Here is a 288,358-nt window from a genome sequence, read left to right as displayed (position 1 = left end):
TCCAATTGAAAAATTTTTGAAATTTTTACAAAGGTTTATATAATTTGACCCTTATTATTGTGGTATGATAAATGTTTATTTTGATTTATTAAATAATAAATCACATAAATTCTAACTATATTTTCACATCATTAAAAATAAGTTTAAAATCTAAATTGTGAGGACATATCATTTCTTCAAATCATGTTTAAATTTGGGTAAAATAATCAGAAAATTAAAAAAATTAATATAATAAATTAATTGATTCTCTCTATTTATTTACATATTTTTTCATAAAAAATTAAAAAAAATAATTTCCAAACAAACCTTCAGTCACAATTAGACAGCAGATAGTTTAAGCTGAGTCAGTTGAGCAAATCCTCTCATTGACTCCCTATTTGGTAGGCCATTGGGCCCATTTTTGAACACAATTTTGATGATCTTAACCGTTTACATTTTAAGATTTATTATGTATATTATACCTGTAAAAAATTAAATTAATTGGATATCGAAAGAACTAAAAATCGTTCATTAAAATAAATTTAATAAACAGTTTTATTGTTTAATAAAACTTTTAGTTTGATGATCAGCACATGTGATTTTTAATATTCGACCGACTTGATATTTTACAAATATAATATATATAAAAAATTTTAAAATATAAACGATTCAGATTATCAAAATTCTTAGGAGTTGTTTGGAGTGTCCTAAATAAGTGCACTTTTTGTCTTTTTGGACTAAAAAGTTGAGGAAAAAATATGGATGTTTTGGTTAACTTTTTAAATTTTTATGAAAAAATATGTATTAAAAAATTGTATAAATAAATGTGTAGGAGAAGATAATGTAGTACACCGTATGAATCGGCAATCAGTCGGCTGGTGAATACATGGGAAAAAATTGCCTCCTTTTCGGGCTTTGATTGGACGGTGTTGTTCAACCCGTGAGGGCCAACCACGGGTCCCATTTTTCTAATCGAAACTGTTCAATATGTAGAACTCATCGAGTACTATATGCATGTAAAAAATCACGATTATTGGATATCGATTGCTATTTGATCGTGTTAGTTTTTTTTGTCAACTGTTAACTATACCACCATCCAATTTTTATACAAAATTGATTTGATCATGTAGTTAGCGATATCCGATAGACGTGATTTTTAATAAACATATAGCATTAGACGAGTTCTACATCTTGATCGGTTCGGATTATCAGAATGGGACATATGGTGGGCTCTCAGGGACCCAACTTTACCATCCAACTTAGTGTATGTACACATGTAATTTTTTTTTCTCTTTCCCCTGCAGCTGGCTTGATGTCAGACATTGATGGGTCAAAAAGTTAGTTTATATTTTAATATTTATATATTAACTTTTTTTTTTGATAAATAATAATAATTTTTTAATTTTTTGAATTAATTATTGACTTTTTAACTTCTTTTACGCTTGTCAAAAATAAACTCCATAATCCATAAAATAAGAAGCCAAGAAAAAAATCCAAGGAGAGGATGCTTACTCGAGTCACATCTCTCTCCCCGAAAAGCAATTGCCCAATGATTTTGTAGGATTTACATGCAAATTGACGAGCACAACTCGCATTACTCGCACGTGTTTCACACGCACACATCAATCATTGTTCTTCTTACAATAATGTCGCACGTTTTGGTTTTGCTTTTGCTTACAACAAACCAGAAGTGTTTGGGTGTATAATATGTATATCATATTTATTCGTTTAAGTTTTTATAAAATATATAAATTATCTTATAAAATAATATAAATTTTTATAAATATACGTAAGTTATGATCGACCAAATTTTTATGAGTTAATTTACGTATGTTTATAAAAATTTACATAATTTTATGAGATAAATTATATATATATATTTGTAAAAATTTACGTAAATACATACTATATGTATTTGTATACTTAAGAATTACCCCTAACAATAATGAAAAAGTCTCTTATCAAAACAAAAAAAATGAAAAAGTCTGAAATCCGCAATTATCCACTCAGAATTTTTTAGCTGAGTAGTTGTATGGCCGAGATTAAATTTATATAGTGTAAAATTTATGTGTAGAATAAATTAGAATTACAAGATGATAATTATAAATAATTTTTGAATAGTTAAGATTGAATTTATAATATTACTAAACAATAATACATGGTATTTGATATAACTTATTAGTAAATTAAAAATAAAAAATCAAGGTTACGTTTGGTAAAACTTTCTAAATATGATTTGAGAGTAGGAGTTGTATTTTAAGTTTGTGAGTTTTGGAATTATGATTTAAATGTAGAAATTTTTTTTTGTGAAAGAGTTTTGAAAAGAGTTTTGAATTGAGTGGGGAATTTTTGATGTGGCTTATGATATTTGATACAAAAACTTAGAACTCATAACCAAACACACAACTTAAAATTCTATTAAAGCTCATAATTTTTTTAAAAAAATTTAAAAAATATTTTTTTCGAATATATAAAAATTAACATATGTCAATTGAAAAATTAAAAAAAAAAAAAGCAAAACAAATATTTGCACTGTTCTGGTCAACCGGCTGGATGATCAGTGAGATGTCTGGTAAGACGTCTTGTGGGACGACCAACTAGCTCAAATTTTCCCGCATTGGACCAAGTTTTCAAAAGCAAGTGTGGAATTATGATTTGAAACTCCTAAACAAATATCATGTTCAAAATAATTCCACAACTGTACCAAACAGAGCCCAAATATCTCTCACGTAGTTTTTAGATAATTATTTTTTAAAATTTATTAAAATTATTGTTATATAATTAAGGGTGCTTAGGCCAAAAATTTAATTTGAATTTTGTTTGGTCAAATGTCTAAGCGCTTAATTAATTTATTCATAAGGATAAGTTTATGTTAAATGACCAAAATACCCTCACTATATATATATATATATGATATACACTGTGCAAAAATGAAAACCTCTCTCTCTCTCTCTCTCTCTCTCTCTCTCTCCCTTCTTATCTTTCTTTCTCTAGATTTTGCCTCAAACTGCCACCACTTCGTTTCCGACGAGTCCACTCCAGTCATCGCTGCCTCGTGATTTCTTTTCTCTCATCCTCTTCTCTCTTTCGTTTATCTTGTTAACACCGCTGTTGACAACTCTGTCACCTTCAGCAACTATCTGCTGCCACATCAGCTCTACGGCGGTGATGATCAACTTAATAAAGAAGCGCGATCGACGATAAAAAGTGATGAGAAGTGCGATGGCTCCGCTAGACTTGCAATAGAGAACACAAGAGAAGCGACGACAGCGGACGAAAATGCAAGTGTGAGGGCAAGGGTGAGGGTGAGGGTGACGGCGCGAGCGAGGGTTAGGGTTAGGGTTTTGCGCTCTCTCTCTCTTAGATCTGTGAGTCTCAATTTTTTTGTTAATTTTTTATCTATTGTTTTTTTTTTAACAGAACCGGTTTAGAAAATGCCACAAATATTTTTCAGCAGATAGTGTTTTCAAAAAATCTTTTCAACATATTACTCTTTTTTTTTTTTTTTTGGCTAGATCCAAATCTTGATTCGATTTGCTCCCCAAAATATTATTTATTTATTTGTTAGTTATTGTTGCTGTTGATGATGATAATAAAATAGATTGTAACACATTAAAAAAAAATTAACAGATAGGTCAGATCTGTTCAAAAGGTTTTTTGATAGATAGTTGTTGATCTGGTGGTGGTAGTGGTGGTGTTATTATTGTTATTGATGATGATGATGATGATAAAACAGATATGGGTAAAATTTTGAACAGATAAGTAAGATTTGCTTCAAATTTTAAACATATATAGGACAAAGTTGTTCAAAATTTGAACAAATAATAATAGTTTGTAAATTTTTGTGTAATATTTGAGTGTTGGTGGTGGATAATTCCAACCGATAGAAAAATTAGTTTGTGATTTTCAAACAAATAGGAAAAATAGGCTTCCAACTTTGAGTAACAAATAAGAAATTGTTATTTTAACAAATAAGAAAAATTGAATAGAATTTAGGAAAAAAATAAATAGATAGATAGAATTTAAGGGGGAAATTTGAACAGATAAGGAAAAATTGAACATATTGTTAAAAAAATTGAACAGATAGATATAAATTTGAATAAATAGACAAAATATTTGAATAGATAGTCAACAAAAAGCCAAACAGATAAAAAAAAGTCAACGGGTAAAATTGGAAACAAAATATCCTTCAGGACTTTTTATCAAATTATTTCACAAATTGTGGACCTCTCACTAACAAATTTTTTTTTTTACTACATCTAATATCTTATATTCTCATTATATTGGATTTATCACTAATTTTCTCTATAATAAATTATAAGTAGAAATTATATCAAATTGTCTAACACAAATTCTTTTTATAAAAAAAATATAAACAACTTAAATAAATTACACCAAATAGTCATGGACTTGTAATTGTCAAAGATGATGAAGAAAATGATTTTTTTTTTTTTTTGAGAAATTGCACACCAAAAAAAAAAAATTAGGATTTGACCCGTGTAATAAAATAAATCATGAGTTTTTAATTTTTTTTTTAATTTAAACCCTAAAAGACTAGTTGTCTATTTTTGTTAAGTAAAATTGATGGAAAAAAAAATTTTAGTCAATAAACTCAATAAAAATGATATTTTAAACATTTTATGCATATTTATATTGAGTTTTATTACTAAAATACCCTTTTTCTGTCAGTTTTATTTAATGGAAATAGATGAATAGTTTAGATTAAAAATAAATCAAAAGTTTAGGATTTAAATTGACAAAATTAAAAATTCAAAGTTTATTTTGTTACAAAGCTAAAACTTTAATTTTTTTTTTTGTGTGTGGTAATTTTCTCCTTTTTTTTCTTAAAATTTTTTTTGACAATAAATAACATTCAGTGGGATTGATTTTAATTTTTTGAAAATTAAGTTTTTTATTTTTCGTATTTTTTTTATTTTTAGTGAATATTTTTTTAAATTTTAAGCAAATTTTCTACTTTTTTAGATGCACTTTACTTAGATATACCTAAATAATAAAATATTTGTGAAAAAATATTTAAAAAAATTAATAAATACACAAAATTACAAAAAATGAGCTGAATTTTAATATTTTTTTTTGTATTTTTTGGTATTTAGTGTATTTTTTAAAGATTGCTTAAAATATTTAAAAAAATCATTGAAAACATTAAAATACGAAAAATAAATAAGTAGAATTTTTTGAAAACCATAATCAAACAAAGTGATTTTTATTGCAGTGAAAACTGCTTTGAAAATGAAAAAAAAAAAATTAATCAGTAAATTAAGTTTTAAAAACTAAATTAACGTGTTTTATATTTTAATGTTTTTTAATATTAATTATATATCTATATCTATCTATACTATATATATAACCAAATGTAGTGTTTTGTCAAAAACCTCCAAATGTTTATTCCTAAATTCTTATAATTTTAAAATACTCTCTTTCCTACATGGCAACCTTCTTTGATTGTCTTTCATGTTTTCTATTTTTTTTCATTTTTTATTTGTTTGATTAATTAAAATTAAAATTAATTTAATTATTTATGGATAAAGATTTGAATTTCAAAATTCGTCCATATAGATAAACATATAAAAACTGAAAATTAATTTTATAATCTATAGATAATGATAAAAAATAAACAATTAATTTAAAAAAATTAATTTCATAACTTATAGATAATTTAAAATTTCTTCCCATAAATAAACAAATAAAAGTTGATAAATAACTTATAAAAATTAATTTCATGGCTTACAAATAAAGATAAAGATTAAATAATTGATTTTTTTTTTAAAAAAACAAAATTACTCTCTTCCCCCCCCCCCCAAATTTCATACTTTAATTAAATTCATTATAGATAAATATATAAAAATTTATAAATAATTTATGAAAATTTATTTCATGACCTATAGATAAAGATAAAAATTTTAAAAATTGTTTAAAAATAATAATTTCATGACTTATAGATAAATAAACATATAAAAATTGATAAATAATTTATAAAAATTAATTTCATAGATAATTAAAAATTTCTTCCCATAAATAAACAAATAAAAGTTGATAAATAACTTACAAAAATTAATTTCATGGCTTACAAATAAAGATAAAGATTAAATAATTGATTTTTTTTTTAAAAAAAACAAAATTACTCTCTTTTTTCCCCTTCATTCCATACTTTAATTAATTTCATTATAGATAAACATATAAAAATTCATAAATAATTTATGAAAATTTATTTCATGACCTATAGATAAAGATAAAAATTTAAAAAATTGTTTAAAAAAAATAATTTAATGACTTATAGATAAATAAACATGTAAAAATTGATAAATAATTTATAAAGATTAATTTCATGACCTACAGATAAAGATAAAGATTAAATAATTTATTTTCAAAAAATTAAAATGATAAAATTTAGATAAAGATATGATTTGTTAATCTATATATCTATCAAAAACATATATACCTAAATCTTTATTTTGATTTACTCATTTTTTTTTCTCCTATCACATATTATCTTTTTTTATTTTAAATTTTTTATCTTATGATATGCTCTTATCTATAACTTCTTATCTCCTATTAAATTCTTAACCTTCTCTTGATAATTTTTATTATTCGTTATTATCTACCAAATGATAAAGATAAAAAAAAAAAAAATTATCGCTCTGAATGAGAATAGTATTAATAATGAAATAATAAATGCTACATGGGAGAAGGTAGCACAAAAATCTCACAAAATTAATTTTCTTCACTATATTTATAAAAGGTAATAATTTGAGATTCTTTCTATTAGTTATTAAAAATAATTTGCATTAGATCATTGTTATGTTTTTTTTTTTAATTTTTTTATAAGGCGATTCGTTATAGTATTTCTTCAATCCCATCTCTAAATTCTCTCTTTGGAATTTTTGCTTTTTCAATAATTAAGTTTAGAATCAATTTCTTATCAAATTTGTTTTCTTGATCCTTATTTTATTGAAAGAACGAGACAAATAAAACTTTCATATAATATATGAAATTAATGAATATAATACAAAGATGATAGGGAAGTACTACATATTTGTCAATATCTCTATGTTATTATTAGTTGATTTGCTAGATTATACTATCAATTTAGAACCCATATGATTTAATTCAATGTTTATGACTCTATTTGTATTTGACCTTTTTTTGGTTGAGTAACCGATATAATTTTTTTTTTGGGCATATAATGATTAAAGTTATCATTTGTTATATTTTTTCAAGTACAATTCAAATAATTTTTTATCATTTTTTTTATAAATAAAATGGATTAATCATTATATAATACTATGACATTCTTATCTCTTATATAATTTTTATAATACTATGACATTCTTATCTTGATTAATTTTTTTAAAATGACGTAGGAACTATGCAAGTATTATTCAAACTATGGAGAATGATTTATACTTTGATATGATATGAGTGTGTCATTGATAGAGGAAATCAAAGATAGAGAGTTGCTAATATAATCAATTAATAATTTGTTTGAGAAGTTCTTTTCATAAGCAAGGTAACAAACTTAGATTAAATTTGTTTAAAAACTACTTATAAATTATAATTAAAAGTTGATATTTATTCATAATTTGATCCCACAATAATAATATACACCACTGATTTAAAAGTCCAAGTAAATTTATGATAACTTTTCTGAGCTTATAGAATTTCTCTCTTTTAATGTTTTGTTTAGTTTGATACAAGTTATTTATGTTATCAAGTGATTGTGATACTATTATTCTCAACAATTTTCATAATTAATAATTTCTTATGCATATTAAAATTTGTGGGTTAATTATTGTTAACAATGGGTTAATATTATGGCTTGTCGCTATTAAGATATAATTTAAGATTAAGATGATTTATTTATCACATAAAATATATATAGTCTATTTTTTCGTGCATCGCACGGGTTACCGCTAGTATATATATATATATATATATATATATATTTGTCTCCATAACATAAGCTAGCAAGACTGAGCTGTCAATTACTACCCAACAGTAGTGATTATGAGGTGCCTTAGCAGACGACGCGTGGATTTAATGATAAATGCAAATTAAAAAAGCGCACCGCTTACAGTTACATTACAAGTCCCACATTAATCCTATCCTCTCCCAACCTAATCCAAACCTTCCTCAGTTCCTCTATTTTGTGCATGCACGGCCAAGCCCACACTAGTCCTTTTCCTTGTAAGGTCAAGTTTGGAAAGTGTAAAAAAAATTAAAAAGTCAAAAAATTATTAAAAAGTTAAAAAATTATTACTATTCATTAAAAATTAAAAATTACGGTTATACAACTCTCAATCCTAATTTTTCCCTACACACTAATTTATATAATTTTTTAATACACATTTTTTCATAAAAAATCAAAAAATTAACCCAAATAATTATATTTTTTTCTCAATTTTTTAATCTAAAAAGACAAAAAAAAAAAAAACACTTATTTAAGATATCCCAAACAATCCTTTAACTTTTTTTTTGTGGCCCCAAAGGTTGGGTTTGGTTTGCTTGCTTGCCCCTTCATTATTGTGTAAAGCTAAACTTTATATCTATTACAAACCAGTTATCACTCCCTCTGTTTTCAAGTCCTCTCTCTCTCTCTCTCTCTCTCTCTCTCATTTTTAAATGCTTTTGAAATTTGCGGCATTGTTAGGGACATCTCTTTGCTCATGGAATTGCCACATTATCTTGTGTATTTAATGGGAGGTGTACTGTTGTGTCACATACGTGACATTTGAGGATTATGAAAAAAATATCATGAAAAAAATATTATGAAGATAATTATGAAAGATTCTTTAATTTTAAATTATTCATACAATAAAACACCACATACTAATCAAGGGATGAAAAATCTTCATGATGAATTTCCTGATATATTTTTCATGATCCCTAACATTATTGTGGAAAGATATTGAGTTTTTATGATACGGGATCTTTTATGATATTGTCTCCTTGCAATTGGTTTAATGCATTTTTTATTATTAAATCATGTTTAGAAATCAGTACAACGTATTTTTTCTTCTTATTAAATCATGTCTTGAAATGATTTTAGTTGTTTAAGAGATGACATAAGATCAATTTTTATTTATATATTTATTTTTTGGTGCAATTAAGATCCAATTTTGAAAGACACCTTTGCATTTTTTAAAAAATTTATATTATATTTTTTTAAACATAAAATTAGTTTTGTAAATAAGATTGGAGTTTTCGGATACGGGATCTTTTTGTGATACTATTACTTTTAAACTGTTTTAGTGTATTCTTAACCATTGAATTATGTTTATGAATGATTTTCAACGCTTGAAGTGATGTAAGATGAAATTTAAAAAATGACAACTTTTTATTTAAATGATTTTAAAAAAATTTATATTATAATTTCTAGCATAAAATTCATTTTTCTTTTTTATTCTTGCAACTAAAATTTTGGTATTTATATAATCTTTAGAATTTGGGATCTTTGGATAACAATTTTTTTTTTTTTTTGGGTGTTTTGATAAATAAAAAAATTGCTGGGCCTTTGTACAGGAAGGTTTTATTAAAACCTTTATTATTGAAGGCACTTGAAAAATGATTTTTATAGACTTCACTATTAGGTCCATTGGACAAGAAATGTAATTTTCTAAGCCTTTGAAAAAGGAGGTTTTGTTTTTTATGCCTTCTCACAAAGTTTATTTATTTATTAGGCTTTTTTGTATATAAATTTTTCTCTGATCATATTTTGGGTTTTTTGTGCCACAAGATTCTCATATGATCCAAGGCATATGGAAGCAAAGTGATAAGAATAAAATTATTGATCAGGGTTTTAGCATTACTTATATTTTCAATTTCAGTGCAATGTCACAATAAATAATTAAGAATTTATAATTAATTGTAATTTAATTGAATTAATACTAGACATTATAAATTATGTATATGAAAGATGAGAGAGAAATAAAATAATAAAAAATATAGGGTTTCAAGGTATTATAGTTGTTTCACATCTATAGTTAACGGTTGTATTTTTGTCCAAATCAACAGGCAGCATATGACTATTTTTAAAAGATGTGATAAAGTGTTATCAAACCAAACTATAAAAAAGTAAAATGAATTTTACCCTCTATTTTTTTTTTGGGCCAAGTCTATAAAAAGGTAGACATTGATTACAATGAGATATTCTTTTTACACTTATATCTTAAATAGTTGGTTTAGAATCATTATAGCATTAGTAATTCATTATGATATTGAGTTGCATTAAATGTATGTGAAAATTAATTTTCTGAAAGGAAGTTTAGATGAAAAATTTTGTGTAAATCAATTCAAATGTTTCTCTATTGAGAAAAATAAAAATGTGACTTACAAACTTAAAAAATCAATTTATGGACTTAAAAAAGTTTTCTAAAAATCATATCTTAAGTTTTATGATACTATTTTTTCCTTTGAATTTAAAGAAAATAGTTTTTATTAGTGTACATATCAAAAAATTAGTAGGAGCAAGTTTATATTTATAATTTTGTATGTTGATGATATTTTTCTTATTAATAATGTACATAATTTATCGCACGAGTTAAGAAATTTCTCTTTAGAAAATTTGAAATAAAATACATTAGTAAGACAACCTACGTGATAGAAATTGAAATATTTTAGAATGAGTTACATGAATTGTTGAGATTGTCTCAGAAGGTATATATTAAAAGTTTTATAGAGATTCAGAATGAAAGAACATTCACATAAAGTTATCTATGTTCTAAAAGGAAATAAATCCAGTCTTATGCAAAAAAAATTTATAAAATCAATTGGAATGAAAACGATTCTTTATACATTTATTATAAGAAGCTTAATACTCAAATAAGGAAGTGATAAGTACTCATAAGGAATAAAAAGATTACTTGCTCACATTTATGATGTCTGATAATTTTGAATTGATTGGTTACTTAAATTTAGACTTTGGAAGATGCATTGATAGTAGAAAGTTTACTTTTGATTATTTATTCTTATTATGTGAAGAAGAAATTTCATGAAAAGTATGAAATGAATTATAATAAACATCTCCTATGAAAGTCGAATTTGTGGTATGCTTGAGACCACAATTCATGAATTGTTATTGCGGAACTTTATCTGAAGGCTTGGGATTGGTGTTCAGATCCTCTAGAGTCATTTCTTGAAGTGATCCATTAGAGTGATCATTTATGGCGCGACACGTGTCCTATTAATGGAACCGATGGCTGAGATGATTCCTCGCCAAAACGACGTCGTTTTGGTAGCCAACACAAAAATAAAAATAAAAATAAAAAATTGTAATTTGCAGATCGAGAGGGAGGAGGAGAGAGAGCTAAGGAAACAGAGATTTTGCAGAGATTGATTTTTTTTTTTTTTTTTTTTTTTTTGCAGAGATCTAATTTTTTGAAATCTTTTTGTCCTCTAGTTTTTTGATCTCTATTCTTCAAAAAAACTCACTTTAATCTCTATTCTTCAAGAAGCTTCAAGGACATAGAGATTTTGTAGAGATTTTGATGGGTTTGAGAGATGAAGAAGAAAATGGGTGGATTTGCAAAGAAACCCACATGAAAATGAATTTGGTGTCATCCATGGCCATGAACTTCTTGAGAACAATAAACAATAAACAACCCAACTATAGATTCAAGAAAAAACTAAATAAATAAATAGAATAGGCGTATTCCAAGATCAAACTTGCTAGCCCACCAAATCAAGATCCATGGATTTATTAGGTCTTCATTTTCCCCCTGAAAACTAAAACCCATTGAAGAAACCAGTCGAAACAATACCTCCAAAATCTAAGAAACCAAACAGATCAAGAACACCAATACCCATAAGTCCTTCTCAGATGAAGAACATGAAGAAGAAGATAAAGAAGATGAGAGTGAAGAGAGGAAGGAGGAGAGAAGGGAGCGACAGTGGGTGGTGTGGATTTGGGCGATGGAAATCTGAAACTTAGATTATTATTATTATTTTTTTCGTCTTTTCCACCAAAACGACGTCGTTTTGGTGATGGATTAATCTCAGCCATTGGCTCTATTAATGAGACATGTGTCGCGCCATAAAGGATCACTCTAGAGGATCACTTCAAAAAATCACTCTAGAGGATCTGGATGCTTGGGATTGTCGACTTTCGTTGCCTATCGTTGAGAATTTATGGTGATAATTTCACAATTGTTTTATTTTCTTAGAATGACAAGTATTCTAATGATACTAAACACATATAATTGAAATACTTTGTCGTTAAAGAAGAATTTCAAAAACAGAAATGTCAATAAAACACATAAGTATATGACTTTTAAGTGCAGATCTATTGACGAAGAGATTACTCTTAAAGACAATTAAGAAACTTGCCAATTGGGTCTTGAATGTAATCCATAATAGTTTGTGTTATTTGACACATTGAAATCTCATTAATTGTGTTTTTGATATAATTCCTGCTATGAAATGAGTACATATATATATATATATATATATATGAGAATAAATGAATGATAACATGAATAGTTTTTCATAAAATGACATTATCGTTGGATCTCGTTATACTCTTTACTTAAATTGTGACGCCCCAAAATTTGAGGACATCATAATAAGGTTTAAAACTTAAAGTCAATTTTCTTAATTAAGAATCCTCATCAATGTTGCCACCAAATTACCATCATCCATTAATTTACAACACGGAAACTAAAAGTTCTTAAATTACAACTCCAATCAAATTTAAAACCTTGTCTTAGTACACAAATATAAAAAGAACTAGAGAAAAACTAGAAAACTAAAAAAAATGGTTCATGGAGTTTTGGCACGCTTCAAGCTAACCAGGGTTGAATGTTGCCTTCCTACACCTCGGCGTTTCCTTCGTTTTCTTCGGTACCTGGCATAAAACGCCAGGGCAACGAGAATGTCAATGAGCGACGAGCTCAGTAATATACTACAACCCGAAAATACCCACCCCGATAATAATACTCATAAATAATAAATATCGTATAATAACAGAATAATAAGCAGCATTTAATAAGCATAACAGAAATGCTAATAGTTAAAATAATAACAATGGATAAATAAATAAAAATGACAAATGGAAATAGTGATTCATCACAAGGAAAATGCATGCTTTTCTTTCTAATTTCTCATAGATTCAGTTTATCAGATAAATTTAAGTAACTCCCCGCGGAGCACTATTTCCACTCAACCGCTAAGCAATGGCCACGGGCAATTCTGACTCCCCCTTGGTCAAATATTCAAATGTTACTTACTGTAACTACCAATGATGCCCACGCACCAGGGTTATGTACCCGAGTCGTGACATCACGGTCTGCCCCAAGGGAACGGTCTATGTTGTGACACCCGCACCACCAACCTTATATCGCCTACACCGATAAGAGCCGAAATACCTTCCCGTGCCATGTTAGGGTTCGCAACTCACTTGCGCAAGATTCTAAACCGGGCTCACCCCATCACTTGTAAACTTTAATGCATCTATTCAATTTCGTGTTTCTTTACTTCATCAAATTCACATTTTGATGCATGTGTGAGTTTTAGTTTGAGAACCACAGTGACATAAGGTTTATATAGCACAACACAATCATATATGGCAACCAAAATAAATATGATAGAGTGTCTTAGGAGTCATCACAAGATTTCTTAAGAATTCGCATACTTCTCCCTTCAGCACTGTATGGTAAAAAAAAATATGAAACCCATACCATACGATGTTCAACCATTATAATATTTTAACTGGTGCTAGTTCATCGAGTTAGGAAAATATTTCGAGAAGAATACCAGGGCTAAAAACGATTTTAAAATGGAGAATATTTTTTTTTGGAAGAAAACTGGTTTTCTGGACAGTGAGTTTCATTCATTTCCAGCACAGATGTTCTGTGTTCGAAAAATAAAAGGGTCCTCAAACGGTGTCAAAAAAAGGAATGGTCAGAACGGTTTGCTAAATTTTTGAGTTTAGAACATATTTACAGAAGAGTGTGAAGACTGAAAACCAGTCGAAGATGGTCAAATAATTTTTATAAGAAAACTGGACAGATTCTGTCACATTTTGGAAAAATTGGTGTTTCTCTCTCAATACTTAATAAAAAATTATGAAACCAGCGGAGTTTGAAATATAACTTAAAAATATAACTTTTCCAAGTGGTCGTGCAGAAAAATATTATTTGTAGAGAAAATGGGACCTTTTTGAAGTCGCTGCTTCTGCTGTGTTGTAAGTGATGCTTAGGGAAAATATTTGTTTTGGTAAGAAAATGATGTCCGATAATTTTATAAAAATTTTACACAGTGTATAACATCTAAATATACTTCCAGTATACACAGATTTTTAACATCAATTAATTTAAATTTATTAGAGCTCTCTTTTCACCCGATAAAGTCTAAAACAGTGAGAAAAATCTATGCTTCAAGTAAAGGGGGCCATTCTCATCTCATTTTACTCTTTTGCAAGATTATTTCAACAATGGAGAATATTAATTACATAAAAACAACAATAGCTAAGCCATATATTTATATCAAGAAGGAATATGAAACTATAGCACAATGAAATTCTCATCCTATCAAAGTTTTAAACATGCATGGACTATGTTGCTATAGATGACTTAACCATGCTTAGACTTGCATATATATTATATAAATTCAGTTAGAGGAATATATAAATTCAGTTAGAGGAATCTAAGGGAGGGTAGAGGTGATGTATTCTTACTTTAGTGAGGTAAACAAATCCCAAGTGTTGGCCCTTCTTCCCTTCTCTTCTCTCCTTTCCCTCCCTCTCTCTCTTTTCTCAGCCGTGGAGAACAAAGCAAAGGGGCTGGATTGTGTTCTATATGTAGGAGAGCTTGGAGAATTTAATTTATTTTTATTTTCTTTTCTCTTCTTTGCTTGGAATTGTCATCTACAAGTATGGGCTAGGGGTTTAGAGTATGCTTGCATGCCATAGCATTCCTTGGCAATAGCTTTATTGGGCAGAAGTCAGCCAAAAAAAAATTCTGACTTCTTCTTCTAGCTTAGGCACTCTCATCCAATGATTTAAATGGTAGCTGGCAGCTTGCAGGTTGCTGCCGTGGCTGCCTTATCAAGGCTTGGAATGCCATTGCATGCTCACCTCTAAGGGAGGTTGAGTGTGCACTTGGGGAAAATAAGCATGCAAGCCATGTTACCTAGATAAAGAGAAAAGGAAGTGGCAGTCAGCCACTTTCCTTGCAACTTGATCATTTTTTTTTTTGAATTGAATTGAAATTGGTGCCAATACAATATTAATATATATATATATATATATATATATAACCTTTTATATACATATATGATTTTGAGTCACTTTAATATTAGAATATTATTTTATGTAACTAAAAGACATGAGATTGAACCAATTAATCTCCATGGGTAAATTTTCTTGTACACAAATTATTAATGTAAAACTTTATACAGAATAATATATATTAAGAATTAGATTTGTGTAGTCATAAAAGTGACGATGACAAGGACAACAATAATAATACTATGAAAATAAAAATTGCACTAATTAAGTAATTAAAAGTTAATTATAGAATTGCGTCACAAAATGTTGTTATGGAATTGGATTATAGATGTTGATTACAAAATTTAAGTAGCTAAATATAATTACCAAAATAATTTAATATGCAAAAAATACGGGTTCTCACATAAATGGCTATGTAAAATTAGTTGCTAATGTTGTAGTATATGGAAGAGACTATATCGCACTATTGGTGTAGAACCGCCATGACTCACATAACTATTTAATTATATTATTATAATGATGACCAAATTAAATATAATATTGAATATGATTTATTGTGCGCTTAATGTTAATCTGGTTAAATCTTGACGTAAGTTATCATATGGGCCAATTAGGAGAATATAAGACTGAATTAATTATTTAGTCATTATGTTGACCCATAAGATATGGTAACATGAATTAAAGATTTGACAGGATTATGATTTCGTATTTTTTGCTACAATTAATTGGTAAATAAAGAAGAGTGTTTTCCAAGTATTCTACTTTGATGGGAAAGTAGAATCATTGTTAAATAAGTGTCACAGCCCAAACCCGCCCCTATGGGTTTAGCACCGTAACCGGCCAGTAATCCGAGATTACCGAAGGCCTGCTTAACAGTCAAACAGAATTACAGAGTACAGGGGCTGGCGGAAGCCAATACAATAATTAAACTATGTCCAATGAGCTGTGACAGTCTGTATGCAAAAAGACTTTTCATATATATACACATTAATAACAGAACAATCTATACATACATGTACAATATATGCAGTCATTCAAGACAGGGACTTGATCCCTCTTAGGACAGTACAGTACAGCAACATTCAGTCTATACAGATTATAAACAAAAAGGAAAAATCTAAAACTCCCCAAGCAGCCTCAGCTTGAACAGATCAGGAACCTCGAAGTGAGGTACAAAGGTTGGTTTGACAAAACTGGAGTTTACCCTAACGCTTCTAGCAACGGTTCGGTGCTTGTACATCTACATATATATATGAGCAGTGAGCTAAGCCCAGTGAATAACATAATGCGTAAAGAAGTTAAGAATGAATGTCCTTTCAATAGTGAAAACAATCAATTGATTCAGTGTATCAGTCATTCAGTCATAACAGTCATATGTGGTACATCCATTAGCAGAACAGTATAGTAAACAGTAGGTCTTGAAAGACCGAACAGTCAATAATGGCCATCAGTAATGGTTCCAAACATGGGAACCGACAGAGATCTCTGCAACAGTAGCAGTAACAGTAACAGTAACAGTGATTGCTAAGGATGCCACAATACAGTTCAGAATAGAGGACAAACATTCATTCAGTTAACAGTAAACAGTTCAGAAAACAGTTCAATTGATTATTCAGAAATATTCATTTTTGAACATATCTTTACAACATTGTTACTCACAGAGTTCTGGGTTACAGATAAGCTAGTACGCGTCTCCAGATGCCAACCCTACATAGTTACAGAATAAACACACACTAAGCTACACAGTTGGGAAAAATAATAACTTAATCCCTATCTTGACTCGATGTAGTTCTACATCAATATCCTCATTAAGATGCCTTAAACTAGGCCTAAGAATGCCTAGAATGGAATGAGGATGCAAAGATGCATTTTAAAAATATTTTTCAGAATTTTTAAAAAACAGGGGTTACGCTCGAGTGTGCCTATATACGCTCGAGCGAACATGCAGACAAGGGTCTCCGCTCGAGCGTGAATAAATCCACTCGAGCGGACAGTAAGCTACAGTGAAAGTACTAGATGTGTGAAAATCACGCTCGATTGGGCGCTCGATACCCGCTCGAGCGTGTGACACAAGTCCTCGCTCGAGCGTCCAATACCCCGCTCGAGCGGACTGTAAAACAGTGTAAAGTGCTGGATGCACGAATTTCACGCTCGAGCGCCAGACACTCCGCTCGAGCGTGAGTCCAAAATCTGGAATTTCTAGATTTCAACCTCAAGCTCAAAAACAAGTTTCAATGTACCAAATTCGATCCTTTTGGGTGAATTTTCTGGAAAACACTTCAAAACTCATAATATAACATGTTTCAAAGATCAATTTGAGAAATCAAAGCCCAAAGGTAGTTCAATTAAATCCAATTTCAAACCAATTTTTCATGAACAAGACTAATATGGAACATGCAAGAATTTAAACACTTCAAAGCTTCAAATGCTAGCTTAATTGAGCCAATTCTTTTCAAAACAAGATAAATTCATGGTCCTTAGCAAAAATATGAATATGCATCATGCATGTGACAATTTTCCATGAAAACAATTTTAAACTCATCAATACAGGCATGCATGCATGAAATGAGCTTCAATTCAACATATAGAATCAATTCTAGACTTTAACTCACTAAATTTCCATGATTCATGAAGATACAACTTAAATACATAAACCAAGGGATAGAATCTCTACCTTAGGTCTCCAATCACAAGTCTAGAGGCTCAATTTTGCAATAAACTCTACAATTCCTTCAATTTCCAAGCAAATCAACAAGATGAACTCAATTCTCTCTCACTCTCTCTCTCTTGGTCGGCTAGGAGCTCAAGAAGGCTGAAGAAATGTGTTGTCTAATGTATAATGAAGCTCAAAATGTTTAGATAGTGGCCACTTTGAGTGGCAAAATTATGAATAAGGCCAACTTTGCAATTTAACATTATTTATCCTAATTTAATCGTACCGAATCACATTTCAGATAAATATGTCATAAAATCCCATTAATTCTAACTAACACAAATCAACAATCAATTCCAGATTCGGCCGCCAATAAGGCCTTCAATTTGCAGTTTAAAGCATAAAATATGAACAGATAGTCTAACAGTCAACAAATAGATATGCATTTAAACTAGCACATTTAATCAATCAGTTCAGTTTTTCAGTCAGTTCAATTACTTATCATGATTAATCTCAGTTTAGCAGTAATCAGTTGCTTAATCAGTAAACAGTGGTGAGGGTTATTACAATAAGGAAACTGGTCTCCTCCACCTATAAAAGGACATTCAAACTACTCATCAAATTATTTTTAAATTCATTGTATTCTAAAGAGGGTTAAGAAAGAGAATCATTTTTCCACTAATATTGATATTAAGTTTACGTCCAATCAATTATGGATCAGTCAAAGGTTTCGCATAACTGATCCGGATATGTTATTTATTTTTCGCATTATGTTATTATTTGTGAATATCATGATAGTTCATGATTTAAGATTATAAAAGTTGTTATATGCATAACATCATAAATTTTTTACAAAATGTGTCACATATATGCCATTTTCGACTTCTTCCTTTTTTTTTTCTTTTTTTTTTTTTTTATGGCTAAAGATGAAGTTTTAACAATTGAATATAATATATTTTCACAAAGATGACCTTCTGTGTAAGAAAGAGTATAGAATTTGTTTGTGGCATTGGCATATACTATATTTGTTGGAAAGTGTAATGTATCAAATATGTTCCATTTTTAGACATTTTTTTTTTTTTTTTTGGGTGGGTCGTATGTCAAGATGAAGTTTTATCAAATGTGTAGTTCATTTTCACTGCAATGTCGCAAAGATGACCTTTTTGGACAAGTTTCAGTATTTGTTTGTGGCTTCGTTATGTGCTTGGGAAGCGAAATGTGTCACGTATATGCCATTTTCAATTTTTTTTTTTTTTTTTTTAAGCTAAAGATGAAGTTTTAACAATTGAAAATAATATATATATATATATATATATATTTTTGTAATGTCACAAAGATATCCTTTTGGGTAAGAAAGAATATGGAATTTGTTTGTGGCATTGGTATCTCCTATATTTGTTGGAAGGTGTGATGTGTCAAATATGTGCTATTTTTAGACCTTTTGGTATTTGCGTCATGGCTAAAGGTAAAGTTTATCAAATGTATAGTTGTTTTTCACTGCAATGTCACAAAGATGAGCTTTTGGACAAGGTCAAGTTGGATTTGGGATGGTTACTGTGCAGAGCATAGTAGTCACGGCTATGTAGTGAAATGGATTTATTTCGGAACTCATTTCGATAATTTGAACCTTTTACTTTTTAAAATACATCAAGTAGAAAATACTTATAAAAAATTAAGTAAATCGGCTATCGTTTACCGATGTATCCACTCACATTTGAATCTACAAAAATAAATAATAATTGTGATTTAAAATATTAAAATGAATACAAATATGAGTGGATGAAAGGGTTAACGATATCTGATTAACTTGATTTTTTACAGGTATGTTTTACTTGATGTATTTTAAAATGTGATGTTCAGATACCAGAAATAGACTCATTTTGCAGCACAGTAATAGCTGATGTACTCCTGTGCAACAGTCACCCTACACCCGGTAAAATTTAGTGCTTGTCCTTATTAGGAAAATAATGCCAAAAAAAATTGGTGTAATTGTCATCTTGTTTGTAGAAGTTACAACAGATCCATGAATTAACCATCAACGTAACTATTAGAAATGTTGAAGTAAGTGACATTTTTTTCTTTCTTTGTTTTGTGTGAACAAATAAATAAAATAAGCTTCTGGTATTTATTTATTTATTATCAATTGATAAAAAATAAATTACAATAGCTTGAATTGTATAAAATTAAATATCAAGCAATGAAAAAAATATAACTATTTGAGAGACCAGAACCCCTATTTCATAATAAAATGTAAGACTCTCGGTCAACATACTAACCTCATTCATTATTTGCCATTTGAATAAAAAAAAATGTTAAAAATAAACATATTTCTTATTAAATTTTCTTACCATTGGACATAATGGTATAAGACCCACATTAATAAATACATTTGAGATTTATTATTGTTGCGTTTAGTGATAAAAAAAAAATCTATATTTCTTTGAATAAATGTTACAATTTGCTCACTACAATTTAGGAGACTGTCGCTTTCTTTTGGGCCATTGTGGACTTGAAGATTTTTGTCACATTCTTCTACGTGATTTTTACTTTGAGAAAACTAGTCCACTGTGTATGTGAATTTATTTATTTATTTATTTTTTTTTTTGGGTTTCTTTTAAAAGTTTGGATTTAGGTCATTTATCAATCAGTTTATTTTAATACTTATTATTATTATTATTTGGCTTTGGTTTTTTTAGTTTTTAACATTTTAAGTTAATCCATTTTGTTTTTTTTGGAAGAACAAATTAAAATTTTCGGTAAAAACCAAAAACTCATAGTAAAAACCCTTTAAAAAAAAATAAAAATGTCAATTGAAAAAATCACCCATAGACAAAATTTATAAGATGAATAACAAGCAAGCTGTACAGTCCATCGACAAAAAACAACTATAGGTTGACTTGACTGAATCAAAGTCGCAATTCGAAAAAAAGAAAAAACTCTAGGACTGATCAACTAATTGATTTCAAGGGTCCGATGTTTTTTTACTGCACCGGATCACGTGCTCTTGAATACATCTATTGAGAAGAAACCAAGATACAATCTTAAATACTTGTAAATGAAGGTGCTAACACCTCATGCATACTTTTACGTAGTATTATGTTTAACCTATTCAAATTCAAACATTTGCCACCTTTTAGTTTTGTTAACTTAGCAGGTCATTTGATTCATTCTGTTGCTGGTTTATTAATTTGATTGATTGCATCAGTCAAGTCCTATAAGCGGTGGATCTAACGATATACTCAGATTTGATCAGGTTAAGAACCATTTAAATTTATAGTAGACACGTCCGTATATGAGTTTGGAAATCCTAAATTAAAAACCATACTAATTTACTAGCTAAAACAATTTATATGGTCCTCATTAGTATTATCAAATAGGACGTTGCCCCATTTTAAATGTGTAAAACTATCCAAGTTTATTTATTTATTTATATTTAAAAAAAAATATCAAATTCAATTTGATCATAATTAGGCAGTTGAATCCAAGTGGACTGTAAAAAGAATAATGAAAACTCAATTGGACATATACCTTGTATAAGAGTTAATTTCGAGATTGCTCTCAGAACATTGCCCCATATTAACAAAAGAATTTCATATTTTTCTATTGATTAAATACTAATATTTAGCATAATTTAAATAAGTGCACTTATTTAGATAAGTGTATTGATTTTGGTCACACCATTTCTCTATTTTTTTAAATATATTTTTGTAAAAAATCAAAAAATATATTTATTTAAATTATTCAAAACAAACCTCTAACAAAAAGTACAAAAATATTAATTATCGAATCACCCCCGGATAACTTATCTTATACTTCTTAAAAGGTAGTTTGACACTATTATGGTGGACATTATGGACTATTTTGAGAAGATGGTTAAAAGTCATCTTCTTACTTTTAATCCATTTAGGTTATATTATCTCTCACATTTTTTATATGTTTTTTCAAAAACACTAAAAAAAAAAAATCAAAAAACCAATTTTTAACCATATTTCCAAAACATATATATATATATATACGAATTCTAGATAATAAGATAATGATATTACAATCCATAAGATAAAAAGCCCAGTGGCATTTTTATTATACATCACACATAATATATATATATAGACATAGTGGGGGCAAAAAATATTGATGGCTGAGTTTTGTTGACGATGATTGTACGGATGGCAAATTCATCCCCTCTGTGCCCTTTTTCCACCCAACTCCCCTCCTACACCCTTTTTGTCTTGCTAAAGGGCCGTTTCGTGGCACCCCTTTCATGAATCAATAACTTAGTCAAAGGTCAACAAATCTCTCTTACCCCTCCCTCCACACGCTCTTTTTGCATTTACATCCCCAACTGGTGTGCCCCCTTCTCTCTCTCTCTCTCTCTCTAAAATTCTCACTTCCTCTCTCCACCAAAAAGGTGAGCTGGAGAGAGATCCCGTGTGCGGGAATTCGAGCTGTATTTGAAAGCCCTTTTTGTTTCCCCCTTAGCTATATATACCCTTCCTTCCTCATTCCTTTCTCTTCACACAAAACTCCTCTTTTATCTATCCATACCCACACATACTATCAGCACTACTACTAATACTACTACTACTACTACTACTTTACTATCACTACAAACACTATTTACCAAAACATGGACTTCACAACCATGTTCATGTTCTGTTTATTTGTTTCTTTTCTTTCTTTCTTATTCCTCTTCCGTCTCCTCCTCAAATTCCTCACCTCTGGCCACCGGAAACTCCCTCTCCCACCGGGCTCTCTTGGCTGGCCGTATATCGGCGAAACCTTTCAGCTCTACTCTCAAAACCCAAATGTCTTCTTTGCCTCCAAAGTTAAAAAGTTAGTACTAATAATTCAATCATTGTTTTGGGCTTGATTTTCTCATATGGTTCAACTTTTGTGTGATGTTAACATGAATTGGTTTTGACAGGTATGGTTCTATACTCAAGACTCACATATTGGGTTGTCCTTGTGTGATGATATCGAGCCCCGAGGCGGCGAAACTCGTGCTTGTAACGAAAGCTGCTCTGTTCAAGCCGACATTTCCGGCGAGCAAAGAGAGGATGTTGGGTAAACAAGCCATTTTCTTTCACCAAGGAGAGTACCATTCCAAATTGAGAAAACTTGTCATCCGAGCATTCATGCCCGAGGCGATCAAAAACATTGTCTCTGACATTGAATCGATCGCTATCGAGACTCTAAAATCATGGGAAGGCCAATCAATAACCACTTATCAAGAAATGAAGACAGTGAGTCTCTCCAATCCTCCTTTCTTTCACTCAAAACAGAACAAAACAGAGTAAAACAGAGCAAAACAGAGATCCTCTGTTTTTCTCTGTTTCACAGAACTCATCAATTGATCAATTCAGCTAGAAACCACCATTTCATTTCAATTTCGGATCAAATTAAGATACCGGGTTTTGATTAAATTGTGATTTTATTATTGCAGTACACATTCAATGTCGCATTACTTTCGATATTCGGAAAAGACGAAATTCTGGACAGAGAAGAGCTGAAAAGATGCTACTACATTCTTGAAAAAGGGTACAATTCAATGCCCATTAATCTTCCTGGAACTCTCTTCCACAAATCGATGAAAGCGAGGAAGGAGCTAGGTCAGATCGTGGCGAAAATCCTCTCGATTAGGCGGCAAATGAAGCACGACCACAAAGATTTGCTCGGATCATTCATGGGTGATCAAGAAGGCCTCACCGATGAACAAATAGCTGATAATATCATCGGTGTCATTTTCGCAGCTCGTGACACCACCGCCAGTGTCCTAACGTGGATAGTCAAGTACCTTGCCGAGAACCCAAGTGTCCTCCAAGCTGTCACTGTAAGAATCTAATTGAACCCATAAAAAAATAAAAAATAAAAACCCAATTTATTTATTTTTTATGTTAGTTATGAAAAAGTCAATAATTTTGGACTTGCGAATTTTACAGGAAGAGCAAGAGGAGATAGTGAGAGAGAAGCGCGGTGAAGAGAAGGCTCTAACTAGGGCAGATACTAAGAAGATGCCAATGACTTCAAGGGTGATTCAAGAGACACTTCGAGTTGCTTCAATTTTGTCTTTCACTTTCAGAGAAGCTGTTGAAGATGTAGAATTTGAAGGTCAGTTAAAAAAAAAAAAAATTATGTTTTGATTGAAAAACTAATTTTGGTTTTGGAACTGGGATTCTTGGTGCCAATATAATACAGTATATATATATTTTTTTCAAAATTATTTACAGGCTATCTTATACCAAAAGGTTGGAAAGTTCTACCACTCTTCAGAAACATCCATCACAGCCCAGAAAATTTCCCAGAGCCTGAGAAGTTTGATCCCTCAAGATTTGAGGTAAAATCCAAAGAAATATGGATAAGTTTCCTTCTGTTTTGTTTTGTTTTGTTTTCTAATTATAAAAAACTGATTTTTTTACATTCAATTTTCTATGTTTTACCAGGTGGCACCAAAACCCAATACATTTATGCCATTTGGCAATGGGACCCACTCATGTCCAGGGAATGAGTTGGCCAAGGTGGAGATTTTGGTCCTTCTGCACCATCTGACCACAAAGTACAGGTAGGTGACTCAAAGTTATTTCCAATATCAGACTATATATTTCACTTTTTTTTTTTCAATTATGCTAAAAAGTCCAGTTTCTAAAAATAGGAATCTTGCTGATGAGGTTTTTTGTTTCTGTTTTGATATGCAGGTGGTCTGTCATGGGCCCACAGAATGGGATTCAGTATGGCCCTTTTGCTCTTCCCCAAAATGGTTTGCCCATCAGACTATCCCTCAAAACATAGGTCTCTCTTCCTCTATAAAGACACTGTTCCAACTCCCAACTACAGAGATCTTTCTAAAAGCAGAAAGATGTGTGAGAAGATTATGATGAAGAGAGCGACACAATCATTCAATTGACTATATGAATAAAGAGGGAAAGACTCTTTTCTCTCTTGCTATAGTTTACCCAAAAGCAGAAAATTTTAGAATGAAAGGGCGGGCAAAATTGTACATAAAAGAGGCTTCATAGCTAATTGTTGAGGCAGCAATGTTAGGTATCATGAAAAAAAATTTATGAAAATAATCATGAAAATTTTGTGACTATTGGATTACACTTAGATTAAAGCACTACATACTAATCCAGGTAATTCAATGGTCATAAATTTTTCATGATCTTTTTCATGAAAAAATTTTCACGATCCCTAACTTTTCCCTTGTTGAGGGGACACAATTATTGAACTTAAAAAAGTCATATTCATTGTCAAGAATGACAGTGAAAATTGTATTAAGAGATGGGATCAATGTAATCTAGTTAGTTTAATTAGTCTATATTGTTTGTTTGTTATATTGTATAAAGTCCTCAAGGCGACAAATGAAAATATAATTTTAAGTTTTCACTTTGTGTGTTTTGTCTTCATGTATATTTGTTTATACAGTTATACGATATTTACGTTTGAGTTAGTTTAATTGTCTGCATGAGAATAGTAACAATAGAATGAACTACGCTATAAGCGTACATGTCTTCGTAACAACAATAGTAAATGAAAAAGTTTACAAAATTTTGAATTTACGTATGGATTTAAATTTCGTTTCACCTATACCCTGAACAAATATGATCTACACATTTTAAGTTAAAAATAATTTTTGCAATACGTAGGATTGTTGAAATGCAAAATATCATGCTAGTATTTAAATAGAGTGATGATATACAAATAAAAAATTTATACAGAATGATTAAACTTAATTGGACCTTCTAATTTAAAATAAAATACTTGAAAAGATGTCTTTCTAAAAAAACAAAATGACATTGGCAAATATTCTTGTATTTTTTTTTTTTTTTCTAAAATTTTTCTATATCAATGAAGTTTCCATTCAAATATTGAATTTTCATCTACCAAAAAGGCACAAACAGAGTCAAATTCATGCTTATTTCATTTCCAGAGTAGAGTTCTTGTTGTTGGAATGTAAAAAGCATGATAAAAGGAAATTTGATAATCAAAGTTTAGAATCCAATTATTTTAACCACTCATGTTGTATTTTTCTTTATATTTTTTCGTAATGTACATACATAATCAACTTTATTTATTTATTTTTTTTCAGTTCCTTTGTACATACAAATACATATACATAGCAATTAGTCTATGATTATTTGCTTGTAGATATTATAGTAGCTCTGCATAGTATCACTAAAAACGTGAAGGTCATGACTTAACAACTGCAAAATTAGAGTTGTTGATTGTGCCTCTGTTCTCTTCTAGAACACTTATATATATATATATATATATATAACATACCTAATCAAAATAAAAATAAAAACAAAAACACAAACAACCCCAATACAATTCATCTGCAATGTCATTAGGAATGTGCATGAATCTAATTGGTCCGGTTTTAGAATAAATCATGAACCAAATCACTTTTTACGGTTCCAAAAAAATTAAAAATGTAACCAAACCATTAAACTTATGTAACCGTACCAGAATTGTTCTAGAAATTTTATATAACATTAAATATGATATATATATATATATATATATTATGTTAGTAAACAAATTAACAATAATTAATTTGGTTAATTTGATTAGAATTCGTCTATTTCACTATCAAGATTATTATTCAAATCTTAGGGGAAACTTTTATATTTATATTTTTACATATAAAATAAATAAAAATAATAATAATAAACAAATATATAGTGGTTTGGGTGGCTTTGAACCATAATCAAAGTCTTAAAAATTGACAATTAGATCGATTTGAACGGTTTCACCATTTTCAAAACTAGAACTAAAATAGAAGTTAATAAATATAAAATCAAATTGATAGTTTAGACTAGATTGAATCGATTTATTAGTTCTATTGATTTTTTTGAATACCCTAATGTTGTGTTTGGTTGGAGAATTTATCGAGGGAAATGGAAAAGGAAACGGAAACGGAAATAATAATAAAAAAATGAGAAAGAATTGACAATGTTTGAATTCGAAGCTATGTTTGGTTGAGTTGAGAAATGGAGAAAGAAAATAGCCTAAGTGAACTGGTGGAATTTCACTTTTCTCTCCTTTTCCCTTGCATTTTTCATTATAACCAAACAAAAAATGAGATTGTATTTCATTGTCTCTTTTTATTTCTCTCATCAAATATTCCAACCAAACACAACCTAAATGTCATTATCAAAAGATTGTAGTTTCATCAGCAATTTTAGGTGTTCAATAACGTCTAGCAAACTTTCCAGGTGTCCAAACATTCGTCGTCATTGTATACGCTTGCACGATAATATATACACACAACATACTCGTAGATAATACAAATAGCAAAATTATTGTTCTTAATATTCGAATATTCTCAAATTATTTGTGATAAAAGTGTAAGTTCCAGAGCTCACTCTACAGCTCACAAACAGATTGCAGAGCAGCCCTCCAGCCCAAGCTCACAACAACAACAGTAGTCCTTATACTAATGAAAACAGAACTAGTGGAATTGGTTAGCTTAGACATTTAGATATAGTTAGTTACAGAGAGGTAGATATAGTTAGTTAAGAGTTTGTTATAACAAACTCTTACCCACTTGTATAAATCCTTGTAATCAAGTTGTTATTGAATGAAATTTAAGATCATTCTGTTTCTTTTCATGGTATCAGAGCCTTGAGCTCTCACGAGCCTCAAAGTGCTTCAATGGCAAATTCTTCCTCCATTCCACAGAACCTTTCTCTTCTACTTTCAAATTTCAATTCCTTCATAACTGTAAAGTTAGATTCTGCAAATTTTCTGATTTGGAAAAATCAAGTTCAAAATATCTTAAGAGCAACTGATCTTCTTGAGTTTGTTCTTAGACTGAAAGCTTGTCCAAACTCTGAAGTTCTTGATTCATCTGGAAAAACTGAAGCTAATCCAGAATTTCTTCAATGGAAGACAATGGATGCTCATCTACTCAGTTTTCTCACTGCTACACTGTCATCACCTGTATATGCTTCAGTGATTCAATATCAACACTGCTTTGAAGTTTGGCATGCTCTGGAAAAGCGATACACATCTCTCTCTCGTTCGCATATTCATCAATTAAAGAATAAATTGCAGTCTGTTACGAAAAAAGGATTCACCATGACTGAATACCTGACTCAAATCAAAGAGATTTCAGACCAGCTTCGGCTTGCTTCATCAACAATTGACGATGAAGATCTTGTCCTCTTAACTCTGAATGGCTTACCAGAAGAGTATGATGCACTTAAAACAACCATACGTGCTCGAGTGGAATCCATTACAATGGATGATCTGTGTTCCCTCTTGTGTTCTGAAGAAATTCATGTTGAAAACAAGGCCAGACTTGTTGTTTCTGCTTCTCCAGTAGCTTATGCTGCAACCAAAGGTTCTGAGATTTCACAGTCCTCTCCTCAATATGCAAAATCACATTTTACCAATCCTTCTAGTTACAGAGGTCGAGGTCAATTTCGTGGTTATAGAGGAGGACGAAACAGAGGTGGACGGTTTTATAAGCCTCACAGGGGACGGTCTATTTCCACCAACAACAGTGGTTGTCAGATCTGTGGAGGTTATAATCATAGTGCCTTTGACTGTTGGTGGAGACTGGATCCTAACTTTCAGCCTCAGAATTCCAATTCTTCCTCTCAATCTTCCCCTCACGGTGTGTCTCAACCACACGCATATTCTGTTACCAGTGCACCAACCACTTCCTCCTCTGCTTCGTCTACTCCTTGGTACATTGATTCTGCAGCTACAAACCACATCACTAATGATCTCGCAAATCTTCATCTGTATCAACCATATCAAGGTCCAGATCAAGTCACTGTAGGTAATGGTCAAACTGTTCCAATCCAGCACATTGGTAAGGGTTTATTACCTACTCCTCACTGCTCTTTTCGTCTCAATCATCTTCTTCATTCACCACATATTTCTTCCAATTTACTATCTGTTCATCAATTGGCCAAAGACAATAATTGTTCAGTTACTTTTGATGCTGATTCATATTTTATTCAGGACAAACATACGAGAAAAATTCTTCATAAAGGACCTGCAGTGAATGGCTTATATCATTTTGGTGTATCACCATCTTTCTCTTTCTCTCAGGCTCATATTACTCAGTCACAAGTCTCTCTACCAGTTTGGCATCAGAGACTTGGTCATCCATCTCCTTTGAAATTTCATCATATTGCTAAGCATCTACCTCATGTTTTTCGAAATAAAGAGTCCAGGAACTTTGTTTGTACTCCATGTAATGTTGCTAAAGTTCACAAGTTACCTTTTAAATTGTCTAGTACTGCTGCTAGCCAACCATTTTCCCTTGTTCACTGTGATGTATGGGGACCTTTTAATTCATCATCTACTAGTTACAAATACTACTTGTTGTTTGTGGATGACTTTACCAAATTTATATGGATCTATCGTCTTCATGCTAAAAGTGAAGTATTCTCCACTTTCTTACACTTCAAAACTTATGCTGAAAATCAGTTTTCTACTTCATTAAAAATTTTACGAACAGATAATGGCACTGAGTTTGTTAATAAACAAATGCATGATTATCTTGTTACTAATGGCATTCTTCATCATCTTACCTGTTCTTATACTCCTGAACAAAACGGAGTGGCTGAGCGCAAGCATCAACACATTACTGAAACTGCAATTGCTTTGTTATATCAGTCCTCTGTTCCTCTTCAATTTTGGTTTGAAGCTATGGCTACTGCAGTTTTTCTCATTAACAGGTTGCCTAGTTTGTCCCTTGGTCATAAATCTCCATTTGAATTACTCTTTCACACTTTACCTGATTATACATTCCTTAAAGTTTTTGGTTGTCAGTGTTTTCCATGGCTTCGGCCTTATGTCGCTCACAAATTGGCCCCTAGATCCACCCCATGTGTGTTTCTAGGCTACCACTCTACTATCAAAGGTTACCGGTGTTTGGACCCTATCTCAGGCAAGATCTATATCTCCAGACATGTCACTTTTAATGAATCCTATTTTCCATTCACTGCTCTTTCCTCCACTTCTTCTAGCTTGCCTTCCCTTCAATCTTTCTTTTCTCCTGGTTCTATTTCTTCTGCTCCTATTGCTTCTTCTCCTACTTCTTCTCCTATTTCCTCCGTTTCAGTTCCTTCATTCTCTATTCCTCCTCCTACATTCACTCCCACTGTTTCACTCCCATCATCTTCTTCTGTTTCTGTGCCTACTCATGCTTCTCCTCTTATTTCCTCTTCTCTCCATTCTTCTCCTATTCCCATTGATTCCATTGCTATTCATCTTCCTCTTTCTTCACCTGCTGCTCCTCTCAATACTCACCCCATGGTCACTCGGTCCAAAGCTTGTCACCTTACTACCTCCTCTTCTCTTGATCTCTCTACTACTGAGCCTCTCTCTACTCATCAGGCTTTATTGTCTCCCCTTTGGACTGCCGCCATGAATGATGAATTTCAGGCCCTTCAGCAGCAACGCACTTGGACTTTAGTTCCCTTACCTTCTAATAAAACCGCAATTGGTTGCAAATGGGTTTTCCGGATTAAGAAAAATTCTGATGGCACTATCGCTCGATACAAGGCTCGTTTGGTCGCCAAGGGCTACCTCCAGCAAGAAGGTGTTGATTATCAGGACACCTTCAGTCCTGTCGCTAAGCAACCAACCATTCGGATCTTATTATGCCTTGTGTTGCAGCGGAATTGGGTTCTCAAGCAGTTAGACATTTCAAATGCTTTTCTCCATGGCAAATTGGATGAAGAAGTTTACATGACCCAGCCTCCAGGTTTCATTAATGCCTCTTCTCCTACACATGTCTGCAAACTTCAAAAAGCCTTGTATGGACTCAAACAAGCTCCTCGAGCTTGGTATTCAACTTTTTCATCCTTTCTCATTACTCAAGGGTTTCATCACAGTCACTCCGACTCCTCTCTGTTCATCCGCCAGACTTCTGCTCATCTCACCATCTTGCTTATCTATGTGGATGACATTTTAGTTACTGGTAGTGATTCTTCTGTTATTCAGTCTTTGCTCCATCACATGCATGTTGCTTTTTCCATGAAGGAGCTCGGTGATATCTCCTATTTTCTTGGAATTTCAGTTCTTTCCACCTCTCCGGGTTACTTTCTTTCTCAGCCGAAATATGCTACTGACTTACTTCATAAAGTTGGCATGCTAGAGTGTAAACCTTGTTCAACACCTATGGCCATTAAGCCTTCCTCCTCCACTTCCGATGATCTTCCTTACTCTCAGCCTCAGCTTTACAGGAGTCTAGTTGGTGCTCTTCAGTACTTGACCATCACTCGCCCAGACATTTCATTGGCCGTCAATCATGCTTGCCAGCATATGCATGCACCCACCATTGCGCATTTTGCCCTGGTTAAACGCATTCTTCGCTATGTGAAAGGCACCCTCACTCATGGTCTTCGCTTTACTCCTGGGCCCTTTACTCTTCATGCCTTTACCGATGCTAATTGGGCTGGAGATTCTCTCGATCGCAGGTCTACTTCTGGGTTTTGTGTGTTTTTAGGACCCAACCTCATCTCTTGGTCTGCTAAAAAGCAGCCAACAGTTTCTCGCTCATCTACTGAGGCTGAATATCGGTCCATGGCTTCCACCACTGCTGAACTTGTCTGGATACAACAACTGCTCAAGGATCTTTGTATTTCTTCTTCTACACCTCCTGTCCTTTGGTGTGATAACATTTCTGCCATGGCCTTGGCTTCTAACCCTGTTTTCCACTCCCGTTCGAAGCATATCGAAGTGGACTGTCATTTTATTCGTGAGCGTGTTGCTTCCAAGCACCTTTCTCTTGCTTACATCCCTACCTCTGACCAGGTCGCTGATATCTTCACTAAACCTTTAACTTCAGCCAGATTTCACTATCTCAAAGCCAAACTTCTGGTGCTTCCACGCCCCATCTGTTTGCAGGGGAATGATAAAAGTGTAAGTTCCAGAGCTCACTCTACAGCTCACAAACAGATTGCAGAGCAGCCCTCCAGCCCAAGCTCACAACAACAGCAGTAGTCCTTATACTAATGAAAACAGAACTAGTGGAATTGGTTAGCTTAGACATTTAGATATAGTTAGTTACAGAGAGGTAGATATAGTTAGTTAAGAGTTTGTTATAACAAACTCTTACCCACTTGTATAAATCCTTGTAATCAAGTTGTTATTGAATGAAATTTAAGATCATTCTGTTTCTTTTCAATTTGAATGCTGAATTGCTAATGACACTGCTCTATCTCAAGCATGCATTGACAAATATAGAGATAACGATTAGTTGTATATATAATTATTATAATGGTCGAAAAAATAATTATTTTTCCTCTTCGAAGTTTCTAATTACATTTAACAATCACTTGTTTCTGCTGTTATTCCCGATTTTAGATTCGTTTTCTTACTGCTTGTTTGTAAATAGCATAAAAAAATAAATTAAACTAAAAACCCAATAACAGAGTTTGATTTCATGCATTTTAGCTAATCATGTTAGGGTTTCTTTCACATTTTTCTAATCTACACCACGTTTAGTCATAACAATTGACAATTAAACTATATTGCAGAAAAAATAAGAAATAATATACAACGAAAACAAGCTGATTCGAACATATTTTTTTACTAGATTATAAAAAGATGTCATAGAGATATCAAGTATACCTAAGTCGTAAATTTAACTAGTTAGTGCTAATCCTCTGCACCTTCAAGTCAATTTTATTCTTCATACTTTTTACTATATTTAGTTGAAACATGACGATACTTCTCTTGCCATCCATCTTTCTCGCTTCATAATTAGTTGCAATTAATTCTACTATCCACAAGAATGAGAGAATAAGCTATCAATCTATGACAGCTCTCGAAGCAACTTAAGTGCGAATTAGACTAAAGAGTCAATTCAACACAATGCTCTCACCAGCGACGTGTCAAATTCTTAGAGTCATAACAACGTTGTCAGCCTTGACCTTTTTATTACTATGCAGCAACTTTTGTGCTTAGTGGTAAATGTCATTCAAAAGCGTTAGCTTAGTTAAGGAATCATACAAAGAAGTACATCTTCATGTCTCACACTCAAGTATGGAAACAGTAAGTGTCCAGACTTAGACAAGTTGACAGTGCTAATAGATTTTTCAGCCACTAGGTGTTAATTTTCACACTTAGTGTTAATAGATTTTGTACCTTCTAAACGTTAATCTCTTAACTTTAATTGACACTTCAACGCACACTATTATAGTGCATGAAATTTTGCTCCATCCATTCCTATCAGTTGGGTAGAAATCAAAACATTGCTCATACTAGCTACTCATCTTACATTTAATGACTAACTCATTTTAGCTCGCATTTCTTAGATAATGTGACTCTTGGATATTGCTTTATCCAATGATGCAACATTATTATAAGCCAAATTTCAAAGTCAATCCGCGCAGCTTAATAGTCAGTATCACATCTAGATCTATTGAGGGCTTACTAATTTCATAACTCTAAACTCACCAATCAAAGCTACTTAGCATGCTGCTAATCATAGCACACACATCAGTTTTTATTGCGCCAAATAAGACAACAAAACCACGACGTTGAGTCATGTTTCTTTACTTTGGCTCAATCAATGTCTGACATAAAGTTTTCAAGATTTTCTTCTTATTTAAAGAATAGGATTACAATGTTCACATTTGAACATCTCTACTAAGTTTAGGTCAATCAAATTAACTTCCATAAGCTAAGTCAATTGGAGGGGAAAAAATGAGCATTGAGATTAATTTAATTAGTATATCATAATATAATTTTGCAAAAAAAATCTAAATTAAATATTAATAATATTACACAAGTCGTAAGATCGAAAATTCACTATACTCGTAATCATCTCTTGTGCCACAAGTGACAATTATCCAAAATTTAATTTAATTCATGTACAAAATATTAGTTTTCGAAAGTAAATCTATAAAGATTTCTCTCAACCGAACAACCTCCTACTAACTATGACATGCTTAAAGTATGATAAAATATTGAATTCTGCATGATAACATCTCAATATAATTCATAAAATAAAATATGCTAGAATATTTAATCATGAAATTAAATTCTCCAATATAAATAGATCATGTTATTTAAAATAATAACATACTACGAGTTCAAATCATTTAAAAGAACTTAAGATACTTTATGCAGTATTTAAATAATGTCATAACGTATTTCTAAAATTTCTGCAATTTTCTGAAATTTTTTAAAATTACAAGTAATTAATAATTACAAAGAAAATAAGAAATAAATATTACAGAATCTGAAAAAATACAAAAATCATCCCAATAAATAAGATTACATAGCAGTAATCTACAGTAACAATTTCAAGACCAGAATCCAAGTCATACTCCTCCAAGAGCAATTTAACGTAAAAATATTGAATTATTCATTAATGAAAAATATTTTATTTTTCATAAAATTCTGAAACTTTAACATCTTGTAGAAAAATTAATTATGAGTCCAACAATATAAGTCATATTTAAATCAGAATTATAAAGAATAACATAAAAGTAATTAACGCAATTTTGAAATTAAAACTCAACAAACAGAGCCTTAAACAACTGCAGGAAGGCAACGTGGCTGGCTCAGCCTGTGATGACATCAACGTCTGTCATGATGACGTTAGCACACAAGTAAGCCTCTCATGCTTTCATGAGTTAAAGTCCCTCAAAATTAGGGTTTGAGTTTTCTCTTTAATCATAAGTTGAAATCGTGTCTATAATAGTGGTGTTTGGGAACTTGGTTCCCAATTTTTTTTTTTATTTTTTTTTATTAAAAGACAAAAATTTTGCAAAATAAAAAAAAAAAAAAAAACAAATACAAACAAAATATTACATTCAATTCCATAATCATTTCAATTTTTCTCTTACAAACATCACATTCAATCACAAAAAAATTCAATTATCTTTCCAAATACTAAAATTTTTTATCAAATAATATCTTACAACTAAAAAAACCTACATAAAAACCCACTTTCCAAACACCCTCATATATCGTTTTGAAGGACTTGAAACAAAGATTCTAAATATATAGTTTTCACAATATGAAAATAAAGCATGTAAAACTAGCATGTAATCAAAATTACAAAAATTAAATATGAATATCTATTTTTCTCAAAATCTGACCATCTGATTTTGTCAAAACTTTGCAGATATACTTTATAGTATATGGAATACAACATACACTACAACAAGTTGGGCCTTAAATGACAAATTTTTTTTGTCTCCAAAGAGCTAATTTCGTCACTATAGATATTTGTGACGAAATATTTTCGTCACCAGTTTCGTCATTGAATGTTTGTCACTAAAAACCACCGTGACGAAAAATAATTTCGTCACCAATGAAATTAGTTCAGTGACGAAATTTTTTGTCACCAATAAAACAAGATTTTGTCGCTAAAAATTCTCATTTTCGTCATCAAATAATTATTCAGTACCATATTTATAATTTTAGTTGACGAATAAATTTGTCACAAATGTTGATCATTGATGAGGAAATAATTTCGTCACTGTAAGATGTAAAGGTGACGAAATTTTTCGTCTCCAAAAGTCATACATGGGTGACGAAATATATTTCGTCGCAAATGTATTTATATACATGACGAAATTTTTAGTCACCAAACAACAAAATCAATGAAAATTTTTTGTCACAAAAAATATTTATTAGCGACGAATAATTAATTTGTCATAATAACAAGTACAAATGACAAAAAAAATTTGTCACTAAACTTGTTCCATATTTTATATTTCAATTTCAATTAGTAGCCTTTTAAATGTACTAAGAAATCCACTAGTTATTATACACCACTCCACAAAAAAATTCACTTAAAAATTTATATTATAAATCAAAATATATCCATCAAACAAATTTAATAATAATCCATTAACTATAACAAAAAAACCATCCACAAAAAAAAAAAAAAAAAATCAACACTCGATCTTGATTTGCAACTACAACTAAGTATCAGTTCAAGAAAAAAAAAATTCAACACTTGATCTTGATTTACAAGTATGCTTCCAAACATCATCAAAAACCAATCTGCAAAGAAAATAAACAAGAAAAGCATTAACATTGTATAGACCTCTCTATCCATGTCAATACAAATTGTGTACACAATGAGTCTAGCTTAAAAAGCAGATAACATGATATATAAAGAAAACCCACAATATGCCACATTGAGTTTCTAAAGCAGTCAATTTAAGTACTCAAATATCCAAATGCAAAATCTTATGATTGAACGGACATATTTGGAAAAATATATATATGCCCTGAATACCAAAGTTGACACATCTAACAACTAAATTGGGATATTGAAAAAAGAATACATTGGGAAACAATAAATAATCTAGCTCACATTGCACTCGGTAAAAAAAATGTGATTAAATTCTGCAGAGGAACTTAATAATGTACTTATGGAGCTATGGATATAAGAAATGAACGATGCCAATAGAATTGATAGCCATATCTGACAATTCCAATGAATGCCCGAGACTAAAATTTAGTACTTATGGCATGTTAATGCAGTTCGTACTTTGTTTGATTTTCTCTTTACTTAACCATATACAAAGTCCAGAGAAGTTAAAGGAAGATACGCTAATTTAAGGGTGTAATATTCCAATTTTCATTAAATATATATATCCCATTGCCAAAAAGAGTGTTTTCTCTCTTATCAAATGTAGTGATAATTATAATTTATAATTCTCTATTATAAGCAGTAAATGGGCAGATATAGGGTCCTGATTACCAATTCACCATAAACTCATTTTTCCAATCTATTGTGTGGGTTGTCCAAGTTTGAGGATGTTTGTGATGGTAAACTCTGCTAACCATTTGTATTATACATTCCACATTGATGCAGAGAATAAAGAATGTTGTGGGTGATCAAAGAACAAAGGTGGGTATATAAACATAGGGATGGATATGTTATGAACACTGGATCAATCAATATTGCATGTTGTGTAAACTCTTAATTGATGGGTTCAATACTTTGTGCCACATCAAAGTCTATGTTAGCATCCTTAATTCATGGTATTTATGTTGTAAAATAATTTTATAAATTCCAAAAATCACGGTCCCTGATCATGATCTACAAGGACTTTAATAAACATTTCTTAGTTTGTGTTGGGAAAACTTAATCTACACAATCTTTTCTCAGGTTCATAACCAGAAGTGCCAGAAACAATGTGATTATAGAATTACAGTGATTGTTTCTTTATAGTGTGGTTACCTGTTCAAAAGATCCTTGGCTGGCCCGATACCAGTTGCCATCAGAATCAATGTACGTAATTGGAGTGCATTTCTCCACTGGATTGAAATGAAGGAAATGCACTTCTGTGATGTTTGCACATGCCTGTAGACAAAAAGATTTTTCCCTTCTTGAATAACCTACAAGTGAAAAGAAAAGAAAGAAAAAAAACTAGAAACTTGAGAGCAATATATTTTTCCTCTGACCTCCTTTGGATCAGCAAGCATGTTAACAATGGCTATATCAATGGCATCCTGATTCTCCAATCTTGATGCTCTGGCAGAAAGCAGGACAATCATGTCTTTGTCCATATCTTTGTTAAAAACATACAGAATAAATTTATCATCAAGTATGTATTAGCTTAGGGAAAATAAGACTTGATGAAGTCAGCTTTCCATACCTCAATAAGGTTTTGATCGATAGTGAGGCGATTCAGGGTAAGAGTTCTAGTTTTATCACTACGAAGGACATCCATTCCAGCCATTTCTTCAATTGATGTCATCCTCTTCGCAATGGCGCCCTTTAGGTAACAGAAGGAAAAAAAGGAAAAAATTAAAAGAATAAAGAGTTGTTATGTAGTTAGCATTGAAATTTGAGCTTAAGATTCTTCTGTTATGGCTCTTACATGAATTATTTTGAGTTTGTATTAATTATTTGTGTGTGACAAACAATGGTGCCTCAATTAGGAGCTGTACCTGTTGAGAGAGTCGATGAGAACCAATTGCGAGTGTGATAGATAATACTGTTGGCATAGCTGTAGGTATTCCTCCAATCAATAGAACAAGAAGGTTATTGATTCCATCTCTGTATGAACGGAGCTGTATGGGGTACATGACAATGATTTCTAGAATCATCCCCACAACTATAGAACAAATGCAGAAATTCCCAATGGCAGTAAGAACCTGCAGGAAAAACATTTTACATTTCTCACAATGTTTGCTAACAAGGTTTTGTTTGAAATTTTGATGGAAACTTCAATACTCTCATAACTTATTTATATTCAAGAAGTTTTAATTGTTAACAAGTTTCAGGTTGCCTTGTCCTGGTGTGAAATTTCTTGCATTTTACAGTCTTAAATTACTTATGGAACTCTACTCCATGTTGCAGTATTTCTCAGTTGCCATGTACAAGGCAAGAGGCATAGCTCAACAATGATAGATTTCTTAATCACCTTCTGGAAATGACCAATACTTTCAGTGGAATCAACTAGATGTGCAGCTTTTCCAAAGAAAGAGTGAACTCCAGTTGCTATCACTATAGCTTCAATCTCTCCTTGCTTACATGTTGAACCAGAAAAGACTTCATCACCTGTCCTCTTGGTGATAGGAAGTGATTCTCCAGTAAGAGCCCACTGCACAGAACAAACAAAAAAAAATCAGATAGTAATACCACTTAACCAATCGTATAAAATTTATTTAGAATAGACAAATAAATGTGAAAGGCTACATTGGTTTAGTTCCAATAAAATGTGAAAGGCTTGTATGTATGAGATAAAAATCGATTCTCATTTAGTACAGACATAAAGAAGATTCTCATAGGATCCATGATCATGTTGAAAAGTTTACAGCTTAGCATCTACATGACATGGTGAAAAAGAGGATCCTCATAGCATTGGTGATCATGATGAACAGTTTGCAGCTACATCATATGGTCATGGTGTAAAAAACAACTAGAGTTGTTACCATCGCAACTCTTCAATCATGTATGTGCAACCAAGATAATAAAGATTAAAAAGAACACAATTGATGAAAAAGGAAAATGAATGAACATGTCCACCAAATTCTTCAAATAGTTTATAGCAAATCTAGTTCACTCTAGACTTGGGAAAAGCCTTGAATTCCCATGTTCAAAAGCAACTAAAGATCCCTCATATCTTCTAGCTGACAAGAGCTTGCATAAGGAAACAAAATTGCAGTTTCTGCACCAAAACCTAATAAAATTAAGTCCAAACTATACCATTACTAATTAAAAAGGGAAAAAAGCATCACATAGTTAACTTCAATACAAGTAACCATTGGCAAATGACAGTAAAGTAAGAAATTCGAGTTCCCTATTATCTCATTAAGTAGCTGAATCCAAAAATAGAATAAATTATAGATAGCAAAATGATGTTTCACCCTATATGAAAAACAATTATACCACGTAAACCAAGATTATGCTAGGCACAAAATTCTGCTAAAGCTATAAAGGTTACGATCAGTTGATACCAAAAAATTAAAATAATCCTGTGTAAGGGAGAGATATTACTGACATGATAGAATGGTGGTGAACTGTTCAGTCCCCGTCTTTTAGAACAGCAGCAGAAATAGCCTCTCATTTCTATTCAATTATCTCTATTGTCCACCAGAAGCTATCAGCAATTTAGTCATCATGTTCCCTCTGTTTGGCATAAGAAAATGAATGCTTAATTGTGTGGTGTATACCCATTTCGATTCAGTGGATATGGGTTCTGATACACAGTTCTTGTACCAAAAATTTGTTCTCTTTGTCGACATTTTCTACTTCTCTATCTCCACCTACTTTTTTTCTCTTTTCGATTTCTTTAAGAGATACCTTATCAGGTATTTCAAAACTCTCGTCTTCAATTTTCTTTTTCTATTTTTATGGTAATTAAAAAATCTTACTTGTTTTAAAATCTTACGTTGTTTTTGATTTTTTTGTTTGTTGCAGATTCAAAAGAAATGACAGGTCATCAGCGGACAATTCAAACCAATCGGAGGTTTCTTCTACAGAAAATAGTCTTAAAGATTCGATTCCTATTGAGCCAAAAACAGAGTTACAACCATGGATATACAGGGGTCGAATCCAAACAAGAAGACAAATAAATTTTCGGATGGGTTTGACCAAAAACAGACACCCGACTTCTCTTTCAAATTCAAGTTTCCAACTTTTGAAGAATTCAATCAGAACAGGAAAGAAAATGGGGGTTCTTCAGCTTTGAAGCAGCCCCAGATACGAGCATCGCTAAGTACAAGTTCAAGCTTGTTGTCAAATGTTCTAGTGTATATATATAACAACAGCAACAGCAGCCTCTCACAACGAAAGAAAGGGAAGAGAGATGAGATGAGTGCCTTACCGTCGAACTAGTCTTGCCATTGAAGATATGAGTGCACTGTTCGCCTCTAACAGCAATTGATTTTGATCCTCTCTCTATTTTGAGTGCATCGTTCGGCTGTGATCCTCTCTCTGTTTTGGGACACTGCCGTAAAGCTTTGAAGAACCTCGAAAGGGCTTCAGGACCGCCGTGTTCGCCTTCAATCACCACAGCTATTCGGTTAATTAGCAGTCAATCAGAACAAGGTTTAAAGAACCCCTTTCCCCTTCCAACGAATTTTGGAACCCTATTTCTTGTCTCTCTCTTTCTTCTACGTTACTTTATCATTATAACTCACTAGAACCAAAGAGGCAAGAGTTCAGTGTATCTTGTTAACTAAACAACAATAAAGGGATAGAAGAATTGTAAATGCCACAATAGCACTGAAAAGAGCGAAAAATCCATATTCATGGCTTTAATAACCCAATACACATATTGGCGATCCCTAATCGAGATACATTAAATACATTTTAACATATTGGCAATCCCTAATTGAGGTACATAAAATACATTTATCTAGACTTTATATGTGCCCTTGATCTTTATTTTTTTAGTAAATCTGTTACATTTAATATTTCCCGTTAATTGCATATAAAGCAAATAACATGAACGAGTTATTAACTTAACAAATCTATATTCAAGCTCTCATTTTTTCATAACTAGTCTGAAGAAATAATATATGGGACACTATGTGTCTCAGTAGTTTTCAAAATTAGGGAAAATAATGAAATTAGTTTTGAAAATTAGAAAAAACAAAGATTGAAAAAAAGAGAAATTGAGTGAGGGAGAGAGAGAGAGAGAAAGAGGGGATCTATACTTGAAAAGAGAAAAATAGAGAAATAATCGAATAAGCGACGTCGACGGCACTAACGATTGCTCGGAAGAGAACACGGGTGACATCGATGGCGGCACTGTAGGAGGAGAATGGGTGACGTTGGTGGCGGCACAGAAGGAGGGGAAGGGGGGCTAAAGGCAGAGAACATGTGTTTTGCAAGAGAGGGATGAGAAGAAAACTGAAGCACCAAAAAAAAAAGGAAGGGAATTAGTAGGTTTATTTTTATTTTATTTTATTTTATTTTCATTGCCGCCAATATCACAAAGTTCTCCCTCAAAATTGGTGATAAAATAATTTTCTTCCCAAAAATTTTAAAATGTTAAAATTATTGATGAAAAAAATATATTCTTCATCAAATAGTTTTAAAATATTTAAAATCAATTTTTTCAAAAAAAAATATTTAAAACTATTGGTGACAAAAATATATTTCTCACTAATAATTTTATAATTGGTGACAAATTTTGTTCTCACCAAAAGTCTCAAAATTTTGGCGCCACCCAAAAAAATTAGAGGAAAAACCTTTGGTGACGAAATATAATTTTTCCTCACCTAAAAAGAAGTATTTATTGACGAAAATAAATTTCGTCACCTATTTTTTTTTTATTATATGTGACAAAATTTTATAATTCGTCACGGATTATTCTTATTTAGTGACGAAATTTATTTTCTTCACTACTTTCGTCATCAAAGGTTACTTAGAGAGCTAATTAACTTGTGTTTTGTTTTGAGAGAGAGAGAGAGAGAAAGAGGGGAAAGGAAAATTGATAAACAATAAAGAGAGAGGGTGAGGGGAGAGAAAAAGTTAGTAGTCTATTTTTTTCATTACCGCCCAATATGTCAAAACTTGCCCTTCCAAAATTAGTGACAAAATAATTTCCTCACTAAAAAGCCTCAAAATATTAAAAATTATTAGTGATAAAATTATATTTCTCACCAAATGGTCTTAAAATATTTAAAATCAAATTTCTCAAAATATATATATATATAATTATTGGTGACGAAAATATATTCCTCACTAATAATTTTATAATTGGTGACAAATTTTTTTCTCACCAAAAGTCGCAAAATTTTGGCGCCACCAAAAAAAAATTAATGAAAAAACCTTCGGTGACGAAACTTAATTTTTCCTCACTTAAAAAGAAGTATTTGTTGACGAAAATAAATTTCGTCACCAATTATTTTTATTTTTTTATTATATGTGACAAAATTTTGTAATTCGTCACGAATTATTCTTATTTAGTGACAAAATTTATTTTCTTCACTACTTTTCGTCACCATAGGTTACTTTTGTTGTAGTGATATACAAAATTCATGCCAATTAGAGATAGTTTTAAAAAATCACTTTTATGCACAAATCATATATATACATATATTTATGCACAAATAACACAAAAACACCCAACTTGACTCTGATATCAATGTATGAAAAATAAGAAATAATACATAGCGAAAATAAACTGATTCAGGCATATCTTTTATACTCAAACCGAATGTATGGATCATGTGGGTGTATCACGTGCCTCCATTGATATTTTCAAATAATTTCCAACAGTAGAGTAGAACTATTAGAGAACTACCTACATTATTCACAGTATAAAGGCTATTATGTGTTTCTATGGAGAGAGAAGAAAAATAAAGTTTAGAAGGAAGAGAAAACAGATTACCCATATGTTTAAATTCTACTCTTCCACATATAATATGTATATAATCACTCATAACTCTATATCTTTAAGAGATAAGATAGTTTATACACTCTTATCAAATAAGTTAATCTAAATCCACTTTGACTCCGTCTCTTCTTATAAGTCTTGAATCATGCCATCATAAACGATTCAATCGGATAAAAATTTTAAACCTGACTCAATTTCCAACATATATATTATTCTCGTTGCATGGATATTATGCTAGTAGTTATAACGAGACAAGTTAATGGAAAGAATGCATGCATGTATCGGAAAATATCTCAGAAGTCAAAGAATGTTCAAACTATATACCTCTTTTTCTCAAGCTTGCATTGACAAAACGTGTTCTTGACCAAGGTAGAATAATCAAGCTTACATTTCACCAACTTTAGAAAGATTGCAGTTACGTGTACGAGAATGTTATTAGCAGCTTCAATCAGTTCTCTTTTGTCTGCGTCTTCGCGCACTTTACCGTAAGTTGTTGGGAAGCAAACAAAAATAATGTTGAATAATAAGAAATTTTATTATCATGTTTGAAATTTTCATATGAAATGAATGTACAACAATAGATTTTTTTTTTTTAAAATTTTTTTTCCTATTTAAACCCCCCAAAATGTGTTTATTTTCAACAAATTTGCACTGATTTAAGAATTAATTAGAAAAAGGTGAGAATGGCAGAACAATCTATATGATAAAGCAAGTGAATTTTTAAAAATGTGTTGAAAATATCATAAATGTTTTTGTGAATGGTGATGATTAACTCAATCTAACGGTGAAATTGTCCAACTTAGAATAGAGATATATAATTAGATTCATGGATTAAGCCCCGTTAATGGTTAGTTCAATATTCTCCCTCTCTCTCTCTCTCTCTCTGTGTGTGTCTCTCTCTCATATTTTTTTATGCATTTGAAAAGAAAAAAAATGAGTTGCAATGCACAATTTTTGTACACAAATTTATATTCAATAATGTGTCAAATTAAACACTTATTATTATTGTGGTTTAACATTTTAAAAATGTCACTATCAAATATTTTGTACAAGTTTCATATACATAAATTTTATGTAAATTATTTTTTTATGTTATATTTTGTAGACCAATTAGAAATTTCATTGTCTATTATGTGACATGAGATTTGAACAATAATATTGAACATTAAGCATTTCTTTTCTTCATCTTTGATCAATTTATTTCGCTTTTTCCTCATATAGATTGTAATAGCTATCAATGATTACTGAATGGCTCTTGAAACCTATTATTTCTATTTTTATGGTTAGTTTATTTTGTTAAATTATGTCACTTTTTTTTTAGTATTTTTTACTTATGCAATATTTAAAAAATAATGATGAATTATTGATTTTTTTGTTTTATGGTGCCTTCTAATGGCTATGGTCCAATAATAAATCATTGGATTATTGATTAATTTTTTAAAATTATTATTATTTATTTAATTTTTGCATTGTGTTTTATTTTTTAGAAAGTATGAAATTCTTTTTCAAGTTTCATCAAACTCATATTTTCATAAAAATTGTACTCAATAAAATTTTAATGTGATGTGTCATATTTTTCAACATATCAATTCATTGGGGCCATGCTCCCAGACTCTACCAGAGATTTGTCCAATCAATGTACAGGAGGCGCTTTACGTAAATTCTAATTAGTTGAGGTACGTATAAGCTGACCGGACAACTAGTCATTAAAAAAAAATTGTGATAAAAGTGCACAGCACAAGTCATAGCTAGTCATTTATATTATTGAAAAATATGCATAATAATTCAAAAAAAAACAAGCCAGTTTTTTCTTCCTTCTTTTTCCCGTGAAAAATGGCAACACTAAAAGTAAGAAAACAATCTAATAGGAATTTTACTAAGATATTGAGAATATACTTTTTTTTCAAACCCCACCCCCCGGAGAAAAAAAAAAAAAAAAACAAAAAAAAACAAACGAACAAACACAGACAATTCCTATTTGTCGGCTCAATCCTTAATTTTGAATCAAACCCAGACCGAATGTCTATGCCACCCATCACTGTCACTCTCACCAAGAAAATTAAACATAGTTGACTGCTGAAAAAATACCAGGAAATTGCAATATCTTATTTTTTAAAAGAATTAATTAAAAAAAATTAATTACATTTTTAGTCCACAGCATAAGTTCGGCATCATTTTGGTCTCTAATATAATTGTGTCAATTTAGGGGTTATTTAGAATGTCCTAAATAAGTGTACTTTTTGATTTTTTAAACTAAAAAATTGAGGAAAAAGATATGATTGTTTGGGTTAACTTTTTGACTTTTTATGAAAAAATGTGTATTTAAAAATTGTATAAATTAGTATGTAGGAAAAAATTAGGATTGGAAGCTGTGCAACCGTACTTTTTGACTTTTGGTGAATAGTGATAACTTTTTAATTTTTTAAGTAACTTTTTGATTTTTTGACTTTTTAGGCACATGCCAAACTTGGCCTTAATCCCTAATGCACAAAAAATATTTTAATTTGGTCCTCCAACCTAACTCCATCAATAAACACCATTACAGTCATAGGTAAATATGTAATTTTAGTTATCAAAATGACACAAATCACATATTTGGGAACTAATAAAAGCATAATTTTTCAAGTTAGGTTTCACATTAATGGCACATACCATACAAAACTATAGTGTGTGTTTGGTTTGAGTTAAGTTTTTTAAAATTAAGTTTTTTATTTTTTGTATTTTTTTTTTGTTTTTAGTAAATATTTTAAAAATTTTAAGCATTTTTTTTTTATTTTTTTAGATGCACCTTACTTAGATGTATCTAAAAAGTAAAAAAATTGTGAAAAAATATTTTAAAAAATTAATAAATACATAAAAATACGAAAAATATACTGAATTCTCTTTTTTTTGGGTATTTTTGGTATTTAGTGAATTTTTGAAAGATTTTTTCACAAAAATTATACATTTTATGTATATTTATGTTAAGTGTGTCTAAAAAAAAAAAAAAAAAATTGCTTAAAATATTAAAAAATTTAGTAAAAACAAAAAAAAAACATGAAAAATAAGAAGGGAGAATTTTCTAAAAAGTGTTTTTAGAAAACCAGAAACAAGCAAAGTATATATTTACTGACTATCACTACAACAATTTGCACCTTCAGCGACCAAATTTGGCGACTAAAACCTTTTTAGTCGCCAAAAGTCACACCTTTACTGACTAACCTGTCTTTTGGTCGCCAATAGTTAACATTTTAGCTACTAAATTTTTTTAGTTGCCATATATTAGTTATTTGGCAACTAAAAAAAAATTTAGTCGCTAAAATTCATGTAAATAGGCGACTAAAAAGGTTTTAGTAGGCGTTTGTCTATATTTTTGGCTACTAATTCTGATTTTAGTCGCCAAAAGATAGGCTTATTTACTAAACTATCAGTGACAAAAACAATTTAGTCGTTGTATGGTTAGTGTTTTCCAACAAAAAGAATAATTAGTAGCCAAATTAGACAAATAGACATATATTTGCCGACAAAATAGAATTTTGTCGCTAAACGTAGGCAAAAAAAAAATTAGAGGGAAGCTTATGAATTGGCGCGCTCTCCTGTTTCACACATTTTTTGAATCTATTTTGTCTCACAAACACAGACCACTCACCACAAACCAGAGGCCCTCTCACCACCGATTGTCATTACCACCGTTCGTCCCCACCGTCGCACGTCGCTACCACCACCGCCGACACCGAAATCACCACCAACACTGCCGGAAATCACAGGTTTGCCTCTGTTTCGCTCTGTTCGATCCTCTCTTGGATGTTACGATCTGGTTCTCTCTCTCTCTCTATCAAGCCATCTCTCGGGTTCCCTCTCTCTCTGTCTCTCTCTCTCTCTCCCTCCCTCCACCTCTCACTTCCCTTATTTCCCTATTTCTTACACTTAATCTAGGGTTTATATGCTTTTTTAGTTTATTTTTGTATTGATTTCGGTTAAGGGCTCATTGGTTGAAGTGTTTGATTTCTATGAAATTCTTCATGTCCAAAATGGGTTTGATTTTTGTTTTATGGGTTTGAGTTTTGTGTTATGGATTTGACAGAGAAGAATAATACCACAGCTGTAGTCTGTTTGATTAGCTTAAAGTTAAATTTGTATTTTTTCTTGGAGTTTATTTTTACTCAATCCATAGGACTCTGTGAACCACTATAGTTTGATCAACTTATCTGTTATTTAGTTTGAGCAATGATTTTGCTGATTTGATCAAGTTATATGTTATTTCAACTTTAAAAATATCTCTTTGATCAACTTGACCCAGTTTTGTTTCCATCATTATGTATACATCTTGAATATTTCTAACCGTAAATTTTCATCTATTGATATGTCGGTTAGTGGTTTGGTATGGTTGGAAGAATTGAGCATTTGATTGAATTGATTACCCAAATTTGGAGTAGAACTGGGTAAGCAGGTCAGAAGTGCTGTTAGGATTAAGAACACTAGCAGGTTTGATTTTGCTTTCAAGGTATTGATTTTGATTCTTAATTTGGTGTACTCATTTTGTTTATAGATTGTGTGGGGATATATTTCTGAGTACCAACACGTGGCAAGGCGACGCCGATGTGTTAGCCGAGGTGCCACGTGTCTTGGTCATTATGCCGAGGTTATCTCGGCGTTGCTGAGGTTATCTCCGAAGATATCGGAATCCAAGATAAATGGATAAGGGACAAGAGTCCTAGAATGAAGAGGAGACTTAGTCAAGATGAGGATAAATCTCTTAGGGAGTTTATCTTTATCTCTTGAGGAGTCCAAAGTAAGTACTGAATTGGAGTCCATAGAAGTCAGGCTTCTAGTGGGACTAGGATTAAGAAAACTATAAAACAGAGGCACCCCCGTGGGTCTAAGGTACGCAATTTTATGCTTTGAGCAGTAAGTTTAGCACTTGATTATCTTTGAGAGATATACTGACTTGATCGTCGGAGTGCCCCCGGGTGGAAGAACCACCGCTGGAGCCTTCTCTTTCTGTTACAGGTTAACTGAAGCCATCTATTCTGCCGGTGCTCTCTAGCTGATTACTAAATGAGCAGTGTGACCAGAAAAACACCCACACAATTTGGCGCCGTCTGTGGAAAATTAGAAGAATAGATGGCCAGTAACGGACGAAAGGAAAAGATTGGGGACGACACTCCTGTTGGGAGTGGCAGACCTATCGACCTTGATATTGAAGGAGACAACAACAATGCAGAAACTCGTGACCAAGGCCACGGAGAGAAAGACGTCGGCCAGGAGGGCGACACTTCGAAGAAGATAGACCAAAACAAGTACTATAACGAAGATAACCTCCAGGTATGGAGGGATAGGTGCCTGCAGAGGGATGAAGAAGTAAAAGAATTGGCAAACAAGTTGGCAGACCTACAGTCGGTCGTCAACTTCATAATGCAAAACAATGTCATGCAGCCACCATACCCGCTGCACAACACGTCGATTCCAACAACTAATACCCAGAAGGGAGGAAGGAAAACAATCCCCGAAGCCCCTCAGCATACCAGGAGCGGAAGGCACTCTCACCGACCTTCCAGGGAAATCGAACGAGAGGAGCCGAGACGAGAGGAGTCCCGCAGGACGTATCACACGAAGGACCCAGAGCCCAAAGAACATCAGTATGTTCAAGGGCAGGCTCTCTGCTTTGACACAACCCATGGAGAAAGATCAAAACGGGCCCACCACTAGGCCGAAAGTAGTGTGCCGAAAAGATTGAAGTCCAAAGATAGCCGAGCTCCAAAGAGGAGTAAAGAAAACTTGAGAGATTACCTCAAGAGAAAGCAACAGAATGCTGAAGCCGAGGTAACTTCCCTGGTTAAGCCGAAGACACCATTCTCGGTAGAACTAGACAAAATTTGAAGCACTAAAGAGATTCAGTATGCCGAGGTTCCAAATATATGATGGTAAGTCAGATCCCAACTTTCATGTTGGACTATACCTGAATTCAATGGCATTATATAGTGGGAACGAGCTGTTGCTCTGCAAAGTATTCCCCTCATCCTTCGGGGAGATTACATTAGATTGGTTCCATAAACTACCGAAGGGAAGCGTAAAGACTTGGGAAGGCCTGACCGAGATGTTTGTGGCCAGGTTTGTGATGAACAAACTACAGCCCTTGAGGGTCGACGCACTGATGGCTTTAAAAATCACCAAGGATGAAGGCCTTAGGGCCTACGCAAAAAGGTACTACGAGGTGTTCAATCGAATACCCGAATGCAACCAAGAGGTGGCGGTCGTGTCTTTCAAGAACGGCCTAAAAGATGACTGCCCACTACGGAAGTCTTTGGCAAAGACATTGCCAAAAAGCATGGAAGAACTCATGGCGAGAATTGAGAAGTATGCCAGAGCCAAGGAGGATGCGTCGGGAAACAAAGAGACAATGCAGGAGAAAGGAAACGGCTCGCCGAAGAGAAGCCGAGGTAACAATGGATCGATCAAACAAGAAACTGAATTGAGGGCTAAACAGGCAGCGACGACCGTGTTTCGAATCTCGGTCCACAAAGTCCTGGATCAGATGCGAAACCAACCCTATTTCAGAGCACCGACAAGAACACCAAGGGAATTTATGGGAAGAAACATCGGTAGGCGTTATGCTTACCACAATGAAGAAAGACACCCGACTTAAGGCTGCAGAGCCCTAAAAGCACACCTAGAAGACTTGGTGAGGCAAGGCCATCTAAGGGACCTTGTCGATGAGGCCAGGACAAGGGAAGAACATGCAAGATTGCCTCAAGCACCAGCAGCTCCTCTTCCCCCAACATAGCAACCACAGCCAGGAGGACCACGGGTGGTTAATGTAATTCACTCAAAGGTGAATGAAAACGACATACGAGGGGAGACCCAGAAGGTAAAGCACCTACAGCACGTGAACCAGGTCGGACATAAAAGACCTCGGCCTGAAGAATGCCAGTGACCGACAATAGCCTTTACAGAAGCCGACCTAGAGATGGTCCAGCATCCACGTAATGATACCTTGATAGTATCCCTCCAGGTTGGGGAGTGCCAAGTGAAACGCATCCTGATTGATCAAGGAAGCTCTTGCGACATCATGTATGTTAGATGTTACAAGGAGCTGGGCCTTCATCCTGATGACTTGGAGCAATCCAATGGCCCGATGGTCGGCTTCAATGGAACGCCGACGTGGCCACTGGGCACAACAAGCTTGGAAGTACAAGCCGGTACTAAGAAGATCAAGACAGAATTCATGGTGATTGACATGCCCTCGCCATACAACATCATCTTGGGAAGGCCATGGTTGCATGCAATGGGGGCAGTTCCCTCAACGTTGCATCAACTACTACGGTTCCTAACAGAGCATGGGATTAAAGAAGTCAGAGGAGATCAACTGCAGGCGAAGAATTGCTCCATGGCAGCAATGAAATCCACCTGCAACATTTGAGAACCGGAGAAGGCAGAGATTGAAGACGAGGACATGAAGGTCCTCGAGGATGTCGGCAAGGAGCCAGCCGAGAAGAGTGAAGAAGCACTGAAGAAAGTTCTCGTCCAAGAGGATGATGAAGAACGCTTCTTTCTTGTCGGCTCGGGCTTAGCCGAAGAAGAAGAAAGAGAATTGGAAACTTTTTTGAGAGAAAACATAGAGGTGTTCGCTTGGACGCGTTATGAAATGCCTGGCATTGACCCCGAGGTCACATGCCACAAATTGAACGTTGACAGGACAGCTAAACCAATAATACAACGAGCTAGAAGACCGACGTTGATGCACGTCGAAGCAGTGGAGGAGGAAGTAGATAGACTTCTGGAGGCTAGGGCCATCAGAGAAGTCAATTATCCAACATGGCTATCAAACACTGTGGCAGTAAAGAAAAAGAATGGTAAATGGAGGGTCTGCGTAGATTTTACAAGCCTGAACAAAGCTTATCCCAAAGACAGCTTTCCTCCACCCAAGATTGACCAGTTGGTAGACGCCACATCTGGACGTAGAAGGATGAGCTTCCTGGATGCTTACAGGGGATACCACCAGATAGCCATGTATGCCCCAGATGAGGAGAAGACAACGTTTATCACCCCGAAAAGGCTGTATTGTTATAAGGTAATGCCTTTTGGGTTGAAAAACGCAGGAGCAACTTACCAAAGGCTGGTAACCAAGATGTTCAAACACCTGATTGGCCAAACAGTAGAGGTCTACATCGATGACATGGTCGTGAAGACCAAGGAACCTAAGCGTCATCTTGCCGACCTAAAAGAGGTCTTTGATATACTCAAAACATACCAGCTCCGACTCAACGCATCGAAGTGCGCGTTTGGAGTTGGATCAGGTAAGTTTTTGGGGTACCTGGTAACAAGAAAGCGTATCGAGGCCAGCCCAGATCAGATCAAGGCCATCTTAGAGTTGAAGAGCCCAACGTCGGCAAAACAGGTGCAGATGCTAACTGGAAGGGCCGCAGTCCTAAACAGATTCATCAGCAGAAGCTTAGACAAATATAAACCGTTCTTCAACCTGGTGAAGAAGGCTACAAACTTCCTATGGACTGAGGAATGTGAGGCCGCTTTGGCCGACCTAAAGAGGTATCTGACCACGGCTCTAGTCCTCTCAACACCTGAACCTGGAGAAGAACTGTTTTTGTATTTGGTAGTTTCAGAACACGCAGTAAGTGCAGTGCTAATCCGTGAGGAAAAGGGAGAGCAAAAGGCTGTTTATTACGTAAGCAAAATCTTGGCCGATGCAGAAACAAGGTACCTACCACTAGTAGGGGTGTTCGCGGATCGGTTTTGTACGGTTTGCGGTTCGGTTTTGACCCGCCCGCATCTATGCGGTTTGGGAAAAAGTCAACCCGCAACCGCCCGCAGTGCGGTTTGCGGTTTGTGCGGATAGGGTTTGCAAATGTGCGGGCGGTTGCGGGCGGTTTGCGGTTTACACTTTTTTTCTTTAAAAATTAATTTTCGAGTTTTTTTTTCCCAGCGAATTTAGGCATCAAATTCATTTTATATATTTGTGATAACAATTTTTTGATGAGTTTACAAATAAAAGTTGAATATCAATGCATTAAATGAAATTACCCAAAACAAAGAGACCCTACACTAGCATTTTTACTATGAAAAAAATGTATATCAATGCATCAAAGGTTGTACTCAATTAGAATTGTCAGTTTAGTAATCAATAATCAAACTATAAGTTCCATCGACCATTAGAAGGAAAATTTTATTAGGAAAAAGTGGATGGATCACCAATGAAAATCATATAAGAAACCAAGTTTAGGACTTGATAATTCTACGGCATTAAAAAAGTTGAGAAATACTTAAAAATAAGGATCCTATAGTGTCATAGATAATATAACGGTGCTCCTGTAAAAGTTACAAAGTTGGTATATAAAAAGTAAAAATAATAATAATAATAATAATAATAATAATAATAATAATAATAAAAGTGCGGGCGGTTTTTGCGGGTTGTGGGTTTAAACCGCGACCCGCCCGCAACCCGCAAATTTGTCATATTTCAAACCGCATCCACCCGCATTATGTTTGCAAAACCGCCCATTTATATGCGGGTTGGGCGGATTGGGCGGTTTGAGCGGTTCGGATAAACCGTTGCCCACCCCTAACCACTAGAGAAACTAATGCTGGCCTTAGTAATGGCTTCAAAGAAACTGAACCATTTCTTTCAAGCGCACAAGATTATAGTGTTAACAGAGCACCCACTGAAGTCCTTGTTACAACAAAGAGACTTAACCGGAAGAATAGCAAGATGCGCAGTGGCCTTAGGCCAGTACGACCTGGAGTTCAGGCCGAGAACAACAATTAAGGGCCAAGTTTTGGCCGACTTCGTGGCCGAATTCACGCTAGAATCCATCGAACATCGGGCTCCGTTGAGCCAAGATGATCGATGTCCAAGCAAACAAGGAGAAACCCAGCCAAAGGCAAAAGAACAAGGAAAGGAAAAACTCAGACCCTGCAGCATTTACATTGGCGACTCATTTCGCCTGTTTGTCGATGGGAGCTCAAACCGGCAAGGAGCAGGGGCAGGAGTAGTGTTAATATCTTCTGATGGGGAGATATTGGAACAGTCTATTCGATTAGGGTTCAAGGCCTCCAACAATGAGGCAGAATACGAAGCATTGATTGCAGGACTAAAGCTAGCAGTGGCAGCAGAAGTAGATGAGGTAATAATTTTTTGTGATTCACAACTTATAGTAAATCAAACAACAGGATAGTTTGCAACTCGAGATGAGAGGATGTTGGCATACGCAAAGGAAGTCATCAGGCTGGCAGCCTTGTTTCGCAACTGCTGACTTCTTTAAGTTAGCCGAGATGATAACAGCCACGTCGACGCATTGGCCAACTTGGCAAGTTCAATACAAACTGGAAAAACAAGGACAATAATGATTAACTATTTGTCAGGCCCGAGCATAGAACCACCGATCACAGAACAAGAAGCAATGTATGTGGACTTGGGACCAAGCTGGATGGATGCAATTGTTGCATTCCTAAAAGAGGGAAAGCTGCCAGGAGACCATAAGGAAGTACACAAGGTCAGATTGAAGTCGGCAAGATTCAATCTGACAGCAGACGGACATCTCTACAGAAGGTCCTTCACTGGACCCCTTTTAAGGTACGTACACCCTTGTAGACACCCCATTTTTGACCGACCTTAAGACTCAGACGTCACCGATTGAGCGCTTGGTGATGTCGCATATTGTGCTCGTTCTGAGGTTGCGGAGTCTCGGCTGCAAGCCTTGCCTCCGGACTTCTGGGCTCTTTCGTGTTTTGCCTCGGTTTGCGAACCAGGTCCCGTTTTCTCCGTTTTCTCTTTCCGATGGGAGGGAGAGGTCTCGTAGACCATCTCTCAGTGGTTGTAGGCTACGTTTCATGGTCGTAGGCCATTTTTTCCCATTTGGAGCCCGGTTTCTGATTTTTCGGAGCCATCGGCCGTGTGCCTCGGCTCGGGACCGCCTAACCACCTCCGTTTGCTCCGGTTTTTGGCACACATCTTATTTACTCCCTTTCGGGGGACACTGTGGCTCGAGAGACCAACTTTGTGATCGAATGCCACCTCCGGCGTTTAATAGCCCATTTTCGGGGCCCCAGGCCGCGCGTTTCGGTCCCTGAACCTCCGTTTTGCATCCGTTTTGGTTCATTTTTGGTGGAGACCTTATTTTCATTGTTAGAAAGCTTGTAGGAGGGTGCGAGGCTAGCAATTTTTCTGAAAAGCCAGTTTTATTTCTTCATCGCTCTCCGTCGCCCGTTTTCCTCACTATAAAGCTAATGTTGACCACTTCCGGGCCACTTTCTTTAGCCCTAAACCGCATATTTGTGTTGTCCACACCTGGGAGGCCACCAATATGACTAGGCCGGCCAGTAATTATCTCTGACCCTTTTGAACCCCTCTAAAAAGTTGGTTTTTCTCTCTCGTGGTTCACATTTTCTGGGTTTTGACCACATATTTGTGTTGTGCACACATGGTAGGCCACCTTTTTGGGGTGGCCGGCCAGCAATTCTAATTGACCCTTTTGACCCCTGGCCGGTCGGCTAGGGGGGGTGGTTGGCCGGCCACCTGAACCTTTTGAATCTGGCCGGCCAGAATCCTCTCTCCAAGTGCCTTCCAGCTGTGCCTTCTGTTTTCCCCCAGATTTTGTATCCAAGGGGCTGCCCTTTTGGGGGGAAATTTGAATTTATTTCCCCCCCCCCTTTCCTTGGCCTCTCTCCCTCTATAAAACCAACACTTGAGCTTCATTTCTAAGGGTTAGAAAATCAGCTTAGGGCCATTGCATACAATCCTCCCTTTCCCTCTCTTCCAAGCCTCAAAACACCCTTGGTTCTTGGCCATTTACACACCAACCCATAGCACAAGGCCTCCATCATCCATTCCAGCATTTTGGGACTGTTTTGAAGAGGTTGAGAGCTTAGAAATTTGGTCCAAGAGCTGCTGAATTTTGGTCTTCAAGGGTAAGTCTTCTTCTCCTATTTTCTTGCTCTATTTTGCATGCAATCTTAACCTTTGTTTATTACTTTTTTGGGCTCTGACCTGAACTGTAAATAGTCATATTTTGAGCTCCTTTTCATGTTTGATCAAGGGTCTTTCTCTGTTTGAGGTTTCCTCCTCCCCCTTTGTGTTTAAACTCTCTTTTAGGCCTATTTTTGCATGATATTTTAGGCTTATTTGTGAGCTGTTTTGGACTTGGTCATAAACTGTGAAATGTCTTTTTTTGAGTCCCTCTTAAACTTTGTTCAAGGGCTCTCCTCTGTTTGAGGTCAGATGCTACCACTTGCCTCTTTATCCTTCTTTTAGGCCTTTTTCTTGCATGCTGATTTAGCCTCACTTTTGTTCATTTTTGAGACTTGATGTAAACTATAAAGTGCCTTTTTTGGAGCCCCTATTCAAATTTGTTGAAGGGCTCTTCACTGTTTGGGGCCAGATGCTGTCCCTTGTCTCTAATCTCTCTTTTAGGACCATTTTTGCATAATAGATTAGCCCTATTTGTGTTCACTTTTGAGATTTCTTATAAACTGGAAAAAGTCTCATTTTGACATCATCTTCATGTTTTATTAAGGGCATTTTCTTGTTTGAGGTCATATGCTTCCTTGTATGCTTGATTGTCCCTTATTTTGAGCCTTACACCTAAGCTCTTGTTGGATGCTTGGTTTGGCGTTCTAGCCACTGAAATCTAGTAGATTTTTAGTGGCTAGCACACTATTTTGAGCCTCCAAATCAGAGGGGGGTGACCCCCTCTCACCTTGACTTGTTTGGTGGCCATTTTTGGCCTTCCAAAGAGACCCTATCTTGCATGCTTTGAAGTCACTTTCCAGGGTCAATTTGGTGAGTTCTAAGACTACCATATTTTATTTTCATAGTTTTTTATGCCATGCTAAGTGTCCATCTTGTATGTGCTTAATAATCCATTGCATGGCCCTCTAAAGGAGCTCATCATTTTTGCATGTATTGGTTGTATCTCCATGGTTATTTGGGCATATTTTCACATGTTTTATTCACTGATTTTTTCTGGTTTGGTAAGATTCCATGTGCATCCTATACTTGCCATATAACTCATGTTTGCTAGTCAAAGTTGCATGCTACTTTAGTCCATCTTGCTAGCATCTTTTGGCCATGCTTTGAACTGGAAATATTCATGTTTTGGGACTGCCTTGGCTCTGTCTTTAGACTTCATGATCAAATAATGCATGCTTTGTATAGCTATAAGTCATTCCATGTGCCTAGTTTCGAGTTTCGGGGTTCATCTCATGCATCGGGTGCCATTTTTCCATGTTTCGGGCTTGTTTAGCATCATATTTCAGTACTGGAATTTGTGAGTTTGTATGCCATCTTGCATCCCTTGCCATGCCTTATTAGAGTTGCATGTTGTGCCTAGGATTGGTCCTCGGTTTGCGTGCATGTGTGCACGCATTTCAATAGTCCCATTTTCACCTAATGGCTACTGATGTGAGTGTGGCTGAGGTCCACTCATGTTGGTGTAAGTCCATTATGCATTTTGTATGCCTTTTCAATTCGTAGCATTGCGTATGCTAGGTTGCGTGTTAGAGCATTGTGTATGCCATGTTACATCGAGCATTGTGTATGCCATTTCATAGCATTGCGTATGCTAGGTTGCATGTTAGGATCGCATTCATGCATGTCATGCATATTGCATAGTGCTTGGGATAGGAGTTAGCCCAAGCACGGGAAACGAGGGACGTTTCATACTCCGAGTGACGGAACGTGTCTCAATTCCCTGTCGCCGGCACTCCGGATTACCCATGATAGAGTTTAGGCCTTGTTGTGTCCATATGTGCATTCATTTCATATTGAGTCGTGCAAATTGACTCCTCAGCCATCATGCATCGAGATGCGTGATTGGTGACACGAGGATTGAGGACTACACTCCCTGAAGAGTAGTCATGCATACATATGTGAAAATACTTTGCCATGCCCCTTTGTTGCTCTCTGTTGCAGCAAATCAGAAATCGGCAGCCTTCCGGAGCTTGGCATGCATCCCGAGAACAATTGCAAACAGAGGCAAACCGGGACATCGCAGTGGATTTTCGCGCAAGGTGACTCAAGCATGCATCATCCGTCATTCGGAACAGAGCTGAGGCAGTCCATGGATTTGTGTGCCAATTTACTGCTTTCTTAGATTAATTTGTTAATTAATTAGGGTTTTGTATTTATTTGGACTGTAATTATTTATTTGGGACTGTATTATTTATTCGAACCCTCCGAGTGAGGGCACAACTGTAATAAGTGTGCGTGTGTGTGATGTATGTCTCCCAACCCCACGTCTTTCTCTCTTTTATTTACCCGCTTATGATGGTTAGATTAGGGCATGTTTCAATTAACATACAGTATGGTAGCATGTTTGCATTCATTCATCGGTTTTGCATGCACCGGGCTCGGCGCATCATACTAACTGTATTTGTATTTCAATTACAAGTTGAATACATATTAGCTGTAGCATCATCATATGCCATGTTTAGAATAGCCGAGCCTGTTATAGTTGCATTTTTGCATGTGTTGTATTAGGCATTTTAGCATAGTTAGGATCATGCATGGATTTCTAACATAGTTTCTATTTTGGCTTGGAGTACTCGGTAAGTTTTATGCTTTAGCATCGTTGCATGTGTGTGAGTGACTGCCATGATAGCATGCTTACCATGAGGCTATTTGCTTATGTGATATAACTGCTTGAATGCTTGTGGGTGAAGGTTGGGTTATTTGAATTGGAACAATTCGTTGATTGTGAGTTTTAAGCCTACTAGATAGTGGCAAAATCATGTTTTCTAAGCCCATCCGATGGTGGCAAATCCACGTCTTAGCCTACTTGCGGGTAGCACCATCAAACCATTTTTCAAATAAACAAACATGAAATGTTTTGGTTCCAATTCAGGCGATCCAGTTTATACTTGTATGCTATACGCATCACATAGTAAATCTAGGCTAATAACCGGAATAAGAACGCATAATGTTTTCAAAAATAGATATCATGGTTAGTAGAGGCTGATCTTTGTTCGGGCAAGCGGGGGTGCTCACGAAGTGACCTTCCCCAATCGTACCCAAGTTCCCGAGCCGAGGCAACTTTGGTGATGACGGACACGTGGCCTTAGACAAACGAGTCAGGGTTTCCTAAATTTCCCCAAAATAAAACATTTAGGTGGTGACTCTGTATCTGGCAAAGCAGTCCATGTTTGGCACTTCTTTCAAAATCTGTTTTTCTCAAAACGATTTGCCGAATTTGGACTCTTTGGTTCAGATTTAGAACTGTGACAATTTGAGAGTCCGAACTTGTAGTGAGCCCAAAATGAACAGAACGGGACTCATCCTCCCCGAGCGTTCGGGGACGTCTACAGTTTCTGGCAACTCTGCTGGGGACTTAGAGAACTTGACTCGAACTCATGATATCTTTTTTTGACTACACTTAGGTGTTTCTTTGCATTGCATGTGCATTGGTGCACCTAGGACACCGTGTTTACCATCTGCTATTCCTGAACGGTTTGCCGGAGGCTTGTCTTGTCAAGGCATGACCATAAGGCTGACCGGTTGTGGGCTCTGCCAGTATGGGAACACAAACCCCGGTTTTACCGGGGCACCCTTTTGACCATTCGACCTAGTGCATATTCGGAATCCGTAGTGACCATTCCAAACTAGGACAGGTTGTTTACCCGTTTATAGGTTGTTTGAAACCGCTGCGTGCGTAGTGAAACCCTAGCTCCTAACAAAATAGGACAGGGAAACCTTACCCCAACATAGGGGTGTTTTGGCTCTCACTTGTTTGTTATGTGCTTTTAGGGTGTGCCCCTACACAAATGCATGTATCAGTTTGCAAGTTTGGGCATCAGGCCTGCGGGCATCAGTTCAGTGTTCCTGGGTATCAAGGGCCTGCGGGCACCAGTTCAGCATTTTCGGAATCAGTTATCTGCGGGTATCAGATTCAGTTTTGGGCAGTGATTTGAGAAAAATGATCAGTGGTCAAATACAGTTATTCAGCTTTGTTTACATCTGTTCTGGTAAAATTAGGCTGAGATGTTGCCTATTTTCTCTTTAGGGGGGGATCGGAGATTCAGTTCAGAGCAACCAGTGTTCTCCTTCGCTGAGGTAGGGCAGAAAGAGGCCAGTCGAGGCCCACCAGTCCATCAAATCCGTCAGTCACCTGTCCGGTCCATCAAATCCATCAGTCACCAGTCCAGTCCATCTGATCCGTCAGTTACCAGTCACATCACCTCTGTTCAGTTCAACAAAACTCGTGATGATGCAAAATTCGAAAGAAATTGTGGTTATGGCAGCCGCATCAGACCAAGGAATCACATTGCAGGGTGATACCGATGTTGGAGTGCCATACCCACCCAGGTCACCTGCCGTACATCCGATCTGGAAACCCCAGTTATTTCAAACCCGTGAGCCCACCACATTCGAGTTGATGAGAATGATTGGTGACCTTCAAAGATCTGTGGCGGATCTAGCCTGCGGAATGTCGATTCCGCCACCAAATGCATCGTATGCTGGGAATTTCATACCGTAGGAGCCCCCACTATTAGGGCGAATTGTAATTGAGCTCAGCCAACCTGAAGCTGTCTCAAGCTCTAGCAATGATATGTCAACAACAGCCAGACTTCGTACTGGTCAAGCAACCCAAACCTTCCACCAAGCTGAGGCTAGTGGAAAGAACAAGATGAAGATGGACACTGATCCCTATGAACAACTCCAGCAAGCTGTTGAGGCTCTGAAAGCCAGAAGGTTGAATAAGCAACAAGTACTCGCAGTTGTGGCTAAGACTGTGGCTGACATCTTCCCCACTAAAGACGAGAGCAGTTCAAACCAAGGAGAAAGTCGAGATGGGGACCGTCGTACCAGAACAGTTCCTTCCAATTCTAACCCTATACCTGGAAAAGATCAGAGAGCCAAGGTAGCACCTGCGGATCCTTTTTCGAGTGTGTCCAGCAAAAACTCGCAGACTTCGAAATATCCGCCCCGGGGTCGCAGGGTCTTCCATGCCCTCTACACGCCTTTGTCTAAGGCCCTTCAAATCCTCATCGAAAAAGGGCATCTCAATCCCCTCGAGCCTCGGCCTCTCCCGAGTCCCCTTCCAGCTAAGCATGATGGTACCCAGTACTGCGCGTAGCACCAGCAAACTGGTCACAGCACCGACAACTGCTTCCGTCTTCGCCACGAAGTATAGGATCTGTTTGACAACGGGGTTGTCCCCCCGCCAAGCTCGGCGAAGTCTACCATCACTGGGTCAGTAAACTTCGAGGATAGTATGAGTATGTGATTAGGGGTTGGACCACCTGCGGGCGGCGCTCGGTTTACCTCAGATGTGGCGTATGACACGCACTTTTTTGAGCATTTGCGAATGCCAGTTTTGTAATTTCTGACTTGGGTGCTGAATCAATTCTGTAAGTTTTGTTTTGAGTTTGTCTCATTGTCTCGAGTCAGTCTTTTTTATTAAGGGTCTATCTTGTTGTATCGAGTCAGTCCTATTGTACAAAGGTCGGGTGATTCCGGGGGGGTTATCTCAGGCATCACCATTTTGTTTTGCGTTTGTCTTTTCGTTTTCTTCTGAGTCTATTTCTGCTTGGAGCCAGTTGCACCAACAAATTTGAATGGAACAACAGTGGTTTTTCACATTCTTGTGTTTGCTTCTGCCGTGTGCCAGAAGTTCAGAATGAGGTGGCAGTATTTGATTGAAAACTTTGCCTTTTCTATGCCTCGAAATCATTGCATTGACCTAAGTTATTCAAAACTTTTCTAACACTGTGATAAAAAAAAACGATGAGGGAGGAATTCCTCGGGTTTTGTAAAATTTGGTCAACTGAGAGAAAAAGAGGCGTGCTAAGCCCTTAATAAATGAGATCATGCTTGTTAATGTGAGTACTGAGAAGGAACCTGGCTTGATCTAGATTGGTTCTACATTGTCTTCAGCGCAAGCGACTAGTCGCTTTCTTAAAAGATTTCAAAAAATGTTTTGCGCGGTCCTGCGAAGACCTGTGTGGAATCGCTCTTGAGATTGTGCAGCTTAGGATCGCTCTCAGCCTCGAGACTCGACCCCTTGCTTTCAAACCCCGAACTCGGACTCAGAAAGTTCAAAGGTCAACCATAATGTGAGGCCTGTGTGGCCAGATTCGAAGCAGCCCTCGAACTAGAGGCAAGAAAAGTCAGATCAAGAAGATCAAGTGTTTTCAAAGGAAGCTTGCGAAGCTAGATCAAAAGCCCTTAAACTAGGGGCAAAACTGTCAGATGTGCTCGAAGAGTCAAAAAAATTGGGATGTTTCTCAAGCTAACAAAGATCGGCAAGAATGCCAAATCCCAGAGGGGAAGAAAGAAGAAAGTATTGCTGAAGAAAAACTGAGTTTCGATCTACAACACTAGGGGCAAATTCAGCCTCCACGAGATGGACTCTTGCATCGTCAACGAACAGCAGCCACTCTCTTGGATTCAGACGAATTCGAGATCTCAGAACCATTTGACATGGACCAAGCTACACTTTTACCCTTGAGAGGCTCGCTGGGCCGAAAACCCAGAAGGGCGACTTAGGCAAAAGTTAGAGCAAGAAAAAGAACAAAAAAAAAAAAAAGAAGAAAAATGCAAAGAACAAAAAAAAAAAAAAGAAATAAAGAAAAAGAAATGAAAAAGAATTGAAAAGAAAAGAAGAACATAGCTCGCAAGGTTGAAAACCCGGAAGGGCGGCCTTGGCAAAAGTTAGAGCGCAAAAGGAAAGGTTAATACCCGAGTGTACCTTAACCCCGAACTACGTAAGGCTTGATTCCCATCTTTGGGATACGTAGGCAACTTCATTCTAAAGTCCAGCTGTAAAACACTTCAAACTCAACTATGTCCATATGATGGTTCTGGTCATCTTTGTCTTTTTTGTATCCGGCAGTTCGGTTGTGATCGTCACTCTGAGGATTGACTACAATGCGCTGCGATGCCATTCAAACAAGGGGCAACTTTCCATTACCATTCAATGCGTCGTGGTACTGTTCAAACAAAGGGCAACTTTCCATTACCATTCAATGCGTCGTGGTACTGTTCAAACAAAGGGCAACTTTCCGTTGCCATGTAATGTCCTCCAAGCAAGGGGCAATTTTCCTTCGGATCTGAGGTTGTGCATCTCAAGAGTAGGTTCCGTGCTCGTTGAGCAGCGGTCGTTTGTAAGAACAGTTTTGAGAATTTTTTTAATGAAGTTGACTAATTTTCTCAAAAAATTATTCCATTTTTCCAAAACTAGGCCATTTCTTGGACCCAAAAAGGAAAATTTTCAGTGCTCATAACCTAACTTGCATGATTTTAAATCAGAAAATCAAACAAGCATGTTAATCTAATTCTCATGTTGGTCAAAATTGTTTTAACAGAACGTCAAAAACAAAAAATGGTCAAAATAATGAACTAAGGGCAAAGTTAAGTCAGGTGTTCTATCTTTTCCCCGTTGTCAACATACTTGCCAGAAAAGGGCACTCTACTTGCCAGAAAGGACACTCTACCCGCCAGAAAAGGGCATAACTGAAGTTAACAACAAAGGGCTGAAAGCTCTCTCATCCTCCAAGCAGCAAGGTATCAAGTCGAGTGCGAAGCACGAATTGGAATGGATCAAGATACTCCATCCCCTCATCCGGTGCATCGACAGATGTCACCGGGGGAAATAGTCGCGAGCTGATTATGTTGGGCGTGAGCCCGTGTCACGACCCAAACCCGGCCCTATGGGTTTAGTACCGTAACCGGCCAGTAATCCGAAATTACCGAAGGCCTGCAGAACAGTAATACAGTAAAACAGAGTACAGGGCCTGGCGGAAGCCAATACAGTAAATAAATAGTGTCCATTGAGCTGTGACAGTCTGTATGCAAAAAGGCTTTTCATACATTTATACATAAGCAGTACAGAACAGTATGTACAATATTCACATCCATTCAACTAGGGACTCAACCCTACAGAACAGTACAGAAAACATTCCGTCTGTACAAAACAGTAAAACAGTACAGAAGGGGGAAAAACAGACAAAACACCCCCAAGCCATAGCATGGCAACTCGGAACCTCACAGTGAGGCACAAAGGCTGGCTTGACAAAACTGGAGTAACCCTGACGCCTCTAGCCGCGGTCTGGTGCCTGTACACCTACATATATATATGAGCAGTGAGCTAAAGCCCAGTGAATAACATAAAGCGTAAAGGGGTTTAGAATGAATGTCCTTACAGTAATGAAAACAGTTCATTTCAATCAGTAATTCAGTTGCTCAGTACAGTAAACAGTCATATGTGGTACATCCATTAGCATAACAGTAACAGTAGGTCTTAAAAGACCGAACAGTAATGATGGCCATCAGTCAGTAAACAGTAGTGGTTCCACAAGGAAACCGACAGAGATCTCTGTGACAGTAACAGTAACAGTAAACCGTAGATACTAAGGATGCCACAGTACAGTTCAGAAATAAAGGACATACATTCATTCAGTAAATAATACCAGTTCAGTAAACAGTTCAGTTCAGTATTCAGAAGATAATCAGTTGAACATATCTTTACACAATTGTTACTCACAGAGTTCTGGGCTACAGTATGCTAGAGCGTGTCTCCCCAGTTGCCAACCCTACACAGTTCACAGGTTGAACACACACTAAGCTACACAGTTGGGAAATCTTATAACTTAATCCCTAATTTGCCTTGGTGTGTTCTACAATGATATCCTCATCAAGGTGCCTTAAACTAGGCCTAAGAATGCCTAGGATGGGATGAGGATGCAAAAATACACTTAGAAAACATTTCGCAAAGTTTGCTGAAAATAGGAGCCTCGCTCGAGCGAGACTTTCTACGCTCGAGCGTAAGTCCAAAATCAAAGGCTTCGCTCGAGCGAGGAATCCTTCGCTCGAGCGGTCTGCAAAACAGTAAAAGTACTGGATGCTGAAATCTTACGCGCGATGGTCGCTCGATGGTCGCTCGAGCGGAGCCCTGGACAAAGGTGCTCGCTCGAGCGGGGAATCCTTCGCTCGAGCGAGGAAGCCAAATCTGGAATTTCCAGATTTGCCTCCCAAGCTCAAACCAAGCATTCAACCACTCCAAACTCGACCTCTTGGGCTCAAATTCTGGAAAACACCACCAAATTCAATGTATAACAAGATTCAAAGCTCAATTCATGAATTCAAGCCCCAAAGGTGAGTCAATTAAACCACATTCAAACCCATTTTCAAGAACAACATTCAAATATGTCATGCATGAGTTTTAAGCCAAATTAAAGCTTCAAAGCTTGTTCAAATGAGCTCATTTCTTTTCAAATCAGATGGAAACATGGTCTATAACAACAATATGAGCATGCATGCACTAATGTCCATGTAATCAACCTCAAAATGCAACAATACCAACATGCATGCAAGAATGATCTTCAATCCATCATTAATGGACCAAATCATGGCTTAGCTCTACAAATGAGGCATGAATTGTGCAAGAATGAACTCAAGAACAGCAACAAGAAGATGGATGTCCTACCTTGGGTGTAGAATTAGAGGTGAGGGAGCTCAAACATGCAAATACACTTTCAATTCTTCAAGATTCACAAGCTAAATCAACAAGAACACTTCTCTCCCTCCCTAACTCTCTCTATGGTCGGCAATAAGGAGGGGAAATGGCTGAGGAAATGTTTTGATTCAATGTGTGCAAGGCTCTAGCATCACTAGGTAGTGTGCCACTAAGGGTGGCAATATGGTAAATAAACCGAACTCTTTAATTGGCTTATTTTAATCTAATTTAATCATACCTAATCAATTTTCAGATAAATATACCATAAAATCACATTAATTATGAGGGTCACGGAGCATCAATCGGTTTCTAATTCGGCCGCCGATAAGGCCTTCAATTAGCAGTTTAAACATACGAACATGAACAGATAATCATACAATCAAACAGATAGAATGAAATTAACTAACATATACTCAGTCAATTCAGTTCCAGTTTCAGTCAGTCAGTTCAGTACTTTTAATCAGTTCAATTATCGGTCAGTTATCAGTCATTATCAGTTCCGTTTAACAGTAACTGGTGATCAATCAGTCATTAATCAGTAAACAGTATGAGGGTTGTTACAGCCCGCAACTTCCTGTTCATCCATCAACCACCCAGGGGAGGGATAAAAAATGAGAGATTAAAGAATAGAGAGATGTGCGCTGAGAGAAAAAGTGAGGAAAAGGGCTTTTTCAGCAAAAACAGAGCCTGAGGGCCGAGTGATGTGAGAATCACAAATGAGAAAGGGTGGGAAACAATACCCGAAGAAACTGGCTCCTCGCGTACTGAGAGGTCTCTCGTCTTTGTAACACGTCTGTGTGTCGTGTCTTTTGTTTTGTTTGTCTCGATTCTTGCCTTGAGTCTTTCCGAGCGTGTCTCATTGTGTTCAGGTTGTTTACCTTTTGTTTTCCGTTGTTGAGTCTTTTTCGCTGTGTTCAGTCGTAGGCTCAATACCCAGTTAAGAACACATTTCTTAATTTCAAAAAATTGTCTTGTGCTCAGAGTGCCTTGTCGTTCTCCACATTTGTGCAAAACAAGATTTTGTTCTTTCAAAAAAAACTGCAGGGTTCAACCTGAGTCATGTGGGAACAGTAAAGCCAGAACCCATCTGAAGCTATATAGGTTCCAAACTTCGAAGCAAAAGGAAAAGAGGAAGATGTTGGACATCTGAGTTTGTTTCAACTTCTGCAAGTTCTGTCATCGCATCCTATATGTTCAGAATGAGTTGTGTGTTCAAAATTAAAAGACTACTGAGTTATAAGCCGTGTGTTCAAATTGAGCAGTGTTATGTTATGAGCTGCGTGTTCAAAAATTAAAGTATATGAGCTGTGTGTTCAGAATTGCAGTACGTGAGCTGCGTGTTCAACATAAAGTATATGAGCTGTGTGTTCAGAATTGAAGTATATGAGCTGTGTGTTCAGAATTGAAGTATGTGAGCTGCGTGTTCAACATAAAGTATATGAGCTATGTGTTCAGAATTGAAGTATATGAGCTGTGTGTTCAGAATTGAAGTATGTGAGCTGCGTGTTCAACATGAAGTGAATGAGCTGTGAGTTCAGGAGTGAAAATTTATGAGCTGCGTGTTCAGAATTAAGAATGAGCTACGTGCAAATGAAAATGAATGAGCTGCGCGTTCAGAATTGAAATATGTGAGCTGCATGTTCAAACTGAAGTGAATGAGCTGTGTGTTCAGAAGTGAAGTGTATGAACTCTGTGTTCAGTATAAGCTGCGTGCAAATGAAATAAATGAGCTGCGTGTTCAGAAGAGAAATGTGTGAGTTGTGTGTTCAAAGTGGGATGTATAAGCTGCGTGCAAATGAAATGAATGAGCTGCGTGTTCAACTTTTAAAAACTGTGGGCTGTGTGTTCACCATCAAGAGTTCGGACTGCCTGTTCAACTTTCAAAAATGGGCTGCGTGTTCAAAAGTTCCAAAGTTTGAGCTGCGTGTTCAACTTTCAACAAGAGTGTGCTGCGTGTTCACATTCAAAATATGGGCTGCGTGTTCAGAAGTTCAAAAGTTTGAGCTGCGTGTTCAACTTTCAACAAATGTGTGTTGTGTGTTCACAATCAAAAAATGGGCTGCGTGTTCAGAAATTCAAAAGTTTGGGCTGCATGTTCGACTTTCAACAAGAGTGTGCTGCGTGTTCACATTCAAAATATGGGCTGCATGTTCAGAAATCAAAGTTTGGACTGTGTGTTCAACTTCTTTCAACAAGTGTGTGCTGCGTGTTCACAATCAAAAAATGGGCTGCGTGTTCAGAAGTTCAAAATTTTGAGCTGCGTGTTCAACTTTCAACAAGTGTGTGCTGCGTGTTCACAATCAAAAAATGGGCTGCGTGTTCAACTTTCAACAAATGTGTGCTGCGTGTTCACAATCAAAAAATGGGCTGCGTGTTTAGAAATTCAAAAGTTTGGGCTACGTGTTCGACTTTCAACAAGTGTGTGCTGCGTGTTCACAATCAAAAAATGGGATGCGTGTTCAGAAATTCAAAAATTTGGGTTGCGTGTTCAACTTTCAACAAGTGTGCGTCGCGTGTTCACAATCAAAAAATGGGCTGCGTGTTCAGAAGTTCAAAAGCTTGAGCTGCGTGTTCAACTTTCAACAAGTGTGTGCTGCGTGTTCACAATAAAAGATGGGCCGCGTGTTCAGAAATTCAAAAGTTTGAGTTGCGTGTTCAACTTTCAAAAACTGTGAGCTGTGTGTTCACGACAACAAGTTTGAGCTGTGTGTTCAGATTTCAAGAAAATGTGGGCTGCGTGTTCACAACAAAAGTTTGAGCTGTGTGTTCAGGTTTTAAAAATGTGGGCTACATGTTCACGCCAAAAGTTTGAGCTGCGTGTTCAGAAATTCAAGTGCTTGAGCTGTGTGTTCAAAATGCAAACCAAATGCTGCGTTATGGACTGAGTGTTCAGATTGAGCAGTGTTATGAGCTGTTTGCCTGAAAATGAGCTGTGTGCCCGAAAAATAAGTTGTGTGCCCGCAAACGAGCTGTGTGCCCGAAGAATGAGCTGTGTGCCCGAAGAATGAGCTGCGTGCCAGAAAATGAGTTGTGTGCCCGAAAATGAGCCGTGTGCCCGAAATGAGCTGTGTGCCCGAATGAGCTGTGTGCCCAAAATAGTTGTGTGCCCAGATAAACAGAGTGCTATGTTTTGAGCCGCGTACCAAATGAACAGAATATTGTGTTGTGAGCCGCGTGCCAAACAAACAAAGTGTTGTGTTGTGAGCCGTGTGCCAAATGAATGGAATGCTATGTGTAAGCCGTGTGCCAAGTCTTGCATTGTGCATGCATTTTATCGCGCTATCTTGCGTATCTCATTCGCACTGTTTTGTGCATTGCATTCATCGCGCTATTTCGCGCATCGCACTGTCTTGTGCTTTGCATATCGCACCGCGCTATCTTGCGCACCTTACCTGCACTTGTTAGTGCATAGCATCGCACTATCTTGCGCACCTTATCTGTATCGCACTGTTTTGTGCATTCACCCTGCTCATACTGGTTTGTACACCTTTAGCATCGCACTATTTTGTACATCTGTTTAGCACTGTTTTGTGCATTCGCTCTGTATCGCGCTGCTTGTGCACATTGTATTTTTGTATCATTCGCACTGTCTTGTGCACTTTCTGGTCTAGGAGATCTTAAATCCTCTGGTCTAGGAGACCTTAAATCCTCTAAATGTGTAATTCCTTTGGTGTTTGTCGTGCCCGAACGACTTTCGGTGGTCTGGTATAGCCACTTGCATGTGTTTACAGTGAGTTCCTAAGAGACCAACTGAGACGGTGGAAACTAGAGTTCGAATGCTCATGCCTAGAACGCAAAGGTTCGGAATTTCTGAGACTAAAGCCTGGTTTAAATACCCAGGGGTATATCCTCGGCTTAAAATCTGTATGGCAGCCCCATAGATTGAGATAGCATGTGTATGCACCTCAATTTTGGATACTGAACCAACCTAGTCTGTCACCCTGTTGGAGAATAGGGAAAGCTGCAACCATAGTCAGGGAGAAAAGTAGTACCTGCAGTTCAACCGAGAAGAAGCAAAAGATCCCCAGCAGCATGAGACACGATATTGTATGTACGGTTCATTTAAAGCTGGTGCAACCAGACGAACCGGACGATATTGTATTCTCCGTGTGAGACGTGGTGAGAATTGCATAATTCTCTTGCATCCTTTCTGCATGTAATGTAGTTTGGTTTGATTTCATTCGCCTGCTTAAACTGTCGCATTCATTGTGTATGATTGCTTCGCTACGGCTGCCACTGCATAATCATAAGTTACGTCTAGCTTTGTGCATATCATTTCGCATCCTGCCCCTTGCCTGCGGGCACGTCTGCAGGCGCATCTCTGTTTATCTCGCCTGTTTGTCTAAGTTTTCAGCTTTGTCAAAAATGGGTCGTCTCTGGTTTTGACATTCACTCCCGTCACTTATGACTTCCGAGTTCTGTCAAAGAGGGGCAACTGTAGACACCCCATTTTTGACCGACCTTAAGACTCAGACGTCACCGATTGAGCGCTTGGTGATGTTGCATATTGTGCTCGTTCTGAGGTTGCGGAGTCTCGGCTGCAAGCCTTGCCTCCGGACTTTCGGGCTCTTTCGTGTTTTGCCTCTGTTTGCGAACCAGGTCCTGTTTTCTCCGTTTTCTCTTCCCGATGGGAGGGAGAGGTCTCGTAGACCATCTCTTAGTGGCCGTAGGCTACGTTTCATGGTCGTAGGCCATTTTTTCCCGTTTGGAGCCCGGTTTCCGATTTTTCGGAGCCGTCGGCCGTGTGCCTCAGTTCGAAACCACCTAACCACCTCCGTTTGCTCTGGTTTTCAGCACACATCTTATTTACTCCCTTTCGGGGGACACTGTGGCTTGAGAGACCAACTTCGTGGTCGAATGCCACCTCTGGTGTTTAACAGCCCATTTTCGGGGCCCCGGGCCGCGCGTTTCGGTCCCCGAACCTCCGTTTTGCATTCGTTTTGGTTCATTTTTAGTGGAGACCTTATTTTCATTGTTAGAAAGCTTGTAGGAGGGTGGGAGGCCAGCAATTTTTCTGAAAAGCCAGTTTTATTTCTTCATCGCTCTCTGTCGCCCGTTTTCCTCACTAGAAAGCCAATGTTGACCACTTCCGGGCCACTTTCTTTAGCCCTAAACCCCATATTTGTGTTGTACACACCTGGGAGGCCACCAATATGAATAGGCCGCCCAGTAATTGTCTCTGACCCTTTTGAACCCCTCTAAAAAGTTGGTTTTTCTCTCTCGTGGTTCATATTTTCTGGGTTTTGACCACATATTTGTGTTGTGCACACATGGGAGGCCACCTTTTTGGGGTGGCCGGCCAGCAATTCTAATTGACCCTTTTGACCCCTGGTCGGCCGGCCAGCCACCTGAACCTTTTGAACCTGGCCGGCCAGAATCCTCTCTCCAAGTGCCTTCCAGCTGTGCCCTTTGTTTTCCCCCATATTTTGTATCCGAGAGGCTGTCCTTTTGAGGGAAATTTGAATTTATTTTCCCCCCCTTTCCTTGGCCTCTCTCCCTTTATAAAACCAACACTTGAGCTTCATTTCTAAGGGTTAGAAAATCAGCTTAGGGCCATTGCATACAATCCTCCCTCTCCCTCTCTTCCAAGCCTCAAAACACCATTGGTTCTTGGCCATTTACACACCAACCCATAGCACAAGGCCTCCATCCTCCATTCCAGCATTTTGGGACTGTTTTGAAGAGGTTGAGAACTCAGAAATTTGGTTCAAGAGCTGATGAAGTTTGGTCTTCAAGGGTAAGTCTTCTTCTTCTCTTTTCTTGCTCTATTTTGCATGCAATCTTATCCTTTGTTTATTACTTTTTTGGGCTCCGACCTGAACTGTAAATAGTCATATTTTGAGCTCCTTTTCATGTTTGATCAAGGGTCTTTCTCTGTTTAAGGTCTCTTCCTCCCCCTTTGTGTTTAAACTCTCTTTTAGGCCTATTTCTGCATGATATTTTAGGCTTATTTGTGAGTTGTTTTGGACTTGGTCATAAACTGTGAAATATCTTGTTTTGATTCCCTCTTTAACTTTGTTGAAGGGCTCTCCTCTGTTTGACGTCAGATGCTACCACTTGCCTCTTTATCCCTCTTTTAGGCCTTTTTCTTGCATGCTGATTTAGCCTCACTTTTGTTCATTTTTGAGACTTGATGTAAACTGTAAAGTGCCTTGTTTTGAGCCTTTCTTCAACTTTGTTGAAGGGCTCTTCACTGTTTGGGGCCAGATGCTGTCCCTTGTCTCTAATCTCTCTTTTAAGACCATTTTTGCATAATAGATTAGCCCTATTTGTGTTCACTTTTGAGATTTCTTATAAACTGGAAAAAGTCTCATTTTGACATCATCTTCATGTTTTATTAAGGGCATTTTCTTGTTTGAGGTCATATGCTTCCTTGTATGCTTGATTGTCCCTTATTTTGAGCCTTACACCTAAGCTCTTGTTGGATGCTTGGTTTGGTGTTCTAGCCACTGAAATCTAGTAGATTTTTAGTGGCTAGCACACTATTTTGAGCCTCCAAATCAGAGGGGGGTGACCCCCTCTCACCTTGACTTGTTTGGTGGCCATTTTTGGCCTTCCAAAGAGACCCTATCTTGCATGCTTTGAAGTCACTTTCCAGGGTCAATTTGGTGAGTTCTAAGACTACCATATTTTATTTTCATAGTTTTTTATGCCATGCTAAGTGTCCACCTTGTATGTGCTTAATAATCCATTGCATGGCCCTCTAAAGGAGCTCATCATTTTTGCAAGTATTGGTTGTATCTCCATGGTTATTTGGGCATATTTTCACATGTTTTATTCACTGATTTTTTCTGGTTTGGTAAGATTCCATGTGCATCCTATACTTTCCATATAACTCATGTTTGCTAGTCAAAGTTGCATGCTACTTTAGTCCATCTTGCTAGCATCTTTTGGCCATGCTTTGAACTGGAAATATTCATGTTTTGGGACTGCCTTGGCTCTGTCTTTAGACTTCATGATCAAATAATGCATACTTTGTATAGCTATAAGTCATTCCATGTGCTTAGTTTCGAGTTTCGGGGTTCATCTCATGCATCGGGTGCCATTTTTCCATGTTTCGGGCTTGTTTAGCATCATATTTCAGTGCTGGAATTTGTGAGTTTGTATGCCATCTTGCATCCCTTGCCATGCCTTGTTAGAGTTGCATGTTATGCCTAGGATCGGTCCTCGGTTTGCGTGCATGTGTGCACGCATTTCGATAGTTCCATTTTCACCTAATGGCTACTGATGTGAGTGTGGCTGAGGTCCACTCATGTTGGTGTAAGTCCATTATGCATTGTGTATGCCTTTTCAATTCGTAGCATTGCGTATGCTAGGTTGCGTGTTAGAGCATTGTGTATGCCATGTTACATCGAGCATTCTGTATGTCATTTCACAGCATTGCGTATGCTAGGTTGCATGTTAGGATCGCATTCATGCATGTCATGCATATTGCATAGTGCTTGGGATAGGAGTTAGCCCAAGCACGGGAAACGAGGGACGTTTCGTACTCCGAGTGACGGAACGTGTCTCAATTCCCTGTCCCCGACACTCCGGATTACCCATGATGGAGTTTAGGACTTGTTGTGTCCATATGTGCATTCATTTCATATTGAGTCGTGCAAATCGACTCCTCAGCCATCATGCATCGAGATGCGTGATTGGTGGCACGAGGATCGAGAACTACACTCCCTAAAGAGTAGTCATGCATACATATGTGGAAATAATTTGCCATGCCCCTTTGTTGCTCTCTGTTGTAGCAAATCAGAAATCGGCAGCCTTCCGGAGCTTGGCACGCATCCCGAGAACAATTGCAAACAAAGGCAAACCGAGGCATCGTAGTGGATTTTCGCGCAAGGCGACTCAAGCATGCATCATCCGTCATTCGAAACAGAGCTGAGGCAGTCCATGGATTTGTCACTGCTGGAAAAATGACTTTTAGCGGCGTTTGTTTTAAAAACGCCGCTATATGTATGAAAAAAGCCGCTAATTCCTTTAGTGACGCTTATCACCAAACGTCGAGGACGCGGCCGTCGCTATAAGTTTATGACGCTTTAAAAACGTCGTAAAATTAGTATAGGCGGCGTTAAAAACGCCGCTAAATGCGATAAATAATGATGAAATGACATCATCCAATATTTAGCGACGTTTTTAAAACGCCGTGATAGATTTTTTTATTTTAAAAAAAATGTCCGTTGGCACTGTAGTGGCGTTTTGAAAAAACGCCGTTATAGCTCTTTTTTTTAAAAAAAAATTGTTCTGAATATGTTATATTTAACTAAAAAACATACCTGTAATAAAGCTGAAAAATAACAATAATATGAATAAAATTTTACAGCTACTTCAATATATTGACTAAATAAACATTACATGATTGTGTCTGAACCAAAATCAAACAACAAACACAATCAAAAAATAAAAAGAAAAAATAGGTTAAGTCATTTGCTTGCACATGCAGATGCAATGGAATAGTCAAGGAATGTCTCGGCGAAAAAATAGCATTTGAATTATTCATCAATTTCAGACTAAGATTTCTACCTGACATATACAATTAGTATGGCTTTTTAAACATTAATTCATCTCAGAACAGAACTTTACAGGACAAACCTTCAAAACCAGACACCTAATGCGACATATCAGATAAAAGATGTAGAATTTTTCCCCAAGAACAGCAAAAGATGTATCATGTAACATTTTCCACGAGGAAATAGGCTTGCACAAACCTTCGATTTTAAGAAGACAGATGATATCTCCTCATTGCAAAGAGGGGAACCCAAAATCTCATTGTCAAACTGCAGCATTCGACGTCTCTTTACTTGTGAAGACATCTCCGTGCATTGCTGTAATTCCTTGTCCATGTTTACTGCAATTCATTTTTTTCCAGATAAAAACAAGTGTCCTTCAAATCGAACAAGCATTAAAAGCTAGCAAATGTCGAAACATTTTAGTAAAGTATAAAACTACCATTGTCAGCAACATGGTAAGCCAAATCCCCACAGGCCTTAACAGGTGTTGTTTCGTCAAACATGTAGGACAGATCTTCTTCATTCTGGCTTACTCCATCCCAAAGGCATGGAGATATGTCTGCTCACAACAATAAACCCGTTCCACATCAAAACTTTACCCAAATATCTTGACTTAACATTAAAGCGAAAAGCAAAGCAAGGCTCACCCAGATTGGTTTCCTTCTGGAGACAATAACCCTCTCCATGCCAGTCCCATATTTCGCTGCTTCCATTTTGGAAGTAGTTAAAGTGTTAAATCTAAACGTCAGTTATAATTTAATTTCCAAGGGAACAAAAAATTGAAGTTTAATAAAAAATGAATGCGGAAGAAATTTAAGGAATGCACTAAATCCATGACATAAACTATAGTATTGCTGCATTATAGTAACATCCAACATAGTTTACAAGGGTTTACAAGAAATAGTGGGGCATTACATCTGGTCAGTATAAAAGATTAGAAGAAGGAATAGTTCTGATGGGTACCTCCACAAACATCTAATGCAGGTCAAAGGCATTTGCATAGTAATTGAGAGAGAGAGAGAGAGAGAGAGAGAGAGACTTATGAATTAAGAGGAATAGGATCACAATCTATGTTTAGACAAATTTTCAACTCTGTGATAAAAAATAATACAAGGAAATCAAACATAAAATTAATAATAAATAAATAAAAGACCCAGTAATCAGAATCCACAGCCTCGTACTAATTTTCCCCTTCTAACTGCTGTAGAGTAAAAGAAACCCAGAAGCCAGGGGATGAAATCAATTGAACCCATCTCACAAATACAGCATTTCAATCAAAAGAAATTGACGAATACACAAAAGAATAACCAACAACGGAATCAACATTTTAGGAACTAAACCCATAAAATCAACACAGATCACAACCAACGCATTTCCAGAACAATCTGAATCGCTGAGATGACCTTCGATTTCGATTTCAAGATATGAATCACTGAGACCGATGTGAATCGCTGATATCTGAATCACGATCTGAATCGAACTTCGATTTCGATTTCGAGATATGAATCACTGAGACCGATCTGAATCGCTGAGATCTGAATCACGATCTGAATCGAAATCGAAGTGATATGAACTCAGAATTTTCCTCTTAACCATCATGTGGTTCCAGCTGTTGACGCCATCTCAACAGCTAAGGATCTGATGAAAGAAAAATTAAATGTCAACATCCTATGTGACAAAGCACCAAGACACTTAATGGGAAAAGGACATCTTCAAGACAATTCCATTCAACCACCATCTAAAGATGTCTTCCTTTTCTTTTCTAATTCTTTAGGTTTGTTGGAAATTCAGTATTCATATGTAACACTATCATAAACAGCACGAATGGGCTGTCAGTTATTACTAAAGAAAAAGAAGGAAAAAAAAAAAAAAAAACCCCTTAAAAATCATGATCTGGCTCTTTAAGTAAGAATCCTAATTTTCTTTTGTTTTTATGCTGACTCGTACCGACTTCTAATCTATAAAGTAACCGAGGGAAAGCGGCCAAGGGAAAACAATTAAAGTATTTTTGAAAAATTATACTGTGTGCTTCTAGAAAAAATTTCCGAAAACAGTTTGACTTTGACATAAACTATATACTTAACATTGTGAAATGTGAAACACCGATAACCAACTTTATCAACCTAATATTCTAAGTAGCAATGGTGCATATATAGCATGCCATGTACCTATAAAAACTCTAGTAGAAAACTATGGTGTTTATAAACTTTTCATTGCTTTTGTTTTAAAAACACAAATAATGAAACAAAAATTTTGAAAAATGACACTAGACTATGTTAAGATGGATGGATTAGGTTTTTTTAAATCAGTATTGCCTAGTGATATTTTCTTGAGTGTGGGACCAACCAATGTAAGTAATACATTTCAAAGCATTGAACTGATTATGGGAAGAAATGAATGAACCCCTGTTTTTGGCCCACCGGACAGCATATGACAAGCAAAAGCACGGTCAAATACAGATCTGAAAAAGAAAAAGGAATAGGAAGATCACGTTTTCTTCACAATATAATTGCACCACATCTACTATTTATTGTTACTCTTTTCTTTTATGCAGAATTGTTAAAATTTGCAAAATTGACCATTATTTTATTAGTATAGTATCATATATTTGTTTATTATCTTATATGAAACATTCAAAATCTAAAGTCAAATAATTATTATATATACACACCCACATATAAAACAACATGAATGTTCACAATATATTGGTTCAGGAAGACAATTTTAGATGGTTACGTAACAGGTTTCCGATACAGAAGACAGTACAGATAAATTCTGAACTGGAAATCTTATTTATTAAAATAAAAGCTAAACTTACTTACTAGCATGCTTTCTAGCATGTCTCACTCTATCACCACTAAAATAAGATGACCAAAACTATTAACAATTAGCAAAATCCTTCCTTTTACTGGGCTTGGCTTATACAGACTTGGATCTGCAAATATGGTAAGGAAATCATAATTGCCCAGCGACATATAATCTTACATTCTGCACTTTTGGTGCCTAAAAACTACCAATCAATGTTTACTCAAAATGGAGCTTTCATATATCTTTGCAAAGAAGTCAGAGAGAGAGAGAGAGAGAGAGGTCTACCTGCCAACGAGAAATAGGTAATTTTATGCTTAAATGGGATAGACCTCCATTAGCCTTCCCAAGATTGCCCTCACTATGTTCAAAATCAATGGGATTTACTTTATGAGGCATAGTCGAGGACCCAATCTCACCAGCCTTAGTTATCTGCTTGACATTTGAACTTGAAAAAACATAAGTTCTAGCAGAGGAAAACCAGTAGCAACATATTCACAAATATATCAGAAAGTTCACCTGCTTGAAGTAACCTAAAGATACGTAGCCCCACATGTCCCTATCAAAATCAATTAACTAACTTGCAGAACATGGTTAAACTATGAAAGCATTAGCTAGAAGATAATGACCCGAATTCTGAATTTTCAAGGAACACATATAAGTGATGTCCTCTATCACAGTTTAATATGGATGAATTAATTGTTAGATAAAAACAATAAGGAGCAAGGACGTGATAAAAATTCGGAAGAAAGTTCACTAATGAGTAACTAATAGGTAATAAAGACTACTGACTTCTCTAGCTTTGTACATAGAGCAGCTGTGTAGTGGATGGTAGGTCTCTACGAGCCAACAGGTAGCATATCAAAAGGATCCATCAAAATGTGATTACTGATTGTTAACTTAGAACTTGCTGATAAAACTTCTAAAAATTACTCTGGTCTGTGAAGAATTACGGAGAAACCTAATAAACCTTAAGTGAGAAGGAATTGTTGTGGGAGAAGTGTTTGTTAACAAATCATTGATCATAAATTCATACATGTTATATCTGTGAAATTTAGGGAAAAGAACACTGTGGAACATGAATTGGCAATTCTTATACAGACCAATTCTACAACCAATGGTGTGATTAATCACTAATCTAGATAACATTCTGTTCAAGTTAAAATCATTTGATATTCAGCAAAAATAGGTGTAAACACATTCTTGGAAATTTTTTGAGAAACATGCATCTTAGTATCTTACAACAATAGTAACAATAACCATTTTGTAAGATGGCTGCCATTTTGCTGAATAAACCCCCAACAATTTCTAATGCACTTCTTACTCTTTAACACGTGGATACTATTCAATTACAATGAAGTGATCAATATGCCTTTTAATTCTCATTAAGCAGACTAGTTGGTACAGTTTTAAGTTATTATCTGTTAGTAATTCCCAGAATTGGGAAAAAAACACTCAAACTAATAGAACGAAAAAAAACATATGTATGTGGGTAGAATCAAAGTCCTAAGCTCCTAGTGAGATGCACTAGATGTAGAGGCTCAGATCACCAAGTCAACCCCTTGAATATCTGTCGGTCTTTCTCATAATTGATTATAAAGGAAATGAATTTGGAGCTGGCCTTTATAATAATGGGCAAATCATGAATAAAGTTTGTACGCAATAAATAATTATTTAGTACTACCAGAGCCCGAACTCAACATGTTGATATAATGCTCTCAAATCAATAAGAATAGTAATCATGGAATTGATAGAGCCAACCTAAATGACCTTCTATTTATTTATTTATTTATTTAAATAACTGGGGTATGGATAAACTTTTTTCTTAAATTACATTAAAATGCGATTGCTAATCAGCCTGACACAACATCATCTAAACTACATTTTTTTTTTCTTCAAATGTATATTCAAGTAAAAAAATATTAGTAATAAAAAAATATATGATTTCCGAACATGCTTTAATGTAATTTGAGAAAAAAAGTTATCCATAGTTATTTAATTTTGAAATTATTAAAAACCAAAAAAACTAAACAGGTCAAAGACCAGTGGCATTATTCAAGATAGGCAAGCTATTTTCACAAAAGGGTAGCATTCAGGTGGACAATACTCTCAAATCTTGAATATGATCAGTGAATCAGTGATTGATTGTTTTGCAATACACTGCAAATAATAAATAAAATAAACAACAAAAATTACCCATTTGAGTTGTCCAAAAAGCAGAGGATCAGATGCCAATTCCTTCATTTTAGCAGTTCTTGGGTGATGATACCACATAGTCCCATCCATGAACTGCAAACCGTTGGATTCACAGGCATCCAATATCTGATCAAGCTCCTTCACATCAAGAGCCGTCGGTTTCTCCATCAGCAAATGCTTCCTCTTCTGAGCAGCCAAGACTGCCCACTGCACATGAAGGCTAGTTGGCAAAGGCAGGTACACAGCATCAATCCGTGGATCGTCCAGCAACTAATCATAGCTACCGTATATCTTAACGGTCTCCGATAAGCCATTTTTTACGGCAAATTGTTTCACTTTTTGGAAAAAATCAAATTTAAGTCAATACCCAAATTAACCAATAGACAGACTGAATTTTAAATTGGTCCCAACTCAAACCATCGTCTGATTCTATTTATATAACTACTACAAATTTCTACCCATCATCTTAACAATAATTTTGGCCTATCATAAACTCAAATTTTGGCCTATCTTTCTACCTCTTCCAAGGTTTTCCTCCTATTTGTTATTGGAGCTGCAGAACATAAAAACACAAAGTAGAACTTACCTATGGGAGACTAAAGCCAAAAACTTGAGATAGTACATGAGGGGAACTCATCAAATAGGGAGCAAAATTTACATTCTTTAAAAACACAAAGTAGTCTCAATATCTGAGCAACACCTTCATTGAAGTTCTCATATACACACCCAATAATGTCAATAGAATGACTGTTAGTTTAGTACAAGCATAAAAGACCAACCTTAGTTAATGTCTGCAGATGAACATGCTTCAAACCTTGATAAACTCCAATGAGGTCGATTGCTGAGAAGATTGGGGGCACAACAAAAGGCAAACTTGCTTGCAACCTTTCATATTAATGAAAAATTATCAGTTAGGGAGCCAAGTAAAGCATAAGTGCCATAATCACATCAGCAAATTGGATACATCACATCAGTTAAAAAGTCATAAATTTTTTATACCTTTCAATCACATATTCATGGGGAGCACAGGTTATATAAAATAGAAATTTTTAGCAAACTAATCAATATTAAACATATTGCAATATAATGTAAACAGGGGAAAAGAATTCTACAATGTTGAATTGCAGCAGTAAGATGTACAATATGGTCAACTTAGCTATCACAAAAGGCTGGGACGATCATAGAATATCAATTTGATGAAGATTAACAGTGGCACTATGGAACTTATTTAAAATCTGAAGATGAAAAGTAAAAACCTTAGATTGTTTCTGAACAAAATGTTCAAGGCGCAAGCATAAGACCAAGGCTATCGAAGCACACTGTTTGAATCTGAAACCCAACCAAAGATCATTTCAGTTATATAAATAAGATACAAAGCACAATACACTGCATATGATAGGAAATCTATAACCTGTGCGTTTGCAGAAACTTCACCAAGATTATCTACTACTGCAAAACTTCGATGAACAACAGTCTACAAATCCAAAAATGACAACATTTAGACTCCATGTAATAAGGTGAAAGCCAACTTTATGATTATCCAACAAATAAAATTCTGAACATCAGACTGCTCAGAATTAGAATTTATCTAGCGGGTAAATCAGCTGAAAACATTCATATCATATCATTAACAACTAAAAATCCTTGAGGAATAACAGTGAGCCAAATCGGTCCACCTAGGGCGCCAGGACCAACCGATAACAAGGCCGATCATGACAGCGAGCCAAATCGGGACTGAGGAGAGTAAAGCGTCAAGGAATGTCTCGGCGAGGCCTGGGCAGTGTAGAAAATAGATCAAATCGAAGAAGCTCTGCTCCATTATCGATCGGTGTCTATACAGATACGTGTATGTACATGAGAGAATCGATAAATATACATATATGTATATGTATATACAAAGTAGAAGAGATAAGAAGATGAGGTGCTAAGCCATGGAAGCTTGCATAGATGGTGGTGGCGGTGGAGCTTTGAAATTGAGAGAGAAGAGAAATCAAAATCGCTCTGAGATGAAATCAAAGATGAATCTCTGAGAGAGAGATCTAGAGAGAGAATCGAAATTGGGGTGGCAGTGCAGACCGATCTGAATCGAAATCGCGGTGGCGATGCAGATCGATCTGAAATCGGTGAATCTGTGAGATTTGAATCGGTGAATCTATGAAATCGGTGAATCGATGAATCTCGCTACCTCGCCGGTGCAGATGGCGGTGGAGGTAGAGCTTCGAAATTGGTGAATCTGTGAGATTTGAATGTGAGATTCAATGTTTAGAGAGGATTGAGAGAGAGGCGACGTGAGGATAAGGGTTAGAGAGGATTGAGAGGTCTGAAGACCTAAGGGTTTACAAAGGCTTTATTATCAGATTCAAAATAAGCGCGTGTGACGTACCGCATTTGAAGGCGTTTTTAAACGCCTTTGATCATAAAACGGTGTCGTTTTAATTAAACAAATATGCGACATTTTTAAAACGTCGTTAAATATTAATAAAAATGACGTTTAAGAAAACGCCGTTAAAAAAACGTCGCCAAAACCCTTATTTCTTGTAGTGTGTGTGCCAATTTACTGCTTTCTTAGATTAATTTGTTAATTAATTAGGGTTTTGTATTTATTTGGACTGTAATTATTTATTTGGGACTGTATTATTTATTCGGACCCTCCGAGTGAGGGCACAACTGTAATAAGTGTGCGTGTGTGTGATGTATGTCTCACAACCCCACGTCTTTCTCTCTTTTATTTACCCGCTTATGATGGTTAGATTAGGGCATGTTTCAATTAACATACAGCATGGTAGCATGTTTGCATTCATGCATCGGTTTTGCATGCACCGGGCTCGGCGCATCATACTAACTGCAATTGTATTTCAATTCCAAGTTGAATACATGTTAGTTGTAGCATCATCATATGCCATGTTTAGAATAGCCAAGCCTACTATAGTTGCATTTTTGCATGTGTTGCATTAGGCATTTCAGCATAGTTAAGATCATGCATGGATTTCTAACATAGTTTCTATTTTGGCTTGGAGTAATCGGTAAGTTTTATGCTTTAGCATCCTTGCATGTGTTTGAGTGACTGCCATGATAGCATGCTTACCATGAGGCTATTTGCTTATGTGATATAACTGCTTGAATGCCTGTGGGTGAAGGTTGAGTTGGAACAATTCGTTGACTATGAGTTTTAAGCCCACTAGATAGTGGCAAAATCATGTTTTCTAAGCCCATCCGAGGGTGGCAAATCCACGTCTTAGCCTACTTACGGGTAGCACCATCAAACCATTTTTCAAATAAACAAACATGAAATGTTTTGGTTCCAATTCAGGCGACCCAGTCTATACTTGTATGCTGTACGCATCACATAGTAAATCTAGGCTAATAACCGGAATAAGAACGCATAATGTTTTCAAAAATAGATATCATGGTTAGTAGAGACCAATCTTTGATCGGGCGAGCGGGGGTGCTCACGAAGTGACCTTCCCCAATCGTACCCAAGTTCTCGAGCCGAGGCAACTTTGGTGATGACGGATACGTGGCCTTAGGCAAACGAGTCAGGGTTTCCTAAATTTTTCCAAAATAAAATATTTAGGTGGCGACTCTGTATCTGGCAAAGCAGTCCATGTTTGGCACTTCTTTCAAAATCTGTTTTTCTCAAAACGATTTGCCGGATTTGGACTCTTTGGTTCAGATTTAGAACCGTGACAATTTGAGAGTCCGAACTTGTAGTGAGCCCAAAATGAATAGAACGGGACTCATCCTCCCGGGGCGTTCGGGGACGTCTACAACCCTTTGCAGGTTGAAGCTTTTCTATATGAAATTCATGAAGGGATCTGTGGAAGCCATGCTGGGGGCAGATCACTAGCTCACAGGGCCATTACCCAGGGGTATTGGTGGCCCTACATGTAAAAAGATGCAGAAGCCTACGTGAAGAAGTGTGAACAATGCCAAAGGTTCGCACCTTTGATACACTAGCCAGCTACTGACTTGAACTCTGTATCCGGTCCATGGCCATTTGCCCAATGGGACATGGATCTCGTTGGGCAGTTGCCCCAAGCAACTGGGCAAAGGAAGTACTTGCTGGTAGCAACGGATTACTTCACGAAGTGAATAGAAGTAGAACCTCTTGCCAAAATCCGAGATGTGGACGTCAAGAACTTCATATGGAGAAACATCATCATCAGATTTGGCATTCCAAGAGCAATAGTTGCCGACAACGGAACGCAGTTTGACAGCAAACTCATCAAAAACTTCTGTGCAAAATTCAAGATAAAGAATTACTTTTCAACACCAAGTTTTCCCCAAAGCAATGAGCAAGCAGAAGCATCTAACAAAGTAATTTTGGATGGGATAAAGAAGAGGCTGAAGGCAGCAAAAGGAAAGTGGGTAGACGAGTTGCCCAATGTACTCTGGGCATATCGGACTACGCCGAGAATATCAACAGGGAAAACACCTTTTGCCAAGGCTTACGACACAGAAGCAGTCATCCCACTGGAGATCAGCATCCCAGGGATCAGAACCCAGGGAGTAGAAAATGGGACTAATGATATACTTCTAGCCCGAGATCTGGATCTCTTAGAAGAAAGAAGAGAGAAAGCTGCAATTCAGCTCACAGCATACCAGCAGCAACTTGCTAGAGCCTATAATAAGAAGGTCAATCCAAGAGATTTCCAGGTCGGCGACCTAGTCCTAAGAAAAGTTGTTGGCAACAAGAAGGATCCCAGAAAGGGCAAGCTTGGCCCAAACTGGGAAAGACCCTATAGAATCACTTCGGTATTGGGCAATGGAGCATACCGGCTTGAAGATAATGAGGGCAAAGCATTGCCAAGACCCTGGAACACTAGTAATTTAAAATTTTTCTATCATTAGATGTTCCTTGTTATTTTTTGCCGACATCATCAATAAAATCTTAGCAAAATTTTCAAGACTTGTGAATTGATAAAAGATGCATAATGTTGTTTCTGAATAATGAGAACCCAAGTGGAACTTAGGTTCACATTAGGGGCAGAGAGAAGACACAAATGCTTAACGCTTGTTGAAATTTGTAGCAATTTACAAGTTAAAGTTAAGCCGAGATTATTGTTTATCTTCACTTGTTGAAATTTGTAGCAATTTACAAGTTGAAGTTAAACCGAAGTAATGCTTAACGCTTGTTGAAATTTGTAACAATTTACAAGTTAAAGTTAAGCCGAGATTATTGTTTATCTTCACTTGTTGAAATTTATAGCAATTTACAAGTTGAAGTTAAACTGAAGTAATGCTTAACGCTTGTTGAAATTTGTAGCAATTTACAAGTTGAAGTTAAGCCGAGATTATTGTTTATCTTCACTTGTTGAAATTTGTAGCAATTTACAAGTTGAAGTTAAACCGAAGTAATGCTTAACACTTGTTGAAATTTGTAGCAATTTACAAGTTGAAGTTAAGCCGAAGTAATGCTTAACACTTGTTGAAATTTGTAGCAATTTACAAGTTGAAGTTAAACCGAAGTAATGCTTAACGCTTGTTGAAATTTGTAGCAATTTACAAAGTTAAAGTTAAGCCGAGATTATTGTTTATCTTCACTTGTTAAAATTTGTAGCAATTTACAAGTTGAAGTAATACTTAACACTTGTTGACATTTGTGGACAATTTACAAGTTAAGTCAAAGCAGTATGATGTTCGACACTTGATAAAAGTTTACAAGAAGTTTGTCTATCCGAGGTGTGTCTTCCCGAGAAGATTGTACAAAGAAGGAAAAATGTGTGAAAGACATGCAGAATATTCTAAGTATAGAATCATACAGAAGCAATGAAGAGAAGACAAGAGTACAAGCACTTAGAAAAGAAAAGTTGCATTAGCATTCATCAAAGAAAAGGGCACATCGGCCATACAAAAGGCTTATATTGTTCCAAAAGATAAAGAAGAAACAAAATACAATTAAACAAAAGAAAAACATGAAGCTAAGACTCCTCTTCACCAGTTGGTTGAATTTGAAGATCAGATAATTGTTGAGAAGACATCTCAGCAGCCTTATCCGCCGCGACCTTGGCGTCAATTTCTGCCAGAGTGTCTTCAAGGTTCTTGTCAGCAAGGATGGCATCGTCTCGCGCCTGCGTGCGCCGTCTGACACATATGTTATTTTAGGCGCATTAATTGCCTTTTTGCTACCGTTTCGAGTTTTGACAAAACTTCTTTCTCCTTTCGTCTTTTCACTTTACATCGTCTTTGTTCAAACTCTCTCTCTCTCTCTCTCTCTCTCTCTCTCTCTCTCTCTTACTTTCTCTAATCCTCCATTGTTCTAAGCTCTCAAGCTCTGCTACCACCGTCGTTTCACCTCCTCCGGCGAGGCTCTTGCTAATCTTTTCTGCTGTCGCCGTTCGTCTGACTTTAGCGATCTCAACACCGGCTTCCTCTCTTCGGTGAGTTACTGTTTCTTTCCGATTTAACTTCTCGTTTCAGTTTTTTGTTTTGCTTTTCTGAACTCTACTGCTCTGCTTCTGCAATCTTGTTTATATCTTTGATATTTCAATTTGTATCTTGTTTTCCACCACATGCTTGTTTCATGATTCTGTTTTTGCCCCATTCGTTTCTTGAATACACACCGTTCACACACTTGTTGATTGTTGCCACTGTTTTTAGCCTGACACACCTGTGAAAACTTTTGCCTTGTGTTTCTTAATGACCCATCACTATTCTTGACTCTAAATCGCATTCCTATTTCTGTTTGCCGTGTTTTTTTCCAGATTCGTGCCTTCAATCTTCATCTCTATAGATATAAGTTTGGGATTTGTTTGTTGAACCCACAAATCTTAGGAAAAACTGAAACGATTCCCACAGATTCCGTGTATTTTTAGGTTTTAGCTAAGGTCCCTAAAAACCCTTCAAAACACTTCCTTTTGAAATCCAGCTCCTCCAGTTAAGCCGATATCATGGGAATGTGGAAGCATAGGGTAGATACCCCGACAAAATTAGAATACTTTAGGCGAGAGTTTTCCATCCCTGTCGACGTCCATCTGAGGTTGGCTGAGGAGGATGACTCCATTATGCCTACAACTGATTCTATGCATTTTCCTGTTGTGGCCTTTATTAAGTGTGGTCTTAGGCTCCCACTCAACATCCTTTTTCGAGAAGTTCTCCATTACTATAAGTTGAACCCGATGCAGCTCGCCATCAATTCCTACCGAGTCATCAATGGCATAATAGCCTTAGCCCGACAAGAGAATGTTAAGGTTACCTTAGCCGACATCCAATATTGTTATACTATGTGCGGCCTTTCACTGAAAGAGAAAGGTTATATCTATTACCTCAAGCCGAGGTCCACAGAGTATAAAAGCGTGGCCGACCTCCCAGACTCCAACAAGGGAGCTGGGGATGATTACTTCATTACCTCGGGAAACTGGGAGTTCGCTCCAAGCGAGAACCTCCATCTCTACCCTCTTCCTCAAACAGTTTTTATAAAGGGTAATGGTAAGAGCCCAGTATTTATACTTACTTGTTTTTTTTAAAGTCTCCAATACTTTGATGTAATGTCTGTGCTATTCTTTTTTGCAGTTCTTTCTCAGCCGCCAAAGGGCTTTCGCCAGTCTTTCTTCCCCAACAAAGACTTGAGGAAGCTTTTGGATTTGCCAGTTCATAAGCGTAGAGCCCCCCTGTTGCTTAATTTCATTCCTACCTACAAGTTGGTTCTTCCCGACGTTCCAAAGAAGAAGAAGAAGAAGAAGAAGAAGAAGAAGAAGAAGAAGAAGAAGAAGAGTCTGTCTCCTCTTTCCGCCACAACTCCTCAGGCTGCCTCCATATCTCGGCCAGATCAAGGATCGACTTCTGACCCAGCAGAGCAGCCGTCAACTTCGGCTCCATATCTGATCCCAATATCCTAGCGCCAACGTCGGCGACGAACCATTTTTGCTGCTGAGATGGGCCGCCAGAAAGCAGTTGCTAAAGATCTCTTGGCCAACATTCCATCCACTGTAGACGCTCAACCTGCGCCATCTCAGCCAAAGTTGAAGCAAAAAAGGATCAAGAAGGCTCAGCCAAAGGCAACGGTAACTCAGATTGACACTGAGGATACCTTGCCAATTTTGAAATTGGCTTCAAGTGAGAAAACCACCTCAGTCCCCGAGAAGAGGTCTGTTGAGGCCGAACCATCTCAATCAACTAGGTCTAAAAGGCCGAGGTCAGAGTCTGCCACAGCGTCGGGCTCCATGAAGGCTGGTACCCCTTGGGCTTTACCCATTACTTTAGAGGACATGCCAGTCTTTGTTGAGGATAGTGCCGATGACATCAACGTCGGTGTTGCCCTTTCCACAACCTTGCTCCTCCCTGGGGATCTCGACCGCAACGCCGAGATTACTGAGCATGAGAACTTTGCCTTGATGCTCCAGCATTCTGTTCAAGTAAGTCTTCACACTTGGGATCTTTCTTTCTTTTTTGTACTTAGAAAAATTTTCAATAACTTCTGCTCTGTCCACTTTCAGGCCATCCAGCATGCTCATTCCTTCTCAATGCAAGCCTTTCAGAACCGGAAGGAGTTGGCCTACAAGAAGAGGGAGGTCTCCAGTCTACAGAAGACCAATAAAAGCTTACAATAAAAAATGAAGACTTTGGCAGACTAGGCCGAGGCTGCTGTTAAAGCCAACGATGATGTCGAGGAGAATGCAGATTCTACAGAGGCCATCAAGAAGGTTCTTGAGGCCGAAAAGATAGAGGCCGAAGAAAAGATAGCCCAGGCCCAGAAAGAACTGCAAGGCGCCTTGGCCATGAAAGACGCCGAGCTCAAGGCCGCCGATCAGAAGGGATACAACGAGGGGGTGGCCGATGTCACTTCGGACTATGAAAAACAGGTGAAGCAGGCATGCAACAAGGGTTTCACCATTGGTTGGATGACTTTGCTGAAAAAGCTCGAAGTCCCCGAGGACTCCCCCCTCAGGAACGCCGACATCCTTCCTCTTCCAATCCCCCCCAACTCCAAGCCAATCTGACAACGATTTTGAGTCTGAGGAGGAAGCTTTGGTGATGAAGTCAAAAGAGGCCATTGGGACCAAGTCCCCTACTCAAAATGAACAAGTCCTGGACTTGACTCAAGATGAGGAGGGTAAGGAGGTTTCCAAGGATGTTACTCCCGAGAAGGCATCATCCGACGTGCCTCTCGCCGACAAGAGCCTCGATCAAACCCTTCAAGAAATAGATACCGAGCTCGCGGCTGAGAAGGCTGCCGAGATGTCTTCCCAGCAGCCGCCTGAACTTCAAACCCAACCATCTGCTGTTGCTGAGGAGTCTTAATTTTGATGTCGTTTTCGTTTGTATTTTGTACTTTTGTTTTTCTTCTTTTTGGAACAATTGTAAGCTATTTACATGGATGATGTGCCTTCTTTTGTAATATCTGAACAATTACTCTTTTGGTAGGCCGAAGTGCCCTCTTTTGTACATAAATGCAACTTCTTTTCCTGAATGCTTGTATCTTTGTCTTCTTTTTACTGCTCTTGCATGATTTCATACTTAGAATTTTTTACATATCTTCAATGCACACCTTATCTGTGTAATTTTCTCGGGGTGAAACACTTCGACTATACCCACCAACAGTTTACATCGGCAAGTACATAAGTACTCACTTTAATACTACCTTGGTTTTAACTTTTTCACAAATTTCAACAAGTGTTGGACATAACCTTAGTTTAACTTCAACTTGTAAATTTTTCATAAATTTCAACAAGTGCCAAACATGATCTCAGTTTAACTTCAACTTGTAAACTTTTCTCAAGTTTCAACAAGTGTTAAACACGATTCTGGTTTAACTTCAACTTGTAAACTTTTCACAAGTTTCAACAAGTGTTAAACATGATTTCGATTTTAACTTCAACTTGTAAACTTTTCACAAGTTTCAACAAGTGTTAAACATGATGTCGGTTTAACTTCAACTTGTAAACTTTTCTCAAGTTTCAACAAGTGTTAAACATGATCTCGGTTTAACTTCAACTTGTAAACTTTTCACAAGTTTCAACAAGTGTTAAGCATGATCTCGGTTTAACTTCAACTTGTAAACTTTTTACAAATTTCAATAAGTGTTAAACATGATTCTATCTTTCCAGGAACGATTTTCCAACTCTTTGCCCCCTAATGTGAATTTAAGTCTCACTTGGGTTCTCATTATGCATGTATTCCAAAAACATTGGCAAGTATCGTATTAGTCATAAGTGTAGGAAGTCAAGCTAAGACTTTATTTATTTATTTCGGCAAATAACAAACAACAGAAAAGTTTAATGATAGAAAAATTTCAAATTGCAAATATTCCAAGGTCTTGGCAACTCTTTGCCTTCATTATCTTCGAGCCGATATGCCCCGTTGCCCAATACCGAGATGATTCCATAGGGTCCCTCCCAATTTGGGCCAAGCTTGCTCTCCTTGGGATCCTTCTTGTTGCCGACAACTTTTCTCAAGACCAGGTCGCCGACTTGAAACTCCCTTGGGTTAACCTTCTTATTATAAGCCCTGGCAAGCTGCTACTGGTATGCCGCCAGCTGAATTGCAGCTCTCTCCCTTCTTTCTTCTAGTAGATCCAGATCTCGGGCTAATAATACATCATTGGTCCCACTCTCTACTTCCTAGGTTCTGATCCCTGGGATGCCGACTTCCAGAGGAATGACTGCTTCTGTGCTATAAGCCATGGCAAATGGGGATTCCCTAGTTGATCTTTTCGGCGTAGTCTAATATGCCCAGAGTACACTTGGCAGGTCATCCACCCACTTTCCTTTTGCTGCCTGCAGCCTCTTCTTTATCCCATCCAAGATAACTTTGTTGGATGTTTTTGTTTGTCCATTACTTTGAGGAAAGCTTGGGGTTAAAAAGTAATTCTTGATTTTGAACTTTGCACAGAAGCTCTTGATTAGCTTACTGTTAAATTATGTTCCATTGTCTGCAACTATTGCTCTTGGAATCCCAAATCTTGTGATTATGTTCTTCCATATGAAGCTCTTTACATCCACATCTCAGATCTTGGCTAGGGGCTCAGCTTCTATCCACTTGGTGAAGTAATCTGTTGCTACCAACAGGTACTTCCTTTCTCCAGTTGCTTGGGGTAGTTGCCCAATGAGATCTATGCCCCATTGGGCAAATGGTCAAGGACTGGATACTGGGTTTAGGTCTGCTGCTAGTTGGTGTATTAGAGGTGCAAACCTTTGACACTTTTCACACTTCTTGGCATAGGCCTCTGTATCCTTCTGCATGTAGGGCCACCAATACCCCTGGGTGATGGCCCTATAAGCTAGTGATATGCTCTCAGCATGGCTTCTACAAATTCCTTCATGTATTTCATATAAAAAATGTTCAACTTGTGAAGGATGTACACACCTCAAAAGGGATCCAACGAAGGATCTTCTGTAGAGATGTCCTTCCGCTGTCAGATTGAATCTTGCCGACTTCAATCTGATCTTGTGTGCCTATTTGTGATCATCTGGCACTTTTCTTTCTTTTAGGAATGCTACTATTGCATCCATCCAGCTTGGTCCCATGTCCACACACATTGCTTCACACTCTGTGGTCAGTGGTTCGATGCTCGGGCTCGACAAGTAGTCGACCATTATCGTCCTTGCTTTTCCAAGTTGTATTGCACTAGCCAGGTTGGCCAGCGCATCGGCGTGACTGTTATCATCTCGGCTAACGTGATGTAGTTGGCAATTCTGAAACAAGGCCACCAACCTGTTGACCTCTTTTGCGTAGGCCGACATCCTCTCGTCTCAGGCTGTAAACTCGCATGTCGTCTGGTTCACTATGAGCTGGGAGTCGCAGAAGACTATTACCTCATCTGCTTCTGATGCTACTGTCAGCTTCAATCCTACAATCAATGCTTCATACTCTGCTTCATTGTTTGAAGCCTTGAACCCCAAATGAATGGACTGTTCCAATATCTGTCCATCTAGAGATATCAGTACTACTCCTGCCCTCGCTCCTTGTCGGTTTGAACTCCCATCGACAAACAGTCGAGAGGATTTGCTGATGTAGAGGCTGCAGGGTCTGAGTTTTTCTTCTTTCCTTTGTTCCATCGCCTTTGGCTGGGCTCCTCCTTGCTTGCTATGACATCGTTCACCTCAGCTCAGAGGAGCCTGATGTATGATGGATTCTGGTGTGAACTCGGCCATGAAGTTGTCCAAAACTTGGCCTTTGATTGCTGTTCTGGGTCTAAACTCCAGGTCATACTGGCCCAAGGCCATTGCCCATCTAGCTATTCTTCTTGTCAGGTCTCCCTGCTGCAACACGGACTTCAATGGATGTTAAGTGAGCACCACAATTTTATGGGCTTGAAAGTAATGGTTCAGTTTCTTTGAATCCATTACTAAGGCCAGTGCCAACTTCTCTAAGGGTAAATACCTAGTCTCTGCATCAGCTAGGGTTTGCTTACATAGTAAACAACCCTTTTTTTTTCCTTTTTCTTCTCGGATTACCACTGCACTTACCGTATGTTCTGAAACTGCCAAGTACCGGAACAGCTCCTCTCTAGGTTCTGAATTTGAAAGAACTGGAGCTGTGGTCAGATACTTCTTCAAGTCGGCCAAGGCGGCTTCGTATTCCTCGGTCCATAAGAAGTTTGTGGCTTTCTTCACTAAGTTAAAGAAAGATTTGCACTTATCTGAGCTTCTGCTTATGAACCTATTCAGGGCTGCGGCCCTTCCAGTCAGCATTTGTACCTGTTTTGCTAACGTCGGGCTTTTTAACTCCAGGATGGCCTTGATCTGATCTGGGCTGGCCTCAATGCCCCTTCTGGTCACCAGGTATCTCAAGAACATACCAGATCCAACTCCAAATGCAGACTTCGATGCATTGAATCGGAGCCGATATGTTTTAAGGATTTCAAATACTACTTTTAGGTCAGCCAGATGACCTTCAGGTTCCTTGGTCTTCACGACCATGTCATTGATGTAAAATTCCACCGTTTGGCCAATCAGGTGTCTGAACATCTTGGTTACCAATCTTTGGTAAGTTGCTGTTGCATTTTTCAACCCAAAAGGCATCACATTATAGCAATACAGCCCTTTTGGGGTGATAAACGCAGTCTTCTCTTCATATGAGGGGTGCATGGCTTTTCTGGTGGTACCCCCTGTAGGCATCCAAGAAGCTCATCCTTCCATGCCCTGCAGTGGCATCCACTAGCTGGTCAATCTTGGGTAGAGAAAAACTGTCTTTGGGACAGGCCTTGTTGAGGTTGGTAAAGTCCACGCAGACCCTCCATTTACCATTCTTTTTCTTCACCACTACTGTGTTCGATAGCCATGTCGAGTAGTTTACCTCTCGAATGGCCCTGGCCTCCAAAAGTCTGTCTATTTTTTCCTCCACTGCTTCGACGTGCATCAATGTCGGTCTTCTTGCTCGTTGGATTACAGGTTTGGCCGACCTGTCAACGTTCAGTTTATGGCAAGTGACCTCGGGGTCAATACCAGGCATTTCATAAGGCGTCCAGGCAAACACTTCAATGTTTGCTATCAGGAAAGCCTCCAACTCTTTTTCCTCTTCTTCGGCTAAGCCCGAGCTGAGAAAGAAGAAGCGTTCTTCATCCCCCTCCTGGACGAGGATTTTCTTCAGTGCTTCTTCACTTTTCTCAGCTGGCTCCTTGCCGACGTCCTCTAGGACTTCCACATCTTCGTCTTCGATCTCTGCCGTCTCTGGTTCTTGTATGCTGCAAGTAGATTTCATTGCTGCCATGGAGTAATTCTTTACCTGCAGCTGATCTCCTCTAACTTCTTCTATCTCATGCTCTGTTGGGAACAGCAGTAGTTGACGCAATGTTGAGGGAACAGCCCTCATTGCGTACATCCATGGTCTTCCCATGATTGCATTATATGGGGAGGGTGTGTCGATTACGGTGAACTCTGTCTTTATCTTCCTAGTGCCTGCCTGTACCTTCAAGCTCGGTGTTCCCAATGGCCACGTCGGCGTTTCATTGAACCTGACCATTGGGCCATTGGATTGCTCCATATCGTCTAGGTGAAGGCCAAGCTCCTTGTAACACCTAACGTACATGATGTCACAAGAGCTGCCTTGGTCAATTAAGATGCGCTTCACTTGGCACTCCCCAACCTAGAGGGATACTACCATGGCATCGTTGTGTGGGTGCTGCACCATCTCAAGGTCGGCTTCAGTAAAGGACACTACTGGTCCCTGGCACTCCTCTGTCCGATGTCTCTTCTCCCCGACCTGGTACACATGCTGCAAGTGCTTTACTTTCTGAGTCTCCCCCCTAATTTCGTTTTCATTGACCTTCGAGTGGATTACATTAATTACCCGTGGTCCTCCTGCCGGGGGTTGCTGTGCTGGGGGAGGTGGAGCTGCTGGTGCCTGAGGCAATCTTGCCTGTTCTTCCCTTGTCCTGGCCTCATCTACAAGGTCCCTCAGATGGCTTTGCCTTACCAGGTCTTCTAGGTGTGTCTTCAGGGCTCTGCAACCTTGAGTCATATGCCCATCTTCGTTATGGTAAGCACAATGCTTTCCAAGGCTTCTTCCCATAAATTCTCCTGGCACCCTATCTAGTGCTCTAAAATAGGGCTGGGATCGGATTTTGTCTAGGACTTTGTGAATTGGGATTCGGAACACAGTTGTGACTGCCTGTGTAGCCCTCAGTCCTATCTCTTTGTTTTATCCGTTGTTACCTCGGCCTCGTTTCGGTAAGCCATTACCTTTCTCTTACTTTGTCTCCTTAGTTCTTGACGTGTCTTCCTTGGCTCTGGCATACTTCTCGATTCTGGCCATGAGCTCTTCTATGCTTTTTGGCAATGTCTTTGCCAAAGACTTTCGTAGTGGACAGTCGTCTTTTAGGCCGTTCTTGAAAGACACGACCGCCACCTCTTGGTTACACTCGGGTATTTGGTTGAACACCTCATAGTACCTTTTTGCATAGGCCCTAAGGCCTTCATCCTTACTGATTCTCAGAGCCATTAATGCGTCCACCCTTAATGACTGTAGCTTGTTTGTCACGAACCTGGCCATAAACATCTTGGCCAGGCCTTCCCAGGTCTTCACACTTCCCTTTGGCAGTTTGTGAAACCAATTTGATGCAATCTCTCCGAAGGATGAGGGGAACACCTTGCAGAGCAGCGGCTCGTTCCCACTATACAATGCCATTGAGTTCAGGTATAATCCAACGTGAAAGTTGGGGTCTGACTTACCATCGTATACTTGGAACCTCGGCATACTGAATCTCTTTGGAGCCTCAAATTTGTCTAACTCCACTGAGAATGGTGTTCTCGACTTGTCGAGGGAGGTTACCTCGGCATCGACATTTCGTTGTTTCCTCTTGAGGTAATCTCTTAAGTCTTCTTTGGTCCGCCCAGGAGCTCAGCTATCTCCTGATTTCAATTTTTTTGGTGCACTACTTTCAGCATCGTTGTGAGCCCTTTTCGACCTTTCTCTATTGGTCGTGTCGGAGCACAGCACCTGCCTTTGAACATGCTGATGTTCTTTAGGGTCTACCTCCTTGGTGTGATGTGTCCTTCGAGACTCTTCCCTCCTCGACTCTCCTCGCTCGATTTCCCTTGAAGGCCGGTGAGAGTGTCTTTCACTCTTGGTGTGCTGGGGGGCTATAGGGAGTGTTTTCTGCCCTCCCCTTTGGGCATTGGCCGCTGGAATCGGCATGTCGTGCAGCGGGAATGGTGGCTGCATGACGTTGTTTTGCACTATAAAATTGACGACCAATTGCAAGTCTGCCAATTTATTCGCCATCTCTTTCACCTCTTCGTCCCTCCGCAGGCATCTATCCTTCCATACCTGGAGGTCATCGTCGTTGTAGTACCCGCTTTGATCTGGTTTCTTTGGCGCGTCGCCGTCTTGGCCGACGCCTTTCTTGCCGTGATTCTGGTTCTAAGTCTCCTTGTTGCGACCATCTTCCTCCATATTAAGATCTACGTGTTTACCGTTCCCAGCAGGGGTTTTGTCCCCAACCTTATCCTTTTGTTCGTCGCTGGCCATCTATTCTCCTTTCTTTCCCACAGACGGCGCCAAATTGTGTGAGTAAATTTCTGATCACACTGCCAACTTAGTATTCAGTTGGAGAGCACTGACAGAATAAATGGCGCCTGAATGACCTGCAACAGAAAGAGAAGATTCCAGCGATGGTTCGTCCACCTAGGGGCACTTCGACGATCAAGTCAGTTATCTCAAAGATAATCAATAATGCTTAACTCACTATTCAGAATATAAATTGCGTACCTTTGACCCATGGGGGTGCCTCTCTTTTATAGCCAAGTCAATCCTAATCCCAATGGAAGCCTAGCTTCAATGGACTTTAGCTCAGTGCCTATCTTGGACTCTCTAATAGATAAAGATAAACTCCCTAAGAGTGTTATCCTTATCCATGCTGAAATCCTTCCTCATTCTAGGACTTTTGTGCCTTATCCGCTTATATCGGATTCCGATATCTTCAGAGGTAACCTCGGCCTAGCCGAGATAACTTTAGCATCACGACCAGGACACGTGGCACCTCGGATGACACGTCGGCGTCACCTTGGCTACATGTTGGTACTCAGAAAATATATCTCCACACAAACTTTTTAGTTTTATTATAGAAACCAAAACAGACCAGATATCGGTTTTGTCAGTTTTGTGTAGTGCAAGGATTCTAATGAAATTTTAAAAGGTTTTATACAATTTTATAAAATCTAAGATTGAAAATAAATGAAGAAACTTGGTGAAAATTGTTCTATAAACACATTCCTCCATAATTTTTATTACAAAACATATATTTTTTTTGTTATTTATATTCTAATGCATAAAGAATTAAAATATAAAAGTATTTAAATATAATATTTTAGTTGGTTTGGTTATTATCGGGAAATAGACCATAAGATATGAAAAATTGACCGAAAATCAAAATCGGTCTTGAGCGGTTAGCTCAATTATGTCAGGTTTTTGTACATCTCTAATTCGGGCAAATGCTTGTCAAAAAGCATTTGTAACTAATCCAGCAGAAAATTCCGATTTATTATTAGAAATTTTAGATTTTTATTAGGTAGTATCGAATTTCAAAATTTATCCAAAATACTCAACTTGATTTATAATAATGAAGTCAATATTTTATTTGTTATTTATAGAACATTAATAAAAACAAAGTTCTGGTAAATAAAAAGTGATACATAATCAGTTTTGGTATCCTAAGAAATGATATTAATTGCATCATTAGATGCCCTGCCAGTTCTATATTAATTGGTTGTGTGGTTGTCTTTTCATTTTGAGTAATGATAGGTGACATGGATAGGCCCATAAGGCTTACAGCCCATAGCAAACAACCCCAAACCCATCGCTTGGGACCCATAGCATAACCCGGTTGGCAAAGCCCAGGACAGCTGGAGGCCATCTGGGCATGGAGAGCCAAGGACATTCGGGCACATGGCAGGTGAAACACAGGCCACATCAGCAGACAAAGATCTGCAGAGTTATTGCCACAACACATCACCATTAATGCAGCCCATCACAGCATTTATTACGACAACACCTCCCCGTTGGAACAGAGCCCCCTCACTCTGAACAAGGTAAGCTACGGCACAGGCTTTCAGTGGAAGGGGGCACGTTGCAAGGGACAGTGAAATGATTACCAAATGATATAAGCAAGAATCGAGGACAAGAGGAAGGTAAAGCTTTTCTATCTCTCTCTCTCTCTATATTTCCTTCTTCCTCTACTGATTTGCTCGCTGGAGGGTTCACTAGGGGACTACCCCGTTCCCCTTTGGACTTGCTTGCAAGTCATCCTTTCAAATCAACCGCCAAAACTGCCTTTTCAAAACCCCCTCCCGTGACCTATCGTTTCATTTCTGCACCAACGCTTCACTTCCCCCACGATATTGCCACGTGTATGGCCACGATGCACTGTCCCCTCCCCTTATCCTGTCCTTTCCATTTCATATCATCACATGGCACACCCCCTTTTTTTTTGAGCCCCGCGCCGTCCTGGTCGGCACGCCCCACGCTCAGGCCCTCCCCGCTTGGCAACCCTTACGGTCGGCACGCCTCGTGATCGGCACGCCTCACGGTCGACCCCTCCCGTTCGGCCACCCTCACGGTCAGCTCCCCCCACTCGGCCACTCTTGCGGTCGGCACGCCTAACGGTCGACCCCTCCCGCTCGGCCACCCTCACGGTCAGCTCCCCCCGCTCGGCCACTCTTGCGGTCGGCACGCCTCACGGTCGATCCTTCCCGCTCGGCCACCCTTGCGGTCGGCACGCCTCACGGTCGACCCCTCCCGCTCGGCCACCCTTGCGGTCGGCACGCCTAACGGTCGACCTCTCCGCTCGGTTCGCACTTCTCTTCCTTATTACTATTTCCTTCGTTGGACTAAAGCTGCACTCGGAAATGGGGGACTACTGACATGGATAGGCCCATAAGGCTTACAGCTCACAGCAAACAACCCCAAACCCATCGCTTGGGACCCATAGCATAACCCGGCTGGCAAAGCCCAAGACAGCTGGAGGCCATCTGGGCATGGAGGGCCAATGACATTCGGGCACATGGCAAGTGAAACATAGGCCACATCAGTAAACAAAGATCTGCAGAGTTATTGCCACAACACATCACCATTAATGCAGCCCATCACAGCATTTATTACGACAACACCTCCCCGTCGGAACAGAGCCCCCTCACTCTGAACAAGGTAAGCTACGGCACAGGCTTCGGTGGAAGGGGGCACGTTGCAAGGGATAGTGAAATGATTACCAAAGGATATAAGAAAGAATCGAAGACAAGAGGAAGGTAAAGCTTTTCTATCTCTCTCTCTCTCTCTCTCTATATTTCCTTCTTCCTCTACTGATTTGCTCGTCGGAGGGTTCACTGGGAGACTACCTCGTTCCCCTTTGGACTTGCTTACAGGTCATCTGGTGGAATCATCCGCCTGGATTGGAACTTGAAGAGCTTGGACCAGCCCAACTCATCCACATAGGACGAACTGCATCATCAATAGGGATCATGAAAAAAATATCATAACCATAATCATGAAAGATTTTTTACCTTTAGATTATACACATAATAAAACAGGGTAATGCTAGGGGCACCAAATTTTCTACCAAACAAATGACCAAATGTCTCACATGGTGTGGGGTCTGCAATTTTGTGGGCCCCACACTCATGTGAGACATTTGGTCATTTTTTTGGTAGAAAATTTAGGACTTCTAGCATTTTCCAATAAAACACCATACACTAATCAACACTAATCAAATGATGAAAAATTTTCATGATACATTTCATGATTTTTTTTCATGATCCCTAGTATTACTCTTTCATTTTTTATATTTTCAAACTTTCATTATTTTTGTTTTCAAAAAAACAAAAATGCATTATATTTTGTTTTGTAAGGTGTTCACATGCATTGAAATATACAATATTCTTTGATTTTTCAATTGGGGTACCCAAACAAACCTCAATACAATTAATCTGAAATGTCATTATCAAAAGATTGAAGTTTTATTGTAATTTTGTCTCCAAAAAAAAAAATACATAAATAAATAATTTTGTTTTTAGGTGTTCGAAAACGACTAGCAAACTTTCCGGGTATCCAAACGCATTCATCATCATTGTTATAGAATTATGTGTTTTTTGTATGTCAATGCCACGTAACTTGTCTGAATATGATTTTTTACTGAAGATGATTGATGCATTCATATCTAGAATAGAAGCCCATTTTTTATGAGATTGAATCCCAGATGTTATTAATTACTCAAATTTAATTACATAGATTGTGACATGAAAAATTATTACAAAAGTATTATTACGTAGATAAAAATATTGTTGTATTATAATTTAACAAAATCTAACTTACAAAAAAAAGAAGAAGAAGCAAACTAAAGGTAAAAGTAAATAAAACTTCAACTAACTAGAGTAAAGGATCAGTTAAATATTATTGTTATTATTATTTACATTTTAAGAGGCAAAAATACTAATTTTTTTTTTATTGATTTGATTTATATATGATATTACAATAGAACTCAATAAATTACAATCATAATGATGAAGATTAAATACAACATATAATAATTAATACAAATATTATTAAACATGAGCATACATAATCCATTTCTTGAGATTGACAAAACAGCCCATTGACAATTTCAATTGTTCTTAAAAATAAATTTTTTTGGGCTGAGCCAAAATATATAGGGGGCAGAATAAAGTTTGGAAGAAATAGGCTACATTCAAATAAGCTGATTGTAGACCCAACTCAAAAACCCAGCTCACTGTTAGCTCAACTGGGCCATTTAAACCAGAATAGTTGTGAGCAAAGGCGCCGTGACAAGGCCTTGAAAAATAAATAAATAAATGAACTACATAATTTTATAGAAATAATATGGACTATATTTACATTTTCGTGTTTTTTTTAAGCGAATTTTTAAAATTGTTTAATTAATTTTTTTTTCTTACTTTTCAGATGGACTTAAAAATTAAAAAAAATATATATATTCAATAAATACAACCAAATTTTATTATTGTATTTAGTATTTTTTTTTAAATCATAAATATTTTAATTTTTAAAAAAATTTATTCATAAATCCCATATAAGAGAATGTTGATCTATTTAGTCATATGAGTTCTTTTATGAACAAATTAAATTTGATCAATATTGGAGATTATTTATTTAAACCCTACAAAAATTAAAAATAACATATATATATTTCCATTGTTGTTACGTTTTTTTTTTTTATCTTTTTTCTTTCAGTTTATCAATATTTAGCACATTTTGCTATATTTTTTGCTCTAATTTATTAATTTATTTTTTTTCCCCGACAGTATTCTGGACATTCTGGTGAGTTCCAGAGATATTTTTGACGTTCAGTGAACATTCTAGACATCCCGGCAACTTTTAGTGAGGTTTAGAACACTCTGGACAAATTTTCGGTGATACTCCGGTAACTTTCCGGTGATATTGAATATTCCGGCGAGTCTCTGGCAATCGTCTGATGGAAGTTCGACGGTAATGAGGTGTAGTAGTGTCTTTAAATTTATTTAAAAAAAAGACGAAGAAGATTTTTTCAGTAATAATTAAAAATATATGGGACTAATTAGTGTAACTATTTTGTTTTGAGATTAAATAGATTTTGAACTTTGTGTATAAAAGCTATCGGCAGGTTTTCCAATTATTAAATATTCGGCCTGAACCCAAATATATAGGGCCATAATGAAGTTTGCCAGAAATGGGCTACATTCAGATAAGTTGATTGTGGACCCAATTCAAAACCCAGCCCACCATTTAAACCAGACAGTTGTGAGCCAAGACGCAGTGACAAAGCCCCAGATTCTTTGGGCTTAGCCCTGCCTTTGCCCTTCCATTGAAAAATAAAATAAAATAAATAGACTTAGACAAATAATATGGACCATATTTACATTTTTAGACCCTATTTAGCATGGGGGATTTGGTGATAGCCCCCTCACTATCTAATTTGTCTTTCAAAAGGACAAGAATTATATAAGTACTTTCAAAACCCCCTGATATTTTAAAACTTGTTTCTTTTACTATATTACCCTCATATCTATCAGCTCTTCTATTAAGCCATCTTCATTATGTATTTCAGAGTAAAATTTTACTTTAGTTTCAGAGTAAAATTTTACTTTCATACAGAGTAAAATTTTACTTTAGTTTTAGAGTGTAAAATTTTACTTTCATACAGAGTAAAATTTTACTTTCATACAGAGTAAAATTTTACTTTCATACAGAGTAAAATTTTACTTTAGTTTCAGAGTGTAAAATTTTACTTTCATACAGAGTAAAATTTTACTTTAGTTTCAGAGTGTAAAATTTTACTTTCATACAGAGTAAAATTTTACTTTCATGCAGAGTAAAATTTTACTTTCATACAGAGTAAAATTTTACTCTGGTTCTGTCAAATGAAAAAAATAGAGCAAAATGAAATTAGATCAAAAACAACAAAAATAAATAAAAAAAAAACAAACAAACAAAAACAAAATAAATTAATCAACAAATCAACATATCTAATTGAGAAGAAACACTTCTAAAACTCCATCAACAATCACAAATCTCAATGAAAATAATACATGTGTTCAACAACACTCATACACACAAATATATATATATATATACATATATTCTACTGTTCTTCATCCACATCCTTCCCAACCTCCTGCTCAACTTCTTTCAATCTCGAAGCTTTAGCCTTCGCATTCAACATCGCAAGCATCATGTTTCAACAACCTCATCATGTTTCTTCTCCGCTTCCAATTGAGCCATCTCCACCACACTCCGAATCTCCCCCATCTGCTCTGAAACCCTAGCTTTCAAATCTCCAAAGAGCTTATTCAGATCTTGAGACAAAGAGCTTATTCCTTAGGTGCAAACAACGAAGCCATTGATTGAGGATGAACTTTTGCTATTTTGATCTTCTTATTGTTTCTATGGATGCATTTGCTACCAGATCTAGTCACTCCGACCAGATCTCCTTTGAAACCCTAGCCATGGAGTCATCATCTATGTATATCTAATAGTTGTATCAGACGAAGCTTGAGAGATTGAGATTGTGATTAGGGAAGATTTAATTGAGGGTATAATAGTCTGATAAAATATTTAAATAATAAATTTTGTCCTTTATATAAGACTTTATAATTATGAGGGAGTTTTAAAAGTATAATTTTTTTCTTAATCTTTTTAACAATAAAAAGAAGATAAGGGGGGTTTATAGCCAAATTTTCCATTTAGCATTGCATTAAAATATATCGAATAAAAAAAAAATCAATCTAAACAAATATTAGTTTTGAATTTTTAAAAACAGTTTTTGGGTTTTTGGTTTTTCTTTTTTTTCTTTTTTTAAGTAAATTTTTAAAATTATTTTAAGCAATTTTTTTTACTTATTTGATGCACCTAAAAAGTAATTTTTTTTTTTGAAAAAATAGAAAAAAAAATTCAATAAATACAAAAAAAAAAGTGTAACATTTTTTTATTAATTTTTTTAAGAAAATACATCACCATTTAGAGCTTAACTAATGGTATGGTTAAAGGTGTGCTATTGTGAAAAAAAAAAAAAAAAAAAAAAGAGCATAAAAACTCAATTTTGGGCTTTTCAATAGTTATCCAAACCTTGTGCTATATTTTTGTATTGTTGAACTTTGTCAAATTTGACCCAGTTTCGCTATTGCTAAAATTTTGTAACATTTTTGTTTATACTTCTCTTATGATACAACTTTTTCTCTCTCTCTCTCTCTCTCTCTCTCACACACATATATATATATATATATATATATATTTTTTGTAAAAAAAAGTAATTTCACATTACTAATAGTAAGCTATTTAGCTGTTGAACTATTAAAGATGCTCCTTTGCCTTGTATCAATGTGGTACTCAACATTCATTTTTATCACAGAATTTATTTATGATTGAATCAATATATATTTGTTTAGCTTTCTTACGTGCACAATTATAGAGTGCGTTAGAAAATATGCTTAAAAGGATTTTTTTTATTTTTTATTTTTTAGTGGCGAAAGAGAAATTTTATTAATAAAAGGAGAAGCGATTACAAAGAACAAGCTAGGGAAAAATGCATTATAGCTTGGAAGATGAATCCCAATTAAGTTGGCACCCAAAACAAGCAAAATTTTGTACAACCCCAAGCAAAAACACTGGAAAAGAAAACGACAAGCTAATTAAACAAAACAAAGTGATAAGTAGAGTCACTATGATATGTTGTCTTGATGACTCTTGTTCTTGACTTAATTCTACTAACCATATCAATATGCATCACGAAATCAAAAATTGTAAAGGAATTACCAAATCATTGCATAGTATATAATCAGAGAAAATGGTGGAAATTTCAATTAAAATGCGAAACCAATTGACATTACATTGCATGCAAATACAACATCAAATAACTTAAAATGAATAAATTAATATTAGATTCAGCATTATGTTCAAAAAAAGAGCCCCGAAGTTTAGAATTTGGATCCTCGGCCGCCCTTTTGGGCAGCCGTTCCCAGCAGCCCCCAAAACGACGTCGTTTTGGGGGCTTTTTCGTTTTTTTTTTTTTTTTTGTCGCAGAACCAGAGCACAGAGGGGAGGGGAGGGGAGGGGAGAGCACAGAGCAGAGGGGAGGGGAGGGGAGGGGAGGGGAGCTCGCCGTCGCAGGTCCGGATTCGCCGTCGCAGGTCGTGGAGCTCGCCGTCGCAGGTCGTGGAGCTCGCCAGCCGTCCGATCGTCGCCCGATCTGCCGTCGCCTCCGCCTCCGCCTCCTCCTCCTCCTCCCCCGGTGATTATGGCCCCCTCCAGTCCGGTGCTCCCTCTTCTTCTCCCTTCCTCTCTCTCTCCTTCCCCTCCCCTCCCCCTCTCTCTCTCCCTCCCCTCCCTCTGGTTCGGCTTTGCAACGAGGAAGAAGAAGAGAAAAAAAAAAAAAAAATCAAAATAACCCCCAAAACGACGTCGTTTTGGGGGGCTGCTGGCTCGGCCGCCGGAAAGGGCGGCCGAGGATCCGGACTCCGAAGTTTATGGCATGGAAAGCCACTACTCGTTCAGTTAAAAAGTCTCGTTTATTTAAAAAAATTATTTATTAATTTTATTTTTTTTCAATTTAGCTTCAAGCCCCACCCGATTTTTGCAAGGACAGATTTAAGATTATCATTATAAGGTTTCCTGTCTTTTCAAAAGATACAAGAAAATTCTTGTCCTCTCCTCTCTCTCTCTCTCTCTCTGTGGAAAACTTAGCAAGGCACAGCTCCATCACAGGAAAGAGAAAACAAAAGTGAAGAATTCAACTCCTTCCCAATCATCAATAACAACGAAGAAGAACAAGAAGAAAAGATTTGCTTAACCACAAACGTGCTTTTAATTTCCTTCTTCTTCTTCTTCTTCTTCTTCCTTCTTTTTTTTTTTTTTTTTTTTTTTTTTTTTTTTTTTAATACACATCTTATGTTATTTTTCTAGTTTGGAGAGGTGGAGGAAATAGGAGAGAGAAACCATCTTTGGGGTGGGAGTAAGAGCAAAACAAGAGAGATGACATGGCATAACGACTCTGAAGACGAAAGAGCCATCCAAATAGTCTCGCCTTCTGCTCAACAAAATGGTGTTATCGATGAAGAAGAAGCCGGTGAAGTTCGCTTCACAACATGTCCTTCATGTGGCCATAATATAGAATTGCAAAATCGGGTATTACTATTTGTGTATTTGTTATCTATATTTATTAACAAGTAATTAAATTTTATTTCAATTTGTTTCAAATAAATTAACAAGTTTTAACCTAAATTTTGAATAAATTAGGCAGGAATTCAAGATTTGCCGGGGCTTCCAGCGGGGGTGAAGTTTGATCCATCTGATCAAGAAATTCTTGAACATTTAGAAGCAAAAGTGTCATCAAATGCCCATAAAATTCATCCTCTAATTGATGAATTTATTCCTACAATTGACGGAGAAAATGGAATTTGCTACACACACCCAGAAAAGTTGCCAGGTAATTAATCTTTTTTTTTTAATTTATTATATTTAACCACATGAATTATATGCTTCATTCCTTCATGTAATAGATGAGAAAAAAAACAAAACTTGAACATGCAAGACACTCCATAACTAGTAATAAATATCTAATTATTCAAGAATCAACCACTGAACATGAGTCATGACACAGTTTTGCACCAGAACAAACAACTTCATCAGTGAATTTTAGCAATGGCGCGGGTCATTTATGGGGAGAAATGTGCAAGAAGAAGGGCCGGGCGGTGCTTTTGCTTCTTTGCGAGGTGGAGCCGCCACCAAGCCACGACCCCTGCCGCCACCACCACCGCCACCGCGAGCCACCGCGAGCTTTCTACCATGAAAAGGCCTTGCACCAGATTCAACAGGTTTGGTGGTAACTAAAATCAAGAACATGACAAGGACCATCATCTTAGCAACCTTGGACACAGCTTTCGAAAAGTAGTCCATTGTTCTCTCGATTCGAAGAAATGAATGATGATTTTGAAAGATGATCAAAGAGAGGATAGTTTTTGAAAGCCTTTGCTTTTATGAAAGTAGTGGTGTTGTGAGTGAGAATAGTGAAGAGGGTAATAAAGTGGTATACATATATATAGGAGAGAGATAATGAGGTAGTATACATTTACATAGGCGAGGAACAAATGTTTGTCCTCACACTCATCTATAAAAAATGATTGACACCTCTTTTTTTTCGTGAGATTTCTATAATTCTTTTGAATCTTAATTATTGATGGTATGAATCTTATACTTATATAAGTAGGTCCCTTAATAATTAAATGTTAAAGAAGATTATGAGAATTCCAAAAAAAAAAAAAAAGTCGGCAAGCATTTTTTTCTCATCTATTGCATCTTGGTCATGTCAGTATTTCATTAATCAAACAAAACCCTATCCTAGTGTATCCTCTTCAGTTTGTTATTATATTTAAACAACCCTGCATATTCATACATGTGTGCGCATACACACGAAAAAAACCAAACTTGATGAGCAAGCTACTATCATTTTATAAGAACAATTATTTTCCAGTATTTTCAAAAGATACAAGAAAATTCGTATCCTCCTTTCTCTCTCTCTGTCTCCTGTGTCATCAATAACAACGAAGAAGAACGAGAAGAAAAGATTTGCTTAACAACAAACGTTCTTTTAATTTATTATATTTAACCACATGAATTATATGCTTAATTGGAAAAAAATAATTTAAAAAACAATTGAAAAAAAAATTAATTGGGAAAAATATTAATTGAAAAAAAATTATTAAAAAAAAAAAGATAATGATATTACAATCCATAAAATAAAAAGCCAAGTGGCATTTTTATTATACATCACACGTAATATATATAGACATAGCGGGGGGAAAAAAATATTGATGGCTGAGTTTTGTTGATGATGATGGTACGGATGGCAAATTCACCCCCTCTAGGCCCTTTTTCTCACCAAGGATCTTCTAGAATGAAATTTTTCTAAAATTTTCTATATTGCTACATTGTGTGGTTGAGATTTACTGGTAAGTCACATCAGAAAAATTGATGTGACTTGCCAGTAATCTCAACCACACAATGTAGCACTCTAGGAAACTTTAAGAAAAAATCACTTTAGAGGATCCGTCCTCCCTTTTTCCACCCAACTGCCTTCCTTCACCCTTTTTGTCTTCCTAAAGGACCGTTTCGTGGCACATCTTTCATGAATCAATAACTTTAGTCAAAATTAAGTACCGAGCAATGAAAAAAATATAACAACTGGGGAGACCAGGGAGTCCGGATCCTCTCCAGCCAAAGGATCCCTCTGGTCCTCCGGTCAAGGGCCACGATTTGGCCACGTGGCCCTTTGAAGATCTACGGCTCAGATAAAAAAAAAAAAAAAAAAGAATTTCGTTTTTCACCAAAAACTTCTTCTTCAAATCATCTAAAAAAAAATCTGAACATCATCAATATCATCTTCAAACTAAATTGATTATTCAGATCATCTAAAGATGTTCAAATTTTATCAAACGCTAAAAAAAATCTTCAAGATCAGATTTGAACATCAATCTTAATTGATAAAAATTTGAACATCATCTTCAAACTTCAAACTTCAAAATTTGAACATCAATCTTAATTGATTATCAAACGCAGATCTGTGATAAAATTTGAACATCAATATCATCTTCAAACTTCTTCAAACTTAATTGATTATTCCCCTCAACATTTCAGTTCCGTTTTTTTTTTTTTAAATTGATATTTTCAATACAGATCTGTGAGTAAATCTGTAAAAAAAATCAGATTTCAAATCTGCATAAAAAAAATTTCTTGAAGATCATCAAAAATTTTCTTAAAAAAAATGCATCCTCTATTCTTCTTCCATTTCAGAGAAACGAAATTCTTTTTATTTTTATTTTTTATCTGAGCCGTAGATCTTCAAAGGGCCACGTGGCCAAATCGTGGCCCTTAACCGGAGGACAGAAGGGACTTTTGGCTGGAGAGGATCCGGACTCGAGACCAGGACTCCTATTTCATAGTAAAATGTAACTCTCAGTCAATATATTAACCTCATTCATTACTTGTCATTTGGATTAAACAAAATTGTTAAAAATAAACATATTTCTTATCAAATTTTCTTACCATTAGACATAATGGTATAATACCCTCGGGAAATTATTTAATAATCTCAGAATACCACGTGACCATACTCTAAGTCAATCATCAATTACTTAGCCTCATGTTGTTCCTTCATTCCCAATATAAATCATGGGTCCATACCCCTCTTTACCAATTAAAACCTTATGGCGCACTACGTGTCCATACTCCAAAAATACTGAATAATCACCCAAGACCCACATTAATAACTACATTTGAGATATATTATTGTTGCGTTTAGTGATAAAAAATTCTATATTTCTTTGAATAAATGTTACAAGGACAAATTACCAAAAAGTCTTTTTTAAAAAACGTGTAGCCTATTTAGTCCCATAACTTTTTGTTTATACTCAAAAGTCTTATAACGTTATTATTTTTCTCTGCCTTTCTTCTTTTCTACCTTTTTTGCTCTTTGTAATTTCCGGCGATCGTTGACAGTAATCACTTCTTGCTTATTCTCTTTCTGATATATAGTCATCGGCGATCGACGACTACCATTGATTGGGATTCACTGGTAACTACCGACCGCCAACTCCTTACTTCACCCTCACAGACGATAAAGAAGATATGTTTCTGACGAAAAAGATGAGTAGATCTACTTAGATCTGATGTAGATGTACATCAGATCTGAGTATATCTACATCAGATCCGACTAGATCTAAACAAAAAATAGTTGCCGGAGTACAATCATCTCTCTATGTCTGCCTCTCTCCTTCGACCTCTTAATTTTTCTACATTTTCTTTACTATACATTTCTCTTTTTCTATTTTAATGGATAAAATTTTCAAATTTTGAACAAGTTATTTTCGAATTTTAGTTACATGCGGTGAAACTTATAAAATTTTGTAGTTTCAATTCTTTTTGGTGCTGGAATGAATTGTGGTTTAAAACTATAAAATTTTACAATTTCATAACATTCTTTAGAATTGTAAAATTTTGTAGTTTTATATGATGTTTTTCAGTTTGATTAATAAGAATAAATGTTTAATAGATTTTTGCTTTGAAACTGTAACATTTTACAGTTTCAAGTTTGCTTTTAAGTTTGATCAATATTGAAAATTATTTGCTTAAACTCTACAAAAATTAAAAAATAACATATATATTTTTTTTTCCATTGTTATTTTTTGTCGTTATATATATTTTTTCTTTTAGTTATATCAATATTTAGCACATTTTGCTATGTTTTTTCGCTCTAATTTCTCCATTCATTCTTTTTTTTTTTCTGACAATATTGTAAATATTCTGATGAGTCTCTAATGATATTCTTAACGTCCAGCGAACGTTTTGGACATTCTGGCGACTTCTATTGACATTCATAACACGCCGATGAACTTCCGGCGATACTCCGACGACTTCTCGGTAATGTTGAACAATTCGGCAAGTTTTCGGAGACCGTTTGATGGTAGTCTAACGGTAGTGGGATGTAAAAGCGTCTATTAATTTTTTTTTGATAATAATTAAAAATATATAAAATTAATTAGTATATATATTTTGTTTTAAAATTAAATGAGTTTTGAACTTTGTATATGAAAGTCGTTGGCAAGTTCCCCTTATTACAATTTGCTCACTACAATGAAAAATGAGTGAGAGCACTAATTAGTGCTATCACTAATGATGTGGCAGTGGGCCCCACCAGGAATGATTTGATGTTTTGACCTTGGTGTTGTATTTTTTTTCTTTTTTTATTGAGTGCCATGTCATTAGTGATCTTTTTAGAGCTCCAAAATTAGTGGTCTCTATCATTGTTGCACTACAATTTAGGAGACTGTCACTTTCTTTTGGGCCATTGTGGACTCGAAGATTTTTGTTACATTCTTCTACGTTATTTTTACTTTGAAAAAACTAGTCCATTATATTATATTTTCAATGTATGATGTTCACTAATTTATATTATAATTTAATATTTTTAATACAGTATAATGTAAAAAAATAAATATACTTTTTTAAATAAAGGCATAAAAAGATAAAATGCATTAGCTGATATTAAATGAAAATAATTTTATTATAATAAAAAGACATTATAATATAAATATATAATTTTTTTGAATTTTTTGAATTTTTCATTTTTTTTTATATTTGTCTAGTTGGGAATAATATAAATATATAATTTTTTTAACAAACAGGTAAAAAAATGTCACAAAAGATAAAAAATAAACAAAAATAAAATCACAAAAAACCTATATCCAAACAGCATCTACAAACTTGGAGGGAAAGTTGATTGAGATTTGCTAAAAATAGCAAATGACCATTGGAGCACCATTGTTATAATTTGACAAAATAACATTATTCATTACCAAATTATAATAATAACAATAACAATATAGCAACCACTATTGGAGATGCTCTTAGCTAAGTAGCTGACTTTGAACCTCCCCATCCTAATTACGGTCCAGTTTGGGAAGACTAAATAAGTGCACTTTTTGACTTTTCTTGTATTATGTGTAGAAAAAGTAGAGAGGAGATGTTGATTGATGTGACTCAAAAAAGATAAAAGATAAAATAAGTGCACTTTTTTAGTTTAGCCAAACTTGACCCTCTCATTCATGTTAAGGTTGGTAGTTTTGACGCCAAACATGTTTTTAGCTGTTTTTCCTTGGAAATAGAATCATTCTAATTCCATGTTTTTGGATTAGTTGCTAGTTTTAATTTGATTCAAATTTATATATTTTGGAAATTATAGTTGGAATGTGTTCCTATCTATTAATAGCATTTTGGGGATTGTCGCTGCGATCAGGGGTGTAAATGGTTTAATTTAGTTGGGATTTAGCAACAATTTATCATCGAATCAAACTTTTTAGTTTTATTGTAGAAACCAAAACAGACCAGATATCGGTTTGTCGGTTTTGTGTAGTGCAAGGATTCTAATGAAATTTTAAAAGGTTTTATAAAATCTTATAAAATCTAAGATTGAAAATAAATGAAGAAACTTGGTGAAAATTGTTCTATAAATACATTCCTTCATAATTTTTATTACAAAACTTATATTTTTTTTGTTATTTATATTTTAATGCGTAAAGAATTAAAATATAAAAGTATTTAAATATAATATTTGGTTGATTTGGTTAGTATCGGGAAATAGACCATAAGGTATGAAAAATTGACCGAAAACCAAAATTTTAGTCGGTCTTGAGCGATCAGTTCAATTATGTCAGGTTTTTGTACATTTCTAATTCGGGCAAATGCTTGTCAAAAAGCATTTATAACTAATCCAGCAGAAAATTCCGATTTATTATTAAAAATTTTAGATTTTTATTAGGTAGTATCGAATTTCAAAATTTATTCAAAATATTCAACTTGATTTATAATAATGAAGTCAATATTTTATTTGATATTTCAGCAATGGTTAAGAGCCACAATTTTTGTGGTCGTTTTGGCAATTTCGAGCCATTTGAGTCACAAAAATTGTGGCCCTCAACTATTTTTCTTGTTATTTATAGAACATTAATAAAAAACAAAGTTCTGCTAAATAAAAAGTGATACAAAATCAGTTTTGGTATCCTAAGAAATGATATTAATTGCATCATTAGATGCCTTGCTAGTGCTATATTAACTGGTTGTGTGGTTGTCTTTTCATTTTTTGTATTTTCAAACTTTCATTATTTTTGTTTTCGAAAAAACAAAAATGCATTATATTTTGTTTTGTAAGGTGTTCCAAGCATTGAAATATACAATATTCTTTGATTTTTCAATTGGGGTACCCAAACAAACCTCAATACAATGAATCTGAAATGTCATTATCAACAGATTGAAGTTTTATTGCAGTTTTGTCTAAAAAAATAAAATAAAATAAAATAAAATAAATTAAGTTTTAGATAAAATAAAATAAAAAAAATTGAGTTTTAAGTGTTCGAGAACGACTAGCAAACTTTCCGGAAATCCAAACGCATTCATCATCATTGTTATAGAATTATGTGTTTTTTATATGTCAATGCCACGTAGGTTGTGTGAGTATGATTTTCTACTAAAGATGATTGATGCATTCATATCTAGAAGCCCATTTTTTATGAGATTGAATCCCAGATGTTATTAATTACTCAAATTTAATTACATAGATTGTGACATGAAAAATTATTACAAAAGTATTATTACGTAGATAAAAATATTGTTGTATTATAATTTAACAAAATCTAACTTACAAAAAAAAGAAGAAGAAGCAAACTAAAGGTAAAAGTAAATAAAACTTCAACTAACTAGAGTAAAGGATCAGTTAAATATTATTGTTATTATTATTTACATTTTAAGAGGCAAAAATACTAATTTTTTTGTTATTGATTTGATTTATATATGATATTACAATAAAACTCAATAAATTACAATCATAATGATGAAGATTAAATACAACATATAATAATTAATACAAAGAAACTACCAAATTAAGAGAGAAAAGCCTCAATAAATACGAGAAATAAGACTTACACACATATGGAGAGATTCAGATTACTAATCTCCTAGTGAAGTGTAAGAGTTTTGGCCAATGGAAACAAAATTTTAACTAGTTTGATATTGATGCCCTAATACTAATACTATAAGGGCTTAAATTTTGTTAAGATTTGAGGCCCATGCTAGTAACCAGGGGCAACGCCACATGTAAACGAGATTATTTAATTGAATTTCTAGAGAGAAGTTTGTATGTAGATAGGATATATTTATATGATACTTTTTACTATTGTGATTGATAGAAGGTAATGTCATGTGATATCCTATTAATAAACAAAACTTTTTTGAATGCTTGACTCTTTTTTTTATTTTCTTTTATATAAATGTTAATCAACTCACTCTTTATAATTTTAACACATTCACTCATTTTGAATATTCATATTACGAGTCTTGAACATTTAACTCACTCATTTCAAACTTTGTACACCCACCCTATAACTCATTTCAAACTTTGTACACCCACCCTATAACTCACTCCTAAACGCAATACCCTCATTAGAAAATAAAGCGAGTGTGTAAAATTCTGTAGTTGACTAAAAAACTGTCCTTACATAAACTAAAATATCTAAATAGATATAGTTTATGTTAAATTCGGATATAAAATTTAAAAATAAAAAATAAAAATTTCAAACTCCATCAAAACTGTGTATAAGTGGTATAGTTCATCAAGAACAACTGTAAAGTTGTGTATTTAATATTTTTTGTTGTTGAAATAATAGCATTGATATGTTGAAAAGAAGTTTATTTGTAATTTAAGAAATTTAAATTAAGAGATTTAGAAAAAACGAATAACAGGCATTTGACAAATCTCATTTTGTTTGCGTTTAGGAATGGCAATGGGGGAAATGGGGTGGATATTAATTTTCCATCTCCATTTTCCTATAGTAAATTTTCCCCATTACCCATTTCCCATGGGTACCACCCTCCCCATTTTTTAATGGGTATGGATTTTCTCCAATCCACTTTAATCTCTATTTTTTTTTTTATATTTAATGTTAACAATCACTTTTTTTTTTTTTTTTTTTTTTTTTTTTTTTTTTTTTTTTTTAAGGTTCACAACAAAAACTAAATATACCTTCAATCTTTTTTCTTTCTTTTTTAATATATTTAATGTTGACAATTTTTTTTTTTTTTTTTTAAGGTTCACAACAAAAGTTAAATATACCTTCAATCTTTTTTCTTTCTTTTTTAATATATTTAATGTTAACAACCTTCTTTTTTTTCTCTCTCTTTTTTTTAAAAGGTTTTAGCTAAATATACCTTCAATCTTTTTTCTTTCTTTTTTAATATATTTAATGTTAACAACTTATTTTTTTATTTATTTTTTATTTTTTTAAGATTCACAACAAAAGCTAAATATACATTCAATATTATTTTATTTTATTTGATTCAACAACAAAATCAAATACACATTAATTAATTAATTAAAAAGTTTATTTTATAATAATCAAATATATAATTTTGAGACAATCAAATAAGTTTTAGTGATTGAAAAAAAAATATGGAAAAACGTGGAAGATTAAAAAAAAAATTGCAACCATCTCTCTCTCTCTCTCACTCTCACTCTCACTCTCTCCCCTACATGTTATAAGAACCTGATTACAATGTTATAAGAGCATGTTTGAAGAAATAAAATGTGAAAGAATCTGTTTGAAGAAAGTGTTATAAGACTCATATTAAATTGCATCAGGACATAAATAATGAATTGTTTGTTGATCTCTTAGCCACGGACATTTTAGACATTAAACTATCTTTCTCTTAGCAAATTTGAACCATTCATTTTAATTTATTCAAAATCTAATTATACTTTTAACAAATCTGAACCACTCATTTTAAGATATCTATGCATTACCACACGCAATCTATCCTCCATCTTCTTCCTTTAGTCCCCCACAAATTTTGTTGTTTGTTACTTTTAAAAAACAAAAAATATTTTTTCAATTAAATTTTTACTAATTTCACAACACCATCACCACTATTCTCACTTTCACTGTCACACTACCATCACCATAGCCACTACCATCATCACTGCCGCCATCACACCACCACTATGTAGCAATTTTTATTTTCACCTTCGTTCCATCACCACCACCACCAAATATAAAAAAATATTTTTTTAATTTTTTTTATAAAAAATATTTTCTATCTAAATAAATGAAACATAACATTGGGAAACAAGCTGATTTCAATTAAATCTGTTCATAACTAAGAAAAATTCTTTTAATTTAAAAAAAAATAGTTGGTAAGACTTTATATCCCCTTTTTGTTTTTCTAGCAAATAAATCTGTGTACCCATCATTTCTAATCAATCACGACTCATGCTTGTTTTGATTCTCTACAATTTCCTTATTTTCAAATACATTCACATATATATATATATATATATATATATGTTGTATAAATTGTGTGATAACATAAAACAAATAGATTCATACTCGTTAATTGAAATTTCAGAACAAGCAAACCATTCTGAAAATTACAATACATAACAAAATAAAATAACATAGAAAAGCAAACCGTAACCTACACTAGACAATGTCCTTAATTTTTTTAAATAAATTTAAAAAATTCTAGATATGCATAAAATTTGACAAGAATAATGTGACAATGTTAATTAATGTGTATTTGATTTTATTGTTGAGCCAAATAAAATAAAATAAGATTGAATGTATATTTAGCTTTGGTTGTGAATCTTAAAAAAAAAAAAAAAAAATTAGTTGTGAACCTTAAAAAAAAAAACAAAAGAAAAAAGATTGAATGTATATTTAGCTTTGGTTGTGAATCTTAAAAATAAAAAAAAAATGGTTGGGAACCTTAAAAATAATAAAAAAAAAAGATTGGAGGTATATTTAGCTTTGGTTGTGGATCTTAAAAAAATAAAAAAATAAAATAAAATAAAATAAAATAAAATAAAATTGTGAACCTGAAAAAATAAATAAATAAAAAAAGAAAAAAGATTGAATGTATATTTAGTTTTGGTTGTGAATCTTAAAAAAAAAAAAAAAAAAACATATGGTGAAATTAGTGAGTACCCATCCCCACCCATTCCCTGTGAATATTTAAAGAATATCACTTACCCTACCCAATGGATAAGAAAAAGAGGAAAAAATCCATGTATTTGGATTGGGTCTCCATGAATACCCACAGGGTAGTTTATCCATTGTCATCCCTATTTGCGTTCATGGTAAGAAAACTCTATTTATAGCATTGACATGTTGCAAAGAAATTTATTTGTAATTTAAGAAATTTAAATTAAGAGATTTATTAAAAATGAATAATAGACATTGACAAATCTCATTTTGTTTGCGTACATTTTAACAAAACTTTATTTATAAATAAAATTTATATATAAAACTCTACAAAAATAATATGATAATATCATTATTATAAATAATTTATAATCAGGATTGTTTGGTTTAAAATTGAATGGTTCTTATTCAACCACATCATTTTATACTAAAATTATATATAATTTTTTTATTTTTATATTAATACTCTACATTTTAATCAATTTTTTAGACCATTATACTAATCAATATGAGTAATGTTAGAAAATTTAAATGTTTTATCAATATTTTTACATTTACATCCTTAGGGTTGTTTGGGATGTCCTAAATAAGTGTGTTTTTTGTCTTTTTGGACTAAAAAATTGAGAAAAAAATATATAAATATTTGAGTTAACTTTTTTACTTTTATGAAAAAATGTACATTAAAAAATTGTATAAAGAAATGTGTAGGAGAAGATTAGAAATGAAAAGTCAACGGCCGTAAAATCTGTGGGGAGGAAATGATGGTAAGAAATTATTGACTAATTTTTGGGCATTGCACTGAACGATTTTGTTTGGTCCATGGGGGCCATCACGGGTCCCATTTTGATAATCTGAACCGTTGAATTCGTAGAACTCGTCGAGTACTATATGACTATAAAAAATCACATTGATCGGATATCGATAGCTATCTGATCAGATGTGTTTTTTTTAATTGTTAATTATAACACCATCTATTTTTTTATACAAAACTGATTTGATCATATAGTTATCGATATCCTATAAATGTGATTTTTTACAGACATATAGTACTCGACGATTTTTACATATTGACGGTTCAAATTATTAAAACGGAACCCGTAATGATCCCCATGGGCCGAACAGCAATGTGTGAAAATTGCACCAAACTGTGCAATTTTTCCTTTCAAACATAGCACAAGCTTCACGGGTGAAGATGATGAGTTGTACGGGTGTGTGTGAATTGATGTGTGAAAAAAAAAAATTTTAATTTTCTTTCGGATAAATAGTGATAATATTTTAACTTTTTAAATAATTTTTTAATTTTTTTTATCTTTTTTAGTAGATCGCAAACTAACTCTTAATATTTTTCAATTAACATTTTTGTAGTCATCACTTACGATAATCTTTGTAGCCTTACCTCATGACCAGCCCCTTGATGACCCGTAATACTTCGTCTCATTACGTGGATTATTTAAAAAGATCATATGATAAATTTTTTGAAAATGTTAAAGGTCTCAAATTTTTTATCAAATAAATGATCAAATGTCTCACATGGGTGTGGGGCTCACAAAATTGCGGATTCCACACCCATGTGAGACATTTAGTCATTTGTTTAGTAGAAAATTTGGTGTCCCTAGCATTACTCTAAACCTTTTGATCACCCATTTTAATTTTCTAGGAGGAATCATGCACGTGGCGTCATTTTATAAGTTGACAATTTGCTTAGGACACAGATAAGAATCACAACTAGAGGATTTTTTTAAATCTTTTAACTTTTTAAATAATTTTTTAATTTTTTTTAATCTTTTTTAGCCTCCGTTTGGGAAGTGGGTTGGCTTTTTGGTTTTTTGACTTTTTGGCTATTTTAGCCTAGGCTATTTTAGCCTGGTTTGGGAAGGACTTTTTGACTTTTTGGCTTTTTTGACTTTTTTTGTGAGAGAGGATTGTAATGATTATGGGTTGGATTTGATATTTTATTTTTTGTGGCTAAAATAGCCTATTTTGTTTTTTGTGACTATTTTAGCCAAAAAAACCTGGACTTTTTCTTGCCAAACGGAGGCTTAATAGATCCCAAACTAACTCTCAATATTTTTCGATTAATATTTTTGAAGTCATCACTTACGATAACCTTTGTAGCCTTATCTCATGACCAGCCCGTTGATGACCCGTAATACTTCGTCTCATCACGTGAATTATTTAAAAAGATCATATGATAAGCCTTTTGATCACCCATTTTAGTTTTCTAGGAGGAATCATGCACGTGGCATCATTTTATAAGTTGACGATTTGCTTAGGATAAGAATCACAACTAGAGGATTAGGTAATTAAGTCTCCATTTGGGAAGTGGGTTGACTTTTTGGCTTTTTAACTATTTTAGCCTGATTTGGAAAGGGCTTTTTAGCTTTTTGATTTTTTTTGTGAGAGAGGATTGTAATGATTATGAGTTGGATTTGATGTTTTGTTTTTTGTGACTAAAATAGCCTATTTTGTTTTTTGTGGCTATTTTAGCCAAAAAAGCCTGACTTTTTTCTTCCCAAACGGAGCATGAATAAGGGTTTGGTTTCTTTTATATTGTAAATTCAACTTGAACAATATGAGAGAGTATTTGAGCATAGTAGTGTTGGGATCTGGGATCCCGCCCAAGACCTTGTAGAAATTATTCCGTGCAGAAAAACACACCCACACTCAAGGAGACACAATATTTAACGTGGTTCGGCCTCAATGCCTACGTCCACGGGAGAGTAGCCGGTTATCACTATAACAATGAAAATATTACAGAAAGATTATAATAGAGGAGGAGCTCACACTCTCCTCACTCACACACTCACCCGTCTCCCTTGCTCACACCGAGGGAGACGGTCTCTCCGCCTCACATATCTCACTCTCTGTGACTTGCTCTGCTCTCTCTCTCAAACCCTCCCCACAGCCTCCATTTATACACTACAGAAGAGGTGGATGGAGGGGCTGGCCTTGCATATGGCCAGCTATCTTGTGTGCTGGCTTCACATGGCCAGCTCATGTGTGTTGGCTTCCTAACATGGTCAACCTTGCAACACATGAAGGATCACCCCTCACATAGGGTGATGATATTCCACAAGTAGCTCATGTAAGCTCAATCACGATAATTCAAACCGTTCACTTTTTAAAATTTATTGAGAAATATATTCATGTAAAAAATTAAAATGATTAAATTTTGGACTATATGTTTAAATCGCATTTGGCTTTAAAAAATAGACGGTTATTTTTGAAATTATATTTGCTACCGAAGTCATCTTGATAAAAACATATAGCTAACAAATCCAATTGTATTGGTTTTTTATATGAATATTATTCTCAACGAGTACTAAAAACTGAATGATTTAGATCATCGAGATTGGGCTCACAATGGGCTGCTAAAGATAAATGCTTTCTCAAGTTAGATTATGAACATGAGAAAAGTCAAACTCATTAAATAAAAAGTTTTGTTAACAAATACTTTTAAGATACTAGTTAAGGTTGAATTAAATGAAACAACCAACTCCAAGTAGTGTAGAATTTAGAAAAAAACGAATTAATGTTTCATTAGAAAGAATTTAATTATTTTGCAGTAAGACCAAAATATTCTCTTTTTTTGAGTCAATTTTTAATCCCATTTATGTGTAATATTATAGTGTTAGAATCCAATATATATATAAGTGTTTTTAATCCCAATTATAAGTGTTTTTTTAACGGTACTAACACGGTGAGCCCCTCAAAATATTTATATTGCAAAATAAAACTTTTTAGTTGCAAAATATTTGTATTTGGTTGATTTTTATAAATTAAAATTTAATTTGACAAAAAATAAATACAAAAAAGGATATTTTTAAAATTTTCAAATTACTTGTTTCTCAAGAAGAGATAATTATATAAAAATAATGACTGTTTATTTATTTTTTTATCAAACTAATTTTTTATTTTTTTCTAAAAAATAAATTCTAAAATTCAACCAAATTAATAGTGTATTTCAACAAATCCAAATCAAAATTCCATTAAAAATAAAAAAAAACAAAAAAAAAAAAACTAACACAACCATAAACAAAAGATAATTGTCTACTTCATTTGGATGAGTGGGTGAAAAGAAAATTTAAAAAAAAAAAAAAAGGATACAAAAAATAAGTATTGTGATGTCAAGAGGTAATAGAAAAGAAAATAAAAATGATATTTTGGTCTCATTAAAAAATATTTACTAAAGTTTGAGACAGTTTTAAAATTTTTATTCTTCCTATATAAATGAGTATAATTATTCTTATTTAATACTTTCTTAATATATATATATATATATATATATATATGAAAAATGAGTGAGACTCTTTTTTTTGGAAGATTTTCATAATAATTCATACCATTCATGATGTGTGAGACCTACACATATATATGTGAGATCCACATCATAACTTTGGGGAATTTGGGGATGCTGCTGCGTAGGGTGCGCAGTAGCATATGTTGTGCAGCGAAATGGGTTCATTTCGAAATCCATTTTCATAATCCAAACCGTTCACATTTAAGAATACATCAAGTAGCACATGCTTGCAAAAATCAAGTTAATCGGATATTATTTACCTATTCATCCACTCACATTTGTATTCATTTTAATACTTTGAATTACAATTATTATTTTTTTTTGTAAATAGAAATGTGGGTGGATGAATAGATAAATGATATCTAATTAACTTGATTTTTTGCAGACATGTTCTACTTGATGTATTTTAAAATGTGAACGGTTCGAATTATCAAAATGGACCTCGAAATGAACCCATTTCGCTGCACAATAAATACTATTGCGCACCCCGCGCAGCAGCATCTCCAAGTTCAACTTTGAGAGTTGTAGAGATCCTCTAAAAAAGAAGTCTATGTCATTATTGTATATTAACCAAACAGTTAAATAAATACAAACTCATGTATTAATTATCATTATGTCCCCTCAAAAAAATATAATCATAAATGTTACCAAGTTTTCAGTAGCCTACGTGTCTCCAATATTACATCACTAATTGCGTCATTTGTTACCCGGACTTTGCTGGGACCAGTGGGGAGACCCCAGTGAACCCCCAGTGTCACATAGAGCCCTGCCATTGACTGAAAACTAAAAAAACAAAAAAAAATACAATTTTTTAAAACCAATCACAAGAGACCTAGCACCCCCGTTGAGCGTCTCATGCATTTTCCTTGTTCCCCCAAGTCAAATATTATTTTACAATATTAGTAGTCCAAACAACAGGGCATCACTTCCATTTGTACTCTAATCTTTTATACTATGGGGGTGTGTTGAGATCTTAAAAAAAAGTTTTTTGATTTTTTAATTTTTTTTTATAAAAAAATCATAAAAAAGTTAGTTTTTAACACAAAAAGTCAAAAAATTAGTTTTTTTTACTAACTTTCCAAAACACCACTATATGTTATGTTTTGAGTTTCATTTTATGTTTACTAGTGGGTGGCACACACGATGTGTGTGCAATTTAAATAAGTAGGAATAAAAAATAATAATAATGAAATTAATATTATAATGTGTACTTAGCTTAAGTGGTATGAATCCTTGTACTTAAACCCATGGTCATGGGTTCAAGCCTTGCCCATCTCTTTGTTTAACTTTTTTTTTAAAAAATAAAAAATACTGCCACATGGCATGAGGAGAGTAAAGCTTTAAAAATAAAAAATACTGCCACATGGCATGAGGAGAGTAAAGCTTCAGGACACCAAAGTTCCTGTTCACTTTATAATAGTATAGATAGATAATGATAATTTAAACTGTTTATCTTATAAATCTTATAATAAACATTATATGTGCAAAAAAACAGCTTTATCGAATATCAATAAATACATAAACAGATCAATTTTTGTTTTATAGAATGAAAGGCTTAAATTTAAACTCACAATTACTATCCATTTTGAAAAATAAGATATAATTTATTTATTTATCTAATCATATCCGTTGAAACTAATTTTTGGCATAACTCATCTAATTTATTGGAATTACGAGATGAATGGTTTAGATTATCAATATGGGCCTAGAATCGAATCCATAAAATAATATGAGCCTAGAATTGAACCCAGAAAATAAAATATGAAAAAAAATATAAAAGATAAGAGTATGGAGCTATTCTTTAAAAAGCATATTCTCATAATTAATTTTAAGGTTTCTAGACCCCAAAAATAATAAATGAATAATAAAAAAGAGTCCACCCTCTACCAATATTCCAAGTTTTGGGCGACTATTTGGTTTCTGATACAAAAATTTAAGAATCATCGTTTAGTTTAAATTTTTTGAATTCACTTTTTAAAAAATTATTTATTTTTTATAATTTTTTGTTTTCATTGATTTTTTTAAAATTTTTATTTTATTTTTTAGATACAACTAACATAAATATACTTAAGAAGTATAATATTTATGAATTTTTTTTAAAAAAATTCATTAAATATCAAAAATATAAAAAAAAAATATGAAAATTTAGTATGTTTTTCTTATTCTTGTGTATTTATTGATTTTTTAAAATATTTTTTTTAAAAATATTTTACTTTTTAATACATCTAAGTAAGGTGCATCTAAAAAAATAAAAAAAAATTACTTAAATTTTTTAAAATATTCACTAAAAATAAAAAAAATACGAAAGGTAAAAAAACTCAATTTTTAAAAAATTAAAACCAACCACAATGAAGATATCATTGTTCCGTTCGCTGATTAAGATTTAAAAATAATAAGAAAATTGAGCCAAACTCTTAAATGTCTTTTGAGAAAATTTTTAATATGTATAGGATATTTCTCAAGTTACTTACTTTTCTTTTCATTTATTTCTTTTAATCTTAATCTCGTTTCGACTTGATATAGTCTTCATTGATCTTATTCACAAAATATTCTCTATAGAAAAATTTGTGTATTATTTTTTGCACTATTTATATGATTTTTACAATTTTATATTATTGAAAAAATTATACTTTTATAGTAATTATTTTATAATATAAAAAATTATTTTATCTTCACATATGTTACAAAAGTTAACGGTTAACTTAAGTGTAGTTATATATCATAAAAGTCAATATTTTAAAATTTTGAAATATGCATGTATAATATTTTGAAATACTTGTATATTTCGTAGAAACAATTTTTGTTGAGCTACATAATACAGTAGTTGGATATTTCAACTTAAAATCATGAATTGAACCGCGCTTTTTGTAATTTTGGTCCAGTTCCAATGTTTTGTAGTTCACTTTGATTCTTAATTTATCTTATTATTGAATCAATTTGGTTTATAACACTCCTCACAACCAAGTTAGGTTATTTATTGATTTATTTTATTTTAATCAGACCACTTTTTTTTTAATGAAGAAAATTAAGGAGCATTTTGGCAACAACCTAAAAAAGCCAATTTTTTGGCTTTTTAGTTTTTTTTAGCCAAAAAAGTCAATTTTTTTACCCAAAAGAACTCAATTTTTTGTCAAAAGTCACCAAAAAAGTCAAAAAGTTAACTTTTTACCAACTTCTCAATACACTTAAGTGTTTGGGAAATGAAGATTTTACATCGCTTTGAAGACAAGATCAACAGATTTTTATGTAAGAGTAAGGCACTGTTTGGATCATCAATTTTACAAGTTTTTTTCTTTTTTCTTTTTCTTTTTTTTAAAACTTTAGTTTTGTTTTTCAGTAACAAAACCAAAAACCCATACTAAAAACTCAAAAAAAAGAAGAGAGTTTTAATTTTTTTTTTTTGGGGGGGGGGGGGGGTATTAAACATGAGCATACATAACCCATTTCTTGAGATTGACAAAACAGCCCATTGATAATTTCAATTGTTCTGAAAAATAAAATTTTTTGGGCTGAGCCCAAATATATAGGTGGCAGAATAAAGTTTGGAAGAAATAGGCTACATTCAAATAAGCTGATTGTAGACCCAATTCAAAAACCCAGCTCACTTTTAGCTCAACTGGGCCATTTAAAACCAGATAGTTGTGAGCAAAGGCGCAGTGACAAAGGCCTTGAAAAATAAATAAATAAACGAACTACATAATTTTATAGAAATAATGTGGACCATATTTACATTTTCGTGTTTTTTTTTTAAGTGAATTTTAAAAAAAATTTAATTAATTTTTTTTACTTTTCAGACGGACTTAAAAATTAAAATAAAAAAAGAATATTCAATAAATACAACCAATTTTTTTTATTGTATTTAGTATTTTTTTAAATCATAAATATTTTAATTTTAAAAAAAAATTATTCGTAAATCCCATATAAAAAAATGTTGATCTATTTAGTCATATGAGTTTTTTTATGAACAAATTAAATTTGATCAATATTGGAGATTATTTATTTAAACCCTACAAAAATTTAAAATAACATATATATATATATATATATATATATATATATTTCCATTGTTGTTGTTTGTTGTTACGTTTTTTTTTTCTTTTCTTTCAGTTTATCAATATTTAGCACATTTTGTTATATTTTTTGCTCTAATTTATTAATTTATTCTTTTTTTTTTCTTGGCAATATTCTGGACATTCTGGTGAGTTCCAAAGATATTTTTGACGTTCAGTGAACATTCTAGACATCGCGGCAACTTTTAGTGAGGTTTAGAACACTCTGGACGAATTTTCGGTGATACTCCAGTAACTTCCCGGTGATATTGAATATTCCGGCGAGTCTCTGGCGATCGTCTGATGGAAGTCCAGCGGTAATGGGACGTAGCAGTATCTTTAAATTTATTAAAAAAGAAGAAGAAGAAGATTTTTTTAGTAATAATTAAAAATATGTGGGACTAATTAGTATAATTGTTTTGTCTTGGGATTAGATAGATTTTAAACTTTGTGTATAAAACCAATCGGTAGGTTTTCCAATTATTAAATATTTGGCCTGAACCCAAATATATAGGGCCAGAATGAAGTTTGCAAGAAATGGGCTACATTCAGGCATAGTTTGGGAAGTTGGTTTTGGTGGGTTAGGGGCTAAAATAGCCACAAAAAACAAAATAGGCTATTTTAGTCACAAAAAAACAAAACATCAAATTCAACCCATAATCATTACACTCCTCTCTCACAAAAAAGGTCAAAAAAGTCAAAAAGTCAAAAGTCCTTCCCAAACCAGGCTTTTTAGCCTCAGGCTAAAATAACTAAAAAGCCAAAAAATCAACCCACTTCCCAAATGGAGGCTCAGATAAGTTGATTGTGGACCCAACTCAAACCCAGCCCATCATTTAACCAGACAGTTGTGAGCACAGACGCAGTGACAAAGCCCCAGATTCTTTGGGCTTAGCCCTGCCTTTGCCCTTCCATTGAAAAATAAAATAAAATAAAATAAATAGATTTAGACAAATAATATGTACCATATTTACATTTTTAGACCCTATTTTGCATTGCATTAAAATATATCGAATAAAAAAAAAATCAATCTAAACAAATATTAGTTTTGAATTTTTAAAAACAGTTTTTGGGTTTTTGTTTTGTTTTTTTTTTAAAGTAAAATTTTAAAATTATTTTAAGTAATTTTTTTTTACTTATTTGATGCACCTAAAAGGTAATTTTTTTTTTGAAAAAATAGAAAAAAAAATCAATAAATACAAAAAAAAAAGGTGGAACATTTTTTTATTAATTTTTTTAAGAAAATACATCACCATTTAGAGCTTATCTAATGGTATGGTCAAAGGTTTGCTATTGTGAAAAAAAAAAAGAAAAAAAAAAAGAAAAAAAAAGAGAGCATAAAAACTCAATTTTGGGCTTTTCAATAATTATCCAAACCTTGTGCTATATTTTTGTATTGTTGAACTTTGTCAAATTTGACACAGTTTCGCTATTGCTAAAATTTTGTAACATTTTTGTTTATACTTCTCTTATGATACTACTCTCTCTCACACAGGCGCGCGCGCACACACACACATATATATATATATATGTATATATATTTTTTTTTGTAAAAAAAAAAGCAATTTCACATTACTAATAGTAAGCTATTTAGCTGTTGAACTATTAAAGATGCTCCTTTGCCTTGTATCAATGTGGTACTCAACATTCATTTTTATCACAGAATTTATTTATGATTGAATCAATATATATATATTTGTTTAGCTTTCTTACGTGCACAATTATAGAGTGAGTTAGAAAATATGCTTAAAAGGATTTATTTTTTATTTTTTATTTTTTAGTGGCGAAAGAGAAATTTTATTAATAAAAGGAGAAGCGATTACAAAGAACAAGCTAGGGAAAAATGCATTATAGCTTGGAAAATGAATCCCAATTAAGTTGACACCCAAAACAAGCAAAATTATGTGCAACCCCAAGCAAAAACACTGAAAAAGAAAACGACAAGCTAATTAAACAAAACAAAATGATAAGTAGAGTCACTACGATATGTTGTCTTGATGACTCTTGTTCTTCAACTTAATTCTACTAACCATATCAATATGCATCATGAAATCAAAAATTGTGAAGGAATTACCAAATCATTGCATAGTATATAATCAGAAAAAATGGTAGAAATTTCAATTAAAATGCGAAACCAATTGACATTACATTGCATGCAAATACAAACATCAAATAACTTAAAATGAATAAATTAATATTAGATTCAGCATTATGTTCAAAAAAAGAGCCCCGAAGTTTATGGCATGGAAAGCCACTACTGGTTCGGTTAAAAAAGTCTCGTTTATTTAAAAAAATTATTTATTTATTTTATTTTTTTTCAATTTAGCTTCAAGCCCCACCTGATTTTTGCAAGGACAAATTTAAGATTATCATTATAAGGTGCGAAAATATATTTAAAATACAAACTCTTATAATTTTAATTTATTTTAAAATTTTTAATATAATATATAATATTTTTTTAATTTTTAAAGGTGTGATGGCCCCTTCCTCCGTAGATCCATCCTTGTTCCTGCTTACCTATGGAGGTTTCGAGGAAGTCATACATACTACTACTTATCATGTGATTATGTTATACTTTATTTGGTCATTTATTGTTTATTTACTTATATAGCAAGTTATTTATTCTTTTTATATTTAGTTTTTTTTTAATTAAAAAATTTACTTAGAAATTCTATCTTGAGGAATGATAATCCGTGTAATTCTAATTTTTTTTTTATAAACTAATTTGTTCCATTATTGATTTTAGAAAATTAGATTTAATATATTATTTGAAAATTAAATTTACCATTGTACCATTCTCTCTCTCTCTCTCTCTAAAAAGGTAAAATACACTATCTATATAAATAAATCAAATTTGGAATGAATTTTTATATGAAAATCTTTTTTATTTAGTATGACTTGAAATATGATATTTTCAAAAATTTCAAAAGTCGTACAAAAATGAATTGAAATATGAGATTTTTCAAATATTCAAAAGGATGTGAGAATTTTCAAACATTTCAAAAGGAGTACAAAAACTCTTTGGTAAACTTTAGGCAAATGTATAATTTCAAGCTCTAACACTCCAAAAACACTCCTTAATTAATATACTTTTTCTAAACGTAATATTCCAATGTAACATACAAAAGAAAATTTAGTGTACTTTTTTTAAACATAACACTCTAATGTAATGCTCCAAAAAATGATGTGAAATTCCTCAAACCATTTCAAAAGGACGTGGAATTCTTTAAACTATTCCAAAAGGAATACAAAAATTCCTTAGTAAGTTCGGACAAATGTACAATTTCAAACTGTGAGTGTTACATTTGAAAAAAGTATACTACGTAATTGTTTAATATTTTTGTGTGTGTTACATTGGAGTGTGTTACATTAGAGTGCTACATATGAGATTACATTGATTGGAGTGTTACGTTTGGGAAAAATATACTAATAAGTTTTTTTGTGTGTTACGATTGAAGAAAGTTTTACTAACACTACAACAAAACTAACTATTTACGGCATCATGTTTACGACATGCATTGAATGCATGTCGTAGTTAGTATATTCTATGATATTTTTTTTTTGTAAGCCATTAATATTTTTTCAATAACAACATACATACCATGTATATTGTTAATTCATATATTTATGACATGTAAAAATATGTCGTAAAAAAATATATGTTTTTATGACTTACAAAAATATGTCATAAAATATTTGCACTTAAAATGACATATATTGCATGTTGTAAAATATTATAACTATTGAATGTTGTGAAAACTTCTTAAAAAAAAAAAAAAAATTCAATCTAATTTTTTTATGTTTTAGATTTTTTTTAATGCAAAAATAATTTATAAACTTATACTTATTTTTTGGGTATGGCTTCTGTCCAGTCCGGGATTGGACTGGACCGTGCTGTTGGGCCCGTGGGGGCCCATCACGGATCCCGTTTTGATAATCTAAACCGTTCAATGTGTAGAACTCGTCGAGTATTATATGCCTGTAAAAAATCATGTTGATCGAATATCGATAGCTATATGATCAAATCAGTTTTGTATTAAAAAAATTGGACAGTGAACAAATTAACGGTTGACAAAAAACTGTTTTGATCACATAGCTATCAATATCCGATCAACGTGATTTTTTACAGGCATATAGTACTCGACGATTTCTACACATTGACGGTTCAAATTATCAAAACGGGACCCGTGGTGGGCCCCCACGGGCCCAAATCGTACTGGACAGAAGCCATACCCTTATCTTTTTATTTAAAATTTTCTACTCCAGATTTTTTATTTTTTATTTTTATATAAGTTATGTGGGAAAAAAAAAAAATTGGGACAAACTTACTTATCCAAACTAATATACGTTTACATAAAAAAAAAAAAAAGATTTTAATACAAATAATTATGTGTTTGCCCACTCAAATAGGGATATAATAATGGTCCGGCCCAACCCATCCGAGCCTGGGCTCGGGCCAGCCAAAGCGAGTCTTGCGGGATCCCTCCTTTTTAGTAGGGCGGGTCGGGCCAGGCCGGCCCATGAGCCAAAAAGTAGGGCCTAGGGCCTAGGCCGCGGGCCGGGCCTAGTTGGGCCTTTTTTTTATTCTTTTAATATTAGGAATAAAAAATTAAAAAAAATTATACTAGAGTATTTTAGTTAAGATTAATGAAATGTTTTGTTTGGTTATGTTTCTTAGTGATATTTAAATTTAATTATGTATGACTTATGTGTTTTTAATTATGAACTTATAACTAAAAAAGTATACAATTATGTAATTTTTTTCTTTCGAAATGAATAATTATATATATATGAAAATAAAACTTTCAATATTACAATATTAAATTATTTGTATAGCATTTATTGAATGAATAATTTTTATTTCAAAATAAAATAAAATATTACAAAAATTGATGTTATTGAATAAAATAAGTGTGGATTATTAATGATGGCAGAGCAATTAAATCACTATAGGTCAAGTACATCCTAACTAGGTTGACACCTACTAGCCTACCAATCGTTTGCATTATACTCTATCTCAATAATCTAATACAAAAAAAAAAAAAAGAAAATAAATTAAATGAAATAGTAAAAAACAAATTGTTGATCAATCGTCGGAGGAGACAGACATTTCAGTTGCGTTATCCGGGGATATGTCATTCAAATGATTTTGAATTTGCTCATTTTTACTATAATTTTGTCTTCTTGGAAGCGCATGCATATGAGCTCTGGATATCATCAGTGCCTCAACCATTTGGGGTGAAAGCTTGCTCTAGTAATCGCTCAGCACCTGTCCACCTACACTAAAAGTTGTTTCCGAAGCAATTGTAGAAATATGAACGGTTAGTATATCACCGTCATTTGTGAAACCACAAGCCACATAGTTTCATTTTGTATCCGCCATTTCAAATTGTCAAAATTATCAGAATCATCCACTGACGACAGAACTACTTGCACTTGTATGTTAAGATATTTTTCAATTTTTATTACTAAAAAAACACTTAATCTCCTGCCTCGAGATGAGACTGCTGGTGTAGTATGTATAGGTGTATTTACAGATGCAACTGCCCTGTTTTCTTCAAATAATTTGTTGCATGTTTGCATAATAGGGGCAAACTGTGTTTGATCAGCGAAAAAACGCTCTAAAAATTCTTGTAAACCAATTTCTTTACACATAGGATCAATTATTATGGCTAAACCTAATAGATAGGCAAATGATCAAAATATTTATCAAAATTCTCTTTCATTGAAGTAATAATAGTTACATGATATTCATTACCTATATATTTTACGAAAACTTTAATTATTTCTGCTGGCATATGCAAAACAAATGGTGAAGTAAGAATATATATATATATATATATATATATATATAAGAAAATAATTTTGTTAAAGTATCGAAAATTTTTAAAAAATCTTTATACAAGGCTATTTGGTACCAATTAAGTTCTGTGAGAGTCAGTACTCCTCCTATTGATGTTGTTGCAAAAAATAAATCTATTACTCTTCTTTGTTTACAAGCTATTTTTAACATATTATATGTTGAATTTCACACACTATCTACATCTAAAATTAATTTTCTAAATGACATATTTTCTCGCTGACAAATTTTTCTATATTCCCAAATTTGATTGTCAGAAAACATAATAGTAACAACTGTATTTTTTATTATAAGTACAGAAGTCTCGTATACATGTATAGCTTTTTTAACAATCAAATTTAAAATATGAACACAATAACGAATATGAAATAAATCACCATCAATAAGTAATTGTAAAGTTGATTTTTAATGTTTTACAATTTGATTATAATATGATGCATTATCTAAACTAATCGTAAATATTTTATTTTGTAAAACTCACTCATACAATATATTTCTTATTCTACACCAAGCGAATGACCAGTGTATGGAAGTTTAACTAATTTAAGTGAAATAATTCTTTTATTTAATTTCCAATCATTATCAATAAAATGTGCAGTGATACATTAATATTCAAAACCATTATTTAACCACAGATCAGATGCTAAACAAACTCTTCCATTCAAATTTTTAGATATGTCAAATAATTCACTTTTAACATCCTCAAATTTCTTTAAAATTCTGTTTCTAGTAGTATTTCTTGAAATTTTTTGATATTGCAGTGCAAAACTTTTGTGAATCATTTTCATAAAATCGGGACATTCACTAGTAGTAAAAGATTGTCATTTTTTAATAATATAATCAACTATAGAATGTTATACACGTATAGAATCATATGAAAAATGTTTGCAAATTACCAGTTGATGAAGCCCCTAATTGCATTTGACTTCGAATATCAAGTTGTTGACTTTGTAAATGTTTGTTAGCATGCCTTTTTAGATGACTAGTACCCCCTACAGATGCAGCACTAAGTAAATGTGCACAATATTTACATTTTGCTTTAAATGTAATTGTACCATCAAGATTATTTATAGATATTTTTTCAAAATGTTCCCAAACACTATTACTTCTGCTCCTAGATGATAATCCAATTGTTGGAAAAGGGATATAAGAAGGAGAATCAACGGATTCATGTTGTGTAGTATATGTATCAACATTGACATAAATATTAGGAATATTAGGATCCATAAGAATGTAAGTAAAACAATATATAAGAATTAACAATTAATTTAAATAATGTGTAAATATAATCAGTAAAAAAATAATAATTAATATATGTGCATAAATAATTAATGAAAAAAATGAGTAGCTAATAAATTTAATTAAACTAATTAATATTACTGATTGGCGAATGCGATATAAAAATTAGCTTCTTCTGATAAAGGTTTCTTATTGTACAATTACAATTGTCACTTAGGGATAACACTTCAAAATTAATTGAGAGTTGAGAGAGATTGAGAGCTTAAGAGAGATTGAAAGAGTTTAAGAGAGAGAGAGAATTATCTGTTGTGAGATTTATTTTGAAAAATGAAGGGTATTTATAATAGTTTTAAAGAGATAAATATATATATATATATATATATATATATATATATATTATCGTTTGAATTATGATCGTTGGTTTGTATATAGCACTGGCCGTTGGTTTGAATTATAACCGTTGGTTTGTTGGTTTGAATTATGATCGTTGGTTTCTTATCTCTCTCTCTCTCTTTCTCTCCTCTCTTGTTCCATTATTTCGGCTGCTATAGCACTGGCAGCCACAGTGCCCACTCCACTCCCTCCACCCCCACCACATTCTCTCTCTCTCTCTCTCTCTCTCTCTCTCTCTCTCTCTCTCTCTCTCTCTCTCTCATTGTCCTCTTTTGTTCTTGTGGCTAGCCTAAGGGTGGGTAAACTATTAAAAAAAGTTATTTTTAAATTATTAATGTTATTTATTTAATTATATAAATTTTTATTTCAATTCTTGTAATTCAATTACAGATAATTGTACAAACTATTAACTATTATGTTACTTTCTTTTTTTTTTTTACAAGATCAATTTTTTAATTTTTAATTTTTTAACCGTTGAAAGTTGTTTTTTATTTTGATTTTTTGAAATTTGACCATTGGTAGAGAGAGGGCCGGATGGATGGGCCGAGTCGAGCCACAAATGGAAGGCCTAGCTTAGGCCCAAGCCCAAGGTACTGGATTGGGCTCGGGCCTAGGCCTAACCGGGTCAAAATGGGTTGGGCCTACCTCGGGCCTTGGGCAATTTTTACACCCATACACTCAAGTATAGAGTCCATATATATGTTTTTTTTAACAGATTTTTATATATGTCTCTCTCTCTCTCTCTCCCTATCGGCGTCTCATACAAACACACGAGCACCACCAGCTACTAGCCCTCCAAGCTTCGCGTTTGATTCTAATTTAAGCTTGGAGTTCGATTCTGAGCTTGGAGATCGAAGTCTCTGAACCGCGTTTTGCAAATTCACAATCATCAAAGTGCATCAGAATAATCAATCTTCAAACTCCGAGGGTTAGCATCTGATTACTCTCTTCCTAGTTTTCGTTTGATTCAATAATTTTTTTTAGATCTGAAATTCTGCAATCTGTTTTGTATATAGATGCATAAGTAATTGTTGATGATTATGGTCTTAATGTTTTTGTCTTTGATCAATTAATGCGAAGTTTGTTTTTGTGCAATTTGATTAAAGCGTATGATTATTTGATTTGAGAATTTGAAAATGGAAAATTCATATCACTATTTGCGTATCCTTGAAATAGTATTTTGAATTTAGATTTCTATGCAATGATATGTTTATCCTTTGAATTTAGATATGTATTCGATGATTATGGTCTTCCTTTTCAACTTCATTTTAATCTGCTTATTTGAGCCCAAATCCTAGCATTTTTGTTTGTTTAACTGTTTTTGGCAGTTAAACAAACAAAATTGAAAGAAAGATTGTGCGTGTGAATGTTTTTTTTTTTTTTGATCAGCAAAAAAGAAGATTTATTGATGAGAAAAGCAAAGTACATTAAAAATTACATCAACAAATCAGGGCAGGTACTGAGCATCATAGCTAACCTCCATAATCCCAATGAGGTTGGCACCATAAATGAAGCATAATCATATGCAAGCACTTGACTCAAGACTGGTGAGAAGCCAATCAAGATCAACCAAAATCCTGAAAAATAGAGCAACACAGCAAAACAAACAATCAACAAATTTCTACAGCAGCTCCAAACCATTTAGTAGTAGCATACAACAGCAGCATACAACAACAACATAATTCTTCAGCAACAGCAAAACAGTAGGCCAAGACAGCAACATACAATCTCAGAAATAGCTTCAAACAGCAGCAAGCCTCCTATGTCATACTCCCCTCACTAAGCATCTTCAAGGTACACCCCTCGAACCACTTCTCAAGCAGAATCTAATGTGTTCCAGATTGAAAATAAAATCGTTCATTGTGAACATATGATCCTTAAACACTTTCTTGAACCAAACAACCAATCTAAACTTAATTAGATCACTCACACCTACCACATTTGGGACAAGTTCCCTAAAAAAACACTTATTTCAATGATTCCACAAAGACCACATTACAACTAAAGGAAGAGCTTTTCACATCATCCTCTCTTTTTTGCTTAGCCTCACTCTTGCCCACCAACTAATAGTAGCCTCCACAGTATCTGTCAATGCACCTTGTACATCCCACCATCTTAGTATTGCTGACCACACTCTCCAAGCAACTGGACATGACAGTAATACATGGTTAAGTGACTCACCCTCAGATTTGCACAGACTGCATACTGAAGATGCATTAGCATTCATAACACCAATCTTGGTGAGGAAGTTTGCAGTTTTTAACCTTCTTTTCCATGCAAGCCAACCAAAACATTGAACTCTAGGGGAGATGTACTTGACCCAAATCCTTTTGCTAATAGGACTAAGGCTGCCAAATCCACCTGCCAGAAATTTATACACTGATTCCACTGTAAATCTCCCTATTGTAGAAGTATTCTAGACTGGTGTATCTTTTGATGATTGCCTAATAGCAGAACCTGCCTCTAACTGGCTTACCAATCTTGTAGCCTCTACTCTTTCCTAATCATATAATTCCTTTCTAAGCTGAAACATCCACTCACCAGTTTTCTCCTTTTTGTCCACCATAGCAGATAAAGACTCTCATTTATTTACTACCAATCTGTACAAGAGTGGGAATTCATCTTTAAGACATAAGTTATCACACCATGTATTAACCCAGAACTTGACTCTATGGCCATTACCCACTTTCACCTTACAATTATCTAGAAAAAATTCCACCAGTCTGTTATTCTGTTCAGGGCCTAATATTATATCCTTCCAAAGTTTGGAGCACCTATTATTAAGGCTAATTAAAGGCCTCTAATTCCCATCATCAATCCTATATTTACTACAAATAACTCTTTTCCATATTGCTTTGCTTTCAATACCAAATCTCCATCACCATTTCAATAAAAGGCAATCATTGACCTCCTTAACTCTCTTAATCCCCAAACCCCCTTGCTCAATTGGTTTGGATACTTCATTCCATTTTACTAGGTGAACTTTATTTCTCAATTTAGATCCTTCCCAGAGAAATGAGGCCTGAATCTTGTCCAGTTCTCTACCAACCCCCCCTATGGCAATTTATACAGAGACAGATAATATATAGGCAAAGAAGAAAGGACTGATTTTATTAAAGTGAGTCTCCCTGTAAATGAAAGTAATTTCCTTTTCCAACCTGCCAGTTTGCTTCTAACTTTGTCCAAAACAGGTCTCCAAGATGCTTTTCTGTTTGGGTTAGCACCCAATGGTAAACCTAGGTATTGAAATGGTAGACTTTTCACTTTGCAATTTAACACTGATGCAAACTCATTCATATCTTCCGCTGGAACACCCACTCCACTAACTACACATTTGCTATAGTTTACCTTCAGACCTAACAACATCTCAACCACCTCAGAATCCTCTTCAAACTACTAACTTCTAAAACATCAGTTTCACACAATATTAAAAAATCATCTGCAAATTGAAGGTAAGTAAGAACTACCCCACTTGAGCCGATCTTCACCCCTTTGATCAACTCCAGATCCTGTAATGACCCAGAATTTTTTTTTTTAAATAGCCAGTACACAATTTAATTGAGCAAATTTTCAAATTTGATTGCTGTGTAAATTTTGTGCGAAAACAGTTTGGTTTTGTATTTTTTAAAAATAGTTCCCAATCTTAGAAAAATTATGAAATTTTTATATGGCGTTCCTGTATGAGTCTAGCACGTTGGATAAAAATTTCAGAATTAAATGATGAGTATTTATTTTATGAAAAATCACGGACTGATTGGTGTTCTGTTTAATTTATAGCAGAATTTGAAATTGAGTTTGGGTGTTCGGACTAGGATTTGAGATAAATTTGTTGGGACTATTTTGGTATATAATTGGACCATGTTTGACTTATGTGTGAGACCCATGATTTAGATTTAATTTAATTTGAGTTTTTTTTATGACTCATGTTTAACTGTTTGGTCCTTTTTAATTAGATGATTGGTAGTAACCACCTTAGGAGTTATTATTATTTATTATATAGGATTATAATAAATATTTGATAGTTGATTTTATGGTGTGTACCATATGGCGAAAAATTATATATTTTATAAAGAATGAAAATGTGTATATTTCATAGTGATCAAAATATTATATTTTGTGGTGTACAAAAATATTATATTTTGTGGTGAGAAAAATTATATCATTTTATAATTTATATTATAAAATTTTGAGGTATTATTACAAAAATTATATTTTTTGGGAAAAATCAAACTTTAGGAAACAAACCCATATGGGTGGCCCTCGTTTTTGTCCTTGCCATCATTTTCCATCATTTGATTCCCCTCATTTCCTATTTTTCATTTCTGGTGGCAGAGAGCTTAACTCTATCTGTTTCGTCTCTTTCTCACCATGGATGCTGAACCTTTGAGCTTTGAGTGGGAGTCCTTAGAGTGAGATTTTGTAAAAGTTTTGTGAATGAAAGATGGAGAGCTTGTTGTGATCTTCATAATGGTTGTCTCGGATTCATGATCGGGCAAGATTTGCCTTCCAGATCTACGGAGAGAGAGAAGGTTTTAATCAGGGAGAATAACAATGGTATAACCAACAGGCGTATCTCAACGTATTTTATACGGAGAGAGAGAAGGTTTTAACCAGGGAGAATAATAATGGTGTAACCAACAAGCGTATCTCAGCGTATTTTATACAGAGAGAGGGAATGTTTTAACCAGGGGAAATAACAATGGTGTAACCAACAGGCATATCTCAATGTATTTTATATGGCGAGAGGGAAGGTTTTAACCAGGAAATAGCAAATCCTAACACGTTTCATGTGAAAGGAACAAAGGTATAGTAGAATGATTTCTCTTTTTTTTTTTTTTTCTTCAAAATACTGTATACATATACATACCATATACATAATATAAATACATATATAGGCATACACAAGCAAACTATACATATACGGAGACACACACACAAATATGTAGTATACATATACACAGAGATATACGGTATATGACAGAGATATACGGTATATGACAGAGATATACGGTATATGCACAGATATATATGGTATATATATACAGGTGGGGAATGTTCCGCTTGCGGCCATCAACGGGAAGATGCCATTACGAAAAAGGCATATTCCGTTTGCTGACGTCAGCGCACCTACGCAAAACAAGCAAAATGAAAAAACACAAAATGCATGGACATGGGGTTCGAACCCCTAACCTTAGGCCTGGCCTTCGCATCCTCAACCATTGAGCCACGCTACTCTTGTGACCAAATGTTCAAACAAATATATATAATACATAGATATACAATATATATACATATCTGTATAACTCTCCCGCGTCTCTTTTTTTCGTCGAAAAATGCGTTGGACACGCAGTCTTGCTTTTGCGTCACTGGCCGACAAAAGCTAACCCTCAATTAACGCTCGCCTCGGCTCTCTCTCCCTCTTTGTCTTTTTCTCTTCAGCCTTCTTCTTAATCATCTCTTCTGCCTCCTTCTTCCTCATTCTCTTCTATCTCTTCTTTTATCTTTTCTTCATCACTCTCTTTTATCTTCTTCTCCCTCAAGAGACAAAACAGAGAGACTAAGCGGATGAGGCCAAAACTTAGTCCGTTCTCTGCTCTTACTCTGCAACTCATTTCTTTTCTTTTACATCTCCCACCTCTAACACATGGCCTCTTCATCCCGCTCCTTTACTCACTTTCTGGACCTAAACGATCCCATAAGCTCTGCTAGACTGAGTGCCCCTGCTGCTTCTTTTCTTAACCTTTCTGTGTTGTCGATTGAGCAAATAATGGCTGCTCAATTTGACATAAAAGCCAACCACTTTACATTGAGGTTCTGCATGGAGACAAGGGCGGCGGTCACTAACTTGTCTTACCGAAAGACTAGGACGAGTGAAGTACACCAGGTCAACGCCTAACTCTCTCTGCTCCAGCACATGTACAAAGATGCGCCAGCAGAGACTTGTGCACTGAAGGCTGAGAACAAGGAGCTGAAATGGTAGGCCATTTCCATGGCCCCGATTTAGAGCGCCTTTTTACTTCGCCTTTGACAGTCGGCGATGAGTCGACTCTCTCGGCAGAAGCGCTGGGGCAGGGCCCTCGAGGGTCACCCAAGACGATAAAAAGAGGAAGAGCTCGGCGGGAGAGCCGAGCAAGTGAAGTCGGCACGCGGCCGTCACTGGAAACAAAACAAGAGATCTCTCCTCTTTTTTTTTTTTTTTTCTTTTGTTTTTCTGGGCTTCTTGTTGTTGCTGTTGTTGTGTTTTTTTTTTTTTTTTTTTGTATATATGTATTTTTTTGGAGTGGGCAAGTAGAGCTTCAGATTTTTTTTTTTTTGAGTCTGTAATCGAGGATGTCCTTCCCTGACTGCAATAAAAAAAGTTTCATGTTTGCACCTCAATGGCATGACTGGCATATCACTTTGAGTTTGAAAACAATTTTGTTTGATTAAATTTGAGACTGATTGAATTTTGAACTTTGAATTGGACATACTGACCTGAATCAAAGAAATGTCTTAACAACAGAAAAACGAAGCAAAACAATCCAAACACACTTATATACACTGACTGGTATGAAAGGAACACACTTATATACACTGACTGGTATGAATACACTGAATTGTTGACTCGAGCCGTGGAGAAGACGGAATCTCTGACTCGACTATGCCCCTAATTCATTGCCTTGACCCTTTTTTTTTCTTGATTTTTTTGAAAAAATGTTTTGATCAACATGAGAGTTAGATTAGCATACTTATTCCACTTTCTGTTTTGAAATCATGTAAGTTAAGCTGTGAGCACTGAGAATTTTCCTTTTTTAAATCCAAGAATGGTCCAAGTTTTGTAAAAATGGAACAATTTTCGAGAAAAATTAGTCAACTTTATTCAAATTAATCAAAACCTTTTTTGCAAATGGCCACTACTCAACCAACATGGAATCAACCATTGGGGTGCACAGCCCCAAGCCAGATAATCAATGGTGATAATTGAACCGAGCCGATTCGAACCGAATGAAGCCAAGAACTGAACTGAACTGAACTGAATTGAACCAATTGAACTGAGCAGAACGAAGATACACCAATCAAACACGGATAGGACAACCAAGTCGACTAAAGATACACCAATCAAACATGGACGAAATGAATGAGTTAACAAAAATTATTAGGGCCGAACTTCAAGACGAAGCTACCTACGTATCCTCAAGATAGGAATCAAGCCATCGTAGTTCTGGTTAAGGTTCACTCGGGTATTGACACTCTCCTTTTGTGCTCTAACCTTTACCAAAGTCGCCCTTTCGGGTTTTCAACCTTGCGAGTTTTTCTCTTTTTTCATTCATTTTTTTTTTTGGTTTTTAACTTTCTATTTTTTTTTTTGATTTTTTTTCTGCTCTAACTTTAGCCTGGGTCACCCTTCCGGGTTTTCAGCCCACCGAACCTCTCAAGGGTAATACTTTCATTTTAGCTTGTCCATGTTGATTAGGTGTGAGATCTCTAGGCCATCTATAAGAATGACTGTTACACTTGACCAGTAGATATGATGATGTAGGGACTAGGCTAATTGGGCTTGAATTTGCCCCTAGTGTAGTGGATAGGAACTCAGTTGTCATTTTTCTCTCAAATTCTGGGTTTTGACTTTCTAGGCGATCTTTATTAGGAAACAATCCAGTCTTAATTTTTTGATCACATCCAATCTTATTGCCCCTAGTTCAAGGGCTGTTTCCATTTCAGCTATGTCCCTAGTTCAAGGGCTATTTCAAATTTGAATCATATCATTACTCCTAGTTCAAGGGGGGTTGATTCCAATTTAACTTATATTCGACCTTATTGTCCCCAGATGAAGGGCTGCCTCCATTTGAATCACATCATTGCCCCCAGATCAAGGACTGATTCCAATCTACATCACATCTGACCTTCTTACCCTTAGTTCAAGGGCTGTTTCTAATCTGAATCACAGGCCCTACATAGTTCTGGCTGAGGTTCACGTGGGTATTGACACTCTCCCTTTATGCTTTAACTTTTTCCAAAGCTGCCCTTTCAGGTTTTCAACCTTTCGAGCTTTTCATTTCTTTTTTTTTGTGCTCTAACTTTTGCCTGGGTCGCCCTTCCGGGTTTTCAGCCCAGCGAGCCTCTCAAGGGTGGTACCTTATTGCCCTTAGTTCAAGGACTACTTCTACTTGAATCACATCATTGCCCCTAGTTCAAGGGCTGTTTCCATTTTGGTTATGCAAGCCTCACACTTTTGGTTGATTACTGAACACTTCGAATCACAGTTTGAAAGCTAAGGAGCTAAGGAGGTCGGACCTCAAGTCAAGAGGGATCCTATGCTGTATAATCAATTCCAGGCATGTCTTTGTAGGATCACACAAAAATAATTTTTGAAATCTTTTCACAAAGTGACTAATCACTCGTACTCTTACGAAGACAAGATAGAACCAATTTGGACCAAGCCAGGATTCTTCTCAGTACCCACATTAATAGAAATGATTTTATTCATTAAAGGCTTAGCACACTTCTCTTCCTCTCACTTGATCAAAATTTACAAATCCCGAGGAAATTCTTCCTCTTTGTTTTTATCAGAGTTTTAGAAAAAGTTTTGAAAAGCTTTGGTCAATGCTATGATTTAAAGGCATAGAGAAGTAGGCAAACTCTATGGCATTTTTTTTTATTTATTGAAAAGAGACTATGACTCAGCAATGACAATAGACTTTTGACAACAGACTCAAAAGAAAATGACAAAGAAGACCTAGACAGGACAGAAATGTCTAGGTTAGCACTATCTAAATCAACAGACTCTGACTCACTAGAATGACTCAAGTCTGATCCCAACTCTACAAACTTGGTGGGATCAAACTTAGATTCAATACTCAATTCAGAACTCAGAATAAAACCATTCTCAAATTGCCAGTCAATGTGTGGGCCATCCACAATATTCAAAATAAAGCCCGTGCAATCAACAGGTGGTCACTCCCCAATTACAGAAACAAAACGGAACTTCCAATTATGCCCTCACTAAAAACACACTGAACCCCACAAACTGAAATGCCTGAACCACTGATTCAAATTTGAGAACCCCTGTATAGATCCAATACATTGCACATAACACATAGCAGGAAAGAGAACAAACAACCCTACGGAGGGTAGGGTTATCCTGTCCTAGCTTTTGAAATGATCTAGGGTTCACTATTCAAACAAGTGGTATCATATATCCTAGAAATGGGAGAGCATCCTGTCTTAATTTTGAAAGGTACTATAGCCCACTATATGTACAAGGTTGGCTCTATTCTAGGGGGTTGAAGTCAAGGTGACGTTACCAAAGAGCCCTTTGGGTCATAACCAATGAAGATCTTAGGAAATCAAAAGAGTCAATATAGCATCTCTTCAAAGTCTCAGAACCTTTAAATCTCAAAAGATTATAACATAAGGCCTTCAAAGTAACGTAGAGATAGGTGTAGTGTCACAAAAAGTGTGCCTGTGCTCCCACCAGTATCTGGGCAACACAGGGACTTTAAGTGCACCAATGCATGCAATGCAATAAACATATAATTGAAAATAAAAGTCATATCATGGAGTTCGAGTCAAGGTTTCATAAAATCCCCAGCAAAGTCGCCAAAAACTGTAACATGCCCGGGGGGTATCCGTGCGTATTAAATAGTTCGGACCCTCGATCTCTTTGATCTAGTCTCTCGAGTGCAATGTGAAACATAGATGAGAGTCTAGATTTGGAAAATTTTAGAAAATCCATTTTATTGCAAAACACATTTTCCAGAAATGGACAGCGTCATCAGATCTCAGAGTCGCCACCTAATATTTTTGAGAAATTAGGAAATCCATGACTCGTGTCGTAACCAAAGATGCTTGGCTCGGAACCTTAGGTATGAGAGGGGAAGGTCAATAATGAGCACCCCCGCTCACCCGATTAAAAGATCGACCTCTACTAAGCTATGATATGAATTTTATTTTTCTTATATGTTCATATTCTGATTATTTCGTAAATCCTAAAATTTATTATGTGAAGCATACACGTATAGACTAGTTTGCTCAAATTAGAACAATTCAATTTCATGTTTGTTTTTCGAAAAGTGTTTGAATTTGCCACTTAACAAAGTGGGCTTAAAGTTTGTGAATTTGCCACTACAAAGTAGGCTTAAAACGTACAATCGTTGAATCATTCCAATTCAAGCAACAAGCCTTCATCTACAGGCATTCAAACAATTTATCACTCAAGCAATTAGCTACTTGGTAGGATGCTAAACATAATATGAAAATTATGTACAAGTGGGATGCTAAAGCATAACAACTCACATATTTACTGACATTCCGCGAACAGCTACAAAACAAAGTTTAGGAAAATCTGCGTGATTCCTAACTAAACGCAACACATGTAATATGCAATTACTAGGCTCGACTACTAATATGGCACATGAAATGATTTGATTGCATGTGGTTTAAGCATGTATTCAGAGAAGGATTGAAACGACAATGTGAATGAGAATGATGAACCGAGCCTCGATGAATGCAATACGAGTAGATGAAACATGAGTATGCTAAATCAAACATGATGTCCCTCAACTAACTATCATAAGCTGGTAAATAAAAGGGAGAACGACGTGGGATTAGAAGACATACACATTATTACAAGTTTGCGCCCTCACGCAGGAGGGTCCGAATGAACTACCTAGCTAACTAATTAAAGCGAAATTATTACAAAACAAATGAATTAACTATACTAGCTAGTTTTTTTTTAAACTATTCTAGTAAATTATTACAAATTGGAACTAACTATTTAGTTAATTACACTAATGAATTAATTATAAAATTCTAATTCACTAACTAATTAATTACACTAATTTAATTAATTGTAAAATTCTAATGAACTAACTAATTATTTATAAAAGTCTAATTCACTAACTAATTAATTACACTAATTTATTAATTACACCAAAATTCTAATGACCTTACTTATAAAATTCTAATTATGAAATTCTAATTAACGAAACTAACACTAATGAATTAATTATACAACTCTAATGCACTAACTAATTAACTAAACTATTTTTTTTTTGATCAGCAAAAAATTTTTTTATTGATGAAACAAAGAACTAATTACATCAAAAAAAAAAAAGAAAAAAGAAGGATGGGTGCAAAAAACATCATAGTGAGACATATCAATCCCAACTAGGTTGGCACCAATATGATCACCCAATCCCTTGCTAGCACACCATCAAGAGTTGGTGAGAAACCAACTAAAGCCAAAAAAAAAAAAAGAGAAGCACAAGGCAAAACAAAATACCACCAGAACACACTCAGTAGCAACCCACCAAGTTAACCTCTGTTTTCAACACCAAGACACAAACACCAAGAAGCTGAACAAACCAAACCACCACTAGTAGCAACTATTATCATCCCAATAGCATAGATTTACTAGTAGTAATTAAAATGTCAGTCTCGCTACATCCCAATTTTAAAGCCCCAATTGCACCTAATGAAGTGGATGAAAAAGCAGCAGCTTTGTCCTAGTTGCAATGCAGCAACCTTTGATTCTGGAAGAAATGGAGATGAGGGAGCGAGAGAAATGAGGGTGGAAGCCAGTACTTTCTGGTAGAGGGAAACAATTCTTTAAAAGCAATGAGGATGGTAGACCGGGGTTGTTTACTGTCATTGTAGACAACCTTCCTTGGTCCATGAGTCCAAAAGGTCTTCATACTCTGTTTACAAAGTTTGGAGTCGTCAGAGATGTTTTCATTCCAAATAAAACCAGGAAAGCGACAAAGTCAACATTCGGGTGAGTCAGGTATGATTGCCAAGTTGCAGCCGCAATGGCGGTCCAAAAGGCTAATGGAGTGTGGTGTGACGACAAGGAGCTTAAGGTCAAGGTAGTAGCGTTTGGGAAAGACGACTCTGTCAAACCTCTAAGGAAGAACCTAGTGGTCATCAATAAAGAAGGAAGAAATGAGGGCCTGTTTAAACCATCGTCAGGTCGAATACCTGCACTGGGGTTTGTTGGTCAAAAATCTTATGCCGAAGCTTTATCTGATGATCCTGCTAGGTAGAGGGAGAGCAGTGTAGTATATGCTAATGAAGTTGGGAATGGTTGGCTTTATGATAGCCTTGTTGTTAAGCTGAAATGCTTGCAAGCTTTTCCCGAGTTTTAAAAAGCAGTTCTTTAAAAAGGTTCTAAGGATATTGTCGTAAAGGAAGGCGGGGGTAGAATGGCCGTAGTCTCATTCAAATCAGCTGACCATCTTAAGGAGAATCAAGCCTTACTCCACGATTGTCTGAAGGATTGGTGTGAGTCTGTATCCTTACGGGGGCAGAATGGTTACATTGAACAAGAACGAGGAGTATGGTTAAGCTGCTATGGTGTGCCACTCAATCTTTGGAACAATGACAGTTTTATGAAACTCGGAAGGTTATGGGGGGTGGTACTCCAGATTGATGATGAAACTTCTAATCAAACATCATTCAGGTGTGGGAGAATTAGAATTGTAACTAATTTTATGGGCCTCATTAACACAGTTGTTTTGGTGAAGTGTAGAGACAGAAGTTACCCAGTTCGAATTTGTGAGGAGAAAATCGTGATTACCAGGGTGGTGAATGAGGTTTGTATGTGCACTATGCATGAGTGTCTTAGCTCTAACATGCATGAGAACCAGGGAGAAGAGGTGGGTGATAGCCTGAAGGAAGATGATGATGACGTGGATGCTGCCATCCATATAGATGTGGCAAGTGGGGACTCGGTGGCAACTATACAAAGGACAGAGTTGGTTAATGGTGGGTCTAATAAGGTGGATGGAATGAAAAATGTTTCAGATCCATCTTTGGTAGTGGAAACCATGAGTAGAGATATGGGGAACACAAACCGGAATGGGGTGTCCGCAGTTAATGTAGTGGCTGGCAGCCCCTCTAATAATCAGAAGCGTGATGGGCGCAATTTAGGTGAAGAGGTAGGGGTTTTCACGAGTGGGTATATGAAAAGTCTTAGTGGACTAATGACTGCTGGGCCTGGTATAAATATTCAGGTTGTACTGGAGGAGGCTCAATCAGGAAAAGTTATTGATAAGCCCAATTCAGATACTGAGGTTGTGGGGCAGGCCCATAACGGAACGAAAATTTCTCAGACCTAGGAGCTGGACCATCTTATCTCTGATCCACAACCCATTGATTGTGTCGGCACTTTTTGGGGAGAACTAAGTAGGTGTCAACTTCATCTTAGGGCCAACATCCTCAAGAGAAAAGCTATAGTTGCTCAGAAAGGATTCGGAGCGAGGATTGGTAGGGATTATCGACTTCAAATGAGGGGCTTGCAGAGTGGTGGTTCACCGGCTGTGAAGAACTGGGTTAAAGGTTCGGTGTTCAGAGTTGCTGCTTCAGTGTTTTCACGCTCAAAATCGGAAGGACAAAGCTCACATAGTGATGATCCTATCATGGTAGAGGCAAGGGAAACAATTAATGTGGGGAAAGCTTTGGGCATTAACTTCGATGGATCTGAAGAGGAATCCTTGAGGAAAATTGTAAGGATGGAGGAAGATGATGCGAGGAAAGCCGCTCGTAGGGAAGGTGGTGCACCTGTGTAAGGTGTTCCACTTGGAGGCTGGGGAGTGCTCACTGTTCTCAATGAAACTCCTATCCTGGAATATAAGGGGTCTTGGGAGACCTAGCAAAAGGAGGAAAATTAGAACATTACTTAAAGAAAGAAATATCGACATGGTATTTTTGCAAGAAACAAAGAAATCCGAACTCACATTGGAGGTAGTTAGATCTATTTGGACAGTTGAAGACATGGATTATATGTCAGTTGATGCAGCTAGGCTGGCAAGGGGAATTCTGTGTATTTGGAAGCCTTCTGTGTTCTCACTTTTCGAGTGCTATTGCTCTCGAAGCTTCATCCTTCTATCAGGTACGATTTTACCTGTTTTTACTTGTGTGTTGATTAATATCTATGCACCTAATGATGTAGATCGGAGGAATCATGTTTGGAAGGTTTTGTCTAATCTTAAACCAGAATTCAGTGTTCTATGGTGTATTGAGCGGGATTTTAATAAAATTAGGTCCATAGGGGAAAGAAAATGGTGCATAAGAGTGGATAGATGGATGAGGGCTTTTAATGAGTTTATTGAAGATTTGGAGCTCTTTGATCTTCCTATGTAAGGTAGACAGTTCACGTAGAGCAACTCAAGTGATAGGGGAAGATGGAGCAGAATTGATAGGATTTTGTTATCTGTAGAGTGGTTGGAAAGATTCAAATTCTGCCTATGGGGCCGTCCTAGAGGTGTGTCCGATTATAGTCCACTCTTATTAATGCAGGATGGTCGGGACTGGAGTCCAAGACCATTTCGTTTTTTGAATGTTTGGATTTTGCATCAGCAGTTTCAATTAGTGGTGAAGAAGTCCTGGGAGGAGGTTGGTGTATCAGGTTGGGCTAGTTTTGTGATCCAAGCTAAAATCAGGAACCTTAGGTTGGCCTTAAAAAGATGGAATGTAGAGGTTTTTGGAAATGTCCATCTTGCTCTCAAGACAACAAAGGAGAAGCTTCATAGTCTTGACTTGCTAGCCGAATCCAGGGACCTTGATGACTCTGAGGTTGGCTGTAGGAGAGACCTTAGAAAGGAGGTGTGGGCCTTAAATAAGAAGATTGAATGGATATGGCTACAAAAAATCCAGATTGGACTGGTACATGAAGGGTGATAAGAATATAAGATTCTTTCATGTAGTAGCATCAAAGAGGCAAAATAGAAATTTGTTGAGTTCAATTTCAGTGAGGGGGGTGCTCCATGAGGAACCAAGTGGAGTGAAACAAGAAATATTCCTTCATTTTAAAAAGGTATTCTCTAAATATTGGTCAAGTAGGCCAAAGTTGTTAGGGCATTTTAACTCTATTGGTCATGATGCGGCTGTTGATGGTCTTGAAGTAGAGTTTTCTGAAGAGGAAGTGTGGGTAGCTATTAAAAGTTGTGATGGAAATAAGGCCCCTCGGCCAGATGGGCTTAATTTGATGTGTTTTAAAAAATGTGGACAGATTTTTAAAGTTGATGTTCTACAATTTTTTAAGGAATTCTATGACAATGGGAAGTTGGCTGGTGGGGTTAATAGCTCTATCATTACACTGATTCCAAAAGTTGATGGCCCAGCTACTATTTCAGATTATAGGCCAATTAGCTTGATAGGATCTTTACACAAAATCCTTGCTAAAGTCTTGACAAGTAGGCTGAAGCTAGTGGTTCCTAGAGTGATTGGAGAGGCTCAATCTGTTTTCCTTGGGGGTAGAAACATTATGGATGGGGTTTTAATTGCAAATGAAGTTGTTGATTGATGGAAGAAGAATATGGCAAAAGGTTTGATTCTCAAGCTAGATTTCGAAAAAGCGTTTGATTCAGTTAATTGGGAGTACCTTATGTTTATGTTGATGGTGTTCGGTTTTGGGATTCGGTGGAGAAAGTGGATTAAGGAATTTGCATTCTTCTCGAATTTCAGTTTTGGTGAATGGCTCTCCAACGGCTAAATTTGTCCCTGAAAAAGGTCTCAGGCAAGGAGACCCCTTGTCACATTTCCTTTTCAATGTTGTTGCTGAGGGGTTGAATGTTTTATTGCAAAGGGCTTTGTCAAGTGCTCTTACCAAGGGGGTTGTTATAGGCCACAGTGATTCAATATCAGCTATATCACATCTTCAATTCGCAGATGACACTATAATTTTTTGTGAGGCGGTTTGGGAGGAGGTTTTGACAATAAAACGAATTTTGAGATGTTTCCAGTTAGTTTCTGATCTGAAGATTAATATCTCCAAAAGTCTTGTGAGTGGAATTGGTGTGCTTGATCAGCTAGTTGAGGAGTTTGCTAACAGACTTCATTGCAAAAGCAAATGCCTGTCTTTTCCATACCTTGGTTTGCCTTTGGGTGCCAATCCAAGATCGAAAAAACTTGGAGACCAGTTGTTGATAAGGTTAGAGCCAAATTGGCATCCTAGAAGAGAAAGCTACTATCATTCGGGGGGAGGCTAACTCTTATTAAATTAGTCTTGTCTTGTCTCCCCATTTATTATCTTTCTATCTTTAAGATGCCTACTTCTGTGGTTAAAGTAATTGAAGGGTTGCAAGCATCTCTTTTGTGGGGTGGATTTGATTTGAAAAAGAAGATTCACTTGGTTAAATGGGCTGAGGTGTCTAAAAGTAAAGATCAAGATGGGCTTGGGGTTAGGAAAATATGCGGGTGAATGATTGTTTGTTGGCTAAATGGTGGTGGAAGTATGGTGTTGAGGACAATGCACTTTGGAAGAAAGTTATTTGCAGTAGGTATCAACCAACTGCTGGGAGGTGGTTGCCTGATTTTACTGCTACAGTTAATTTTTCAGTAGTATGGGGGGTATTCTAATCAAATCCAAATCTTTTGAATCTTTTTCTGGAAAACACTCAAATTGTGGTTGGGGATGGGACCAGAGTGAGTTTCTGGTTGGATCAGTGGCTTGGGACTTAATGTTTAAAATATAACTTCCCCAGACTATTCAGTTTTTCAAATGAAAAGGACATCTCTCTGAAGTTGTTGGTTGAAAGAAATGGCTGCTTCAGAGGTTGGAACCTAGTTTTCGTAGAGCTTTATTTGCCTGGGAGGCTGAGGAGTTGGACAGATTATACACCATGCTGAACCAGTCTTTGATTAGAACCTATAATAAGTTGGATCAGTGGAAATGGTTGTCATGCTCATCAGGTCAGTTTAGCTGCTCATCTCTTTATCATCTCCTACTGTCTTCTGGTTCTGTGGGGGTATCAAAAATGTTGTGGTCTAATGTCTCTTCCCCAAAAGTTCAGTTCCTCAGGTGGTTGGCCTGGAAGGGGAAGTTGAAGACTTCAGTGCTCCTTAATAGAATTGTTGTTTTGGGTCATAATGTTTCAGTGAATTGTGTGTTCTGTCGGTCTCATGTGGAAACAGTATCTCATGCCATGCTTTGGTGTCCCTTTGTTTGGCAAATCTGGTCTGATCTATTGAATTGGTAAGGGCTGCAATGGATTGTACCTGCTACAGTGGAGGGTCTTTCTCTTTACTTAACAAATTCTAATTGATTAAACTACTTAATTACCCTATGAACCAACACTTCTGCCTTGTCCATGAATTCATCAGGTTGTTCAGGGGTTCACAAGATTCCTCTTCAAGGACAGTCCACAAGTCTTCTGTCTTTGCATTTGAATAAAGTCTCCACCACCATGGACTTTGTGGGAATCATCTTCACCATACCAGCATCACCATTCTTCAAGAATTTGGGCTCCTTCTCAAGCTCCTTACCAGACCTCTTGTTACACCACTAGGATGACATCAACACTGCACCGCCCTTGTTTTAGAGCCTATCTTCTTTTGTTGTGTTCCACCACGTAGCTCTCATATCCACCTAGAGCATCAGTATTTTCACTTAGAACCTTCAGAGATGATAAAGTGGCAAGAGTAGAAATCTCAAGTTCATGGCTTTTGACAATCTCTGCAACTGCATCGGTTCGGCAGAGTGCAAAAGTAGCTCGCCTTTTGAGAAGCTTTAACAGATAGTTGAAAGTAGAGATGGATCATCTAACCACCAAACTCAATATCTTCAAAATATATCCAAGTATTCTTCATCAAGCCCTACAACATGGCAGAGAGACCAAAACACGGAGAAAGAGAGACAGCTTCCTCCTGTTGAAGCCCATCCAAACCTAAGCCCCCCTTTGCCGATCACCACTTACAGCACGCAGAGAGAGAGAGAGTAGAGGAGAGAGACCCATTTGCATGTGCGTATACCTGTGTGTTTTTCGAGAGGAAAGAGGAGAGAGCATATGCATGTGTAACCTAGGTGTGTGTGTTTGTGTGTCTGTGTGTGTAGCTAGGAGAGTTTAAAAAAATTGAGAGAGAGAGATGTCCCTCCCCTGTGTGTGTCTAATGCCGTGTGGTGTGTGGTGTGTGCCGTGTGAATGGTGTCTGTGTGTGTATGGTGTGTGTCAATGGTGTGTGTTGTGTATGGTGTGCATGGAGTGATGTTTTTTTTTTTTCAGCTGAGAGGGGGAGAGATACCGCTAGAGAGAGAGAGCTAGGGCCGGCCCAGAGGGCAGGCAAGAGAGGCCTGCGCCTTGGGCCCCAAATTTGGGCTAAAAATAGGGTAACTCGTGGCAGGGTTACCGTCCTTGTTCTGGATGTCGAGGTCATCATGAATTTTTGGCCCCAAATATAATTTTGTGTTTTAGATATATAAAAAAAAAACTCAAATACTATAGGCTCAATTGAACATGAGACCCCAAAAAAAGCAATAAGACTAGATTTTTATTTTTTTAAAATATTTGTAATGATTGTTTCTTATCTTAATATATGAAAGTAAATTTTTATTTATAATTTTAATGATTATATGTGCAAATAATTTTTTTTGTAGATATAAACAAATAAAAAAATTATAATTTATCGTTTTATTCATAATTTTTTTTTCAATGTAAGAGGGCCCCATTTTCGAAGTGTAGCCTTGGGCCCTAAATCTCACGGCCGGTCCTGGAGAAAGCTGAGACTGTGTCTTGAGATGGGTTCATGCACGAGAGAGAAAGCTTGGTGATCATGAAGGACATGTCTTGTTTGTTTACATTTGAAATCAAAAACTGAAGCGAGAGAGAGAGAGCTCCCGTGCCTTGAGATGGTGAAAAACCATTCTTTTTATCCATCTCCTAACCAAGCCCCCCGAGAGAGTGTGATAGTGCAGCCGCTCCTTTCTTTCACCTTTTTTTCTCTCTTTGTTTTATCACCCCACTCAGCACCCCACGATCTCCACCGAATTGAATCGAGTAGTATTTTTTATTTTTATTTTTATTTTTTTTGTGTCTTCCATGTAACTCTCTCAAAATAAAATATTCTCTTAACTCCATCCCTAACTTTTTTTTCTTTTTTATTTATTTTACACCTGTGTGTATCCCCTTTCATCGTAACATCATCCACTTCCTATTTTTTTTTATATTCTTTTACCAGCTCAATCATAATAATTTGTACCCACCCCCCATCATTCCGACTCTTTTTTTGTTTCTTGGGCAAATTACACAAATAGTCCCTATAGTTTGGGACTTGTGTCACTTTGGTCCCTGACTTTTCAATTGTGACGCATTTGACCATGAATTTTGAATCTTGTTTCAAATAAGGACAATTGAAGATTCCATTGTTTAATTTCAAGGGCAAAATCGTCAATTTAATAAAATATAATCTAATTTGACAAAAATAAATGTCAAAAAATATTTTTAATTTTTAAAAAATTATTTTTATCCACCAATGATAAAATTATGTAAAATTGATAAAAATTAATAAAAATTACATGGTTAATTTTTTAAAATTAATTTTACATGATCATCATCCAAACACATAATAAAAATTAATTTGGTAAAAAAAAAATAAATGTTTAAAAGATTTATCAATTTTACATAATTTTATTTTTAGTAAGTAGAAATAATTTTTAAAAATTCAAAAATATTTGTTTGACATTTGTTTTTGTTAAATTAGTTTATATTTTATCAAATTGACAATTTTACTCTTGAAAAATCTAATGATATCTTCAATTGTCCTTATTTGGAACAAGATTCAAAATTCAGGGTCAAATGTGTCACAATTGAAAAGTCAAGGACCAAAGTGACAAAAGCCCCAAACTATAGGGACTATTAGTGTAATTCACCCTTTTTTCTTTCTATTTTTTTGTTTGATTATTTTCTTTTTTTTATCAAATATTTATCAATTTATATAAAACATACCTAAAACAAATGTACACACACATAAATTTATATAAAAATATATACAATTATAAAATGCTACAAATTAATAAAATATTAGTGATGGCCAAAATGGGTGAGGTTTGGGATTAAAACTTCAATTTGAGTTTCGGTTGCGAAATTCATAAAATGACATATTTCAATTTTCATCATGGGGTGGTCAAAAGAAAACACCCAAGTCTTAGGGCCGGTCAAAATAGGGTGTCTACACATGGTGTGTAATATTTGAATACTTTTCTGAGTGCTCTTCAAAGTAGTGGAATCTTTTGTTGCTGTGACCTGTTGAGTTAGTTGTGTGGAGTAAGCAAATTATGTGAGTGTGTTTGAACATATTCAAGTGAGATTGCGAGTACGATTGTATTCCAATTGCGAGTTTGATAGATTTTGATTAACCCCTTATATGTTGCAAGAATCACCTACATTTTTCCTTTTATTATAAATTGTTTGTCCAAATTCTAGTACGAGTGGTTTTAAGTTGAGGGATGACTTCTTTGGAACAATGTATCTTAATATCATGGATAGCTAGTTGGTGTAGAAATTTTGTAGATGCATTAGTAAGTACCTGAGTGAGTTTGTGGGTGACTGTAGAATGTATTACATTGCTTGAGTTTAATTTTAAGGATGAAATTTTTTTAAGGATAGTAGGTTGTAATGACCAATTTTTTTTTTTAATTTATTTTTTTAAATAGTTAGTGCATAATTTAATTGACCAAATTTTCAAATTTGATTGCCGTATAAATTCTAAGCGAAAACAGTTCGGTTTTCTATTTTTTAAAAATAGTTTTCGATCTCACATCCCCAATGCCATGTAAATGAAATCAATTTTTTAAAAATTGTTTTTGAAAATAAGCTTGAACCTCTTGCTTAAGTTTGCATAGATCATCAAATATCACATCCCCAATAGTTAAAGAATTGATTTCATTTCTCCTCCATCTACACTTTACTACCACATGAAAATATCTTGTGTTTTTATCACCATTCAGATTCCAATTCAATCTTGATTTCTAAAGCCACAACCATTCCACCATTCTATTTAATCTGCAAGCTTCATCATTAACCTCTCTTCTTCTTGCTTTTTCTTCCTCTTCAAGCTCTCTAGCCTCTGCTACCAGATCAATCATATGAAGCTCTTCCTCTACTTGTTTCAACTTAGTATGAACATTACCAAATACTTCATTATTCCACTGTTTAAGTGCTGATTTTAGCTCATTTATCTTATGAAATAATCTAAAACCAGCTCATCCCTCCATATGATGCTCATTCCATCATTTTTCCATAAAATGAAAGAAATTTGGGTATAATGTCCATGCATTTAAAAAGCTAAAGGGCCATGGACATGGGGTTCGAACCCCTGACCTCAAGCCTGGCCTTCGCGTCCTCAACCACTGAGCCATGCCACTCTTGTGACCAAATGTTCAAACAAATATATATAATACATAGATATACAATATATATACATATATGTATAACTCTCTCACGTCTCTCTCTTCCGTCAAAAAACGCATTGGACACGCGGCCTTACTTTTGCGTCGCGGCCTTACTTTTGCATCACTAGCCGATAAAAACTAACCCTCGATTAACACTCGCCTCAGCTCTTTTTCCTTCTTTGTCTTCTTCTCTTCAGCCTTCTTCTTAATCAACTCTTCTGCCTCCTCCTTCCTTATTCTCTTCTATCTCTTCGTCATTACTCTCTTCTATCTTCTTCTTCCTCGAGAGATAGAACAGAGAGACTGAGCGGAGGAGGCCAAAACTCAGTCTGTTCTCTGCTCTTACTCTACAACTTATTTCTTTTCTTTTACATCTCACACCTCCAACACATGGCCTTCTCATCCCGTCCCTTCACTCTCTTTCCGGACCTGAACGATCCCATAAGCTCTGCTGGACCGAGTGCCCCTGTTGCTTCTCTTCCTAACCTTCTTGTGTTGTCGATTGAGCAAATAATGGCCGCTCAATCCGAAATAGAAGCCAACCACTTTACATTGAGGTCCTGCATAGAGACAGTGGCGGCAGTCACCAACTTGTCTCACCGACTGCAGACCAGGACGAGTGAAGTACACCAGGTCAACGCCCAACTCTCCCTGCTCCAGCGCATGTACAAAGATGTGCGAGCAGAGATTTGTGCACTGAAGGCCGAGAACAAGGAGCTGAAATGACAGGCCACCTCCATGGCCCAATTTGGAGCGCCTTCTTACTTCGCCTTTGACAGTCGGCGAGGAGTCGACTCTCTCAGCGGAAGCGCTGGGACAGGGCCCTCAAGGGTCACCCAAGACGACAAAAAGAGGAAGAGCTCGGCGGGAGAGCCGAGTAAGTGAAGTCGGCACGCGACCGTCGCTGGAAACAAAACAAGAGATCTCTCTTTTTTTTCTTTTGTTTTTCTAGGCTTCTTGTTGTTGTTGTTGTTGTTGTTGTTGTTTTTTTTGTTTTTTGGAGTGGGCAAGTAGAGCTTCAGCTCTTTTTTTTTTTTTTAGTCTCTGTAATAGGGGATGTCCTCCCCTGACTGCAATAAAAAAAAGTTTCATGTTTGCACATCAATGGCGTGATTGGCATATCACTTTAAGAATTTAATGATGAGTATTTATTTTATGAAAATTCACGGACTGATTGGTGTTCAGTTTAATTTATAGCAGAATCTAAAATTGAGTTTTGGGTGTTCAGATCATGATTTGAGATAAATCAGTTGGGGATTTATTTTAAATTATTAAAATCCATTCATTTTGGACCCAATTGATTGAATTGTGACCCGTTAGTAATTATGTAATAATGTTGTGGTTTTATTATTATTATTTCATTACCATAAAAGAGTTGTGAATATTTATGGTGTGTACCATTAAACGAAATATATTTTGTGGTGAGAAAATATTATATTTACTTTTGTCATTAAAGATGTTGAAATGTATTTTGAATTGATATATATATATATATATATATATATATGGTTAGATATTTTTTTAGTTAAAAAGAAAAAGAAAAAGAAATATCTATAAATAGTAACCAAATAGATATTTTGTTCAACTTTTGAAAATTCTTGGAGTTATCGCTCTGAGGAAACAAGAGAAAAGAGGTTCCAAGTTGGTTTTTCTTGGATTTGATCTAGTGTATGTCATTTTTGACCCCTAGTGCTTTGGATCAAAACGTAGAGGGCAGAAAATGTGTCGTTTGGCTCTAAAAAAATTTAATTTCTGTTGTTGAAAAATTTGAAAGCTTCTTGGCTCATGGTAGGGATTTTTCCTACACTTCTTTATGTACTTTTACTTGATTATATGGAGCTTAGAGTTGTATATAATTGAATTAGATTTTTTTGAAAATTTGTGATTTATTTGCTTAAAAGGGAAATTTTGAGAAAAATAAAAAGTTGATGCCCAAATTGTGAAAGTGTAAACTTGGAATATGTTTGTAAGGTTATGAAAGAGGTATGTTTTAAATTTGAACAAAATCGGACTTCGACTCGATCGGTTTTGAAATTTTTATCGGTTTGCGACCAAAAGAGCATTTTAAAAGAAAATAAAGGAATTAAGTTTAACTTTTGGGGATTTTGATCAAAATAGGATGTCATAGTTGAATAATGCTTGAAAAATGAGTTTGGAAAGAAAATGATATTTTCTTGGGGATTAACGTTATTATTTTGCTTAATGTATATGTTGGAATAAAACTGACACGGTTAGAAACGGACCTTGGAAGGTTACTGGACGTGATTGTGATATGAAAACTAATGTAGTTGTTCATATTTGATGAGATGTGGAATAGATTGTACTTATCAGAATTTTTGGAATTTAATTGTTTAAATATCTGTTTTGAAATATCTGTTTTGGGCTATCGGTAGAGGATAGTCATGATTGTTGTAAAAATGCATGAGACTTAGGTAAATTGAACCACATTACTCATTTGTTGCATTGGACATTGCATTACATTCATTTCATTGGAAATGTATCTATTTTTGAGAAATATTTGGATATGTGTCTATTTGTGAAAAGATGAATACTTGGTGAATCTGGATAGGGAGTGTGAAACCGCGCGGTTAGGTGTCGAGCCTTCCAGTTTACTGGTAAAAATGACAGTGGTAGTGCATTAGGGTCTACTTACGGACACTCACCTAGAGATTCATAGAGCCTGTATTCATGTAACAGATATGGTTTAAAATGGAAATGGTTTTATATCTGTTATTACATCTCAGCATTGCATGCTTTATAAAAAAAAAGATAAATTGTTTTATCATGAGCATGGCATGAGCATACTCCTCTTTAGTCTTGTCATGGTTCATATGTTGTGTAGTATATCTCTACTGGGCTGTGGCTCACCCTATAAGGGAAACCATTTTAGGTACAGGTAATATGCCTCCGTCAAGGCACTGATTTGGGAGGACTCGGAGCTAAGGCTTCATTTTTGTTTTATTGTTATTTGTTGAATGTATACTTAGGGCTGTAGTTGCGTTGAGTTGAAACTCCATTTTTTGTAACCAATAATGTTCTTGGATAAATTTGTAAGCCTGTAGGGCATTTATTATCTGTTTGGCTTCCATTTCATACTTGTTATAAAATGTATGCTTGGGATTGGAACTGGGGCATTGAGATGTGAATAGCATGTATTTGGCATTTGGGATTTAATGGAAATGGATGTATGAAATAGTTAGCTATATATATGTGTTTGTCTATCAGGTGGGTTTCGTAGCATAAATAGATGTACCCCACTCATTTTTTCGGGGCGTTACACATCTGAGCCTGGAGCCTTATTACTAACACAATCCTTAATAGCGCACCTTATATGTTCCTTAGAAAATTCTGCTTCCAACAAATCAAAATATGGGTTGTCCCTCACTGACTTAGAAGGACCCTCTAATATAAGTCTAAACTGCCAATCTTCAGTAAATTGTTTTTGAAAATAAGCTTGAACCTCTTGCTTAACTTTGCATGGATCATCAAATATCACATCCCCGATTGTTAAAGAATTGATTTCATTTCTCCTCTATCTATACTTTACTACCACATGAAAATATCTTGTGTTTTTATCACCATTCAGATTCCAATTCAGTCTTGATTTCTAAAACCACAACCATTCCACCATTCTATTTAATCTGCAAGCTTCATCACTAACCTCTCTTCTTCTTGCTTTTTATGCCTCTTCAAGCTCTCTAGCCCCTACTACCAGATCAATCATATGAAGCTCTTCCTTTGCTTGCTTCAACTTAGTATGAACATTACCAAATACTTCATTATTCCACTGTTTAAGTGTTGATTTTAGCTCATTCATCTTTTGAAATAATCTAAAACTAACCCATCCCTCCACATGATGCTCGTTCTACCATTTTTCCATAAAAGGAAAGAAATTTGGGTATATTGTCCATGCATTTAAAAAGCTAAAGGGCCATGGACATGGGGTTCGAACCTCTGACCTCAGGCCTGGCCTCCGCGTCCTCAACCACTGAGCCACGCCACTCTTGTGACCAAATGTTCAAACAAATATATATATAATACATAGATATACAATATATATACACATATGTATAACTCTCCTGCATCTCTCTCTTCCGTCGAAAAACACGTTGGACACGCGACTTTGTTTTTGCGTCACTGGCCGACAAAAGCTAACCCTCGATTAACGCTCGCCTCAACTCTCTCTCCCTCTTTGTCTTCTTCTCTTCAGCCTTCTTCTTAATCAGCTCTTCTACCTCCTTCTTCCTCATTCTCTTCTAACTATTCTTCATCACTCTCTTCTATTTTCTTCTTCCTCGAGAGACAGAACAGAGAGACTGAGCGGAGGAGGCCAAAACTCAGTCCGTTCTCTTCTCTTACTCTGCAACTCATTTCTTTTCTTTTAAATCTCCCACCTCCAACACATGGCCTCTTCATCCGTCCCCTCACTCTTTTTCTAGACCTGAACAATCCTATAAGCTCTGCTGGACCGAGTGCCCCTGCTGCTTCTCTTCCTAACCTTCTTGTGTTGTCGATTGAGCAAATAATGGCCGCTCAATCCAACATAGAAGCCAACCACTTTACATTGGGGTCCTGCATGGAGATAGTGGCGGTCGTCACTAACTTGTCTCACTGACTGCCGACCAGGATGAGTGAAGTACACCAGGTCAACGCCCAACTCTCCCTCCTCCAGCGCATGTACAAAGATGCATGAGCAGAGATTTGTACACTGAAGGCCGAGAACAAGGAGCTGAAACGGCAGGCCACCTCCATGGCCCGATTTGGAGCGCCTTCTTACTTCGCCTTTGACAGGGCAATGAATCGACTCTCTCGGCGGAAGCACTGGGGCAGGGCCCTCGAGGGTCACCCAAGATGACAAAAAGAGGAAGCGATTGGCGGGAGAGCCGAGTAAGTGAAGTCGGCACGCGGACGTCACTGGAAACAATTTTGTTTTTCTCTCTTTTTTTTTTCTTTTGTTTTTCTGGGCTTGTTGTTTTTTATTTTTTATTTTTTTGTATATATGGTTTTTTTTTTTTTTTTTTTTTTTTTTGTGGAGTAGGCAAGTAGAGCTTCTGCTCTTTTTTTTTTTTTTTTTTTTTTTTTTTTTTTTTTTTTTTTTTTTTAAGTCTCTGTAATCAGGGATGTCCTCCCCTGACTGCAATAAAAAAAATTTCATGTTTGCACATCAATGGCGTGACTGGCATATCACTTTAAGTTTAAAAACAATTTTGTTTGATTGAATTTGAGACTGATTGAATTTTGAACTTTGAATTGGACATACTGACCTGAATCAAAGAAATGTCTTAACAACAGAAAAACGAAGCAAAACAATCCAAACACACTTATATACACTGACTGGTATGAAAGGAATACACTGATTGGTATGAATACCCTGACTGGTATGAATACATTGACTGGTACGAATACACTGAATTATTGAGTCGAGCGGTGGAGAAGACAGAATCTCTGACTTGACTATGCCCCTAATTCATTGCCTTGACCTTTTTTTTTTCTTGATTTTTTTGAAAAAATGTTTTGATCAACATGACAGTTAGATTAGCATACTTATTCCACTTTCTGTTTTTGAAATCATGTAAGTTAAGCTGTGGGTAGTGAAAATTTTCCCTTTTTAGTCAACTTCATTCAAAGTAATCAAAACCTTTTTTGCAAATGGCCACTACTCAACCAATATGGAATCAACCATTGGGGTGCACAGCCCTAAGCCAAATAATCAATGAACTGAGCCGATCCGAACCGAATGAAGCCGAGAACTAAACTGAACCAAACCAATTGAACTGAGCATAACGAAGATACACTAATCAAACACGGATAGGCTAACCAAGTCGACTAAAGATACACCAATCAGACATGGACGAAATGAATGAGTTAACAAAAATTATTGGGGCCAAACTTCAAGATGAAGCTACCTACGTATCCTCAAGATAGGAATCAAGGCATCGTAGTTCCGGTTAAGGTTTACTCGGGTATTGACATTCTCCTTTTGTGCTCTAACTTTTGCTAAAGTCGCCTTTTCAAGTTTTCAACATTGCGAGCTTTTCTCTTTTTTCATTTTTTCATTCATTTTTTTTTGGTTTTTAACTTTCTTTTTTTTTTTTGATTTTTTTTTCTGCTCTAACTTTTGCCTGGGTCGCCCTTCCGAGTTTTCAACCCACCGAGCCTCTCAAGGGTATTACTTTCATTTTACCTTGTCCATATTGATTAGGTGTGAGATCTCTAGGCCATCTATAAGAATGACTGCTACACTTGACCAGTATATATGATGATGTAGGGACTAGGCTAATTGGGCCTGAATTTGCTCCTAGTGTAGTGGATAGGAACTCAATTGTCATTTTTCTCTCAAATTCTGGGTTTTGACTTTCTGGGCGATCTTTATTAGGAAATAATCCAGTCTTAATTTTTTGATCACATCCAATCTTATTACCTCTAGTTCAAAGGCTGTTTCCATTTTGGCTATGCCCCTAGTTCAAGGGTTGTTTCAAATTTGAATCATATCATTGCTCCTAGTTCAAGGGGGGCTGATTCCAATTTAACTCATATTCGACCTTATTGCCCCTAGATGAAGGGCTCCCTCCATTTGAATCACATCATTGCCCCTAGTTCAAGGGCTGATTCCAATCTACATCACATCCGACCTTCTTGCCCCTAGTGTAGTGGATAGGAACTCAATTGTCATTTTTCTCTCAAATTCTGGGTTTTGACTTTTTGGGCGATCTTTATTAGGAAACAATCCAATCTTAATTCTTTGATCACATCCAATCTTGTTGCCCCTGCTGTTTCCACTTCGGCTATGCCCCTAGTTCAAGGACTGTTTCAAATTTGAATCATATCATTGCCCCTAGTTCAAGGGGGGCTGATTCCAATTTAACTCATATTCGACCTTATTGCCCCTAGATGAAGGGCTGCCTCTATTTGAATCACATCATTGCCCTTAGTTCAAGAGTTGACTCCAATCTACATCACATCGAACCTTCTTGCCCCTAGTTCAAGGGCTGTTTCCAATCTGAATCACAGGCCCTACATAGTTTTGGCTAAAGTTCACTCGAGTATTTACACTCTCTTTTTATGCTCTAACTTTTGCACAAGTCGCCCTTTTGGGTTTTCAACCTTGCGAGCTTTTCATTTTTTTTATTTTTTTTTGTGCTCTAACTTTTGCCGGGTCGCCTTTCCGGGTTTTCAGCCTAGCGAGCCTTTCAAGGGTGGTACCTTATTGCCCATCGTTTAAGGGCTGCCTCCATTTGAATCACATCATTGCCCTTAGTTCAAGGGCTGTTTCCATTTTGGCTATGCAAGCCTCACACTTTCGGTTGATTACTAAACACTTTGAATCACGGTTTGAAAGCTAAGGAGCAAAGGAGGTCGGACCTCAAGTCAAGAGGGATCCTACGCTGTATAATCAATTCCAGGAATGTCTTCGTAGGACCACACAAAAATAATTTTTGAAATCTTTTCACAAAGTGACTAATCACTCGTACTCTTACGAAGACAAAATAGAACCAATTTGTACCAAGCCAGGATCCTTCTTAGTACCCACATTAAAAGAAATGATTTTATTCATTAAAAGCTTAGCACATCTCTCTTCCTCTCACTTGATCAAAATTTGCAAATCCCGAGGAAATTCTTCCTTTTTGTTTTTATCAGAGTTTTAGGAAAAGTTTTGAAAAACTTTGGTCAATGCTATGATTTAAAGGCATATACAAGAAGGCAGACTCTATGGCATTTTTTTTTATTTATTGAAAAGAGACTATGACTCAGCAATGATAACAGACTTTTGACAATAGACTCAAAAGAAAATGACAAAGAAGACCTAGATAGGACAGAAATGTCTAGGTTAGCACTATCGAAATCAACAGATTCTGACTCACTAGAATGACTCGAGTCTGATCCCAACTCTACAAACTTGGTGGGATCAACTTAGACTCAATACTCAATTCAGAACTCAAAATAAAACCATTCTCAAATTGCCAGTAGACGTGGGGGTCATCCACAATATTCAAAATAAAGCCCGTGCAATCAACAGGTGGTCACTCCCCAATTACAAAAACAAAACGGAACTTCCAATTATGCCCTCACTAAAAACACACTGAACCCCACAAACTGAAATGCCTGAACCATTGATTCAAATTTGAGAACCCCTGTATAGATCCAATACATTGCACATAACATATAGCAGGAAAAAGAACAAACAGCCCTATGGAGGGTAGGGTTATCCTGTACTAGCTTTTGAAATGATCTAGGGTTTACTATTCAAACAAGTGGTATCATACATCCTAGAAATGGGAGAGCATCCTGTCCTAATTTTGAAAGGTACTATAGTCGACTATATGTACAAGGTTGGCTCTATTCTAGGAGTTAAAGTCAAGGTGAGGTTACCAAAGAGTCCTTTGGGTCATAACCAATGAAGATCTTAGGAAATCAGAAAAGTCAATATAGCCTCTCTTCAAAGTCTGAAAACCTTTAGATCTCAAAAGATTATAACACAAGGCCTCCAAAGTAACGCAGAGATAGGTGTAGTGTCACAAAAAATGTGCCTGTGCTCCCACCAGCATCTGGGCAACACAAGGACTTTAAGTGCACCAATGCATGCAATACAATAAACATATAATTGAAAATAAAAGTCAAATCATGGAGTTCGAGTCAAGGTTTCATAAAATCCCTAGCAGAGTTGCCAAAAACTGTAACATGCCCGGGGGTATGGCGCGTTAAATAGTTCGGACCCTCGATCTCTTTGATCTAGTCTCTCGAGTACAATATGAAACATAGGTGAGAGTCTAGATTTGGAAACTTTTAGAAAATTCATTTTATTGCAAAACACATTTGTCAAAAATGGACAACGTCATCAGATCTCAGAGTCGCTACCTAATATTTTTGGAAAATTAGGAAACCCATGACTCGTGCCAAGGCCACTATTCGTCATAACCAAAGATGTTTGGCTCGGAACCTTAGGTGTGAGAGGGAAAGGTCAATAATGAACACCCCCGCTCACCCGATTAAAAGATCGGCCTCTACTAAACCATGATATGAATTTTTTTTTTTATGTGCATATTCTGATTATTTCGTAAATCCTTAAATTTACTATGTGAAGCATACAAGTATAGACTAGTTTGCTCAAATTGGAACAATTCAATTTCATGTTTGTTTTTCGAAAAGGGTTTGAATTTGCCACTTAACAAAGTGGGCTTAAAGTTTGTGAATTTGCCACTACAAAGTGGGCTTAAAACGTACAATCATTGAATCATTCCAATTCAAGCGACAAGCTTTCATCCACAGGCATTCAAACAATTTATCACTTAAGCAATTAGCCACATGGTAGGATGCTAAACATAATAAGAAAATTATGTACAAGCGGGATGCTAAAGCATAACAACTCACATATTTACTGACGTTCCGCGAACAGCTATAAAACAAAGTTTAGGAAAATATGCATGATTCCTAACTAAATGCAACACATGTAATATGCAATTATTAGGCTTGACTACTAATATGGCATATGAAATAATTTGATTTAGCATGCGGTCTAAGCCTGTATTCAGAGAAGGATTGAAATGACAATGTGAATGAGAATGATGAACCGAGCCCTGATGAATGCAATACGAGTGGATGCAAACATGAGTATGCTAAGTCAAACATGATGTCTCTGAACTAACCATCATAAGCTGGTAAATAAAAGGGAGAAAGACGTGGGATTGAAAGACATACACATTATTACAAGTTTGCACTCTCACTCAGGAGGGTCCGAATGAACTACCTAGTTAACTAATTAAAGTTAAATTATTACAAAACAAATGAATTAACTATACTAGCTAGTTTTTTAACTATTCTAGTGAATTATTACAAATTGGAACTAACTATTTAGTTAATTACACTAATGAATTAATTATAAAATTCTAATTCACTAACTAATTAATTACACTAATTTAATTAATTATAAAATTCTTATGAACTAACTAATTAACTAAACTAAGTAATTATTTATAAAAGTCTAATTCACTAACTAATTAATTACACTAATTTATTAATTACACTAAAATTCTAATGACCTTACTTATAAAATTCTAATTATGAAATTCTACTTAACGAAACTAACACTAATTAATTAATTATACAATTCTAATGCACTAACTAATTAAATAAACTAATTAATTACTTATCAAACTTTAATTGATTAAACTACTTAATTACCCTATGAACCAACACTTTTGCTTTGTCCATGAATTCATCAGGTTGTTCAGGGGTTCACCAGATTCCTCTTCAAGGACAGTCCACAAGTCTTCTGACTTTGCATTTGAACAACTCTCCACCACCATGGACTTTGTGGGAATCATCTTCACCATACCAGCATCACCATTCTTCAAGAATTTGGGCTCCTTCTAAAGCTCCTTACCAGACCTCATGTTACGCCACTAGGATGACATCAACACTGCTCCACCCTTGTTTTAGAGCCTATCTTCTTTTGTTGTGTACCACCACGTAGCTCTCATATCCACCTGGAGCATCAGTATTTTCACTTAAAACCTTCAGAGATGATAAAGTGGCAAGAGTAGAAATCTCAAGTTCATGGCTTTCGACATTCTCTGCGACTGCATCGGTTCGGAAGAGTGCAAAAGTCGCTCGCCTCTTGAGAAGCTTTAACAGATAGTTGAAAGTAGAGATGGATCATCCAATCACCAAACTCAAGATCTTCAAAATATATCCAAGTATTCTTCATCAAGCCCTGCAATATGGCAGAGAGGCCAAAACACGGAGAAAGAGAGACAGCTTCCTCCTGTTGAAGCCCATCCAAGCCAACGCCCCCCTTTGCCGATCACTACTTACAGCACACAGAGAGAGAGAGAAGAGGAGTGAGACCCATTTGCATGTGCGTATACCTGTGTATTTTCTGAGAGGAAAGAGGAGAGAGCATATGCATGTGTAACCTGGGTGTGTGTGTATGTGTGTGTAGCTAGGAAAGTTCAAAAAAGTTGAGAGAGAGAGAGATGTCCCTCCCCGGTGTGTGTCTAATGCTGTGTGCTGTGTCCTGTGTGCCGTGTGAATGGTGTGCGTGTGTATTGTGGAAAAAATTGGTTTATTAGGCTTATTTTGGGTCGATTTTGAGTCCAAAATTGAGTAGGCCCCAAACGTCTTTTGGGCCGGGTCCGAAGAGGTGAAGTGTTCCTTGTCGCGTGGCAAGTCACACGGTGAAGACGGTTCGTCAAAACTATTTATGAGTGAATGGGAACAAGACGTCGTTTTCGGGTTCGTGGAATAGGAAATTTAAGGAAGTAAATGTGGGTTTCTTTGGAAAAGGTTGTCCCATATTGAAACATTTAGAGAGTTTATTTGTGGATATAAGCTCTACCCTACAACACTTGGGTTGGGCCCCAAGGGGCACCCTAAGTTTAGAGAAGGGAGGAATTACGGACAAAGTGAACCTTAGCCCAATCTACCACATACGCGCGCGTGCCGCCTTCCGTCCGGCCGTGCCAGGCGCAGGTGTGGGTCGGGTCGGTTCTTGTATTAATTTTTTGGACAAAATTCATTTGAATTTTTCAAAAAAAAAAAAAAAAATATTGCGGGAATTTAATTCAAATTTGAATTTAAAATTTTTGTCCAACAATTGAGCCTCCTACTGTCCGAATCATGTAACAGATTAATTGCTCATAACTGCCCAGCAGTTATTGTCCGAAACTGCACTGTTTGAACAGATTCAAATAGATCTACATTTCCAGCAGTTATCTGTTCAGTTCTGGAATGCACCTGTTCATTTTGAAACCATATCTGTTCAGTTCAAATTTCTGCACCTGTTCGGCTCTATTTAATTCAACACTGTCCAACAGTTTTGGCAATCCGGAAATCAGTCTGAATATTGTCTCATTGCTGTCCTTTCTGCTCTAGTGCATTTATTCTTCATATATTTGTTTTAGAATAATTAAAAGAATATAGAACACAGGTTTGGTTCGCCGAACAAATTTGTTTGAAGTGCTTCTACAAATTTGTGAAGATCATTGTATCCTGAGAGATAGACGCCGCTCAACCGTAAGCACCATAGCGGAGCGAATCTGTGTTAAGGACAGAGTGTCACACACTCGACTTGGTCTTTTGATTTTATTTGGTTTAATAGAAAATAAAAGTAACATTTTGTTTTGTTTCTTTTATTTTAACAGAATTTATTTCTATAGTTTTGGTTTAATTTGTTTAAATAAAATTTTATTTTATTTTCAAATTAATTGGATTGTTGGAAAAATTGGTTTATTAGGCATATTTTGGGCCGACTTTGAGCACAAAATTGAGTGGGCCCCGAACGTCTTTTGGGCCAGGTCTGAAGAGGTGAAGTGTTCCTTGCCGCGTGGCAAGTCACACCGTGAATATGGTTCGTCAAAACCATTTATGAGTGAATGGGAACATGACGTCATTTTCGAGTTCGTGGAATAGGAAATTTAAGGAATTAAATGTGGGTTTCTTTGGAAAGGGTTGTCCCACATTGAAACTTTTAGAGAGTTTATTTGTGGAAACAAGCTCTAGCCAACAACACTTGGGTTGGACCCCAAGGGGCACCACAAGTTTGTAGAAGAGAGGAATTATGGACAAAGTGAACCTTAGCCCAAACCACCAAATGAGCGTGCGCGCCGGTGGCGGCCGTCAAGCCGTGCCGGGTGCGGGTGTGGGTCGAGTCGCTTCTTGTATTAATTTTTTTGAGCCTCCTACTGTCCGGATTATGTAACAGATTAACTGCTCATAACTACCCTGAAGTTATGGTTCGAAACTGCACTGTTTGAATAGATTCAAATAGATCTACATTTCTAGCAGTTATTTGTTCAGTTCTGGTATGCACCTGTTCATTTTGAAACCATATCAGTTCAGTTCAAATTTCGGCACCTGTTCGGCTCTATTTAATCCAGCACTGTCCAACAGTTTTGGCAATCCGGAAATCAGTCTGAATATTGTCTCATTGCTGTCCTTTCTGCTCTAGTGCATTTATTCTTCATATATTAGTTTTAGAATAAAATTAAGAGAGTATAGAACACAAGTTTGGTTCGCCGAACAAATTTGTTTGAAGTGCTTTTACAAATTTGTGAAGATCATTGTATCCTGGAAGATAGACGCCGCTCAACCGTAAGCGTCGTAGCGGGACGAATCTGTCTTAAGGACAAAGTGTCACACACTAGACCTGGTCTTTTGATTTTATTTGGTTTAATTGAAAATATAAGTTACATTTTGTTTTGTTTTGTTTCTTTTATTTTAACAAAATTTATTTCTGTAGTTTTGGTTTAATTTGTTTAAATAAAATTTTATTTTATTTTCAAATTAATTGGATTGTTGGAAAAATTGGATTATTAGGCTTATTTTGGGCCGACTTTGAGCCTAAAATTGAGTGGGTCCCAAACGTCTCTTGGGGCAGGTCCAAAGAGGTCAAGTGTTCCTTGCCGCGTGGTAAGTCACACGGTGAAGACAGTTCATCAAAACCATTTATGAGTTAATGGGAACATGGCGTCGTTTTCGGGTTCGTGGAATAGGAAATTTAAGGAAGTAAATGTGGGTTTCTTTGGAAAGAGTTGTCCCACATTAAAATTTTTAGAGAGTTTATTTGTGGATATAAGCTCTAGCCTACAACACTTGGGTTGGGCCCCAAGGGGCACCCCAAGTTTGTAGAAGTGAGGAATTATGGACAAAGTGAACCTTAGCCCAAACCACCACACGAGCGCTTGCGCCACCACCGCCGGCAGTCCCGCCGTTCCGGGCGCGGGTGTGGGTCGGGTCGGTTCTAGTATTAATTTTTTTGAGCCTTCTTCTGTCCGACTTATGTAACACGTTAACTGCTCAGAACTGCCCAGCAGTTATTGTCCGAAACTGCACTGTTTGAACAGATTCAAATAGATCTATATTTCCAGCAGTTATTTGTTCAGTTCTGGTATGCACCTGTTCATTTTGAAACCATATCTGTTCAGTTCAAATTTCTGCACCTGTTCGGCTCTATTTAATCCAGCACTGTCCAACAGTTTTGGCAATCCGAAAATCAGTCTGAATATTGTCTCATTGCTGTCCTTTTTGCTCTAGTGCATTTATTCTTCATATATTAGTTTTGAAATAAAATTAAAAGAGTATAGAACACAGGTTTGGTTTGCCGAACAAATTTGTTTGAAGTGTTTCTACAAATTTGTGAAGATCATTGTATCCTGGGAGATAGACGCCGTTCAACCGTAAGCACCGTGACGAGGCGAATCTGTCTTAAGGATAGAGTGTCACACACTCGACTTGGTTTTTTAATTTTATCTGATTTAGTAGAAAATAAAAGTTACATTTTGTTTTGTTTCCTTTATTTTAGCAGAATTTATTTCTATAGTTTTGGTTTAATTTGTTTAAATTAAATTTTATTTTATTTTCAAATTATTAGGATTGATGGAAAAATTGGTTTATGAGGCTTATTTGGGGCCGATTTTGAGCCCAAAATTGAGTGGGCCCCGAACGTCTTTTGGGCCAGGTCCGAAGGGGTGAAGTGTTCCTTGCCGCGTGGCAAGTCACACGGTGAATATGGTTCGTCAAAACCATTTATGAGTGAATGGGAACATGACATAGTTTTCGGGTTCGTGGAATAGGAAATTTAAGGAACTAAATGTGGGTTTCTTTGGAAAGGGTTGTCCCACATTGAAACTTTTAGAGAGTTTAATTGTGTATATAAGCTCTAACCTACAACACTTGGGTTGAGCCCCAAGGGGCACCCCAAGTTTGTGGAAGGGAGGAACTATGGACAGAGTGAACCTTATCCTAAACCACCACATGAGCGCGAGCGTCGCCGCCGCCGGCCGTCCAGTCGTCCAGTCGTGCCTGGCGCGGGTATGGGACGGGTCGGTTCTTGTATTAATTTTTTTGAGCCTCCTATTGTTCGGATTATGTAACAGATTAACTTTTCATAACTGCCCAGTAGTTATTTTCCGAAATTGCACTGTTTGAACAGATTCAAATAGATCTACATTTCCAGCAGTTATCTGTTCAGTTCTGGTATGCACCTGTTCATTTTGAAACCATATCTGTTCAGTTCAAATTTCTGCACCTATTCGGCTCAATTTAATCCAGCACTGTCCAACAGTTTTGGCAATCCGAAAATCAGTCTGAATATTGTCTCATTGCTGTCCTTTCTGCTCTAGTGCATTTATTTTTCATATATTAGTTTTAGAATAAAATTAAAAGAGTATAGAATACAGGTTTGGTTCGCCGAACAAATTTGTTTGAAGTGCTTCTACAAATTTGTGAAGATCATTGTATCCTGGGAGATAGACGCCGCTCATCCGTAAGCACTGTAGCGGAACGAATCTGTCTTAAGGACAAAATGTCACACACTCGACTTGGTCTTTTGATTTTATTTGGTTTAATTGAAAATAAAAGTTACATTCTATTTTGTTTCTTTTACTTTAACAAAATTTAATTCTGTAGTTTTTGTTTAATTTGTTTAAATAAAATTTTATTTTATTTTCAAATTAAATGGATTGTTGGAAAAATTAGTTTATTAGGCTTATTTTGGGCCGACTTTGAGCACAAAATTGAGTGGGCCCTAAACGTCTCTTGGGGCAGGTCCGAAGAGGTGAAGTGTTCCTTGCCGCATGGCAAGTTACACGGTGGAGACGGTTCATCAAAACCATTTATGCGTGAATAGGAATATGGCGTCGTTTTCGGGTTCGTGGAATAGGAAATTTAAGGAAGTAAATGTGGGTTTCTTAGGAAAGAGTTGTCCCACATTGAAACTTTTACAGAGTTTATTTTTGGATATAAGCTCTAGGCTACAACACTTGGGTTGGTCCCCATGGGGCACCACAAGTTTGTAGAAGGGTGGAATTGTGGACAAAGTGAACCTTAGCCCAAACCACCACATGCGCGCGCGCGCCACCACTGCCGGTCGTCCGGCCGTGCCAGGCACGGGTGTGGGTCGGGTCGGTTCTTGTATTAATTTTTTTGAGCCTCATACTATCCGGATTATATAACAAATTAACTACACATAACTGCCCAGCAGTTATTGTCCGAAACTGCACTGTTTGAACATATTCAAATAGATCTACATTCCCAACAGTTATCTGTTCAGTTTTGGTATGCACCTGTTCATTTTGAAACCATATTTGTTTAGTTGAAATTTCTGCACCTGTTCGGCTCATTTTAATCCATCACTGTCCAACAGTTTTGGCAATTCGAAAATCAGCCTGAATATTGTCTCATTGCTGTCCTTTTTGCTCTAGTGCATTTATTCTTCATATATTAGTTTTACAACAAAATTAAGAGAGTATAGAACACAGGTTTGGTTCGCCGAACAAATTTATTTGAAGTGCTTCTACAAATTTGTGAAGATCATTGTATCTTGGGAGATAGACGCCGCTCAACCGTAAGCACCATTGCGGAGCGAATCTGTCTTAAGGACAGAGTGTCACACACTCGACTTGGTCTTTGGATTTTATCTGGTTTAATTGAAAATAAAAGTTACATTTTGTTTTGTTTCTTTTATTTTAACGGAATTTATTTCTACAGTTTTGGTTTAATTTGTTTAAATAAAATTTTATTTTATTTTCAAATTAATTGGATTGTTGGAAAAATTGGTTAATTAGGCTTATTTTGGGCCGACTTTGAGCCCAAAATTGAGTGGGCCCCAAACGTCTTTCGGGCCAGGTCCGAAGAGGTGAAGTGTTCCTTGCCGCGTGGCAAGTCACACCGTGAATACGGTTCATCAAAACCATTTATGAGTGAATGGGAACATGACGTCGTTTTCAGGTTCGTGGAGTAGGAAATTTAAGGAAGTAAATGTGGTTTTTTTGGAAAGGGTTGTCCCACATTGAAACTTTTAGAGAGTCTATTTGTGGATATAAGCTCTAGCCTACAACACTTGGGTTGGGCCCCAAGGGGCACCCCAAGTTTGTAGAAGGGAGGAATTATGGACAAAGTGAACCTTAGCCTAGACCACCACAGGAGCGCGCGCGCCGCCGCCTGCCGTCCAGCCATACCGGGCGCGGGTGTGGGTCGGGTCGGTTCTTGTATTAATTTTTTTGAGCCTCCTATTGTTCGGATTATGTAACAGATTAACTGCTCATAACTGCCCAGCAGTTATTGACCGAAACTGCACTGTTTGAATAGATTCAAATAGATCTACATTTCTAGCAGTTATTTGTTCAGTTCTGGTATGCACCTGTTCATTTTGAAACCATATCTGTTCAGTTCAAATTTCGGCACCTGTTCGGCTCTATTTAATCCAGCACTGTCCAACAGTTTTGGCAATCCGGAAATCAGTCTGAATATTGTCTCATTGCTGTCCTTTCTGCTCTAGTGCATTTATTCTTCATATATTAGTTTTAGAATAAAATTAAGAGAGTATAGAACACAAGTTTGGTTCGCCGAACAAATTTGTTTGAAGTGCTTCTACAAATTTGTGAAGATCATTGTATCCTGGAAGATAGACGCCGCTCAACCGTAAGCATCGTAGCGGGACGAATCTGTCTTAAGGACAAAGTGTCACACACTAGACCTAGTCTTTTGATTTTATTTGGTTTAATTGAAAATATAAGTTACATTTTGTTTTGTTTTGTTTCTTTTATTTTAACAAAATTTATTTCTGTAGTTTTGGTTTAATTTGTTTAAATAAAATTTTATTTTATTTTCAAATTAATTGGATTGTTGGAAAAATTGGATTATTAGGCTTATTTTGGGCCGACTTTGAGCCTAAAATTGAGTGGGTCCCAAACGTCTCTTGGGGCAGGTCCAAAGAGGTCAAGTGTTCCTTGCCGCGTGGTAAGTCACACGGTGAAGACAGTTCATCAAAACCATTTATGAGTTAATGGGAACATGGCGTCGTTTTCGGGTTCGTGGAATAGAAAATTTAAGGAAGTAAATGTGAGTTTCTTAGGAAATAGTTGTCCCACATTGAAACTTTTACAGAGTTTATTTTTGGATATAAGCTCTAGGCTACAACACTTGGGTTGGGCCCCATGGGGCACCACAAGTTTATAGAATGGAGGGATTGTGGACAAAGTGAACCTTAGCCCAAACACCACACGCGCGCGCGCGCCACCGCCGCCGTCCTTTCGGCCGTGCTGGGCACGGGTGCTGGTCGGGTCGGTTCTTGTATTAATTTTTTTGAGCCTCCTACTGTCCGGATTATGTAACAGATTAACTGCCCATAACTACCCAGCAGTTATTGTCCGAAACTGCACTGTTTGAACATATTCAAATAGAGCTACATTTCTAGCAGTTATCTGTTCAATTCTGGTATGCACTTGTTCATTTTGAAACCATATCTGTTCCGTTCAAATTTGTGCACCTGTTCGGCTCAATTTGAACCAGCACTGTCCAACAGTTTTGGCAATCCGAAAATCAGTCTGAATATTGTCTCATTGCTGTTCTTTCCACTCTAGTGCATTTATTCTTCATATATTAGTTTTAGAATAAAATTAAGAGAGTATAGAACACAGGTTTGGTTCGCCGAACAAATTTGTTTGAAGTGCTTCTACAAATTTGTGAAGATCATTGTATCCTGGGAGATAGACGCCGCTCAACCGTAAGCACCGTAGCGGGGCGAATCTGTGTTAAGGACAGAGTGTCACACACTCGACTTGGTCTTTTGATTTTATCTGGTTTAATAGAAAATAAAAGTAACATTTTGTTTTGTTTCTTCTATTTTAACAGAATTTATTTCTATAGTTTTGGTTTAATTTTTTTAAATAAAATTTTATTTTATTTTCAAATGAATTGGATTGTAGGAAAAATTGGTTTATTAGGCTTATTTTGGGCCGACTTTAAGAACAAAATTGAGTGGGCCCCAAACGTCTTTTGGGCCAGGTCCGAAGAGGTGAAGTGTTCCTTGTCGCGTGGCAAGCCACACCGTGAATACGGTTCGTCAAAACCATTTATGAGTGAATGGGAACATGACGTCGTTTTCGGGTTCGTAGAATAGGAAATTTAAGGAAGTAAATGTGGGTTTCTTTGGAAAGAGTTGTCCCACATTAAAATTTTTAGAGAGTTTATTTGTGGATATAAGCTCTAGCCTACAACACTTGGGTTGGGCCCCAAGGGGCACCCCAAGTTTGTAGAAGTGAGGAATTATGGACAAAGTGAACCTTAGCCCAAACCACCACACGAGCGCTTGCGCCACCACCGCCGGCAGTCCCGCCGTTCCGGGCGCGGGTGTGGGTCGGGTCGGTTCTAGTATTAATTTTTTTGAGCCTTCTTCTGTCCGGCTTATGTAACACGTTAACTGCTCAGAACTGCCCAGCAGTTATTGTCCGAAACTGCACTGTTTGAACAGATTCAAATAGATCTATATTTCCAGCAGTTATTTGTTCAGTTCTGGTATGCACCTGTTCATTTTGAAACCATATCTGTTCAGTTCAAATTTCTGCACCTGTTCGGCTCTATTTAATCCAGCACTGTCCAACAGTTTTGGCAATCCGAAAATCAGTCTGAATATTGTCTCATTGCTGTCCTTTTTGCTCTAGTGCATTTATTCTTCATATATTAGTTTTGAAATAAAATTAAAAGAGTATAGAACACAGGTTTGGTTTGCCGAACAAATTTGTTTGAAGTGTTTCTACAAATTTGTGAAGATCATTGTATCCTGGGAGATAGACGCCGTTCAACCGTAAGCACCGTGACGAGGCGAATCTGTCTTAAGGATAGAGTGTCACACACTCGACTTGGTTTTTTAATTTTATCTGATTTAGTAGAAAATAAAAGTTACATTTTGTTTTGTTTCCTTTATTTTAGCAGAATTTATTTCTATAGTTTTGGTTTAATTTGTTTAAATTAAATTTTATTTTATTTTCAAATTATTAGGATTGATGGAAAAATTGGTTTATGAGGCTTATTTGGGGCCGATTTTGAGCCCAAAATTGAGTGGGCCCCGAACGTCTTTTGGGCCAGGTCCGAAGGGGTGAAGTGTTCCTTGCCGCGTGGCAAGTCACACGGTGAATATGGTTCGTCAAAACCATTTATGAGTGAATGGGAACATGACATAGTTTTCGGGTTCGTGGAATAGGAAATTTAAGGAACTAAATGTGGGTTTCTTTGGAAAGGGTTGTCCCACATTGAAACTTTTAGAGAGTTTAATTGTGTATATAAGCTCTAACCTACAACACTTGGGTTGAGCCCCAAGGGGCACCCCAAGTTTGTGGAAGGGAGGAACTATGGACAGAGTGAACCTTATCCTAAACCACCACATGAGCGCGAGCGTCGCCGCCGCCGGCCGTCCAGTCGTCCAGTCGTGCCTGGCGCGGGTATGGGACGGGTCGGTTCTTGTATTAATTTTTTTGAGCCTCCTATTGTTCGGATTATGTAACAGATTAACTTTTCATAACTGCCCAGTAGTTATTTTCCGAAATTGCACTGTTTGAACAGATTCAAATAGATCTACATTTCCAGCAGTTATCTGTTCAGTTCTGGTATGCACCTGTTCATTTTGAAACCATATCTGTTCAGTTCAAATTTCTGCACCTATTCGGCTCAATTTAATCCAGCACTGTCCAACAGTTTTGGCAATCCGAAAATCAGTCTGAATATTGTCTCATTGCTGTCCTTTCTGCTCTAGTGCATTTATTTTTCATATATTAGTTTTAGAATAAAATTAAAAGAGTATAGAATACAGGTTTGGTTCGCCGAACAAATTTGTTTGAAGTGCTTCTACAAATTTGTGAAGATCATTGTATCCTGGGAGATAGACGCCGCTCATCCGTAAGCACTGTAGCGGAACGAATCTGTCTTAAGGACAAAATGTCACACACTCGACTTGGTCTTTTGATTTTATTTGGTTTAATTGAAAATAAAAGTTACATTCTATTTTGTTTCTTTTACTTTAACAAAATTTAATTCTGTAGTTTTTGTTTAATTTGTTTAAATAAAATTTTATTTTATTTTCAAATTAAATGGATTGTTGGAAAAATTAGTTTATTAGGCTTATTTTGGGCCGACTTTGAGCACAAAATTGAGTGGGCCCTAAACGTCTCTTGGGGCAGGTCCGAAGAGGTGAAGTGTTCCTTGCCGCATGGCAAGTTACACGGTGGAGACGGTTCATCAAAACCATTTATGCGTGAATAGGAATATGGCGTCGTTTTCGGGTTCGTGGAATAGGAAATTTAAGGAAGTAAATGTGGGTTTCTTAGGAAAGAGTTGTCCCACATTGAAACTTTTACAGAGTTTATTTTTGGATATAAGCTCTAGGCTACAACACTTGGGTTGGTCCCCATGGGGCACCACAAGTTTGTAGAAGGGTGGAATTGTGGACAAAGTGAACCTTAGCCCAAACCACCACATGCGCGCGCGCGCCACCACTGCCGGTCGTCCGGCCGTGCCAGGCACGGGTGTGGGTCGGGTCGGTTCTTGTATTAATTTTTTTGAGCCTCATACTATCCGGATTATATAACAAATTAACTACACATAACTGCCCAGCAGTTATTGTCCGAAACTGCACTGTTTGAACATATTCAAATAGATCTACATTCCCAACAGTTATCTGTTCAGTTTTGGTATGCACCTGTTCATTTTGAAACCATATTTGTTTAGTTGAAATTTCTGCACCTGTTCGGCTCATTTTAATCCATCACTGTCCAACAGTTTTGGCAATTCGAAAATCAGCCTGAATATTGTCTCATTGCTGTCCTTTTTGCTCTAGTGCATTTATTCTTCATATATTAGTTTTACAACAAAATTAAGAGAGTATAGAACACAGGTTTGGTTCGCCGAACAAATTTATTTGAAGTGCTTCTACAAATTTGTGAAGATCATTGTATCTTGGGAGATAGACGCCGCTCAACCGTAAGCACCATTGCGGAGCGAATCTGTCTTAAGGACAGAGTGTCACACACTCGACTTGGTCTTTGGATTTTATCTGGTTTAATTGAAAATAAAAGTTACATTTTGTTTTGTTTCTTTTATTTTAACGGAATTTATTTCTACAGTTTTGGTTTAATTTGTTTAAATAAAATTTTATTTTATTTTCAAATTAATTGGATTGTTGGAAAAATTGGTTAATTAGGCTTATTTTGGGCCGACTTTGAGCCCAAAATTGAGTGGGCCCCAAACGTCTTTCGGGCCAGGTCCGAAGAGGTGAAGTGTTCCTTGCCGCGTGGCAAGTCACACCGTGAATACGGTTCATCAAAACCATTTATGAGTGAATGGGAACATGACGTCGTTTTCAGGTTCGTGGAGTAGGAAATTTAAGGAAGTAAATGTGGTTTTTTTGGAAAGGGTTGTCCCACATTGAAACTTTTAGAGAGTCTATTTGTGGATATAAGCTCTAGCCTACAACACTTGGGTTGGGCCCCAAGGGGCACCCCAAGTTTGTAGAAGGGAGGAATTATGGACAAAGTGAACCTTAGCCTAGACCACCACAGGAGCGCGCGCGCCGCCGCCTGCCGTCCAGCCATACCGGGCGCGGGTGTGGGTCGGGTCGGTTCTTGTATTAATTTTTTTGAGCCTCCTATTGTTCGGATTATGTAACAGATTAACTGCTCATAACTGCCCAGCAGTTATTGACCGAAACTGCACTGTTTGAATAGATTCAAATAGATCTACATTTCTAGCAGTTATTTGTTCAGTTCTGGTATGCACCTGTTCATTTTGAAACCATATCTGTTCAGTTCAAATTTCGGCACCTGTTCGGCTCTATTTAATCCAGCACTGTCCAACAGTTTTGGCAATCCGGAAATCAGTCTGAATATTGTCTCATTGCTGTCCTTTCTGCTCTAGTGCATTTATTCTTCATATATTAGTTTTAGAATAAAATTAAGAGAGTATAGAACACAAGTTTGGTTCGCCGAACAAATTTGTTTGAAGTGCTTCTACAAATTTGTGAAGATCATTGTATCCTGGAAGATAGACGCCGCTCAACCGTAAGCATCGTAGCGGGACGAATCTGTCTTAAGGACAAAGTGTCACACACTAGACCTGGTCTTTTGATTTTATTTGGTTTAATTGAAAATATAAGTTACATTTTGTTTTGTTTTGTTTCTTTTATTTTAACAAAATTTATTTCTGTAGTTTTGGTTTAATTTGTTTAAATAAAATTTTATTTTATTTTCAAATTAATTGGATTGTTGGAAAAATTGGATTATTAGGCTTATTTTGGGCCGACTTTGAGCCTAAAATTGAGTGGGTCCCAAACGTCTCTTGGGGCAGGTCCAAAGAGGTCAAGTGTTCCTTGCCGCGTGGTAAGTCACACGGTGAAGACAGTTCATCAAAACCATTTATGAGTTAATGGGAACATGGCGTCGTTTTCGGGTTCGTGGAATAGAAAATTTAAGGAAGTAAATGTGAGTTTCTTAGGAAATAGTTGTCCCACATTGAAACTTTTACAGAGTTTATTTTTGGATATAAGCTCTAGGCTACAACACTTGGGTTGGGCCCCATGGGGCACCACAAGTTTATAGAATGGAGGGATTGTGGACAAAGTGAACCTTAGCCCAAACACCACACGCGCGCGCGCGCCACCGCCGCCGTCCTTTCGGCCGTGCTGGGCACGGGTGCTGGTCGGGTCGGTTCTTGTATTAATTTTTTTGAGCCTCCTACTGTCCGGATTATGTAACAGATTAACTGCCCATAACTACCCAGCAGTTATTGTCCGAAACTGCACTGTTTGAACATATTCAAATAGAGCTACATTTCTAGCAGTTATCTGTTCAATTCTGGTATGCACTTGTTCATTTTGAAACCATATCTGTTCCGTTCAAATTTGTGCACCTGTTCGGCTCAATTTGAACCAGCACTGTCCAACAGTTTTGGCAATCCGAAAATCAGTCTGAATATTGTCTCATTGCTGTTCTTTCCACTCTAGTGCATTTATTCTTCATATATTAGTTTTAGAATAAAATTAAGAGAGTATAGAACACAGGTTTGGTTCGCCGAACAAATTTGTTTGAAGTGCTTCTACAAATTTGTGAAGATCATTGTATCCTGGGAGATAGACGCCGCTCAACCGTAAGCACCGTAGCGGGGCGAATCTGTGTTAAGGACAGAGTGTCACACACTCGACTTGGTCTTTTGATTTTATCTGGTTTAATAGAAAATAAAAGTAACATTTTGTTTTGTTTCTTCTATTTTAACAGAATTTATTTCTATAGTTTTGGTTTAATTTGTTTAAATAAAATTTTATTTTATTTTCAAATGAATTGGATTGTAGGAAAAATTGGTTTATTAGGCTTATTTTGGGCCGACTTTAAGAACAAAATTGAGTGGGCCCCAAACGTCTTTTGGGCCAGGTCCGAAGAGGTGAAGTGTTCCTTGTCGCGTGGCAAGCCACACCGTGAATACGGTTCGTCAAAACCATTTATGAGTGAATGGGAACATGACGTCGTTTTCGGGTTCGTAGAATAGGAAATTTAAGGAAGTAAATGTGGGTTTCTTTGGAAAGAGTTGTCCCACATTAAAATTTTTAGAGAGTTTATTTGTGGATATAAGCTCTAGCCTACAACACTTGGGTTGGGCCCCAAGGGGCACCCCAAGTTTGTAGAAGTGAGGAATTATGGACAAAGTGAACCTTAGCCCAAACCACCACACGAGCGCTTGCGCCACCACCGCCGGCAGTCCCGCCGTTCCGGGCGCGGGTGTGGGTCGGGTCGGTTCTAGTATTAATTTTTTTGAGCCTTCTTCTGTCCGGCTTATGTAACACGTTAACTGCTCAGAACTGCCCAGCAGTTATTGTCCGAAACTGCACTGTTTGAACAGATTCAAATAGATCTATATTTCCAGCAGTTATTTGTTCAGTTCTGGTATGCACCTGTTCATTTTGAAACCATATCTGTTCAGTTCAAATTTCTGCACCTGTTCGGCTCTATTTAATCCAGCACTGTCCAACAGTTTTGGCAATCCGAAAATCAGTCTGAATATTGTCTCATTGCTGTCCTTTTTGCTCTAGTGCATTTATTCTTCATATATTAGTTTTGAAATAAAATTAAAAGAGTATAGAACACAGGTTTGGTTTGCCGAACAAATTTGTTTGAAGTGTTTCTACAAATTTGTGAAGATCATTGTATCCTGGGAGATAGACGCCGTTCAATCGTAAGCACCGTGACGAGGCGAATCTGTCTTAAGGATAGAGTGTCACACACTCGACTTGGTTTTTTAATTTTATCTGATTTAGTAGAAAATAAAAGTTACATTTTGTTTTGTTTCCTTTATTTTAGCAGAATTTATTTCTATAGTTTTGGTTTAATTTGTTTAAATTAAATTTTATTTTATTTTCAAATTATTAGGATTGATGGAAAAATTGGTTTATGAGGCTTATTTGGGGCCGATTTTGAGCCCAAAATTGAGTGGGCCCCGAACGTCTTTTGGGCCAGGTCCGAAGGGGTGAAGTGTTCCTTGCCGCGTGGCAAGTCACACGGTGAATATGGTTCGTCAAAACCATTTATGAGTGAATGGGAACATGACATAGTTTTCGGGTTCGTGGAATAGGAAATTTAAGGAACTAAATGTGGGTTTCTTTGGAAAGGGTTGTCCCACATTGAAACTTTTAGAGAGTTTAATTGTGTATATAAGCTCTAACCTACAACACTTGGGTTGAGCCCCAAGGGGCACCCCAAGTTTGTGGAAGGGAGGAACTATGGACAGAGTGAACCTTATCCTAAACCACCACATGAGCGCGAGCGTCGCCGCCGCCGGCCGTCCAGTCGTCCAGTCGTGCCTGGCGCGGGTATGGGACGGGTCGGTTCTTGTATTAATTTTTTTGAGCCTCCTATTGTTCGGATTATGTAACAGATTAACTTTTCATAACTGCCCAGTAGTTATTTTCCGAAATTGCACTGTTTGAACAGATTCAAATAGATCTACATTTCCAGCAGTTATCTGTTCAGTTCTGGTATGCACCTGTTCATTTTGAAACCATATCTGTTCAGTTCAAATTTCTGCACCTATTCGGCTCAATTTAATCCAGCACTGTCCAACAGTTTTGGCAATCCGAAAATCAGTCTGAATATTGTCTCATTGCTGTCCTTTCTGCTCTAGTGCATTTATTTTTCATATATTAGTTTTAGAATAAAATTAAAAGAGTATAGAATACAGGTTTGGTTCGCCGAACAAATTTGTTTGAAGTGCTTCTACAAATTTGTGAAGATCATTGTATCCTGGGAGATAGACGCCGCTCATCCGTAAGCACTGTAGCGGAACGAATCTGTCTTAAGGACAAAATGTCACACACTCGACTTGGTCTTTTGATTTTATTTGGTTTAATTGAAAATAAAAGTTACATTCTATTTTGTTTCTTTTACTTTAACAAAATTTAATTCTGTAGTTTTTGTTTAATTTGTTTAAATAAAATTTTATTTTATTTTCAAATTAAATGGATTGTTGGAAAAATTAGTTTATTAGGCTTATTTTGGGCCGACTTTGAGCACAAAATTGAGTGGGCCCTAAACGTCTCTTGGGGCAGGTCCGAAGAGGTGAAGTGTTCCTTGCCGCATGGCAAGTTACACGGTGGAGACGGTTCATCAAAACCATTTATGCGTGAATAGGAATATGGCGTCGTTTTCGGGTTCGTGGAATAGGAAATTTAAGGAAGTAAATGTGGGTTTCTTAGGAAAGAGTTGTCCCACATTGAAACTTTTACAGAGTTTATTTTTGGATATAAGCTCTAGGCTACAACACTTGGGTTGGTCCCCATGGGGCACCACAAGTTTGTAGAAGGGTGGAATTGTGGACAAAGTGAACCTTAGCCCAAACCACCACATGCGCGCGCGCGCCACCACTGCCGGTCGTCCGGCCGTGCCAGGCACGGGTGTGGGTCGGGTCGGTTCTTGTATTAATTTTTTTGAGCCTCATACTATCCGGATTATATAACAAATTAACTACACATAACTGCCCAGCAGTTATTGTCCGAAACTGCACTGTTTGAACATATTCAAATAGATCTACATTCCCAACAGTTATCTGTTCAGTTTTGGTATGCACCTGTTCATTTTGAAACCATATTTGTTTAGTTGAAATTTCTGCACCTGTTCGGCTCATTTTAATCCATCACTGTCCAACAGTTTTGGCAATTCGAAAATCAGCCTGAATATTGTCTCATTGCTGTCCTTTTTGCTCTAGTGCATTTATTCTTCATATATTAGTTTTACAACAAAATTAAGAGAGTATAGAACACAGGTTTGGTTCGCCGAACAAATTTATTTGAAGTGCTTCTACAAATTTGTGAAGATCATTGTATCTTGGGAGATAGACGCCGCTCAACCGTAAGCACCATTGCGGAGCGAATCTGTCTTAAGGACAGAGTGTCACACACTCGACTTGGTCTTTGGATTTTATCTGGTTTAATTGAAAATAAAAGTTACATTTTGTTTTGTTTCTTTTATTTTAACGGAATTTATTTCTACAGTTTTGGTTTAATTTGTTTAAATAAAATTTTATTTTATTTTCAAATTAATTGGATTGTTGGAAAAATTGGTTAATTAGGCTTATTTTGGGCCGACTTTGAGCCCAAAATTGAGTGGGCCCCAAACGTCTTTCGGGCCAGGTCCGAAGAGGTGAAGTGTTCCTTGCCGCGTGGCAAGTCACACCGTGAATACGGTTCATCAAAACCATTTATGAGTGAATGGGAACATGACGTCGTTTTCAGGTTCGTGGAGTAGGAAATTTAAGGAAGTAAATGTGGTTTTTTTGGAAAGGGTTGTCCCACATTGAAACTTTTAGAGAGTCTATTTGTGGATATAAGCTCTAGCCTACAACACTTGGGTTGGGCCCCAAGGGGCACCCCAAGTTTGTAGAAGGGAGGAATTATGGACAAAGTGAACCTTAGCCTAGACCACCACAGGAGCGCGCGCGCCGCCGCTTGCCGTCCAGCCATACCGGGCGCGGGTGTGGGTCGGGTCGGTTCTTGTATTAATTTTTTTGAGCCTCCTATTGTCCGGATTATGTAACAGATTAACTGCTCATAACTGCCCAGCAGTTATTGACCGAAACTGCACTGTTTGAATAGATTCAAATAGATTTTCATTTCCCGCAGTTATCTGTTCAGTTCTGGTATGCACTTGTTAATTTTGAAAGCATATCTGTTCAGTTCAAATTTCTGCACCTGTTCGGCTCTATTTAATCCAGCACTGTCCAACAGTTTTGGCAATTCGAAAATCAGCCTGAATATTGTCTCATTATTGTCCTTTTTGCTCTAGTGCATTTATTCTTCATATATTAGTTTTAGAATAAAATTAAGAGAGTATAGAACACAGGTTTTGTTCGCCGAAGAAATTTGTTTAAAGTGCTTCTACAAATTTGTGAAGATCATTGTATCCTGGGAGAAAGACACCGCTGAACCGTAAGCACCGTAGTGGGACGAATCTGTCTTTAGGACAAAGTGTCACACACTCGACTTGGTCTTTCGATTTTTTTTGGTTTAATTGAAAATAAAAGTCACATTTTGTTTTGTTTCTTTTGTTTTAACAGAATTTATTTCTGTAGTTTTGGTTTAATTTGTTTAAATAAAATTTTATTTTCTTTTCAAATTAATTGGATTGTTGGAAAAATTGGTTTATTAGGCTTATTTTGGGCCGACTTTGAGTGCAAAATTGAGTGGGCCCCAAACGTATTTTGGGCCAGGTCCGAAGAGGTGAAGTGTTCCTTGCCGCGTGGCAAGCCACACAGTGAATCCGGTTCGTCAAAACCATTTATGAGTGAATGGGAACATGACGTCGTTTTCTTGTTCATGGAATGCCAAATTTAAGGAAGTAATTGTGGGTTTCTTTGGAAAGAGTTGTCCCACATTAAAACTTTTAGAAAGTTTATTTGTGAATACATGCTCTAGCCTACAAAACTTGGGTTGGGCCCCAAGGGGCACAACAAGTTTGTAGAAGAGAGGAATTATGGACAAAGTGAGCCTTAGCCCAAACCACCAAATGAGCGGGCGCGCCGGTGGCGGCCGTCAAGCCGTGTTGGGTGCGGGTGTAGGTTGGGTCGCTTCTTGTATTAATTTTTTTGAGCCTCTTACTGTCCGGATTATGTAACAGATTAACTGCTCATAACTGCCCTGAAGTTGTGGTCCGAAACTGCATTGTTTGAACAGATTCAAATAGATCTACATTTCCAGCAGTTATCTGTTCAGTTCTGGTATGCACCTGTTCATTTTGAAACCATATCTGTTCAGTTCAAATTTCGGCACCTGTTCGGCTCTATTTAATCCAGCATTATCCAACAGTTTTGGCAATCCGAAAATCAGTCTGAATATTGTCTCATTGTTGTCCTTTATGCTCTAGTGCATTTATTCTTCATATATTAGTTTTAGAATAAAATTAAGAGAGTATAGAACACATGTTTGGTTCGCCGAACAAATTTGTTTGAAGTGCTTCTACAAATTTGTGAAGATCATTGTATCTTGGGAGAGAAACGCCGCTCAACCGTAAGCACCATTGCGGGGCGAATTTGTCTTAAGGACAGAGTGTTACACACTCGACTTGGTCATTGAATTTTATCTGGTTTAATTGAAAATAAGAGTTACATTTTGTTTTGTTTCTTTTATTTTAACATAATTTATTTCTTTAGTTTTCGTTTAATTTGTTTAAATAAAATTTTATTTTATTTTCAAATTAATTGGATTGTAGGAAAAATTGGTTTATTAGGCTAATTTGGGGCTGACTTTGAGCCCAAAATTGAGTGGGCCTCAAACGCCTTTTGGGCCAAGCTCGAAGAGGTGAAATGTTCCTTGCCGCGTGACAAGTCACATGGTGAATACGGTTCGTCAAAACCATTTAAGTGTGATTGGGAACATGACGTCGCTTTCGGGGTCGTGGAATAGGAAATTTGAGGAAGTAAATGTGGGTTTCCTAGGAAAGGGTTGTCCCACATTGAAACTTTTAGAGAGTTTATTTGTAGATATAAGCTTTAGCCTACAACACTTGGGTTGGGCCCCAAGGGGCACCCCAAGTTTGTAGAAGGGAGGAATTATGGACAAAGTGAACCTTAGCCCAAACCACCACATGAAAGCGTGCGTCGCCGGCCGTCCAGCTGTGCCTGGCGTGGGTGTGGGTTGGGTCGAACCTTGCAATAATTTTTTTGAGCCTCCTACTGCCCGGATTATGTAACAGATTAACTACTCATAACTGCCCAGCAGTTATTGTCTGAAACTGCACTGTTTGAACAGATTCAAATAGATCTACATTTTAAGCAGTTATCTCTTCAGTTCTGGTATGCACCTGTTCATTTTGAAACAATATCTGTTCAGTTCAATTTTTTGCACTTGTTCGGCTCTATTTAATCCAGCACTGTCCAACAGTTTTGGCAATCCGAAAATCAGTCTGAATATTGTCTCATTGTTGTCCTTTCTGCAATAGTGCATTTATTCTTCATATATTAGTTTTAGAATAAAATTAAGGGAGTATAGAACAGAGGTTTGGTTCGCCGAACAAATTTGTTTGAAGCGCTTTTACAAATTTGTGAAGATCATTGTATCGTGGGAGATAGACGCCGCTCAACCGTAAGCACCGTAGCGGGACGAATCTGTCTTAAGGACAAAGTGTCACACACAAGACTTGGTTTTGGTTTAATTTGTTTAAGTAAAATTTTATTTTATTTTCAAATTAATTGGATTGTTGGAAAAATTAGTTTATGAGGCTTATTTTGGGCCGACTTTGAGCCCAAAATTGAGTGGCCCCCAAATATCTCTTGGGCCAGGTCCGAAGAGGTGAAGTGTTCCTTGTCGCGTGGCAAGTTACACCGTGAAAACGGTTCGTCAAAACCATTTATGAGTGAATGGGAACATGGCGTTGTTTTCGGGTTCGTGGAATAGGAAATTTAGGGATGTAAATGTGGGTTTCTTTGGAAAGAATTGTCCCACATTGCACTGTTGGAGAGTTTATTTTTGGATATAAGCTCGATCCTACAACACTTGGGTTGGGCCCCAAGGGGCACTACAAGTTTGTAGAAGGGTGGAATTGTGGACAAAGTGAAGCTTATCCTAAACCACAACATGCGCGCGCGCGCCACCGATGCTGTCCGTCCGGCCGTGCCGGGCACGGGTGTGGGTTGTGTCGATTCTTGTATTAATTTTTTTGAGCCTCCTACTGTCCGGATTATGTAACAGATTAACTGCCCATAACTGCCCAGCAGTTATTATCTGAAACTGCACTGTTTGAACAGATTCAAAAAGATCTACATTTCCAGCAGTTATCTGTTCAGTTTTGGTATGCACCTGTTCATTTTGAAACCATATCTGTTCATTTGAAATTTCTGCACCAGTTCGGCTCTATTTAATCTCGCACTGTCCAACAGTTTTGGCAATTCAAAAATCAGCCTGAATATTGTCTCATTGCTGTCTTTTTTGCTCTAGTGCATTTATTCTTCATATATTAGTTTTAGAATAAAATTAAGAGAGTATAGAACACTGGTTTGGTTCGCCGAACAAATTTATTTGAAGTGCTTCTACAAATTTGTGAAGATCATTGTATCTTGGGAGATAGACACCGCTCAACCGTAAGCACCGTTGCGAGGCGAATCTGTCTTAAGGACAGAGTGTCACACACTCGACTTGGTCTTTGGATTTTATCTGGTTTAATTGAGAATAAAAGTTGCATTTTGTTTTGTTTCTTTTATTTTAACAGAATTTATTTCTATAGTTTTGGTTTAATTTGTTTAAATAAAATTTTATTTTATTTTCAAGTTAATTGGATTGTTGGAAAAATTGGTTTACTAGGCTTATTTTGGGCCGACTTTGAGCCCAAAATTGAGTGGGCCCCAAACGTATTTCGAGCCAGGTCCGAAGAGGGGAAGTGTTCCTTGTCGCGTGGCAAGTCACATGGTGAATACGGTTCGTCAAAACCATTTATGAGTGAATGGGAACATGACGTCGTTTTCAGATTCGTGAAGTAGGAAATTTAAGGAAGTAAATGTGGGTTTTTTTGGAAAGGGTTGTCCCACATTGAAACTTTTAGAGAGTTTATTTGTGGATATAAGCTCTAGCCTACAACACTTGGGTTGGGCCCCAAGGGGCACCCCAAGTTTGTAGAAGGGAGGAATTATGGACAAAGTGAACCTTAGCGTAGACCACCACACGAGCGCGCTCGCCGCCTGTCGTCCAGCCGTACCGGTCGCGGGTGTGGGTCGAGTCGGTTCTTGTATTAATTTTTTTGAACCTCCTATTGTCCAGATTATGTAACAGATTAACTGCTCATAACTGCCCAGCCGTTATTGACCGAAACTGCACTGTTTGAATAGATTCAAATAGATCTACATTTCCCGCAGTTATCTGTTCAGTTCTGGTATGCACTTGTTAATTTTGAAACCATATCTGTTCAGTTCAAATTTCTGCACCTGTTCGGCTCTATTTAATCCAGCACTGTCCAACAGTTTTGGCAATCCGAAAATTAGCCTGAATATTGTCTCATTGTTGTCCTTTTTGCTCTAGTGCATTTATTCTTCATATATTAGTTTTAGAATAAAATTAAGAGAGTATGGAACACAGGTTTTGTTCGCCGAACAAATTTGTTTAAAGTGCTTCTACAAATTTGTGAAGATCATTGTATCCTGTGAGATAGACGCCGCTGAACCGTAAGCACCGTAGTGGGACGAATCTGTCATTAGGACAAAGTGTCACACACATGACTTGGTCTTTTGATTTTATTTGGTTTAATTGAAAATAAAAGTTACATTTTGTTTTGTTTCTTTTGTTTTAACAGAATTTATTTATGTAGTTTTGGTTTAATTTGTTTAAATAAAATTTTATTTTATTTTCAAATTAATTGGATTGTTGGAAAAATTGGTTTATTAGGCTTATTTTGGGCCGACTTTGAGCCCAAAATTGAGTGGGCCCCAAACGTCTTTTGGGCCAGGTCTGAAGAGGTGAAGTGTTCCTTGCCGCGTGGCAAGTCACACAGTGAATCCGGTTCGTCAAAACCATTTGTAAGTGAATGGGAACATGACGTCGTTTTCGGGTTCATGGAATACCAAATTTAAGGAAGTAATTGTGGGTTTCTTTGGAAAGAGTTGTCTCACATTGAAACTTTTAGAAAGTTTATTTGTGGATACAGGCTCTAGCCTACAAAACATGGGTTGGGCCCCAAGGGGCACCACAATTTTGTAAAAGAGAGGAATTATGGACAAAGTGAGCCTTTGCCCAAACCACCAAATGAGCGCGCGCGCCGGTGGTGGCCGTCAAGCCGTGCCGGGTGCGGGTGTTTGTCGGGTCGCTTCTTGTATTAATTTTTTTGAGCCTCTTACTATCCGGATTATGTAACAGATTAATTGCTCATAACTGCCCGGAAGTTATGGTCCGAAACTGCACTGTTTGAATAGATTCAAATAGATCTACATTTCTAGCAGTTATCTGTTCAGTTCTGGTATGCACCTGTTCATTTTGAAACCATATCTGTTCAGTTCAAATTTCGGCACCTGTTCAGCTCTATTTAATCCAGCACTGTCTAACAGTTTTGGCAATCCGGAAATCAGTCTGAATATTGTCTCATTGCTGTCCTTTCTGCTCTAGTGCATTTATTCTTCATATATTAGTTTTAGAATAAAATTAAGAGAGTATAGAACACATGTTTGGTTCGCCGAACAAAGTGAAGCTTAGCCTAAACCACAACATGCGCGCGCGCGCCACTGATGCCGTCCGTCCGGCCGTGCCGGGCACGGGTGTGGGTCGGGTCGATTCTTGTATTAATTTTTTTGAGCCTCCTACTGTCCGGATTATGTAAAAGATTAACTGCCCATAACTGCCCAGCAGTTATTATCCGAAACTGCACTGTTTGAACAGATTCAAAAAGATCTACATTTCCAGCAGTTATCTGTTCAGTTTTGGTATGCACCTGTTCATTTTGAAACCATATTTGTTCAGTTGAAATTTCTGCACCTGTTTGGCTCTATTTAATCCCGCACTGTCCAATAGTTTTGGCAATTCGAAAATCAGTCTGAATATTGTCTCATTGCTACCTTTTTTGCTCTAGTGCATTTATTCTTCATATATTAGTTTTAGAATAAAATTAAGAGAGTATAGAACAGAGGTTTGGTTCGCCGAACATATTTGTTTGAAGTGCTTTTACAAATTCGTGAAGATCATTGTATCTTGGGAGATAGACACCGCTCAACCGTAAGCACCGTTGCGGGGCGAATCTGTCTTAAGGATAGAGTGTCACACACTCGACTTGGTCTTTGGATTTTATCTAGTTTAATTGAAAATAAAAGTTACATTTTGTTTTGTTTCTTTTATTTTAACAGAATTTATTTCTATAGTTTTGGTTTAATTTGTTTAAATAAAATTTTATTTCATTTTCAAATTAATTGGATTGTTGGAAAAATTGGTTGATTAGGCTTATTTTGGGCCGACTTTGAGCCCAAAATTGAGTGGGCCCCAAACGTCATTCGGGCCAGGTCTGAAATGGTGAAGTGTTCCTTGCCGCGTGGCAAGTCACACGGTGAATACAGTTCGTCAAAACCATTTATGAGTGAATGGGAACATGACGTCGTTTTCAGGTTCGTGGAGTAAGAAATTTAAGGAAGTAAATGTGGGTTTTTTTGGAAAAGGTTGTCCCACATTGAAACTTTTAGAGAGTTTATTTGTGGGTATAAGCTCTAGCCTAAAACATTTGGGTTGGGCCCCCCAAGTTTGTAGAAGGGAGGAATTACGGACAAAGTGAACCTTAGCCTAGACCACCACACGAGCGCGCGCGCTGCCGCCTGCCGTCCAGTCGTACCGGGCGCGGGTGTGGGTCGGGTCGGTTCTTGTATTAATTTTTTTGAGCCTCCTATTGTCCGGATTATGTAACAGATTAACTGCTCATAACTGCCCAGCAGTTATTGTCCAAAACTGCACTGTTTGAATAGATTCAAATAGATCTACATTTCCCGCAGTTATCTGTTCAGTTCTGGTATGCACTTGTTAATTTTGAAAGCATATCTGTTCAGTTCAAATTTCTGCACCTGTTCGGCTCTATTTAATCCAGCACTGTCCAACAGTTTTGGCAATCCGAAAATCAACCTGAATATTGTCTCATTGTTGTCCTTTTTGCTCTAGTGCATTTATTCTTCATATATTAGTTTTAGAATAAAATTAAGAGAGTATAGAACACAGGTTTTGTTCGCCGAAGAAATTTGTTTAAAGTGCTTCTACAAATTTGTGAAGATCATTGTATCCTGGGAGATAGACGCCGCTGAACCGTAAGCACCGTAGTGGGACGAATCTATCGTTAGGACAAAATGTCACACACTCGACTTGGTCTTTTGATTTTATTTGGTTTAATTGAAAATAAAAGTTACATTTTTTTTTGTTTCTTTTGTTTTAACAGAATTTATTTCTGTAGTTTTGGTTTAATTTGTTTAGATAGAATTTTATTTTATTTTCAAATTAATTGGATTGTTGGAAAAATTGGTTTATTAGGCTTATTTTGGGCCGACTTTGAGCCCAAAATTGAGTGGGCTCCAAACGTCTTTTGGGCCAGGTCCGAAGAGGTGAAGTGTTCCTTGCCGCGTGGCAAGTCACACAGTGAATCCGGTTCGTCAAAACCATTTATGAGTGAATGGAAACATGACGTCGTTTTCGGGTTCATGGAATACCAAATTTAAGGAAGTAATTGTGGGTTTCTTTGGAAAGAGTTGTCCCACATTGAAACTTTTAGAAAGTTTATTTGTGGATACATGCTCTAGCCTACAAAACTTGGGTTGGGCCCCAAGGGGCACCACAAGTTTGTAGAAGAGAGGAATTATGGACAAAGTGAGCCTTAGCCCAAACCACCAAATGAGCGCGCGCTCCGGTGGTGGCCGTCAAGCCGTGCCGGGTGCGGGTGTGGATCGGGTCGCTTCTTGTATTAATTTTTTTGAGCCTCCTACTGTCCGGATTATGTAACAGATTAACTGCTCATAACTGCCCAGAAGTTATGGTCCGAAACTGCACTGTTTGAACAGATTCAAATAGATCTACATTTCCAGCTGTTATCTGTTCAGTTCTGGTATGCACCTGTTCATTTTGAAACCATATCTGTTCAGTTCAAATTTTGGCACCTGTTCGGCTCTATTTAATCCAGCACTGTCCAACAGTTTTGGCAATCTAGAAATCAGTCTGAATATTGTCTCATTGCTGTCCTTTCTGCTCTAGTGCATTTATTCTTCATATATTAGTTTTAGAATAAAATTAAGAGAGTGTAGAACACATGTTTGGTTCGCCGAACAAATTTGTTTGAAGTGCTTCTACAAATTTGTGAAGATCATTGTATCTTGGGAGATAAACGCCGCTCAATCGTAAGCACCATTGCGAGGCGAATCTGTCTTAAGGACAGAGTGTCACACACTCGACTTGGTCTTTGGATTTTATCTGGTTTAATTGAAAATAAAAGTTACATTTTGTTTTGTTTCTTTTATTTTAACAGAATTTATTTCTATAGTTTTGGTTTAATTTGTTTAAATAAAATTTTATTTTATTTTGAAATTAATTGGATTGTAGGAAAAATTGGTTTATTAGGCTAATTTGGGGCCGACTTTGAGCCCAAAATTGAGTGGGCCCCAAACGTCTTTTGGGCCAGGCCCGAAGAGGTGAAGTATTCTTTGCCTCTTGGCAAGTCACATGGTGAATACGGTTCGTCAAAACCATTTATGAGTGAATGGGAACATGACGTCGTTTTCGGGTTCATGGAATAGAAAATTTAAGGAAGTAAATGTGGGTTTCCTTGGAAAGAATTGTCCCACATTGAAACTTTTAGAGAGTTTATTTGTAGATATAAGCTCAAGCCTAAAACACTTGGGTTGGGCCCCAAGGGGCACCCCAAGTTTGTAGAAGGGAGGAATTATGGACAAAGTGAACCTTAGCCCAAACCACCACATGAACGCGTGCGTCGCCGGCCGTCCAGCTGTGCCTGGCGTGGGTGTGGGTTGGGTCGAACCTTGTAATAATTTTTTTGAGCCTCCCACTGCCCGGATTATGTAACAGATTAACTTCTCATAACTGCCCTGCAGTTATTGTCTGAAACTGCACTGTTTGAACAGATTCAAATAGATCTACATTTCAAGCAGTTATCTGTTCAGTTCTGGTATGCACCTGTTCATTTTGAAACCATATCTGTTCAGTTCAAATTTCTGCACTTGTTCGGCTATATTTAATCCAGCTCTGTCCAACAGTTTTGGCAATCCGAAAATCAGTCTGAATATTGTCTCATTGTTGTCCTTTCTGCAATAGTGCATTTATTCTTCATATATTAGTTTTAGAATAAAATTAAGAGAGTATAGAACACAGGTTTGGTTCGCCGAACAAATTTGTTTGAAGTGTTTTTACAAATTTGTGAAGATCATTGTATCGTGGGAGATAGACGCCGCTCAACTGTAAGCACCGTAGCGGGACGAATCTGTCTTAAGGACAAAGTGTCACACACTCGACTTGGTCTTTTGATTTTATTTGGTTTAATTGAAAATAAAAGTTAGATTCTGTTTTGTTTCTTTTATTTTAACAGAATTTATTACTGTAGTTTTGGTTTAATTTGTTTAAATAAAATTTTATTTTATTTTCAAATTAATTGGATTGTTGGAAAAATTAGTTTATTAGGCTTATTTTGGGCCGACTTTGAGCCCAAAATTGAGTGGGCCCCAAACATCTGTTGGGCCAGGTCCGAAAAGCTGAAGTGTTCCTTGCCGCGTGGCAAGTCACACCGTGAAAACGGTTCGTCAAAACCATTTATGAGTGAATGGGAACATGGCGTCGTTTTCGGGTTCGTGGAATAGGAAATTTGGGGAAGTAAATGTGGGTTTCTTTGGAAAGAATTGTGCCACATTGAAACTGTTAGAGAGTTTATTTTTGGATATAAGCTCGAGCCTACAACACTTGGGTTGGGCCCCAAGGGGCACTACAAGTTTGTTGAAGGGAGGAATTGTGGACGAAGTGAAGCTTAGCCTAAACCACAACATGCGCGCGTGCGCCACCGATGCCATCCGTCCGGCTATGCCGGGCACGGGTGTGGGTCGGGTCGATTCTTGAATTAATTTTTTTGAGCCTCCTACTGTCCGGATTATGTAACAGATTAACTGCCCATAACTACCCAGCAGTTATTATCCGAAACTACAATGTTTGAACAAATTCAAATAGATCTACATTTCCAGCAGTTATCTGTTCAGTTTTGGTATGCACTTGTTCATTTTGAAACCATATCTGTTCAGTTGAAATTTCTGCACCTGTTCGGCTCTATTTAATCCTGCACTGTCCAACAGTTTTGGCAATTCGGAAATCTGTCTGAATATTGTCTCATTGCTGTCTTTTTTGCTCTAGTGCTTTTATTCTTCATATATTAGTTTTAGAATAAAATTAAGAGAGTATAGAACACAAGTTTGGTTCGCCGAACATATTTGTCTGAAGTGCTTCTACAAATTTGTGAAGATCATTGTATCCTGGGAGATAGACACCGCTCAATCGTAAGCACCGTTGCGAGGCGAATCTGTCTTAAGGACAGAGTGTCACATACTCGACTTGGTCTTTTGATTTTTTCTAGTTTAATTGAAAATAAAAGTTACATTTTGTTTTGTTTTTTTATTTTAACGGAATTTATTTCTTTAGTTTTGGTTTAATTTGTTTAAATAAAATTTTATTTTACTTTCAAATTAATTGGATTGTTGGAAAAATTGGTTGATTAGGCTTATTTTGGGCCGACTTTGAGCCCAAAATGGAGTGGGCCCCAAACGTCTTTTGGGCTAGGTCCGAAGAGGTGAAGTGTTCCTTGCCGCGTGGCAAGTCACACCGTGAATACGGTTCGTCAAAACCATTTATGAGTGAATGGGAACTTGACATCGTTTTCGGGTTCGTGGAATAGGAAATTTAAGAAGTAAATGTGGGTTTCTTTGGAATGGGTTGTCCCACATTGAAACTTTTAGAGAGTTTATTTGTGGATATAAGCTCTAGCCAACAACACTTGGGTTGGGCCCCAAGGGGCACCCCAAGTTTGTAGAAGGGAGAAATTATGGACAAAATAAACCTTAGCCCAAACCACCACACGAGCGCGCGTGCCGCCGCCGCCGCCTCGGCCGTTCAGCCGTGTTAGGCGCGGGTGTGTATCGGGTCAGTTCTTGTATTAATTTTTTTGGGCCTCTTACTGTTCGGATTATGTAACAGATTAACTGCTCATAACTGCCCAGCAGTTATTGACCGAAACTGCACTGTTTGAACAGATTCAAATAGATCTACATTTCCAACAGTTATCTGTTCAGTTTTGGTATGCACCTTTTCATTTTGAAATCATGTCTGTTCAGTTCAAATTTCTGCACCTGTTCGGCTCTATATAATCCGGCACTGTTCAATAGTTTTGGCAATCCGAAAATCAGTCTGAATATTGTCTCATTGTTGTTCTTTTTGCTCTGGTGCATTTATTCTTCATATATTAGTGTTAGAATAAAATTAAGAGAGTATAAAACACAGGTTTGGTTCACCGAACAAATTTGTTTGAAGTGCTTCTACAAATTTGTGAAGGTCATTGTATTCTGGGAGATAGACGCCGCTCAACCGTAAGCACCGTAGCGGGACGAATCTGTCTTAAGGACAAAGTGTCACACACTCGACTTGGTCTTTTGATTTTATTTGGTTTAACTGAAAATAAATGTTACATTTTGTTTTGTTTCTTTTATTTTCACAGAATTTATTTATGTTGTTTTGGTTTAATTTGTTTAAATAAAATTTTATTTTATTTTCAAATTAATTGGATTGTTGGAAAAATTGGTTTATTAGGCGTGATTTAGAAAACCGTAAATGAGGTGCTTAAGTTAAACTAATATCGTTAAGCCACAATTACTCACTAAAGTCTCTTTCTTGGAGGCTAAGCTAGATTCGTTTGAGTTAAACATGGCCACTTAAGCTAGTGAAACGATTAGTTGCCTAAACTAAGTAGTTCCTAGACTGAAAGAGAGGTGGTTGGAGATGGACGGATAGAGTTAGAGAGAAACTTTCTCCTTGGGTGCTAGAAGAGAAAGTTAGAGAAAAGGAAAGGAAACGGGATGAAAAGTAAAGGGAATTGAATTTCATCCTTTTGGGCTTGAGAATTGAACACTTAGGTGATTTAGATAACATTAAATGAGTTGCTTTTGTTAAACTAATATCGTTAAGCCACAATTACTCAATAAATTATTATTGTTTTTTTTGGAGGCCAGTCAAGATTAGTTTGGGTTAAACTTGGTCACTTAAGCAAATGAAACAATTAGTTGCCGAAACTAATTAGTTCCTAGAACAAAACAGAGAACGATGGAGAAGGACGAGGAGAGTTAGAGAGAATCCTTCTTCCTGAGAGCTAGGAGGGAAAGTTAGAGCAAAGAAAAGGGAAATAGGATGAAAATTGAGAGGAATTCAAATTCATCATTTTGGAGTTGAGAATTGAACAGTTAGGTGATGTAGAAAACATTACATGGGTTGCTTAAGTTAAAGTAATATCGTTGAGTTACAATTAGGTGATTTACAGAACCTCAAACAAGGTGCCTAAGTTAAACTAATAACGTTAGGCTACAATTTCTCAATAAATTCTCTTTCTTGGAGGCCAAGCGTGATTAGTTTGAGTCAAACTTGGCCACTTAAGCTAATGAGAAACTGTTAGTTGCCTAAGCTAGTTCGTTCCAAGAGCAAAAGAGAGAGGGATGTAGAAGTACGGAGAGTGTTAGAGAGAAAAACTTTCTTCGTGAGAGCTAGAAGAGAAAGTTTGAGAAAAGAATGGTAAATAGGATGAAAATTAACGAGAATTCTAAATCATCCTTTTCTAATTGAGAGTTGAACACTCGGGTGATTTAGAAAACTGTAAATGAGGTGCTTAAGTTAAACTAATAGCGTTAGGCCACAATTACTCAGTAAAATCTCTTTCTTGGAGGCTAAGCTAGATTAGTTTGAGTTAAACTTGGCCACTTAAGCCAGTGAAACGATTAGTTGCCTAAACTAATTAGTTCCTAGAACGAAAGAGAGGTGGTTGGAGATAGACGGAGAGAGTTAGAGAGAAACTTTCTCCTTGGGAGCTAGAAGAGAAAGTTAGAGAAAAGGAAAGGAAACGGGATGAAAAGTAAAGAGAAATGAAATTCATCCTTTTGGACTTGAGAATTGAACACTTAGGTGATTTAGATAACATTAAATGAGTTGCTTTTGTTAAACTAATATCGTTAAGCCACAATTACTCAATAAATTATTATTATTTTTTTTGGAGGTCAATCAAGATTAGTTTGGGTTAAACTTGGTCACTTAAGCAAATGAAACAATTAGTTGCCTTAACTAATTAGTTCCTAAAACAAAACAGAGAATGATGGAAAAGGACGGGGAGAGTTAGAGAGAATCCTTCTTCCTGAGAGCTAGGATGGAAAGTTAGAGAAAAGAAAAGGGAAATAGGATGAAAATTGAGGGGAATTCAAATTCATCATTTTGGAGTTGAGAATTGAACAGTTAGGTGATGTAGAAAACATTACATGGGCTGCTTAAGTTAAAGTAATATCGTTGAGTTACAATTAGGTGATTTACTGAACCTCAAACAAGGTGCCTAAGTTAAACTAATAACGTTAAGCTACAATTTCTCAGTAAATTCTCTTTCTTGGAGGCCAAGCGTGATTAGTTTGAGTTAAACTTGGCCGCTTAAGCTAATTAGAAACTGTTGGTTGCCTAAGGTAATTATCCAACAATTAAAAAAGAATGTTTAGCTATTATTAAATGTGTGCTAAAATTTTAGGATGATTTATTAAATCAACATTTTCTAATCCGAGTTGATTGTTCTGCTGCTAAACAAATTTTCAAAAAAGATGTTGAAAATCTGGCCCAAAAACAAATTTTTGCAGCATGGCAAGGCCAACTTTTCGTATTTGATTTCGATATTGAATATATCAAAGGGGAACATAATTCTCTTCCCAATTTTCTAACCCGTGAATATTTGCAGGGTCCTAATGCAGAATAGGGGCCGAGGCTCCAGTCGTCGGGGTCGAGGTAGGGGCAATCCCTATACTACAGACTTTCCAGGGCTTCATGCCTATTCCAGTAAAAAAAGGGAATCTAGTCGTTCGGCTAAAGATGTCCTCCTCGCTCCAGATACATCTTATTTCCAGAATACTATCCGGGAGGAAACAGTCCTCTACATTAATACAGAAGATATCCAGTGGATGAGTGATCCCTGGGAAATTAAAAGGCGGTATTTGACTACTCAAAATTCTCCACCGCACTTTGACCAATACAGATATATTTTTGAGCAAATTCTTACTGAACTTGCGTCAATAGATTTTAAGCATACATTGGCTGAGCCCAATCGTACTGCTAGTCCAATTAATTACAACAATGCTACCATCCAGCAAATTCTGCCTATGCAGGCTTGGGGCTTACACCCCCATGTCACCCGTACTATTGACATCCACAATAAGGAATCATGACACAGTTGTTGGCAGCTATATGCCAAATACCAGAATGAAATCTTAAAAGTTCTTCTTTTGTGGTGGTAGGATTAAATTGTTTAAGTATGCCACCAAAACCAATGTTAGAGGCATCTGTTTCAACAATTTTCTTCCATGCGGGATTGGGTAAAGATAAACAGGGAAGAGTTTTAACTCTAGCCTTTATTTTCTTAATAGCTTCTGTATGTTCTGGTCTTCATGGAGGAGGATTTTTACGAAGTCGGGAATATAAGATGGCTGCATCAGTAGCAAGATTAGGATAATAATCATGAATGTAATTCAAACTTCCTAAAAATCTCTGTAATTGAGTTTTATCTTTTATTTTATCTGGAAATTTGGATGCAAATTCCATGCTTCTATTGATTGGAATAATAGTACCATTGTGAATATTATAACCCAAAAATCTGATAGTAGTCTGAAAAAGTTGCATTTTTGATGCAGATACAACTAACCCATTTCGGATAATAACATGCTTAAAAATATTAAGATGTTTCATATGCTGATCAATTGATGAAGAAAATATTAAAACATCATCAATATAGCAAATGGAAAATTCTGTATAAGGATTGAAAATATCATTCATTATATGTTGGAATTCAGATGGTGCATTTTTTAAACCAAATGGCATAACATTCCATTCAAAATGCCCCAAAGGTACTGTAAAAACAGTTTTGTATCGATCATTTTCAGCGATTTAGACTTGCCAATATCCTGATTTCATGTCAAATTTAGAAAATATGACTGCATCCTGAAGACGATCTAAAAGATCTTTTTTATTGAGAACTGGATACCTTATCCATTGTAAGGCTTCATTAAGAGGTTTATAATTAATTACCAATCTTGGCATACCTCTTTCTATTTCTGCATTTTTGTTTACATAGAAGGCTGTACAACTCCAAGGAGATCGACTAGATCTGATGAGGTTTTTCTGGATGAGAGTATTAATTTCTGTTTTACAGAGTTCTAAATACTTTTTTTTCATTTGACTGGGCCGAGCGCGAGTGGGAATTTTCCGCTCATCATAACCTGGTTCATAAGGTAGAGAAACAATGTGTTTCTTACGATCCCAGAATGCATTAGGAATATCACTACAAATTTCAGTTTGAAATTCTTTTTCTAGTGACTTTATTTTTTGCTGAAAAGAAGACTGTTGAAGTCTCTGTTCTGTAGTTAAAAAACTAACAGATTCAAATAGATTTACATTTCCAGCAGTTATCTGTTCAGTTCTGGTACGCACCTGTTCATTTTGAAACCATATCTGTTCAGTTAAAATTTCTGCACCTGTTTGGCTCTATTTAATCCCGCACTGTCCAACAGTTTTGGCAATCTGAAAATCAGTCTGAATATTGTCCCATTGTTGTCCTTTTTGCTCTAATGCATTTATTCTTCATATATTAGTGTTAGAATAAAATTAAGAGAGTATAGAACATAGGTTTGGTTCTCCGAACAAATTTGTTTGAAGTGCTTCTACAAATTTGTGAAGATCATTGTATCCTGGGAGATAGACGCCGCTCAACCGTAAGCACCGTAGCGGGACGAATCTGTCTTCAGGATAAAGTGTCACACACTCGACTTGGTCTTTTGATTTTATCTGGTTTAATTGAAAATAAAAGTAACATTTTGTTTTGTTTCTTTTATTTTAACAGAATTTATTTCTTTAGTTATGGTTTAATTTGTTTAAATAAAATTTTATTTTATTTTCAAATTAATTGGATTGTTGGAAAAATTGGTTTATTAGGCTTATTTTGGGCCGACTTTGAGCCCAAAATTGAGTGGGCCCCAAACGTCTTTTGGGCCAGGTCCGAAGAGGTGAAGTATTCCTTGCCGCATGGCAAGTCACACAGTGAATACGATTCGTCAAAACCATTTCCGAGTGAAAGGGAACATGACGTCGTTTTCCGGTTCGTGGAATAGCAAATTTAAGGAAGTAATTGTGGGTTTCTTTGGAAAGAGTTGCCCCACATTGAAACTTTTAGAGAGTTTATTTGTGGGCACAAGCTCTAGCCTAAAACACTTGGGTTGGGCCCCAAGGGGCACCCTAGTTTGTAGAAGGGAGGAATTGTGGACAAAGTGAACCTTAGCCAAAACCACCACACGAGCGCGCTCGCCGCCGGCCGTCCAGCCGTGCCGGGCACGGGTGTGGGTCCGGTCGGTTCTTGTATTATTTTTTTTGAGCCTCCTACTGTCCGGATTATGTAACAGATTAACTGCTCATAACTGCCCAGCAGTTATTGTCCGAAACTGCACTATTTGAACAGATTCAAATAGATCTACATTTCCAACAGTTATCTATTCAGTTCTGGTATGCACCTCTTCATTTTGAAACTATATCTGTTCAGTTCAAATTTCTGCACCTGTTTGGCCCTATTTAATCCAGCACTGTCCAACAGTTTTGGCAATCCGAAAATCAGTCTGAAAATTGTCTCATTGCTGTCCTTTTTGTTCTAGTGCATTTATTCTTCATATATTAGTTTTATAATAAAATTAAGAGAGTGTAGAACACATGTTTGGTTCGCCGAACATATTTGTTTGAAGTGCTTTTACAAATTTGTGAAGATCATTATATCCTAGGAGATAGACGCCGCTCAACCGTAAGCACCGTGACGGGGCGAATCTGTCTTAAGGACAAAGTGTCACACACTCGACTTGGTCTTTTGATTTTATCTGGTTTTATGGAAAATAAAAGTTACATTTTGTTTTGTTTCTTTTATTTTAACAGAATTTATTTCTATTGTTTTGGTTTAATTTGTTTAAATAAAATTTTATTTTTTTTTCAAATTAATTGGATTGTTGGAAAAATTGGTTTATTAGGCTTATTTGGGGCCGACTTTGAGCCCAAAATTGAGTGGTCCCCGAACGTCTTTTGGGCCAAGTTCGAAGAGGTGAAGTGTTGTTTGCCGCGTGGGCAGTCACACGGTGAATACGGTTCGTCAAAACCATTTATGAGTGAATGTGAACATGACGTCGTTTTCGGGTTCGTGGAATAGGAAATTTGAGGAAGTAAATGTGGGTTTCTTTGGAAAGGGTTGTCCTACATTGAAACTTTTAGAGAGTTTTTTTGTGGATATAAGCTCTAGCCAGCAAAACTTGGGTTGGGCCCCAAGGGGCACCCCAAGTTTGTAGAAGGGAGGAATTGTGGACAAAGTGAACCTTAGCCCAAACCACCACACAAGTGCGAGCGCTGCCGCCGGCCGTACAGCCGTGCTTGGCGCGGGTGTGGGTCAGGTCGGTTTTTGTATTAATTTTTGTGAGCCTCCTACTGTCCGAATTATGTAACAGATTAACTGCTCATAACTGCCTAGCAGTTATTGTCCGAAATTGGACTGTTTGAACAGATTCAAATAGATCTACATTTCCAGCAGTTATCTATTTAGTTCTGGTATGGACCTGTTCATTTTGAAACCATATCTGTTTAGTTCAAATTTGTGCACCTGTTCAGCTCGATTTAATCCAGCACTGTCCAACAGTTTTGGCAATCCGAAAATCAGTCTGAATATTGTCTCATTGCTGTCCTTTCTGGTCTAGTGCATTTATTCTTCATATATTAGTTTTAGAATAAAATTAAGAGAGTATAGAACACAGGTTTGGTTCGCCGAACAAATTTGTTTGAAGTGCTTTTACAAATTTGTGAAGATCATTGTATCCTGGAAGATAGACGCCGCTCAACCGTAAGCACCGTAGCGGGACGAATCTGTCTTAAGGACAAAGTGTCACACACTCGACTTGGTCTTTTGATTTTATTTGGTTTAATTGAAAATAAAAGTTACATTCTGTTTTGTTTCTTCTATTTTAACAGAATTTATTTTTGTAGTTTTGGTTTAATTTGTTTAAATAAAATTTTATTTTATTTTCAAATTAATTGGATTGTTGGAAAAATTAGTTTATTTGGCTTATTTTGGGCCGACTTTGAGCCCAAAATTGAGTGAGCACCAAACGTCTCTTGGGCCAGGTCCGAAGAGGTGAAGTGTTCCTTGCCGCGTGGTAAGTCACACGGTGAAGACGGTTCGTCAAAACCATTTATGAGTGAATAGGAACATGACGTCGTTTTTGGGTTCGTTGAATAGGAAATTTAAGGAAGTAAATGTGGGTTTCTTTGGAAAGAATTGTCCCACATTGAAACTTTTAGAGAGTTTATTTTTGGATATAAGCTCTAGCCTACAACACTTGGGTTGGGCCCCAAGGGGCACCACAAGTTTGTAGAAGGGAGGAATTGTGGACAAAGTGAACCTTAGCCCAAACCACAACATGCGCGTGCGTGCCACCGACGCCATCCGTCCGGCGGAGCTGGACACGGGTGTGGGTCGGGTCGGTTCTTGTATTAATTTTTTTGAGCCTGCTACTGTCCGGATTATGTAACAGATTAACTGCTCATAACTGCCCAGCAGTTATTGACCGAAACTGCACTGTTTGAACGTATTCAAATAGATCTACATTTCCAGCAGTTATCTGTTCAGTTCTGGAATGCACCTGTTCATTTTGAAGCCATATTTGTTTAGTTAAATTTCTGCACCTGTTCGGCTCTATTTAATCCAGCACTGTCCAACAGTTTTGGCAATCCGAAAATCAGTCTGAATATTGTCTCATTGTTGTCCTTTTTGCTCTAGTGCATTTATTCTTCATATATTAGTTTTAGAATAAAATTAAGAAAGTATAGAACACAGGTTTGGTTTGTCGAACAAATTCGTTTGAAGTGCTTCTACAAATTTGTGAAGATTATTGTATCCTGGGAGATAGACGCCGTTTAACCATCTGCACCGTAGCGGGACGAATCTGTCTTATGGACAAAGTGTCACACACTCGACTTGGTCTTTTGATTTTATTTGGTTTAATTGAAAATAAAAGTTACATTTTGTTTTGTTTCTTTTATTTTAACAGAATTTATTTATGTAGTTTTGGTTTAATTTGTTTAAATAAAATTTTAATTTATTTTCAAATTAATTGGATTGTCGGAAAAATTGGTTTATTAGGCTTATTTTGCTCCTACTTTGAGCCCAAAATTGAGTGGGCGCCAAATGTCTTTTGGGCCTGGTCCGAAGAGGAGAAGTGTTCCTTGCCGCGTGTCAAGTCACACAGTGAATACGGTTCGTCAAAACCATTTATGAGTGAATGGGAACATGACGCGGTTTTCCGATTCGTGGAATAGCAAATTCAAGGAAGTAATTGTGGGTTTTTTTGGAAAGTGTTGTCCCACATAGAAACTTTTAGAGAGTTTATTTGTGGATACAAGCTCTAGCATACAACACTTGAGTTGGGCCCCAAGGGGCACCACAAGTTTGTAGAAGGGAGGAATTATGGGCAAAGTGAACCTTAGCCCAAACCACTACACGCGCGCGCGCGCCGCCGCCAGCCGTCCTGCCGTGCCGGGGGCAAGTGCTGTTCGGATCGGTTCTTATATTAATTTTTTGAGCCTCCTACTGTCCGAATTATGTAACAGATTATCTGCTCATAACTGCCCAGCAGTTATTGTCTGAAACTGCACTGTTTGAACAGATTCAAATAGATCTACATTTCCAGCAGTTATCTGTTTAGTTCTAGTTTGCACCTGTTCATTTTGAAACCATATATGTTCAGTTCAAATTTCTGCACCTCTTCGGCTCTATTTATTCCAGCACTGTCCAACAGTTTTGGCAATCCGAAAATCAATCTGAATATAGTCTCATTGCTGTCCTTTTTGCTCTAGTGCATTTATTATTCATATATTACTTTTAGAATAAAATTAAGAGAGTATAGAACATAGGTTTGGTTCGCCAACCAAATTTGTTTGAAGTGCTTTTACAAATTTGTGAAGATCATTGTATCTTGGGAGATAGACGCCGCTCAACCGTAAGCACCGTAGCTGGACGAATCTATCTTAAGGACAAAGTGTCACACACTCGACTTGGTCTTTTGATTTTATTTGGTTTAATTGAAAATAAAATTTACATTCTGTTTTGTTTCTTTTGTTTTACATAATTTATTTCTGTAGTTTTGGTTTAATTTGTTTAAAAAAAATTTTATTTTATTTTCAAATTAATTGGATTGTTGGAAAAATTGGTTTATTTGGCTTATTTTGGGCCGACTTTGAGCCCAAAATTGAGTGGGCCCCAAACGTCTCTTGGGCCAGGTCTGAAGAGGTGAAGTGTTCCTTGCTGCGTGGCAAGTCACACGGTGAACCTTAACACAAACCACCACACACACGAGCGCGCCACCGCTGCCGTCTGTCCGTCCGGCCATGCCGGGCAAAGATGTGGGTCGGGTCGGTTCTTATATTAATTTTTTAAGCCTCATACTGTCCGGATTATGTAATAGATTAACTGCTCATAACTGCCCAGCAGTTATTGTCTGAAACTGCACTGTTTGAACAGATTCAAATAGATCTACATTTCCAGCAGTTATCTGTTCAGTTTTGGTATGCACCTGTTCATTTTAAAACCATATCTGTTCAGTTCAAATTTCTGCTCCTGTTCGGCTCTATTTAATCCAGCACTGTCCAACAGTTTTGTCAATCTGAAAATCAGTGTGAGTATTGTCTCATTCCTGTCATTTTTGCTCTACTGCATTTATTCTTCATATATTAGTTTTAGAATAAAATTAAGAGAGCATAGAACACATGTTTGGTTCGCCGAACAAATTTGTTTGAAATGTTTCTACAAATTTGTGAAGATCATTGTATCCTTGGAGATAGACGCCACTCAACCGTAAGCACCGTAGCGGGACGAATCTGTCTTAAGGACAGAGTGTCACACACTCGACTTGGTCTTTTGATTTTATCTGGTTTAATTGAAAATTAAAGTTACATTTTGTTTTGTTTCTTTTATTTTGACAGAATTTATTTCTATAGTTTTGGTTTAATTTGTTTAAATAAAATTTTATTTTATTTTCAAATTAATTGGAATTTTGAAAAAATTGGTTTATTAGGCTTATTTTGGACCAATTTGAGCCCAAAATTGAGTGGGCGCCAAACGTCTTTGGTGCCAAGTCCGAAGAGGTGAAGTGTTCCTTGTCGCGTGGCATGTCACACCATGAATACGGTTCCTCAAAACCATTTATGAGTGAATGGGAACATGACGTCGTTTTCGGGTTCGTAGAATAGGAAATTTAAGGAAGTAAATGTGGGTTTCTTTGGAAAGGGTTGTCCCACATTGAAACTTTCAGAGAGTTTATTTGTGGATATAAGCTCTAGCCTACAACACTTGGGTTGGGCCCCAAGGGGCACCCCAAGTTTGTAGAAGGGAGGAATTATGGACAAAGTGAACCTTAACCCAAACCACCACATGCGGGCGCGCGCCACCGCCGCTGTCCCTCCGGCTGTGCCGGGTGCAGGTGTGGGTCGGGTCGGTTCTTTATTAAGTTTTTTTGAGCCTCCTACTGTCTGGATTATGTAATAGATTAACTGCTCATAACTGCACATCAGTTATTGTCCGAAACTGCACTGTTTGAACAGATTCAAATAGATCTTTATTTCCAACAGTTATTTGTTCAGTTTTGGTATGCACCTGTTCATTTTGAAACCATATTTGTTCAGTTCAAATTTCTGCACCTATTTGGCTCTATTTAATCCAGCACTGTCCAACAGTTTTGGCAATCCGAAAATCAGTCTGAATATTGTCTCATTGCAGTCCTTTTTGCTCTAGTGCATTTAATCTTCATATATTAGTTTTAGAATAAAATTAAGAGAGTATAGAACACAGGTTTGGTTCGCCGAACAAATTTGTTTGAAGTGCTTCTACAAGTTTGTGAAGATCATTGTATCCTGAGAGATAGACGCCGCTCAACCGTAAGCACCGTAGCGAGGCGAATCTGTCTTAAGGACAGAGTGTCACAAACTCGACTCGGTATTTTGATTTTATTTGGTTCAACAAAATAAATTCTGTAAGTTTTATTTTATTTTGTTTGGAGTAGTTTCAATTTATTTTATTTACACAGAAGATTGTTCCAACAATCATAAGACAGATTTAAATTATTCTGTTTATAGAATTTTTTGTTTGTTTCATTTTCTCTTTCTTCTTTTAAGAAAATTATTTTCTGTGGATTTACAAAATAATATTCTGATTGGAAAAACACATAGTGATTATATGCTATTTGACATATTGTAGTAATATATTGTCTATTTTCTTTGACAATTTGTAGGACGATATTGGTGTCATTAACAATTCAGAATATATTTTTGTGAATTTTTTTCAGAAATTAATTTTGGGTTTTTAGAAATTATTTTCTGAGTTTTCATTACTTAAAATTCTGTTTTAGTATTTTAATTGTTGAAGTGTTATAGAAGTTAATTTTCTGTGTGGAATTAATTTGGTTAAATAAAATTTTATTTTATTTCCAAATTAATTGAAAAATAAAAGTTATATTCTTATTTCTTTTATTTTACAGAATTTAATTTCCTGTGTGGAATTAATTTGGTGGAATAAAATTTTATTTTATTTCCAAATTAATTGGAAAATAAAAGTTACATTCTTGTTTCTTTTATTTTTTACAGAATTTAATTCTGTGAGTTTGGTTTAATTTTCTGTGTAGTGTAAATTCTAATTATAATTTTGTTTTATAAATTAGAATTGATGGCTACTGAAACTAATGCCCAAACAAGTACTACCGTGGTGGCCACAATGATGCCAACCCCCTCTCCTGTTGTAACAGTACCGATAAATTATGGTGAAAAGTTAGAGAAGTTCTTAGGAACTGACTTTAAAAGATGGTAACAGAAAATGTTGTTCTATCTTACAACTCTGAACCTAGCTCGTTTCCTCCGTGTGGATGCTCCTATTTTGAAAGAGGATGAAACTGACCGGCAAGTGGTTGCTGCGGTTGATGCCTGGAAACATGCTGATTTCCTTTGCCAGAACTACATCTTGAACGGACTTGACAACACATTATACAACGTCTACAGTCCTATCAAGATAGCAAATGAACTTTGGGAGTCTTTGGAGAAAAAATACAAAGTGGAAGATGTCGGCTCAAAGAAATTTGTGATTGGAAGATTCCTAGATTTTGTAATGGTTGATTCAAAAACTGTGATCAGCCAAGTTCAAGATTTCCAACTCATTTTGCATGACATTCACGCAGAAGGCATGTCTCTCGGTGAATTCTTCCAAGTTGCAGCCTTAATTGAAAAATTACCAAAAGGCTGGAAGGAATTCAAGAACTACCTCAAACACAAGCGCAAAGAAATTTCTAAGGAAGAATTAATTGTGCGTTTGAGGATTGAGGAGGACAACCGCAATTCTGAAAAGCGGGCTGGTAAGCATCCTATACAGTCTAAGGCAAATGTGGTGAAACATGCTTCAAAAACCAAGAAATGAAAGTCTTCTGGAGAAAGTTCACCACAAGGCTCTAAAGGGGGGGGGGGGAATAAAAAGTACAAGTTTAATGACGAATGTTACATATGTGACAAAGAGGGATATCGGGCGAAAGATTGCCGTAGCAAAGGCAAAAGCAAAAGAAGAACAAGCAAGAAGCCTGCTCATGCCCATATGACCAAAGTGGACAATATTTCCAATGGTATAGATGGTATCAATCTTTCTGCAGTTGTTTCCGAGGCAAATCTTGTCGGAAATCCTAAAGAATGGTGGGTGGATACTGGTGCTACTCGCCATATTTGTGCCGACAAAAAGATGTTCACATCTTATTCTACAGTAGACAATGGTGAACAACTTTTTATGGGCAATTCCTCAACTTCCAAAGTTGAAGGACAAGGAAAGATTGTACTCAAGATGACATCTGGAAAGGAACTCACTCTCAACAATGTGCTGCATGTACCGGACATTCGCAAGAATCTTGTTTCCGGATCTTTGTTGAGTAAGAATAGGTTTAGGCTAGTATTTGAGAGTGATAAATTTGTGCTTACTAAGAATGAGATGTATGTAGGAAAATGTTACATGTCTGATGGCCTTTTCAAGTTAAATGTAATGACCGTTGTACCCTCAGTTATTAATAATACATCTTTTTCTTACTTGCTTGAGTCTTCAAATTTATGGCATGGTAGACTAGGACATGTTAATTATGGATCTTTGCGTAGATTAATTAATATGGAATGTTTACCTAAATTTGACATTGATTCAAATCATAAATGTGAAATTTGCGTTAAGGCAAAATTATCTAAAACTCCTTTTCATTCAATTGAAAGAAGTACGAAACCATTTGAACTAATTGATAGTGACATTTGTGATTTTAAATCAATTCAAACCAGAGGTGGGAAAAAATATTTAATCACTTTTATAGATGACTATACTAGATATAGTTATGTTTATTTAATTCGAACCAAAGATGAAGCTTTGAAAACTTTCATTCAATATAAGAACGAAGTTGAAAATCAACTTGGTAAGAAAATCAAAAAACTAAGAAGTGATAGAGGTGGTGAATATGAATCACCTTTTGGTGAATTTTGTAAAGAACATGAAATAATTCATCAAACCACCGCTCCTTACCCACCTCAACAAAATGGGATTGCTGAAAGGAAAAATAGGACTTTAAAAGAAATAATGAATGCCATGTTAATAAGTTTTGGATTACCTCAGAACTTGTGGGGGGGAAGCAATACTTTCTGCTAATTATATACTTAATAAAGTACCCCGAAAGAAAGTGAATCAAACGCCTTATAAATTGTGGCATGGAAGAGCACCATCCTACAAATACTTAAAAGTGTGGGGGTGTTTGGCTAAAGTGGCTATCCCTAGTCCTAAAAAGACTAAGATAGGTTCTAAGACCATTGATTGCATTTTCATTGGTTATGACAAGAATAGTAGTGCATATCGGTTTTTGATTCATAAATCAGAACATTCCGAAATGCATGTATGTCACGACCCGAACCCGCCCCCGTGGGTTAAGGACGTAACCGGCCAGTAATCATGAGATTACCTACGGCCTCAAACTGTTGTAAACGTATTTTAACAGAGTTAATGGGGGCCAAACGGAAGCAAAATTAAAAACTTTGTCCATAGAGCCGTGCTTATATGCACATCAAACAACCATACTCAGATACGTTAATAACTCACATCAAAAGTACGGTTTCACAAAATTCATTACAGACAGGATCGTCCAAAACGAGTCAACCTATAACAGACTATGTACAGACATGCACTAGGTCCTTGCCAACAAGACAAAACATAGGTACATAGTGAAAGGGCAAGGATGGTCTCATGCGCGAGGCACAAGGCTGACTCTCCCAAAACTCCTGTTGTTTCTAGCAGACTTCACTGGGGCTGGGTTTGGACTTCCCTTGGCTCACCTACAAATACATGAATGAGCGTGAGCGATAGCCCAGTGAATAATATCAAATATAACAGTTACATAACAATATGTAGAACAACATCCTCCAAACGGCATTGGGCCCAATTCATACTTCTGTTTAACAACAAAATATATATATAACTATACGATATGCAAGTCAAGTAACTGTAGTTCCAAACATTCTGGCCTTTGGCCCATCCGGGTTTCCATTCATGGCAAAACGGCCTTCGGCCCATTCATTCATGTCAAAACGGCCTTTGGCCCATTCATTCATGTCAAACGGCCTTTGGCCCATTCATTCATGTCAAACGGCCTTTGGCCCATTCATTCATGTCAAAACGGCCTTTGGCCCACTCATTCATGTCAAACGGCCTTTGGCCCATTCATTCATGTCAAACGGCCTTTGGCCCACTCATTCATGTCAAAACGGCCTTTGGCCCACTCATTCATGTCAAACGGCCTTTGGCCCATTCATTCATTTATTCTTGTCAGACTTTTGTCCACAATCCCAATTAACAACTCATAATATTTATAGGGGAATAACAATTGGACATTGACAAGTTTTCGAATATTGATATTACTCACAGTGATCGGCTTGTGGATGCGCCCTGGAGCTTGACCCTACACATTTCATGAATACAAAAGGGTCACTAACAGTTCAATCCGTTCTTTAATTCACATATTCCTCTTTAGGCTTTGTTCTTATCTCATTAACTCATTTACAATGCTTAACATATGCCTAAGAGTGCTTACAAGTGAAAGGGAACGGAAAACGAATCACAGAATGCAAGAACAAAATTCCAGGAAACAGGGTCCCCGCTCGAGCGTAAACTTCTCCGCTCGAGCGGACCCTTGAGGCCTGCAGAAGTACTGGTTGCACGAAAGATGCGCTCGAGCGTGGAATAGAGCGCTCGAGCTGAAGGCCTGTCTACGAAAATCCACGCTCGAGCGTGGAGTGTCCCGCTCGAGCGGACATCCAACTCTGCAAAAATGCTGGGAGCACGATTTTCCCGCTCGAGCGGCCATTACCCCGCTCGAGCGGACCTCAAAAATCTGGGTTTCCCAGATCGTGTTCTTGAGCTCCAAATCGATTTTCCATCTACATTTCTTGCATGCAATGGTTCAAATTACACATTTACACATGCTAACATGCTACTAATGCAAGATTACAACATTAGGAAGCTCAATTACATGAATTATCTACATGCATGTCCCAAAATATCTCAAACCCATCATCAACATGCTCAAATTCAAACATTCAAGACTTATACTCCCATGATTTGTACATGCATGTGGGAGATGCTCATCATTCTCAACTTAGATGGTACAAATGGTGGTTACAACATGAGCTTTAACCAAAACTCTACATGAATCATGTGTTTCAAGCTCAAACATGCAGATTCAAAGTAATTTCTTACATGCATGAGTTCTAAGACTTCAACCTCAACAAAAATCAACTCATTACATGTTCTTGATCACAAACAACCTTTGAACTTACAAATTACAAGTAAGAGTCCATGAATTCACTTACCTAAGAGCTTCAACACTCAAGCTCTAGCCAAATCTTGAGCTAGATCTTCAAATTCCCAAGTCTTGAGCCCAAATTACACAAATCTCTCCCTTTTTCTCTCCATGGCCGGCCTCTCTCTCTCACTCTCAATTGTCTAACTCAGATTTTGAGTTTTAAGAGAGCTAAAGGAGAGTGCAATACAAATATACAACAAGCCCCACTAACAAATATTTTAATATAAAATAATGGGGTACTTAATTTATCAATTTAATCAGTTTAAATTGACCAGAATCAAATTTCAATTAAATTCCACCGTAGGCTCTAAAAATTATGCCAACCGCAATGGCGTAATCAATTTCGGGTTCCGTGGCCGATAAGGCCCTCAATTAAATTCTAAAGCAGACTACTCAAACAGATATTCCTACGATGAACAGATAAAATTTCAAACCACATATTTTCACATAGTGGAACACAAAATCATATCAACATACATAATCACATCATGTTAAGGACCAATTAGCATATTACGGAACAGGGGTATTACAGTCTTCCCCCCTTTAGGAAGTTTGGTCCTCCAAACTTAATTTACCTTCGTCGGGAAACAAATGTGGATAGCGTAGACGCATTTCCTCCTCTTTTTCCCATGTAGCATCTGTCCCATAGTGTTCCTTCCATTCCACTTTCACCATTGGAATGGATCTGTTTCTCAATTCTTTCACTTGTTGGTCAACAATTCTTTCCGGCCATTCAGCATATTCCATATTTTCATCAATAGCAATCCGGTGATAATCAATCACATGCAACGGGTCTCGGAGGTAACCCCTCAACATTGACACATGAAACATATTGTGGATTTGCTCAAATCCCGGTGGCAAAGCAACTCTATAAGCAACTGGACCAAGTTTCTCCAAAATTTGAAACGGCCCAATATATCGGGGCGTCAACTTGCCCTTTTTCCCAAACCTGACTTGGCCTTTCATTGGAGAAACACGGATGAACACATGGTCGCCGACCTCATACTCAAGAGGTCTTCTCCGGACATCTGCATAACTCTTCTGTCGGTCTTGAGCTGTTTTGAGCCTTTGCCGAATAGTTTTGATCTTTTCAGAGGTGTCTTGTACAATTTCAGGCCCGAGCAAAGCTCTGTCCCCGACCTCTGTCCAACAAATAGGTGATCTACACCTCCTACCATACAAAGCCTCGTATGGTGCCATACCGATGCTGGAGTGGAAGCTATTATTATAGGCAAATTCTGCAAGTGGCAAGTAGTCTTCCCAACTCCCCTGAAAATCCAAAGCACACATGCGAAGCATATCTTCCAAAGTCTGTATCGTTCGTTCTGACTGCCCATCTGTCTGTGGGTGGAATGCAGTGCTGAACCTTAGTTCTGTTCCCATAGCTTCCTGCAAACTCTTCCACAATCTAGATACAAATTTCGGATCTCTATCCGACACAATGGATACTGGAACTCCATGTAAACGGACAATTTCATCAACATAAATAGTAGCCAACCTATAAGCGGTAAGCGTAGTTTTGACAGGAAGAAAATGTGCAGATTTAGTCAGTCTATCAACTACAACCCAAACAGAATCCATACCTCGGGAAGTCCGAGGTAGGCCAACAACGAAATCCATAGTCACATGTTCCCACTTCCACTTAGGAATAGGGAGAGGTTGAAGTAGACCGCCTGGTTTCTGATGTTCAGCCTTAACTTGCTGACACTGAAGGCACTTGGAGACATATTCTGCAATCTCTTTCTTCATTTTAGGCCACCAATAGGTTTGTTTCAAATCCCGATACATTTTATTGTTACCCGGATGCATAGCAAATACGGATCTGTGGGCTTCATCTAAGACCCACTTCTTTAGTTCCGTGATATCTAGGACACACATTCGGTTTCGAAATTTCAACATTCCATTCTCGACACCGAACTCCGCTTTTGGGCTTACTTCAAATTCATCAATTACCTTTCTGAGGAACTCATCCTCTTTCTGTTTTTGCTTGATTTCATCAACAATTGCCGGCTCGGCTGTAATAGCGGCTATCAATCCGCCCTGTTCACACACTACCACTTCAAGTTCAGACTTTTCAAAGTCTTGCAAAATCTCCCTTTGTTCAGTAAGCAAACAAGCCATACTCCCTGTTGATTTCCTGCTCAAGGCATCAGCCACTGTATTAGCTTTTCCGGGGTGATACTGAATTTCTAGGTCGTAATCTTTTATCAATTCCAGCCATCTTCTCTGACGCATATTCAACTCTTTCTGCGTGAAGAAGTATTTTAGGCTTTTATGATCTGTGTAGACTTCACACTTTGCCCCATACAAATAATGCCGCCAGATTTTCAAAGCAAAAACAACTGCGGCCAATTCTAGGTCATGTGTTGGATAATTCTTCTCATGTGGCCTCAACTGTCGGGAGGCGTAAGCAATAACCTTTCCGTTCTGCATTAACACACAACCCAAACCCTTATAAGATGCGTCACTGAAAATCACAAAATTTTCCGTACCTGATGGTAGTGTCAAAATTGGTGCAGTGGTCAATCTTGTCTTCAATTCATGAAAGGCTGATTCTCTTTCACTATTCCACTCAAATGGTTGTCCTTTACGTGTCAATTGGGTAAGAGGCACAGCTAATTTCGAAAAGTCCTTTACAAACCTTCTGTAGTACCCAGCTAAGCCCATGAAACTGCAAACTTCTGTCACATTAGTTGGTGTAGGCCAATTCACAATTGCTTCTATTTTCTGCGGGTCCACTGAAATTCCTTCCTTGTTGACCACATGCCCTAAGAAAATAACCTCATCCAACTAAAACTCACATTTCTTTAACTTAGCAAATAGTTTTCTTTCCCGAAGTATTTGTAAAACAATCCTCAAATGATGTTCATGTTCAAGTTTATCTTTAGAGTAAATCAAAATATCATCGATGAAGACTACAACAAACTCATCAAGGTAGGTTTTAAAAATTCTATTCATTAGGTCCATAAACGATGCCGGAGCATTAGTCACTCCAAATGGCATAACAAGAAATTCAAAATGACCATACCTCGTTCTGAATGCGGTTTTCTCAACATCCTCTGCTTTAACCTTCAGCTGATGATACCCAGATCTCAAATCAATCTTAGAAAACACCCGTGATCCCTGCAACTGATCAAATAAGTCATCAATACGGGGTAAGGGATATTTGTTCTTTATCGTTACCTTGTTCAATTCCCGGTAATCAACGCACAGGCGTAAGGTACCATCCTTTTTCTTTACAAATAACACTGGTGCGCCCCAAGGCGAAGTACTGGGCCGGATAAACCCTTTATCAAGAAGGTCTTGCAACTGTTCTTTTAATTCTTTCATTTCGGCTGTAGCCATCCTGTAGGGAGTTTTAGAAATAGGCTGGGTGCCTGGCACAGTTTCAATAGTAAACTCTATCTCCCTGTCTACCAATTCCCCTGGTAATTCATTTGGAAACACATCTGGGAATTCTCTAACAATGGGAATATCATTCAATTCAACATTCACGGATTGTTCAGTCAATACATAACACAAACAACCCTGGCATCCCTTCCTGATCAATTTACATGCTTTCATTGCAGATATCAAATATGGTGGAGGTACTACCCCATTTCCCACAAACACAATTTCTCCCTGTTCTGGTGGTTTAAACACAACCCTCTTTGTCACACAATCTATAGTAGCACAATATTTGGTCAACCAATCCATGCCCAAAATTACATCGAAGTGTCTAAAGTTTAAGGGCAACAAATCTACATATAGGGTAGCATCCTCAATATGCATGTCACAAAACCGATATATATAGTCACATAACACAGATTCCCCCGATGGAGCAGACACACATAACAAATATGGCAACAATTCTAGGGGTCTTTTCAGTCTACATGCAAATGCATATGTCACAAATGAATGCGTTGATCCAGAATCAATTAACACAAAAGCATCCTGATTACATATCGAGATAGTACCTGAGACAACGGCATTGGCATTCCGTGTATCACCCGGAACGAGTGCAAAGACTCTCCCTTGTCTCACTGTATCCCCAGTAGTAGCAGATCTCAAAGTGTTTCCCGGCTTCGGGATCGATGCAGTGGAGCTAGCAGCTATCTTCCCACTATTCTGATTACAATCTCGGGCTATATGCCCTTGTTTCCCACACTTAAAACAGGCTCCTGATGTACGGTAACAGACTCCACGGTGCTTTTTGCCACAAGTGTTGCACATGGGAGCTGTGTCTCGGGAAGAACCGGAAGTAGTTAAGGAGCCCGTGTTTTGCTTTTTCAAAAATTTCTTCTTCGAAAAGAAGCCTTGTCTTTTGTTGCCTTTCCATTCGGTTGTTGGCTTAGCTTGTCTAGCTATGTTAGCCTCTGATATAATGGCCCGGTCAAGCACCCCAATGTAGGTCTCCAATTTCAGGACATTCACTCGCTCTAGGATGTCACTTCGGAGCCCACCTTCAAAATGCCTTGCCTTCTTATAATCAGTGTCAATCACGTGTGGTGCAAACCTGGCCAACTCAGTAAATTTGGCCTCATACTCAGCTACAGTCATGCTGTCTTGCTTGAGTTCCATGAACTCTGCCACTTTCCTGTCCCGGACACACTGCGGGAAGTACTTGTCATAGAAGATTTCCAAAAATTTCACCCAGTCAACATCCCTGTGGTTTTCTCGCATCAACATCCACCATCTTCTCGCTTCGTCTTCTAGCATAAAAGTAGCTAGAAGCACTTTCTGTGTATCCGAGCACGGAAATACCTCAAACAGTTTTTCGATCCCAAGAACCCAAGCTTCCGCTTTCAAAGGATCCAGTCCACCATGAAACTGCGGTGGTTTCATTTTCTTGAACTCCTTGGTGAGAGCAATTATCCGATCATCATTTTGATTATCTGGCACGGGCGGTGCCTGAGGTGGAGGTGGCGGGTGTGGTTGCTGCCACTGTTGCTGCCACTCTTGTTGCTGCCTCAAAGCTTCTGCCATTTCCTGAATCAGTCTTTCCATTCTGTCCAGTCTGGCAGCAGAGGATTCCTCTAACTCATCACCTCTGGTTCTCACCATCTGATTAAACTTGCATTATATTCCATACCAAAGGTACGCAAGTACACATACACTAAGGAGCACATATTTCCAGATAATTCGTAATGCAAGTAGTTCACAACTTACACATATAATTATCCATAACAAAACATTTAACATATAATCAATGCTTCCAAACTCGTATTTATCACATGAGTGCATCCTAGATCTTATCTAGACGCTTATTGCTCTTTTTGGACAAGTGTGTGAGTTATTAACTCGTGCTCTGATACCACTCTGTCACGACCCGAACCCGCCCCCGTGGGTTAAGGACGTAACCGGCCAGTAATCATGAGATTACCTACGGCCTCAAACTGTTGTAAACGTATTTTAACAGAGTTAATGGGGGCCAAACGGAAGCAAAATTAAAAACTTTGTCCATAGAGCCGTGCTTATATGCACATCAAACAACCATACTCAGATACGTTAATAACTCACATCAAAAGTACGGTTTCACAAAATTCATTACAGACAGGATCGTCCAAAACGAGTCAACCTATAACAGACTATGTACAGACATGCACTAGGTCCTTGCCAACAAGACAAAACATAGGTACATAGTGAAAGGGCAAGGATGGTCTCATGCGCGAGGCACAAGGCTGACTCTCCCAAAACTCCTGTTGTTTCTAGCAGACTTCACTGGGGCTGGGTTTGGACTTCCCTTGGCTCACCTACAAATACATGAATGAGCGTGAGCGATAGCCCAGTGAATAATATCAAATATAACAGTTACATAACAACATGTAGAACAACATGCTCCAAACGGCCTTGGGCCCAATTCATACTTCTGTTTAACAACAAAATATATATATAACTATACGATATGCAAGTCAAGTAACTGTAGTTCCAAACATTCTGGCCTTTGGCCCATCCGGGTTTCCATTCATGGCAAAACGGCCTTCGGCCCATTCATTCATGTCAAAACGGCCTTTGGCCCATTCATTCATGTCAAACGGCCTTTGGCCCATTCATTCATGTCAAACGGCCTTTGGCCCATTCATTCATGTCAAAACGGCCTTTGGCCCATTCATTCATGTCAAAACGGCCTTTGGCCCACTCATTCATGTCAAACGGCCTTTGGCCCATTCATTCATGTCAAACGGCCTTTGGCCCATTCATTCATGTCAAAACGGCCTTTGGCCCACTCATTCATGTCAAAACGGCCTTTGGCCCACTCATTCATGTCAAACGGCCTTTGGCCCATTCATTCATGTCAAACGGCCTTTGGCCCATTCATTCATTTATTCTTGTCAGACTTTTGTCCACAATCCCAATTAACAACTCATAATATTTATAGGGGAATAACAATTGGACATTGACAAGTTTTCGAATATTGATATTACTCACACTGATCGGCTTGTGGATGCGCCCTGGAGCTTGACCCTACACATTTCATGAATACAAAAGTGTCACTAACAGTTCAATCCGTTCTTTAATTCACATATTCCTCTTTAGGCTTTGTTCTTATCTCATTAACTCATTTACAATGCTTAACATATGCCTAAGAGTGCTTACAAGTGAAAGGGAACGGAAAACGAATCACAGAATGCAAGAACAAAATTCCAGGAAACAGGGTCCCCGCTCGAGCGTAAACTTCTCCGCTCGAGCGGACCCTTGAGGCCTGCAGAAGTACTGGTTGCACGAAAGATGCGCTCGAGCGTGGAATAGAGCGCTCGAGCTGAAGGCCTGTCTACGAAAATCCACGCTCGAGCGTGGAGTGTCCCGCTCGAGCGGACATCCAACTCTGCAAAAATGCTGGGAGCACGATTTTCCCGCTCGAGCGGCCATTACCCCGCTCGAGCGGACCTCAAAAATCTGGGTTTCCCAGATCGTGTTCTGGAGCTCCAAATCGGTTTTCCATCTACATTTCTTGCATGCAATGGTTCAAATTACACATTTACACATGCTAACATGCTACTAATGCAAGATTACAACATTAGGAAGCTCAATTACATGAATTATCTACATGCATGTCCCAAAATATCTCAAACCCATCATCAACATGCTCAAATTCAAACATTCAAGACTTATACTCCCATGATTTGTACATGCATGTGGGAGATGCTCATCATTCTCAACTTAGATGGTACAAATGGTGGTTACAACATGAGCTTTAACCAAAACTCTACATGAATCATGTGTTTCAAGCTCAAACATGCAGATTCAAAGTAATTTCTTACATGCATGAGTTCTAAGACTTCAACCTCAACAAAAATCAACTCATTACATGTTCTTGATCACAAACAACCTTTGAACTTACAAATTACAAGTAAGAGTCCATGAATTCACTTACCTAAGAGCTTCAACACTCAAGCTCTAGCCAAATCTTGAGCTAGATCTTCAAATTCCCAAGTCTTGAGCCCAAATTACACAAATCTCTCCCTTTTTCTCTCCATGGCCGGCCTCTCTCTCTCACTCTCAATTGTCTAACTCAGATTTTGAGTTTTAAGAGAGCTAAAGGAGAGTGCAATACAAATATACAACAAGCCCCACTAACAAATATTTTAATATAAAATAATGGGGTACTTAATTTATCAATTTAATCAGTTTAAATTGACCAGAATCAAATTTCAATTAAATTCCACCGTAGGCTCTAAAAATTATGCCAACCGCAATGGCGTAATCAATTTCGGGTTCCGTGGCCAATAAGGCCCTCAATTAAATTCTAAAGCAGACTACTCAAACAGATATTCCTACGATGAACAGATAAAATTTCAAACCACATATTTTCACATAGTGGAACACAAAATCATATCAACATACATAATCACATCATGTTAAGGACCAATTAGCATATTACGGAACAGGGGTATTACAGTCTTCCCCCCTTTAGGAAGTTTGGTCCTCCAAACTTAATTTACCTTCGTCGGGAAACAAATGTGGATAGCGTAGACGCATTTCCTCCTCTTTTTCCCATGTAGCATCTGTCCCATAGTGTTCCTTCCATTCCACTTTCACCATTGGAATGGATCTGTTTCTCAATTCTTTCACTTGTCGGTCAACAATTCTTTCCGGCCATTCAGCATATTCCATATTTTCATCAATAGCAATCCGGTGATAATCAATCACATGCAACGGGTCTCGGAGGTAACCCCTCAACATTGACACATGAAACACATTGTGGATTTGCTCAAATCCCGGTGGCAAAGCAACTCTATAAGCAACTGGACCAAGTTTCTCCAAAATTTGAAACGGCCCAATATATCGGGGCGTCAACTTGCCCTTTTTCCCAAACCTGACTTGGCCTTTCATTGGAGAAACACGGATGAACACATGGTCGCCGACCTCATACTCAAGAGGTCTTCTCCGGACATCTGCATAACTCTTCTGTCGGTCTTGAGCTGTTTTGAGCCTTTGCCGAATAGTTTTGATCTTTTCAGAGGTGTCTTGTACAATTTCAGGCCCGAGCAAAGCTCTGTCCCCGACCTCTGTCCAACAAATAGGTGATCTACACCTCCTACCATACAAAGCCTCGTATGGTGCCATACCGATGCTGGAGTGGAAGCTATTATTATAGGCAAATTCTGCAAGTGGCAAGTAGTCTTCCCAACTCCCCTGAAAATCCAAAGCACACATGCGAAGCATATCTTCCAAAGTCTGTATCGTTCGTTCTGACTGCCCATCTGTCTGTGGGTGGAATGCAGTGCTGAACCTTAGTTCTGTTCCCATAGCTTCCTGCAAACTCTTCCACAATCTAGATACAAATTTCGGATCTCTATCCGACACAATGGATACTGGAACTCCATGTAAACGGACAATTTCATCAACATAAATAGTAGCCAACCTATAAGCGGTAAGCGTAGTTTTGACAGGCAGAAAATGTGCAGATTTAGTCAGTCTATCAACTACAACCCAAACAGAATCCATACCTCGGGAAGTCCGAGGTAGGCCAACAACGAAATCCATAGTCACATGTTCCCACTTCCACTCAGGAATAGGGAGAGGTTGAAGTAGACCGCCTGGTTTCTGATGTTCAGCCTTAACCTGCTGACACTGAAGGCACTTGGACACATATTCTGCAATCTCTTTCTTCATTTTAGGCCACCAATAGGTTTGTTTCAAATCCCGATACATTTTATTGTTACCCGGATGCATAGCAAATACGGATCTGTGGGCTTCATCTAAGACCCTCTTCTTTAGTTCCGTGATATCTGGGACACACATTCGGTTTCGAAATTTCAACATTCCATTCTCGACACCGAACTCCGCTTTTGGGCTTACTTCAAATTCATCAATTACCTTTCTGAGGAACTCATCCTCTTTCTGTTTTTGCTTGATTTCATCAACAATTGCCGGCTCGGCTGTAATAGCGGCTATCAATCCGCCCTGTTCACACACTACCACTTCAAGTTCAGACTTTTCAAAGTCTTGCAAAATCTCCCTTTGTTCAGTAAGCAAACAAGCCATACTCCCTGTTGATTTCCTGCTCAAGGCATCAGCCACTGTATTAGCTTTTCCGGGGTGATACTGAATTTCTAGGTCGTAATCTTTTATCAATTCCAGCCATCTTCTCTGACGCATATTCAACTCTTTCTGCGTGAAGAAGTATTTTAGGCTTTTATGATCTGTGTAGACTTCACACTTTTCCCCATACAAATAATGCCGCCAGATTTTCAAAGCAAAAACAACTGCGGCCAATTCTAGGTCATGTGTTGGATAATTCTTCTCATGTGGCCTCAACTGTCGGGAGGCGTAAGCAATAACCTTTCCGTTCTGCATTAACACACAACCCAAACCCTTATAAGATGCGTCACTGAAAATCACAAAATTTTCCGTACCTGATGGTAGTGTCAAAATTGGTGCAGTGGTCAATCTTGTCTTCAATTCATGAAAGGCTGATTCTCTTTCACTATTCCACTCAAATGGTTGTCCTTTACGTGTCAATTGGGTAAGAGGCACAGCTAATTTCGAAAAGTCCTTTACAAACCTTCTGTAGTACCCAGCTAAGCCCATGAAACTGCAAACTTCTGTCACATTAGTTGGTGTAGGCCAATTCACAATTGCTTCTATTTTCTGCGGGTCCACTGAAATTCCTTCCTTGTTGACCACATGCCCTAAGAAAATAACCTCATCCAACCAAAACTCACATTTCTTTAACTTAGCAAATAGTTTTCTTTCCCGAAGTATTTGTAAAACAATCCTCAAATGATGTTCATGTTCAAGTTTATCTTTAGAGTAAATCAAAATATCATCGATGAAGACTACAACAAACTCATCAAGGTAGGTTTTAAAAATTCTATTCATTAGGTCCATAAACGCTGCCGGAGCATTAGTCACTCCAAATGGCATAACAAGAAATTCAAAATGACCATACCTCGTTCTGAATGCGGTTTTCTCAACATCCTCTGCTTTAACCTTCAGCTGATGATACCCAGATCTCAAATCAATCTTAGAAAACACCCGTGATCCCTGCAACTGATCAAATAAGTCATCAATACGGGGTAAGGGATATTTGTTCTTTATCGTTACCTTGTTCAATTCCCGGTAATCAACGCACAGGCGTAAGGTACCATCCTTTTTCTTTACAAATAACACTGGTGCGCCCCAAGGCGAAGTACTGGGCCGGATAAACCCTTTATCAAGAAGGTCTTGCAACTGTTCTTTTAATTCTTTCATTTCGGCTGTAGCCATCCTGTAGGGAGTTTTAGAAATAGGCTGGGTGCCTGGCACAGTTTCAATAGTAAACTCTATCTCCCTGTCTACCAATTCCCCTGGTAATTCATTTGGAAACACATCTGGGAATTCTCTAACAATGGGAATATCATTCAATTCAACATTCACGGATTGTTCAGTCAATACATAACACAAATAACCCTGGCATCCCTTCCTGATCAATTTACATGCTTTCATTGCAGATATCAAATATGGTGGAGGTACTACCCCATTTCCCACAAACACAATTTCTCCCTGTTCTGGTGGTTTAAACACAACCCTCTTTGTCACACAATCTATAGTAGCACAATATTTGGTCAACCAATCCATGCCCAAAATTACATCGAAGTGTCTAAAGTTTAAGGGCAACAAATCTACATATAGGGTAGAATCCTCAATATGCATGTCACAAAACCGATATATATAGTCACATAACACAGATTCCCCCGATGGAGCAGACACACATAACAAATATGGCAACAATTCTAGGGGTCTTTTCAGTCTACATGCAAATGCATATGTCACAAATGAATGCGTTGATCCAGAATCAATTAACACAAAAGCATCCTGATTACATATCGAGATAGTACCTGAGACAACGGCATTGGCATTCCGTGTATCACCCGGAACGAGTGCAAAGACTCTCCCTTGTCTCACTGTATCCCCAGTAGTAGCAGATCTCAAAGTGTTTCCCGGCTTCGGGATCGATGCAGTGGAGCTAGCAGCTATCTTCCCACTATTCTGATTACAATCTCGGGCTATATGCCCTTGTTTCCCACACTTAAAACAGGCTCCTGATGTACGGTAACAGACTCCACGGTGCTTTTTGCCACAAGTGTTGCACATGGGAGCTGTGTCTCGGGAAGAACCGGAAGTAGTTAAGGAGCCCGTGTTTTGCTTTTTCAAAAATTTCTTCTTCGAAAAGAAGCCTTGTCTTTTGTTGCCTTTCCATTCGGTTGTTGGCTTAGCTTGTCTAGCTATGTTAGCCTCTGATATAATGGCCCGGTCAAGCACCCCAATGTAGGTCTCCAATTTCAGGACATTCACTCGCTCTAGGATGTCACTTCGGAGCCCACCTTCAAAATGCCTTGCCTTCTTATAATCAGTGTCAATCACGTGTGGTGCAAACCTGGCCAACTCAGTAAATTTGGCCTCATACTCAGCTACAGTCATGTTGTCTTGCTTGAGTTCCATGAACTCTGCCACTTTCCTGTCCCGGACACACTGCGGGAAGTACTTGTCATAGAAGATTTCCAAAAATTTCACCCAGTCAACATCCCTGTGGTTTTCTCGCATCAACATCCACCATCTTCTCGCTTCGTCTTCTAGCATAAAAGTAGCTAGAAGCACTTTCTGTGTATCCGAGCACGGAAATACCTCAAACAGTTTTTCGATCCCAAGAACCCAAGCTTCCGCTTTCAAAGGATCCAGTCCACCATGAAACTGCGGTGGTTTCATTTTCTTGAACTCCTTGGTGAGAGCAATTATCCGATCATCATTTTGATTATCTGGCACGGGCGGTGCCTGAGGTGGAGGTGGCGGGTGTGGTTGCTGCCACTGTTGCTGCCACTCTTGTTGCTGCCTCAAAGCTTCTGCCATTTCCTGAATCAGTCTTTCCATTCTGTCCAGTCTGGCAGCAGAGGATTCCTCTAACTCATCACCTCTGGTTCTCACCATCTGATTAAACTTGCATTATATTCCATACCAAAGGTACGCAAGTACACATACACTAAGGAGCACATATTTCCAGATAATTCGTAATGCAAGTAGTTCACAACTTACACATATAATTATTCATAACAAAACATTTAACATATAATCAATGCTTCCAAACTCGTATTTATCACATGAGTGCATCCTAGATCTTATCTAGACGCTTATTGCTCTTTTTGGACAAGTGTGTGAGTTATTAACTCGTGCTCTGATACCACTCTGTCACGACCCGAACCCGCCCCCGTGGGTTAAGGACGTAACCGGCCAGTAATCATGAGATTACCTACGGCCTCAAACTGTTGTAAACGTATTTTAACAGAGTTAATGGGGGCCAAACGGAAGCAAAATTAAAAACTTTGTCCATAGAGCCGTGCTTATATGCACATCAAACAACCATACTCAGATACGTTAATAACTCACATCAAAAGTACGGTTTCACAAAATTCATTACAGACAGGATCGTCCAAAACGAGTCAACCTATAACAGACTATGTACAGACATGCACTAGGTCCTTGCCAACAAGACAAAACATAGGTACATAGTGAAAGGGCAAGGATGGTCTCATGCGCGAGGCACAAGGCTGACTCTCCCAAAACTCCTGTTGTTTCTAGCAGACTTCACTGGGGCTGGGTTTGGACTTCCCTTGGCTCACCTACAAATACATGAATGAGCGTGAGCGATAGCCCAGTGAATAATATCAAATATAACAGTTACATAACAATATGTAGAACAACATGCTCCAAACGGCCTTGGGCCCAATTCATACTTCTGTTTAACAACAAAATATATATATAACTATACGATATGCAAGTCAAGTAACTGTAGTTCCAAACATTCTGGCCTTTGGCCCATCCGGGTTTCCATTCATGGCAAAACGGCCTTCGGCCCATTCATTCATGTCAAAACGGCCTTTGGCCCATTCATTCATGTCAAACGGCCTTTGGCCCATTCATTCATGTCAAACGGCCTTTGGCTCATTCATTCATGTCAAACGGCCTTTGGCCCATTCATTCATGTCAAAACGGCCTTTGGCCCATTCATTCATGTCAAAACGGCCTTTGGCCCACTCATTCATGTCAAAACGGCCTTTGGCCCACTCATTCATGTCAAACGGCCTTTGGCCCATTCATTCATGTCAAACGGCCTTTGGCCCATTCATTCATGTCAAAACGGCCTTTGGCCCACTCATTCATGTCAAACGGCCTTTGGCCCATTCATTCATGTCAAACGGCCTTTGGCCCATTCATTCATTTATTCTTGTCAGACTTTTGTCCACAATCCCAATTAACAACTCATAATATTTATAGGGGAATAACAATTGGACATTGACAAGTTTTCGAATATTGATATTACTCACAGTGATCGGCTTGTGGATGCGCCCTGGAGCTTGACCCTACACATTTCATGAATACAAAAGGGTCACTAACAGTTCAATCCGTTCTTTAATTCACATATTCCTCTTTAGGCTTTGTTCTTATCTCATTAACTCATTTACAATGCTTAACATATGCCTAAGAGTGCTTACAAGTGAAAGGGAACGGAAAACGAATCACAGAATGCATGAACAAAATTCCAGGAAACAGGGTCCCCGCTCGAGCGTAAACTTCTCCGCTCGAGCGGACCCTTGAGGCCTGCAGAAGTACTGGTTGCACGAAAGATGCGCTCGAGCGTGGAATAGAGCGCTCGAGCTGAAGGCCTGTCTACGAAAATCCACGCTCGAGCGTGGAGTGTCCCGCTCGAGCGGACATCCAACTCTGCAAAAATGCTGGGAGCACGATTTTCCCGCTCGAGCGGCCATTACCCCGCTCGAGCGGACCTCAAAAATCTGGGTTTCCCAGATCGTGTTCTGGAGCTCCAAATCGGTTTTCCATCTACATTTCTTGCATGCAATGGTTCAAATTACACATTTACACATGCTAACATGCTACTAATGCAAGATTACAACATTAGGAAGCTCAATTACATGAATTATCTACATGCATGTCCCAAAATATCTCAAACCCATCATCAACATGCTCAAATTCAAACATTCAAGACTTATACTCCCATGATTTGTACATGCATGTGGGAGATGCTCATCATTCTCAACTTAGATGGTACAAATGGTGGTTACAACATGAGCTTTAACCAAAACTCTACATGAATCATGTGTTTCAAGCTCAAACATGCAGATTCAAAGTAATTTCTTACATGCATGAGTTCTAAGACTTCAACCTCAACAAAAATCAACTCATTACATGTTCTTGATCACAAACAACCTTTGAACTTACAAATTACAAGTAAGAGTCCATGAATTCACTTACCTAAGAGCTTCAACACTCAAGCTCTAGCCAAATCTTGAGCTAGATCTTCAAATTCCCAAGTCTTGAGCCCAAATTACACAAATCTCTCCCTTTTTCTCTCCATGGCCGGCCTCTCTCTCTCACTCTCAATTGTCTAACTCAGATTTTGAGTTTTAAGAGAGCTAAAGGAGAGTGCAATACAAATATACAACAAGCCCCACTAACAAATATTTTAATATAAAATAATGGGGTACTTAATTTATTAATTTAATCAGTTTAAATTGACCAGAATCAAATTTCAATTAAATTCCACCGTAGGCTCTAAAAATTATGCCAACCGCAATGGCGTAATCAATTTCGGGTTCCGTGGCCAATAAGGCCCTCAATTAAATTCTAAAGCAGACTACTCAAACAGATATTCCTACGATGAACAGATAAAATTTCAAACCACATATTTTCACATAGTGGAACACAAAATCATATCAACATACATAATCACATCATGTTAAGGACCAATTAGCATATTACGGAACAGGGGTATTACAATGTAAATACTATTATTGAATCTCGGAATGCATCTTTCTTTGAACATTTATTTCCAAATAAGACTGGACAAGAGATTAGTAACAATAAAAGATCTCATGATGCTATTACTAGTCAGGATCAAGAACAAGATCAAGAACAAGAGTTAGATCAAAATGAGGAAGAGGAACATAGGCGTAGTAAACGTGATAGAACCTCAAAATCTTTTGGTCCAGATTTTCTAACATATTTGTTAGAAAATGAGCCTTTAACTTATAAAGAGGCTATGTCCAGTCCTGAGGCTGCTTTATGGAAAGAAGCTGTCAACAGTGAAGTTGAATCCATCTTGCAAAAGCACACTTGGGAATTAGTGGACTTGCCACCAGGTTGTAACCCTCTTGGGTACAAGTGGATTTTCAAAAGGAAAATGAAAGCGGATGGATCAATTGACAAGTACAAGGCAAGACTTATGGTCAAAGGACTTAGACAAAAAGAAGGTCTTGATTACTTTGACACATAATCATCGGTTACTAGAATAACATCCATTAGAATGCTAAATGCCATTGCATCTCTATACAATCTAGAAATTCATCAAATGGATGTGAAAACCGCTTTCTTAAATGGTGAGTTAAATGAAAAAATTTACATGGAACAACCAGAAGGTTTTTCTGTTCCAGGAAAAGAAAAGAAAGTGTGTAAATTGGTTAAATCATTATTTGGTTTAAAACAAGCGCCAAAGCAATGGCATGAGAAATTTGACAAAGCAATGATGTCAAATGGATTTGAAATTAATGAGTGTGACAAATGTGTTTATATAAAAAACACAGACAAAGGTTATGTCATTGTATTTCTTTATGTAGATGATATGCTCATCATAGGTAGTAATAATGATATGATTAAAACTACCAAGAAAATGTTGAATAAACATTTTGACATGAAAGACATGGGCATTGCTGATGTAATTCTTGGTATGAAAATTACTAAAACATCATAAGGATAAGTTTTGTCACAATCTCACTACATTGAGAAAATACTTGACAAATTCAGCAAAGATGATGATCATCTTGCTAGAACACCTGTAGATGTTAATTTGTATCTTTCTAAGAATGTACAGGAAAGTATTTCTCAATTAGAGTATGCCCAAATTATTGGAAGCTTAATGTACTTGATGAACTGCACTCGCCCAGATATAGCTTATGCAGTAAGTAAATTAAGTAGATATACGAGTAATCTGGGAGTAGAACATTGGAAAGCAATTATAAGGGTTCTAAGATATCTCCGATTTACTCGTAACATTGGGCTGAATTATACTAGATATCCAGCAGTACTTGAAGGATATTGTGATGCAAATTGGATATTGGATACTAGAGACTCAAAGTCCACTAGGGGGTATGTTTTTACTCTTGGTGGGACGACTGTATCTTGGAAATCTTCCAAACAGACTTGCATTGCTAGGTCTATTATGGAATCAGAATTCATAGCTTTATATAAAGTAGGGGAAGAGGCAGAATGGCTTCGCCACTTCCTTGAAGATATTCCAATATGGCCAAAACCGGTGCCTGCTATGCATACATTGCGATAGTCAATCAGCAATAGGTAGAGCACAGAGTCATATGTATAACGGTAAGTCTAGACACATTCGTCGTCGACATAATACCGTAAGACAACTACTCTCTAATGGAATTATTTCCATTAAATATGTGAAGTCTAAAGACAACATAGCGGATCCACTAACCAAAGGGTTAGCAAGAGATTTAGTTGAGAATTCATCGAGGGGAATGGGACTTAAGCCTATTAAATAAGAGTTACCACAACGGCAACCCAACCTAGTTGATTGGAGATCCCAAGATCTAGGTTCAAAAGAACAACCGAGTTGTGTATGACTCAGAAGGATCACTGGGAAGTCTAACTCCTACCCATTTCTTTAATGAAATAGTGATGTCTACAGCGTTTTAGGTTAAGTAATACTTTTAATGATTCTTATATCTAGGTATACCTAGTGGAATATGGCAGGATACTCTTCATAAGAATCACCTATATGAGTGTGAACTGGGCCGGTTCTATGAGATTTGAGAAGGGCCACAAGTGTTTAGAGCACTCATGAAAGACCAGGTTGTTCAGGGCCAAAATGAACACAATAGTGAGAACTAAACTGTGTCTGGGGATATACTGTGTGAGTTCTATGATCTTGGTTTACACAAACAGCTGAACAGTTCAAGACATCATGTTCACTGGTTAGCTAGTAAATCCGATAGTGTCTCACAAGGGAAGGTTCAAAGCCAAAAACTACCTATCTTTGGCAGAATATTTCCAATTTCTGTACTCTCTGTAATTAGATCATGTTGTTGCATTTTCTCTCCGTCAAATTCCATTCATGTGGGGGATTGTTGGAAAAATTGGTTAGTAGGCTTATTTTGGGCCGACTTTGAGCCCAAAATTGAGTGGGCCCCAAACGTCTTTTGGGCCGGGTCCGAAGAGGTGAAGTGTTCCTTGTCGCGTGGCAAGTCACACGGTGAAGACGGTTCGTCAAAACCATTTATGAGTGAATGGGAACATGATGTCGTTTTCGGGTTCGTGGAATAGGAAATTTGAGGAAGTAAATGTGGGTTTCTTTGGAAAGAGTTGTCCCACATTGAAACTTTTAGAGAGTTTATTTGTGGATATAAGCTCTAGCCTACAACACTTGGGTTGGGCCCCAAGGGGCACCCCAAATTTGTAGAAGGGAGGAATTATGGACAAAGTGAACCTTAGCCCAAACCACCACACACGTACGCGCGCGCCGCCGCCGCCCTCCGTCAGGCCGAGCCGAGCCGTGCCGGACGCGGGTGTGGGTTGTGGGTCGGGTTGGTTCTTGTATTAATTTTTTGGACAAAATTCATTTGAAATTTTTCAAAAAAAAAATATTGCGGGAATTTAATTCAACTTTGAATTTCAAATTTTTGTCTAACACTTGAGCCTCCTACTGTCCGGATTATGTAACAGATTAACTGCTCATACCTGCCCAGCAGTTATTGTCCGAAACTGTACTGTTTGAACAGATTCAAATAGATCTACATTTCCAGCAGTTATCTATTCAGTTCTGGTATGCACCTGTTCATTTTGAAACCATATCTGTTCAGTTCAAATTTCTGCACCTGTTCGGCTCTATTTAATCCAGCACTGTCCAACAGTTTTGGCAATCTGAAAATCAGTCTGAATATTGTCTCATTGCTGTCCTTTTTGCTTTAGTGCATTTATTCTTCATATATTAGTTTTAGAATAAAATTAAGAGAGTACAGAACACAGGTTTGGTTCGCCGAACAAATTTGTTTGAAGTGCTTCTACAAATTTGTGAAGATCATTGTATCCTAGGAGATAGATGCCGCTCAACCGTAAGCACCGTAGCGAGGCGAATCTGTCTTAAGGACAAAGTGTCACACACTCGACTTGGTCTTTTGATTTTATTTGGTTCAACAAAATAAATTCTGTAAGTTTTATTTTATTTTGTTTGGAGTGGTTTCAATTTATTTTATTTACACAGAAGATTGTTCCAACATGTATGGTGTGTGAATGGAATGTGTGTGTCAATGGTGTGTGTTGTGTATGGTGTGCATGGAGTGATGTATGTGTGTGTGCGTGTGCGTGTATGGTGTGCATGGAGTGATGTTTTTTTTTCAGCCGAGAGAGAGAGAGATACCGCTAGAGAGAGAGAGCTGAGGCCGTGTCTTGAGATGGGTTCATGCACGAGAGAGAGAGCTTGGTGATCATGGAGGACATGTCTTGTTTGTTTATATTTGAAATCAAAAACTGAAGAGAGAGAGAGAGGTCCCGTGCCTCGAGATGGTGAAAAACCATTCTTTTTATCCATCACCCAGCCAAGCCCCCAGAGAGAGAGTGATAGTGCAGCCCCTCTTTTCTTTCACCTTTTTTTTTTCTTTTTGTTTTATCACCCCACTCAACACCCCATGATCTCCACCAAATTGATAAAGAGTAGTATTTTTTTTTTTTTTTTGTGTTCTGTGTAGCTCTCTCAAAATAAAATATCCTCTTAATTTCACTCTCAACTTTTTCTCTTTTTTATTTGTTTTACACATGTGTGTCTCCTCTTTCATCGTAACACAATCCACTCCCTCTTTTTTTATATTCCTTCACCAGCCCAATCATCATAATTTGTATCCACCCCCTATCATTCCGACTCTTTCCTTTTTCTTTTTTTTTCTTTTTTTTTGTTTGATTATTTTCTTTTTTTTATCAATTATTTATCAATTTATATAAAACACACCTAAAACAAATGTACACACATAAATTTATATAAAAATATATAAAATTATAAAATGCTACAAATTAATAAAATATTGGTGATGGTCAAAATGGGTGAGGTTTGGGATTAAAACTTCAATCTGAGTTTCGGCAACGAAATTTATAAAATGACATATTCTAATTTTCATCATGGGGTGGTCAAAAGAAAACATCAAAGCCTTAGGGCCGGCCAAAATGGGGAGTCTACACATGGTGTGTAATATTTGATTTCTTTTCTGAGTGCACTTCAAAATAGTGGGATCCTTTTGTTGCTATGACCTGTTGAGTTAGTTGTGTGGAGTAAGCAAATTTTGTGGGTGTGTTTGAACATGTTCAAGTGAGATTGCAAGTACGGTTGTATTCCAATTGCGAGTTCGATAGATTTTGATTAACCCCTTATATGTTGCAAGAATCACCTATATTTTCCCTTATATTATAAATTGTTTGTCCAAATTCTAGTACGAATGGTTTTAAGTTGAGGGGTGGCTTCTTTGAAACAATGTATCTTAATATCACAAATAGCTAGTGGGTGTGGAAATTTTGTTGATGCATTAGTAAGTACTTGAGTGAGTTTGTGGGTGACTGTAGAATGCATTACATTGCTTGAGTTTAATTTCGAGGATGAAATTTCTTTAAGGAGGATAGGTTGTAATATAGCCAGCGCAAAATTTAATTGAGTAAATTTTCGAATCTAATTGCTGTGTAAATTCTATGCGAAAACACATCGGTTTTGTATTTTTTAAAAATAGTTTCCGATCTCAGAAAATTATGAAATTTTTATATGTTGTTCCCATATGAGTCTAGCACGTTGGATAACCATTTCAGAATTTAATGATGAGTATTTATCTTAAGAAAATTCACAGACTGATTGGTGTTTAGTTTAATTTATAGCAAAATTTAAATTGAGTTTTAGGTGTTCGGACCATGATTGAGATAAATCAGTTGGGGATTTATTAGAAATTATTAAACTCCATTCATTTTGGACCCAATTGATTGAATTGTAGCCTGTTAGTAACCATGTAGTAGCGTTGTGGTTTTAGTCTTGTCATGGTTCATATGTTGTATAGTATATCTCTACTGCGTTATGGCTCACCTTATAAGGGAAACCATTTTAGGTACAGGTGATATGCCTCTGCCAAGGCACTGACTTGGGAGGACTCAGAGCCGTATAACTCTCTCGCATCTTTCTCTTCCATATATGTATAACTCTCCCGCGTCTCTCTCTTCCGTCAAAAAACGCGTTGGACACGCGGCCTTGCTTTTGCGTTACTGGCCAACAAAAGCTAACCCTCGATTAACACTCGCCTCGGCTCTCTCTTCCTCTTTATCTTCTTCTCTTCAGCCTTCTTCTTAATCAGCTCTTCTGCCTCCTTCTTCCTTATTCTCTTCTATCTTTTCTTCATCACTCTCTTCTATCTTCTTCTTCCTCGATAGACAGAACAGAGAGACTGAGCGGAGGAGGCCAAAGCTCAGTCCGTTCTTTGCTCTTACTCTGCAACTCATTTTTTTTCTTTTACATCTCCCACCTCCAACACATGGACTCCTCATCCCGTCCCCTCATTCTCTTTCCGGACCTGAATGATCCCATAAGCTCTTATGGACTGAGTGCCCCTGCTACTTCTCTTCCTAACCTTTCTATGTTGTCGGTTGAGCAAATAATTAGGAGTGCAACTCAGGCGGGCTCAACCTGAGCAACCCGAGCCCAGCTCGAGTTTTTTTAGGGCTTGGGCAACTATATCTTGTAATCTGGACGGGCCTGGGCAGATTTTTGATGCCCGAATTGCAATTTGGGCCGGGCTTAGGCAGAACCAATGGCCAACCCGAACCCGAATTGAATTTAATATATTATATAAATTATATAATATATATAAATTAAGTATTTTTATTTTTTATTTTTTTTTGGTTAGTCTTCTACCATTAGATTAGCATCTTTTATGTCTACCCTTAGATTAAATCTAAAGAAACCCTATCTATCTACCTTATCTCTCTCTCACAGACTCATTTGATTTTTTGTTCAACTTTGAAGAACTTTGAAGAACGGCGGAGGCGAAACCCTATTGTCCCCGATCTCCACCTTCATTCACTTCCTCCTTCTTCAGCCCTAGTAGATCCGTCTTGGGTAAGCTTCCTCCTTCTTTGTTCTTGCATATGGAATATGTAACTGATTTATATATAAATATATATATATATATATATCTTTTGGTTGAGAGGCCTGGGTTTGTCTTTTGGTTGGCCTTTTATCTTTTGGGTTTTGCTAGTCTGCTCTAATGGATGTATTATTTTGCTCATGCTAGTTATTGATTAATAGAAACCTCTAATTAAAGGGAAGTTGGGTTCACTGTGCTTCACTTATATTTAATTGAACTTTGAATTATTCTGGTTGCTTTGAAATTATTTTGTAATCCTCTAATTAAAGGGAAAAAAAGAAGGTTATGGCTACATCTTTAGGGTTCTAGACTGAGCTTTGTAATTCTTTTTGTTTTTTATATTTTTTGTGGATGAGGGGAGAAGACATGATGTTTTTACTTTGTTCAATCTTGTTACCTTCTTGTTGCTTGTTAAAGCACAACAGAGCTTTCTTTCTAGAATCCAGTATTCCTCTCCATGCCTAAACTCCTCCCTTATCCTGAACATATAAAGCAGACTATAAAAACAAAATCCATTGTGGGCCAAGTAATAGCTTCCTGCATCCAGTCAAAATCAGTGGGCCAAGTAATAGTTGATATTTTATTGGAGTTATTTGTAATTATGTTCTTTTTTTTTTTTTTAGGACATGATTGCATTGAGATGAAGATGTGAAGATCAAAATATGAAATTTCTGTTGGATTGAAGTTTCTGCTGGACTGCGACTTGGATCACTTCTTTTTATTTTGTTGTTTTCAGTTTATGTATGAAATAATGAACCACTGTTGTTTTCAGTTTATGTTTGGCATTTGAGATTATGTTGAAGTTTGTATTGAAGTTTGATGATGTTGAAGTTTGTTGTGTGGAAGTTTTATATGTACTAGTGTTTGTGGTTATTTGATTTATGCACCAGATGTTGAAGTTTGACGTTGAAGTTTGTTGTTTAATTCTTTGTTAATTCTTAATTGTCTGGTGGACAGCAGAGAGTTTCATTTCGTGACCACAAAATAACTTTGAATAATTAATTACAGGTTTCAAAACAGGTTTCTCAATTCTACCTACAGGTTTCAAAACAATTCTACCTACAGGTTTCTCAAAACAATTCTACCTACAGGTTTCTCATTTGATGACCAGAAAATAACTTTGAATTATTCTCAATTCTTTGTTAATTCTCAATTCTACCTACAGGTTTCAAAACAAATCTACCTACAGGTTTCTGGACTCGGGCAATTCGGGCTAACCCGAGTTCAAAATACAAAGCTTGGGCCGGGCTTGGACAGCAATGCTCGGGTTCATGGTCGGGCTTGGGCACCGCCAAATACAATTTGGGTCGGGCTTGGGCAGACCCCCAACCCGACCGAACCCGCCCAAGTTGCACCCCTACAAATAATGGCCGCTCAATCTGACATAGAAGCCAACCACTTTACATTGAGGTCCTGCATGGAGATAGTGGCGGCGGTCACTAACTTGTCTGACCGACTGCAGACCAGGATGAGTGAAGTACACCAGGTCAACGCCTAACTCTTCCTACTCTAGCGCATGTACAAAAATGCGCAAGCAGAGATTTGTGCACTGAAGACCGAGAACAAGGAGTTGAAACGGCAGGCCACCTCCATGGCCTGATTTGGAGCGCCTTCTTACTTCACCTTTGACAGTCGGCAAGGAGTCGACTCTCCTGACGAAAACACTGGGGCAAGGCCCTTGAGGGTCACCCAAGAAGACAAAAAGAGGGAGAGCTCGGCAGGAGAGCCGAGTAAGTGAAGTTTGTACGCGGCGGTCACTGAAAACAAAACAAGAGATCTTTCTCTTTTTTTTTGTCTTTTTTTTTTTTTTTGTATATATGGATTTTTTTTTTGGAGTGGGCAAGTAGAGCTTCAGCTCTCTTTTTTTTCTGGGTTTTTTTTTTCTGAGTCTCTGTAATTGGGGATGTCCTTCCCGACTGTAATAAAAAAAGTTTCATGTTTGCACGTCAATGGTGTGACCGGCATATCACTTTGAGTTTGAAAACAATTTTGTTTAATTGAATTTCAAACCGATTGAATTTTGAACTCTGAATTGGACATATTAACCTGAATTAAGAAAATGAGTTAACGACAGAAAAACGAAGCAAAACAATCCAAACACACTTATATATACTGACTAGTATGAATATATTGAATTGTTGACTCGAGCGGTGGAGAAGACAGAATCTCTGACTCGACTATGCCCCCTAATTCATTACGTTGACCCTTTTTTTTTTTCTTGATTGTTTTGAAAAAATGTTTTGAACAACATGACAGTTAGATTATCGTACTTATTCCACTTTCTGTTTTCAAATCATGTGCTCGAAAATGGGATTCGAACCCCTGATCTCAGGCCTGGCCTCCGCGTCCTCAACCATTGATTCACGCTACTCTTGTGACCGAATGTTCAAACAAATATTTATAATACATAGATATACAATATATATACATATATGTATAACTCTCTTGCGTCTCTCTTTTCTGTCAAAAAACGCGTTGGACACGCGACCTTGCATTTGCGTCACTGGCTGACAAAAGCTAACCACCGATTAACGCTCGCCTCGGCTCTCTCTCCCTCTTTGTCTTCTTCTCTTGAACCATCTTCTTAATCATCACTTCTGCCTCCTTCTTCCTCATTCTCTTCTGTCTCTTCTTCATCACTCTCTTCTATCTTCTTCTTCCTCGAGAGATAGAATAGAGAGACTGAGCGGAGGAGGCCAAAACTCGGTCCGTTCTCTGCTCTTACTCTGCAACTCATTTCTTTTCTTTTACATCTCCCACCTCTAACACATGGCCTCCTCATCCCGTCCCTTCACTTTTTTTTCCGAACCTAAACGATCCCATAAGCTTTGCTGGACCGAGTGCCGCTGATGCCTTCTCTTCCTAACCTTCCTGTGTTGTCGATTAAGCAAATAATGGCTGCTCAATACGACATAGAAGCCAACCACTTTACATTGAGGTTCTGCATGAAGACAGTGGCGGCAGTCACTAACTTGTCTTACCGATTGCAGACCTGGACGAGAGAAGTACACCAGGTCAACACCAAACCCTCCCTGCTCCAGCGCATGTACAAAGATGCGCGAGCAGAGATTTGTGCACTGAAGGCCGAGAACAAGGAGTTGAAATGATAGGCCACCTCCATGCCCCGATTTGGAGAGCCTTCTTACTTCACCTTTGACAGTCAGTGTGGAGTCGACTTTCTCGGCAGAAGCGCCGGGGCAAGCCACTCAAGGGTCACCCAAGACGACAAAAAGAGGAAGAGATCGGCGGGAGCGCCGAGTAAGTGAAGTCGACACGCGGCCGTCCCTGGATACAAAACTAGAGATCTCTCTCTTTTTTTTTTCTTTTTTTTTTCTAGGCATGTTGTTTTTCTCTCTTTTTTTTTTTTGTATATATGGTTTTTTTTAGAGTGGGCAAGTAGAGCTTCAGTTTTTTTTTTTTTTTTTTTGAGTCTCTATAATCGAGCATGTCCTTCCCTGACTGCAATAAAAAAAGTTTCATGTTTGCACATCAATGGCGTGACTGGCATATCACTTTAAGTTTGAAAACAATTTTGTTTGATTGAATTTGAGACTGATTGAATTTTGAACTCTGAATTAGACATACTGATGTGAATCAAAAAATTATCTTAACAGAGAGCAAAGAATTGTTCCTCCGTTTCTGCTTCGCCTAGTATTCCCCTCCAGAGTTCGTCTCTGTTTTTCGAAGGACTTCTCCCTTTAGATGAAAATTCTCCCCATTCGATGAACTCGCCCTCTTTCTGTATATACTGTCGACTTGCTGTTGGCGAGTGGAGTTTCTCTATATTTGGATGGTAGATCCTCCCATTGGTTCCAGTGAGATCGAAAAATCTCGGGTTGGAGGTTTGGATCTTCTTCGTGCATTGAACCATGGTATGAAGGTGAGGGTTTCCATCTTCATGGAGCTCCCTTGCCACAAGTATGTAGTATGGCTGACAGGCTAGTTGGAGGAGAGATTGGAAGAGTTCTAAGAGTTGTTCTTTTGGGCATGGGCATTGTGGGTAGGTGAGGAAAACATTCTTGGCATAAAAACGGAAAGAGGCTTGGCGAGGCATTATATAGCTTATTTAGTGATTAACACTTAACTTACACTGGTGTGAATGTTGTTTGTCGAGGCTTTATATAGGAGGAGGTCACACCAGCGGGGCGGGGGGGGGGGGGCGCTATATATAATATTACTAGCGCCCCCTGTTGAAATTGTACCCGATAGGCAATTTTATCCGTCGATGGACGTACGGATGATGACGTGTAAGGTGGAGATTAAATCCGTACTCACACCAAATAGTAATCACTATTTGGTGTGAGTGGTGTGAGTAGACGTGGCCGGATCCTATCCACCCACGTGTCACGATCGTGGTGTTTTTGCTTGGAGATAAAGCAAAGGTGCACAGAATTCCGCGTGAATGAACAGTAATGGGCGGGAATTCAAATTTTAAATTCCGAATCTCCGTATTTACAGCTGTCTATATATCTGGGTCCAGCCTCAGATATTTGTCGGTGGAGAGAGATATGAGAGATATGCTTTTGCAGTTGAAGAGTTATTACAGTGAGTTGATTTTCTGGTACCTTGTTTCGTCCCTCCTTTTCTTTCTGCCATTTTTGTCGATTTATTTGGTATACAATGTTGTACTCCTTAGAAAAGTATCCCGAGAATTACGGGCAGTTCACTCAAATGTGTGTAGATCGCTTTTTGACGTGGCAACTAGGACTGTGGGAAAAGAGCCGGCGGAGAGCTCCGGTGAAGTTTGTTCCAGTGTACGAAGATCAGAGGGCAAAAATATCAAAGCTAAGTTGTCTGAACAGAAGGGTTAGCAGAGGTAACAGATCCTGTAGAAGTGTTCGTATAAAAGATTTGGAGTTATTTATAAAAAATGGAAGGAATAGGAAGTAGCCATTACTGGACCCCCCTTGCGTACCAAAGGTCAAGGACACCGGCGGCCAGCGGATATAGGCGTAGTTACCATAGTCGTGCACCTTTTAAGACCCAGTGTGTTCGCAGACGGTACGCTCAGAATATTTCCCGATTTATTAAAAAGACTAAGAGGGGAGTACGGAAATTACAGCGATACGATGAACAATTAAGGGACGTTAAGTTTGATAATAAAGGCGTGGCGAGATTACTTAATGGTATTGAGTTGGGTAATAAGAGATCTGACCGTCAATCAGACAAGATCGTGGTTAAGGGTATCAAATTCATTGGTAATGTTCAATTGGGACAGGATGCTAAGGATGAAGCTGTGGTCCACCACGTGTTATTTTTTGTCATCAGTGATAATAGTCCGTCAGATTCCGTCCCTACACCTGACAAGATATTTATTGGAGTTGGCGAGGGTAATCCTGAGACCTGTATTGTTGATCCTGACCAGTCCGACCATTTTCGGATGCTAAAGAAAATGAGATTCAAGCTCGTTGGTGGCAAGGACAAAGAGTACGTTTGTCACGGGATAGAAGTTGTAGACCGGTTCTTCCCAGTTGATGTTTGGATGGACTACAAAGATACGCTGTTGGGAAATGTTGGAAGCATTCAAAAGGGTGCCATATATTTAGTGGCTGCTACTGTTAGTGGAAAGGAATGCAAAATTACTTTAAGGAGTCAAATGTACTTTAAAACTGTTTAGAATTGTAATTTGATGTATTTTTATTTTAATGTTCAGGTTAATGGAGGTGGACGATATAAAAACTGGGGTTGTTGAAGGTGTTTCGGCAAGTGATTTCAGTTGTATTGAACTTGCGTTGCCTAATTTATTTTCTCAATTGAGGTTAAGATACAAACAAAAAAGTATTAAGGTTGATAAAATATTCCCCCCTTTGCGCACCCAATGCTAGTGGGTTGGTCAGAGTAAATGTTTATGATCGGAGGTTAGACGGTAATGATAGTTTGCAGGCATGGTTTATTTTCCCAGTAGATTGTCAATGCGAGTTAGTTTATTATGGGAATGGTTATTGTTCAATTAACGACAAATAGGTGCCATGGATGGTGAAGTATCGACTTGAAAATTCCAATATTAAAAGGGGGGTTACGTATTGTAAAATGAAGGGGTATCTGAAGTATTCTACGAGTGACATGCCAGAAGATTCGCAAATGAGGGCCCCCTCTATTGTTGTGTTATCTAAAAAATATACTAATGATAATGTTGATGTCTGGCATTGTCCTCCAACGAAGGCCATTCCGATTCTGACACGGACTAAGTCTGTTGGTTTACCGGAGAGGCGAAGAGATTTGTTGTTAGGAGGTTTTGGGGAAAGTGGTTCAGTCATTCATGAACACAGAGGTCGTCTGAGTTTGTCAGAGATTGATGTACGCAGAGGTGGTGATGAATCTAGTGATGTTGATCCTGGTCCGTCGATTTCAGAGGTTGGTGTTAGCAAAGAGGAAGTTGATCGTAGAGGATCAGTTGTTATGGATGCAGCAGAATTTTCTAATGTTTTACAATATGTAATCATTAGTGTAAAAAATAGTGATGTGACTCAAGATGTAATAGTTGATGATAAGGGAAATGTAGTAAGTAAATAAAACTTTGAGTGGTTTCATAAATAAAATTAATAAAATTTTTCATTAATCATGACAGTGGTTACATTAACATCAAACCATTCTCTCATTTTTGGGGACATTGCATCTAACCAACTACTGTCCTCATTTGTTAATAAAATACAAGGAATTGCTCCTCTAATAGTGAGATCTGGTTGGAACTTAACAAATACATGGAAATCTCTCTGGCATCCTACTAAATTCTTCATTAATTCGGTAGGTACTGTCAAGTATTTGATGTCGTCTATCTCTCTGTCGAGTTTTTCTATATTTATATAATGCCTCGCCAAGCCTCTTTCCGTTTTTATGCCAAGAATGTTTTCCTCACCTACCCACAATGCCCATGCCCAAAAGAACAACTCTTAGAACTCCTCCAATCTCTCCTCCAACTAGCCTGTCAGCCATACTACATACTTGTGGCAAGGGAGCTCCATGAAGATGGAAACCCTCACCTTCATGCCATGGTTCAATGCACGAAGAAGATCCAAACCTCCAACCCGAGATTTTTCGATCTCACTGGAACCAATGGGAGGATCTACCATCCAAATATAGAAAAACTCCACTCACCAACAGCAAGTCGACAGTATATACAGAAAGGGGGCGAGTTCGTCGAATGGGGAGAATTTTCATCTAAGGGGAGAAGTCCTTTGAAAAACAGAGACGAACTCTGGAAGGGAATACTTGGCGAAGCAGAAACGGAGGAACAATTCTTTGCTCTCTGTAAAGAAAGTTGTCCCACCGATTACGTCACAAAATACCCCCAATTAAAAACATTTTCCAGGGACCATTACAAAAGAGAGAGGCCCCCATATACTAGCCCTTTTAACTACAAAGATACGCTGTTGGGAAATGTTGGAAGCATTCAAAAAGGTGCCATATATTTAGTGGCTGCTACTGTTAGTGGAAAGGAATGCAAAATTACTTTAAGGAGTCAAATGTACTTTAAAACTGTTTAGAATTGTAATTTGATGTATTTTTATTTTTAATGTTCAGGTTAATGAAGGTGGACGATATAAAAACTGGGGTTGTTGAAGGTGTTTCGGCAAGTGATTTCAGTTGTATTGAACTTGCGTTGCCTAATTTATTTTCTCAATTGAGGTTAAGATACAAACAAAAAAGTATTAAGGTTGATAAAATATTGATAAAATATTCCCCCCTTTGCGCACCCAATGCTAGTGGGTTGGTCAGAGTAAATGTTTATGATCGGAGGTTAGACGGTAATGACAGTTTGCAGGCATGGTTTATTTTCCCAGTAGATTGTCAATGCGAGTTAGTCTATTATGGGAATGGTTATTGTTCAATTAACGACAAACAGGTGCCATAGATGGTGAAGTATCGACTTGAAAATTCCAATATTAAAAGGGGGGTTACGTATTGTAAAATGAAGGGGAATCTGAAGTAAAACAATCCAAACACACTTATATACACTGATTGGTATAAATACATTGACTGTTATGAAAGGAACACACTTATATACACTAACTGGTATGAATACACTTAATTGTTGACTCGAGCGCTAGAGAATACGGAATCTCTAACTCGACAGAATCTCTGAATAGAGTAGTATTTATTTTATTATATTTTATTTTTTTGTGTGTTCTGTATAGCTCTCTCAAAATAAAATATCCTCTTATCCCCACCCCCAACTTTTCCTCTTTTTTTATTTGTTTTACACCTGTGTGTCTCCCTTTTCATCATAACACCATCCACTCCCTCTTTTTTTATATTCCTTCACCAGCCTATTCATAATAATTTGTACCCACCCCCCATCATTCTGACTCTTTTCTTTTTTCTTTTTTCTTTTTTCTTTTTTTTTTTGTTTGATTTTTTTCTTTTTTTTATCAAATATTTATCAATTTATATAAAACACACCTAAAACAAATGTACACACACATAAATTTATATTAAAATATATAAAATTATAAAATGCTACAAATTAATAAAATATTAGTGATGGCCAAAATGGGTGAGGTTTGGGATTAAAACTTCAATCTGAGTTTCGGCTGCGAAATTTATAAAATGGCATATTCCAATTTCCATCATGGGGTGGTCAAAAGAAAACACCCAAGTCTTAGGGCCGGTCAAAATGGGGTGTCTACACATGGTGTGTAATATTTGAATACTTTTCTGATTGCTCTTCAAAGTAGTGGGATTCTTTTGTTGCTGTGACCTGTTGAGTTAATTATGTGAAGTAAGTAAATATTGTGGGTGTGTTTGAACATGTTCAAGTGAGATTGCGAGTACAGTTGTATTCCAATTGCGAGTTCGATAGATTTTGATTAACCTCTCATATGTTGAAAGAATCACCTACATTTTCCCTTCTACTATAAATTGTTTGTCCAAATTCAAGTACGATTGGTTTTAAGTTGATGGTGGCTTCTTTGGACCAATGTATCTTAATATCATGGATAGCTGGTTGGTGTAGAAATTTATTTGATGCATTAGTAAGTACTTTAGTGAGTTTGTGGGTGACTGTAGAATGTATTACATTGCTTGAGTGTAATGTCGAGGACGAAATTTCTTTAAGAAGGGTACGTTGTAATGACCTAATTTTTTTTTTAAAGAGCCAGCGCATAATTTAATTGAGCAAATTTTCGAATCTGAGTGCCGTGTAAATTCTGTACGAAAACAGTTCGGTTTTGTATTTGTTAAAAATAGTTTTTGATCTCAGAAAATTATGAAATTTTTATATGTTGTTCCCATATGAGTCTAGTACGTTGGATAAAAATTTCATAATTTAATGATGAGTATTCATTTTATGAAAATTCATGGACTGATTGGTGTTTAGTTTAATTTATAGCATAATTTAAAATTGAGTTTTGGGTGTTTGGACCATGATTTGAGATAAATAAGTTGGGGAGTTGTTTTAAATTGTTAAACTCTATTCATTTTGGACCCAATTGATTGAATTGTGACCCGTTAGTAACCAAGTAATAGTGTTGTGGTTTTAGCCTTGTAATGGTTCATATGTTGTGTAGTATATCTCTACTGGGTTATGGTTCACCCTATAAGAAAAACCATTTCAGGTACAGGTGATATGCCTCTCCCAGGGCACTGACTTGGGAGGACTCGGAGCTGTATAACTCTCCCGCACCTCTCTCTTCCATATATGTTTAACTCTCCCGCGTCTCTCTCTTTCGTAAAAAAACACGTTAGACACGCGGCCTTGCATTTTCGTCATTGGCTGACAAAAGCTAACCCTCGATTAACGCTCGCCTCAGCTCCCTCTCCGTCTTTGTGTTCTTCTCTTCAGCCTTCTTCTTAATCAGCTCTTCTGCCTCCTTCTTTCTCATTCTCTTCTATCTCTTCTTCATCACTGTCTTCTATCTTCTTCTTTCTTGAGAGACAGAACAGAGAGATTGAGCGGAGGAGGCCAAAACTCAGTCCATTCTCCACTCTTACTCTGCAACTCATTTTTTTTCTTTTACATCTCCCACCTCCAACACATGGCCTCCTCATCCTGTCCCCTCACTCTCTTTCCAGACCTAAACGATCTCATAAGCTTTGCTGGACCGAGTGCCCCTACTGCTTCTCTTCAAAACGTTCCTATGTTGTCAATTGAGCAAATAATAGCCGCTCAATCCGACATAGAAGGCAACCACTTTACATTGAGATTCTACATGGAGACAGTGGCGACGGTCACTAACTTGTCTCACCGACTGTAGACCAGGACGAGTGAAGTACACCAGGTCAACGCCCAACTCTCCCTGCCCCAGCGCATCTACAAAGAGATGCGAGCAGAGATTTGTCCACTGAAGGCTGAGAACAAGGAGCTGAAACGGCAGGCCACCTCCATCACCCGATTTGGAGCGCCTTCTTACTTCGCCTTTAACCGTCGGCGAGGAGTCGACTCTCTCGGAGAAAGCGCTGGGGCAAGGGCCTTGAGGGTCAGGAAAGACAACAAAAAGTGGAAGAGATTGGAGGGAGAGCCGAGTAAGTGAAGTCGGCACGCGGCCGTCACTGGAAACAAAACAAGAGATCTCTCTCTTTTTTTTCTTTTTTTTTTCTTTTGTTTTTATGGCTTGTTGTTTTTTTTTCTTTTTTTTTTATATATATGGTTTTTTTTTTCAGTGGGCAAGTAGAGCTTCATCTCTTTTCTTTTTCTTTCTTTTTTCAGTTTTTTTTTTTTTTTTTTGAGTCTCTGTAATTGGGGATGTCTACCACTGACTGCAATAAAAAAGTTTCATGTTTGCACATCAATGGCTTGACTGGCATATCACTTTGAGTTTGAAAACAATTTTGTTTGATTGAATTTGAGACTGATTGAATTTTGAACTCTGAAATGGACATATTGACCTGAATCAAAGAAATGTCTTAACGACAGAAAAAACGGAGCAAAACAATCCAAACACACTTTATACACTAATTGGTATGAAAGGAACACACTTATATGCACTGACTGGTATGAATACACTGAATTGTTGACTCGAGCGGTGGAGAAGACATAATCTCTAACTCGACAGAATCTCTGAATAGAGTAGTATTTATTTTATTTTATTTTTTTTCTGTTTGTTCTGTGTAGCTCTCTCAAAATAAAATATCCTCTTAACCCCACCCACAAATTTTTCTCTTCGTTATTTGTTTTACACCTATGTGTCTCCCCTTTCATCATAACACCATCCACTTCCTCTTTTTTTATATTCCTTCACCAGCCCATTCATAATAACTCGTACCCACCCCCCATCTTTCCGACCCATTTCTTTTTTCTTTTTTCTTTTTTCTTTTTTTTTTTGTTTGATTATTTTCTTTTTTTATCAAATATTTATCAATTTATATAAAACACACCTAAAACAAATGTACACACACATAAATTTATATAAAAATATATAAAATTATAAAATGCTACAAATTAATAAAATATTAGTCGTGGCCAAAATGAGTGAGGTTTGAGATTAAAACTTCAATCTGAGTTTTGGCTGCGAAATTCATAAAATGACATATTCCAATTTTCATGATGGGGTGGTCAAAAGAAAACACCACAGTCTTAGGGGCGGTCAAAATAGAATGTCTACACATGGTGTGTAATATTTGAATACTTTTCTGAGAGCTCTTCAAAGTAGTGGGAATCTTTTGTTGCTGTGACCTGTTGAGTTTGTTATGTGTAGTAAGTAAATTTTGTGGGTGTGTTTGAACATGTTCAAGTGAGATTGCGAGTACGGTTATACTCCAATTGCGAGTTCGATAGATTTTGATTAACCTCTTATATTTTGCAAGAATCACCTACATTTTCCCTTCTATTATAAATTGTTTGTCCAAATTCTAGTGCGAGTGGTTTTAAGTTTAGGGGTGGCTTCTTTGGAACAATGTATCTTAATATCATGGATAGCTGATAGGTGTAGAAATTTTGTTGATGCATTTGTAAATACCTGAGTGAGTTTGTGGGTGACTGTAGAATGTATTACATTGCTTGAGTTTAATTTCGAGAAAGAAATTTCTTTAAGAAGGGTACGTTGTAATGACCCTTTTTCTTTTTTTTATATAGCCAACGCATAATTTAATTGTGCAATTTTTTGAATCTGATTGCCGTGTAAATTCTGTATGAAAGCAGTTTGGTTTTGTATTTGTTAAAAATAGTTTTCTATCTCAGAAAATTATGAAATTTTTATATGTTGTTCCCATATGAGTCTAGCATGTTGGAAAAAAATTTCAGAGTTTAATGATGAGTATTTATTTTATGAAAATTCAAGGACTAATTGGTGTTCAGTTTAATTTATAGTAGAATTTAAAATTGTGTTTTAGGTTTCGGACCATGATTCGGGATAAATAAGTTGGGGATTTATTTTCACTTCTTAAACTCGATTCATTTTGGACCCAATTGATTGAATTGTGACCCGTTAGTAACCATGTAATAGTATTGTGGTTATAGTCTTGTCATAATTCATATTTTGTGTAGTATATCTCTACTAGGCTGTGGCTCACCCTATAAGGGAAACTATTTTAGGTGCAGGTGATATGCCTCTCCCAAGGCACTGACTTGGGAGGACTCAGAGCTGTATAACTCTCCCGCGTCTCTCCCTTCCATATATGTATAACTCTCCCGCATCTCTCTCTTCCGTTAAAAAACGCGTTGGACACACGGCCTTGCATTTGCGTCACTGGTCGACAAAAGCTAACCCTCGATTAACGCTCGCCTCAGCTCTCTCTCACTCTTTGTCTTCTTCTCTAGAACCTTCTTCTTAATCAGCACTTCTGCCTCCTTCTTCCTCGAGAGACAAAAGAGAGAGACTGAGTGGAGGAGGCCAAAACTCAGTCCGTTCTCTGTTCTTACTCTGCAACTCATTTTTTTTCTTTTACATCTCCCACCTCTACCACATGGCCTCCTCATCCCGTCCCCTCACTCTCTTTCCGGACCTCAACAATCCCATAAGCTCTGTTGGACCGAGTGCCCCTGCTGCTTCTCTTCCGAACCTTCTTGTATTGTTGATTGAACAAATAATGGCCGCTCAATCTGACATAAAAGCCAACCACTTTACATTGAGGTTCTGCATAGAGACAGTGACGGCTGTCACTAACTTGTCTCACTGACTGCAGACTAGGACGAGTGAAATACACCAGGTCAACGCCCAACTCTCCCTGCTCCAGCGCATGTACAAAGATGCACGAGCAGAGATTTGTGCACTGAAGGCCGAGAACAAGGAGCTGAAATGGCAGGCCACCTCTATCGCCCGATTTGGAGAGCCTTCTTACTTCGCCTTTGACAGTCGGCTAGGAGTCGACTCTCTCGGCGGAAACGCTGGGGCAGGGCCCTCAAGGGACACCAAAGGCCACAAAAAGAGGAAGAGATCGACGGGACAGCCTAGTAAGTGAAGTCGGCACGTGACCGTCAATTGATACAAAACGAGAGAGCTCCCTCTCTTTTTTTCTTTTCTTTTTTCTAGGCTTGTTTTTTTTTTTTTTGTATATATTGTTTTTTTTTAAAGTGGGAAAGTAGTGGTTTAGCTCTTCCTTTTTTTTCCTTGGTTCTTTTTGTTTTTTGTTTTTGGGTCTCTGTAATCGGGGATGTCCTCCATGGCTGCAATAAAAAAAAATTCATGTTTGCACATCAATGGCGTGGCTAGCATATCACTTTGAGTTTGAAAACAATTTTCTTTGGTTGAATTTGAGACTGATTGAATTTTGATCTCTGAATTGGACATACTGACCTGAATCAAAGAAATGTCTTAACAACAGAAAAACGAAGCAAAACAATCCAAACACACTTATATACACTGACAAGTATAAATACACTGACTGGTATGAAAGGAACACACTTATATACACTAACTGGTATGAATACATTGACTGGTTTGAATACACCGAATTGTTGACTCGGGCGGCAGAGACGACAAAATCTCTAACTCGACAGAATCTCTGAATAGAGTAGTATTTATTTATTTTATTTTTTTTTTTGTGTGTTCTGTGTAACTCTCTCAAAATAAAATATCCTCTTAACCCCACCCCCAACTTTTTCTCTTTTTTATTTGTTTTACACATGTGTGTCTCCCTTTCATCATAACACCATCCACTCCCTCTTTTTTTATATCCTTTCACCAGCCCATTCATAATAATTTGTACCTACCCCCATCATTCCGACTCTTTTCTCTTTTTTTTTCTCTTTTTTTTGTTTGATTATTTTCTTTTTTTTTATCAAATATTTATCAATTTATATAAAACACGCCTAAAACAAATGTACACACACATAAATTTATATAAAAATATATAAAATTATAAAATGCTACAAATTAATAAAATATTAGTGATGGCCAAAATGGGTGAGGTTTGGGATTAAAACTTCAATCTGAGTTTCGGCTGCAAAATTCATAAAATGGCATATTCCAATTTTCATCATGGGGTGGTCAAAAGAAAACCCCCAAGTCTTAGGGCCCGTCAACATGGTGTTTCTACACATGGTGTGTAATATTTGAATACTTTTCTGAGTGCTCATCAAAATAGTGGGATTCTTTTGTTGCTGTGACCTGTTGAGTTAGTTATGTGCAGTAAGCAAATTTTGTCGGTGTGTTTGAACATGTTCAAGTGAGATTACGAGTACGGCTGTATTCCAATTGCAAGTTCGAAAGATTTTCATTAACCCCTTATATGTTGCGAGAATCACCTACATTTTACCTTCTATTATAATGGTTTGTCCAAATTCTAGTATCTGTGGTTTTAAGTTGAGGGGTGGCTTCTTTGGAACAATGTATCTTAATATCATGGATAGCTGGTAGGTGTTGAAATTTTGTTCATGCATTAGTAAGTACCTGAGTGAGTTTGTGGGTGACTATGGAATGTATTACATTGCTTGAGTTTAATTTCGGCAACGGAGATTCTTTAAAGAGGGTCGGTTGTAATGACCCAATTTTTTTTTTAAACAACCGGCGCATAATTTAATTGAGCAAATTTTGGAATTTGATTGCCATGTAAATTCTATGCGAAAATAGTTTGGTTTTTTATTTTTTAAATATAGTTTCTGATCTCAAAAAACTTATTAAATTTTTGTATGTTGTTCCCATATGAGTCTAGCGGGTTGGATAAAAAATTCAGAATTTAATTATGAGTATTTATTTTATGAAAATTCACGAACTGATTGGTGTTCTGTTTAATTTATAGCAGAACTTAAAAATGAGTTTTGGTTGTTCGGATCGTGATAGGAGATAAATCAGTTGGGATTTATTATAAATTATTAAACTCAATTCATTTTAGACCCAGTTGATTGAATTGTGACCCGTTTGTAACCATGTAATAGTGTTGTGGTTTTAGTCATGTGACGGTTCATATGTTGTGTAGTATATCTCTACTGGGTTGTGGCTCACCCTATATGGGAAACCATTTCAGGTACAGGTGATATGCCTCCGCCAAGAAACTAACTTGGGAGGACTCGAAGCTGTATAACTCTCCCGCGTCTCACTCTTCCACATATTTATAACATTCTAGCGTCTCTCTCTTCCGTCAAAAAATACGTTGGACACGCGGCCTTGCATTTGCGTCACTGGCCGACAAAAACTAAACCTCGATTAATGCTCGCCTCGGCTCTCTCTCCCTCTTTGTCTTCTTCTCTTCTGCTTTCTTCTTAATCAGCTCTTATGCCTCCTTCCTCATTCTCTTCTATTTATTCTTCTATCTGTTCTTCATCACTCTCTTCTATCTTCTTCTTTCTCGAGAGACAGAACAGAGAGATTAAGCGGAGGAGGCCAAAACTCAGTCCATTCTCTACTCTTACTTTGCAAATCATTTCTTTTCTTTTACATCTCCCACCTCTAACACATGGCCTCCTCATCCCGTCCCCTCACTCTCTTTCCGGACCTAAACGATCTCGTAAGCTCTGCTAGACCGAGTGGCCCTGCTACTTCTCTTCCTAACCTTCCTGTGTTGTCGATTGAGCAAATAATGGCTGCCCAATCCGACATAGAAGCTAACCACATTACATTGACGTCCTGCATGGAGACAGTAGCGGCAGTCACTAACTTGTCTCACCGACTGCAGACCAGCATGAGTGAAGTACACCAGGCCAACGCCCAACTCTCCATGCTCCAGTGCATGTACAAAGATGTGCAAGCAGAGATTTGTGCACTGAATGCCGAGAACAAGGAGCTGAAACAGTAGGCCACCTCTATGGCCTGATTTGGAGCGCCTTCTTGCTTCACCTTTGACAGTCGGTGAGGAGTCGACTCTCTCAGCGGAAACGCTAAAGCAGGGCCCTCGATGGTCACCCAAGACGACAAAAAGAGGAAGAGATCGGCGGGAGAGCCGAGTAAGTGAAGTCGGCACGTGGCCGTCACTGGAAACAAAACAAGAGATCTCTCTCCTTTTTTTTTGGGCTTGTTGTTTTTCTTTTTTCTCTTTTTTTGTATATATGGTTTTTTTTTAGAGTGGGAAAGTAGAGCTTCAGCTCATTTCTTTTTTATTTTTTTTTCTTGGGCCTTTGTAACCAGGGATGGCCTCCCCTGACTACAGTAAAAAAAGTTTCATGTTTGCCCATCAACGGCGTGATTGGTATATCACTTTGAGTTTGAAAATAATTTTGTTTGATTGAATTTGAGACTGATTGAATTTTAAACTCTGGATTGGACATACTGACCTGAATCAAAGAAATGTCTTAACGATAGAAAAACGAAGCAAAACAATCCAAACATACTTATATATACTGACTGGTATAAATACACAAACTGGTATGAAAGGAACACACTTATATACACTGACTGGTATGAATACACTGAATTGTTGACTCAGGCGGCGGAGACGACAAAATCTCTAACTCGACAGAATCTCTGAATAGAGTAATATTTTTTTTGTGTGTTCTGTGTAGGTCTCTCAAAATAAAATATCCTTTTAACCCCATCCCCAACTTTTTCTCTTTTTTATTTGTTTTACATCTGTGTGTCTCCCCTTTTATCATAACACCATCCACTCCCTTTTTTTTTTTTTTATATTTCTTCACCAGCCCATTCATAATAATTTGTACCCACCCCCCATCATTCCGACTCTTCTCTTTTCTTTTTTTTTAATTGATTATTTTCTTTTTTTTATCAAACATTTATCAATTTATATAAAACACACCTAAAACAAATGTACACACACATAAATTTATATAAAAATATATAAAATTATAAAATGCTACAAATTAATAAAATATTAGTGATGGCCAAAATGGGTTAGGTTTGGGATTAAAACTTCAATCTGAGTTTCGGCTGTGAAATTCGTAAAATGGCATATTCCAATTTTCATCATGGGGTGGTCAAAAGAAAACACCCAAGTCTTAGTGCCGGTCAAAATAGGGTGTCTACATGTGGTGTGTAATATTTGAATCTTTTCCGAGTGGTCTTCAAAGTAGTGGGATTCTTTTGTTTCTGTGATCTGTTGAGTTAGTGATGTGGAGTAAGCAAATTTTGTCGGTGTGTTTGAACATGTTCAGGTGAGATTGCGAGTACGGTTGTATTGCAATTACGAGTTCGATAGATTTTTATTAACCCCTTATATGTTGCAAGAATCACCTACATTTTCCCTTCTATTATAATGGTTTGTCCAAATTCTAGTATGAGTGGTTTTAAGTTGAGGGGTAGCTTCTTTGGTACAACGTATCTTAATATCATGGATAGCTATTGGGTGTAGAAATTTTGTTGATGCATTAGTAAGTACTTGAGTGATTTTGTGGGTGACTGTAGAATGTATAACATTGCTTGAGTTAAATTTCGAGGACAAAATTTCTTTAAGGTGGGTAGGTTGTAATGACCTAATTTTTTTTTTTAAATAACCAGCGCATAATTTAATTGAGTAAATTTTTGAATTTAATTGCCGTGTAAATTCTGTGCGAAAACAATTCAGTTTTTTATTTTTTAAAAATAGTTTCCAATCTCAGAAAATTATGAAATTTTTTTATGTTATTCCCATCTGAGTCTAGCACGTTGAATAAAAATTTCAGAATTTAATGATGAGTATTTATTTTATGAAAATTCACAGATTGATTGGTGTTCATTTTAATTTATAGGAGAATTTAAAATTGAGTTTTGGGTGTTCGGACCATAACAGGAGATAAATCAGTTGGGGATTTATTTTAAATTATTAAACTCCATTCATTTTGGATCCAATTGATTAAATTGTGACCCGTTAGTAACCATGTAATAGTGTTGTGGTTTTAGTCTTGTCATGGTTCATATATTGTGTAGTATATCTCCACTAGGCTGTGGCTCACCCTATAAGGGAAACCATTTCAAGTACAGGTGATATGCCTCCGCCAAGGCACTGACTTGGGAGGACTCGGAGCTGTATAACTCTCCCGCGTCTCTCTCTTCCATATATGTATAACTCTCTCGTGTCTCTCTCTTCCGTCAAAAAACGCGTTGGACACCCGGCCTTGCATTTGCGTCACTGGCTGACAAAAGCTAATCCTCGATTAACACTCGCCTTGGATCTCTCTCCCTCTTTGTTTTCTTCTCTTCAGCCTTCTTCTTAATCAACTCTTCTGCCACCTCCTTCCTCATCATCTTCTATCTCTTTTTCATCACTCTCTTCTATCTTGTTTTTCCTCAAGAGACAGAACTGAGAGACTGAGTGGAGGAGGCCAAAACTCAGTCCATTCTCTGCTCTTACTTTGCAACTCATTTCTTTTCTTTTACATCTCCCACCTCCAACACATGGCCTCCTCATCCCATCCCCTCACTATCTTTCCGAACCTAAAAGATCCCATAAGCTTTGCTGGACCGAGTGCCTCTGCTGCTTCTCTTCCTAACCTTCCTGTGTTGTCAATCGAGCAAATAATGGCCGCTCAATCTGACATAGAAGCTAACCACTTTACATTGAGGTCTTACATGGAGACAGTGGTGGCGGTCACTAACTTGTCTCATCAACTGCAGACCAGGACGAGTGAAGTATACCAGGTCAACGACCAACTTTCCCTGCTCCAGTGCATGTACAAAGATGCGCGAGCAGAGATTTGTGCACTGAGGGCGAAGAGCAAGGAGCTGAAACGGTAGGCCACCTTCATCGCCCGATTTGGAGCGCCTTCTTACTTCGCCTTTGACTGTCGGCGGAAGCGCTGGGATAGGGCCCTCGAGGGTCACCCAAGAAGACAAAAAGAGGAATAGATCGATGTGAGAGCCGAGTAAGTGAAATCGGCACGCGGCCGTCACTGGAAACAAAACAAGAGATCTCTCTCTTTTTTTTCTTTTCATTTTCTGGGCTTGTTGTTTTTCTTTTTCTTTTTCTTTTTTTTTTTGTTTATATGGTTTTTTTTTTTTTTAAGAATGGACATGTAGAGCTTCAGCCCTTTTTTCTGGGGTTTTTTTTTTTTTTTGAGTTTCTGTAATCGGGGATGGCCTCCTCTAACTACAATAAAAAAGTTTCATGTTTGCACATCAATGGCGTGAATGGCATATCACTTTGAGTTTGAAAACAATTTTGTTTGATTGAAGTTGAGACTGATTGAATTTTGAACTCTGAATTGGACATACTGACCTGAATCAAAAAAAATGTCTTAACGACAAAAAAAATGAAGCAAAACAATTCAAACACACTTATAGACACTGGCTGGTATAAATACACTGACTGGTATGAAAGGAACATACTTATATACACCAACTGGTATGAATAAAATGAATTGTTGACTCGAGCGGTCAAGAAGACATAATCTCTAACTCAACAGAATCTCTGAATAAAGTAGTATTTATTTTATTTTATTTTATTTGTGTGTGTTCTGTGTAGCTCTCTCCAAATAAAATATCCTCTTAACCCCATCACCAACTTTTTCTCTTTTTTATTTGTTTTACACCTGTGCGTCTACCCTTTCATCATAACACCAGCCACTCCCTCCTTTTTTATATTCCTTCACCAGCCCATTCATAATAATTTGTACCCACCCTCTATCATTCCGACTCTTTTCTTTTCTTTTCTTTTTTCTATTTTTTTGTTTGATTATTTTCTTTTTTTATAAAATATTTATCAATTTATATAAAACGCACCTAAAACAAATGTACACACACATAAATTTATATAAAAATATATAAAATTATAAAATGATACAAATTAATAATATATTAGTGATGGCCAAAATGGGTGAGGTTTGGGATTAAAACTTCAATCTGAGTTTCGGCTGCGAAATTCATAAAATGGCATATTCCAATTTTCATCATGGAGTGATCAAAAGAAAACACCTAAGTTTTAGGGCTGGTCAAAATGGTGTTTCTACACATGGTGTGTAATATTTGAATAGTTTTTTGAGTGCTCATCAAAGTAATGGGATTCTTTTGTTGCTGTGGCCTGTTGAGTAAGTTATGTGGAGTAAGCAAATATTGTGGGTGTGTTTGAACATGTTCAAGTGAGATTGCGAGTACAATTGTATTCCAATTGGAAGTTCGATAGATTTTCATTAACCCCTTATATGTTGCAAGAATCACCTACATTTTCTCTTCTGTTATAAATTGTTTGTCCAAATTCTAGAATGAGTGGTTTTAAGTTGAGCGGTTGCTTCTTCGTAACGGTGTATCTTAATATCATGGATAGTTGGTTGGTGTTGAAATTTTGTTCATGCATTAGTAAGTACCTAGTGAGTTTGTGGGTGACTGTGGAATGTATTACATTGCTTGAGTTTAATTTCGACGACGGAATTTTTTTAAAGAGAGTAGGTTGTAATGACCCAATTTTGTTTTTTAAATAACTGGGGCATAATTTAATTGAGCAAATTTTGGAATTTGATTGCCGTATAAATTCTGTGCGAAAATAGTTTTTAAATATAGTTTCCGATCTCAGAAAATTATTAAATTTTTGTGTGTTGTTCCCATATGAGTCCAACAGGTTGGATAAAAAATTCAGAATTTAATTATGAGTATTTATTTTATGAAAATTCACGAACTGATTGATATTCAGTTTAATTTATAGCAGAACTTAAAAATGAGTTTTGGTTGGTCGGATCGTGATAGGAGAGATAAATCAGTTGGGATTTATCACAAATTATTAACTCCATTCATTTTAGACCCGGTTGATTGAATTGTGACCCGTTAGTAACCATGTAATAGTGTTGTGGTTTTAGTCTTGTGATGGTTCATATGTTGTGTAGTATATCTCTACTGGGCTGTGGCTCACCCTATAAGGGAAACCTTTTCAGGTACAGGTGATATGCCTCCGCCAAGAAACTGACTTGGGAGGACTCGGAGCTGTATATCTCTCTCCTGTCTCTCTCTTCCATATATGTATAACAATCTCGCGTCTCTCTCTTCCGTCAAAAAACGCGTTGGACACGCGGCCTTGCATTTGCATCACTGGCCGACAAAAACTAACCCTCGATTAACGCTTGCCACGGCTCTCTCTCTCTCTTTGTCTTCTTCCTTTCTGCCTTTTTCTTAATCAGCTTTTATGCCTCCTTCTTCCTTATTCTCTTCTATCTATTCTTCTATTTGTTCTTCATCACTCTCTTCTATCTTCTTCTTCCTCGAGAGACAAAACAGAGAGACTGAGCGGAGGAGGCCAAAACTCAGTCCGTTCTCTACTCTTACTCTGTAACTCATTTCTTTTCTTTTACATTTCCCACCTCCAACACATGGCCTCCTCATCCCGTCCCCTCACTCTCTTTCCGGACCTAAACGATCTCATAAGCTTTGCTGGACCGAGTGCCCCTATTGCTTCTGTTCCTAACCTTCCTGTATTGTCGATTGAGCAAATAATGGCTCCTCAATTCGACATAGTAGCCAACCACATTACATTGAGGTCCTGCATAGAAACCGTAACAGCGGTCACTAACTTGTCTCACAAACTGCAGACCAGGACGAGTGAAGTACACCAGGTCAACGCCAAACTCTCCCTACTGCAGCGCTTGTACAAAGATGCGCGAGTAGAGATTTGTGCACTGAAGGCCGAGAACAAGGAGCTGAAACAGCAGGCCACCTCTATGGCCCGATTTGGAGCGCCTTCTTACTTCGCCTTTGACAGTCGGTGAGGAGTCGACTCTCTCGGCGGAAACGCTGGGGCAGGGCCCTCAAGGGTCACCCAAGACGACAAAAAGAAGAAGAGATCGGCGGGAGAGCAGAGTCAGCGAAGTCCGCATGCGGCCGTCACTGGAAACAAAACAAGAGATCCCTATCCTTTTTTTTTCTTTTTTTTTTTTTTTTCTGGGCTTGTTGTTTTTCTTTTTTTTTCTTTTTTTTTTGTATATATGGTTTTGTTTTTAGAGTGGGCAAGTAAAGCTTCAACTCTTTTTTTTTTTCAGATTTTTTTTTTGTGTCTCTCTAATCAGGGATCACCTCCCCTGACTGCAGTAATAAAAGTTTCATGTTTTCCCATCAATGGCGTGATTGGCATATCACTTTGAGTTTGAAAACAATTTTGTTTGATTGAATTTGAGATTGTACTTTGAATTGGACATACTGACCTGAATCAAAGAAATGTCTTAACGACAGAAAAACGAAGCAAAACAATCCAAACACACTTATATACACTGACTGGTATGAAAATAACACACTTATATACACTAACTGGTATGAATACACTGACTGGTATGAATACACTTAATTGTTGACTTGGGCGGGGGAGACGACAGAATCTCTAACTTGATAGAATCTCTGAATAGAACAGTATTTATTTATTTTTATTTTTTTTGTGTTCTGTGTAGGTCTCTCAAAATAAAATATCCTTTTAACCCCATTCCCAACTTTTTCTCTTTTTTATTTGTTTTACACATGTGTGTCTCCCTTTTCATCATAACACCATCCACTCCCTCTTTTTTTATATTTCTTCACCAGCCCATTCATTATAATTTGTACCCACCCCCCATCATTCCAACGCTTCTTTTTCTTTTCTTTTTTCTATTTTTTTTTGTTTGATTATTTTCTTTTTTTATCAAATATTTATCAATTTATATAAAACACACCTAAAACAAATGTACACACACATAAAATTATATAAAAATATATAAAATTATAAAATGCTACAAATTAATAAAATATTAGTGATGGCCAAAATGGGTTAGGTTTGGGATTAAAACTTCAATCTGAGTTTCGGCTGCGGAATTCGTAAAATGGCATATTCCAATTTTCATCATGGGGTGGTCAAAAGAAAACACCCAAGTCTTACTGCCGGTCAAAACAGGGTGTCTACACGGGTTGTGTAATATTTGAATACTTTTCTGAGTGCTCTTCAAAGTAATGGGATTCTTTTGTTGCTGTGATCTGTTGAGTTAGTTATGTGGAGTAAGCAAATTTTTCTAGGTGTGTTTGAACATGTTCAGGTGAGATTGAGAGCACGGTTGTATTGCAATTGCGAGTTCGATAGATTTTGATTAACCTCTTATATGTTGTGAGAATCACCAACATGTTACCTTCTATTGTAATGGTTTGTCCAAATTCTAGTATGAGTGGTTTTAAGTTGAGGGGTGGCTTCTTTGGAACAATGTATCTTAATATCATGGATAGCTGGTGGGTGTAGAAATTTTGTTGATGCATTAGTAAGTACCTGAGTGATTTTGTGGGTGACTGTAGAATGTATTACATTGTTTGAGTTTAATTTCGAGGACAAAATTTCTTTAAGGAGGGTTGGTTGTAATCACTCAAATTTTTTTTAAAATAACCAGCGCATCATTTAATTGAGCAAATTTTCGAATTTGATTCCTATGTAAATTCTGTACAAAAACAGTTCGGTTTTTTATTTTTTAAAAATAGTTTCCAATCTTAGAAAATTATGAAATTTTTATATGTTGTTTCCATATGAGTCTAGCACGTTGGATAAAAATTTCAAAATTTAATGATGAGTATTTATTTTTTGAAAATTCACGGATTGATTGGTGTTCAGTTTAATTTATAGCATAATTTAAAATTGAGTTTTGGGTGTTCAGACCATGACAGAAGATAAATCAGTTGGGGATTTATTTTCAATTATTAAACTGCATTCATTTTGGACCCAATTGATTGAATTGTGACCCGTTAGTGACCATGTAATAGTGTTGTGGTTTTTGCCTTGTCATGGTTCATATGTTGTGTAGTATATCTCTACTGGGCTGTGACTCACCCTATAAGGGAAACCATTTCAGGTACAAGTGATATGCCCCCGCCAAGGCACTGACTTGGGAGGACTCGGAGCTGTATAACTCTCCGGCTTCTCTCTCTACTATATATGTATAACTCTCTCGCGTCTTTCTCTTTCGTCAAAAAACGCGTTTTAGACGCATTGCGTCACTGGCCAACAAAAGCAAACCCTTGATTAACGCTCGCCTCGGTTCTCTCTCCCTCTTTGCCTTCTTCTTAATCAGCTCTTCTGCCTCCTTCTTCTTCATTCTCTTCTATCTCTTCTTTATCACTCTCTTCTATCTTCTTCTTCCTCAAGAGACAAAACAGAGAGACTGAGCGGGGGAGGCCAAAACTCAGTCCGTTCTTTGCTCTTACTCTGCAACTCATTTCTTTTCTTTTACATCTTGCACCTCCAATACATGGCCTCCTCATCCCGTCCCCTCACTCTCTTTCCAGACCTGAACGATCCCATAAGTTCTGCTGGACCGAGTGCCCCTGCTGCTTCTCTTCTTAACCTTTAAGTGTTGTCGATTGAGCAAATAATGGCCGCTCAATCCGATATTGAAGCCAACCACTTTACATTGAGGTCCTGCATGGAGACAGTGGCGGCGGTCACTAACTTGTCTCACCAACTACAAACCAGGAGGAGTGAAGTACACCAGGTCAACGCCCAACTCTCCCTGCTCCAGCACATGTACAAAGATGCGTAAGCAGAGATTTGTGCACTGAAGGCCGAGAACAAGGAGCTGAAACGGCAGGCCACCTCCATCACCCGATTTGGAGAGCCTTCTTACTTCGCCGTTGACAGTCGGTGATGAGTCGACTCTCTCGGCAAAAGCGCTAGGGCAGGGCCCTCGAAGGACACCAAACACGACAAAAAGATGAAGAGATCAGCAGGAGAGCTGAGTAAGTGAAGTCGGCACGCGGCCGTCACTGGATACAAAACCAGAGATTTCTCTCTTTTTTTTCTTTTGTTTTTTCTTTTGTTTTTCTGGGCTTATTGTTTTTCTTTTCTTTTTTTTGTTTTTTGTATATATGGTTTTTTTTTTTAGAGTGGGCAAGTAAAGCTTCAGCTCTTTTTTTTTTTTTTTTGAGTCTTTGTAATCGGGGATGTCCTCCCCGGACTACAATAAAAAAAAGTTTCTTGTTTGCAAATCAATGGCGTGACTGGCATATCACTTTGAGTTTGAAAACAATTTTGTTTGATTGAATTTGAGACTAATGGAATTTTGAACTTTGAATTGGACATGCTGACCAGAATCAAAGAAATGTCTTAAAGATAGAAAAACGAAGCAAAACAATCCAAACACACTTATATACACTGAATGGTATAAATGCACTGACTGGTATGAAAGGAACACACTTATATACACTGACTGGTATGAATACACTGAATTGTTGACTCAAATGGTGGAGAAGATAGTATCTCTAAGTCGACAGAATCTCTTAATAGAGTATTATTTTTTATTTATTTTTATTTTTTTTGTGTGTTCAGTGTAGTTCTCTCAAAATAAAATATCCACTTAACCCCACTCCCAACTTTTTCTCTTTTTTATTTTTTTTACACCTGTGTGTCTCTCTTTTCATCGTAACATCATCCACTCCTTTTTTTTTTTATATTCCTTCACCAGCCCATTCATAATAATTTGTACCCACCCCCATCATTCCGACTCTTTTCTTTTTCTATTTTTTTCTTTGATTGTTTTCTTTTTTTTATCAAATATTTATCAATTTACGTAAAACACACCTAAAACAAATGTACACACACATAAATTTATATAAAAATATATAAAATTATAAAATGCTACAAATTAATAAAATATTAGTGATGGCCAAAATGGGTTAGGTTTGGGATTAAAACTTCAATCTGAGTTTCGGCTACGAAATTCGTAAAATGACATATTTCGATTTTCATCATGGGGTAGTCAAAAGAAAACACTCAAGTCTTAGTGCCGGTCAAAATAGGGTGTCTACATGTGGTGTGTAATATTTGAATACTTTTCTGAGTGCTCTTCAAAGTAGTGGGATTCTTTTGTTGCTGTGATCTGTTAAGTTAGTTATGTGGAGTAAGCAAATTTTGTGGGTGTGTTTGAACATGTTCAAGTGAGATTGCGAGTACGATTGTATTCCAATTGCGAGTTCGATAGATTTTGATTAATCCCTTATATGTTGCAAGAATCACCTACATTTTCCCTTCTATTATAAATTGTTTGTCCAAATTCTAGTACAAGTGGATTTAAGTTGAAGGGTGGCTTCTTTGGAACAATGTATCTTAATATCATGGATAACTGGTGGGTGTAGAAATTTTGTTGATGCATTAGCAAGTACCCGAGTGAGTTTGTGGGTGACTGTAGAATGTATTACATTGCTTGGGTTTAATTTTGAAGACGGAATTTTTCAAGGTTGGTAGGTTGTAATGACCCAATTTTTTTTTTTAAATAACCAGCGCATAATTTAATTGAGCAAATTTCCGAATTTGATTCCCGAGTAAATTCTGTGCGAAAACAGTTCGATTTTGTATTTTTTAAAAGTAGTTTCTGATCACAGAAAATTATGAAATTTTTATATGTTTTTCCATTTGAGTCTAGCACGTTGGATAAAAATTTCAGAATTTAATGATGAGTATTTATTTTATGAAAATTCACGGACTGATTGGTGTTCAGTTTAATTTATGGCAGAATTTAAAATTGAGTTTTGGGTGTTCGGACCATGATTTGAGATAAATCAGTTGGGGATTTATTTTAAATTATTAAACTCCATTCATTTTGGACCCAATTAATTGAATTGTGACCCGTTAGTCACCATGTAACAGTGTTGTGGTTTTAGTCTTGTCATGGTTCATATGTTATGTAGTATATCTCTACTGGACTGTGGCTCACCCTATAAGGGAAACTATTTCAAGTACAGGTGATATGCCTCCGCCAAGGCACTAACTTGGGAGGACTCAGAGTTGTATAACTGTCCTGTGTCTCTCTCTTCCATATATGTATAACTCTCCCAGGTCTCTCTCTTCCGTCGAAAAACACGTTGGACACGCAGCCTTGCATTTGCGTCACTGGCCGTCAAAAGCTAACCCTCGATTAACGCTTGCCTCGCCTCTCTCTCCCTTTTTGTCTTCTTCTCTTCAGCCTTCTTCTTAATTAGCTCTACTGCCTCCTTCTTCCTCATTCTCTTTTATCTCTTCTTCATCACTCTCTTTTATCTTCTTCTTCCTCGAGAGACATAACAGAAAGACTGAGCGGAGGAGGCCAAAACTCAGTTTGTTCTCTGCTCTTACTCTGCAACTCATTTCTCTTCTTTTACATCTCCCACCACCAACACATGGCCTCCTTATCCCGTCCCTTCACTCTCTTTCTGGGCCTAAACGATCCCATAAGCTTTGCTGAACCGAGTGCCCCTGCTGCTTCTCTTCCTAACCTTCCTGTGCCGTTGATTGAGCAAATAATGGCCGTTCAATCCGACATAGAAGCCAACCACTTTACATTGAGGTCCTGCATGGAGATAGTGGCGGCGGTCACTAACTTGTCTCACCAACTGTAGACCAGGATGAGTGAAGTACATCAGGTCAACGCCCAACTCTCCCTGCTCCAGCGCATGTACAAAGATGCACGAGCAGAGATTTGTGCACTGAAGGCCGAGAATAAGAAGCTGAAACGGCAGGCCAATTCCATGTTCCGATTTGGAGCGCCTTCTTACTTCGCCTTTGACAATCGGCGAGAAGTCAACTTTCTCGGCGGAAGCGCTGGGGCAGGGCCCTCAAGGGTCACTGAAGACGACAAAAAGAGGAAGAGCTCGGCGGGAGAGCCGAGTAAGTGAAGTCGGCACGCGGCCGTCACTAGAAACAAAACAAGAGATCTCTCTCTTTTTTTTCTTTTCTTTAATTTTTTCTTTTCTTTTTTTGGGGTTTTTTTGGGGTTTTTTTTTTTTTTTTTGGAGTGGGCAAGTAAAGCTTCAACTCTATTTTCTGGGTTTTTTTTTTAGTCTCTGTAATCGGGGATGTCCTCCCCTAACTGCAATAAAAAAAGTTTCATGTTTGCACATCATTGGCGTGACTGGCATATCACTTTGAGTTTGAAAACAATTTTGTTTGATTGAATTTTAGACTGATTGAATTTTGAACTCTGAATTGGACATACTGACCTAAATCAAAGAAATACCTTAACGGCAGAAAAGCAAAACAAAACAATCCAAACACACTTATATACACTGACTGGTATGAATACACTGACTGGTATGAATATCCTGACTGGTACGAATACACTGAATTGTTGACTCGAGCGGTGGAGAAGACAGAATCTCTAACTCGACTATGCTCCTAATTTATTAGCTTGACCCTTTTTTTTTCTTGATTTTTTTTGAAAAAATGTTTTGATCAACATGAGAGTTAGATTAGCATACTTATTCCACTTTCTGTTTTGAAATCATGTAAGTTAAGTTGTGAGCACTGAAAATTTTCCCTTTTTAAATCCAAGAATGGTCCAGGTTTTGCAAAAATGGAACAATTTTCGAGAAAAATTAGTCAACTTTATTCAAATTAATCAAAGCCTCTTTTGCAAGTGGCCACTACTCAACCAACTTAGAATCAACCATTGGGGTGCACAGCCCCAAGCCAGATAATCAATGGTGATAACCAAACCGAGTCGATCCGAACCGAATAAAGCCGAGAACTGAACTGGAGCGAACTGAACCGAATCATCTACATTTTCCCTTCTATTATAAATTGTTTGTCCAAATTCTAGTACGAGTGGGTTTTAAGTTGAGGGGTGGCTTCTTTGGAACAATGCATCTTAATATCATGGATAACTGGTGGGTGTAGAAATTTTGTTGATGGATTAGTAATTAAGTACTTGAATGAGTTTGTGGGTGACTGTAGAATGTATTACATTGCTTAAGTTTAATTTTGAGGACGAAATTTCTTTAAGGAGTGTAGCTTGTAATGACCCATTTTTTTTTAAATAGCCAGCGCATAATTTAATTTTCGAATTTGATTACCGTGTAAATTTTGTGCAAAAATAGTTCGGTTTTGTATTTTTTAAAAATAGTTTCCTATCTTAGAAAATTATGAAATTTTTATATGTTATTCCCATATGAGTCTAGCACATTGGATCAAAATTTCAGAATTTAATGATGAATATTTAGTTTATGAAAATTCACGGACTGATTGGTGTTCAGTTTAATTTATAGTAGAATTTAAAATTGAGTTTTGGGTGTTCGGACCATGATTTGAGATAAATCAGTTGGGGATTTATTTTAAATTATTAAATTCCATTCATTTTGGACCCAATTGATTAAATTATGACCCGTTAGTAACCATGTAATAGTGTTGTGATTTTATTATTATTATTTGACTACCATAAAAGAGTTGTGAATTTTTATGGTTTGTACCATTAAATGAAATATATTTTGTGGTGAGAAAATATTATATTTACTTTTGTCATTAAAGATGTTGAAATGTATTTTTAATTGATATATATATATATATATATATATATATAGGTGTATATATATATGGTTAGATATTTTTTTAGTTAAAACAAAAAACAAAAAAAGAAATATCTCTAAATAGTAACCAAATAGATATTTTGTTCAACTTTTGGAAAGTCTTGGAGTTCTTGCCCTGAGGAAACAAGAAAAAAGAGGTTCTAAGTTGGTTTTTCTTGGATTTGATCTAGTGTAAGTCATTTTTGACCTCTAGTGCTTTGGATCAAAACGTAGAGGGCGGAAAAGGCGTCGTTTGGCCCTAAAAAAATTTAATTTCTGTTGGTGAAAAATTTGAAAGCATCTTGGCTTGAGGTAGGGATTTTTCCTACACTTCTTTATGTACTTTTACTTGATTATATGGAGCTTAGAGTTGTATATAATTTAATTAGAATTTTTGAAAAATTTGTGATTTATTTGCTTAAAAGGGGAATTTTGAGAAAAACAAAAAGTTGATGCCCAAATTGTGAAAGTGTAAACTTGGAATATGTTTGTAAGGTTGTGAAAGAGCTATGTTTTAAATTTGAACAAAAATGGACTTCGACTTGATCGGTTTTGAAATTTTTACCGATTTGTGACCAAAAGTGCATTTTTAAGAAAATAAAGGAATTATGTTTAAGTTTTGGGGCTTTTGATCAAAATAGGATGTCATGGTTGAATAATGCTTGGAGAATGAGTTTGGAAAGAAAATGATGTTTTCTTGGGGATTAACGGTATTATTTTACTTAATGTATCTATTGGAATAAAACCGACATGGTTAGAAATGGACCTTGAGAGGTTACCGGACGTGATTGTGATATAAAAACTAGTGTAGTTGTTCGTATTTGATGAGATTTGGAATATATTGTATTTATCAGAATTTTTGGAATTTAATTGTCTAAATATCTGTTTTGGGCTATCGGTGGAGGATAGCCATGATTGTTGTAGAAATGCATGAGACTTAAGTAAATTGAACCACATTATTCATTTGTGGCATTGGACATTGCATTACATTCATTTCATTGGAAATGTATCTGTTTTTGAGAAATGTTTGGAAATGTATCTATTTGTGAAAAGATGAATACTTGGTGAATCTGGGTAGGAGGTATGGAACCACGCGGTTAGGTGTCGAGCCTTCCAATTTACTGGTAAAAATGACAGTGGTAGTGCATTAAGGCCTACTTGCAAACACTCACCTAGAGATTCACATAGCCTGTATTCATGTAACATATATGGTTTAAAATGGAAATAGTTTTATATCTGTTGTTGCATCTCAGCATTGCATGCTTTATAAAAAGAGAGATAAATTGTTTTATCATGAGCATGGCATGAGGATGCTCCTCTTTAGTCTTGTCATGGTTCATATGTTGTGTAGTATATCTCTACTGGGCTGTGCCTCACCCTATAAGGGAAACCATTTCAGGTACAAGTGATATGCCTCCGCCAAGGCACTAACTTGGGAGGACTCGAAGCTGAGGCTTCATTTTTGTTTTATTGTTATTTGTTGAATGTAAGCCCAGGGTTGTATTTGCGTTGAGTTGAAATTCTATTTTGTGTAACCAATAATGTTCTTGGATAAATTTGTAAGCCTGTAGGGCACTTATTATTTGTTCGGCTTCCATTTCATACTTGTTGTAAAATGTATACTTGGGATTAGAACTGGGGCATTGAGATGTGAATAGCATGTATTTGGCATTTGGGATTTAATGGAAATGGATGTATGGAATAATTAGCTATATATATGTGCTTGCCTATCAGGTGGGTTTTGTAGCATAAATAGATATACCCTGCCCATTTTTTCGAGGCGTTACACATCTGGGCCTGGAGCCTTATTACTATCACAATCCTTAATAACGCACCTTATATCTTCCTTAGAAAATTTTGATTCCAACAAATCAGAATATGGGTTGTCCCTCATTGACTTGGAAGGACCTCCAATATAAGTCTAAACTGCCAATCCTCAGTAAATTGTTTTCGAAAATAAGCTTGAACCTCTTGCTTAACTTTGCATGGATCATCAAATATCACATCCCCAATAGTTAAAGAATTGATTTCATTTCTCCCATGTCTACACTTTACTATCACATGAAAATATCTTGTGTTTTTATCACCATTCAGATTCCAATTCAGTATTGATTTCTGAAGCCACAACCATTCCACCATTCTATTTAATCTACAAGCTTCATCTCTAACCTCTCTTCTTCTTGCTTTTTCTGCCTCTTCAAGCTCTCTAGCCTCTGCTACCAGATCAATCATATGAAGCTCTTCCTCTGATTGCTTCAACTTAGTATAAACATTACCAAATACTTCACTATTCCATTGTTTAAGTGCTGATTTTAGCTCCTTCATCTTTTGGAATAATCTAAAACCAGCGCATCCCTCCACATGATGCTCGTTCCACCATTTTTCCACAAAAGAAAAGAAATTTGGGTATAATGTCCATGCATTTAAAAACCTAAAGGGCCTAGGACCCCAATCTCTCTAATCTTCCATCAAAAGTAAAGGACTATGATCAGGCATAGCTCTAGGTAACCCCCACAACATCAGATTGAATGATTCCAACCATTTTGGTTCCACTAGTACCTTGTCAATTTTGCTCCATTTTTCCCCTTCCCTAGTAGATTAAATAATTCTTCTCCATTAGTGATGAAGCTTGCAAATTAAATAGAATGGTGGAATGGTTGTGGCTTCAGAAATCAAGACTGAATTGGAATCTGAATGTTTGAGAGAAAACAATAGAAGCTTGGATAACATTGATGTTTATTGCTGATCTATCATTTTTAACACAAAAAACAATGAAATTAAAAAAAAAAGATTTTTAGTCCATTCTTCAAAGCAAAGGAAAAGAAATGCAAGAAAAATGCTCAAGAAGAAGTAGGGAAGAAAAATAAATAAATAAATAAATAACTAATACAAAATGACATTACTAGTTAAGCATAAACTCAGAGAAACCAACCCACTTAGCAAAGAAAAACATCACAAAACAAAGGACCTAGAAGTAGAAATCAAGAGAAAACCAGTGAGTAAGTAAATGTACGTGATTGTACTCTGGCTTAGCTACAAACACCTAGAAATTTACCCTTCCAGTAGTAGACCTCCAAGGATTTAACAAAACCCTAAAATTCAGACACAGATTTAAGACTCAGAAAAAAAAAAATTCAAATCAGAACACATAGAATCTAATAAAGAGCCTCAAAAGATTTCAAAAGCCCCTAACGAAAGTTAAAAGCCTCACACTCTACAATCTTACATAACATATATGGAAACCAGAAGGGACCCATTGTTCTACACACTACTTAGAAAAATGCTTGGGAGCTTTGAGCACTCCTAAATGGATCTAATACATATCTAAATTCAGATCACTCGAATTTCTTTAAGTTATTTTTTGTTGTGCACCATCTAGGAAGTTTATGTATCTTGACTCGAGTGATAGAGATTGTGTCAGCTTGCATAAGCACAGGTTGGAAAAACTGAGTTCTGTTGCCTAAGGGAATATGATTCTTTCCCTCTACTCTTCCCTCTTTTTTCCCATCTTTTTCTCATACCAAACATAGCTTAACTATTTTCCTGCAAGTAATTTTACAGACAATGGAATCATTAGTGTTTTGTCATTGTGTTCTGCTTTGACAAGACTATTTTAATGCAAGGATTGAAGTACGATGGTGATTAGTTTTAAAATTGCCATACGTTACTTAACATTCTTCTCCACAGGCTTTTTTGAAGTAAGATAATGCTATAGTTCAACTTGTTATATTTGATGATGAATTGGATGCTTCATTTATCTATTGTGTACCAGTTTTGAAACTCATTTGTTTGGATCACGAATCGGTTAGAGGTATGCCTTAAAAGCATGAGCATTTTTTTTGTGCTTTTGTTGTAATGAAGGTTTGTTTGTCAATAATTAAATATAATAAAGAGAGAGGAAAAATTGTAATTTTTTTTAAATAGAAAACCCCATACCAATTCTAAATAACCTTGTGAAATAATAGTCCAATCCTTCACAACTAGGAAGCTTGGATAGCTCTCTCAGACCTACATGTTAGGTGTTAGATATGTTTGGAACATGGACACACTTCAAGTTAATTTTTAACTTTTTACGAAAAGATGTGTAAAAAAATAAAAAAAATAAATAAACGACTTTTTGGTATTGTTTTGATTGTATGTTATTCATGTAGCTGACTCTACTTGAAAGTGGACTCATTTACTTAGGTTTGGATCCAGAGATTACATGTAGCTTTGAACACAATCATATCCAAAAATTACTTGGGCCACAGGCAATTTCTTGCGCTCGACCATCCATTTCGGATGCAAATAAGTTGGTTTGATAGAAAGCAAGAACTTCGAGGGAAGCCTAAACTATTAAATGGATCTGATGTTTTTGGTGTAGTTAAAGACATTGAAAATAATTGGGGAAAAGCAACAAAGCAGAGAAAAAGGAAAAAGTCTTAGATCATCAAAGAAAAAGAGCTAGTTTGCGTTCAACCATGGAAGAAGAAGTCCATACTTTTCAATTTACCATATTGGGATGTAAGTCTAAAGAAAGTAGAATTCCTATTTTCAAAATTAGTTGAATTTGTTATTATTATATTTCTGTTTCTTTTTTAATCTTTTTATTTTTTATTTTTTTTTTCTCTTGTTGATGAAATGAATTAATGACACTTTCACATGTCAAGGTCTTTTTATATTTATGCTAGATGCTCACAATCAAGATTTTCATTACCCATTTTTTATAAATTTATGCCTAGTTTTTGTTTCTTGTTTTGTGTGTTTACCTTTTGGGAGTTCTTTATTTGGTTATCCATATCATTGATGCTTGTCTTGCTTGAAAATTAGAACACATGTTAGTTGCTGGTTTGATTGTTATTGTGATGTTTTGTTAGAAGTTGAGGATGGAAGTTAGTATGCAGGTTGTTTGGTGTATAGATATTAGATTTTTTTTACTTACTTCATAGTTGCTGCTTCTGCTTGGTTTGTTAACAGGTTGCATTTTATAAGCTACTGTTTGCATACTATTAGGCAATGTTACATTCTTGTATATATATATATATATATTATATATTAAAATTATCTTTTATAGTATATAAAATTATGTCCTGAAAAGTGTAATAATTTATGACATGTAAGAAAATGCCATAATAGATTATATACGACATACAAAATATGTCATAAATATATTAAAAATGATTTTCTACGGCATATAAAATTATGTCATGAAAAGTGATGATTTATAACATGTAAAAAAATGCCGTAAAATATTATATATGGCATACAAAGTATGTCATAAATATATTAAAAATAACCTTCTATGACATATAGAATTATACCATGGAAAGTATGATGATTTATGGCATGACAAAAATGTCGTAAAAAATTCTATACGACATACAAAATATGTCATTAATGTTTAATTTATTATTTTTTACAACTTTACTTGCGTGCCGTAAATGACATTCAACTTTTCACGCCATGTAGTGTAAGGAGTTTTTTGTATGTTACGTTGTTACATTTGGAAAAAGTATACTAAAGAGTTTTTTAGTGTGTTACATTGGAATGTTACGTTATTAGAGTGTTACATTGGAGTGCTACGTTCTTATTCGTTATGCGAGATTTGTTCCAGAATGAATGAAAATCCAAAATCTCTATAGTGCAGATTGTCTAAATTTGTAATTTCACATTTGGAGAAACCCACTTTTATTCCTAAAAAATTAAACCTAAACGTATAAGTGATTACCCTTTTGTGTAATTTCCATTTTAATGAGACTTTTAGGCTCATCAGAAAAAATGAAAAACTAAATAGTTTACAAGATTACATTTTGAGATTTATTGGTGCTTCAGTCTTTTCTTTTCTTTTTTATATTTGAAGTTTTTTTTTTCTCTCACTTTAGCTTTTCATATTTTAATTTTTTTTAAATTTATTTTTAAAATTAACTTTTATTCAAAATTAGACAAAAATTATCATATCAGGAACCACATGATATAAAAAGAAATTATTATATTAGAATTTAGATTTGTGTTAAATGTGTGGTTTATATATAATAAAATATTTCTATACCATATGATTATCAATGTGTTATTTTCTGTCTAATTTTAAGCATGAATTAGTTTTTGAAATAAATTTAAAAAAAATTAAAATATAAAGAACCAAAGTGTAAAGAAAAAAACTTAGAAAATCAAAAAGACAAAATATCACATCCAAACCATAATCATTTCAATTTTCTCTCACAAAAGTCAAAAAAGGAAAAAAGTTCTTTCCAAACGAAATTGTTAGTCCCAAACTAAAAAAGTCTCAATTCCAAAAAGCGAATTAAAAATGTTTTTGCCAAACGACAACTTACAATAGTTGGGCTTTAGATGTGTAAGAAATGAAAAGTTGATACCTATCCTACCACATCATTGTAGGTAAAATTGTGATTTTTTTTTTATTGTGAATTTCAAACATTTTTCTTTTAAAAAGTTAGTTTTAATAGATTAAAAATAATAATTTCATTTCATTCCATTTAATTCAATGGCAATACTCGTCTATTCTTATTAACAAATACTATTTGAGATTGCTATCCAAAAATAAGATTATTCTTCACAAAATTAAATGAAATTGTTACAATAGTAGAGAGGAAATAATATGTATTATATTCAATCAATTAATCCTATACAATATAATGTATGTATATATAGGCCGAGAAAGAATATCCTATATAAGAAACCTAACTACCTCAAACTCAAATAGGTTTGAAGATAAAAACCTATTTGAGGTTGAAACATAGGAAAAGACAGAGTGGAGCAGAAGTACAAAAAAAAAAAAAAAAAAAAAAAAAAAAAAAAAAAGAAGAAGAAGAAGAAGATTGCTAGTAAAAAAAAATATGATAGAGATATTTGGAGTAGGAATAAACTAGCAGACAATGGAAGAGATCACCACGAAGCGATATTGACAGGAAAATATGACAGTGGAATAGGTTGAGGTCCAGCGGGCAGCCAAGGCAAGACTTCCGCTAGCCGATGAAGCAAAATTATTAGGTATTTATCCTAACTTTGATACCATGTTAGAATAGTAGAGAGGAAATAATATGTATTGTATTCAATCAATTAATCCTATACAATAGAAGGCCTGTATATATAGGCTGAGAAAGAATATCATATAAGAAACCTAACTATGACAATACAAATATATCTAGGAAATCAATACCTAATATATCTAGAAATATATACTATATATACATTAACAGAAATAAAAAGATTGATGTTCCATTTATTTCGCCGGATGTGTTAAATAGTTTTTCTAAATGTTTTCCTATACTGAATTGAGATCATAAAATTAATACATTAGTAGCTATAATAGTTGTAGAAGTGATAGTAATAGATGGTGGAGGTAATGGTGGTTGGAGTAATTGGGTTGTTGGGGGAGGAGGTGGTAGATTATCAAAAATACATCATGAGAGGGTAATTTATAGGTAAATTGGGCCAAGCTGGGTAATGGGCCATTGTGGGCCACAGTAAAAAGGGCTTGGAGATAGCCCGGTCCAGAGAGAGCTTCGGAGTTAAGCTCGGTCCATGAGAGCTTTACAGGTAGCTCGGTCACCACATGCAGAAATAGCTCGGGCGTGGCATATTGCAGTTAGCTTGGTCATACTATGTTCGGCCGAGGTATGTTGAGCTTTCCTCAGAACCTTGCTACTAGTTAGCTCAGTCCAAGCTCACGGTGGATAGCACGGTTTCGGACAACCCAGTTGAAGTGTCAGCCGAGATACACGCGCAGTGAAAGGAAGAACCGAGCTAGCTGGAGCTCGATCTAGTCTGTGGCTTTAGCGTGGCCATGTTATCTCGGTCGTATGGACATCCAAGCCGTGGTAGAACCATCTCACTTGGTTTAAGCAGTGAGGGGGGTGTTGAGGGATAAGCATTATCTTTCAAGAATGTGATTCCTAGGAGGACTCTACATGGAGGAGTAAGAGTCCTACTAGGATAGTGTCACACGGAACCTATAAAAGCTCATAACATTACCTATGGAGAGGTAACACAACTTTGATTCTCAAATACACAAAGCTTTTTGTCTATTTGTCTATTTTGTTGACTTAGGCATCGGAGAGGTATCCAGCACACACCCGCCGGTTAGCTCACGTTTGTGTTTTTAGGGAGTAAAGCGACGTCGTACGGAGGAGCGCAGACTTGATCAATAGGATTATACGAGAAGTATTATTTCGTTCCTGTACAATTGGCGCTGTCTGTGGAAAAATCAGACAAAGAACAAAACCTCTTGATCAAGTTTCCTTCGCTAGTTGAATGGCGCACAATGAAGATTTGCCACAATCCGCCATCGACGGACAAACCCCAGAGGGGGGTGGGAGGCGCGAAGGATTGCTCTCCATCCCTCCCATGGCGGACTTAGAGCCCCAGCAACAGAATCTCCGGAGGGATACAAGGGGGAGGCAGAACAACAGCCCCCGTCGCTCTCGCTCACAAAGTCCTGAAAGGCAAAAGCGAAGAATCGACCCTCAAGCTCTGGAGGATCGCGTAAAAGAGCAAGATGAATTAATAAGGAAGATGGCGGCGGACATGGAAGCCATGAAGCGCCAGATCAAGGGAAAAGGGGTGGCGACAGAAGAGGGGCACAAAGGCTACACGCCTCATCGCCACTCGGAAGATCGTGGTAGGCATACCACGTTATCACAAGCAGAGAGTAGAAGCCTCAGGACAGGCGACACTCAATCAAGGACTTCCAGAACTCGTTACTCCAGGTCTGAGAGAACGAGATCATTGAGGTCTTACACTGAGGGAAGTACCTATCGGCCCTCACATACGCACCAAACGGCATCCAGGAAAACGGAATTGCCTAGGTCGTCCGACTTACGGACTGTGCTTAAAGAAAGGGCATGACGGAAGGAGGATGCCAGGGCACGCAACCCACACAGAGTGTCAGCCCTTCAGCGGTTGGCTCCTCGGACGCATGGGAGTGTCGAGGTTGGAATGCCAATACCGCACCTTGCCTACGAACCAACAGATAAAGCATTGGCAAGCCTACATAGCTCGCCGTTCGTCCCGGCGATTAAGAACGCACCCTTACCTTCAGGCTTCATCCAGCCTAAATTTACGACATACGAAAGGAAGATAGACCCTTACATGCACCTAAGCCACTTTCGCCAGGTCATGGCTGTATACCGGTGAAACGAGGCTTTGATGTGCATCCTATTCCCATCCAGCCTTGGCGACCTAGGTTTAACTTGGTTCGAAAGGCTACCAGAAGGCAGCATAGCCTCCTGGGCGCAGTTAACAGAGGCGTTCGTGACAAGGTTCAAAACGAACACCAAGACGCTAGTAGAGATCGATCAGCTACTCTCCATTGACATGGGTGACAAGGAGACGCTGAGATCCTGCAACAGTCGTTATTGGGAGACCTTCAACCAGATAGGAGATTGCCCCACAAATCTCGCCATCGCGCAATACAAAAGAGGTCTTCCAGTCGGAAACAGGCTAAGGGATTCGATTACTATGACTCCACCCCTCACAATGGAAGCCTTGATGGAAAGGGTACACCAACATATTCGGGTGGAGGAGGATGGCACCCGTGCCAAGGCAAAATCTGGTGCAGCAACAACACCAGAAAAGAAGACTACAACGAAGGTCAATACGGTAGAACGTCAAAGCAAGAATGGACGTGGCAGGCAAGACAACAAAGAGGACCAAGATAAAAAATGGTTGAGAGTCCGCACTGCCATTACCACGGTATTCAAGAAACTGATCTACCGAATTCTCAGTGAGATACGCGATGAACCTTTCGTCAAATTACCAACTAAATTGGGAGAAGCACAGAAGGACTACAACGAAAGATCTCGGTGCACCTTCCATAAGGAAAAGGGGCACCGCACTAAAAACTGCACGCCGTTGAGACAGCATTTGGAGGAATTAGTGGTAGCTGGTCACCTGGACTGGTACATAGAAGGAGGGACGCAGCCAGCCCCCCAAAACCACGACCACCCAGACAGAACACCGAATGACGCCCCACCTCAAGGCGTGATAAACGTAATACATGGGGTATTTGAGCCTGAGCGAGTATGTGAGCTCAGGGGCATGATAAAGAAGGCTGAGCACTTAAGGGAGGTATTAAGTGCACAGCCCACCATTAAAAAGGAGAAAACAGAGGCCATGAACGTCATGTCTTTTTCAGACAAGGACTTGGAAAGGATATATTGCCCTCACAACGATGCACTGGTTGTCACTCTCCGCATCAAGGATTATGATGTCAAGTGAATTTTGATTGACCAAGGAAGCTCATGTGAGATAATGTACTACAAAACTTTCAAACAGTTGAAATTGAAAGACAAAGACTTGGCACCCGCCGTATCTCTCCTGATCGGGTTCAACTCAATGCCAGAATGGCCAGTCAGCAAGATAATCCTCCCAGTCAGAGCTGGAAGCATGACTAAACAAGTGGAATTCGGGGTATTAAAAGTGTCATCCACTTACAACATAATCTTGGAAAGGACATGGCTGCACGCCATGAGAGCAGTAGCATCAACATACCATCAAGTCATGCGGTTCCCAAACGAAGCCGGAGTAATTGAAGAGGTCTATGGAGACCAAATTATGTCCAAGCAATGCTTCGTCACAGTAAATGGCAGCCGAGCTGCCAAGGGGTTTGTTCAGATGGTAAAAGAGCCCGAAAATAATGAATTGTTTGCAGATGTTGGCAAAGCCGCTGAACAGAAGGCAGTGAAAGACTTGGTACAGGAAGAATAGATGAAAAGAACCCGGATAAGTTCTTTTTGCTTGGCTCATCAATGTCCAGCACTGAGAGAATAGAGGTCATGGAATTCTTAACCTCTAACATCGAAGTGTTTGCCTGGACACCGTATGACATGCCTGGCATTGACCCAAGCTTCATTTGTTACCAATTGAATGTCCACCCAACTGCCAGACCAATTATACAGCGCACTCACAGATCGGCACTCTACCATGCCGAGATAGTAGCGGAGGAAGTAGAAAACCTGCTAGAAGCAGGAGCTATCAGGGAGGTGCACTGCCCCAGATGGATCTCCAATACAGTAGTAGTACCTAAGAAGAATAGAAAATGGCGTGTCTATGTAGACTACAAAACGGTCAACAAGGCGTGCCCAAAAGACAGCTTTCCACTTCCACGGATAGACCAACTGGTAGATCTGACGGCAGGACACAACCGTCTTAGCTTCCTAGATGCGTACTGTAATAACCCTCACTACTGATCACTGATAACGCTACTGATTACTGCTAAACTGAGACTGAACATGATTAGTAATTGAACTGACTGAAGTACTGAACTGATTGATTGAATGTACTAGTTTAAATGCATGTCTATATGTTTGGCTGTTTAATTATCTATTCATGTTTTATGCTTAAACTGCAAATTGAAGGCCTTATCGGCGACCGAATTTGAAATTGATTGATGATTTATGATAATTAGAATTAATGTGATTTTGTGGTGTATTTATCTGAAATGTGATTTGGTATGATTTAATTAGATTAAACTAGGCTTAATCCCACAAGTTGCCTTATCTACAACTTTGCCATTATAGTGGGCCATTACCTACACATTGTTTGGAGCCTTATCACACTTAGACAAAATATTTTCTTTAGCCATTCCTTGAGAGCATAGCCGACTTAGAGAAGGAAGTGAGAGAATTGAGTTGTTTATCTTGAATTTTGCTTGGAAACTTGAAGAAATTGTAGAGGGTTTGTGCAAATTAAGTTTCTACACTTGAATACAAGACTTAAGGTAGAACATCCACCTTCTTGAACTTGTTTTTGAATTGATTCATGCATGGTTCTTGTGTCCTTAGTGATCTAAGCCTAGATTGAGCCTTATAATGTTGAATTGAAGCTCATTCCATGCATGCATGCCTATATTGATGAGTTTGAAGTTGTTTTCATGGAAGATTGTTACTTGCATGTTCATATTAGAGTTCTAGTGCATGAATTTATCATGTTTTGTAAAGATTGGCTCACTAGAACAATTATTTGAAGCTTGAAAGTTGTTTAAAGTCTTGCATGTTCAATTGAAATCATGTTCTTGAAAATTGGTTTGAAATTAGGTTTAATTCCCTCACCTTTGGGCCTTGATTTTACAAATTGAGCTTTAAATCATGTCATACTATGTATTTACAATTGTTTTCCAGGAAATGGGCCCAAAGGAATCGAATTTGATTCATTTGAAGTTGAATTTGAGCTTAAGGTTCAAATCAGGGAATTCCAGATTTTGAACTCACGCTCGAGCGGGGTGACTAGCGCTCGAGCGTGGAAATCGTGCTCCCAGCATTTTGTTCTGTTTTGCAGTCCGCTCGAGCGGGACATTGTGTCTTACGCTCGAGCGGATGTCGAGCGTCCAATCGAGCATAATTTTCACACATCCAACACTTTTGACTATTTTGCAGTCTACGCTCAAGCGGAAAACCTTTGTCTGCATGTCCGCTCGAGCAGAGTAACCTACGCTCGAGGGGGGCCTATGTTTTCTGAAAATTCTGAAAATGCTTTTAAAGTGCATCTTTGCATCCTCATTTCATCCTAGGCATTCTTAGGTCTAGTTTAAGGCATCTTAATGAGGATATAGATGTAGAACCACACCGAGTCTAAGTAGGGACTAAGTCTTTGTTTCCCGAATGTGAACTTAGTGTGTGTTCATCCTGTAAATTGTGTAGGGTTGGTATCTGAGGACGCGCTCTAGCTTAACTGTAGCCCAGAACTCTGTGAGTAATAACCGTGTAAAGATATGTTCAAATATGAATATCTTCTGAATGGTTAAACTATACTATTTCTGAATTGATATTGTTAACTGAATAAATGTATGTCCTCTATTCTGAACTGTACTGTGGCATCCATAGCAACTACTGTTACTGTTACTGCTACTGTCACAGAGATCTCTGTCGGTTCCCATGTTGGAACCACTACTGTTTACTGATATGATGGCCATCATTGACTGTTCGGTCTTTTAAGACCAACTGTTTACTGTACTGCTATGCTAATGGATGTACCACATATGATCGTTGTGACTGAATGACTGATATACTAAATCAATTGACTGTTTTCAATACTGAAAGGACATTCATTCTTAACCTATTTACGCATTATGTTATTCACTGGGCTTTAGCTCACTGTTTATATATATGTATATATATATATATGTTGGTGTTCGGCACCAGACCGGAGCTAGGAGCATGGGTTAGACTCCCCTTTTTGTCAAGCCAACCACTGTGCCTCACTGCGAGGTTCCGAGCCTGCCAAGCTATGGCTTAGGGGTGTTTTAATTTCCCCCGTCTGTCTCTGTATCTGTTTTGTATTATTGTATAGACTGATAACACTGTACTGTACTGTCTTAATAGGGATTAAGTCCCTGACCTGGATGATTGTAAATGTTGTACAAACTGTTTTGCACTGACTGTATATATGTATGAAAAGTCTTTTTGCGTACAGACTGTCACAGCTCATTGGACACTGTTTACTTACTGTTTTGGCTTCCGCCATGCCCCTGTACACTGTATTACTGTATTACTGTTAAGCAGGCCTTCGGTAATCTCGGATTACTGGCCGGTTACGGTGCTAAACCCATAGGGGCGGGTTTGGGTCATGACAGAGTGGTATCAGAGCGATACTTAACCACGAGTTATACCACACACACGTGTCCAAATGAGCTATAGGGTGTCTTAGAAAAGCAATTAGGGCATCACATGAGCATGAAAAGTGTGTGTGGACATGACATGAATATGTGTCAATGTGTTGAAACATATAACTGCTTATGTTTAAATGTTTAAAGTATGCAACTTCCTATGTTTATTATTACTATGTTGCATATAGTAGAATGGATAATGCAAGCACTGCTAATGAAACTGAATCCTCTAAGGCAAGAATGACGAGGTTGGAGAGAATTGTGGAACTACTAACCGCAAGACTAGAACAACAACAGAACCAACAGCCTCCACCTCCTCCTCCGGTACAGCCGGAATCGAATGTTAATGATGGGGATATAATTGCTCTCACCCAGAAGTTCAGCAAAATGAAACCGCCATCCTTTCAGGGAGGCCTTGAACCCTTAAAGGCTGAAGCTTGGGTTCTTGAAACAGAAAAATTGTTTGAAGTGTTTCCGTGCTCTGAAGCACATAAAGTATTGCTAGCTACCTTCACCTTGCAAGAAGAAGCTAGAAGGTGGTGGATGTTAATCCATGATCCAAATACTGTCATGACTTGGGCTCAATTTAAGGAGTCCTTCTTCGAAAAGTACTTCCCTCAGTGTGTCAGGGATAGAAAGGTGACTGAATTTGAACAGCTGAAACAAGGTATGTCCGTAAGAGAGTATGAAACAAAGTTCACCGAACTTGCTAGATATGCACCACACATGGTTGATACAGATTACAAAAAGGCCAGGAAGTTTGAAGGCGGCCTGAATGTGAAAATTCTTGACAGAATAAATGTACTGAAACTGTTGAAATATGTAGATGTTCTTGATAGAGCCATCATGGCCGAAGCAAATATCGAAGCTTTGAAACAGACTGAAACACCCGTAACTGAGTGGCGCGGGAAGAAATGGGGTTTTAAATTCAAGAAAGGTAGGAATAACCCACTAAACAAAAAGCAAAACTCAAGGTCAACCACCAGCTCCAGTCAGGGAAGTGGTTCCATACCGCCCTGTTCTGAATGTGGTAAGAAACACAAAGGGGTTTGTTATAAGTTATCTGGTGCTTGTTACAGGTGTGGCAAGGTGGGCCACATGGTAAAAGATTGCCCCTCTACTCCTCAGGGCAATAGTAAAGCTGCAGCCAGCGGCGCAGCATCAACTGCCCCACCAAAACCTAACCCCAAAACTACTGGGAAAGAGCCTATGAGGCAAGGCCGAGTGTTCGCACTCGTACCGGGAGACGTACAAAATACTGAGACCGTCGTGTCAGCTATCCTCTCCATTAGAACCCATGAATTATCTGTTAGTTGTATCTTTACCTGTTGGGGGATCTATGACTTGTGCTTATATGTACCCTGCATGTGAAATTATTGTTGGGGATATGCATCTGTATATTGACTTACTGCCATTGAATATTGACCATTTTGATGTAATATTGGGGATAGACTAGTTACAAAAATATCATGCTACTATTGACTGTGTAACTAAACAAGTGATTTTCCGTCCACCTGGTTTACCTGAATTTGTGTTTAATAGGGTTGGAGTAGTACCTCCCCCGTATCTGATTTCATCCATGAAAGCTTGTAAATTGATTAAAAAGGAGTGTAAAGGGTATCTGTGTTATGTATTGACTGTACCTATTGATGATAATGCTAATGTGAATAGTATTCCTATAGTCAGAGAATTCCCAGATGTTTTCCCAGATAGTCTACCAGGGGATTTGATTGATAGGGAGATTGAGCTCACTATCGATGTAATTCTGGGTACACAGCCAGTATCTAAAGCTCTATACAGAATGGCACCTATCGAATTGAAAGAACTGAAAGTTCCACTGCAAGAATTGTTAGAAAAAAAGTTCATCAGGCCTAGTACTTCACCGTGGGACACACCTGTCTTATTTGTGAAAAAGAAAGACAGCTCACTAAGACTCTGTATCGACTACCGTGAATTGAACAAGGTAACTGTGAAAAATAAATATCTATTGCCGCGTATTGATGACTTATTTGATCAGTTACAGGGTGCTCAAGTTTTCTCTAAGATTGATCTCAGATCCGGATATCATCAGCTGAAAGTTAAACCAGAAGACATTGATAAAACTGCTTTTCGAACGAGGTATGGACATTACAAATTCCTAGTTATGCCTTTCAGAGTTACCAATGCACCTGCTGCATTTATGGACCTCATGAACAGAATTTTTAAACCATTCCTCGATGACTTTATTGTTGTATTCATAGATGACATTCTGATTTATTCCAAGAGTAGAGAAGAACATGAACATCATCTGAGACTTGCCTTACAGACCCTAAGAGAACAGAAACTTTTTGCTAAACTGCCTAAATGTGAATTTTGGCTTGATCATGTTATGTTTTTGGGACATGTTATTAGCAAGGATGGAATTTCAGTTGATCCACAAAAAGTTAAAGAGTAGTGAATTGGCCTAGGCCAACCAATGTTACGGAAGTCCGAAACTTTTTGGGATTAGCTGGATATTACAGAAGATTTATCAAAGATTTCTCCAAAATTGCCTTACCGTTGACTCAATTGACTCAAAAGGGGATATCATTTGACTGGACTGACCAAAGGGAATCATCATTCCAAGAGTTGAAAACTCGACTTGTGACAGTACCAGTTCTTACCCTACCTTCAGGTACGGATGGTTTTACCATTTTTAGTGATGCTTCTCATAAGGGTTTGGGATGTGTTTTAATGCAGAATGGGAGAGTTATTGCCTATGCTTCCCGACAACTGAGACCGCATGAAAAGAACTACCCGACCCATGACCTAGAACTTGCTGCAGTAGTATTTGCATTGAAAATCTGGCGTCACTACCTTTATGGGGCGACATGTGAAGTATATACCGACCACAAGAGTTTGAAATATTTCTTCACACAGAAAGAACTGAACATGAGATAGCGGAGATGGCTAGAATTGATTAAAGACTATGACCTGCAGATTTTGTACCATCCAGGGAAAGCCAACACCGTTGCCGATGCATTGAGTTGGAAATCGATTGGGAACTTAGCCTGTTTACTCACTAGACAGAAAGAGTTGCTTTGTGACCTTGAGAAATCCGAAATTGAGATTGTTTTGCGAGAACAAGGTGGAACAATAGCTGCTATTTCTGCTCAACCGGCACTGATTGAAGAGATTAAAGAGAGGCAGCAACCGGATGACTTCTTGAAGAAGATCATCGATGAACGAGAATCTAAACCGAGACCGGATTTCAAATTTGAGAATAATGTACTAAAATTTCTAGGAAGATTGTGTGTATCGAATGATTCTGAACTGAAAAGAAGAATTCTGCAAGAGGGCCACAATTCAAAACTGTCTATCCATCCAGGGAATACAAAAATGTATCAAGATTTGAAACTGAATTTCTGGTGGCCGGGAATGAAGAAAGAAATTGCTAATTTTGTATCGAAATGTCTTCATTGCCAACAAGTCAAAGCCGAACATCAACGACTCGCAAGCTTACTGCAGCCCTTACCTATACCGGAGTGGAAATGGGAACATATCACCATGGATTTCATTGTTGGTTTACCTCGCTCCAGTAAAGGTATGGACTCAATTTGGGTTATAGTTGATAGACTGACTAAATCTGCTCATTTCTTACATGTCAAAACAATTTATAATGCGGACAAATTGGCTATACTCTATATTGATGAGATTGCTAGATTGCATGGAGTGCCTGTGTCCATTGTTTCTGATAGGGACTCGAAGTTTACATCGAGATTCTGACAAAGCTTACAGACTGCATTGGGTATTGAACTAAGACTGAGTAGTGCCTATCATCCTCAGACAGATGGCCAGTCAGAAAGGACCATCCAGACTCTGGAGGATTTACTGAGAATGTGTGTTCTTGATTTTCAGGGAAATTGGGAAAGCCATTTTCCATTGGCTGAATTCGCCTACAACAACAGTTATCACTCAAGTATTGGTATGGCGCCTTTCGAGGCTTTGTATGGCAGGAAATGTCGATCTCCAATTTGCTGGGCAGAAGTTGGAGATGGGCCTTTGCTCGAGCCCGAGATTGTATATGAAACAACTGAGAAAGTAAAACTGATACAACAGAGATTGAAAACTGCACAAAGCAGACAGAAAAGTTATGCAGATGTCCGAAGGCGAGACAGAGAGTATGAAGTAGGTGATCATGTTTTTGTGAAAATGACATCGATGAAAAGCCAGACTCGTTTTGGAGTCAAGGGCAAACTGGCGCCGAGATATGTCGGACCGTATGAGATTATTGAGAAAATCAATCCGGTGGCGTATCAAGTAGCGCTTCCTCCTAAAATGGAGCATATGCATAACGTCTTCCACATTTCTATGTTGAGGGACTACCTCCGGGATCCTTTTCATGTGATAGAGCCGACCCGTGTAGTGCTAAGTGATGACTACACTTATGAAGAACGACCTATTCAGATTGTGAACAGACGGATCAAGAAGTTGATAAACAAAGAGATTCCGTTAGTGAAAGTTGACTGGCAAAACCATGGTGGCGTGTAAGCCACTTGGGAAAGGGAAGACGACATGGCCAAGAGATATCCTGAACTGTTCCCACTGAATCCTGTTTTCTTCCAAAACGAAGGTAATTCGAGTTTGGAGGACCAAATTCTTTATAAAGAGGGGAGACTGTAATAACCCTCACCACTAATCACTGATAACGCTACTGATTACTGCTAAACTGAGACTGAACATGGTTAGTAATTGAACTGACTGAAATACTGAACTGATTGATTGAATGTACTAGTTTAAATGCATGTCTATCTGTTTCACTGTTTAATTATCTGTTCATATTTTATGTTTAAACTGCAAATTGAAGGCCTTATCGGCGACCGAATCTGAAATTGATTGATGATTTATGATAATTAGAATTAATGTGATTTGGTATGATTTAATTAGATTAAACTAAGCTTAATCCCACAAGTTGCCTTATCTACAACTTTGCCATTATAGTGGGCCATTACCTACACATTGTTTGGAGCCTTATCACACTTAGACAAAACATTTTCTTCAGCCATTCCTTGAGAGCATAGCTGGCTCAGAGAAGGGAGTGAGAGAATTGAGTTGTTCATCTTGAATTTTGCTTGAAAACTTGAAGAAATTGTAGAGGGTTTGTGCAAATTGAGTTTCTACACTTGAATACAAGACATAAGGTCGAACATCCACCTTCTTGAACTTGTTTTTCAATTGATTCATGCATGGTTCTTGTGTCCTTAGTGATTTAAGCCTAGATTGAGCCTTATAATGTTGAATTGAAGCTCTTTCCATGCATGCATGCCTATATTGATGAGTTTGAAGTTGTTTTCATGGAAGATTGTTACTTGCATGTTCATATTAGAGTTCTAGTGCATGAATTTATTATGTTTTGTAAAGATTGGCTCACTAGAACAATTATTTGAAGCTTGAAAGTTGTTTAAAGTCTTGCATGTTCAATTGAAATCATGTTCTTGAAAATTAGTTTGAAATTGGGTTTAATTCCCTCACCTTTGGGTCTTGATTTTACAAATTGAGCTTTAAATCATGTAATACTATGCATTTACGAGTGTTTTCCAGGAAATGGGCCCAAAGGAATCGAATTTGATTCATTTGAAGTTGAATTTGGGCTCGAGGTTCAAATCAGGGAATTCCAGATTTTGAACTCACGCTCGAGCGGGGTGACTAGCGCTCGAGCATGGAAATCGTGCTCCCAGCATTTTGTTCTGTTTTGCAGTCTGCTCGAGCGGGGTAATTTACGCTCGAGCGGGACATTGTGTCTTACGCTCGAGCGGATGTCGAGCATCCCATAGAGCGTAATTTTCACACATCCAGCACTTTTGACTGTTTTGCAGTACGCTCAAGCAGAAAACCTTTGTCTGCATGTCCGCTCGAGCGGAGTAACCTACGCTCGAGCGGGACTCCTGTTTTCTGAAAATTCTGAAAATGCTTTTAAAGTGCATCTTTGCATCCTCATTTCATCCTAGGCATTCTTAGATCTAGTTTAAAGCATCTTAATGAGGATATAGATGTAGAACCACACCGAGTCTAAGTAGGGACTAAGTCTTTGTTTCCTGAATGTGAACTTAGTGTGTGTTCATCCTGTAAACTGTGTAGGGTTGGCATCTGAGGACACGCTCTAGCTTAACTGTAGCCCAGAACTCTATGAGTAACAACTGTGCAAAGATATGTTCAAATATGAATATCTTCTGAATGGTTAAACTATACTGTTTCTGAATTGATACTGTTAACTGAATGAATGTATGTCCTCTATTCTGAACTGTACTGTGGCATCCATAGCAACTACTGTTACTGTTACTGCTACTATTACAGAGATCGCTGTCGGTTCCCATGTTGGAACCACTACTGTTTACTGATATGATGGCCATCATTGACTGCTCGGTCTCTTAAGACCTACTGTTTACTGTACTACTATGCTAATGGATGTACCGCATATGACCGTTGTGACTGAATGACTGAAATACTGAATCAATTGACTGTTTTCAATACTGAAAGGACATTCATTCTTAACCTCGTTACGCATTATTTTATTCACTGGGCTTTAGCTCACTGTTTATATATATATATATGTAGGTGTTCAGGCACCAAACCGGAGCTAGGAGCGTGGGTTAGACTCCCCTTTTTGTCAAGCCAACCACTGTGCCTCACTGCGAGGTTTCGAGCCTGCCAAGCTATGGCTTAGGGGTGTTTTAATTTCCCCCGTCTATCTCTGTATCTGTTTTGTATTATTGTATAGACTGATAACACTGTACTGTACCGTCTTAATAGGGATTAAGTCCCTGACTTGAATGATTGTAAATGTTATACAAACTGTTTTGCACTGATTGTATATATGTATGAAAAGTCTTTTTGCGTACAGACTGTCACAGCTCATTGGACACTGTTTACTTACTGTTTTGGCTTCCGCCATGCCCCTGTACTCTGTATTACTGTATTACTGTTAAGCAGGCCTTTGGTAATCTCGGATTACTGGCCAATTATGATGCTAAACCCATAGGGGTGGGTTTGGTTCGTGACACGTACAGAGGCTACCATCAGATCGCTATGTATGAACCAAACCAGAAGGTCATATCTTTTACAATGCCAAGAGGACTGTACTGCTACAAGGTCATGCCCTTTGGCCTAAAGAACGCAGGGGCAACATTCCAACGGATGGTCACCAAGATGTTTAAACCATTGTTAGGCATAACAATGGAGGCTTACATCGATGACATGGTGGTCAAGAGCAAGGACAAGAGTGACCATCTCAAGGACCTAGGTGAGATGTTTCAGATCCTGAAGAAACACAAGTTATGATTTAATGCATCTAAGTGTGCGTTCGGCGTAGGATCTGGCAAATTCCTAGGCTTCCTGGTAACCAACCGTGGCATAGAGGCAGACACTTCTCAGATCAAAGTGATCCAGGATCTAGAGAGGCCCAACTCAGTAAAAGAAGTACAGCATCTCACCGGTATGGCAGCTGCGCTAAACCGGTTCATAAGTCGGTCGTCAGACAGATGTCGACCATTCTTTCAAGCATTGAAGGCCAAGTTTCAGTGGGATGAAGAATGCGACCGTGCCCTTGAAAGTTTGAAAGAATACATGTCTTCTCCACCGCTGCTAGTGACCCCAATACCTGGAGAAGAACTATTTTTGTACCTGGCAGTCTCACAGCACGCAATTAGCGCAGTGTTGGTCCGAGCGGAAGGAATCCAACATCTGCCCATATTTTATGTCAGCAAGGCATTACTGGGCGCAGAAACCAGGTACTTACCATTAGAAAAATTGGCCTTAGCCTTGATGATGGCCTTAAGGAAGTTGTCGCACTATTTTCACGCCCACACAATAATCTTCCTCACAGCTTTCCCATTAAAAACTCTGTTTGAGAGGGCGAACTTTTCTGAGCGAATCTTGAAGTGGGCAATGGAGCTGGGACAATTTGACATCAAGTTCCAACCCAAAACCGTGATAAAAGCCCAAGCCTTGGCAGACTTTGTCGCAAAATTCACCCCAGGAAGTCATCATATCTGCCCGGTCGACCTGACTAATACAACCGGACTAGGGTTAGAAGTTGACGTCGGAATAGCGCAACCCCTGGTGCAGGATACCCAGTCAGACCCTAAGGCAGACCAGAGTAAAGTAAGGGAGAAAGAAACAAACCATGCTACACCAAGCAAAGACTCACCAGCAAATGAAGACTTGGTACAATCAAATAATGAGGGGCAAACAGCAAACATGGACTTTGAAGAAAACACCAGCAACACTCAGGACCCCAAGGCATCATCTGATCCCTCTACCTGCTGGAAGTTATTCGTAGAAGAGATGTGGAAGCTCTTTGTGGATGGAGCATCCAACAGGCACGGAGCAGGACTCGCCATTGTCTTCATCTCACCAGATGGCCTAGTAATGGAACAAGCAGTCCACCTTGGCTTCCCAGCATCAAACAACGAAGCGGAATATGAAGCACTTTTAGCAAGACTGAAATCAACATCCTACATAAAGGCCACCGAGCTAATGGTTTACAGTGACTCACAGCTGGTGGTAAACCAAATTTCAGGTGACTAGGAGGCAAAGGACGACAGGATGGCTAAGTACCAAGAATTAGTCAGAAAAGAGATCAAGAAATTTGAAGTAGTGCGGATAGAACAGATTGGTAGGGAAGAAAACAGTAGAGCGGACGAACTAGCAGGCTTTGCTTCAATGGAAGATACATCCGTCCCACATCCGTTACTAATTGACTACTTACCAAGACCAAGCATTGAAGAGCCTGAAGTAGAAGAAGTATGTTGCGCCGAACTAGGCCCTTCATGGATGGATCCCATCATAGCATTCTTAAAAGACGGCGTCCTACTGGTAAAGAAGAAAGAGGCCAACAAAATAAGAGCAAAGTCACAGCGATTTTGGCTCTCCCCATCAATGGCCTTGTACAAGAAATCCTTCACAGGACCCTATCTAAAGTGTGTCCATCCCAGCAAAGTTGAAGCGTTCTTGTTCGAGATATACGAAGGCGTATGCGGAAGACACCAAGGAGGAAGATTATTAGCTTACAGAGCCATTTCGCAAGGATATTGGTAGCCATACATGCAAGCAGATTCAGAGAAGTATGTCAAGAAGTGCGAGAAATGCCAGAAGTTCGCACACCAAATACATCAACCAGCCAGAGAGCTCCTACCTTTAACTAGTCCATGGCCCTTTGTAATATGGGGCTTGGACATAGTCGGACCACTTCCAGCAGCACCCGGCAACAGAAAGTTCTTTTTCGCAACAACAGACTACTTCACAAAGTGGGTGGAGGCAGAAGCACTAGCATCAATAAAAGAGAAAGATGTAAAGAAGTTCATCTAGCAAAATATCATCACTTGGTTTGGCATACCGAAAGCTCTGATATCTGATAACGGCACTCAGTTCAACGGCAAAATTTTCAGAGGCTTTTGTGAAGAGTACAAGATAGAGTTCAACAATTCTACACCAGCATACCCCCAAGTGAATGGCCAGGCAGAAGCATCAAACAAAGTCGTTTTGGATAGACTAAAGAAAAGGTTAGAGAAAGCAAAAGGCAAGTGGGCGGAGGAGCTCCTCCATGTTTTATGGGCTTACCGCACTACACCACGGCGGTCAACTGGCGAAACACCATTTTCCTTGGCCTATGGCATGGAAGCAGTAATACCACTGGAAGTTGGCCTCCCCACCATCAGAAGTGAAAATTTTGATCCAGACTTAAATAAAAAAGCCATAGCATTGGAGCTTGACCTTGTAGAAGAAAGAAGAGAAAGAGCGCTGGTTCACATTGTTTCATACCAACAAGAGTTGTCCAGAAAGTATAACAAGACAGTGCACCCAAGGCAATTCAAGATTGGAGACTGGGTACTGCGCAAAGTAATGGGAAACACCGTGGTACCCGGAGATGGCAAGTTGGGGCCCAATTGGGAAGGACCTTACCAAGTGGTCGGATTAACAGGAAAATGGGCATACCACTTGGAAGATGAGGACAGCAAAGCCATCCCCAGGCCATGGAACACTGTCAATCTCAAACTATTTTATTTTTAGCTTTTTCTCCTTAATATTTGTAATTTTCTTTTTTCTTTCTCAATAAAACAAGTAGTTTCTCTTCAGTATAGTTGTCTCCTTTTGTAAAAGATTGTTTTAGTGAGTTAGGAGCACTGTAAGTATTGTTGGCCAGAATAACCAACTTTGCATTCTCTTCAGCTAAGATCAGAATCAGTGCTAAAGAAGTTGGCTGGAAAAAGCAACACCCCTCCTAAGCCCAGGATAAGGATCCAGGCTACAGGACGTTTGGTCGGAATAACCAAACACTTTACTCTAGGTTGGCAGGAATAACCAACTTAGAGGTTGGCTGGAAAAATCAACACCCCTCCTAAGCCCAGGATAAGGATCCGGGCTGCAGGACGTTTGGTGGGAATAACCAAATACTTTACTCTAGGTTGGCAGGAATAACCAACTTAGAGGTTGGCTGGAAAAACCAACACCCCTCCTAAGCCCAGGATAAGGATCTAAGCTGCAGGACATTTGGTCGGAATAACCAAACACTTTACTCTAGGTTGGCAGGAATAACCAACTTAAAAGTTGGCTGGAAAAACCAACACTTATTATTCTTCAGCCGAGATAAGGATCTAGGCTGAAGAGGTTGGCTAAAAAAACCAACACTTATTGTTCTTCAGCCGAGATAAAGATCTAGGCTGATGAGGTTGGCTGAAAAACTAACACTTATTGTTCTTTAGCCGAGATAAGGATCAAGGCTAAAGAGGTTGGCAGGTATTGCCAGTCAGATTGCAAAGCTAAAACTGAGATATTTACCTCGGCTGGAAAATGTCATACTACATTCAGAATACTTTTGAAAAGTAAAGGCAAACATAAGAATAAACCGAAATAACAGTTGAAAAACAAAAGAAACTTTCATTGAAAATTCAAACCAAGTACATAGGAGGGGCCTCAGCCTGGTTACAACTCTTTGTCCAAAAGCAAAAAAGAAGAAAAGTACAAAATCAAGCAAAAAGATCATCTAAGTCAGCATCAAGCACAATCCGGTCTTTACCCAGGGGTAGCTCGGTTGTAGCAAGCTCCCCTTAGTTAGGCTCGGTCGAAGGCACCGCATCAGCAGGCAAAAGTGGGATGGAAACTTCTGGAGTGGGGGAGGTAGACTGGAGACCGGGCTGAGTGTTGTCTTCTGGAGCCTCATCCTCCTCCGGAAATTGTTGCTGAATGGTAGCAGCATACTCCGCCAGTGAGCTCGGTATGAAATATGGAGGAGGATTGAAGACCTCGGTTTCAGATTCATGACCGAGCTGCGCCACAGCCCCCCTCTACCCGCACTTGAAGAATAGATCCTTCGCAGCCTCGCACTGCTTGATGTACAAGGCTTCGCCCTCTTTGAAACCGAGGTTCTCTACATCCTCCAGCTTCTTTTCAAGCTTGGTTATTTCGGCATTCTTTTTACCTTCAAGCTTGGCTAGCTCGCGCAAATATTTGTCTTTTATCACAGCCGCAGCCTTTTGCTTGTCTGCCTCAGCCGAGCTAACAAGACCGGTCAGACGACCATTCTCGATTCGTAGCTCGGCTATCTGCTTCCTGGCCTCTTCTAGCTCGGCGGTTTTTTCAGTTACTTCGGCCATAGCCTGCCTTGTTGTTTTCCGAAGTTCCAACACTCACTTGTGAGTGATATGGTTCTTCTGTATGGCCTACAAAAGGATGGAAAGAAACTTTTTAAGTACGACCGAGTAGAAAGTTGCAAGAATTTGAAAAGATAAGCAAGTGAGCTACTTACTAGCACCATGGATTTTGTGGACGAGCGAAGGGCCTTCAGCTCGGTTAGGTAGTCATGGTGCTCCATGTCCGGGTGGAAGGCAAACACTATTGGCCAGGTTGAATGCCATTAGGTGGTCTTTTTCAGCGACCACTGAATCAGTATCCCGTATAGCACGGTTCTGAAAAGTGATTTTGGGAGCCCACTTGGAAGAGTTAGCTCGGTCAGAGCGCTCTGGTTGTAGGCTTGGTGGAGGAATGGTATCCTCTTCATCAACAATGCGTGGCTCGGTTGTGGAAGTCCGAGCATGCTTGTTTGGACGAGATGAAGAGGGTTGATGGGTCGGTAAGGCCACCACGGTCTCTTGTGGTTGGCTTGCTGGTGGTACCTCGGCTTGCTTTGTTTCGGTCAGAAAGGCCCTCACAGCTCGTTTTTTGGCCATCTTTTGCTCAACGGTTAGAGGGATCAATCTAATTTGGGGCAAGTTTGGGTCCGATTCAAGAGAGGCTTCCAATAAGAAGTCAGTTACCTTGGTCTTTCATTTTCCACTATATCGGTAGGTCGGCTGAAAGTCCAATAGCTCGGTCCAACTTCGATTTGGATATCGGAGGGCGGCGTGAAGTATATTCAAGTTGGGGTAGCTGTATTGGGACTTGAGGAAGTTCAAATCTGCATAAAAGAAGACAACAGTCAGTGCGGTTTAAAATGAGAAAACCGAAGAAAAGAAAGGCATAGTATGAAGCCGAGGTAACTCTACCGGCTACACCCTTGTTCCAATTTATTCTGTCACCAGGGATCTGGGCCTGTTGGTCCTCAAAATTTCCAGATACCCAGAGGAAGTCATCATCATTTATGTCTTTATCCGGGGTATTCTTTATTATCTTTTCACGCTGGCGTCTTATTCTTAAATAATAGACCCATCCATCTTCGGCGGAGCCTATAGAATATTGATGGAAGAGCTCGGCTAAACCGAGATTAAGGCCAGCCTGGCGGTTTAGCTCGGCAATACCATTTATTATACGATAAGAATTGGTGGAAAGTTGGGTTGGGCAAAGGTTGGTCTGCCTAAGGAATTCACAGAGAAGAGGCTGTACAGGGAAACTTAGTTCAGTTTCTACTATGGACAGAAGGGTAAAGGGAATGAAGCCGTGCTTTCCCCATGGTATGATGTCCAGGTCGGCTAAGATGAGATGAACATCATCAGGGATGTTATAATCCTTTCGGAATTCGGCCATGGCACCTGGTGAGTTAACTAAGAACCTATACTTTCCTATTTGTGGTTTAAGTTATAAATAAGTTAAACAAAAATATTAGCTTGGTCGAAGTATGATGCTGAGAAGCTCGGTTGAGCGCTCAAAGGAGTGCCTGGGCAACCTAAGTCTGCAAAGTGAAAAACAAAGGTGTTAAGCACGGATCGCTGGACCGTGCTACAAAAAACAAGGGCAAGATAAATGAAGTCCTAGCTCGCCTGAACTAAGGGAGCTGGTTCAGCCCCAAGTTTTAGCTCGGTCGGTGGTTAAAGCTATTGGGGAGCAATCTTAGCTCGGTCTGAACTAAGGGAGCTGGTTTAGCCCAAAGTTTTAGCCCGGGCAGCAATTGAGGTTTTCTAGCATGGTATTGCGCAAACTTAGTGCGGTTCGATAGCTCGGTTAAAAGAAGCGGAGGGTCCCTAACTTGTGGAAACTACAAATGTGACGTGGAGTTTCAGTTCGGTTATTGGGTATGGCTAGGAAAGCACCTAATACAAACAACTTCCTAGTGCGGTTGGAGTATGATGTTGGATCAAAATCAGTGTTTTTCAGGTTATCCATGAAGTACCAGAGGTTCTACTACATGGTTTTTCCTTGAAATATTGTAGCAAAAGTGGAGTATGCTTTGAAAAAACATACAAATAAAACATGCTATGTGTTGCAAAACAAGTCCGCAAAACAACAAAAAGGAAGTGGATTCAAACCACTTACCAGTTCAAGTTGAAGAGGCTGAAGATAAGAGCAACGACAACAAGAACACGAGCTTATGCAGTATAGAAATTGGGTTGCAGAAGCTCAAGCAAGAGAAAGAGAGGATGAATAGTGCAAATGAAGGGTTTCAAAACAAAAGGTTTTGTTTCGTGAAAAGGAAAGAAAAAGGCGAGACTGTTCAAAAATTACGGAGTACGAAGACGGCTGACAGCTGCATTGGGCCAATAACAGTTCGCCACGTGTCCATCGGATGGGAATCGATTCAGACTGAAGAGACGTTTTGATCGAACAGACAGAGCTCAGTCTGAATTTAGCTCGGCTGGGAAGCTAAAAGCTTTTAGCTCGGTTGGAAGGCTAAAAGTTTTTTTGCCCAGTTGGAAGGCTCAAGTTTTTTAGCTCGGCTGATAAACGAGTAATCATTATCATGCTGCGCAGATGGAATTAAGGGGCAATTGAGAGGGTAATTTATAGGTAAATTGGGCCGAGCTGGGTAATGGACCATTGTGGGCCATAGTAAAAAGGGCTTGGAGATAGCCTGGTCCAGAGAGAGCTTCGGAGTTAAGCTCGATCCATGAGAGCTTTACAGGTAGCTCGATCACCACACGCAGAAATAGCTCAGTCGTGGCATATTGCAATTAGCTCGGTCATACTATGTTGGGCCGAGGTATGTTGAGCTTTCCTCAAAACCTTGCTACTGGTTAGCTCGGTCCAAGCTCACGATGGATAGCACGGTTTCGGACAACCCAGTTGGAGTGTCAGCCGAGATACACGCGCAGTGAAAGGAAGAACCGAGCTAGCTGGAGCTCGGTCTAGTCTGTGACTTTAGCGTGGCCATGTTATCTCAGTCGTATGGACATCCAAACCATGGTAGAACCATCTCACTTGGTTTAAGCAGTGAGGGGGGTGTTGAGGGATAAGCATTATCTTTCAAGAATGTAATTCCTAGGAGGACTCTACATGGAGGAGTAAGAGTCCTACTAGGATAGTGCCACACGGAACCTATAAAAGCTCATAACATCACCTATGGAGTGGTAACACATAACTTTGATTCTCAAATACACAGAGTTTTTTGTCTATTTGTCTATTTTGCTGACTTAGACATCGGAGAGGTATCCGGCACACACCCGCCGGCTAGCTCACGTTTGTGTTTTCAGAGAGTAAAGCAATGTTGTACGAAGGAGCGCAGACTTGATCAACAGGATTATACGAGAAGGTTTATTTCTTTCCCGTACACATCACCTTATATTTTCTTAAAATATAGATTGTCTTTGTAATTATAAAAGTTATAAATACTTTCTTATTATAATTTTTTATTTAACAAAATCATTAGAAAAAATAAAAATTCTAACTACTCTTTTAAATAATAATAAAATTATGTATATTGTTACTTGAAAACTATTGTTGATGTTATTAAAACATATTAATTGATTTAATGATTTATTAATAAAATTTGTCATTTGTTTTACGTTTAGAAATTTGAAGGATAAGATGTGATTCTCAGAATTGAATAATTTATATTTTAACTAAATTTTAAGAGGGATACTTATAATTTACTTTTTTTAATTAATTTATAAAAATATAATTAAAATTAGCGTTGAGGCCCTGTTTGAAGTTGACTTTTTGGTTAAAATAGTCAAAAAATCAAAATATACAATCACATTACTCTTTTTACTTTTCTACACGCCTTCTGTAAAAAGTCAAAAATTAATTAAAATAGTCACTTCTCAATTACCCTCTGAGTCAAGATTTGGCACATCCTTAATTGAAAAACTCTTACAATTTAAACAAACTTACTTCCGTTTGGGATGTAGGTTGGTATTTTGGCTTTTTAACTTTTTTAGCCTGGGGTAAAAAGTCTCATTTTGGATGGACTTTTTGACTTTTATGACTTTTATGAAAGAAAAAATGAAATGATTATGATTTGAATGTGATATTTTGTCTTGTTAATTTTTTAATATATATATATATATATATATATATATTTTTGGTAACTATTTTAACCTTTTAGCCTCAAAATTTCACAAGCCAAATGAGGGCTTAAAACCTTTATATGTCAATAAATAAAATCTAGATTAAAATATTTAAGTTATTTGACTCACTTGTTTTTTTGAGTTTATAATGATTATTATTTTTGATTTGAAACCTATTTACTTTAATGTTTTAAACTCTGTTTAGGTTCTTACCATTAAAATAATAAAAAATTTAAAAAATAAGACATGTCAATTATTAACTCAATTTTGTAATTTTGATAGAGATACTCTAAATCAAGATTAAAATAAAATTTTCTTTTAGTATTATCTAACATGGTGCAAAATGTTTACATAAGTATAATAGTAAAAGATTAAACAAAAGAAATAAATCATTAAGTAAATATCATAAAAGACGTGGTATTAGTGGAATTAATTTTGTTGGACAAAATAGTAATTGTGATAGTAGATGGGGAATACTGTAATTAACTTAGTAAATAGAGAATACTGTTATTATGAAGCAAAATAACCATAATAGGTATCAAAACACACCCAAAATATGAAATCCTAATTTTTTCTGTACACAACTTTCAAAAATAACCATTCTCAATGTACATCTTTTGAGAAAAAAATTAAAACCTAGTTTTTACATTTTCTTCATTGTTTCTCACTTTTCTATTGTCCTCCATTACTTACTACACACTCTATTATCATCTATTGCTTACATAAACTACTTTAATTATATTTTACTCTCTAGGTTCATATCCCATTACTTAAGATTTTTCTCATTTCACACATTTTCTCAACAATCAAACAAGAAAAACACACAACTATTGATACAACAATCAACTAATCAAAAGTGTAACGAACTCAATTGCGCAATTTCCACAACCACCCATCATCATCATCATTTTCTAAAATAACACTTAAATTCATCAATCTTCATAGTTATATATATACATATATAATTAGATCCAAATCTATTTGTATCAATATTAAATTCATCAATATTATTGTTTTAATATATGGATCTGGGCTTGGTGAAGAGCCAACCTGTTATGAACAAGTTAATTGGGGAGGCTATTCTTATAATTCTACCTATATTTCTGAGGCTATTCTTGTAATTCCAATTGTTGAATATGTTAGGTTAGAATTACTGAATCTGTTAGGTTAGGAGTTGGTTATGTGTATAAATATAGGAGGGGATACATTGCCCAATTCATTCATTGTATTGTTTTGTAACCAATTGTTGGGTTGGAATAAGAGCACCAATAAACTCTTTTCCTTTTATGTTTCTTATTCTTCCTTTTCTAGTCATTACATTGGTATCAGAGCTGACCTTTCTCGGCCTGTGAAGCGATCAATTTGCATGGCAGAAGGGACTAGGAGTTAAGATCTCAAGAAACTCGAAGATTTCCTTCAAATTTTGAAAGAATAACAAGTCAATTCAGCAAAAGAAGAGGAGGAAATCAAGAACACTCTAATAGAAATCAAGGAATTCATGGCAGCGATGACTTTCAAGTATGATCAAGTGGCGGCTCATGTGTATTGGAAGCAACGAGAATCTGTGCCTGAGGGTCCTGAAAATCTAGGGGTGAGTTCCAATCCATTCAGAGCAGAGTCTTCTTCCCAATCTCAACCTTTTCCTGGGTTTCGAACTAGGTATGCCAAGATTGAAATTCTTTGGTGATAATCCGTTAGGTTGGGTTTACAAATGCGAAAAATTTTTTGAGTATAACTGTGTTGAAGATAATAAGAAGGTGAAATTGGCAATCTTACATTTGGAAGATAGCGCTTTGTAATGGTATCAATGGTTTAAGAAAACACATGCTTTGGTAAATGGGGATCTGTTTAAAAATGGGTTGATTTCTCGTTTTAGTTCTGATGCACATAAGGATGCTGTGGGTGAATTAACCAAATTAAAGCAGACAACATCTGTCAGGGATTATCAAGAACAGTTCAAGATTCTTGCTAACAAAACCCAAGGCTGACCTAAACATTTCTTTACTAGTTGTTTCATTAGTGGGTTAAAGAAGGAGATACGGGCCAATATATTGATGTTTAAACCTACAACTACCTTGCAAGCCATTGGTTTAGCTAAGTTACAAGAACTCAGTATTGAGGCAGTTACCCAGAAAACTAGGCTGCCACTAAGAAACTGGAGAAAATTTTTCGTATGGGAAATCCAGACCTAATTCTTTTCCTGCCATTCGAAGAGAGTTACCAAAAGAGTTAGAGGAAAAGAAGGCAAAAGGTTTGTGTTTCAAGTGTAACGAGAAATTCACAAGGGGACATCAATGCAAGCAAAAGAAGTTGTATGTTTTGGATGGGGACCAGGAGGACTCAAATCAAGAACCTACACAGGAGAAAGGAAGTAAGGAAGTCCATGAACAAGAAGGTGATTTATAGATTTTTATTAATGCAATCACTGGTTCAGTTTCTTACAGAACCATGAGGGTACATGGGTTGGTCAAGAAACAAAGAGTGGTGTTCTTGATTGATACGGGTAGTACCCATAACTTTTTGAACTAAGAAGTGGTTAAGAGAGTAGGTGTGAAGACTGTTGACACTGACCCTTTAACATTGTTTGTTGCTAATAGAACAAAGATGATCAGCGGTGCAGCTTGCAAAGGTTTCAAATGGGAGATGCAAGGAGTGGTCTTCCAAACAGACATGAGGGTTTTGGAACTCAAAGGCTGTGATATGGTCTTGAGATTCAATGGTTGGCTACACTGGGTCCTGTGCAATGGGATTTCAAAAATCTCAGTATGGATTTCACTCTCAACAATAGAAGGCATGTTCAGAGAGGTGCAAAGCAAGGGGAATACAAGTTCGTGGATGCTGAACACATGAAGAAATTACTGCAGAAGAAACCTCACGGGTTTGTGGCTCACATCTATGCTATAC

The 288,358-nt window shown here is 37.0% G+C and overlaps 2 protein-coding genes and 3 long non-coding RNA genes across 11 annotated transcripts; 2 read left to right on the top strand and 3 right to left on the bottom strand.

The window, feature by feature from the left end:
* The first annotated feature begins 22,013 nt into the window (after positions 1 to 22,013).
* LOC114323824 (abscisic acid 8'-hydroxylase CYP707A2) lies at positions 22,014 to 25,253 on the top strand. Its single transcript, XM_028271500.2, has 7 exons — positions 22,014 to 22,706; positions 22,798 to 23,116; positions 23,317 to 23,703; positions 23,813 to 23,981; positions 24,101 to 24,207; positions 24,314 to 24,432; positions 24,566 to 25,253. The coding sequence occupies exons 1-7, from the start codon at positions 22,501 to 22,503 to the stop codon at positions 24,657 to 24,659; spliced, it is 1,401 nt and encodes a 466-aa protein (XP_028127301.1). The 5' UTR covers positions 22,014 to 22,500; the 3' UTR covers positions 24,660 to 25,253.
* Positions 25,254 to 35,642: 10,389 nt separating this feature from the next.
* Positions 35,643 to 40,599, bottom strand: LOC114269375 (plasma membrane ATPase 4-like). 4 transcript variants are annotated; one of them, XR_014344683.1, is made up of 8 exons: positions 40,145 to 40,599; positions 39,320 to 39,447; positions 38,240 to 38,419; positions 37,764 to 37,970; positions 37,469 to 37,588; positions 37,275 to 37,344; positions 37,051 to 37,173; positions 35,643 to 35,861 (listed from the first exon to the last, which is right to left on the bottom strand). XR_014344683.1 is itself a non-coding variant. In XM_082895739.1 (7 exons), the coding sequence occupies exons 2-7, from the start codon at positions 39,383 to 39,385 to the stop codon at positions 35,792 to 35,794; spliced, it is 801 nt and encodes a 266-aa protein (XP_082751865.1). In that variant the 5' UTR covers positions 39,386 to 39,447; positions 40,145 to 40,544; the 3' UTR covers positions 35,643 to 35,791. The 4 variants fall into 4 exon arrangements, 2 of the variants coding, with proteins under 2 accessions (XP_082751865.1, XP_082751866.1); XR_014344684.1 differs by having other exon boundaries at positions 37,275 to 37,381; positions 40,145 to 40,467; XM_082895739.1 differs by lacking the exon at positions 37,275 to 37,344 and having other exon boundaries at positions 37,051 to 37,208; positions 40,145 to 40,544.
* A 32,145-nt stretch (positions 40,600 to 72,744) lies between these two features.
* On the bottom strand, positions 72,745 to 73,398 carry LOC145803279 (uncharacterized). Its single transcript, XR_014345389.1, has 3 exons — positions 73,262 to 73,398; positions 73,054 to 73,173; positions 72,745 to 72,952 (listed from the first exon to the last, which is right to left on the bottom strand). It is a non-coding gene; the product is annotated as an uncharacterized LOC145803279 (long non-coding RNA).
* Positions 73,399 to 74,868: 1,470 nt separating this feature from the next.
* LOC114322919 (uncharacterized) lies at positions 74,869 to 80,006 on the bottom strand. 3 transcript variants are annotated; one of them, XR_014344682.1, is made up of 7 exons: positions 79,311 to 80,006; positions 79,027 to 79,089; positions 78,872 to 78,944; positions 77,616 to 78,500; positions 75,939 to 75,978; positions 75,708 to 75,851; positions 74,869 to 75,075 (listed from the first exon to the last, which is right to left on the bottom strand). It is a non-coding gene; the product is annotated as an uncharacterized LOC114322919 (long non-coding RNA). The 3 variants fall into 3 exon arrangements; XR_014344681.1 differs by having other exon boundaries at positions 74,869 to 75,851; positions 77,616 to 77,950; positions 78,395 to 78,500; positions 79,311 to 79,998; XR_014344680.1 differs by having other exon boundaries at positions 74,869 to 75,851; positions 79,311 to 80,002.
* Positions 80,007 to 129,625: 49,619 nt separating this feature from the next.
* On the top strand, positions 129,626 to 227,623 carry LOC145802908 (uncharacterized). Of its 2 annotated transcripts, none has more exons than XR_014344679.1 (3): positions 129,626 to 129,843; positions 130,305 to 130,709; positions 227,336 to 227,623. It is a non-coding gene; the product is annotated as an uncharacterized LOC145802908 (long non-coding RNA). The 2 variants fall into 2 exon arrangements; XR_014344678.1 differs by lacking the exon at positions 227,336 to 227,623 and adding an exon at positions 152,951 to 153,265 and having other exon boundaries at positions 129,630 to 129,843.
* The last annotated feature ends 60,735 nt before the right edge of the window (positions 227,624 to 288,358 follow it).

Source organism: Camellia sinensis, chromosome 11, assembly GCF_055761805.1.
Source record: "Camellia sinensis isolate YWXY chromosome 11, ASM5576180v1, whole genome shotgun sequence".
NCBI classification, from domain to species: domain Eukaryota; kingdom Viridiplantae; phylum Streptophyta; class Magnoliopsida; order Ericales; family Theaceae; genus Camellia; species Camellia sinensis.
This window is presented reverse-complemented; position numbering and strand designations above follow the sequence as displayed.

Coding starts and splice junctions, on each gene's coding strand:
- LOC114323824 (XM_028271500.2), top strand. CDS start 22,501: ATGGACTTCACAACCATGTTCATGTTCTGTTTATTTGTTTCTTTTCTT. Junction 23,982..24,100: donor TGAAGATGTAGAATTTGAAG/GTCAGTTAAAAA, acceptor AATTATTTACAG/GCTATCTTATACCAAAAGGT. Junction 24,208..24,313: donor TTGATCCCTCAAGATTTGAG/GTAAAATCCAAA, acceptor ATGTTTTACCAG/GTGGCACCAAAACCCAATAC.
- LOC114269375 (XM_082895739.1), bottom strand. CDS start 39,385: ATGAGAGGCTATTTCTGCTGCTGTTCTAAAAGACGGGGACTGAACAGT. Junction 38,420..39,319: donor GTTCACCACCATTCTATCAT/GTCAGTAATATC, acceptor TGTTCTGTGCAG/TGGGCTCTTACTGGAGAATC. Junction 37,589..37,763: donor CTCATCGACTCTCTCAACAG/GTACAGCTCCTA, acceptor TGTTACCTAAAG/GGCGCCATTGCGAAGAGGAT.